Source organism: Rhineura floridana, chromosome 10 (genome assembly GCF_030035675.1).
Source record: "Rhineura floridana isolate rRhiFlo1 chromosome 10, rRhiFlo1.hap2, whole genome shotgun sequence".
NCBI lineage: Eukaryota > Metazoa > Chordata > Lepidosauria > Squamata > Rhineuridae > Rhineura > Rhineura floridana.
The window spans coordinates 41,184,541-41,472,898 of NC_084489.1; the positions used below are offsets into that span (position 1 = coordinate 41,184,541).

At 40.7% G+C, this 288,358-nt stretch overlaps 1 protein-coding gene across 2 annotated transcripts; it reads left to right on the forward strand.

Moving 5' to 3' along the window:
• The first annotated feature begins 17,873 nt into the window (after positions 1–17,873).
• Positions 17,874–219,710, forward strand: RAPGEF5 (Rap guanine nucleotide exchange factor 5). 2 transcript variants are annotated; one of them, XM_061586583.1, is made up of 26 exons: positions 17,874–18,313; positions 41,850–41,897; positions 42,985–43,091; positions 45,686–45,807; positions 47,177–47,345; positions 51,533–51,599; positions 71,074–71,122; positions 81,511–81,590; positions 89,458–89,583; positions 127,262–127,380; positions 127,739–127,827; positions 167,487–167,565; positions 167,700–167,844; positions 169,945–170,042; positions 178,968–178,998; positions 180,178–180,256; positions 182,539–182,688; positions 185,592–185,689; positions 187,717–187,839; positions 188,414–188,592; positions 191,866–191,956; positions 198,247–198,297; positions 198,753–198,840; positions 209,480–209,544; positions 217,642–217,696; positions 218,453–219,710. In XM_061586583.1, exons 1-26 carry the CDS (start codon positions 18,011–18,013, stop codon positions 218,569–218,571), a joined length of 2,730 nt encoding a protein of 909 aa, XP_061442567.1. In that variant the 5' UTR covers positions 17,874–18,010; the 3' UTR covers positions 218,572–219,710. The 2 variants fall into 2 exon arrangements, with proteins under 2 accessions (XP_061442567.1, XP_061442568.1); XM_061586584.1 differs by lacking the exon at positions 89,458–89,583.
• The last annotated feature ends 68,648 nt before the right edge of the window (positions 219,711–288,358 follow it).

Genomic DNA, 288,358 nt, shown 5'->3' on the forward strand with positions numbered 1-288,358 from the left:
CCATTATGCCTTTAGAATTTCTTCTTTTAGAAACTTCCACCCATCTTGGACTCTTTTTCTCATTAGGGTCGCACACCACAGAACCTTACTTACCATTGTTCTAAGTTTATTAAAATCAGCTTTCCTGAAGTCCAGGGTACACATATGGCTGCTCTCAGCTTTTGCTTCCTTTAAAATCAAGAATTCTAGTATAGTGTGGTCACTTTCCCCCAGAGTTCCCATAACTGCCACTTCACCAAGACATCTCTGTTGGTTAGAATCAAGTCAAGGATAGCTGTTCCTCTAGTTGCTTCCTCCACTTTCTGTAGGAGAAAGTTATCTCCAACACAAGCCAGGAATTTCATGGAGGGACTGTGTTTGGCAGAATTTGTCTCCCAACAGATATTGGAGTAATTGAAGTCCCCCATTACTGCCACATCATGCCTCCTCAAAACATTGGCAATTTGCTTTGCAAAAGTTTCATCCTTGTCTTGTCCTTGATTGGGTGGTCTGCAGTAGATTCCAACTGCCATATTCCTTTTTATTCCTTGTCCCATTTATTTTAATCCAGATACTCTTGGTGGAGCTACCAAGCTCATCCTCCTGTATTTCTGTGCAGGGATATATATATTTAATATATAGTGTGACTCCACCTCCCTTTCTATTCCTTCTTTTAACAAGTTACATCCCAGTCATGGAAGTTATCCCACCAGCTTTCAGTTATACTTATCAAGTCGTTTTTACTCTCCTGTATTAAGAGTTCAAGTTTGTCCTGTTTATTTCCCATAGTCTGGGCATTAGTATACAGACATCAAAAACCATGTGATTTATGGCCTGGCTTTTTCCCTACATTTTTCTGATGACTATTACTGGGCCCCATTAGAGCCATTCCCTCAGTTCCTCTTACTGTGCACAAGCCTTTGTTAGTCATTACTGCCAAGTTTACGTCTCCCTCCCCCTTAGTTTCAAGCTCTCCTGATGAATTTCTCCATGCTGTGGCCAAACACATTCTTCCCAGTCCTTGTGAGGTGCAACCCATCACTTGCCAGCAGTCCATGTTCCAGGAAGAGTACCCTATGGTCCCAGAATCCAAATCTCTCGCGTCAGCACCATCTTCGTAGCCAGTCATTCATCCTGAGTATTTTTCTTTCCCTTTGCGCTCCTCTTGTAAGTACCAGAAGGATGGATGGGAAATCTATCTGGGCCCGAGTCCTTGAATTTCCTTCTCGCGGCTTCAGAGTCTGATGTGATTTCTTCATAGCTCCACTTGGCAGTATCATTCGTTCCCAGATGGATGACAAGGGATATCTGTCAGTGGACTTTATGAGCAATGACAACCCTTCCATCACATCTCTAATCCATCCTTTAGGGAGGTAGCATAACTGGTGAGTCCATGGATCTTTCTGGCATACTTGGGTTTCAGTCCCACGCTGTAGGGAGTCTCTCACCACTACTAAACTTTTCTTCTTGTCGTGGGGTGTGGTTTCATTGCCTTTGCTTGACTGAGCTTCAGCCTCTCATTCGCTGTTGCATGGGGTCTCATATAATTCTTCCCCTGTAGACTGTCCTCTAGTCTCATCCTCATGTGCCTGGATGCGGTTCTGTAGTTCCATCGGTGATGGGTGTCTTCTCACTCTTCTGCTCCTAATTGTCACCTTTTCCATGGAATTTCCTCCACTTCGTTGTTGCCTTCCACAACAGTATCCTCTTCTGCTTCAACATGCTGTTGTTCTTCCACATCCTGTACTACTCTTTGCTGTTCTTGTTCCAGTATTCTATCTAAGAACTCTTATATATTATATACTGAAGAGGTCAACTCGTTCAGAATAAAACTCTTTGAATCTACATTGTGATTACTTGTTGTGAATCAGACCACTTGCACAAAGTGAGACATAACCCAGAGATGTGCACAAATAACTAGCTCTGTGCAACCAGTGAAGCTTTTAATGTATTTTTATTTCAAACAGCAGACCCCCCCACCCCATGCTGCATGGCAACTGTGCAGCATGAACCTTAGGGGAGCATTACAGACTGTTCACAATCTAGCAGGTAGGGACTTCTTTTAAAAGAAAATAAGTCAAAAGGCATTTGAGGCAATGGAAATATTTTGCGGTATTTAAAGAAGCTCCATTAATTGTGGAGCTGGGCAATTCTATAGGTTAAAACTGTAGCAGTGGGATCTTTCAAATATGTTTTTTGTGGATTAGCAGCAGCAGCAGCAGCAAATAAATGACCTATGCATTGAGAAATTTTAATTCTACTGGGAGGAAGGGCAAGATCTAATAAATAAATAAAGTATCTCATGCTCCTAAATGAATTTTTATGACAATGAAGATAGCATGTCACACAAGCAACACAGGTGGGACAAATATTAAGCTATATTGTCTGCTTCATTATAGGAACACTTGTAGCAATTCTGCCTCACTGACAACACATTGTCAACAATTCTTACTATTAAAACCTATTTTGGGGAGTTTATATGACTACATCTATAATTTGCTTCAGGCTTTGCTGACACTTGTGAAGTGTGTGGAAATAAATGACTGCTTTTTTAATGTCTTGGCTGTTTTGACTCTGAAAACCAAGGAACAAGATTAAGAGAGCTTGTTTTGGACTGTAGGGTAAGATCTGTGACTGCTATATGAAATACAGCAAAAGATGAGATTATGATACTTGGATTTTTTTAAAAAATGTCACCTTTGAAAAACACTATTGTGAGTCAGTCACATCCCAAATGTTTAAAGAAAGATAGTTGTTTGAAATGTAATTATTTACTATTAAAAAGGGGTTTTGCATATGCTTTATAGCCAACTCAAAGAAGTCTTACAACATTTGCTTGGGGTTGTGCAGTGTATGCATACAGTGTAATACTCCTGAGAAATACATATGTACTATGCAAGATAATGTGTCTTGAACTTTATTTAAATTCATGACGGCATGATAAACACAGATTGCTGAAGAGCTGTTTCTGGTTTTACCTCCTGTAGTGCCTGGAGACATCACATTTTAACCAGTAGATAATTGCTGTTACAGGCAGTTGTGTCCACATGTTTCAGGACTAGTAAGAGCAGTAAAAAACAAACTAGGAACAGTTATTTTATATGTCAAAACAGAACAGATATCATAGCCTAATGAACTCCCTAAGTTATTGTTCATTATGCACATTGATAAATAAATCAGTTACTATTGAGTAGTACTAACTGCCAAATGGTGGTATCAAGGTTACTGCATCACACTCACATATGCAGACTTAAACCAAGCCCCATCCAGAGGGGAATTGTCAACAGTGTTTTCCAGTGTCTTGAAGAAAATGCAGTTCCTTGGTTACTTAACTATGTCCATTCATATTCATGGAAGCAACCTCCTTTGTGCAAATGCTTCTAGATTCACTGAGCTGAGAAGAAACTGAAGGTCATCTTGAAGATCCAACCTCCTCTCCTAAAGGAAGATGCTTTTCACATTATCCCACATCCACAGCATATCTTATCCCAGGTTAACGCACATTATCAGGAGAATAATATGTCATGTCACCAGCCCAAAATCGGAATGAGCAATGTACAATCTGATTTTCCAGGTTTTTTTTAAGCTGTTGGCAATAAAAAGCTGAATACAAATAAATAAAAGCATAATAATGTTTGCTTTAAACAGGTCCACCTGTTAAAAATTAATTATATCTATTCTAGATAGCAAATACCAGCCGGTTTCCAATACGCACAGCAGCCGAGGATTGGTAGGTGGGGAGGGGGAGTGGCAGTTACCTATCGGGGATGCTTGGTTTTCACCAGACCCCCTCTCCATGAGACCAAGTTTGTTGATTGCATGTACTGGAGGTTGGGCCCAAAGGGCAGTCTAGGGATCCTGCTTGTGTACTGCCCACCCCGCTGCACAGCAGACTCCCTGACTGAGGTGCTCGAGGTGGTCTTGGACATGCGGTTGCTCTCCCCCAACCTTTTGGTTGTTGAGGATTTCAATGTACACGCCGAGACTACCCTCATGGGAGCCCCTCGGGATTTCATTGAAACCATGACTTCATGGGATCTGCACCTTAGTAATATAGGACCCACCCATGTAGCCGGTCATGCTACTGACCTTGTGTTTGTCTCAGAAGGGGATGGGAGTGATCTGGAAATGGGGGCTGTTTCTTCTAACCCTGTGTCGTGGTCAGATCACTATCTGGTGAATATGGATCTCTTGATGCCACACACCCTCTGCAGGGGACAAGGACCTATTAGGATGGTCCACCCCAGACGCCTGTTGGAACCGCAGGGATTCCTGAAGGCGCTGGGTGATTTGGAGCCTGCTGAAGGACGCCCGGTTGAAGCTCTGGTGACGGAGTGGAACAGGGAGATCACTGGAGCTTTGGATCGGGTGGCTCCGAAACGTCCTCTCCCCCTGAATAGAACTCAGACAGCACCCTGGTATACACCACGGTTGCGGGGTCTGAGGCAGGAGGTGAGACGACTTGAGCGCCGGTGGCGGAAATCTCGCACTGAAGACGACCGGACACTGGTTAGAGCAGCAATAACTGCCTACCAAGTGGCAATAAAGACAACAAAGAGGGAGTTCTTTGCTGCCTCTATTGCGTCAGCAGAGTGTTGTCCCAGGAGATTGTTCCAAGTGGTCCGAAGCCTGGTCGGTCCAGTTGCTCAGGAACCCATGGAGCAATCTAAAATCTCCTGTGATAATTTTGCTAAACACTTTGCTGATAAAATCGAGCACCTGAAGAGCACGATTCCGCTCGCCGTGGATACAGGAAGTGGGCCAGGGTCAGCCAGTTGCATTCCGGTCCGGTGGGATCAGTTCCGGCCTCTTCCCTCTGACGAAGTGGACAAGGTGCTCAGTACTGTGAAGCCAACCACCTGTCTGCTTGATCCTTGCCCTTCGTGGCTTATTATAAGTTGCAAAGAGAGACTGAGCGAAGGGATCAAGGCAGTGGTAAATGCATCCTTGAAAGAGGGTGCTATGCCATCAGCCCTCAAGGAGGCGGTGATAAAGCCCGTCTTGAAAAAACCCTCCTTGGATCCCCAAGCATTGAATAACTTCCGACCAGTCTCTAACTTACCATTCTTGGGCAAGGTGATTGAGCGAGCGGTAGCCAAACAGTTACAGACACATTTGGAGGAAACGGATTATTTAGATCCATTCCAATCGGGCTTTAGGACTGGGCATGGAACTGAAACAGCCTTGGTCGCTCTGGTGGATGATATGAGGAGGGCGTTGGATAGGGGAGAATATACATTCCTCGTCCTCCTGGATCTCTCAGCGGCTTTTGACACCGTTGACCACGGTATCCTGTTGGATCGCCTGGGGGAATTGGGAATGGGGAGCACTGTTTTACAGTGGTTCCGTTCCTATCTCTCAGGTACACATCAGCGGGTGGCTTTGGGAGATGAGGTTTCAGACCCTTGGCCTCTTAATTGTGGGGTGCCACAGGGTTCTATCCTCTCTCCCATGCTGTTTAACATCTATGTGAAACCGCTGGGGGCTATCATCAGGAGTTTTGGGCTGAAGTGTCACCAATATGTGGATGACACTCAGCTCTATCTCTCATTTAAGTCCACACCAGAGTTGGCTGTGAATACCATGTCCAAGTGCCTGGAGGCTGTAAATGGTTGGATGGGAGAGAACAGGCTGAAGCTGAATCCCAATAAGACCGAGGTGTTGCTTGTGGGAGACGGGGAAGTTGGGCATTACGGACCTGATGCTTAATGGGGTGAGATTCCCCTGCAGGACCAGGTCCGCAGCCTTGGGGTCATTTTGGACTCCAGGCTGTCCATGGAGGCTCAGGTTTCGGCAGTGAGTCGGGCAGCTTGGTATCAATTACATCTGATACGGAGGCTGCAACCCTACCTCCCTGTTCATCTTCTCCCACAGGTGATACATGCCCTGGTCTCCTCTCGACTAGACTACTGTAATGCGCTCTACGTGGGGCTACCCTTGAAAACGGTCCGGAAATTACAGCTGGTACAAAATGCGGCAGCGCGCTTGATTAAGCGCGGTCGTCGTCGTGACCATGTCACGCCAGTATTAATAGATCTTCACTGGTTTCCAGTTGTTTACCGGGCCCAATTCAAGGTGTTGGTGTTGACCTTTAAAGCCCTATACGCTTTCGGCCCAGTCTATCTGAAGGAGCGCCTCCAGAATCACCAATTATGCCGCCTGACAAGATCAGCCTCGCAAGACCTTCTCTCGGTCCCACCAGTTAAAACAGCGAGACTGGTGCGGACCAGAGAGAGGGCATTTTCGATCGTGGCCCCCACCCTCTGGAATTCCCTTCCTCTCGATCTCCGACATGCTCCCTCCCTGACAGATTTTGGCAAAGCCTTAAAGACCTGGCTGTTCAGGTGGGCCTATGGAATGGGGGAGGATTGGTTTTTATGTGGTTTTAACTGGAATTGTTTTAAACTGATTATGATATGTTATTGGTTTATTATGTTGTATACTATGTATTGTTTTTGCCGTTGTAAGTCGCCTAGAGTGTCCACTAACCTGGACAGATAGGCGACCAATAAATAAAATTTATTATTATTATTATTATTCCACAAAGGTCCATTTTGCACATTACAGTAAACTGTAATTAATGTTTTCCATGAATGCACTGATCTCCTAACTGCTTTGCTCCTCTCTGCTAGGGGAGGGAGAAATAAAACATGATTCCTGGCTTAGTGTTATGTCAGCACTATGGATAATAGTTTGTTTCACTCAAGCTGACCACAGTGTGCCAAGAACTTTGTCTACAAATCGTGATCGTTGGGAGCAAAACAAATTGCAATTGTCTGTTCAGACATAACCAGGGCCAGCACCAATCTGCTGCAGGCTTTCAGACACTAGCTTGCTGCAGGGTCCCACCTTGTGCCTGCACACACTCGATTAAGTACACCCAGTTGCTGCACCTTGTGAGTCAGTACACATGCCTGCTATCATTCCAGATGGCAGTGGGAGGGTGTTGATGCCCCCCCCATCTTAGGTGATGGCAGGTATGCATTCTAACATGTGAGATGAAGCAACTGGGCATATTTAAGTATCTGCAGGCAATACTGACTGGGAGAGTGGAGCTCCTGCTCTGCAACCGTGCCACTATTTGGTCACAGCAACCCAATGCTGGCAGGGATCTCAGAGCAGGAGCTCTACCCTCCCAGCCACAGGGTCCCTCGGTTACCTGTGCCCAACCTGGCCATCTGCTGGCACTGGGCCTGGTCATAACTCTAAGGCATAGATCATGGTTTGTTTCTTCCATGTGTTAGCATGGAGGAGCAAAGTGGTGTAATTAAACATGTTCATGCTAAACCATGATTTACCATGATGGGTGAATGAGGCCAATGTCTCTCTGTTTCACTAAATCCTTTTGTTTATCCTTACAATTGCAACAAGATATTTGCTTCCTTTTCAGAGAAGATCCACACTCAAACAGTATAATCAAACTCAACTTTCATACATCCTTTTCTTTTGCTAGCAATTGCATGGAGTATAGTCAGGACTGGAAGGGAAGATCATAATAATCAAGAAGAATGTTCAAGATTGCTTAGGCTTGCTTCAAATCAAACTAAAAAGCAAAATAAAAGATAAGGCTTTCCAATTATCTACTGCAATATGTTTGGAGTTGGATCAAAAGAGTTTTGTGGTCCCCTCCAAGCCTGTGATTTTATAGCTATAAGAAGGGGATTGCAAAAGAGGTCAAACAAGTTTGTTAAGTAAATTGCCTTCTGTATCTGCTGTATTATGTAAACTTGGGCCAAAGTAGTGTTATAGAAACTAAATAGCTGGAGTCATTTCTGGAAGGTAAGCTAAAGGGGCATGTCTCCCCTCCTACCTTGGTTAGAGATGGTGTCTGAGCGCTTGAAGGAGAACAACAGCCCATCAGTCTTGAGGCTGGAGCTGGAAAGACACAGAGGCCTGGCTTTGATGGCCCCCTAGAAGCCTAATGGGGCACAGGATCTGTTGGAATGTTAATGCTGTGAACTTTCCATCCTATGCTTACACTGTTCATCTGATGATATCAAAGAAGATCGAACACCTAACATTTTTCAGGATTGTTCCTTACATTATGCACATAACTACATTACATACTTTAAATACATTACGTATTACATTACGTATGTAATTACATTATGTATTCATCATAATGTAAGGAACAATCCTGAAAAATGTAATGATGATGGGAATGCAAAGATACAAAGAGGAAGCAAAATAAATATTCAAGGAGAAGGCAGGAGTGTATTGAATAGCACCATATTAGGATATGAAGAGATAAAACAAATATTTGAATGGAGCTTCTACCATTTAGAAAGGCTTCTCTTTCCTGAGGGCAGACTGTCAAATTGCTATTCTGCTAACAGAACAGGTGGTGTTAAAGTGTGACTGTGGGAGGCAAGTATACACCTTGAAGAATTTTATTTTGTTTCTTGCTTGAGGGACTGTTTCAAGCTTGGTATGAAATTTTTGAGTATATTCTTCTTTTCTAAGCTACATTGCAACACACCTATTTTAGGCTATTTTAACTTGAGCTAAGAATAAAGGTACAATCCTCATTACAAAAAAATCTATATTAATAGAACTTCTTAAAGAATCTATGCAAACAACAAAAGTCCTTTTTAATGACCATGAAACACAGAAGTCTCTAGATATCATGGTTTAATATAATGCATTTCTATACTGCCCTTCAAGTCAAAATTTACAAAATTGGGAAGAAAAGCTTTAAGAAACATCATGAGTTTGTCCTTGAGGTTCTGGAAATAGAAAGTATTCATAGCTCTATTTTTGTTGTTTTTAAATCTCATGGTTCTAAGCCTGTTTCATATTTTTAATTGCTAGCCTAGGAACCAAGTGAGAATGAATGCAAAAAGAAACTGAACTTTACACGTCTCCTACTCCTTCAATTTCATCAACAGTCATCTACCCAAATATTTCCTATGTGATTTTCTAGATTCCCAGAATATATGACATGAGATGGACAATACCCCTCCCCATCACATTTCTTCTAGGAAGTTGCCTTATATCAAATCATACCATTGGTCCATCTAGCTCAGTACTGTCTGCAGTGACTGGTAGTGGCTCTCTAGGGTTTCAGGCAAGAGTTTCCCTCAGCCCTACCTACCCAGAGATGCTAGGGATTTAACCTGGCACCTTCTGCAAGCAAAGCGGATGCACACTATGCAGGAGGTTAGCCAAAGAGACTAAAAGTATTTGATTCTGACTTATGCTTGGCTTTTAAATTGAAATTAATGGGATTGAAAGTGATTTGTCGGAATTGTACCCAAAGATGTTAAGTCATCTATAATTCATCCTACCATTTCTACATTAAGAAGACTGCGTCTTTTAACCCAAGATTACAAAACCTGTAGTAACCACTCCTTTGTTCTATAATCACAATCACTCATGTAAATTAAAGTGCACACACTTTATCAATAAGAACACAGGGAAGAAAAAATTCTTTTTTTACTATTCCTTAAGCACAGTGGCTGTGCGCAAAGCAGAAACTATGAATTGTGTAGATGGAGGTGCTTTTTTGTTTGCAAAAAATGAGGTGCCAGTACTCATATTATGATAAAAGTGGTGTGGGTGCTAGCATAAAATGGCTGTGATGGGCTGCAAAAACAGAGGTAATGATACTCCATACCAGTGAGTACCAATAAAAAAAAGCACTGGGAGAACTGAGTTTTGCTACGTAACCAGAATGATGTTGTTGTTATGTGCCTTCGATTATGACTTATGGCGATACTATGAATCAGTGACCTACAACAGCATCTGTTATAAACCACCCTGTTCAGATCTTGAAAGTTCAGGTCTGTGGCTTCTTTTATGGAATCAATCCATCGCTTGTTTGGCCTTCCTCTTTCTCTACTCCCTGCTGTTTTTCCCAGCATTATTGTCTTTTCTAGTGAATCATGTCTTCTCATTATGGTCCGAATTATGATAACCTCAGTTTCATCATTTTAGCTTCCAGTGATAGTTCTGGTTTAATTTGTTCTAACACCCAATTATTTGTCTTTTTCACAGTCCATAGTATCCACAAAGCTCTCCTCCAGCACCACATTTCAAACGAGTTGATTTTTCTCTTATCCACGTTTTTCACTGTCCAACTTTCACATCCATGCATAGAGATCAGGAATACCATGGTCTGAATGATCCTGATACATCTTTGTATTTGAGGACCTTTTCTAGTTCTCTCATAGCTGCGCTCCCCAGTCCTAGTCTTTTTCTAATTTCTTGACTGTTGTCTCCATTTTGGTTAATGACTGTGCCAAGGTATTGATATAATCCTTGACAAGTTCAATGTCCTCATTGTCATCTTTAAAGTTACAAATCTTCTGTTGTCACTATTTTAGTCTTCTTGATGTTCAGCTGTAGTCCTGCTTTTGTGCTTTCCTTTTTAACGTTCAACTGCATTCATTTCAAATCATTACTGGTTTCTGCTGGTAGTATGGTATTGACTGCATATCTTAAATTATTGATATTTCTCCCTCTAACTTTCACACCTTCATTATGGTCTAATCCACCTTTCCGTATATGTTCTGCGTATAAATTAAACAAATAGGGTGGTAAAATACACCCCTGTCTTACACCCTTTCCGATTGGGAACCAATCGGTTTCTCCATATTCTGTCCTTACAGTAGCTTCTTGTCCAGAGTATAGGTTGTGCATCAGGACAATCAGATGCTGTGGCACCCCCATTTCTTTTGAAGCATTCCAAATTTTTCATGATCTACACAATCAAAGGCTTTGCTGTAATCTATAAAGCACAGGGTGTCATGCCCCCCTCAGAGGACTCACCTGAGGAGGAAGAAGAATGGGAGACTGCAGACCCAGGAGAGGGGACAAGCAGGGAGACAGCCCAGGACCCTTTGCAAGACCAGAGACAAGCCCCTGAGGGAGCCTGTCTGTCAGAGTCAGGAAGCGACCAGGAGGCAGCCCCTTCCTCAGCAGAGAGGAGACACCAAGAGGTGTTGCAGCAATGAAGGCAATCAGAGCGATTAAGGAGCAGGAGAGCTCGCAAGAACACAGGCTGATTGTAAGCACCTGGGGCCAGAACACAGAGTATAAATGGCTGGAAGGAAAGGGAGACTCCTTGCTAGAGTCAACATCAAGCCTTGCTGCAGACATTACTCCAGCTCTCCCGTTGACCTGTACCCTTGGACCCTGCCCTTCCTGATCGGAATCTCTTGGTTTATGAACATTGGACTACCTTAAGGACTTGACTCTCTGCACTCCCCTTCGGAACTTCCCAAACGGTAATACGCTGCCTGGCAGATTTATCGTCTGATCTGCGGCTGCTATCTGTTAATTAGCGGCTCCCCTCTGTGCACCCCCGCGTTTGACACAGGGTGCTTTTCTTCTGAAATTCCTTGGTCTGTTCCATTATCCAACGTATGTTTGCAATATGATCTCTGGTGTCTCTTCCTTTTCTAAATCCAGCTTGGATGTCTGGCATTTCTCACCATATATGGTAAGTGCCTTTGTTGGAGAATCTTGAGCATTACTTTACTTGCATGGGATATTAAGGCAATAGTTCAATAATTACAGCCTTCCCTGGGATCCCCTTTCTTTGGAATTGGGATGTATATTGAACGCTTCCAGTCTGTGGGCCATTGCTTTATTTTCCATATTTGTTGACAAATTTTTGTCACAATTTGGACGGATTCAATCTCAGTAACTTGTAGCAACTCTATTCCTGTTGATTTGTTTCTTCCAAGTATTTTAAGAGCAGCTTTCATCTCACATTCTAAAATTTCTGGTTCTTCATCATATGGTTTGTCCATGAATGAATCTGTCACCCTTGTATCTCTTTTATAGAGTTCTTAAATGTATTGCTTCTATATTCCTTTTATTTTATCTTCGTCAGTCAGTGTGTTCCCCTGTTGATTATTCAACATCCCTACTCTTGGTTTAAATTCCCCTTTAATTTCTCTAATCTTTTGCAATAGGGCTTTTGTTCTACCTTTTCTGTTGTCCTCTTCTATTTCTATACAATAACTATTGTAATAGTTCTCTTTGTCCCTGCATACTAGGCACTGTATTATTGCATTTAGGGTTCTAACTGTGTTTCTATCTCCTTTTGCTTTTGCTTTCCTTCTGTCTTTAACCATTTTAAGAGTTTCTTCAATCACCTATTGAGGTCTTTCTCTCTTTTTAACTAGAGGTATTGTCTTTTTGCATTCTTTCCTGATAACGTTTCTGACTTTAATCCATAGTTTTTCTGGTTCTCTGTCAACTAAGTTTAAAGCTTCAAATCTGTTCCTTATTTGCTCTTTATATTCTACTGGGATGTTATTTAAATTGTATTTTGGCATTATGATTGCTTTGTTCTTCTTCTTTAGCTTTACTCTGATTTTCGATACGACCAGTTTATTATCTGTACCGCAGTCTGCTCCTGGTCTTGTTTTTGCAGAAAGTATGAAACTCTCCATCTTCTGCTACCAATTATATAATCAATTTGATTCCCGTATCGACCATTTGGTGATATCCACGTGTACAGTCATCATTTCGGTTGCTCAAAAAATGTGTTTGCAAGAAACAAATTATTGGTTTCACAGGATTCAATAAGTCTTTCTCCTGCTTCATTTCTATCTTCTAAGCCCCATTTCCCCACAATTTCTAGTTCTTCTCTGTTCCCTACTTTTGCATTCCAGTCCCTCATAATTATCAAAACATCTTCTTTTAGTGTGTGATCAATTTCTTCTTGTACTTCTGTGTAAAATCTCTCCAATTTCTCTTCTTCTGTGTTTACCGTTGGAGCGCAGACTTGAATGATGGTTATGTTAATAGGTTTCCCGTTTAATCTCATTGATATCCTGCATAAAATATTTTGTAGTTGCCTGATTGAAAGTGTCCCATTCCCATTCATTTTAATTCACTCACGCCGAGTATTGTAATGTTGATGCATTCCATTTCCTTAAAATTTCTAACTTTCCCTGGTTCATGCTTCTCACACTCCATGTTCCTATTGTGTACGTCGTACAACTCCAGACTCTCCTTTTGCATCTGTGTGCATCAGCCTCTGGGCTTCCATTTGGCCTTGACCCAGTAGCATCATTAGTCACAGTGCTACTTGTACTTGTCCGGTATTCTTCTCCAGTAGCTCGTTGAGTGCCATCTGACCTGGAGGTCTCATCTTCCAGCACTATCTCGTGTTGCATTTTGGACACTCTGTTCATACGGTTTTCATGGAAAGAGGTATTCAGAGATGGTTTATCATTGCCTTCCTCTGAGTCTGGATGCATCTTAGTCTGGTATCTCAGCTTTGACCATTCTGCCTTGGGTGACCCTGCTAGGAGTCTAGCCTCTTGGTCTAGACTGCTGACAGCATTGCTCTCAGCTTCTTCAACACTCTCACACCCCCTCACCATGTTAAGGTATGCATTCCTGAGGAGGTCATAACCAGAATATTTTATAAATCTTCTGGGCAGGAGACATACCACTTCTGTATTCTGCATAAGACCAAACATGTTGGGAGCTAAGCAATAATAGCTAAGCAAAGGTCAAAATAACACAGTTTTGCAAATGAAACATAACTCTCTTTCATTTCATAACTGGCAGAAGATTAAAAAGGAATTGTATTGACTTCTGCAATTATTATTTTAAATAGTCCAACAGCAGGTGCACCCTACAGAAACAAGGTGATTTGGTACAAGAAACAAATGGAATTAGAATGTACTACAAACAATACAATTGCAAAATAAGGTGCTTAGTGCTGTCCCTACTTGTCAAATGTGTTGAAAGATGGATCAGTTGCTTTTTGTACTCCTACTGCTTTGCTTAGGAAAAATTTATTGTTCTATCCCCACACAGCCATGAAGCTCACTGGGTGACCTCGGGCCAGTCACTGCCTCTCAGCCTCAGAGGAAGGCTATGGTAAACCCCCTCTGAATACCCCTTACCATGAAAACCCTATTCACAGGGTCCTGCGAGTCAGGATCGACTTGAAGGCAGTCCATTTCCATTTCCATTTTATCCCCATAAGAATCAGCCCATGAAAAATTGCCTGGGGCAACTTAGATTAGTTGCAGTTAACCAGAGTCCTCAAACCACTTTAGTGTTTACATTGCAGTTGTGTATCCATCCTCAGTCCTGACTTCTTTTTGAAATACATTCTTAGTAAAATTGTGCTGATGTTCAGTTATATTGTATACTACGCTGATGTTCTCAAATCGGGTACCTAGTTTTCCTTGGTGGTAAAGTGGTGATGCTTACTCTTTGAATTATTTTCCACATAAAAAGATGTGCCTAATCTAATTTTAAGCTATTTAAAGAAAAACTAGGAGCTGGAGTACACTCATAGACTGTCACAGAATTTCTGCAGCAGTCCCTACTGCTCTAGTGATTTAAAGTTGGGCATCTGTATATATTAAACTTTAAACTGAACTGTGGCTTCTCTGTTTGGCAGTGGGAACTGCTGCAATGTAAACAGCAAAAGAAGATCTGCCTTCACAGGTGGTTTGCCCCTGTCCATGCACACAATTGAAATGCATGTGTGCACACATACTTCCACCACCCATATACCAAAGGTATTCCTCTCACAGAGCTACAATTCCTAGAATTCTTTGGGAAGAATTGATTGTTAAACCACTCTGGGAACTATAGCTTTTTGTGAAAAAAATTATAATTGTAAGCATGCACTTTTAAAGTGAGTGCGCAGCATTATTTTACCCTAAACTTCATGACCGATCATGAAGAAATACACCCGCACACATAGGGCAAAACTACACAACTGAAAAATCAACCTTAACATTGTTATCCACGTTGCCTATATATTTTACATCTGGACTTGGATCGTGCATATCACATATCCCTTATTGATTTCTGGAGTTTTGTTTACATGTGTACTACACAGTTTTTTCTTTTTAGAAAACAAATGGGTTTTCACAAACACAAAGCATTTCTGCAGTTTAACCTTGATCTGCAGGGGGGAAAGCAATATATTAGCAATGGCATTTTTATGATACAAAAGCAGAGACGCCCAATAAAAGTGTTAACAGCTTTAATTTCCCTGAGGAGACATAACAACCCCAGCCCTTTCCTCTAATATGTTAAAATGACAATATTATTGGTGATGTGAGCCAATATTTGTCACTGAGGTATAGAAATCCTGTGGTCAACGCAGTTTTCTTGTTTAGACCAATGTTCCTTTCAGCTATATTAAAACAACAACAACAACACTGCAGTATGGTGGCTAGAGCTCAAATGCTTAGTAACGCATTTCAAAAATATGTAGAAAAACTGCCTTGGGCTTTATTCTTAGCTAAGTCCTCAATTTAAAATAAACACAGGAGATGAATAAACCCAAAGGCAGTACTTAAAAGAGCCATTCTGCACCACTGCTATGCTTGTAGAATGGCTACTTTATCCAATGTGCACTTAGCATGGAAGAGGAAAGACACACAATCAGAAAATGTAAAAATTGCAGAAGAATGATGGACATATTTCCTGCATCCCTGGAAATGATGCCAGTCCCCACCAATCAGGAACTGTGCTAGCAGTCACATCCACATGTCACACATACATGCCAGAAGGCAATCAACTAATAAAAATGAGGACATGCCCGCAACACATACCCCATTATAACACACAAGTTAATGCCAGCTTCCCCACTTCACCATCCCCTGTGGCACAATGAACAATGATCCTGCTGCTGACAGTCTCCAGGCATCCTTACAGGCAGGTGTTCAAATCTCATCATGCTTCTTACAAGCACTGTTTCAGAGCACAGCACCCAAAAGGTTGAAGGCCACATAATACAACAATAGCTCCCTGGGTAGTGGGTTTGCAGAGAGCACACACAGCCCCTCTCAGACATAGGAAGCTGCCTTATACTGAGCCAGACCATTGGTCCATCTAGTGCAGTACTGCCTATGCTGGCTGGCAGCAGCTCCCCAGGATTTCAAACAGGTGTCTCTCCCAGTTCTACCTGGAGATGGCAGGGACTAAACTTGGGAACTTCTTCATTCATGGCAGATGCCGTACCACTGAGCTGTGGCCCTTCCCCAAGGTTTCAAGACCCACCCAGGAGGATTCTTTTGTCAAGCAGGCAAGGGGCCATAACATGCAACAAGGCTCGCCACAGAAAAATGGTGACAGCAGCCATCTCCAGTGTGTAGCGCTGGAAAATAGAGATGGGAGTTGAGTCACCCCAGAGGAAAGGTGGGGAGGAATATGATCCTATGCACTCTTTGCTTGCTTGGAAAAAAACTCAGTCATGTCAGAGGCAAAAGAGGGAGAATTTCTAGGACTCAAGCCCACACTGCAAACACCACTGAGTAGATTCCTAAATGCTCAGCCAGAATAACAGACAGTAATCAGAGGAATCATGAGGCATGCCATAGTGACAACAGCAGGTTTAAAAAAATAACTTCTAGCTCTGTCCAGGGCAATGATATCAGTGATATATAGGAAGTTTGGAAGCAGAAACAGGTTGCCAATTAGGAGAAAAGAATTGAACTCACCCCTCCTTTCTCCTTCCCACCTGTTGAACTTGGTGGACTGGTAAAACATAATGGATGCACCTTAATTTTTAAGGGCTGGTTCTCACATGTTCCTCTATACCAGTGTTTCTCAAGCAGTGGGCTGGCACCCACCAGTGGACTTCACTGCCACAGCCTGTCCACTGCCTCTCACTTGCCTGCCCTGACCCCCTAGTCCTTTGGTGGGCTAATGCCAGCATCATCAACTCTTTGCATATTGAGTGAAGGTGGCTGGGAGACAATACAGTTCAGGGAGAGGGGAACAACAAAAGTCTTCCTCCTCTCAGGGTTGCCCATTACTCTTATCATAAAAGTGTAGCTTGCAACAGTTTGTGTAGCATATGTGTATGCAATATATATATAATAGAAGTTGTTAGACAATGGAACCTGTACCGTATTTTCTAACAATTTGTTGATGTAGACTGAGTATGTACCTAACTGCTACTAGAGCTTACCTGTCAACTATCCCGCTAACACAAGAACATGTGTTTCACTTGGGACCCAGCTAGCACAAGTTTGTTCATGAATGTACTGAATTTTGAAAAAAATTAAAACATAAGGAGAGTGTTGTTTTCCCTAACAATAAACATTTATTATTCAAAAAATATATGACAACATAAAACATGAAAATGGGCTTGCCAGATTGGTGGGAGATGGGGATTTTTAAGACCCCATGGAAATGGCCTTCGCTGTTCATGTGGCTTGTTTACCAAGCACTAGCTAGAGGTATGGAGAACCTTTGGCCCTCCAGATGTTGCTGAACTACAACTCCCACCAGTCCCAGAAAGCATGGTCACCAACTGGAGGACCAAAAGTTCCTCACACCTGAGCTAGAGCCAAGTTACACAGACCTGCAGTGAAAAATCCAGGTGGGTATTGATTACAGGTGAAATGAAAAGGCAATCTGCACATTCCTAATTCCATTAACAGAACAACAACAAACATACTAATTTTAAAAAAAGTTAGAAAGGATGCGGTAAGAATATAATGCGGACATTTCTAATTTCAGAATGCTTCACAATTTAGGTGAGATACCTAACTAGAGCGTCCCATGTGTGAGGGTTCTTTTGTTTTTGTGAAGGAGCGAAACAGGGAAAAGCAAGCATCATGAACTACAGCCTACGGAATATGAAGGAGTGTCTGGGGCAGGAATAAAAAAAGGAGAGGAGGAAGTTAAAAGGCAATGGATTAAAACAGGAGGGTGTGACTATTCAGTGCGCGTCCACCCCCGCTCCCTTTTTTTGTTACCTGGACTTTTGTTTGTCCCCGTCATTGCAATTGACGGGGGAAGGGGCTAAAACATCGTACCTAGGGGAGGGGCAAGGAGAGCAGGAAAAGGTAGCCAGGCTCCTGTCGCATTTTCTGCACCTGTGCGACGAATACCTTCCACCTAGGCCTACCTTGGCCGGAGAAGCTTCCCTCCCGCGCAATTTGAGTTTCGTGCCTAGTAAGGAGCACGCAAGTCCCCCCCCTTCCAAACCAAGCGTGGAGGCGGGAAACGCCGCTACTGCTCTTACGGCTGCTAACGCCTTTGCCTGGAAGGCACGCTTTGCATCACAAGCGAAAGGTGTGCGTGTATGCATGTACGCGCCAGCGAGCGAGCGAGTGTGCGTGAGGCGGCTGAAGCAGGAAGAGGGACGCTGCGGGAGCGAGCGGGCGAGGGAGGAGGGTTCCTCCAGAATCTAGCATGCATGGCTGGGGACTCCGTCAAGATGCAGCCCCTGTGCGACAGGGCCGACTCCCTCCTCATCAGTAACAGCTCTGCTGGCGCCAGAGACCGGGAGCAGCAAGTGCAGCTGCGACAGAAGCTGAGAGAGTTGCCGGCGCTGCTCCGAAGCGGACTCACGCTGCGGAGGAAGAGCTCAGTTGCTGGGGCCCGGGTAAGTGTGAATGCATCTGAGAGACCAGTTGTGTGCTCCCAAGCGCCCCAGTTTATGGTACAGAATCTTCCTTGCCCTTGGCAGTTAAGCCCTCCGGCCTCCACAGAGGGAGGGAGCGAACCCTTGCAAAGCCCCTGCACAGAAGACTCTACATTTTGCATGGTGTGTGTGTGTGAGATAGATAGATAGACAGATAGATAGACAGATAGATTCCCATCCTAATGCAAATCTGGTTAAAGTCGGTGGAGCTGGTACAGTATTGTGGCGATTCAGGATTCTGGGGCCTTTAATTCCCAGTTTAAACATACTGAAGTGAAGGACAGCCAACCCCATATAGTTGTGGTCGCCTTTAGGATAGAGGCCTTGTAATGTGTGGTACCAAGGCTGCATATAGAAAGGAAGAATGTGAAGAAGCCACTGACTTCGTCTGAGAAATGATTTACGCGAGAGTTATTGGGGTTGCAGGTCAATCTCAGCCACGTTAACTCAGAAGTAAGCCCTACTGAGTTCACGGAGATTTATCCCCCAGGTATATTACTTTTCCTGTTACAAACTATTGTGGTACTTTGGGGACTAACCTGTTTATTGAGGCATGACCTTTGGTAGACTATATATTTTATGCTGTAATTTCATGCTTCTGATGAAGTAATCTATTCCCTACACTTATGCCACCATAAATGAGTTAATCCTTAAAATGCTGTGCTGTTATATATATATATATGCACACACACACCTCTTTCACTGGTTTTGCAGCTTAATCTTCTACAGTTGCCCAATTATTTAGGCCATGTTTTTCAGCTGCAATCCAAAACATGTATAGTCAGGAGTAAGCTCCATTGGGTTCAATGGGACTTAACTCCTACATAAGTGTGTATTGGACTGCAGCCTCAGTCAATTTATTTTAAATAAACGAAACATCACAGCCCTAATAATGATGACCCTATCTCCTTTTGTCATCTATAGATCCATTGTTTTGTAGTGTGTTTCAGTGACTTGATGGGGAAAAAAGCCTATTGCAGTTTTGTATTTGTGATGGAGTACTAGGTTGTCTTTATGGTCTCGTTCATTTGTAGACATAAAATGGAGCTTTTCACATCTTACTTTAATGATAAAGACCATCATGATGAATTTCATGTAGATTGGATGGCTGCTTTATATCATAATTATGTTACATTTGCTGCAATATTCATTGTTTAAAAAGCCTTATAGGGATTGTTCATAGCTATAACTGTTGGGTCTCCGTTATTTGGAAACATGTGAACAATGCAGGTTGGGGATTAGATACATTGTGGAGATAGGTTAGAGCATTTCATCACTGTGATAAGTGTTGTGAGTTGTTTATGTGTCAGAATAATTTTCTTTAATATTATGTGTGTGCCCTATACAAACAGTAATTACATATGAAATTATGCTGTTATGGCATCTAAAAGCTCGGAAATGAGGTTGCTCACAAATAACACATTTGCTGCATCCTAGTTAAGGCAGACTTTCATTAGTCTGAGTTACAAAAGTGTAATTATTGTCATCTATTTTGCAAATAGGGGCATCCAGATATTGCAAAGATATATGACAATTGCAAGGCATCTGAGTGACACAGGTGGAAATGTGGCTAAAACTCCATGCCTTCCAGTCATGCATTTCAGAAACTAGTTATTAGTCACAAATTATGTGTAGACTAACAAAAACTGATGAAAATAAATGATAGTTGACAGCCAAATATGTGCAGTAGATGTTACTTAGTTTGTGTCTGCAACATCAGGTTTACATTGTTTATTCATTAGGCAATTAAAACATTCTGAAAACTTGATCACATTTAGATAATTGGGGAGCAATGTAAGATACATGTGCAATCAATGGGAGTTACAATGGATGATGCTGAAATATCTTAATTTTTAGGATAACCAAAACTCTTGGAGTTCTAGCTTCCAAGATCAGGACCTTCTCGTACACACATTCTTAAGGATCAGACTTTCATGACCATTTCCTTATCTGAATTAATGTGCTATCAGCAGAAGTTGTGGCTTTGTATGTGCAAGTGTTCAGATCACAATGGAAATGCAAATAGGATACAGATCTTTAAAATGGGAAGAGGTGGTTCTTTGACTTGAAAAAAACATAAAGGCTCTACGTTGTCTCCCTCTCCACCTCTGGATGTTGCCTCTGGTTGCCCTACTGGCAACACAGCAGCAGGGGAAAGTTCAGACTTGACTAACAAGTTGGGAGGCCAAACAACATACTCTACAGACTTGACACAAAAAAGAATTTATGTAGTTAGCGTAAAAGACCGCTTGATATAACAGACAACAAATCCTTTTAGTTTAAGCTAAGGTTTTAAGGTACTGGGTAATTTTTGAATAGAATTATTAAGACAGAAAGGTTCTACATGGTAGGTTTTTTGTAACTTTTTGCAAATGAAATGTTATGAAGAAAATTTATCTGAGCATTTTCAAGGCCAGGGGTTTACACAATAAAGTTTGATGATAACTTGAAAAGAGCAAAATTGGAGAACTATAGAGAAGATGAAGGTGAAAATTAGTGTTTTGCTGCAGTCATATTGCTGTAATGGGATGCTGCTAGCACTTTGTGAATGTAACTGCCTGGTTATTGTTATTGCTACAGCCATAGTATTAATTGTGCAGCTGAATTCTGCATGGTAGCAAATGGTGTGTTGAAGACATCCCCAAGAGAACCACTTCCTAACTTCCCATGCCATAAGAGGGCAAGGGATTATTATCTCCGTGTTGTGGACAGTGCAGAAGCACCTCTGTGTCAATAAAGTGTAACACTGGTATTCTTTTTTGCAGCCTAGTTTGCATATATGAGGCTTATATCGGCTGCTACACCTACACTTCATGTTTTGTGTAGAAGTATTAAATAAAGGGGATAAGAGCATTCTGTAGCTTGGTCTGATGTGAGTAGGGTTGCCAGGTTCATGGCCTGAGACTGATCCTGTATCTTTAGGAGAAGAGAAGGTCAGCCAAGTGCAGGTGTTCTTGCAACACTGTAATGGGAAAAACCACAAAGTGGAATTCTCCCTTCCCCCTGCACAACTTTTAAAGATACAGATGACCTCTTGGAGGCTGGGCCTGGCAACCAAGAGGTCTTCTGTATCTTTAAAAGTTGTGCAGGGGGAAGGGAGAATTCTACCTTGTGGTTTTTCCCATCACAGAGTTGCAAGAACACCTGCACTTGGCTGACTTTCTGTTCTCCTAAAGAGACAGGATCAGTCTCAGGCCCTGAGCCTGGCAACCCTAGATGTGAGGCATTTTGCTCTTTGTTATCACAATATAGTTTGAATAGTGTGGTTTTATATTTGAGATGCTCGTCATATGGTTAGAATCAGTGCATGGAAAACCTTGGGACTGGCCTAATCTACTGACCTAATGATTCCATTAATATTTGAAATGGGTGACTTTGTATAGCAGTAGCATTTGCTTTGAAGCTGCAATTTATATCCGTGGCCTGAACATCTATTGCCATGGAGATACAATTTGGATAATTTGTAGCAGGTGTAATTATGTGACTAAAAACAGGCCCCATATGTTTAATACTAAGCTTTTCCTATTGTAGTCCTCTGTTTATATATTCCCAAAGTAAAACAAATCAAGGTAAGAATCTCTTACACTTTTCCTTTACCCTTTTAATTGGTCTGTGTAGTAATTGGTGGACAAAGGATAAAATATTTCTTTTTCTTTTCAGATATAATGAATAGCTAAGTTTCTTTCAGTTGTTAAATGTTGCTAATATTAGGGGGTTTTTTTGCTTTCTGTTGATCTAACAGAATCAACACTACTGACATTTTTAGCTAATTCTCTCTCTCTTGCATTGTTTGGATTATTGTAAAGTTCAGGGGTGGGGAACTGTTTTAGCCTGGTGAGCCAGATCTTTAGTTCCCCTTCCCCTGATGGACCATTTTGACAGGGGGCAAGGCTGCCCACCTGTCAGTCACCTGACATCACCATAGTGTCAGGTGACACATTTCTTCTTCTGCAGTGTGGCTTGAATTCAAGCCCCAAAGAACGTTCCTGCTGATCCCAGCCATGCTTGAAGTGACCAATGACCAGCTCATCCCCACTGTCTTCATGCTTTTCTTTCAGTGGGCATTTCTACATTCCAGAGTTCCCAGTCAGAAGTGTAGTCAATCCCAGTGCGGCTTTAAGATAGCACTGATTATTTTCGGCAGGGATTGGCCACACACCTGTGTTCTCAACTAAAATGTTGTTGGTTAGTCTTACTTCCATCTTAAGACTGAAATCCTATAAGTATACACAATTAACCTGGAAGTAAGTCCCATAATTTCCTCTTTGGTGCCAATAGTGCTTTGGGTTTGGGTTAAATTTTGCTAGTACAGTTGAAGCATGATCTTTTGTACAACTGGACTTAAGTTAGTTCATAGAGGTTCTGAGTAGACATGTATAAGATTTGCGCTTCCAGCTTTTTTCTATCTTCCATTTTACTACCTGCCTCCTTGCCCCCCCATATTGGAATATTTTATTTTTAAAAGGTCCTAGGGCAGGTTACAAAATAAAAAGTACCATTCATAATAATTGAAAACTGCATTGTAACTATTAAAATACCTAAAACCATAGATAGAGAATATAACAACTCCACTCTTGACTGCTTGTACTAATCACCTTTTCTATTACACATTAAACTTACATTTACATGTAAATAATTTTATCTATTTATAGAATCATTAAAAAAATTCTTGTATTTATAGAACCATTAAAAAAATTCTTGTATATTCACTTATTGTCTTTGGAATTTGGTGGTTCTTGAGAAAAGAACCAACAGAATGCAAAGGCAAAAAGTGAATATACTTTAAAAGATTTCCCCCCATTTTGCTTGTTTAAAAAAAACCTTATTGCTCATTATAGAATGTATTCTATCTATAGCAAAAAAAATCACTGGCTGTAGGGCCTACTCCTTAGTAAGTACTTTAGGGATGGTAGCCTTTGACAAAATTCTGTACAACTTGCTTAAAGAAGCTACCAAAATAAATTCATTAGCAGTATTTAGTTTTGTAGGGAAAGAGATGATGGGGCCAAAGTTTATTGAGAGATACTATCTGATAAGGAAATTCTTCCCCCAATCCCTGATGTGCTAGGTTTCCTGCTATTTACTCAATAGTGAAGGAAATGTACTCTGAACATGTTCAGAGTGAATACTCCCATCTATTCACATTCCAAAGTTAAACCTTGACATTTGAAACAGACTCCAGGACTGGGCTCCAGTGAACTGTGGCGCAAATTAAGCCCAGTGAAGCTAATTTCCTCCTAGCTTTAGTGCCGTGAGTGCTTTGGGTTTGGATTGAATTGTCTACTACAGTTAAAGCATGATTTTATATATAACTGGATTGTAAACTCATTCATGGATTTAGAAAATTTGAGATTTGATTATACACATGGGTGTCCAGAAATCTTTCTCTTTCAATTGTTAATTCTGAGCAGCAATACATGGATAAAATTTGGGAAGCCATGATTATATGTACAAATATATTCTACAATCCTAGCCAGCAAAGAATACCACTAAAAATGTTATGGCACCATGGTTTGTGTTATCAACTGAAAGCCCTTTACGTTTCTGACCATGTTCCCATCAAATGCACGTTTTCCTGACTACGATTCAGCTGAAAGACAATCTCCCCCTGTATAGACCTGTAAGATCACTTAGATTATCTGGAGAAGTTCTACTGTGCAGTAATCAAGCAATATTAACCATCCAGTTTAGCATTTTCTCAGACTTTCTTGTGACTGATCTGATCTGGGATTGATTATGCATCTTTTCATTGCTTACATGTTGAAACATTTTAATTAAAGGGTTCACTTAATCACAGCATTGATTATGCATTTCTGACTGCTATTAATATTTTTGTCCTGTCATTATAGGTATGAAGATTTATGATGATGTCCTTTGGTTTCGAAATGACATTATGTGGTCACCATATTTGAACATAAGTATAGCATACAAAATATTAGCTATAGGTGAGTTTAAGAGCCAAGCTGTAGGATGGGCAGGTTTGCCATCAGTAGGAACCATTTCTTTCTTTTCATTATTGTATTTAAAAAAAAAAAAACCCACCACACATAGCCAAGCACCAATGATAACAATTAGCATTGCCATGAAATGCTCTTTAAGTTGGTTTCTTTTTCTGCACAGAATTTGGATTTGTGTGATAGCTTAGACCAGCCTTCCCTGCAGGGCTGTGGAGTCGGAGTCGGAAGCAATTTTGGGTGGAGTCGGAGTCGGTAGAAATGTACCGACTCCGACTTCAAAATAAGTTTGATTGACAAATTTTTTAAAATATAAATTCAAAATGTCAAAGAAGCTTCCCATGAAGTCAGCTGTAGTTGAGCATTTCACCATAACTCAAGATGGAAAACATTTTGTGTGTCAGTGTATGACACAGGACCCAGATGAAGACAAATGCTGTGATGCCAAGATCAGCGCATATTCAGGCAGCGATAAAAATGCTTCTATGAGAGCTTCCAATTTAAAAAGGCATTTACAGCGCTTTCCAGGGCTGTGGAGTTGGAAGCAATTTTGGGTGGAGTCGGAGTCGGACAGTAGAAAAATAGAGGAGTCGGAGTCGAAGGTTTGGCGTAACGACTCCACAGCCCTGCTTCCCTGACCTTGGATCTCCAGATATTGGGCAGAAGAGGTGATATTGCAGTAGCAGCTGCTGTTTGCAAGGGAGTGTGTGTTCCATAAAGGGCTGAGTGAGACTAGCCTCTCCCCTCTTGTGGCTAAAAGTATTGTTATGAGCATGGGGGTTGGAATGGATGATCCCTGTGGGTCCCCTTTCCACTCTCTGATTTGGAATCCTGTGCCTTGGAATGAGGAACTCTGCTGGTCTGATGAGTCTTTTGTTAAGCTAATAGAGTGGCCAAGTAGGATAATGGATCTATCAGTTGCCCAGGAACTGGTGAATGAGCCAGGAAGATCCTTATGTCATTGAAACACTTCAGGAGAACCTCCCCCCCTTCCTGTCAGCTAAAAGAAGTTTGTGCTTTGAGTGTTTTTAGAGTTGTCTAGAGAATGGCTGGGGCTGGAGGCAGGCAGAGAGGCTATCCCTCTGCACCATGGCTTTAGGATGCCTCCTGCAACCCAGATGGAAAAGCTGGATATTGGACTGCTGATGCCTTGAACCCCTCCATCCTAAGCTCAGGTTGGAATGTGTGTAAATATATAAACCATATTTCATAAAGACACCGCAGTCTCCGCTGACCTTCTTTCCAAGGAAGCCAAACCCTGGATGAGCACAGGGACCCCGGAGATTGAGGAGGCTCGCAACTGTGTAAAAGAACCTGTTCTCCAGCTGTATTACTGCATTTGGTGAAAAAGTCCTTTCCCAGAGCGATTACACCAACTGGCACTGGGCTGCTGCTCATCAGCCATTTCTGATAATGTTTTTATTTGGTCTTATTTATTATGTAAACAAAAAAGAAAACAAACAAAAATCTGGAAAACATAAAAATAAGCAGAAGCATCAACAAAAACCCAGGGACCCTATGAGGATACAGAATAGCACAATTTCTTGGGCTTTTATTTATTATGTAAACAAAAAAGAAAACTGATAAATTATTTTTTAATTATGAGGTTCTGCTGAACTGTGTTAATTATTTATTGAATTTGTTTTGCTTTCTTATTGAAACATATTTTCAAGGTAGCTTCAAATGTTGTATGGCAGTAAACATTTGCTTTTCATCCGCTGTGTGTTGATGGTTGGGGAACTGTGGTCAGTCTCTGATAACGCATTCTCATCCAACCTGCTATTGTAAAAACGTTGGTATCTCTCATGTACACACTTCATTTTTAGATGTACACATATAGGTTTTATTCAAGAATGAGAGGAAGACGTAAAATTTAAAGATGTGAAGCAGAGCGTGATTCCTCTAAGTTAAAGAGCAAGTATTTGATCTAATGTTGAGTGTGGTGCATATTTATAGAAAAAATAACTTTCTAATTTTGAGTCAGCTGCTATAAAATGCTGAGCCAGTTTTTGTTGGCTTCTCCCTTTACACCAAAGCTAGACAGTGAGAGAAAGAAAAGCTCCTTATATGTCATGACTCCTGTGGGACAGCCTTGGAGTAATGAGAATGAAGAGGAAGAGCTGAGATGGGATTTGGGGGAGGGCCTGTGTGACTTGTGTTCCGAGGGGGGTAGACCTGTTCTGGATGGGGTTGCACTCCTTCTGAAGAACCAGGTCCGTAGCTTAGCAGAACTCCTAGATTCAACTTTGTCACTAGAGGCCCAAGTATTTTCTGTGGCTAGGAGTGACCTTTACCAGCTCTGTCTGGTTCATCAGCGACAGCCATTCCTGGACAGGAATAGCCTGACCTCGGTAGCCCATGCATTGGTAGCTTTGAGGCGAGATTACTGCAATGTGCTCTATGTGGGGCTAGGGATGGAAAGTTCTGTCAATGTTGGTTCTCTTAGTTTCTCATTTTTCCAATCTTAAATTCAATTACCCATATTTCTGCAGGAATTTGCGATTTTGTAAAAGAAAAACTCATGAAAGTTTTCCAGCATTTTAGCTTGAATTTCTTCCAATAAAAATTTATTATGGGCACTTTTGACTAACATACACATTTTTGCAAGCAATGTATCGTCATATAATGCATTTTTGTGTGCTGTTTTCACTCATATATTCATTTTAAGCACACTTTCCTCTAACATGCATTTTTATAAACATTGTTTGGTTGGTGAACTACATCGCAAAATTCAAATAAGTGCTAATTTCAAAGGATGGCTGTGTTTTGGTTCTCATATTGATTCAGAAAATGTGAATTCGATTGATTCAACTTAAAATGTGAAATGAATCAAATTTCTCACCCATCCCCATTGCCCTGGTTCAGAAGCTGCAGCTGGTGAAAAATGCTATGGCCAGACTGCTGATGGGACAACATGGCTGACAACATGTGATAACTTTCTTAAAACATCTGCGCTGGCTACCTATCCACTACCTAGCCAGGTTCAAGGTCCTTGTATTAATTTACAAAGTCCTGAACAACATAGATCCAGGGTATATTAGGGATCACCTGAACCCCTATATGCCAGCTTGATCACTGAGATCATCTGTAGGGGCAGCTTTGGTCATCCCCCGAGTTGGCAAGGCTCATTTAACATTGACACAAAATTTAGCCTTCCTTGTTATTGGTCCAGTTCTCTGAAATTCTCTGCCAACAGAGATTCAGCTGGTGTCTTCTGTTTTAACTTTTTAAACACCTTCTGAAAACCTTTCTGTTTTGCCAAGCTATGCAGGCAATTAAGATGTCTCTTTGCAATAGTTGACCTTTGTTTTTATTATATTTTTAATGTTTTTATTGTATGGTTGTTTTTTTAACTTGTTGCAAACTGCTTTGATGTTTTTAACCAAATAGTGGCATACAATTATATTTATAAATAATAAACTAACTATAGCAGAATTGGGGCTCTTATTCTTATAATAGCTTAAATTCAGAAGGGGTATGTATGTGAGGATATACTTCCTTCCCAGGGAAACATGATTAATGGTTTTTAAATGCTGTAAGTAAATATAGTAGTTTAACTACTAAAGGCTGCACAATCCTATGCACAGTTACCTGTGAACTAATGGTCTTGCTTCTGAGTAAATATGCTTAGGGAGTGAATTCTCCATTAAAGTCCAGACACTGATCATCCTTGCTTCCTAGGCTTCTGTATGAATTCATTGAAAGATAAAATAAATTTTAATCTGCCACCTGAAAGCCAGAACAGCTGTCTGAAATGCAGTTTAGAGGAACATGACATGCATATTATTTTTCAAGTTTTAAAAAACTGTTTACTGAAGATTTTATAGTGCACTGCCAAAATTTATTCTTTGATCTGTTCTTCTCCCTTCTAGAGTATGAATAGTATATTATTCAGGCACTTCTAAGGGATAGCTGTTAATGGGAATAAAAATAGCAAATACTTTGCTTGGTTTCCTCTGCAGCACCGACACATATTCATATTAATGTACAACTGTGTCCCATTGGGAAATCTATGGTTGGACTAAAAGGGGTGGTTCTACCCTGGCTTCATCATTCCTTAATTGCCATCTAAACTGCGGGGTACTGAAGGGATGTTGCCCATTTGGGACTAGATCATTTCTCAATCGTGAGCTGCACCATATGATGCCCATCTCTCTGCCCAGTTCACCGACCCTTGCCTTGTGCTGGGATCCTTTAGATTTCTTCCAGTCAATCCAACTTCCTGCTATTTCGTCAGCCTTTTGGTGCTTGTTTCTAGCACGATGATGTCCATTCACCCTGCATCTCTTTGAATCCCACTTCCATTTAATTTGCCCTTTCCCTTCTCCTGCTCCTTCTAGAACAAACTCTCCAGTCCAGGCACTAACTCCATGTTATGTTAACTGTGTGTGTGGCAACCACACCAAAGGATTTAAAAAACTTAATCCTAGGCAGGGTGTGTGATCTGATTTCCTTCGGTACTGCAGCATGTGGGGAATCTCAACCAAAATAATAATAATTATTATTATTTGATTTATATTCCACCTTTCCTCCCAGCAGGAGCCCAGGGCGGCAAACAAAAGCACTAAAAACATTTAAACATCATAAAAACAAACTTTAAAACACATTAAAACAATACATCTTCAAAAATGTTACTTTAAAAAAGCTATCAAAACATCTTCTAAGATTAAAAACATTTTAAAAAAGAAAGTTTAAGAACATATTAAAAAGCAATTCCAACACAGATGCACAATGGGATAGGTCTCAACTTACAAGGCTTGTTGAAAGAGGAAAGTCTTCAATAGGCGCTGAAAAGTTAAGAGGTGCCTGCCTAATATTTAAGGGGAGGGAATTCCACAGGGTAGGTGCTGCCACACTAAAGGTCTGTTTCCTATGTTGTGCAGAACAGACCTGATAAGATGGTATCTGCAGGAGGCCCTCATCTCCAGAGCGCAGTGATCAACTGGGTATATAAGGGATAAGATGGTCTTTCAGGTGTCCTGGTCCTAAGCTGTATAGGGCTTTGTACACCAAAACTAGAACCTTGAACTGGCAGCAAATGGGCAGCCAGTGCAATTATTTCAGCAGCAGAGTGACATGTTGGTGATACTCTGCCCCAGTGAGCAGTCTCACCGCCACATTTTGCACCAGCTGCAACTTCCGGACCAACCTCAAGGGCAGCCCCACATAGAGCGCATTACAGTAATTGAGCCTGGAGGTTACCAGTGCGTGGACAACAGTAGTTAGGCTATCCCTGTCCAGAAACAGTGCAGCTGTCTTACTAGCCGAAGCTGGTAAAAGGCACTCCTAGCCACTGAGATCACCTAGTCCTCTAGCGAGAAAGATGGATCCAAGAGCACTCCAGACTATGGACCAGCTCTTTCAGAGAGAGTATGACCCCATCCAAAGCAGGCAACTGACCATTAATCTGAACTCAGGAACCACCAACCCGCAGTCCCTCCATCTTGCTAGGATTCAGACTCAGTTTATTGGCCCTCATCCAGCCCACCACTGAGTCCAGGCAGTGGTCCAGGGCTTGCACGGCCTCTCCCGATTCAGATGTTACGGAGAAATAGAGCTGGATATCGTCAGCATACTGATGACACCTCACCTCAAATCTCCTGATGACTGCTCCCATATAGATGTTAAACAGCATGGGGGACAAGATGGTACCCTGCGGCACCCCACAGCACAACTGCCAGGGGGCCAAAAGGCAGTCACCCAATGCTGTTCTCTGAGAACAACCTTGGAGATAGGATTGGAACCACTGCAAAACAGTGCCTCCAATACTCATCTCATCAAGTCGGCCCTGAAGGATGCCATGGTCAATGGTATCAAAATCCACTGAGAGATCAAGTAAGAGTAACAGGGTCGCACTCTCCCTGTCCTTCTCCCAATAAAGACATCCATCAGGGCGACCAAGGCCGATTCAGTCCCATAACCAGGCCTGAACCCAGACTGGGATGGGTCAAGATAATATGTTTCATCCAGGAGTACTTGCAATTGCTGCAGCACAACCTTCTCAATCACCTTCCCTAAGAAGAGGGTATTTGTGACCAGTCGGTTGTTATCACAAACCAATTGGTCCAGGGTGGGCTTTTTCAGGAGCGGTCGGATCACTGTCTCTTTCAAGGTGCCTGGAACCACTCCCTCCTGCAATGATGAGTTGACCACAGCCTGGATCCACTCGATCAAACCCCCTCGGCAAGCTTTAATAAGCCAAGAAGGGCAAGGGTCAAGAGGACACGTTGCTGGATGCATCAACGCAAGCACATTGTCTACATCATCAGGCTGCATCAACTGAAACTGTTCCCAAGAAGTTGCAGCAGACATTGCACTGGACACCTCTTTGGGGATTACAGTAGATGTGGATGGGGCATCAAGACTGCTACGGAGGCGAGCAACTTTACTCTCAAAGTGCCTTGCAAACAATTCATAGTGGGCCTCTGAAGGGTCTAAAACTCCGTTTCCTGGAGCTGATGTCAACAGACCCCTGACAATACAGAAAAGCTGGATGGCTACTTGAGGATGGAGGCAGAGAAGTGGGCCTTCTTCTATGCCCTCACCGCCACACAGTAGACATGGTTATGATGTTTCACTCGTGCCCGATCAGCCTCACCGCATGTCTTTTGCCACTTGTGCTCTAAAATTGCCTCAGTGCTGCAATTAGTGATAGAGAAAAAGCTCCCTTTGGCATTCTGACAACATTACCACAGACTCAGCTGCCTTCTGTGCTCTTTTGGCATCACACTTCCCCACTCACTGACACAACCATTCTCTTGGTCTTGTTTTTCTAAGAACTCCCTAGCGTAGGATCTCTTTGTGGTGGAATTCTCCTTCTCTGACCAACTTGTTGCTTTCTGTGTTATACTCTCTGCCTTTCTCCTCCTTCTTGCTGCTTCTGTGAACTGTTGTTGATCAGCATTATAGTGTGTTTGGAAGTATCCCTCCCCCCCCAATGTCCTTTGTCACTTCTGCTTACTCTCTAGGCTATACCATTTCCACCTCCAGCTGTCTCACTGAGCTGTTCATTTTCATCATCCCAGCCCCAGTGTACACCTTTCATTTATCAACTCTGTCATGGGCTGCTGAGCACATTTTGGAGGAAATAAAAAACCTGGATGACTTCTGCTCACTTTAAATTAATTCCCCTTTCCTTCTCTACTATTCTTCTGGCCAAGCAATATACCTACACAAACTTTGACCCACACCCAGTCTAACAGTATGTCAGAGCCTCTTCTTTACCTTCACTGTGCTACTAAAATGTATCCATCCGCTCACTTTCTTCCACTTTCAATGATGAAATTGAAGCTATCCACTGCAAGCTGTCTCTCTCCCCCTTGATTTTATTCCCTCCCCTTTCCTGGAAACCCTCTCCCCCAACTATTTTCACCCTTCCTGCTACCATATCAACCTATTCCTCTCCTCTTACTCCTTCCCTATTGAGTTCAAATATGCCCCCATCGCCCACATACTAAAAAAAAATCTTCCATGACCCACCCTATATTTTACCATCTGGTATTTCAACTTGAATGGCTCATTACTGTCAAGATGGAACTACTTCGCCTTCCCTCCAAGCCATTCTATTTTCAGTTACACTCCATATCCACTGATATCTCCCCTATTAATCAGCTATATGCACCTTTTGGCTTTCTTCATTTTTTCCTTCTCCTTTCTCCTATATAATCACTTTCAGTTTGTTATGTGGTGCTCTACTGGAGTTGCCCATTGCTCTAGGGAAGAAGGAACTCTCTCCGATACTAATTTACATTATGTTTTCACATTTTAATGTAAATGTTTGCCTAATTATTTGCAATGAGGCTGGGCTTAAAAATCAACACATACTTGACAACTCTGGTATGATGGACATGGGAGTAAGTCTGTGCAATGTGCATTGACCTTGTTAGCTGACATTTATAATCTGCCTTGTGCAGGAGGTCTCAGGTAGATTTTGGTTTTGCTTCCATCATTTGTCTGTTGGACTTTTTCAGGGATGACCTCTAGTTGAGAAAGCAGCACAGATAGTTATAGCATCACAATATAGTAGAGGGGGGAATATTTTCATTGTGGATATTGTTAAGGTCAACAGATCCAGAGTAACACAGTTTTGATTGGGTTTGTTTAAGGCTGATTTTGTGTCAGTTTTGGCAGATCTGAGTGCATTCTCACAAGAAATATGTGGTCTGAAGTTCTCTGATGCATGTTAGAGCTAGCATACATTTTATTTATATCCTTCCTTCAGACAAGGTTACAGTACGGAAGGAATATGAATGTGATTCCAGAGCTTATATTGTTTGAAAGAGAGATTTCTATTTTATAATGATACCCTCACTGACATTCGTGGAATGGAACTCGAAGAATTTTCTTCCCTAATACCACACTCAAACCTTTTCCTCTTTATTGTATAGAATAACTGCAGTCCTAGATATATCTACTTGGATTTAATTTCCATTGAACCTGATGGGGCTTACTTCCAGGCTAGTGAGCACAGGATTAAGGCCTAAATTGCTTAATGGCAGCATTTAAAATTTAATTTTCTTTTTGCAGAAGTTTAGAAGCATTTACTGGCATGCCTTTAACATTAGATTGGAAAATGAGAAAATATTGCTGCTCTGTTCTGATTTCTTCTTATAAAATGCTTGGGTGTACTTTATGGGTGATGTTGCAATGGATTACTCTCTCTAGTTACCCATCTTTCATTACAAAGTGTTTATGAACATAATTCCCTGTGCATTTTGCTGCAACTAATTTCTCTGTGTCAAAAGAACTGGATGAACTCACCCATGGCAAGATGTACAGAACATGATGTTAAAAACTGAGGTATTTCTGTATGAACGTTTAGAGGTCAATTCTTGGGAAAATGCAGTCTGACATTCGTCTTGGTGTGTCTCCCTCATATAGGCATTTCCTTCCAAAGTTCCCTGTCTTCTATGAAACAATTTCACTACAGTCTTATAGGAAATGAGATAAGATACTTATTCCCTTTTTTGGTGATATTTTGCAGTTAATACCAAGAACTAAGGAACTTGCTATTATACTATGAAATAGCAAAGGTGTCTGCCTAGTTTTTCAGTAATGTTGTTTCAGAAACTGTCGCGTTCATTTATTTGGTAATATTTGATTATCTGACTAATATATGTCATGCCCTCTCAAATCATCATGCATGCTTGTACTTATGCATTTTTGTTTTATTTCAATAGTATACAAGAAAAAGGGTGAGATGGGAGTATTATTCAGTGTCTGAAAAATGCAGAGTCCGGAATAGCTTATCTTCAGTTTAGAACCCAGCAAATGCCTTTTCAACTGTTATTTGCATGTAGGGTGATCATGGATACTATCGGGAATGGGATTGTTACTGGTGGCCCTACCCTGACATAGTGTCTCTCACCGCTCCTGCCCCTTTAGCATCCACATGTTCACAGTGGACATTTGCAAAATGGTACCTACAAATGAGTAGTTCCTCACATGTAGAGGTTTCATGTGACTGTGGCTCAAGATTGCATGGAGTCAGTATGCATGTAGGCACATCTTTCTCCATGTGGATGGCAAGGGAGCAGGTTCAGTGGAAGATGCAACACGGGATTGAGGCCAGTAGTGTGGTTTCACTCTGTTATATCCATGATTTCCCTATGTATCAGTAGCACAGTAAAAGGGCTCAGGTGTCCTTCTATTTAGTGGGGAATGACAGAAAATAGGCTGGTGAACTAGATGAGCTTTCAATCTGATCCAATATGGATGCTTCAAAACAGACTTCAAATCTGATTGGCCATCAATCCCGTAGCCACTCAGAGGTGTGAATAATGGAAATACTTTGCTATAGGCTTAGGCAGAGACAGTCATGGAGCCCAGCGCTTTGCTGTAGGTGGTCCTAAAAGGTCTCACATCAGCAGTGGGAAAGGGAGATGTGTCCAGCAAATACATTTCAAACTGCATCCAGACAAAATGGTGTTGCTGCTTTTGAAACAATTAGTGTGCATGTAGCCTATATTTGACACATTCCTACTTTCTGTGTTAATAGCTGCAGTTGTGTTGTTCTGTAGTAAAATAAATCAGTGTTGCAGAGGCAGTGTGGATCCTCAGTTTCTTAGCCATGCTGAATGCGTGCCATGCCCCCTCTCCCAGGCTCTATGCCCTTGAGTGCTTTTGCTTGCCTGTTGATAATGCCTGTTGCTTGCTTGGATGGAGATGTGTATGTGTGTTTACAAACCTCTGATTTTTGTGTGGCTAGATGTAACCTACATTGAACTTGTCAAGGATTATCAATATCTTGGCACAGTCTTTAACCAAAATGGAGACGATAGTCAAGAAATCAGAAGAAGACTAGGACTGGGGAGGGCAGCTATGAGAGAAGTAGAAAAGGTCCTCAAATGCAAAGATGTATCACTGAACACTAAAGTCAGGATCATTCAGACCATGGTATTCCTGATCTCCTATGTATGGATGTGAAAGTTGGACAGTGTAAAGAGTGGAAAAGAGAAAAATCAACTCATTTGAAATGGAGGAGAGCTTTGCAGATACCATGGACTGTGAAAAAGACAAATAATTAGGTGTTAGAACAAATTGAACCAGAACTATCATTAGACGCTAAAATGATGAAACTGAAGTTATCATACTTTAGACACATAATGAGAAGACCTGATTCACTAGAAAAGACCATAATGCTGGGAAAAACAGAAGGGAGTAGAAAAAGAGGAAGGCTGAACAAGAGATGGATTGATTCCATCAGGAAGCCACAGACCTGAACTCACAAGATCTGAACGGGGTGGTTTATAACAAATACTATTGGAGGTCGCTGATTCATAGGGTCGCCATAGTCATCGACTTGAAAGCACATAACAACAACAAGAATGTAACCTACTGCACACAAGTAAGGTTTGGATCCCTTAATCTGTCCACTTTTGCATGTGGCCCCAGAAAGTTGTCTACAAGGGAATGAGGCCCACCATGGCCTATAACAAGGATAGGGAATCTTTTTGGCCCAGCAGGCCACCTGTGGGCTAGCTTTGACAGGTGGTTTTACCTGTGGTAGGGGTCTGCTTTGCTATCATGTTCCCTAGCAGCACTCAGCAGTGTTGAACTCTTCACTCAGCAGCTGATGAGCGGAGACTTCATTCTTGCTGTGTGCTGGGGGCTGCTCCGCTAGCATGTTCCCTGCAGGGGAGGAAGTGGCAAAGCAGCATCCAGCAGGATTGAACTCCACTCCCCACCCATCAGCTGATATCACCCAGTGACATTAGCTGATTGATAGGTGGGCATGGTTTTTGTGGAAATGGCCTCATAGGTAAAATTGGATCCCCTGGTGGGCCAAGATTGTGTTGCAGGCCAGAGGCTCCCCACTCTTCATCTAAAGAGCATTGTTAATGTGGACTTTTTTGTGATGAGTTCTTCAGTTCTCCATCCCATCCTCACACTTTACCCATTACTGAAAGAATTTCCATTCTGTAGTTTACTACTGTGCGGTAAAATAAAAAAAAATCTTGAATCTCTTATGGTCATGTGAATTGGATAAAAGCAGTGAATGTGGGTGATCCCAGACTATCATAATAATCTTGTTCTAAATTACTGGGTGATGGATATCATATGGATAAGAGAAAAAATATTACATGAAAGCCAAATGCACAGTTGGGCTTATCAGCGCATTATTAATAACATCAGATATAAATGTACCTTATTAAAAATGTGTAAAGCAATTAAAAAAACTGTTTGGCTTTTTTACACATTTAATTTACACATACCTTTCTCCACACTGCTAATTTACACAGAAATTGTATTTTTAACTGTTGTATTACATTTTTTATTTTTATTAATGTTTTATAATTTCCAAGAGTAATAACAAGCAAAAACAGTAAGAAAGGTTAAACTTTAAGGAGAAAATGCATGGCAGCCTACAATATGCTTGCAATAAAAAAAATTCTTTCTTTCTTTTGGTCTCTTTTGCTTCATTGCATTTATGTTTAGCTCCCCTCTCTTTGAAGCCCAGTACTGAAATTAAATTAGAAATAATGGCAGTTTGTTCAAAGTGAAATTCAACCTACAAGAAAGCTTTGTTGAAAAAGAATGAAGGGAAATGACTTGCTATTCCCATTTTCCTCCAAACCCCATGCCCTTTCAAATTATTGAATACATTTCCCTTGTATTTCGTCCAAATTGGAGGGACTGGTTTTTTGTTAGCATAATCCTATGAACAGCTATGTCTATTTGTGTAACTCTGTTTTTAGCCCCTGAATGTATTAGATTTCCCCCTGCATGTTTGCACAGTTCACAAATGCTAGTTGTGCGAATTTTATAACACTTAGTAAAAGCGGTAAGAGGTTTAGTTAGGTCAATAACTGAAATGGCGGGCATTGTTAATGGAACATTTTTCTCATTACCATGACTGGAACATTGGGATCTATGGCATTTGTTGCTGCTTGTTGGCCCTTCTTAAGCTTCTGTGTGCTACAGTTAGCCTGAATATAGAACACCCTTCCCCAGCCTTGGGTCTTCCAGCAATTGTTGCAGTACAGTTCCCATCAGCCCCAGCCAACATGGTGGGAGTTGTATTGCAGCAACATCCGGAGAGCACCAGGTTGGGGAATGCTGGCTTAAGTTTACTAGGCCACTTTCCGGAAAGCTATTTCTCAGAACTGAACTTCAGGGGTTGAATATATTTCTGTTCACATATAATAAATGAACTCCTATAACTAAGTTTAGTTAAATCCTGGGACAGAAAACAGTGAAATCTGAGTTATCTGAAGGTGGCTGGATTTCCATGCTTGCCTCCCTTATGTTTTCTTTTGCTGATTTTGTTGGGTATTCCTTGTGTTGACTGCAGCACAGCTGTTACATGGTGGTGATGTAGAGTGTACCCACAGGATCTCAAGTCATATAATTGGAGCTCCCGGTTGTAATCCTGGTCTAGATTTATTTATTTATTTTTATTTTATTTAATTTCATTTATAAACCGCCCATAGCCAATGGCTCCCTGGGTGGTGTACAACATACAATAATACAATAAATCAACAAAAATCACTAGATATAAAATACAGATACATAATAACACTAAACAGTATTGAGATAACTAAAACATTAAAACATTAAAATATATAAAATGCATTAAAATGCCTGGGAGAATAGGAAGGTTTTAGCCTGGTGCCGAAAGGATAACAACGTAGGCGCCAGGCGTACCTCCTCGGGGAGACTGTTCCACAACTCAGGGGCCACCACCGAAAAGGCCCTGGATCTTGTCATTACCCTCCGAGCTTCTCGATGAGTCAGTACTCGGAGGAGGGCCTTAGATGTCGAACGAAGTGCACGGGTAGGTTCATAGCGGGAGAGGCATTCCATGAGGTATTGCGGGCCCACACCATGTAAGGCTTTATAGGTCAATACCAGCACCTTGAATCTGGCCCGGAAACAAATCGGCAACCAGTGCAAGCGGGCCAGAACAGGTGTAATATGTGAGGACCGATTGGTCCTCGTCAACAGTCTGGCTGCTGCGTTTTGCACTAGCTGCAGCTTCCGAACCGTCTTCAAGGGCAGCTCCACGTAGAGTGCATTACAATAATCCAGTCTAGAGGTCACTAGAGCATGAACAACTGAGGTGAGGTCGTCACCGCACAGATAGGGGCGTAGTTGGGCTACCAATCGAAGATGGTAGAACGCATTCCGAGCCACCGAGGCTACCTGAGCCTCAAGTGACAAGGAAGGATCGAAAAGAACCCCCAAACTACGAACCTGTTCCTTCAGGGGGAGTGTAACCCCATCCAGAACCAGATGAACATCCTCCATCTGTGTGGAAAAGGCACTCACCAACAGCGTCTCAGTCTTGTCTGGATTGAGTTTCAGTTTATTAGCTCCCATCCAGTCCATTATCGCGGCCAGGCAACAGTTCAGCACATCAACAGCCTCACCTGAAGAAGATGAAAAGGAGTAATAGAGCTGCGTGTCATCAGCATACTGATGGCAACGCACTCCAAAACTCTGGATGACCGCACCCAGAGGCTTCATGTAGATGTTGAAAAGCATGGGGGACAGAACCGATCCCTGAGGAGGATCAATGGAGAGTCCGGGGTATCGAGCAATGCTCCCCAAGCACTACCTTCTGGAGATGATCTGCCAAGTAGAAGCGGAGCCACTGCCAAGCAGTACCCCCGACTCCCAACTCCGCGAGTCTCTCCAGAAGGGTACCATGGTTGATTTAGAAAACAGGAAGCTGTCTTACACCAGGCCAGACCAGTGGTCCATGTAGTTTTAGTATTTTCTACACGGGTGGGAAACCTAGGTGCCAGTTTTTGCCCAGCAGGGGTCCCACTTTGGCCTATGAGATTATTTTTCATAAACCACTCCCACCCCCTCACCTGTTATCATATGTGATGTTAGGTGTGGGGCAGGTACTCACATGTCTTCAAAAGACAATTGAAGTGAGCTCCCAAGTACTCCTGTGCTGGAGCAAAGTGTGGCCCCACAGCCATCAGCTGATGGGTGGTGGGAGCATTACTCCTTCCAGGAGCAAAGAGTGGTTTGCATTGAACTGCTGCTAAATGGGAAGGAAAAAGCTCTTTTTTAGCAGTGGTTTCAATGAAAATTTTGACAGTTGCTTGGAACAACCCATCTGGAAATAATCTGATGGCATAATGATATCAGGTGATTTGCAGGTGGACTGTCCCACCCACCTGTCAAAATTGACCTGTGGGGAAGGGGAACAGATAAAGATATCTTCCCCCACCTCACCCCGACTAAAAAGGTTCCTTACCCCGGTTGATGCTGACTGGCAGCGGCTTCCCAGAATTTCAGCCAGCCCTTCCTGGAGATGTGAGGAATGGAACCAGGGACTTTCTGCATGCTCTATGCTCTATGGCTAAGTGGCAGCCCTATCTTTAGAGATGAACGTACATGATACACTTTGAGACCACTTGCTGTTGACCATAGTCTTGGATTAATTATAACTATTGTTAGATGACTAAATGACTTTGGCACTATAAAAGCTTGCAAAATCTGATTTCCCCCCCTTACACAGATATGTATGTCCATGACTTTCTTTTTATTATTTATTTATTACTACATTTATATCCCACATCCTCCAAGGAGCTCAAGGTGGTGTACAACCATGGTTCTCCTCCTCCCCTTTTTATCCTCATAATAATCCTGTGAGGTAGGTTAGGGAGAGAGACTGCGACTGGCCCAAAATCGCTGAGTGAGCTTCATGGCCAAGCGGGAATTTGAACCCTAGTCACCCGGGTTCTAGTCCAACACTCTGCACTACACTGGTTCTGTTTTACCTTATAATTTTTTATCTTATAATTAGGCATATATGTTTCTTAGTAAACCCTTGATTTGTGTGTTTCTTCAGCAATGTTTTTAAAAAACGTATGTCTGGAATTATGCAGAGTTTTGAAAACACTGATTTTTAGGTTCAGAGTGTCTTGATTTTAACTGAGTGGGAAGTTAATAACACTAGATGTTGGAAAGTGGGCTAGCTGGAGCAGTGGGTAATGAGGCTCTAAAATCAGATGTGCTTCTTGTTCTTGGAGTAGTTGAAAGGTATGTTCCTCCATCGCATGCTGGGACTTGGGTATTGATTTTATTTTTTTGCTGTTGTTCTGGCAGAGTTGAAAAAACTCCTGGACATGGGGAATATAAAGAGTGATACACTGTAATCCAAGAAAGTGGATCAAAGCAAGTGCTTGCCAGATGGATTTATAAATCCAATATCTTGTACAAGTGCTTTCACTCAATTTCAGTTTGCCCAATTTATGTGAGCTGCTGCTGGATGAGAACACAATGCTAAGGAAGAGGAAACAGAGGGATGTGAAGTTCTTATATCGAACACCATGATTCTTAAAGTGAGACCCTTTCCAAAGATAAAGGCAGGTTAGGTTGTGTTAGCAGAAGCAGGGAATAAAGGTTAGAAAATTGGAGTAGAGCAAAATGAAACAAAAGGAAGAAACGCAGGCTGGCTTCATTCATTGATTTAGTGGAACGGTTGCCACTTGAAAATGCAACCACTTGTGTCCAGTTCCATATGGGAAGTTTTGTGAAGTGGTTCCATGTGTGGTTGTGGCAGTTTAAACCATTGCATTGGTATGAGTTGAATCATGACAACTGCAAGAGGAATCTCTTCGCATAAGCATTTTCGGAACATAGGAAGCTGCCTTATACTGAGTCAGACCATTGATCCATCTGGTTCAACATTGTCTACACCGACTGGCAGTAGTTCTCCAGGGTTTCAGACAGGAGTCTTTCCCAGCTCTACCTGGAGACACTGGCGATTGAATCCTGGAGCCTTCTGCATGCAAGACAAATGTTCTACCACTGAGCTATGACCCTTCCCCATAGAGCTGCAACTGTACTTCTCTTCTTTGGCTTTATGGGCTCAGTCAAGGCCAGTCTTTTGAAATGGTCGGAGATACACAGTTTAGGTCTAATTTTCTGTCTGTACTATTGGTTTTCAGTCTGGGATTTCAGGAGAATATCAGTTTAAACAGCACACACAGGCGAGCAATGAGGAACTCATCCATAGGAGGAGTGGGAGCGAGGAACAAGGCGTAGATAGTCTTGCTCTCATCTTATCTGGTAGCCCATTACCTCTCCATGGCTATGCCTCTGTCTACCTATGATCACTGAAATTGGGGTTGCATCACCCATGTCCCTCCTTACTAAGACTCCTCCTAAACGCCTGATATGGACACAACAAGAGTCCACCAACAAAACCTACCAGAACCTGTTATCCCAATACACCTCTGAGTGAATTGGGAACAACCAGACCCACTCAATGTCTTCACACAGGGCATATCTACTCCCCACCTGTTTCACACCCAGGGAGGGCCAGCCTTCTGCCAGTTGCAGACTCTCACTCTGAAGGCATCTGGAGGCTTATTTATTATTATTTATTTATTAGATTTATATCCCACCCTTCCTCCCAGTAGGCGATCAGGGCGGCAGACTTGCTCCTACCATTCAGTTCACTGCACAGGCTCTCACCCTGCACAGGAACTACACATGCACCTTACACCCTCCCCCACTACCAATCTCCTCTAGATTGGTTAAAATAATAGAAGAGGGTAGTGGTCTTGCCATTTGGATTCCCTAAGGGGATCCCCCAGGCAAGGCATCCCAGTCCTCATAGCACTTATCAGGGACCTCAGCTGTTTCAGCATGGGAGTATCCTAATATTGTGCTTTTTAAAAATGTATTTTGTTTTATACAGTTTAAATAGTTGTAATCTTTGCAGATCCTTCAATCTGAATCTGCTGAGGTATCAAATGATTTAATACAAAAATAAACTTTATTAAAAGTCTGTAATATAAACTTGGCATTCTATGAGCTAAGCTGAGGGCTGGCAGGAAAACTCTCTCAGACTCCTGCGTGCACTGAAACAGATTCTTTTGCTGCTATTTTTAACACAACAAATTCAGTATTTCATAAACAAGATAACTTTACCAGGATTTTGGATGTTCATAGGAATTTGCTACTCTTATGCTTTGGAAACATTTGTCCTAGTGCATCAGTTGCCCAGCAGCATCTCCATTATGCTATGTATGTTTGGTAGATGATGATGGTGATTGTAATATTTTGTTTTGCAGATAACGAGAAGAATTTCCAATCCGTATCTGGACAATTCTCCAGGCAAGGTATGGGGTTTGTTTTTTTAAAAGAAAACCCTCTTTTAACAAATCTGTAACTCTTCTTTCATGCCTTCATTCTTCTGAGATATTTTTTTGATGATCCCTGAAACTAGATACATTTGTTCATCTTTGAGTTTATAACAACTGTGTGGGTTAAAGTTTTCTAATGTAAATAGGTTTTAATTTTGCTGATAAGGCATTTCATATTGTCATTGTCATTGTTGTTATTGTTATTGTTGTTGTTTGTTTGTTTGTTTGTTGTTGTTGTTGTTGTTATTATTTATACCCCGCCCTTTTTCCAAACTGGAACTCAAGGCGGCTTCCAGATAAAAAGTACACATAATTAAGAACATACAAAAATCTGCATTAAAATATAATTAAACTATTGAAATATTAAAACCATTTAACAACATTTAAAATACTGCAAACTCAGTTTAAATAGCCATGCAGATAAAACAATGACAGTACAGCATTGAATTTTGTCCGGAAACAGACTGGCAGCCAGTGGAGCTGTTGTAACAAGGGAGTTATATGATCCCTGTAACCAGCCCCAGTTAGCATTCTGGCTGCAGCTCGTTGTACCAACTGAAGTTTCCGAACAGTCTTCAGAGGCAGCCCCACGTAGAGCACATTACAGTAATCTAAACGGGATGTAACTAAGGCATGTGTCACCATGGCCAGATCAGGCGACTCCAGGAACGGGCGCAGTTGGCGCACTAGTCTTAACTGTGCAAAAGCACGCCTGGCCACCGCAGAAACCTGGGCCTCCAAGTTTAAGGCTGAGTCCACGAGCATACCCAAACTGCGAACCTGCGTCTTTAGGGGAAGTGTAACCCCATCCAGCATCGGCTGAATCCCTATTCCCTGATCCGCCTTATGACTGACCAGGAGCACCTCTGTCTTGTCTGGATTGAGCTTCAATTTGTTCACCCTCATCCAATCCACTACTGGATTCAAATATTCATATCCAATATGCTTGGTGAAATCTTGCTTGTACTTGTTGGATGTGTTCTGTAACTTTTATGTAGTGCTAATGCTATAATGTTGTATGCCTGCATAATTTATTGTTTGTCCAATTTGTCTTTTTGTTTAGATTTATGGAGAGGGTGCTTCGTGCGCTGGGAGAGCTCTCAGAAATGTTTTAATTCTACAAGCTTCTGATCTGATGAAAGACAGAATGTCTCTAATGGGACTTTGCAGGTAACCATGTTTGCTTGTTTTAACAAAGCATTGTTTTCTCCTTTGCTGTCCCTCCCTCCCATGCCTTTGCAGGGCTGGATCAGCCACCATATTTTTTTCTTCTACTGGCAGATGTATTTTCGGGCAAGGAGCAGCAAACTATTCCTCCTTATTCTAACTGTTTCTGGGTTGCTCTTTGTATACTAGTATCCTTTTTTCCATGGCAGTGAACCTGGGAGAAGTATCCACGTGATCACAGGCACCCAGTTGATGTTTTTATTATTAATTTTGTTCACGTTCTGTGCTTGAGTTTCTCAACTCTGTTAAAGGGGGAAAAACACTCTACACAGAGGTTGAAGAAGTTGTCAGTAACTAATGTATGATGGAACTTAAAGTATTCAAGTTATTGCACGATAGTAGTCATCGTCAAATGAAAAGCTATAGCCACAAGAATTTGCCCTCAGGGAAGCAGCATAGCAATGCTTGTGACTTGAGCAGTGGTTCTAACCTTTCAGTATAAATGGTATCAATAAACATTTATCTTTGTTTATAGCATTTGGTATGTATTTCTTGTAGAGTGAACAATATAATTAGCTAATCAAGCATACAACAAAATTGGCCTTCCGATTGATTGATTCATTGATTCATTGATTGGGTTTGCCATAAGTCATAATCAACCTGAAGGCATATAACAACAAATTTTTATAGCAAATAATTAAAAGACCACTTTTATATGGATTATTCGACTTAAAACAGCATGCGGATTTATTATTCTGTCAAACTGAGAAATGGTGATACTACCTCTATTTTCCACATAGGTCCTACTAAAAAGCAAAGTCTGAAATATACTAATTTTCTATCTGCAGAATACATTCAAATCCCAAATTAGAATACTTGCTGATGGAATGAAGTTCAGTATTCTTGTAAAAACTATTTTGTGTGGCTTGCATCCAAACCCTATTTATTTCAAATCTCCTAAACCTTGATTTAAATAACATTTCCTCATGAATCCTGAACGAATGAAGTTTGTTAACCTTTTAAATATACAGCATTATAGGAACGGGGTTGTTTGCCATGGAAAGATCCCATACATTTGCTTGCTGATGAGATGCATTTTGTCTGTATTGTTCAGATATTGGCTTTCCAATAAGAGGGATGGTGTTAATGCTACGGCCAAATATGAAATTTGGGAGAAAATAAATAGAGGGGGGAAAGAGTAAAGAATTCTCAAGTGATATCTAAAGAATGATTTCTGTATGGACTACCCTATAGGAAGGCCATTAGAATTCCAGCCTGAGAAAAATGACAAATTAGTGTCTTGAGATAATAAGGAAGAATCAAATAGAGGCACAGGAGATGGTTGAACTATGCAAGTTGTTGAACTAAGTGGTTAATCTCGTACTTCAGGACTGGGGAACTTGTGGCACTCCATAAGTTGTTGGGCCCAGACAGCATGGCCAACAGTCAGGAATTATGGGTGTTGTAGTCCAAAATCATCTGGAGGACACCAGGTCCCCCATCCCTATTATACTTGGAATACTAGCATCAGATTTAATGGGGTGTGCTGGAAAAGTGAACTTGCTCAACTTATGAACTTGCTTATGAACTCATAAGTGACCACTACAGTACAGAGTACCTTTACCAGCTATGACTGGTGTTTTGTCTGTCTTGGACAGACTGGGTGCTATTTTCAGTTGGAATTCAATCACATATTGGCAAAATCAGTTTGCACAATTATAGTGAATTTGGTGGTCTTGAGCAGCAAATGTGCTTCCCCAAAAGATTAGACTTTTTGCCACAAGAAAAGTGACAGAAAGTTGCATTGGAAAGTGTGGGTAACATTTGCCTTGACACCAATGTCATCTAACCTCTCTGCAAACAGATCATAATAAATGCTCATTAAATAGCGGATGTCTAATCACCCTCTAAACAAATCAGGATGAATGCTAAAAAAAAAGATAATTTGGAAATGTGCAGTGAGTTCATTTACTGAGGCCCAAGTCCAAATTCCTCTTCCATCTGAGCTTAAAATTGTATCATCTAGATAAGTGTTTGTTTTTTAAAAACTATATATAGCCTCTACGTAGGCTTGTCTGATTCCATCATTGCTGCATTCAAGCTATCAAGCTAAAACCTTTATGCTCAGTCAGACATTTTAAATATTTTTTTGTTTTTTCTTTTATCTGCTGCTTGTCCATGTTTTTAATTGGAACTTTTATTTTTAAGTTGTGTAAATTGTCTTGGAATCTCTGAAGGGTAGCAATATAAATATTTTAAATAAGTAAAACAAATAAATCTGACAACCCTTTTGTTCCTGACCACGCCAATATAATGCCGAAACATCCTGGTTTGTGGCCAGCATGTCTTAAATGTCAACAGCAACTTCACTGCATGGACTACTAAGCCTATATGCTTCATTAGTTTCTTCTTCTTATGAAGTTGTGACACAAAGATTACATTGTGCTCTGTGTTTATATGGAATTGTTTCATGTAGTATGCATCAAAATGCTATTCAAGTTTATTCAGAGCAGGTTCCAGTAGTGCAACAGAGCTCCACCCCATGCAAATATGCTTAGCCTGAAATATCTTTTTTGCTTTGTCTCTTTTTTTGTTAGGAGAAGCTGCATTGGATCAGAACTTGTAGACTGGCTTTTAAAGCACTGTCCTTTCATAAAGAGCAGATCTATAGCAGCTGGTATCTGGCAGCTTCTGTTGAATATGAGAATTGTATTATCAGGTCAGTTTATGAAAGCAAGTACAACCTGTTCTATGAAGGTACTGAATTTCCCTTACTGTCCTCATCTTTCTCTGGGCATTAGATTTATGATGTTTACAAAGCGAAACAGAAAAAGACAGATATCTGTTGTTCTATTGGGCTCCTTCTATGCTGCTTTTGCATATATCTCTCACATGTGATCTCTCATATCCTGAATAATTATAATGAGATATTTACTAGGTATTTTTTGCCAGAGATATACTTGTCAGCTTTCAGAATGTACATGCTGCTCTGTCTGTCTGTCTGTCTGTCTCATATATCTTGATACTTATCCAGTTGATAACTATTGCAGAGCTGAGTAAATATGAGTTAACCATATGATCATGGTGAGTTTTTGTAATATATGAAAAGGAATTTTTGACTTAAGAATTGCATATTCTCTGTTTACCTTTGCCTCTACTTCCATCATCTTCCTATTTCTCCTATGTAAAATTTTAGAGTATTCCATAAAGCGCTATGCACATTGATGACACTTTTTACAAATAATTAAATGAATTCTTGGTAAATGCATTGAAGGATGGCTTTGATAAGGAGCGTTCTTTACTTTCACACCTTTTCTTCTGACACTATATCCATGCTCACAGTCATTTGTCTGTCTACATACAGGCCACTGCCAAATCTTCTGGCTTCTTCCTGCTAGACACAATAAGGCCCTCTTCTCCATTTATTGCAGAATCTCCTAGCTATCTCTCATCTAGACAGTTGTAATTCTTTTCATGCTGGTCTTCACTTACGCCATGTCTCTTGCCTTGAGGAATTTCAGAATTCCCTGTGTAATGTAATTTTTTTCTCTTTCATTGCTGTGATTGTGTCTACTCCATTCTTTCAGTTCCATTCCTTCAAGCTTCATGTTGCTTCTGCATCAGTTTAATTTTTCTTGGATTTACTTCTAAGGCATGACATAACCTGTGTAGCTTGGTAACTCCTTGAAAAAGCAATTCATGAAGGTTGCTCCAACATCAAGCTGTTTGTGTGAAGTGGGTCCTTGTGCAGTTCCAACCATGTTAAAGCAATCTCTGTTTTTGGTAATTGCTTCACTTGGCATGGATGAAGTTGCGGGAGAAGCCACTTCACACAACTTGATGATCTGGTTTTTAGCTGCTTAACGTGCTGAAATGGGTACTGCATGCTGTGTTCATGTACAGCCCAGTTCACAGTGTGGTTTTTCTGCATGATCTTTATGTACAGTGGATCTTGTATGATTGGTCTGTATGTGTGAACTGGCCCTGAAGCTAAATTACTGGATTACTCAGCAATTAGCCTGTTATTTTGGTTTTGTGGCAAGCTGTTAGAAAAGGCTTTCTAATTGATTTTCCTCCCTTTTACACAGTGGATAAACAGATTTATTTTCAAGACAAATATGCTTTCTACCAATTCTCAGCTGATGAGTGTACATATCTCTTCTGTGAATATGAAGGAGATGATGGATGGAAAAATGGCGTGAAACTTTTACTGCAGCTAGTGCCTGTTATTCCTCCAAGGATTAATACATGTAATCTGTAAGTACACTCTCCATAATTATTCTTACTGAAAGTTATGCAGATGACTGGCTTTCAAATACATATTATATAATATATAACTGAGACTTGGGCAGGTAAGTTTGGTGGTCCAGTACTAACCCAGCTGTGTCTGCCTGAATATTCAGTGCAGCATCATTCCAGGTCAAAGGGATAAGGAAGGGGGAGTTACAATCATCCATAAAAATTCCATCTCTCTCACCAGGAGACCAATCTGCAGTGTGTCTGGGTTTGAGGGTTTGTTTGTGGTGCTAGGTCAGAGAGACAAAGGGAAGGTTGTTAGTGTACTGCCCACCCTGCTGCACTACAACATCCCTAACTGAGCTGGTGGAAGTAATCTCGGATGTGGTGTTGTAGAAGCCTTTCACAGTGGTGTTAGGTGATTTCAATATCCACATTGAGGCTGCCTCAAATGGGCCAGCTCAGGAGTTCATGGTCTCCATGACAACCATGGAGCTCTCTCAATACATCAGTGGCCCAACACATGTGGCTAGGCATAACCTCGACCTGGTCTTTGCCACGGAGCGGATTGGTAATACTCCGTTGATGTGAGGACACACTGTCAGTCTGTTGTCATGAATGGACTATTCCCTGGCAAGGTTGGGGCTGAAGGCTGAATGTAGGTATTCCACCCTGCAAGGTTGGAGGGCCCATTGAGATGGTCTGTCCTCAGAGACTTATGGGATCTGAAGGTTTACTGAATGCTCTGGGGGATTTTGCAGCCGACATGGCTGATGGTCCTGTTGAGGCTGTTGTCTCACTGTAGAATGGTGAAACATATAGAGCCGTCGACACAAGCGCTCTTGAGTGCCCTCGCCATCACTGTGGAGCACATAGGTCACCTTGGCACTCCAGTGATCGGCATGTGATGAAACAGGAGAGTTGGTGGCTGGAGCGCAGGTGATGTAAATCTTGGTCTGAACCCGACTGAACATGAGTGAGGTTGCACCATCATGTCTACTACGTGACAGTGGTGGTGGCAGCAAAGAAAGCATACTTCTCTGCCATCATTGTGTCCGCAAGCAGCCGTCCAGCAGAGCTTTGCTGAGTGGTGGATGGGCTTTTGTTATCTGTCCAAGAAAGCATTGACACCCTTGGAGGCCTTCTGTAACAATTTTGCAAGGCACTTTAGGGACACAGTTATTCAGAGTTAGACAAAGTTGGATGCCAGAGTTAGAGCAAGTCCAATGGAGGCATCCAGAGCACTGTCTGTTCCATTTGTACTGGATCAGTTTGGTTATTGTGGGCTGAGGATGTGGACAAGCTGCTTGAAGAAGTGTGGCTGACCCCCTGACTCCTTGGCCCTTGTCCACCTTGGTTTCTTAGAGCTATCCATAGGGGGTTGACTGGGTGGGTTCAGGGAGTGATTAATGCTTCACTGGAGGAGGGGGAGGTACCATCTGCCTTGAAGGAGGCAGTGGTACATCCCCTTCCTAAGAAGTGCTCCCTAGATCTAGAAGTGTTAACTATTGCCCAGTGGCAAATATCCCCTTTTGGGGAAAGTGATCTAGAATGTGGTTGGAGGTTCAGCTTCAAGCATGCTTGGAGGAAACTGGTTACTTGGATCCATTTTAGTCTGGTTTCACGGCACTGAAACTGCTTTGGTTGCCCTGGTTGATGACATCGGTTGGGAGAGAGACAGGGGGAGTGCAACCCTGCTTATTTTCCTCAGTCTCTCAGAGGCTTTTGATGCTGTTGACCATAGTATCCTTTTAGAGCATCTCAGGGAGGTGGGGGTTGGGGACACTGTGCTTCAGCTCATACCTCCAAGGCATCTTCCAAAAAGTAGCTATGGGAGGCTACTATTTGCCACCATGGGAGCTGTCCTGTGATGTTCTGTAGTGTTTCATCTTCTCCCCCATCCTATTTAACATCTATGTGAAGCTACTGGGAGCTATCATCAAGAGATTTGGAAGGAAGAGATGATGTCCAGCTCTATCTCTCCATTCCATCTGAATCAGTAGAGGTAGTTGAGGTGCTGGACTGATGCTTGGAGACGGTGATGGGCTGGATGTGTACCAATAACCTGAGGCTGAATCCTGAAAAGTCAGAGGTGTTATGTGTCCAGAGTTCTCATGTCCGGGTGGTGGAGAGATGGCCTGTTCTGGATGGAGTTACACTTCCCTGGAAGGAGCAGGTCCATAGCTTGGGGATACTCCTGGATCCAACATTATCACCGGAGGCTCAGGTGGCCTCAGTGCCTGGGAGTGCCTTTTTCCAGCTCCGGCTGGTTTGCCAGTTTCAGCCGCTTTTGGACAGAGATGACTTGGCTAAGGTACTCCATGCTGTTGTAACTTCCAGACTGGATTATTGCAATGTGCATTACAGGCTGCCCTTGAAGACAACTTGGAAACTTCAAGTGGTCCAAAATGCAGCAGCCAGATTACTGCCTGGGGTTGCTTTGAGATCCCATACAATTCTTGTTTTAAAACAACTGCATTGGTTGCCAGTTTGTTTCTGGGCCTAATTTTAGATGCTCACACTAGTGTTTAAAGCCCTAAAACATGTAGGTTCCAAATATCTGAAAGACCGCCTCCTTCCCAACAAACCCTCTTGGGTGTTGAGATCAGCAGAAGGGGCTCTTTTGGTAGTTCTACCATCCTCAGAAGCTCTGTGGGTGGTGGCCCAGGAGAGGTCATTCTCTGTGGTAACCCCTAAGTTAAGGAACTCTCTCCCCATCGAGGTGCATCTGGCAGTCTCACTGTAGATGATGTCTCCTTTGCCCTAGCCTTTGATACATGAGAAGTATATTTTTGGGACCCACCCTATTTTGTGATTTTGGTTGTTTTAATTGTTTTTAGCATTGTATTTTAAGGTTGTTGTAATCTGCCCTGGGACCTTTGAGTAAAGGGTGGGCAATAAATGTTAATGCTGCTGCTGCTGAATAATAATTATTATATAATATAACTAACTAGCCTCTTTTTCTACTTAATGCATTTTATCACAGAGGCTGTTGTCTATGAAAGCTCCTATCATAATTGTTCAGCTATATTGTATAAACCAAGCTGCTACTTTGTTTAATTGAAATCAGTCCAGAAGGATACACACAGTATCCGTAGGGAGCAACCTTGTCTTGTAGGATATAAGTCTTCCAGTGGGCTAGTCCTACATTATTTAATGATTTCATATAAGCTGATTATTTATGTTTGAGTTGTCTTGGGTTCACCAATATCACACCAATATCTTGGTGTGTTTACAAAAAAGAAAGGAGTAAACAATAAGTGGCAAAGGCATGAAGGTGAAGAAAGGAGAGTGCAACAAACAGTGGGACTAAAGAGGAAATCTCATAGAGGGCCTAGAGTCAAGTGGACAGGCAAGGACACTTTCAAAGTCTATGCATTAAGGAGGGATAGGGCTGATGAGTTCCCCTGCTAAAAGTATTCCTTTACACTTTTTGAGATACATAGATGGAAAAAGCCAGAGGCCTTCTTGAATTTAGATGCTGAAGTCAAGAGGGATTGAGGAACAGATGTGACTTCACAAACTAATTTGAATGAGCTGGTCAAATCCACAGTGAAAGAGAATGTCAGTGTGGAAAGCTGGGGATAGGCTGGGCCCCAGTTGTTCCAGTTAAGATCCACCTGTAGTTCATGAAAAGCTGGCACAATGAGGACAAATCCTGGTTCAGCTCAGACATTACTTTTTATTGATGTCAGATAACACAGTAGTGCCTTACACCCTTTCATTGCCCTTAAAAAGGAACAGTTTAATTCCTTTAGGTGCAATTCTTGAAATGTGGGCCTGCAATTTAGTCTCGGTAAATGTCACTTTTTTAAAAAAAATGTAACAGAAGCTGTAAGATTGTACCCTGTAAGATTGTACCCTGCAGCAGGTTTTCTTAATTTGGGCATGTCTGAATAAAATGAAACATTTGGATGAACAAAGATTGATGAAACACTTCAGCTGTATTTTGCCATGTCTTGGTCACAATATTCTAGTCCATGCACTTCCTTATTTGTTTATAAGCACATTTGTGAAGCTTCAGTCTAATCCAGCCTTCCCAAGGTGGTGTCCTCAAGATGTTGGACTCCTATCAGCTCCAGCCAACATTTCCAGTGGTTAGGGATGATGGGTGTTGTAGTCTACAACATCTGGAGGCTGCCAGGCAAATCAGAGCAATTCCTTTTGAACATTTTGTATGTCTTTTTAATTTCTCTTTATTTTAACAGGAGCAACAGAAAAATAGAAGACACAACTGAGACCAATGCTGAAATTCTTGCTCGCCTCACCTCTGTGGTAAGTCTTTCACCAGAGCTTTCTTGATCATATTGAAAAGTGATTTGTGATCAACTACAGACTTGAGGAACTGTAAAGCTCACATCACAATTGTAATAACCTTGCATATACCTAATGACAGTAAATTAACACTGTAATAAATGTATTACCCAAAGGGTTCTCAAAGTGGCTAACACAATTTTCAAAAAAGTCATCAATATAAAAATATAAACATTAAAGCAGAACATTAAAGCAGAAGCTGTTAAATATATAATCCCAGAGAATGAAGTGGGGGGGAACAATGTCATCCTGGAATTTGGGACTCTTTTATTGTTGAGTGGTTCACCACAAGGCTCCCAGATCAGGGTCTCCCATCTGATCCTGACAATGAATATGGCAATGCTACTTTTTACCTCAAGGCAAAATTGTCATGATGTTGATTTAATATTTAGGTTTTTTTAATTACTAGCCAAGGAACTAGGAGTCTAAGCCTCATACAAAATAAACAAAGGCCTGCCTTTATCAGTGTTGAAATGCATGCAAAAGATTATTTGCTAAGAAAAAGTGTAACAATAATTGGCACATAAAATATTGATGTGAATTTTAGCCACACAATGTATGCTTGTGTGATGTTTCTGCTGCCACGGCAAAGCCCTTCTTAGCACCAGTCGGGCACTTTTTATTGTATTGTTATCTGCTTGTTTCCTACAGGGATTCAGTACCTACAACTTTGCTTTTGGAAGGTACATTTTCTCAGAATCATAGTACAAGTTCCTTTTTCTTGATTCTGGCTAGAACTTGTTGGTAAAGGAAATGCATACTTGTTTGGAACAATGGGTGGGTGAGGCACTTCTTGAGCGATAATAGCTGTGTTGAATGGTGTCAAGTTGGTTGGATTGCAGGAAACAACTGCAAAGCACTTGCTTTTGGTCAGAAACATGTTTTAATTATTGTAAATTACATTTAGTCTTTTCACAAGGGAATTCCGTCCTAATGTGGCAAAAGCTTTATTTTAAACATATATATGTAATATGTATAAACATATATATGTAATATTGTATATGTGGGCTGCCTTTGAAAATGGTACAGAAAGTTAAGCTGGTGCAGAATACAGTTGCAAGTTGGCTAAAAGGGACTGAGTGTTACAAACATATTACTCTGATGTTTTGTTAACTGCAGTGGCTTCTGGTAAATTTGTGGGCTCCGTTAAAAGTATTAGTTTTGAGAAGTTGCCTTAAGGCAGAGATGGAGAACCTGAGGCCCTTCTGATGCTACAGTTAGGTACAACTTGCTAACTACAATTCTCATAATCCCTGATAATTGTTCACGCTGGCTGGGGCTGATGGAAGTTGTAGTCTGACAACATCTGGAGAACCACAGGTTTCCCACCTCTGCCTTACAGAGTACCTTCCTGGACTCTAAGATCTTCTTCAGAGGTTGTTTTCCATGTGCACCTCCAGAGTGAGGTGCAATGTGTGGTTATAGGGCCTGTTAAATGACAGCACTCTGACTCTGTAATGCTGTCCTAAGAACATTGGATACTTTGCAAAGACCATATTTTCTCAGACCTTTTAAACTTTACTGTTCAATTTTAGTTTTGGGGATGGAGTTGAGTATTTGTCTTTGGAGTTCCAAGGTGAGTTCCCTTTTAGAATTCTAAGCAGAGGAATGTTAGCAATGTGCTCAACTTCCACTCTGTGTAAGGAGGCTAGGCTGTTTGTAGAAAGTTGTGGAAGGTACTCTCTTTGGATGCAAAGTGCCTTTCCCCTTAGTTTGGGAACATAGGAAACTGCCTTATACTGAGTCAGGCCATTGGTCCTATCTAGCAGAGGTTCTCCAGGGTTTCAGGAAGGGGTGTCTCACAGACCTACATCGAGTGGTTGCTGGGAATTGAACCTGGGACTTCCTGTATGTAAGGCAGATGTTCTACCACTGAGCTACAAGACTTCCCCTTAACATTCCCATCATAAAAGTTCTCACTTGTGAGTTCTAAGTATGTGTGGCATGAGGAAATGTGCTCTGTCATCTGAATATGGTCTCCTTCTGTAGGATGATAGTATCCTGAGGCTGGGTGTCAAATTGGACCATATGCTATATTCTGTCATGGCTATGTGGGAGGTGACAGACGTGGGGTGTTTTCTTTAAAACATCCCACTGAATTGGGGTTAGTGTAAACTTGTGTTGTCAATAGGGCGTCACTGTGAATTGAGGGGGTAGAGGCATACATGTGCTCTTTCCCTATGCTGCCTGTAATTCTGTCCCATTTTAGTCATTCAACTGGAGTATCTGGGGAATTCTGCTGTGATGGCAGTTTGTCTCAAGTTCCAATGGCATTGCGAGACTTCCACCAAACCCGTAAGCCTCTCAGCTAGTGGATCTCACGTACAGGATTGTGTCCTAAATTAAGGTTAAAAAAATTAATACACTAGCAAAAATTAATCCATCAACAATTTAATATTAGACAATATAAGAAATATTTAAAAGGAGACACATAATAGATAAAAAAGATAAAGGTTTAATCATCATCATCATCATCACTGTTTATTTGTATGCTGCCTTTCCATAACAATTTATGCACAAGGCAGCTCACAACATGAACAGAAAAAAAGTTACACAACTCACCGTAAGAAATAAATTCAAATGGTCAATAAGTTAACAAAAGCATCATAAAAACATACAATAAATTGATACATCCTTATAATTCCTAATAAAATCCAGCAATAAAATACAGAGTTCTCGGTGGTGGCTCCCGAATTATGGAACACCCTTCCTGATGAGGTTCGCCTGGCGCCTACATTACTATCCTTTCGGCGCCAGGTGAAAACCTTCCTCTTTGTCCAGGCATTTTAATATTTTAAATATTATAATATTTAATATTTTTATATCTGTTAATAGTTTGTATTTGTATCTAATGTTTTAACAGACAGTCATACGACACACCTTCTATAATTGGATGATTAGTTGGTTTTTTAGCTGCTTTTAAATTGTTTGTGTTTTATTTTTATGTACACTGCCCAGAGAGCTTGCTATGGGCGGTATAAAAGTTCAATCAAATAAATAAATAAATAAATAAAATAAATAAGCATAATCCTAATAACAGCAAAACAAAAAACCGACCATCAGAAATTAAACTTTTACCCAAACAGAAGCCCCTAAACAACACCCCACAGTCAAGGTGGTCTCTGACATCTTCAGGTAGTGATACCTTTTACAGCTGCAGTCAGTCAAGGCCCCACCCTTCCAGGCCAGGTGGAAAGAGGCCAGCGACCAGGGAGAGGGTCTTACACCCAAGATGCACATCTCCCAGAGGATGTTGGGTGTAGGGTGGCATAGGAATTCAGGAAAAAATTAAAAATTCCTGAAAGCAGTCACAATGAAGCTGCTTACTTTGCACATTGCTTTCAGAAATTATTTGAAGATACCCCATTCTTTCATTGGCCTCTTCAAGGGAATTTCCCCTTATTTAGAACAAAGATAGCATATAATCCTGTTAATGGTCGCTAGACATCATAGCAAGCTGTCTTTAAATATGGCATCACTCTTGATAAGCATGTTTAATGCTCATATGGTTAACATTTGCTCATGGTAGCCTTCTGTTGCTATAAATAATATGATACACAATTTTAACCTGTTCTACTAGATGTTAGGTTTTTGCTGGTATGCACAAGTAAAGGCACATCACTGATGATGTGTATTTGAGGTATTGAGACATTGAAAGATGGGCTACTTATCAACCTTAGTTTAAAAAGTGACTTTTTGAAAAGGTACATTTGTTGCAAGCCCATGTCATGATAACTGACAACCTAATGGAAGTTATTATTGAAATAAGCACTAGTATCTGAAATAGGGCATTGTTTAAACAGTATATTTTTTTTTTCTTACCAAACATACATGTCATGGCATTTGTTGAGGAAAGATAATCCTGTGAGAACATTTACTTTATATGTAGATTCACATCTGCAATGAGACATCAATATTCCAATTCTGTTAATAAGATAATTGCCTGAAGCTTGTAAGGAAAAAAGAAGTTGCAAATTTGTGCACTGGGTGAATAAATGGAAACCACAATTTTTTACTTATTGAAAATGAGCAAATAGAACTGAAAACACAATAGGGTTTGCAAGTTTGTTTAAATAAACAGAGCAGGCAAAAATAGACATTTGAAGTACACATCTTATGTTCCAAAACTAGATAAGTCTTTATATATTTAGATGACAAGCTCAAAGCAACAGAGCTGGTGCATTTTTATTGAACTTAATCATGCAAACTACTTGAAATAGACTTTTGAATTTTCATTAGGCCCTAGTTCTGAGAGCAGGTATGAGATTTTATTTAGTTTAATTTATTCTTAAATTTATATCCTGCCCTTTCTCCCAGAAGGAGCCCAGAGCGGCAAACGAGCAATAAAATGCTAAAAACATGAATAAAACATCTTAAAAGCAAAGCATTTTAAATTAAAAATATATATAAAAAAATCTTTAAAAACAGTTCCAACAAAGATGCAGACTGGAATAAGGTCTCTACTTAAAAGGCTTGTTGAAAGTCTTCAACAGGTGCTGAAAAGACAGAGACAGCATCTTTCTTATGTTTAAGGAGAGTGAATTCTAAAGTGTAGGTACCACAACACTAAAGCCCTATTTCCTGTGTTATGCAGAATGGACCTCCTGATGAGATGGTGTGTGCAGGAGGCCCTCACCTGCAGAGTGTAGTGATTGACTGGGTATATAAGGGGTAAGATGATATTTCAGGTAACCTGATCCCAAGCTGCATAGGGCGTTGTACACCAAAAACTAGAACCTTGTGATAAACTGCAACCATGTAGCATTGAATGCATCATGTTTTGTAAGACTTTGTTTCTGCGTTCTGCGGTTCCATTCTGATGAGGAGACCAACTGGCCGTAAGAGAGTGTTTAATTCCTCTTTCCTTAAGGAACCGCTGTAAAGAGCTGGAGAGAAATTCCCCACCCCTATCTGAATGTAGCTGTGCCACCTTAACTCTATGCTTAGCTTCCACCCATTTAATGAAATGACGTAGGTTGTTCTCTGCTTCGGCTTTTGTTTTCAAAAGATAGACAAAACTATATCTCGTATAATGATCCACTATAACAAAATAAAATCTTGCCCCTCCTTTAGATTGTGGAAATGGGCCTGCCAGATCCATACTGAGTAGTTCAAATGCTCTGCTTGCCTTACAGTCACTGCTTTTAATTTTAGGAGCAGCCTCGGCTTTCATTTCTTTACACACTGAGCATTCTTGAAACAGTTTGCATGTTTTGTAACATATGTCTGCACTGTGTTTGGGCATCATTTGCAGTGTAGAATAGCTTGCATGGCCTAATTTTCTATGGTAATCATGTATACACCCTTCATGAATGGGTTTATTCAATACTGCCTTGACTTTGGCTTTAGGGTTCATGTCTATTACATATAGTGCATTCCTTAAACTTCCTGTAGCTTGCACTACCCCTTTTCTACTTATTGTACATATACCTTTAGCAAACATAACATCATAATTCATTTTGTTCAATGCGGACACGCACATAATGTTTGTTTCCATTTGAGGAACAAATAGTACATTGGTCAAAGTAGTTTGTAAACATTCTACAAATACAATTCCCCTCCCCTGTACCTGTCTTTTCGTTCCATCAGCCAAATATACATTCTCACAAGCAGAAGTTAACACTTTAAACTGTTCTTTAGTGTTACATATAAACGTTGTTGCTCCCGAGTCGACCACCCAAACGGAGTTGTTTTTCTTTATCTCTTCACACTTGTTGTTTGTTACGACCCGTATACGTACAGTCTTTTTCTTTCTCTGCTTTTCTTTGTACTTTGCAGTCTTTACGAAGATGAGTTGTAGATCCACATCTGTAACATTTTCTTACTGCGTAGGCTTTAGCGTTGTCTTTAGTCTTTGACGGACAGGCGACGGCTTGCTGCTGCGTACTGCTTTCACTTCGTCTTTCTGCCTCTTGAAGCAATTTACAGGAAACATACTGCATGGTTAATTCTTCGTCTCTCATAGTTTCCAACGCTGAAATCATGGCGTCATATGAATTGTCCAGTGAAGAAAGTAAAAAATAAACTTGTAAGTGTTCAGAATATATAACGTCTCTATCCTGTAGCTGCGCAAAGAGACTACGTATTGTCTGTATGTGAGCATGCTGTTGGCTATTAAACCGAGAAAGCAGAGGTTAAATTTCCACAAGTGAGCTACGTGACTTAGCAGCGAAAGTTGGCAGAGCTCGAGCCATCTTCAAGGACACGTTGCTAAGAAACCTAGGCTCAGGCAGCTGGCCTTATCTATATAGAGGGCCAGCAGACACACTTATGAGTGTGGGGGTCGAGGAGTTTGTACAGAGAGAGCTTGTGATATATTGTCAGTAAAGTGACTCTTAAAACTTATTGCTTGTCCGGCTCATTGCTTCAACTGGCATCTAGCCTGTCACTATACTGTTCTGCATCCTGGGCATCTGCTTGCGCCAGATACAACATCCAACAAGTGGTAGCAGAGGATGGTTACCTGGTGCTGAGGATTGCAGAAAAGCGGCAGAGAAAAGCCAGAACTGCAGACCAGCGAGTAAAACAGCAGAGAGACGGAGAAACCGAATGCTGAGCTGAAAGCTGTGAGAGAGCCGTGGGAATAACTGACTGAAGGACAGAGGTGAGAAGCTCTAATTACAAAGGCGGTGAACTGTGAAAAGTGAAAATATGTCTGTTACGTTATCGGCCGGGATTCCCTTGGAAAGGCTGACAGGGAAAAATTATGGCACTTGGAAACAGAGAATGCAGGCTTTTCTAGTGAAAGAAGACCTGTGGAAAGCTATCGCAGAAGACCCACCCGCCGTAGTGCCAATTCCAGCAGATTGGAGAAGGCTGGATGAGAGGGCAAAGGCGTTAATTGTTCTTGCTATTGATGATTCTTAATTATTGCACGTGCGTGATGCAACAACGGCAAAAGAAACCTGGGAAACTTTAAGAAATATTCATGTGAGAAAGACTGCCAGTTCTAAAATATATCTTGCCAGAAGATTGTATCAGATGCGCTTATCTGGAGATACAACCATGTCAGAGCATTTGTTGGAAATAAACAGACTGTTTACTGAGTTGTCAGAACGTGAAATTGAACATTCTCAAACGCAAAAAGTGTATATCACATTAGCTTCACTAGATTCAAGTTATGATAGTCTGGTGAGCTCTTTGGAAGCAATGGACGATGCAAATCTCAATATGGATTATATAGAAGGCAAACTTTTACAAGAATTCCAAAGGAGGCAGGAGATGGCAAAGCAGGGAAAGACTGAGTCTAAACACTACGTGGAAAAACAGAACAACAAAGCTGCACAAGAGAGACTGTATGGACAAAAGGCATGTTATTTTTGTGGTTCCAGGCAACATCTACAAAGGAATTGTGAAGCAAGAAGAAGAGAAAGAGGAAGAAAACCATGTGTACAGGTGATCTATGCTAGTAAGAATAAGCAATGTATTAACAATGAGCAGGGAAATAACTGTAAAGATTTATGGGCAATTGACAGTGGGGCAACAAATAGTATAATCAAAGATAAATCTATGTTTCATACATTTTGTGACGTAGAGGATAATGTAATAATGGCTGATGGATCTAAGAAACAGATCAAAAGTAGGGGTACAGTGAAATTAGCAGGTTTCAATACCATTATGACAGATGTGCTGTTTGTTCCTGATATCAAATGTAACATTATGGCTGTGTCGAAACTCAATGAAATGGGGTTCACAGTAATGTTCAAAAGGGGTTCAGTGCATGTAATGAGAGGAGAAAAAATATTCATGAAAGGGATAGTAAAGAAGTCACTGTTCTATATGCAGCTGAGAGTCCTCAGTAAAGACATAGACAGGACACATAGAGGTTCAATAGGGATTAACCTGACGCAGTCAGTGAAAGCACAGACGCCAGTGATTGACGCTGATGTTGTGGCTTATAAAACAGAGCAGGAAAAAGAACCCTCAAGCCTCGGGGATATAAAACAATTACCCATAGCCAAACAGAATGAATGGCATGCAGCGATGAAAGAAGAGCTGGAAGCAATGCGAAATAATGGCACATGGACGCTAGTACCTCTGCCCCCAGGGAAGAAAGCTATAGGGTGTAAGTGGATATTTAAACGTAAGCGGTCGAGTACTGGACAGATACAAAGGTATAGGGCACGCCTAGTAGCTAAGGGCTTTACACAGCAATTCGGGACGGACTATGATGCAGTTTTCGCTCCCGTGGTGAAACATGAGTCAATCAGGGTTTTGCTAAAAATAGCTGCCATAGAAAACATGCATGTAAGCCACTATGACATTGGCACGGCGTTTTTACATGGGGAGTTGAAAGAAGAAATCTATATGGAACAGCCTCCCGGATGTGAAACACAGCCAGGTCTAGTTTGCAAGTTACAGAAATCCCTGTATGGTCTGCGCCAGAGTGCGCGCTGTTGGAACGAAAAACTAGATGATGTTCTGCAGTCAATGAATTTCAAGCGTTGTGTGGCAGACCCCTGTGTGTATGTGAAAGAAAGAAAGGGGGGGCTCACATACTGCCTAGTTTATGTGGATGACATCCTGTACTTGTCCCATGAGGAGGAAGACGAAAGAGAGTTCCATAATAGTCTGAAACAACATGTGGTAACGAAAAGTTTGGGACCTGTAAGTCATTATTTAGGTACAGAGGTCATACGGGGTTCAGACGGGAGTTTCGTGTTAAAACAGGAAGGAAAGATAACACAAAGCAGATTGTGGGATGTCTGAATGTAAGGCAGTAGGGACTCCCATGACGACATCATTTCAACAAGAAAACACAGAGACAGCTTGTGAAAACACTGCTAGGTACAGACACATCATAGGACAGTTGCAATATCTTGTTAAGGTAACAAGACCTGACATTTGTAATGCTGTTAGCATCTTAAGTCGAAAAGTAAAACAGCCTACTGAGACAGATTGGCAAGGAATAAAACGAGTCCTGAGGTATTTGCAAGGTACTAGCAGTAAAGGTCTAGTGTTGTCCAACAGTAAACACGGGAGTATGTGCTGCTATGTAGATGCGGATCATGCTGGCGATCCCAGTAGCCGCAAGTCTACTACTGGTGTTGTCATTCTATTATATGATTCAGTGATTGATTGGTGCAGCAAGCGGCAAACTATAGTGGCAACATCAAGTTCAGAAGCTGAATATATAGCGTTGTCTCTGGTTTGTAACGAACTTACCTGGTTCGACCATCTACTGTTTGAAATTGGAAAAGGCATAGACAAACCAATCAAAATATATGAGGACAATCAGACCTGCATTAAGCTAGCTCAGTCAGAAGCACACACCAAGAGAACCAAGCATATCAGCATCAAATATCACCATGTCAGAGAAATGATTAAACAAGGGTTTGTGGAATTAACTTATTGTAACACTGCTGATATGCTGGCTGACGTTATGACAAAACCACTAAGTGAAGACAAGTTCTCAAAACTGATAACTCAAGTAGGTATGACTGGAAAAAGTGGGATGATGGAAATCATGAAGAGTAATGAAATGTAATGAAAATGATGCTGAGATTGCAATGGAGTAACTGTATTACAAATGAAAGTGATGTAAACTGGAATAAAAGGAAATGTATCAGAAGAATAAAACCAAATGATGTAAATGTACTGACATGTAAAATGTAACACATGTAAATGGAAGAGAAAATGTAACTGGCTGAATGTGGAAATTTAAGGTGGGGGATTGTTGGCTATTAAACCGAGAAAGCAGAGGTTAAATTTCCACAAGTGAGCTACGTGACTTAGCAGCGAAAGTTGGCAGAGCTCGAGCCATCTTCAAGGACACGTTGCTAAGCAACCTAGGCTCGGGCAGCTGGCCTTATCTATATAGAGGGCCAGCAGACACTTGTGAGTGTGGGGGTCGAGGAGTTTGTACAGAGATAGCTTGTGATATATTGTCAGTAAAGTGACTCTTAAAACTTATTGCTTGTCCGGCTCATTGCTTCAACTGGCATCTAGCCTGTCACTATACTGTTCTGCATCCTGGGCATCTGCTTGCGCCAGATACAACATCCAACACATGCATACTCACACCTTCTTTTAGACGTGTCTGGAACAGCTTCCTTGAGAGTAGCACTTTACTTCCAGCAGTGGTTTGAATATGTACATGTTGCAGTGCTTCCCAAACTTCCTTGGCTGTTTCCATATTCCTTACGTTTATCAGCTGCGAATCTTGCACACCAAGTATTATCGTGGCTCTTGCCCTCTGGTCTTGGCGATGCCATTCCTCTGTGGGGTTATCTGGCGTTTCATCCTCAATGACATGCCATAAATCCGCACGGATCAGCAGCATCTGCATCTTAACTTTCCAACAAATGTAGTTAGGGTCACTGAGATGCTCTAGGGGCATTCCAGATGCAAATGACATTGCCATCCTAGCCTCCCTTTCTTCAGGAGTTGTGGTGCTTGCCTTTTCTTGCAGCTTACCGGTACTGGCTGCACTTTCGGCTTCAAATAGTTCTGTTCCCTGTGCTTTCAAGCTTGGAATCTGGGTTTTCACGCTTAGAATCTGGGTTTTCACGCTTAGAATCTGGGCCCATAACCCTATGTTAGCAGCATTTGAAACCCAGTAACCCAGTTTAATGAAGTAAGACGCCAGATAGACTGCCACAGCTTTGCTAGGAAGAAGCTTTACTTGCAGCATACAAATAAAGTTCTCAGGAAACATAGGAATACAAATATACACAATAGCACCTCTCTCAGATAACTCCTTTGCTCCCCCACACCACGCTGCAGCCTCCCTCCTTCTTTTATGGGCCTCTCGTAAACGAGCTGAATTCCTGCAGCTGTGTAGCATTTGCAATCAGAGCCTGGATAGTTTGCTCTGTTAACCATTTCATCCCCTGCAATACCTGCCATCCTTGGGGATCACAATAAATGCAAGTCATCCTGACTGTAACACAGTTCTGGCAGGGTCTGGACTGGGGTGGCAATGTTTGACAGATGAGGGAGAGGAAGTAGAGAGGATGAGTGAGCCGGAGCCAACTGGGAGGGAGGATGAGGACCCAGCCTCCTTGACTCAGGATGTTAGGGTTGGGACATTTGTCCCTGCCTTGTCCCCAGAACAGGACGTGTCTCTGGGTACTGGGGAAGCCATTAACTCAATGGGAGGGGTGGCGGAGGGTGGGGCAGGCCACTGTTCTGCCACCAAGGGCTCCACACCACCTCTATCAGCACTAGCAGTTACAGTCCTCTCACAGAAGCGCCCACCTCCAAGCACAGTCTTCCTGTGCAGGATGAGAGTCTTGCATATGAGTACGCTCTTTTAAAGCTAGGGAGGAAGGATGTGGAGACTTGCCAGGACATCTTCATTGCTACCATCCAATCTTGTACTCCAGACTCTGCTCTTAGACTCTTGTATTTATTGCAACCCAGTAATCTGAACCTACTGCTGAACCTGTGTCAAGCTTTCCTGAACACTTCTCAAAGGAAAGCCTTGTTGTGATGTTTTGGGACAGGAGCCAGGGCAGTATGTCCCAACAAGTCTGCATGCTTTTCCCACCTAGCTTTAAAATGTTTTAATGTAAGTTGCTTTGTGTTCCTGCCCGAAGTTGAAAGACTCAGACTCAAACTCAACAATGCCGTTTTCTCTTTTTATTAAAGTAATAGACAGTTGCAATGCAGAACACCTCATGAAACTAACTATTGTTCCTGGGAACTCAGCATCTCTTTAGCACTAGCTAAGCATGGCTTTGCGACTCCAAGACATTGACTCAGCAATTGTCCCCACCCCCAGTCTGCTTAAGTCAGTTGGGAACGCGCACACAAATGAAGGCTCCTCCCTAGCTGATCTGTTGAACTTCCCACCTCAAGCATCTTCGAGTGCAGGGCAAAGGTGGAGCCTTGGCCAGTCTGTCTTCTTCCTCCTCCAACAGAGGGGGGACTGCTAACAGTCAGTTCAGGCATGGGAAGTGTAGGTTTGCCCGTCTGGGAAGCATCTGATGAGTTAGGTTGAGCTCCCATAGGGGGGCCTGGAGTTGCTGTGGCTGTGGTGTCAAAGACAGGGGTCGGGGCACCCTCTAAGTCCATTCTGCTGCTTGACCCCTCCCCAGGTGATTCGTCCCAGTCCATATTCTCTTCCTCTGACTTGTCCCCGGTCATTTACCTCTGCCTGGCAGGGCTCATGACACTTTGGGTCACTTCTGTGAGGATGATTATAATAATAATAATAGAGCTAGGTGTGGCAAGCTCATTTGTATGATTCTCACCCCACACATGAAGATTGTGCTTTGGATGTGGGCGCTTCTGTGAGAAAGCTGCAACTGCTGGTGCTGATGGAGGCAGCAGCAAGCCGTTAGCAACAGAACAGTGGCTGCTCCCCTGGGCTCCTCCTAAACATAAGAACATAAGAACATAAGAAGAGCCTGCTGGATCAGGCCAGTGGCCCATCTAGTCCAGCATCCTGTTCTCACAGTGGCCAACCAGGTGCCTGGGGGAAGCCCGCAAGCAGGACCCGAGTGCAAGAACACTCTCCCCTCCTGAGGCTTCCGGCAACTGGTTTTCAGAAGCATGCTGCCTCTGACTAGGGTGGCACAGCACAGCCATCACGGCTAGTAGCCATTGATAGCCCTGTCCTCCATGAATTTGTCTAATCTTCTTTTAAAGCCGTCCAAGCTGGTGGCCATTACTGCATCTTGTGGGAGCAAATTCCATAGTTTAACTATGCGCTGAGTAACGAAGTACTTCCTTTTGTCTGTCCTGAATCTTCCAACATTCAGCTTCTTTGAATGTCCACGAGTTCTAGTATTATGAGAGAGGGAGAAGAACTTTTCTCTATCCACTTTCTCAATGCCATGCATAATTTTATACACTTCTATCATGTCTCCTCTGACCCGCCTTTTCTCCAAACTAAAAAGCCCCAAATGCTGCAACCTTTCCTCGTAAGGGAGTCGCTCCATCCCCTTGATCATTCTGGTTGCCCTCTTCTGAACCTTTTCCAACTCTAGAATATCCTTTTTGAGATGAGGCGACCAGAACTGTACACAGTATTCCAAATGCGGCCGCACCATAGATTTATACAACGGCATTATGATATCAGCTGTTTTATTTTCAATACCTTTACTAATTATCGCTAGCATGGAATTTGCCTTTTTCACAGCTGCCGCACACTGGGTCGACATTTTCATCGTGCTGTCCACTACAACCCCGAGGTCTCTCTCCTGGTCGGTCACCGCCAGTTCAGACCCCATGAGCGTATATGTGAAATTAAGATTTTTTGCTCCAATATGCATAATTTTACACTTGTTTATATTGAATTGCATTTGCCATTTTTCCGCCCATTCACTCAGTTTGGAGAGGTCTTTTTGGAGCTCTTCTCAATCCCTTTTTGTTTTAACAACCCTGAACAATTTAGTGTCGTCAGCAAACTTGGCCACTTCACTGCTCACTCCTAATTCTAGGTCATTAATGAACAAGTTGAAAAGTACAGGTCCCAATACCGATCCTTGAGGGACTCCACTTTCTACAGCCCTCCATTGGGAGAACTGTCCGTTTATTCCTACTCTCTGCTTTCTGCTTCTTAACCAATTCCTTATCCACAAGAGGACCTCTCCTCTTATTCCATGACTGCTAAGCTTCCTCAGAAGTCTTTGGTGAGGTACCTTGTCAAACGCTTTTTGAAAGTCTAAATACACTATGTCCACTGGATCACCTCTATCTATATGCTTGTTGACACTCTCAAAGAATTCTAATAGGTTACTGAGACAGGACTTTCCCTTGCAGAAGCCATGCTGGCTCTGCTTCAGCAAGGCTTGTTCTTCTATGTGCTTGGTTAATCTAGCTTTAATAATACTTTCTACCAGTTTCCCAGGGACAGAAGTTAAGCTAACTGGCCTGTAATTTCCGGGATCCCCTCTGGATCCCTTTTTGAAGATTGGTGTTACATTTGCCACTTTCCAGTCCTCAGGCACGGAAGAGGACCCGAGGGACAAGTTACATATTTTAGTTAGCAGATCAGCAATTTCACCTTTGAGTTCTTTGAGAACTCTCAGGTGGATGCCATCCGGGCCCGGTGATTTGTCAGTTTTTATATTGTCCATTAAGCTTAGAACTTCCTCTCTCGTTACCACTATTTGTCTTAGTTCCTCAGAATCCCTTCCTGCAAATGTTAGTTCAGGTTCAGGGATCTGCCCTATATCTTCCACTGTGAAGACAGATGCAAAGAATTCATTTAGCTTCTCTGCAATCTCCTTATCGTTCTTTAGTACACCTTTGACTCCCTTATCATCCAAGGGTCCAATCGTCTCCCTAGATGGTCTCCTGCTTTGAATGTATTTATAGAATTTTTTGTTGTTGGTTTTTATGTTCTTAGCAATGTGCTCCTCAAATTCTTTTTTAGCATTCCTTATTGTCTTCTTGCATTTCTTTTGCCAGAGTTTATGTTCTTTTTTATTTTCTTCATTTGGACAAGACTTCCATTTTCTGAAGGAAGACTTTTTGCCTCTAAGAGCTTCCTTGACTTTGCTTGTTAACCATGCTGGCATCTTCTTGGCCCTGGCGGTACCTTTTCTGATCTGCGGTATGCACTCCAGTTGAGTTTCTAATATAGTGTTTTTAAACAACTTCCAAGCATTTTCGAGTGATGTGACCCTCTGGACTTTGTTTTTCAGCTTTCTTTTTACCAATCCCCTCATTTTTGTGAAGTTTCCTCTTTTGAAGTCAAATGTGACCGTGTTGGATTTTCTTGGCAATTGGCCAGTTACATGTATGTTTAATTTAATAGCACGGTGGTCACTGCTCCCAATCGGTTCAACAACACTTACATCTCGCACCAGGTCCCGGTCCCCACTGAGGATTAAGTCCAGGGTTGCCGTCCCTCTGGTCGGTTCCATGACCAACTGATCTAGGGAATAGTCATTTAGAATATCTAGAAACTTTGCTTCTTTGTCATGACTGGAACACATATGCAGCCAGTCTATGTCCGGGTAGTTGAAGTCACCCATTACTACCACCTTTCCTAGTTTGGATGCTTCCTCAATTTCATATCTCATCTCAAGGTCTCCCTGAGCATTTTGATCAGGGGGACGATAGATCGTTCCCAGTATTAAGTCCCTCCTGGGGCACGGTATCACCACCCACAACGATTCTGTGGAGGAGTCTGCCTTTTTTGGGGTTTCGAGCTTGCTGGATTCAATGCCTTCTTTCACGTATAGAGCGACTCCACCACCAATACGTCCTTCCCTGTCCTTCCAATATAGTTTATATCCAGGGATAACCGTATCCCACTGGTTTTCTCCATTCCACCAGGTCTCGGTTATGCTCACTATATCAATGCTCTTCTCTAAGACCAAGCACTCCAGTTCTCCCATCTTGGTTCGGAGGCTCCTAGCATTAGCGTACAGGCACTTGTAAGCAGTGTCTCTCTTCAAGTGTCTTTGGCACTTGTGGTTAGGCCTGTGGTAATTTTGCTCTTCTGAATTTATATCCTGTGCCCCTGCTCTCACAATGCCTACTTCTAGGCCTACCCCTTTTAAAATTTCATCATTTCTTTGGTTTTTATCCCAGGGGGGAGGTTTATTCCGAACCGGACCTTTCTCAGCTCCTGTCGGGTTTCCCCCCTCAGTCAGTTTAAAAGCTGCTCTGCTACCTTTTTAATTTTAAGTGCCAGCAGTCTGGTTCCATTCTGGTTCAAGTGGAGCTTCTTCCTGCTTTACTGCCCCTCCAGTTGAGTCAATGGTTTCCCTGATACCCAGTGATACATCCTCTTTTGGACAAGATGGGGACAAAAGCCTGAGGCTCCATTGCCCCATCCCTAGCATCCTGAGTCAAGGGGGCTGGGTCCACATCATAACTGAGCACAATAACTGTGAACAGATTAACTAATTGTATGCTGCTATTACTAGTATTACTATTACTATTACTATTACTACTACTATTACTAATAACAATAATTTCAACACATTCCGTGTTTGGTGTGGGTAGTAATTGATCATGTACCTAATGCTTGTGTTATGGTAGATAAGTAACATCTATGTTATAAATATTGGACGGTATTCAATGAAGTACTTCCGCTAGCATCAGGATTTTTGCTTGTACTACAGAACGCCTTCTTCTTTTCTCCCCGTGCCCCCTGAGCGCTCCCCAAATCTGCTTCAGACAGTTGAGAGAACTCCTGTCAAGCCCCAGCTCTCTCAGGAGGATCAAGGAGGGGGGCTGGATGAGCGTCAGTGCTGGCTGCTAGTGCAAGGGAAAGGATCAGAGGGTGTGTTTGACACTGTGCCAGTTGAGACTTTCAAGGACGAGGTGAGAGAGGGTGTGTTTGACACTGTGCCAGTTCCCACGGACAGTTCTCCCGCTGAAGAAGACCACACTCAGCTTCCAGATGTCCCCATAGAGCCGTTGGGGGATGTCTTGACGCGTGTGCCAACTCCACCCCCGTCGAGCTCCCCCCTTGGCACGTCAAGTGCTTCCCAACTTCCTGAAGCCGAGTCGGCACCTATCAAGGCTGTGTTGTCGGGTGAGCCAGTGGAGGCATGCCCCCTTTCACCCCGCTCCAGGCGCCGGGAGAAGCGCTTCGGTCAGAGGGAGGTGCTTCAGAGGAGTCAGAGATTACGGGCGAAGACCTTTCCTTTTTTTTTTTTTTAACAATAATTTTTATTCAAATTTTCATAAAACATAGAAAACAAAATCATAAAACATTCAAAGACAAAAAAACAAAACAAAACAAAAATGATTAAACAAAAATAAAAATAAAATGTTGACTTCCCATTTGTCACATATCAAATCAGTTATAGGTCTACAATATATAACAATCCTGTCTCTTAAATCATATTATAAAATCACTTTCCTCCAGTAGTTATCTTAATTAATCATCAAATCTCATAAACATTACTTTATTCTTTCCGCAAAAAGTCAAAGAGAGGTTTCAATTCTTTAAGAAATATATCTATCAATTTTTCTCCAAATAAACATGTCAATTAATCCATCTCATTAATAATTATAATAATCTTATTGTCATAACCATAGTCCAAATAAACATTTCGATTAATCCATCTCATCAGAATCTGTTAGGTCCAATAATTTCAATAGCCATTATTCCATTATCCCTATTAGTTCCATCTTCCATCTTCAATAGTCCTGTTAAGTCCAGTAATTTCAGTGTCCAATCTTCCATTATCAGTATTCCATAATAATCTTGCTGTTGTAGCCATAGTCATATAATAAGAGTCTGATGGGAATTTCCTCTATCCCAAATATTTTCTTGCCATCCATTCTGAATAAGTTGCTGAAATACTGTTGTAAAGTCATATCTGTGTTCTTCTTTTTTACAAAATGCACTGGCTCATCTCTTAAGAGTTTTTCCATTGTCACATGGCTGCAGTTAATTCCATAGATTTTCTCTATATCAAGCTCCATCACATCATTCCAGTCCAGAAGATTATCCAAGCCATTGATAACTTTATCTCTAATATCTTCATTAATTTCTTCAGAGATAACGTTAAATTCCAAACAGTAGATTTTATTTCTAAAATCCATAAACTCCAGATCTTTTTCCAATTCCACATTTGTTCCAATCTCCAGGGCTTGTATCTTCCCTTTATTTTTTCTTTTCTCATCTCTGATCTCATTCTCCTCTCTCACAGGATCCCCTATTTCTTTAAACTCCTGCGTCATTTTGCTCAGTTCAATTTTCAGCTCCTTACTACCCTGTCGCAGGGTTTGTTTCGTTATCTCAATCTCATCCATTATTTTCTGAAACATAGTTACTTCCAGATTCTCAGCCACTTTCTTGATTGCCATTTTTAAAACCACGAAAACAAAGCAAAACAAAAATAAAGAAAAACCACTTCTTATTTCAGCAACAATTGGGTTAATATTCCAGGCTTGATGACATCACAGTATAAACAGAGCAACCTGCCTTATCTCTCTATGTTCAAGAATGCAAAACAAATTTAGTTCCCAGCATCAAAACAGTTAGTGGCGTCGTGAAGAAGCAGATTCGTCAAAATAAAATAGACCAAAAAGAGAATAGTCCCAGACAATATAATATTCCTCGGAATAGAAATCAGGAATAGAAATCCCTCTTCTGTGTATATCTTTAGAATGCACTTCCAGGACAGCTTTTTGCGACAGAAACAGAGATAAGCTGTTAATTTCGTGGATAACAGAGAAGAGTTATAGCTCACCCAGAAGCTGTCCAAAGCCGATCAATCTGACAAATCTCCTTTTGCTGCAACACTTTAAACCAAGTAAAAAAAAATAGAAAGAAGGGTGCTTGCCTGTTAGTCCGTTATCTCTTTAAAGAAAAGATAAACGTATCGCTTAAGCAGATAGAGCTTGTTCGAAAGTCCGTCCAGTATTGTTGGCTGGACCTTATCTCATAAATTAATGAAATCCAGTCCTCCCAACAAAAACAGGCTTTTGAGGTTGATCTCTACGTTTCTCCCTGCCCGGGAAAAATTTCATCAGTCAAAAAAAAAATGTTCTGACTGATTTATATCTGAATAAGCTTCTTTTGAGGCGGGAGCCCATCCCAAAAGCAGGCACAAGCGAAGTCACCCTTCCCGGAAGTCGGGCGAAGACCTTTCCTACTTAAGCCTGCTCCTCCCTGACAGGGGTGCTGACTCAACTTCCTTCACACACTGCAGAGTTTACTTATGTAGCCTAGTTAGGGATTGCAGTGAGCTAGCATAGTGTGCCTATGAAACATATTGCCTTCGATGTTACTTTAATAAAACAGGAATTGATTCCATCCTCCTCTCTGTCTCGTGAGTCTCGCTCTGGGCAGGACAACTCCCAGAAGAAATTTGGGGGATGCACAGGCAGAGGGAGGGGAAGTTCTGTTGTGCAGCCTTGTGCTAGGAGAAGCACTTTGTTGTATACTGCCCATTGTGTTAAATAAATATCCAGTCCTGATCTATTAAACTATTTGAGAGAGAGGATGATGGCACTGATGAAACTAACAATTGCAAATTGTTTTCCATTGGTATCGTTACCTTTGCTTATGGGAATATCCCAGTTGTATTTATGTGTTTAATAGTTATTGTATTGAAGCAAAGATCTTTTTGTTATGAGGATACTGTCACTTAGGTAATAGTACTATCCTATGCGTGTTCATTCAGAAGTATGTCCCACGTATGTTTAGTGGAGGTTGCTTCTGGATAAGTTTGCAGACGATTAGAGCTTAACTCTGGGAGTTCCGGATGGCTGGTTGTGCACTCTAGAAAGCACAGATGGGGGAAGGACTATAGCTCCTTGGTAAAGCATCTGCTTTGCATGCAAAAAGCCCCAGGTTCAATCCCCAGCATCTCCAGGTAGGGCTGGGAGAGACCCCACTCTGAAACCCTGGAGAGCTTCTGCCACTCAGTATAAACAATACTGAGCTAGATGGACCAATGATCTGTCCCTTATAAGGCAGCTTACTATATCTCAGATGGTTTGCTCTATACGTGTAGCAATTTCCTGATTATCGGCTCAGCTGTAACACTTTATCTTCTTGTTGTGGTAGGTGCAGAGAGAATTGGCTGCTGTTCTTGCTATGAAGGCAAGAAAATCAGGTAAGTGTATCCAGCTTTGTATTCTCTGTTTTCAGACTACATTGAAAGAAAGAAATATAAAACTGATTAAATGGAACAAGCAATGCTTACTTTATTCCTGTTTTTCTCTTCCCTGTTGTCCAGTTAATGTTCACTTGATATAGTAATATATATTACTAATATAGAGAGCAGCGATGATGATAAGAGTTACTGGTTTAAGATGTTCTAGCTTTCCTTGCAGACAGTGTTCTGTTTGCTAATTTTTAAAAAATATTTTGTAAATTAATGCTTATGTATCCATGCTCGTCAGCTGAAATGTATACATCCAGATTTTCAAGGTTGTTTGACATAATTATAATAAAGTTTTATACGAACTCTGACAATGGGAGCTGGTATCATAGGCTGTACATCTTGCTTTGACAGCTTTTTTCATTGCTGCAAAATTTTGAAGCTCTGTTGATGTGATGTTCATATCTGGATAACTAGTAGCTTTGAGCAAAGATTTGCAGCTAGGTTATACTTTGGCAACACTTTTGCTGTTTTTTGAAACCTGTAAGCAAACTTTCTCAGAGGTCTATTGCTGCTATGGGATGTATACATTTGCAAGTGCCTGCTGTGAAATCATCTCACTATGAAGGAAAAGGTGATTAGATATTTACAACATATTCCAATTAGATATTCCAAAATATAGATGTTGACAGCCATGTATGTTAATTAAATGATCTGTCCTGTTTGTAGTGAACAATTCATGTTTTTTCCTTTTTCAAGATGTAAATAAGGTTGGAACATTTGATTCTGAGAACAGAAAAGTATAACCTGGAAAGGTTTCGGTTTGTGTCTAATCATGTAAGAGTTTAAATGAGATTTGTGTGTGGTCCAAGAAATCCAAAACACACAACCCCCAGCACCCTATGAAAAGGAACAGTTATTAAGCTCTTTTTAATGCAAGAGCTGTATCATCAGATTAAAAAATACTTTTGTGTAGAATATTAAGGAGAAAGAAAAATCTCCTAAGCCAAGAAAAATAGTGTCAAGTTCTTTTCAAAGCAGGAACAGACTCAATTAAGACAGCAGAAAAGATAAGAGCTGCCTTTTAAATAGGGGCGTAATGGGGAAACTCCTTTTAGGATATGATGTAGAAGAAACAATATAGGGATTATAAAGATACCATGGCAAAGACCCAAAAAAACTCACAAGTAGTTTTATGTGCCCAGAGGGGCTTTGGCATTGTGTTGCTTGAGCTGTAGTCCTTCATGCCCATGTTACGAAAGTCAGGTGAGTTTTCAAACAGTTTGTGATATGGGCTGGTGAGGCCTATTTTGAAAGAAAACAAGCTTTAAAAAAAATCCCACTGGATTCTTGTAATGTCTTTGTGTCTACTGTAGCTCTCTGCATCTAGACGAATGTACTTTGAATGAGAGACTTTTTATGATATACACATCAAACCTAGAAACCTCAAAGAGTTAAACTTAAGGTCCTTATTTATTTGAAATTTATAAATGAAACAGAAGTGCACTGTTTTACAGGTTGAACAATGTATACCTTTCACAGAATATAAACATGACACTGTAGACACGACACAACGTTGGAGAAAAACTCAACTATTAAAGGAAAAAGCAAAGGAATTAGAAACAGTGGCTGCAAAATCGGCTAGACTTTGTGGCCATCCAAACATTTTTTCTTGCCGCAACCTGTCTCCCAAAAGAGCAGGGACTTGTTCCTGATCTTCTGCTAAAATGCAGCACAAGGTCAGGGGAAAATATTCTGCTTCACTCCAGCTCAGTCCAATTTAGTGTTCTTCCAGCTGTATTCTGCACCAGTTGAAGTTTCCAGACTCTCTTCAAAGGTATTCATTTCAGTAATCCAAGCTGATGCAAGCTGAAGGTTACCAGAGCATTGACTACTGAAGCTAGGTTATCCACATCTATATATTTCATCTGAAACTGATGGAAACAAACCTTGCCCCCAAAGCTCCAGCTATATAGTCTTTCCCTGGGCTACCTCATTTCCCAAGGTTATGATATGGCTTGGTCAACATTTAGGCAACGCATTGCTGATATCGAGCACCAACAAGACTTGGGTTTGTCCTCTAAGTATGCCTCAGTGGATAGAGCGCTACATTTCAACAAGCCCGCAAATTATCTTTCTGCACTCTCGGTGCAAAAACATCGCAGAGCTTTCACATTGGCACATTTCAGTGCCCTCCCTTCTGCTGTCCTGGAGGGCAGATATATATAAAAAACCCTACTATGATCGTAAGTGCCGTTGTGATGCTGGAGAGGTGGAAACAGTGACCCACGTCCTCCTACACTGCCCATTTTATTCTGATCTACGAAGATCTTCAGTTGTACCTCTCCTATCGAATACCCCAGGACGATCAGACGCATTTTATGTCCTCCTACTTCTTTCTGATCAAAATTATTGCTTCCAGTGTTGCCAAATTTTGCGCTGCAGCGATCAAATTCACCATAAATTGACTCTAGCCATCTTGTAATTCTTGGTTGTTCTGTTCTGTTTTGTTTTTATATTGGATTTTATAACTATGCCTTTTATAACTATGCCTTTGATAATTCTATTTTATAGTACTGTGCTTTAACAATTTTATCTGACTATCTCATGCTGGTCACTGACCATAACAATAAAGAATTGAAAAGGTCCTCAAATGCAAAGATGTATCACTGAACATTGGAGTCAAGATCATTCAGACCATGGTATTCCCAATCTCTATGCATGGATGTGAAAGTTGGACAGTGAAAAGAGTGGATAAGAGAAAAATCAACTCATTTAAAATATGGTGTTGGAGGAGAGCTTTGTGGATACCATGGACTGCGAAAAAGACAAATAATTGGGTGTTAGATCAAATTAAAGCAGAACTATCACTAGAAGCTGAAATGATGAAACTGAGGCTATCATACTTTGAACACATCATGAGAAGTCATGATTCATTAGAAAAGACAATAATGCTGGGAAAAACAGAAGGGAGTAGAAAAAGTGAAAGGACAAACAAGAGATGGAACGATTCTATAAAGGAAGCCACAGACCTGAACTTACAAGATCTGAACAGGGTGGTTCATGACAGATGCTACTGGAGATCTCTGATCCATAGTGTTGCCATAAGTCAAAATTGACTTGAAGGCACATAACAGACACAATAAATCTATGATTCCATGCGGGGGGGGATTTGCTAATACCAGAGCAGCATTTAGACATGCAGAAGGCTAGGCACAATGTTGTAACAGTTTTACGCCAACTTTCTTGGTTTCCCTTGTAATGCCGTCTCAGGACATTTCTGACCATAAGATCCATGATGTAATTTCTACTGAAGATGCCAAAACTGACTTTGAATATATGAAGAATTCAAAATCGTCAGTCCAATATATTAAAATTAAATCCAACCACAAAGGGGCTGTTTATCTGCTGCAAATAATCCCCCCCATTAGACATGCATTTTACTCAACTCAGATTTCAAACTATCCCCACAGAATCTCTGACCAGTAAATTCTTTAATAGTCCAACAAATAACTGTCACTGTGTATGTCAGAGGTTGCCAACCTTTTTGGACCAGAAGGCACATTTCAAATTTTGAGAAAGTGCTGGGGCTCTGGTTGCAGATAGCTGCCATGTGGGCATGGCATAGCAGAGAATTAGAGAGTAATCATGGTGAAGCTTTTCCCATTATTGTATTTCTCTACTAGAAAAGGCTTGACCTGTGGAATTTCTGCCTGCTGTACAGCTGTTAAAGTTACAAGAACCCTGTTTTTCCCCAAAGGCGATCCTAAACTAAACATCCTGTACACTTACCTGGAGGTCAGCCCTATTAAACACAGAGATTTACTTCTGAGTAGACATGTATACCATTGTACTGTAAGCTAACTATGTAGTGAATTCTTAATAAGTCCCTGGTCTTTAGATCCTGTAAAGCAAGAAACATGCCTAAGCCTCTTTGCAAAGCTTTCACATTTGCCTTTGTGAGGAGGGGGATTCTTTAACATTACCCATACTTACTGTGTAGTAATATTTCCAGAAAACAATTTCTAGGGACTATCTGATCTCAGACGAACCCATTACAGGAAAGATGCATCCTGGTTGCTAGGAAAAAGGGCAACTTATGGAAATTCCAAGGACTAGAAAAAAAGACAGAAGCAGAAAAAGTGTCCTAAAAGGGAGGGGAAATCAGCGGCTCTTTAGGATCTCAGAGATTCCTACTGCTTGGTGTCCAAACAACTCACTTATCAGTCACAGCTCTGATTTCACTCATTGACTAATACTGACAGGAGGGAGCAGCCAGACTGGCTCATTTGACAGAAATTGCTTAGAAGGATAACTGCATATTTTGTTCCATAATTTTCTTTCCAGGAGGTCTAGAGACTTACTTTTTAAAAAAATGAAAGCTCAGATTCTGGGCCACCTACTGGGGGCACCACTGAAAGTATTCGCAGACACCATGGCACTCACAGGCGATTGTTTGGAGACACCCCTGTACATGTGGATCAGGCCAGATTGAAGATACTGTCCATTATATTCCTTATTGCCCTTTATACTATTTACCCAGGAATAGATTCTTATATTCATTTCAGACTCCTTTAGATGGTCAATCAGATAATTTCAAAGTTAGATGTAACTTTATATTTGCTAGTAGTAAGAAAAGAGTGACAGACTTCTTTTTTCTTTACCCAAAACAGTGTCAACTGCCAAAGAGATTGTTTTAATCTAAATTATTTGGAAAACCTTATAATTTTAAGTGTTGATAATTTGCACTTCTGGAAATTGATATGATTCAACCTTTCTCTTGGATTTTCTTTTGTGTGTGTGTGTGTGATTTTATATTATAATAGCCACATAAACAATAAAATCCTGACAGGCAAATGTTAATAATGTAGTCTTTCACATTTACATGTGGAAGAAATTAAGCTAACTGGTAACATGGAACTTATAAACTAATTTCAGACAATGAATGTAAAAAATCCATAATAACTGGCACCTCACTGTAGATCATAATTCAATGTACGTAGCACTATAATACTAGTTCTTTAATTCAGGCATACTTAGTTTCTGATGCTTAATTTTGTGCCTTATCTCTCTTGAGGTCAATTTAGCTAGAGTGGAGAAAATGAACACTAATTAATTCTGTTTGTTATGCAGTGTTAGACAGGCCACATTCTAAATTTTTAATTTTAATAGCAGAGCTTTTTTTTAATGGCATGACTTCTCCTTGCTTAACATCTTGCTATAGCTATCATCTGCTGCTTATTCTTAAGCACTGCACAATGATGGAAAATACTCCAGTAAATTTTGCAGAGATGTGGGGATAGGGTTGGTGGAATCCTGTTTCCTATTTTATAATGGATCCTTCAGGACTGATTCTCTGTCTGGAAGCTAAACTAGCATAATGAGTAGTCATCTCTGCAAATTCAATATTAGCTTTACACCTCGGGTCAAAAGAAAGTAAATGACCATTTGCACACCAGAGACAGGAAATTTCCTTGCATTTCATATTCTTGCCAGTTTAAAAAATAAAACAACACTGAAGTAGTTTATATGTAAAATGATTTAAATTACATGCCATAATCATGAGGACACCAAAGAACACTTTGGTGAGAAAAACATAGCACCGATGACGTACTTAAATTTGGTATAGGCAGTTGTTACCACACTGATCCCAATGGATAGGAGAGATACAGAAATGACAACCATAAAAAAAATCGATATGCTTGCTTGGGGGAGGAGGAGGAGGGCCTGCATATGTAGTCAAAGCTTTTGTTTTTGTGTGAATATTTGCATTTGCTGCAGCAGATCCCACTATTGAAGACAAGTTTATTTTAAAGCTAACAAAAATACTTCACTTTTGCAGCAGAAACTGTTGCAGCAAAAGCAATATATGAAGGTGCATTTTACGCAGTTGGTTGTTATATATGTATTACTACTTTGGATTCAGACCAATATACCTTATTAGATTAATGCCATATGTAGATGATTGTATGTAGCATTATTCTTAAGTTTTAGCCTTCACCCTTAACTGTTCTTGCCATCTATGCATTTTAGCACATGGGAAACTAATGATCTCCCCACTGTTTTTAGCAACAAGATTGCTATGGGCCACATTCCACCTTCACCTCAGACTAACTCTAACACACACAGACCACCTCCTGGCCGCAGTATGGGGTAGGGAATCACTCTCTTGCCAGAGTTCCCTTAGCAACAAGAATGCTATGAACCACATTCCTTGACATGTAGATCATCCCTTCAAGTGAATAAAGAAACTGGCTTGGCCAGAACTATTAACTTATGAAAGGAACTTGTTTTACCAGTGGAACAGGTTTCTTCCACTGCAGATCCCAACTTCCAGATGTAGCATTGCAGACTTGGAGGGGACCCACAGACACCATCCATCCCAACCTTCCAATCCTCCATTTAAACACCATTTTGGGTGAAAATAGGTACCCATAATCTCAAGAAACAATATGCAGCGGTTTTCATTTTAACTTCGACTTATGTTCCTTTTGGAATGACCATCCTTCATGTATTATAGCCGAGCATTGTATTATGTATAGCTATCTACATTTAGGTACAGGTTGCTATGTCTGGCTATTATTTTCTCCCCCACTACAATTTTATTGGCTGAGTAGCTCCAGTATCCATGATATTTCTATTCTCGCTATTCAACCTCAGTCCATTTTGTTAAAAATCCAAATTCTGGAACTGGAAATTTCAGAAAGTCTATACATATTACAGCTGCTTAATTGGAAGTGATTAAGTTTTGGGGAGGTATAAGTTATGCACAGTTTTGATTATAGGTCTTTGCCCATATGTTTGCTTCTCAAAGTCCCTTGAAAACTATCTCTTGTGTGGGGGCTCTGTTTGCCAGATTACAATTTAGAACAGAATTATCTCCAGATGAGTGGTCACCTATTAGAAAGCAAGGATTTATAATTGAAGTGCTGAACCTCTCTTAATTTAGGCTAAGCAACAAACCACATATGATTATTGCCCATTTTAAGTGAATCTTCCTTTAAGGCCAAAGTAGGTTGTTTCTCTCTCTGAAAGAGGTCTGAAGAAATTGAACAAGCCTTCCTTAGCAGGAATAGTAATCCCTTTTGCGTAAACCCAGTCTCTCTCCTGAAGCAAGCCTTTACATTATTATTGGTTTTACAGAATACCTTGAAGGGAAAATCCTTCCTGTTGCCCATAAGGGAGTAAGGAAATTAAATCAAGGCATAGCCTCCTGATCTTTAAGTAACCATTAAAAAAATCAACATCCTGAACTCCATTGACTCATTTGCAGATGGATGCATTTGAAATTGCATTTCAGCAAGCTGATGCTCATTTAACATCATCTCATTATTTTATTCATGGCGACCTTTTCAATGGCTAGAACAGGATATAGCATTGGGAGAAATGGGGAGAGGCTGTAGTAAAACCTGATTGCACTCTTTGCACTCTAGTCACACTGTGTGCCATATTGAACAGATGTGTGGCTCTAATAAACACTGCTTTTGTTTTTAAATAATAAAAGTGGTTTCCTTTGCTCTCAGCTGGAGAGCGAATAGAGGAGCACAGTTTATGTTGGCTAGAGCTCATTTTCAAGCTTATTTTAATTGTATTTTATGTATTTTAATTTATTTCAATGTTTTTGTGATTTTACTGCTTACAATATTATTATGTACATATTTTATTTTTGTAAGCTGCTCTGAGTGCCCTGTTATAGGGTAGAAGGGCAGGATAGAAATATTTTAAATAAATAAATAAATAAATAAAATATTAGGAAATTTTATTGCATGTTCTGGCTATAACCCAGAGATTCAAAGTAATGCCAGATTTTAAGGGAACTCTTAAAGAATCAACATTTTCTTGCATTTTCCCATCCCACCCTTTTGCACTATGGTAGTGATCAAGTATGGAGGTTTGGCTCATTTTTAAGGGGAAAAAGGCAGAAAATTAAGTACCAGAAAGTGGGAAATTATTGCCCAATTTTAATACTTTTAAAGAAATTCAGCAGCATCTTTGCACAGTACATTTTGTATCACCTAATATTCACAGCTGTATGTTTTAGTATTCATGGGTTCATGGGCATGTTCATGAATTAACTGCAGCAAAAATACAGCATCTCTTTCCCTTCTTAGTTAAGCTTAATATGTTTTTTAATAATGTTTTTAACCTTTTTAAAAGGTTTTTTAAAATGTTTTTAACGCTGTTTTGTTTTAATGTATTTTAAGATCTGTTTTTATGATGTTTTAAAGTGTTTTTAGCACTTTGTTTGCCGCCCTGGGCTCCTGCTGGGAGGAAGGGCGGGATACAAATTAAATAATAAATAAATAAACAAAGAAATAAATAAATAAGCTGATGAATAAATTTGGGCCAGATGTGCTGCTCTTTAAAATATAATATTTTGATACTATTTGATAGCATTATGGACCTCAGTGTGATTTCTGCTCCTTTACTAATCTTTAGCCCCCATAAGAAGATCCTGCTGGATTGGGCCAGTGGCCCATCTAGTCCAGCATCCTGTTCTCACAGTGGCCAACCAGATACCCCATGTAACTCCATTGTTGCTTCCTCTGCCTGGAATTTCCTCTTAGAGTCCACCTTTTTCATGAAGATTTGACAACACTAAATACAATGACTGTACATTCATGCATTCTTGCTCTGTCAGCCTTGCCTCTGTCTTTGCTCCCCTCCCCATTGTGAAAACTTTAATTGTGAAAACGCTCCTTGGAACAGAGATCTATATTTTTGTTTGTTACCCTATTAAATGCCATATTTATCAGTGGCATTATGGCCAAATAATTATTCAGGGCAGTTGCTTGGAGATTTGTAGAGCTTGAAAATTTGACTTATAGATGTTGTCTCTTTTTAGATGTACTTGGTGCATGAAAAGGAGAGAGGCATTTTCTGCCCAGTTACTTAATCATAAGAGAAAATGCTGCTAGATTAGAAATAAAGAACACTTAATGGTGGAATATCATCTTGCAGTCTAAACGAAGTCTGTATATAACATCCATGTCAGCTTTTATAGACTTTCTGGCACAAATTGTATGTGATATGGGAGATCCAATGCTCTGAGCCTTAAAAGCTTAAAAATGGTCATGGTGTAGGGCCTGAACAGGCCTGGGCCAATGACACTGGAGGATAGGGGCTTAACCCTTTTTTCCTTGAGCCAATTTACAACTCGAAATAGAAAGCTCTAAACTGCTGTTTTTCTTATTTTCCCTAACATTTTTTGTATAACATATTCTAGGGTTGGGGGCCACAACAGAGAAGGCTCTCTTGTGTGTTAGTGTTATAGCATGTAAAGCCTGCCAGTAGGATGATAAGCAACCCCATCAACTGCAAGGCCCAAGATGGATAATATAGGAAAAGGTACTATGACAAATAACTGTGTCCTAGATCATGAAGGGATTTAAATACTAATATAAATATATGTGGGGCTGCCCTTCAGGTTGGTCTGGTTGTAGCTGGTGCAAAATGTGGCAGTGCAACTGCTCACTGGGGCAGGGTATTGCCAACGTGTTACCCCACTGCTGAAAGAATTGCACTGGCTGACCATTAGCTGTTAGGCCAAGTTCAAGGTTCTGGTTTTGGTTTTATAAAGCCCTATGCAGCTTGGGACCAGGATAGCGGAAACATCATCTTACCTGTTATATACCCAGTCGATCATTGCGTTCTGCAGGTGAAGGCCTCTTGCAGATACTTAATCATAAGTAAGTATTATCAGGAGGCCTGTTCCACACAACATAGGCAGTGGACCTTTAGTATAGTGGCACTATTCCCTCCCCTTAAATATGAGACAGGCTCCATCTCTGTTAACTTTTTGGCACCTACTGAAGACTTTCCTCTTTCAACAAGCCTTTAAACTAATGACCTTATCCCAGTTTGCATCTCATTTGGAACTGCTTTTTAAGTCGTTTTTAAAGCTTTTTTTAAAAAAGATGTTTTTAAAGATGTTTTGTTTTAATATGTTTTAGAGTGCTTTTAGTGTTATTGGTTGCTGCCCTGGGCTCCTTCTGGGAGGAAGGGTGGGATATAAATAAATACCATAACCTTGAATTGAGCCCTGATAACTTTGGACAAGAGGTAGAATATAAATACAATAAGTAAATTGATTATGAAGGGCTTCTCCACTTTGAATTGTGTGAAAGCAAGACTTTTCAGCAGCTGTAACTTTTTGTATCACTTTCTTATTACTGTGAGATGCCTACATCTGCTAAAATGTTTATTAAAAGCTGTCATAAAGGTGCATGAACCCTGTCCATAGTTGAATGTTGCAATGCCAATACAAGTCCCATTTAAAATTAGGCATGTGTATCTGAATGTAGAATTGTAACCAATGGTTGATCTTAGGAATTGAACTAGTTAGCTTTATTGTATTTGAAGGCCAACTTATATATGTTTTTCATTTCCTTTAACCTTAGCAATGAGTCAGAATGGTGAAAACAGCACTGATGAAGAAGCAGCAGCTCAAGAAGATCTGAAGGATATCTATGATGCACAGGTATACACAGTTTCTTAATGTTCAGGTTCTTGGACCTTCTTCTGAAATAATACCACTTATTATGATCCTGTTCTGAAGGCAGAGATGATTTCTTTGCAGCTAAGCATGATATTGAAATGCTTGATTAAAGATCTAACATCATGGCAATAATGTTTTTGATTGTATATCTCTTTTTAAAAAAAATTTTACATATACATTGTGTCATTGGTTGCATTTTAACAAGGTCTGCACACAACTTTCTGATTTCATTTTTATTTCTGAAATTAAATGGTGGTGTATGGGTTGTATATTCAGCTGGTCCTCCTGTTCTGTGTTCAATATTGACATAACTTCCTTTCTCAGATGTTCCTTATCTTTGGTGATAGTTGATATTTTTGAATATACAGTATGTCCTAAACTTTCTGTGCAACCACATTCTGTAGGGAAATTGTCCTGTCTGCTCTAGATTTCCTTTTCTTAATTAAATTTGACTTACTGTCTTGACATTTTTTTAATTGTCTCTTACAGACATGGCTGTGCATAAGCTATCACACAGCTCAAGCAGTCCCCACTATTCCTTCCTTTCCCCTATTGAAACCTAATCACCTAAAATCAAATTCAGCTTCTACATAATTTGATGTATAGAATCTGCTTCAATAAATTTTATAAGGTCAAACTAGACATGACACAGGAAATTTGTGATGACAATCGCCCTTTTTTAAAAAAAACTTAAAAGTAGCTGCAGAGCCATCCAAGGCCAGGTTTTTGACATTGGTGAAGGGGAGGTTAACCCTCCACCATGTTATTTTTACCCATTCAAATCTCTTTGCTATTTGCCCTATACGGGACAACATATATATGGTGAATATGTCCTGTAATGGGTCTAGTTGCTAAAATGTACTAGAAAAATTCTGAGGGAAAAGACAGAAGTAGTATTTCATTCAGAAGTAAACTGAGCCCTTTATAATAAAATAATTTAGTCCAATGCAGCTGAAATGATCCATCATTTGACTGCTTCTTATGTCTGTAAATTTCCTCATCAGTCTGGGTCTGCTTGGTATCATAATTAGTTTATGTGAATGCTCATTTCAAGGTTTTCTTTTTCAAGATTTAAAAGCAAAATCATTCATTAAGTATTCATCTGCTCTAATAAGGAGCATGCTAATAAGATTATACAAGTGGATTATAGAGAACAGTAATTTAATTTAAGTGCATTCAGTCATTCAGTTTTTCTGGAAGCTACTTTATAAAATGTGAAAATTTCAAAGGGTGTATTAATTACTGCCCATTTTAACTTCAGGGCAATTGTTTGGAGTATTGAAATGGGGCAAAAGAGATAGGATATTGGCAAGATTATATACTATGGGTGGAATTGAGCATTGTGTGGGTGATCTTCCACTTATAAAATGAGACTTCCCCTTCCTCCTCACCCAACTGCCCTTGTGCCCCTTAAATCTGCTTTAGTGTGTGCTCCAACCCCCAGATGAGATTTTGAGGGTCTAAGGGGGCAGCCAAGTGAAGAAGAGAAAGTGAAGTCCCAGAGTGCAAGCAGAAGTGCATTCCACTTGGACATGGATAGCACTGTATACAGTCCTATATAGTTTCGAGTTCTGATCAATTGGGTAGCATTGATATCCCACCTACCCACCCTCAACAAAACTGAACACAAACTCTGGCAAAAGAAATGCAAGAAGACAATAAGGGATGCTAAAAAAGAATTTGAGGAGCACATTGCTAAGAACATAAAAACCAACAACAAAAAATTCTATAAATACATTCAAAGCAGGAGACCATCTAGGGAGACGATTGGACCCTTGGATGATAAGGGAGTCAAAGTTGTACTAAAGAACGATAAGGAGATTGCAGAGAAGCTAAATGAATTCTTTGCATCTGTCTTCACAGTGGAAGATATAGGGCAGATCCCTGAACCTGAACTAACATTTGCAGGAAGGGATTCTGAGGAACTAAGACAAATAGTGGTAACGAGAGAGGAAGTTCTAAGCTTAATGGATAATATAAAAACTGACAAATCACCGGGCCCGGATGGCATCCACCCGAGAGTTCTCAAAGAACTCAAAGGTGAAATTGCTGATCTGCTAACTAAAATATGTAACTTGTCCCTCGGGTCCTCCTCCGTGCCTGAGGACTGGAAAGTGGCAAATGTAACGCCAATCTTCAAAAAGGGATCCAGAGGGGATCCCGGAAATTACAGGCCAGTTAACTTAACTTCTGTCCCTGGAAAACTGGTAGAAAGTATTATTAAAGCTAGATTAACTAAGCACATAGAAGAACAAGCCTTGCTGAAGCAGAGCCAGCATGGCTTCTGCAAGGGAAAGTCCTGTCTCAGTAACCTATTAGAATTCTTTGAGAGTGTCAACAATCATATAGATAGAGGTGATCCAGTGGACATAGTGTACTTAGACTTTCAAAAAGCGTTTGACAAGGTACCTCACCAAAGGCTTCTGAGGAAGCTTAGCAGTCATGGAATAAGAGGAGAGGTCCTCTTGTGGATAAGGAATTGGTTAAGAAGCAGAAAGCAGAGAGTAGGAATAAACGGACAGTTCTCCCAATGGAGGGCTGTAGAAAGTGGAGTCCCTCAAGGATCGGTATTGGGACCTGTACTTTTCAACTTGTTCATTAATGACCTAGAATTAGGAGTGAGCAGTGAAGTGGCCAAGTTTGCTGACGACACTAAATTGTTCAGGGTTGTTAAAACAAAAAGGGATTGCAAAGAGCTCCAAAAAGACATCTCCAAACTGAGTGAATGGGCGGAAAAATGGCAAATGCAATTCAATATAAACAAGTGTAAAATTATGCATATTGGAGCAAAAAATCTTAATTTCACATATATGCTCATGGGGTCTGAACTGGCGGTGACCGACCAGGAGAGAGACCTCGGGGTTGTGGTGGACAGCACGATGAAAATGTTGACCCAGTGTGCGGCAGCTGTGAAAAAGGCAAATTCCATGCTAGCAATAATTAGGAAAGGTATTGAAAATAAAACAGCCGATATCATAATGCCGTTGTATAAATCTATGGTTCGACCGCATTTGGAATACTGTGTACAGTTCTGGTCGCCTCATCTCAGAAAGGATATTATAGAGTTGGAAAAGGTTCAGAAGAGGGCAACCAGAATGATCAAGGGGATGGAGCGACTCCCTTACGAGGAAAGGTTGCAGCATTTGGGGCTTTTTAGTTTAGAGAAAAGGCGGGTCAGAGGAGACATGATAGAAGTGTATAAAATTATGCATGGCATTGAGAAAGTGGATAGAGAAAAGTTCTTCTCCCTCTCTCATAATACTAGAACTCGTGGACGTTCAAAGAAGCTGAATGTTGGAAGATTCAGGACAGACAAAAGGAAGTACTTCTTTACTCAGCGCATAGTTAAACTATGGAATTTGCTCCCACAAGATGCAGTAATGGCCACCAGCTTGGATGGCTTTAAAAGAAGATTAGACAAATTCATGGAGGACAGGGCTATCAATGGCTACTAGCCGTGATGGCTGTGCTCTGCCACCCTAGTCAGAGGCAGCATGCTTCTGAAAACCAGTTGCCGGAAGCCTCAGGAGGGGAGAGTGTTCTTGCACTCGGGTCCTGCTTGCGGGCTTTCCCCAGGCACCTGGTTGGCCACTGTGAGAACAGGATGCTGGACTAGATGGGCCACTGGCCTGATCCAGCAGGCTCTTCTTATGTTCTTATGTTCTTATGTTCTTATGTTCTTATGAATACAGATAACAATTTACCCTGTGGTAACTTACCAGGTGTGCTTATAATCACTTAGTGATTTTTTAAAAAAGGTTCTGAAGTTGATCCAGAAAATTATTGATAATTAAGCTTGCTATTTGCAAAGCACATTCATGATAAACTAACTGACTGGTTGGAAAAGGAAGCCATTTTGGCAGACGAACAAGCAGTACTTAGGCAGAAAAAAATCCACTATAGATCATTGTTTGATTCCAAATAATTTCATTGACAGATATATAAAAAAATCTGGAGATGTTCTGTACGCAGCACTCATCAATCTGAAGACAGCATTTGATTCGATTCATTGCATGACTTTCTGGGAAAAATAACTATGGATAAAAGATTCTTTTTTTCCTAGTCAACAGTAGATACAATAATATGTGGTTGAAGATGGTGTGTACCATAGATGGATATAAAACAGATTCTGTGCCATTCAGAAACGTAGTTGCATTTTAGTTCCTGTCCTGCCTGTATATAAATGTTGGTGTTGAGTTTTTGTCATCTCCAGTTTGTCAAGCCCCTAAGTTGGATACAAAAACCTCTTTCTATTTTGGTGCATGCAGATCCCAGCCAAAAATGTGTCTAAGAAAGTTTGTGTGGCATTTTCTGAATACTGTCAAAAATAACGTCTTGTAGTGAATTCTGGTGAAAACAAGGTAATGGTGTTCTCTAACAACACAGCCCCCCCCGATGGTATTTGGCCAAACAGCTAATTGAACAAATTACAGCCTTCAAGTAATTGGGCATAGCTTTCCAATCATCCAAAGTATAATCAGTTCAGTAGGAATATGCGTCGAATGAATTGTGCAGAGCATCAACATTTTAATGCATTTTTTCCAGCAAAAAAGGTTATAATTTTATACCTGTAGTGCTAATTTATGGGATTCAGATTTGGAGTGATACCAATTTGTGACCATTGTCTAATTCCTTAGACAAATTACCTCTGTATCTGGATATGACTCAAATGCCTCTTTGTGATTGGAAACCGGTCTTCCATCTATTTTCACACAGGCCTGGCTCAGGTCATTTAACTATTCCCTTCAGTTGAATTTAGCCTTCTCTGGCTTGCTTCTCTTAGTTCTGCTTGACTCACATGAAAACAGTAGGGTGAAAGCCATTCATTTATGGTTAGGTTTTTGTGGCTTTTCACCACAAAAGTTACTAAATCTAGGTCTCAGCAAAGGAAGAGATCTATTGAGGCAGTGCCTATTTGATACTGAACAACAGAACAATCTGTCTGCTTTGAGAAAGTTATATTCCTAGTATGACTGTTTTCCATCTAGTTTTCTTAGTGCAATAGAATCTTAGCTACAGGATCTAATCGCTTTAAAATATAGAAGAGCATTCTTGAATGCACAGTTGAATGTACTTTCTTCAGCAGGACTTGAGGGTTTGTTTAAGAGAAATGAATTCCGGAATCATACACATCCCTGTGGAGATGGCAGTCATGAAAGACTGGCTCATGTATTGCTGTTTTTCTCTTTATATGAAGATTTGCATAAATAGCTATTTACTCCAATATTAGTATCTTATCCAGGATGTTCAGTTGATTTTTATGTGACTTTCCTGCTTGCAGACTGAGACAAGCTTGTGACAGTGAAATCTGCAAAATTTCTAGTGGTTGTCATTAAAGTAAGGGCTTCTATGGTGCTCTCTGAATTTTTATTTGTATAAGTTTTAAAAAATTTAATCTGGCAATTTTATTTGCCCACTTGTATTTTTATATGTTTGTATATTGTGCATAAATTGCAGTGGCTACTGGTTGATTATCTGTCTACTGCTATCATTTAGTGAGCCAGTTAACAGGATTGTCTTGCCAAATATGGAGCAGAATTTTATCACTCTCCTATGTCCCTAGATTTCTGATCATGCGGAAAAGTGTCAAAACATCTACCTCCTCCACTTGGTGGGACAATACAAGTGATTATATGCCCATTTGATAAACAATTATTTCTATCAGGGATGGGGAACTTGTAGCATTCCTGCGATTAGGGCCATAGCTCAATGGTAGAGCATCTGTCTTGCATGCAGAAGGACCCAAGTTCAATCACTGCATCTCCAGAGAGACTCCTGCCTGCTGGAGAGCTGCTGTCAGTCAGTGTATATGTACCAGTGGTCTGACTCAGTCTTCCTATGGTCCTATGCCATGATCCAATACTAACCTTGGTTCATTGGAGCATATCACCAGAGCTAGTGTGGTGTAGCGACTAGAGTGTCGGACTGGGACCTGGGAGACCAGAGTTCAAATCCCCACTCAGACATGAATCTCACTGGGTGACCTTGTGCTAGTCACTGTCTCTCAGCCTAACCTGCCTCACAGGGCTGCTGTGAGAATAAAATCAGAAGGGGGGAACCATGTTTGCACACCACCTTGAGCTCCTTGAAGGATAGGTGGGGATATAAATGTAACAATAAATAAAATAAAATAAATCAAACCTGACCATTGGCCTTGCTGGCTGGGGTTGATGAGAATTTGAATCTAACATCTGGAGGGTCATCAGCTTCTTACCCCTGATTTACATGAAATCATTGGAATACAAAACTCAGTAAGTTTAGTGGTAGTGGAGAGAACTGCTTTTATATTTTTGTCTACAGCTAGCAGGAGTTTCTGTGGTCCTGATGTAAAGCTAAAATACCTCTGAGGGTAAGTCGTGCCTAATCCTATTTTGAGTTGAGTGTGATGAAAGTGATTTGCCCTCTTATTTCTCTGGAGATCCAGTATTTCACCTTCATGTCACTTCCAGCTTATTCATTTATCAGTGTTAGGACTTTCCTCTAGGGACATCTTTTCCAGGACCCGCCATATAGCTAAAAGTGCAGTGTCAACACTGTGGTCAATTACTATTACAGAAGCCAAAGTAGCTAGTAATTTTTCTTTTGTGTAAAGACCCAAACCCTTTTTGTGTTTTGAGTATTTCTGTGCAAGTTGCATTTTAGGAGGCGGGGTGCTGATTCAGAATATTTGATTCATGCAACCCACAAAGGAGCCCACGTATAGATTGTGACAATATATATTAAAACACCATAATTAGGGTGGGAATAATTTTTCCACCTGGTTAATTTGGTGAGTATCTTGCTCACATGTATGTGTATGGCAATACATGGAAGTGGAACAGTATTGCTCCAACACCAGCCTTTGTGCATTAGGGTAGAAGGGTGAGGAGACGCTTTACATGTAGACAGTTGTATGTGTGAGTAGGAACTCTCTGCAATCAGGTTTTCCCAGGCATGAGTACAGACCCTACATGTATATTTATTGTATGTGCTATTATTACCTTTGAGCGAATATGCAGAAAGTGAGGCCAGTAAGCATGGTCCACTACTATCTGGTGCTATCTGTTCTCCAAGTACTCTGGTCTTGTTTGTGATAGCCTGGGTAATGTAGATAGATCTGCTGATAGTTGAGTATGTACCCCTGATTTGTGGGGTGAAGATGAGAACTAACTTGTGCATTCCAGACCTGTTTCCATTTGCAGTAACATGAGTGGGCATAGAATAGATACTCGCTTGTGCACATGCACACATTCTACTAAATAGAAAAAAATCAAAATGCTGTCTTAGTTCCCTTGCTTTATTTCTTCATAATGCTATATCCACAAAGCAGAGCATTTGCTTTTATACCCTTTTCCAGCTCTAAGTGTCTGAAGCACACAAGGATTAGAAGAATGTACTTTCCCTGCTATCATTTGTGCTTAACTTGTTTCAATTGCTACATTTCATACATACAGAGAAGGGTGGAGCGTGTGAGAGAAAATTATGCTGTTATTTTTAGGGATGACTATCTTGCTCTCCATCCTTTTCCAGGGCTGTTCTTGGCTAACTTTCCCATGGATTTCTAACCTCTTGCTTCGGTTCTCTTATGTAACAGGAAATAGGTTGACGGGAACAAACGCACTGCTAGCATATTAGCTGCACACATAATAGCAGCTGATTTAGTTCATGCTGTCTTAATTCTGCTAAGCAGATACCATAGTATAAGTGTGATCCATGAGAACATTGGACGCCTTTCCCCCAAAAAAGAACAATATCATTCTAATCAGAAGAAACTTGATGGGAATGTATTTTTTTTAAGTTAAAAGTTTGGAGTGTCATGTCCTGGGATTGTGGATTTAAGTATATCTTCACATTCCCTCCAACTGTCAAGGCAGGAGTTATGTGCAAACTTCAAGAACGAGATGATATTGGGCGTCTTGAACTTGTCCAGAAACTAGCAAGAGAAAACTGTCATCTTCTACATGCAGATAAAAAAGAGCAAGAGAAGACAGATCAGGTAGGACGTGTTTCAGTTTTTGGCTTTCAGAAGAGTAACATCACTGTGTACAATTCAGCAAATTGAGTTATGACAGATTCCCAGTGAACTCAGTGGAACTTAATTTGCAGTGCAATTCTATTTGTGTCTGTTCAGAAGTAAGCTCTTTTTAGATAGGTATGGACTTTCCTGAGAAACCTTTCAACAATGTGGGAAGAATGGCCTTCATCTTTCTAGGAGGAGATAATTTCAAGGTTTCAGGTGCAACTGTGGTAAAGGCCTTGCTCCTAGTATTTGATTTTTTTAAATTTTATGTTCTGTAGTGCAGGTATATAGAGCAGGGCCTGACTGCATTATTTCAATTGGCACAGGGTTTCATAAAGGGAGAGACAGTCTCTAAGTTATGTTGGTCCCTGGACATGAAAGGCTTTACAAGTCAGCACCAATACCTTGAATTGGCCCACAAGCTTGATAAGATATCCAGTGCAATTGCTGCAAAACCAGTTGAATATATTCTCACCTCCAAGTATCTATTAGGGCGACAAGTTATAGCTTTCTGCAACAGCTGCAGCGTCTGAGTTCTGAACACAGTCCTAAAAGTAAAAAGTAACATAGTTTAGAGATTATTTGAGGATAATTTTTGTCTTATTTATTTTGAAACATGTATATATACTACCTTTCATATCAATCTCAAGGCAGTTTACAGCCTTAAAAGACAATAAAATAAGCAACATTTAAAACCAACAAGAGCACATTACAATATATACAAATTAAAATACAACCCAAATTTATCAATCCAAACAGTCCTCAAGGCCAGTTATCAATAACCCCCAAAGGCCTCGTTAAATAAATGTGCATAATTTGAAGGCACATAACAACAACAACAACAACAAAAGTTATAATGTTAAGGAAACTACATTTTGTCCTAAATCTAGATATTCAGATGGTAGTATTAAATAAAAACACCCACTTGCTTTATTAAATAACTTGTTTTGTTCTCTCTGCAATATTTTGTTTTCTATGTTTGTAGATTGGAAAACATTTTTCTTAGCTGCATGCTAATTTAGAACCTCCCAGAAACAAAAATAAAAAGGTTGCTTGAATCTTGCTGTGCTTAAGTCCTCCTATGTGAAGTTCAGCAATATTATTTTTAACCACAGTTTGGTAAAAGGGAAATAACTTCGTTCAGTGAGCTTTTTTCCCAGCTTGCCAGAATCATTCCATAAGACCAATCAAAGGAAATTCAACCTTATTTGAGAGTACCATTGAAATTTGTTCAGCAGTACTGTAAATTAGTGCTGTGCTGAAAATTTCTCCCACTTTTTTTAAAAAAAAAACATTATCCTGTAATTAATGAGAAAATAAATGGCATATGAAAACTATCAAAGGGGAAATAAAATTTCAGAGAAATTTTAAAATGAAATGTATTTACTTTTAAAGAAATTACTGCAGAAAGATTTTTAAAAAAAGAAAAGATAAAAGGAAGGACTTCCCTTAACAGCAAAATTAGCGAGTGCACCGATCTCAGGTGCTCAGTCTTCCCAGCTTCCTGTGCTTCAGTTAAAACTTGGGGGAAGATGTCTTGAGGTAACTCCTGTTATGGCCCTTTTTCAGATTAGGAAGAACAGGCTGGGGAGGCTGCGGAGTGTGGAGAAATGTTTAATGAAACTAAACACATATACTCCCACAGCCATCTTGCAATGATAACATAAGCTCAGCCGTGTCCCCACCAAAATTATAAAGACATTCTAAAGAAATGTTCAAGTATCTTGAGAAAGAGGCCAAAAAATGGAAGCCTCTTTTGCAGGGGAAGAAAAGTTCCAAGAAATTGGGCAGTTTCAGCACAATTAAAGCTTTGCCTCATATGTTTGTGTAGATATATGATGAAATAAAAGTAATTGGGTCACATCCCTCTAACATAACTGTTCTTGATTGAGGTACTCAAACTTGTATAATTTATAACACTTGCAGTGTTATAAGCAAGAAGAACATGTCAAAGAATATCCATACTCTTAAGTTGCTGTAAAGTTGCAGAGGTGTTGAAAAGGACTACATACTGTATAGTATAACTTCATAGCCTCCTCATGTGTCATATTCAGGGATGGAAGTCTTCTAGCTCTCTTCGTGCTAAGTGGCGATGAATGAAATTTAATATCCAGCTAGAAGGCTGGTTTCTAGCAAGTTGTAAGGGGTCGGGGAGATTCTGAAACTGCATAAGAGAGTGTGGTGAAGGTTCAGAAAAGAGGAGTTATGCCATTGTTTCTTGTGATAGGCTCATGCAGTTGTAACTTTTTATATATCTATTTTATATAGCAAAAATAGATTTTGATCCTATTCAATCTGTGGTATCTAACTCCAGTCGCTGTGACTCCTACCACTGATCTCAGTCACCTTGTGCACATCCCGAATATTTTAAAAACTTGATTCACATGTTTTTGGATGCATTCAAGTCACCATATTATAATTTTATCATTTCAGTTCATGTGGTATGTTATCTATATGTACCCCCAGGTGATCATGACTGGTATTCTAGAGGGGGTGATTGCAGGATAGAGCTTGTTCTGGCATGATAAATATTAGCTATTAATTCATACTGCCACCTATTAATTCATACTGCCACCTTCAAACAACACGGTAAGTACACAAGACCAGGGGAAATGCATCAAAAAGCTTTGCAAGCAGAAAACTCTGTGCCACCTGGGCTCCTACTGGGATATAAATCTAATAAATTAATAAATAAAATCTAAGCTTATGGATGGATGCAGTTCAACTTGATTTACACGATTAAGACTGATGGTGGAATTTGGTCTTGCAGTATAAAATAAAGTTTGGCACAACATAGGGCTTTAACTGCAACTATTATTAATAATAAGAACAATAAAGAATTTTGTTGCAGCTTAAAGACTAACAAATTTATTATGGCATAAGCTTCTGTGTACTACCAGTCTGCTTCATCCAGTGTATTAAATAATATCCTGATTTTCATGGGTCAAAGATTTGTCCTTTGACCTCAGGAACCCCAAGGGGGTGTCTTTGCTTCTGAGAACAGTCCTAATTCCCTGGGCCATGGCTTCCCAGGCAAACACTCACTTTCCTAGGGTTAGTTTATACCTAATGTCAACCCTAGAAGGTAGACTGCCACCACCCCTTTAAATAGTCCTTCACTCTGAGTAAGGGAAAACTCAGAGCACTATCTGAAATCCTAGAGCAGATCTATTGTTAAAACTCCTTGCTCTGGAGTATTAACCTAAATTAATCAACAGTTGTCAGTAGAGTGTGGTCAAGGAGTGGGTTTAGAGCCTAAAGGTAAAGGTGTACCCGCACTTGTAGTGCAAGTCGTTTCCGACTCTTAGGGTGACGTCTTGCGATGTTTACTAGGCAGACCGTATATATGGGGTGGGATTGCCAGTTCCCGGCCTTTCTTTACCCCCCAGCATATGCCGGGTACTCATTTTACCGACCACGGATGGATGGAAGGCTGAGTGGACCTCGATCCCTTTTACCGGAGATTCGACTTCCTCCTTCCATTGGAATTGAACTCCGGCCGTGAGCAGAGCTTTCGGCTGCGTTACCGCCACTTACCACTCTGCGCCACGGAGGATCTTAGAGCCAAAGCCCCAAGCAATACACACCATTAAGAAAAGGCAGTTTACTTAAAAGAAAAGAAAGGTACATATAAAAAAGAGAGCAGCATTACTTTCCTTTAAAGCCAATTACCCTCAACAGGGCTGAGTAAGAGATATATTTACATAGCACTGTGAGAGATTCAGGACAGACAAAGAAAATAAGAAAGGTCACCTATCCTAGCTAATACTCACTTCATAGTCTGGTAGCCTGGTTGTCCAAGGCTGTTAATTGAAATCCATAGACAAAATGAGATAGATGAAATGGGGAAACAAGTAACTGAAGGATCACCTTCATTTTATGGGGTTTAGCTGGCAACAGGGAGGGGGCCAATGAGCCATCCTAGACACTCCTTCTGTGATCCCCTTCTTTGAAGATAAGGAGGGCTAGACAGTCATACCAAGCAGTCCCTGATCTGCAATACCCAAACTCCTGACTTTGATCTCAGGAAGCAGATAAGAGATAACAGATAGGACTCAGCTGCATCTTCTTGACATTAGGTTGTGAGGGAGTAGGAGGCAGCTCTGCTTGGCGGCTGAGGAGGAGCTGAAGGGAGGCGGCTGCGGGTAGCAGGGCAGAGATTGAAGCAGTTGTGGAGAGGCAAATGCAAGTCAACCTGGCTTCTGCATGAGAGGCAGAATTCTGGGGAACTGCATTTTTGGTGAAAGCACAAATGCAGTTCACGAGTATATAAAGTGCAATTGATGAACCTGGATGGATATGAAGCTAAATATGAAGAGCAAACAGCGGCAGCAGCGGCAGTAACAGCAGCAGCCCGAGTAGCATCCGCCCCACCTCAACAGGCTCTTCTCCTTGCTCCTCTGCCAGTTGGGGGCTCCCGGGTCGGCAAGGAGCGGCGGCTGCACCAACTGGGAGGCCTGATGGAGGTGGCGGGAGCAGCAGCAGCCCCAGTTCAGCCGCGGCCAGTCTGGGAGGGAGCACTGGCAGCACTGGAGGGGGGCTGGCGGCAGGCAGGAAGACGGAGACAGTGCTTGAGGGCTCTCTGCGCAAACACACCAACCTCATCCAAGGCTGGCAAAGCAGGTACTTCATACTGCGTGAAGAGGAAAACGAAAGGTCTCTCATCTCTAAGTTACAAAATGGAGGACGGCATTTTTGGGAGTCACAAAGATCAGGTCTTGAAAAAGCTGAAGAAGAGCCAATTTGTGTCCTTTCAAATTGAGACTCTTACCTCCAGAGCAGAGCATATCTAGTATAAAAAACCTAGCTGAATGCGGTTCTCTTATCGTGACACATTTAAATGTTTTTTTTCTTTTAATAATGTTATTTGTTATTTAATTTTGAGAATTGCATTATTGTATCGATGTATTATGATGTGTTGTTATATTCGTGTTTTTGTAAGCCGCCTTGAGGGCCTTTTGGCCATAAGGTTAAGTATAAATTTAATAAATAAATAAATAAGCAATTTTCAGCTGTCCGGCACTAAAACACTTGGGTTCCCCAGCACAGAGTATCCCAGAGGTCTTTGCAACAAAGCCCCCCAGAATTCCCTCTGGTTGAGCCATTTTAGCTTGACCAAATTTAGCCATTCTTAACATCATGTATATGTGACAGGTACTCTCTCTCTCTCTCTCTCTCTCTCTCACTCATAGCTTGGGGATGGAGGAAATTGTAAATAGTGAGGTCAGAAGGAAATGAAATATAGAAAAGTGTAGACAGTGAGAAATACCTGATTAATATTTTGGATCAGTGCACAAGTGATAGAACTGAATCTCTCGATGTATTGTCATTCAGCAGTTTCATGTTTCACGCTGAAGTTCTTTGGCTCCAGGATAGCCACGCTAAAATCATTTACAGAGTTTCCTTAGAGGCAGCAGTGTTTCACTGACGAATTTATTAAGATATATTAACATCCTTACGTAGAAGAATTCAGTTCTGAAAATGTAAAAGGACAAAAATATTTTCTTTTTCATACCTTGCACATTTTGACATTTAATAACTTTTTCTTAATTTAATCCAAGATGAAAGATGAATGACTTAATATTTTGTTTCATTTGTGTGGCATTCCATGCCATAAACTATATAGCATCCTTAATTATAGAGCTTCTTGCAAGCCAAGCTAGTTGTGCATATTACTTGCCTAATATCTGGCTGCTTGTGCTAGTGTCGAGAGGAAATGGATGCATTGTGACCCAGTGATTATGTAGATTCTGCTCTTGCTCCTGTCTAGTCAGCCAGCCTGTGCCAAAAGAGAGAACAGTAGTTAGAGTCGCTCTGCCACATGACCCTGATGTTCTTCTCCTTCCATCACTCTCCTTCCTCCCTGTGCTCTAGTTCCCAAGGTCTTGTTAAATGTTTGCATTGTTTTTTAAATGCCTAAATATGTGAAGAAAATTTCTTAATTTTCATAGCATATTCCAGGTGTGGAATTAGAAGATATTTTGTATTCCACTTACTATTTATTATGTATGTTCAATTTTATTGTAAGCCGCTCTGAGTGCCCTATTATTAGGCAGAATGGTGGGATAGAAATATGTTAAATAAATAAATAAATAAAATGTATATATGTGTCTTGAGAAACTGTTTAGCCCTTACAAGGGGGTTACTCCTCACATTGATGTGGTAGAAGCACATCTTCAAGAAATCAACTAAATAGTTTTTAAAAAATGAAGGTGTAAAATATGTACCCATCAAAGTTTCCAATATCCAATAACACAAAGCAAAAAAAACCACACCTCTCTACTAGCAGCTGTTTCTTGCACATCTCTTATCATATATATTGATAGCAAATTCGTATACATTTTCAGTAATTTCCTTTAATTATCTGTGTAAATCTAGCATGTTTTGAAATGTGACTCTGTTTTATCAAAACATCTAATTATCCAGAAGTGTTGGTCTCTGCTGATTTTTGAATGGCTCTTCCTAAGGAGGAAGTATGTGTTTTCCTCCCTGTACTTTCCCTTGAATTCTGCTGAGTATATGGTTGACTAGAGGCTGGGCTCAGTCAAACACCTCAAGATAGCTACCTACTTCCTAACATGACAGACATGCTGGATAAAGTGTCTGGGGCAAAGGTTTCCTGAAATAGCTTTGATTTGATATACAGAAACCATCAAATTCTGGTTGTACCAGATGACAGGGGAAAACAGCCTTTTTTTCCCTTGTAGACTATTTCAGTTCTGTAGAATGTCTTTTTGGGCTTAGAAATGCCCTTTCAAGAGGGTTGTTAATGATCTCACTAGAGTGATGAAAATTGAAGACATCCTCACCTATTTATATTTTTCATTTGTTTTTGCGTAAAACTATTAAGAGTCTGGATTTAAACTTGCAAGGAACCAATGCTAATCTGGAAGAAGTCACATCATATTCTTTGAACATATTGTCATTTGGAAAGGGTTGGAACCCCATCTCCCAAAATAAGATGTGATTAAAACATGGAAGGTGATTTCAAACTTGGAAGAGGTCCAAATATTCCTTGGTCTTGGTGGATTCTGCAGGAGATTAGTAAAAAAAATTCTCAGAGTAGGCAGCTCCATGATATTGGCTAACAAAGAACAATTTTGTATGGCAGGGAGATTACCAAGGATTGTTTGAGTCACTGAAGAAGGGTCTGTTTAATTATGCATATGCAGTTCTTAAATGTCCAGATCCTGTCCATTTATTGTAACCTGTAATGCCTCAAAGGTTGACTTGGTACTTACACGAAAACAAATAGATGAGTAGGAAAGATGCAGATGGATAGCTTTTGGTGGCTGGATATTGAATGAGAGACAAAGTATTCAGCAACAGAATTAGAATGTTTGGCTGTTGTGGAGGCTCTCAAAATGTATAGACCCTACATACTGGATATAGAATTCATGATTGTACACTGACAGCTGTGCTTTGCAGTGACAATTTATGAAGCACAAGCCAGAAGGTTGCCTGTGGAGATAGAGCCGCAAATTGTCTGAATATACATCATTATAAGTCTGGAAAGCAGAATATAGTTGCAGATGCTCTTAGCTTATGAGAGCAGTGAAAACAGTCCTAAGAAGAATTTGCTAAGAACAGTATAAGGCCCTGAGCTGTGTATAGAGCATCAACTGATGTATCAGAAGTTACCTAGACTGGGGAGACTTGCGGAAATTATCCATTGATTTTATTACAAACTTACTTGTTTTGAGAGCTCTTTGAGCATCCTTACATAAAATAGTACTTGAATGTCTAAATGATAAGTGGCCACTTGAGTATGAAGAGACACTTGACTGGATAGTCAGATTTTGTAGGCTTGGCATGGCAAAAAATGTTGAACAAATGAGTTCATTTGTGCCTCATCTGCCAGGAAATGAAACCCATCAGCAAGATTCGGAAAAAAAGCACATTGGGGAAATGCCTCAGCCTACAAAACCATGAGAATTTATTCAAACAGACATGAAAGACCCATTTCCAAAAACACCAGCTGGGAATCTGAGTTTCCTGATAGTATATTATACTTTGAAAAGGTATGTTGTTGCACAACCAGTTAAAAATAAAAGACTGAGACTGTGACGGATGCACTTATAGAGCATATAAAGTTGTATATCAGTTTGGCCCACCAAATTATATTTGCAGTGATCAGGGAAAGTATTTGAATAATGGTTGTATCAGAAAGTGTGCTGACACTTCCAGATAACCACAGTGAAGATGAGTGTTCCTCACCCTGCAAGTAATGGGGGGGGGAGTATGAGGAAGAGAATAAAGTGAATAATTGGTTCCTTGCTTATATATAGTGCTTAAGAAACTTAGCTAGCTATTGTTGCTGTTACACAAAGGCCACTCTTGCTCCTTCATAGTAGATAGAGAATTAGTACAAATGTATTAAATGAGAAGGTAAATTAGCTACAGAGGCTTGGCAATGTTCTCATGAGAGTGGGCTGACAGCAATGGAGTGTGCTTTGCACTTGGAAAAGAATGGCATGCCCACAACAATGCTGATCTAGTATGCCCTGATAACCCAGCCTCTTTCACTAATGACACATGCTCATCCTCTCAAACACAAAACCATTTCTAGTTAGATCACATACCATCCTAAAAATGTGGTTATTTGCTTAATTTTGAGGGAGAAAGTTGTAATGATTGTGTTAGCACCACCTAGTGGTTGGTAGTGTGGCTTTCCCATGTCCTTGGTTTTGTGTCTTGTCTGTTGTGCTGTCAGTTTTACTGGCAGATCTCTAATAAAGGTTGTTATTCTAAGCAAGTATTGCATAATGCCTGAACAGGCTCTAGATGTCTGCTTTTCGAGTAAAGGTAACAGCAAAACTGTGTCTTGGAAAAGTGGTACCTGTTACTGGCCAGATGTGAGTGTGGAAAAGAGTTTCTGTTTTTAGTATAATGATCGTGTGACTTGCGGATATGTTGTATACGTCTAGAATGCCAGTGCACTAAATATCCATAAAAGCATAAAGATTGTTGGAGAAAAATAAGTTCTATAAGCTAGTAGGGCATTTTTCATTACTCCTATTTTTTCTTGTATTATCAAGAGGAAAAATACTACAAGGTACAGAGGAAAGCTGCCTGGTCTTAAGTTAAACTTTTTATTTATTTAAGGATAGAAAACGAACAAAAAGAATGCCATTGATGAGGCTTAAGAGAAATTTGCTAAAAGACTAGGCACAAATTTCAGTTACATGCTTAGAAACTTGTTTTTAAAATCTTGCTAATGATTTTGTTAAAATAGGTTGCTAAAATATCCTAAGATATACTACAGCATTCAGTTTTAGTCAATAAACATTCGTGTTCAAATAATTTTATTCAAATGCTCTCAACATTAAGTATTTTTCTTGTTTATAACATTGAGATTTAAGGTTGTATACAATGCTCATCTTAGAGTAGAATACCCAGTGAAGTCAGTGGACTTAAGTTACTCATGTCCATTGATTTCATTGGGTCTCCTCTGAGCAGGGCTAGCACTGGCAGGGCCGGTTCTAAAGGACGGCCAGGTGGGGCACTAGCCTGAGGGCCCCGCAGCCCGTGAGGGCCCCCTGAGGGGCCCTCTGCTCCCCTTCCGCGATACATGGCAGGAGCCGCGGATTGCAGAACAGGAGGAGCCTCCGAGCTGCTTGCCATCCCCCCTGCTTCACCTACCTTTCTCTACTGTTCTTTACAGCTGCGCACACTGCACGCACAGGGTTGCCATCAATAAAGATGGCGGCCGAGGTTTCTGTAAGGGACTGAAGCTTCTGCCGCCATCTTGGTTGATGGCAGCAATGCGCATGCTGCGTGCCATCAACCAAGATGGCAGCAGAGGCTTCAATCGCTTACAGAAACCTTGGCCACCATCTTTATTGATGACAACCCTGCGCGGACAGCAGAGAAAGGTAGGTGAAGTGGAGGGGATGGCGGGTTGCTCGGAAGCTCCTGCCTTGTGATCAGCGGCACGCCTTGTGCCGCGGATCGCAGAAGGGGAGCGGAGGGGCCCGGGGTAGGGCCCCGGCATTCCTGGAGCCGGCCCTCAGCACTGGATACAACCCTTAATTCTTCATTTAGATTGCTAGGCATAGTACCATGGAAATTAAGTTTGTGCAGGATCCTTGAAGTTGTGGAATCAGAATTCTATCAGAATATCACAGAAAGGTCCATTCAGAGAATGATCAATGGCCTTTCCATGAAGAGAAACTTGTTTGTGTTGTCGATGCTGGAAATTCTTTAAATTCTTTGACAGACAGAGAGAGAGAGAGAGAGACACGCACACTGACCAAGCACTGCATCCCATTTCCCCCACATTATGTATTTCCTCTTGTGCCATTACTTCTAGCAAAGGACAAAGGAATAAACAACAATTTATTTTATATTTGATTTGGCGGGGGGGGGAGCTTTCAAAGTCCCTGAAATGTGTGAGTGAGTAAGGAAGATAATACAATCTTTACAATCTGCAAAATGTATTTATGTGTGATCTGGGTACCTGAGCTGTAGAACAAAGTAGTGGGAGCTCTTGTGTGTTGTCTGTTTTGGTCATTTGCAAGCAGTGCTTGCAATGGTCTTGTAGCTTGATTTTCCCCCATTTCAGAAGGGGGATTGAGTTTGATCATTGACTAATCAAACAAATGGATTGAAGAAGTCTAGGAGGTTCTAACCATTGTTCAGAAGGGAAAGGAAAAGTACCATTACTGTTGATGGTTGAGATTTGCCCTTCATCTGTATGTATAGAACTGGGCTGTTGCTAGCCTCAGGTGCTTGAATGTAACCACTTCCTCATTAACTGTATTTGCATTGGTTAGAATGCAAATTGTCTATTAAATCTGCTAGCCTTCTCTGATTCTTTTTTGAAACTGAATTCTGGTGGTGTGGTGCATAGATTGGCCTTCCCAGCTGTAGGCTGTCTTGATCACAGCAGTTATCAGGGAGAGATTTCTGATAAAACTTTTCTTTGCTGGACCAGTTTCTGGTTTATGGGAAGATATCCAAAACCACCTTAAACCAAAGTGCTTTCCTCTAGCCACGTAAGCCAAGCTAAACAAACTCTGTAGAAAAAGGACTGTTTGCACTGTTCTATAGGGGCTCTTCTGATACTGGAAGCTGGTCTCTTGTTGATATTGTCCCAATTATTGTGAGGGACGGCTTGGCTCATGGACAGAACTCTGAGCTGAAATTGTTGTATTATTTTGATTGCTTGGTTGTTCCTGAAGAAAGAAGATATAACAGTGTATTTCCTGGTTTCCACTTGCCCTTGGGTTGGTGAGTCTCGTCTGTCTAGCTCATCTATTCCGAAACCATATGTGCATTTGGGGCTCTGGGATTCCAGTCTGGTATGCCAGTCACACTTTTTCGTCATCGCCTGGGCAATGATCCTTAAAGGCTTTTGCCACTCTTTCAATTTGGGCTTTGGTATAACTGAGCCATTTCCTTCCTCTTCCTCCTCCTGCTTTGAGACAACTAATTGTCATGCCAAAGAGGAGAACTAGATTGTGGCTTTTAATTGTTTATAAATTGATTATATGATAAGCTGTCAAAGTGTATCAGCATTCTACTTAATATTCAATATATGCTCCATTTTTATGTCTGTTGGAATTTGCACCTGTGTTAAAAAATAGCTTCGAAAAGATCTGCAGTAGTTTGTATTTTTTTGTTTGACAGTTTCTGAGAATTCTTCAACAAGCTTGTTAATTGCTGAAGAGTCCATTTCCTCAATACAAGCTGAGGTGGATTCTGTTCAAAGTATTCTTGATATTCTTTGGCTGCTCTCTTCCTTCACCTGACCTTTGCCCTTGCTTCACTGTCTGGTCCAATCTACCTCTGTTGGAACATCAAAAGGGGGGAAAGGATATTAAAGATTCCTTGGGATCTTTTGCAAACAGATTGCCTTCCTAATTTATTCACCTGACCTACAACATCTATATACTTCGTCTTAAAGGTTTTACAAGTAAAAGTCATTTTGATCTTTTGGGTTCTTTGCTTTTTCTTAGTGGGTTTCTGCTGTAGTATATATTTCAATCTTATTAAAGTTCTCATCATTTTTTGTTTTCAGAGCATCCAATAATGCCTCATTTATTCATATCATTTGTGATGTTCCTATTTTTATTTGAATTTTAAAATAGTTTACAATTATGCTCCTGATAAAATCTCAATAACAAACCTTATTATTTGTTAATTTTTCAATTTATTTTCAGCTTCTTATTGTTTTGGTTCCTTTTAACTTATCATCATTAAAGTTGAGGGTGGTTTATTTTGTTGCTTACTTACCTGCGGTTTTCCTTTATTCAGATTTTTAAAAAGCTTATCATCTTAAGCGTATATCCTATAAGCTTGGAATCTTGCACAACACACTATATAAAAAGTAGGGTTTATGTTGATTTAAAAAAACCTTTACATACTAATGATGTTCTTCCTTTCGTGTTAGCATGATATCAGCATAACTGAACACCTTAAAATGTGAGGAATGTAAATATATAATAAAATGCAATACTGCCTTTACATGAAAGTCTTCTCCCACATTTGTTCCAGATGATTGCTAAGCTTTGCACAAAACAACAGCAAAAAAGCCACCTTTAGCTAATTGCTTCTATTAGTAACTTATTCCGTATGGAGCAGGAGCGTAGTATACAAGGAAATTTCATAAGAATTATACTCAAAGCTATCTTTAATGAATCTAGATTAATAATTTTTCTTCCAATTGAAAATTGCTCAAGTAGATTTTTAAAAAAATTGAAGTAGGATGGAACATTGTGGCTGCAATCATACACTCTCTGACCTTAAACTTTTTTAGGTTGTTCTGAAGAAGATGTCTTGGCTTGTTAAGGCTGAAATGCTGTGTACCTTATGTGGATATAAGCCCATTTTACTCAATCAGGCTTGTTTCTGATAGAAATGCATAGGATTGTCTATCTTTCATTTAAAATATTCTTGGTTTGAAAAGTGCACTTGCAACACCTAGCAGTTCTAATCAGCTTTGAATTTTAGTTGCATGGCTATAAACTTTATGACATCAGGTGCAAGACTGTGAAAGAATAGGCCTTTAGGTGTCAGCAGGAATTTGAAACATCATCATCATCATCATCACTTTATTGCAGGCCTTAGGCCATCGCAACGTGCATACAAAGTTAAAACATCAACGGAGCAATAACACAATTAAAATTTGCAATGGAAAATAAAACCCAAATAGGACATTAAAACCAATAAGCCTTAAGCAGCCTGTAAATCCATTGTAGTTACGTATTTAGCCCTCAGGTTTTGAGCAGCGAAGGCAAATCTAGCCACATAATAAGAAATCCTATAATCATTATCTCCTAAAAGAAATGGAATAAAATGATCATCCAAGCCAGGCCCTTGGCGATTTATTAAGATATTAAGGAACACAGCTCTAGGATGGGAGTAGATCGGGCAATCAAATAAATAATGAGATAGATCTTCCACATTCCCAGTTTGACATATACATAAGCGTTGTTCATATGAGGTATGTTGATAACGCCCTGCTAACCATGCAGTTGTCATAGTTTGAAATCTCAACGCAGTAAATGAATATCTTAATTTTACCGGGAATTGATATGTTAAATAATTTGCCAGTTTATGATCAAATTTAAATGAACTGTACCATCTAGAAAACTTCAAGTTTAAAATTGACAAGCCATCCAGCCACACGCAGTGATTCACTATATGGTCATGTATATTATACCTATAAAGCTCAGAAATTGTATGTATGGGAATATGATATTGTGAAAGGATCAACCGAAATTTGGAGGACCAGTAGTTACTTACTACTGCCACATCAAAACAAGATCTCACCAATATCCTTAAAGATGAGTTTGCTAAGATAGCCCAGTAGCGTAATAAAGATTTATGTATATAAGTGCTAACTGGGAGTAAACCAGTTTCGGCTCTCAAAAACGCAGATGGGGTACCCGGCGGAAGATTTAAAAGACGTCTAATGAAATTATTTTGGATAGCATCTAACACAGAAAAGAAAGGTACTGACCAACCCCAAATTGGCGCCCCATATGTAATCTGGGGCAAAATCTTATTTTGAAAAATTTTTAGAGCTGGGGCCACCATATGCCCCCCTTCCGTCCTATAAAATTTTAGTAAGGAACCTATCGCTTTAGCGGCCGACAATTTAATGGCCGACAAATGAGTTTTCCAAGCTAAGGTGTCTTGAAAGTTAATTCCAAGATACTTAAATGCTCTGCATTGGTCTATTGGATGGTTCCCAATAGACCATTTATGCTTTTGATATCTCTTGCCGAAAACCATTATTTTTGTTTTCCTATAATTGATTTGCAGGCCTTCGTTGTTACAATAGCAGTCTAACTTTGACAATAGCCTTCTCAAACCTATAGGAGTAAGAGAAAGGAGGATCATATCATCTGCATATAAAAGAGTGGTGATCTTTCTATTACCTGCAGAGGGTGGAAAAAATTTTAAACCCTCCATTTCATGTACTATATCATTCAGATATAGATTAAATAGAGTAGGCGCCAGCAGGCAGCCTTGTCTAACACCTTTCCCCACTGCTATTGGGTCAGTCAGGTTGTTACCCACTCTAATTTTAAGGGTATTATTAGAATATAATTTTCTAATTAGGTATAGAAGACGTTTGTTGATATTAGTACCCAAATTTGAAACATTGAACCAATATGGACAGTTTGTCTTTCCTAATTACTATTTCTAGACTCATCTGCAAGGTTTTTGTATTAAAACCCACATGGCAAGGCAATGAAAGTCCTTAGTTTGGTGGATTTCACTTTTAATTATACAGCCACAAGAGTGGCTGTATACTATAGTCAGCATGGATTTTTCACATTGCGCAATGTTAAATTGAAAATACTCCCCCATGTCATTCTGATACTTCCCATAAGCTCATTTCAAAACAAAAATATATAGTCCTGAACTCAGAAATGCTTGCTTAACAACCCTCTAAATCTTCATGGCAATACACAAAACAGTCATTGAGAACTGAGAGTTCAAAGTGTAAAAAGAGAGAGAGAAAAAACAGACCCCTTTTGGACTTTTTTCTATCAGAGTTCCCATAATCTGTTGAAATTCATTAAAAATCAGCCATGTTTACAGAGTACCTGTGATCCTATTACTGACCTTGTCCCATACTCTGACCTTCATCTTCTGCAGTTCAAAAGTTAAAAAAAAATGCCTGGCTGATTTTTAATTAATTTAAGAAATTTAGCATTGAACTCCATGATAAGGCCGGGCATGCTCAGTAAGAATCAACTGTCAGTGTCAGACTCACAGCTGCTGGGATTGTCTAATAAGGAGGCCACACCTACACCAGACCTGTGTTTCACTTTAGACAGTCATGGCTTCCCTCAGAGAATCCTAGGAAGTGTGGTTTGTGAAGGGTGCTGAGAGGAGACTCCTATTACCCTGACAAAGCTCCAGTAGCCAGAGTGGTTTAATAGTCAGCCGCTCTGATTGAAGCTATGTGAGGGAAACAGGGCATCTCCTAGCAGCTGTCAGTACCCTTCACTATCTACACTTCCCAGGATTATTTGGAAGAAGCCATGACTGTCTGAAATAAAGGTCTGGTGTGGATGTGGCCAGGGACAGCTTTCCTTTAAATTTGTGTGGGATGTGCCTGCTGTAGAATAAAAAGGTGGGGGAAACCCTGAAAAAGAATGATACTGTTCACAGTGTTTTCCTTTTGGAAAGAAAAGGGGCTTCCCCTCTGCCCAGTGCCCACCCATCCAATCTCCTCCCCTCCCCCTTCCTCCCTATGCCCCTCCCCCAGGTAAGTTTCACCTATCCTAAGCATGATTGCACAGGAGTCAATCCCACTGAACTTAAAAAGCATGCAAATGATCAAATCTGCCTTCCCCTCCTCCTCCCTCTTGCCCCTTCCCTCTCCTTCGTTCACCCCTTCCTTCCCCTCCCCTCCTGATCCCCTCCTTCCCTCCTGATCCCCTCCTTCCCTCTTCTCTTCCTTCCCCTCCCCTCCTCCTCCCCCCATGGTCAGTTTTACCTATCCTAAGCATGATTGCATGGGAGTAAATCCCACTGAACTGAATACGCATGCAAATGATCAAACCTGCCCTCTGCTTCTCCTTCCCATCACCTCCCTTTTGGTCCCTCCCCTTCCTCCTGCTCCCCTCTCCCCCCTTCCTCCTTCCCTCTACTCTTCCCTCCCCCTCCTCCTCCCCCATGGTCAGTTTTACCTATCCTAGCCATGGTTGCACAGGAGTGAACTCAATAAGCATGCAGACCTGCATTTCCCCTCTCCTCTCCCTTCCTCCTCCCTTCTTCCTCCCCTCCCCTTCCTCCTTCCTCCCCTCCCCTTCCTCCTTCCTCCTTCCTTGCCCACTCCAGGCCTCCCTCCACATGGTCAGTTTTACCTATCCTAAGCATGATTGGATGGGAGTAAACCCCACTGAACTCAGTAAGCATGCAAATGATCAATCCATTCTCAGCAAACTGTACAGATTCAATTTCTTTACCTCCAGGATTAAAAAGCAGAGAAATAGGCAAAGAACCTTGCAGTTTAAGAATGTACCTATAGCCAACAGATATTTCTATCAAACATTAAAAAGCAGGGGAATTGAGCAGCTATAGTGAATGCACCAGGGGAGCAGGAGACCTGACCTCTTCTCTGAGATATTGGACTGCCCTACAAATTTGTCAAAATGCAAACACAATTTGGGTTGTTCTTTCACAGTCCAATCCACTTGCTGTGTAGCTTGGAAGAATTTGGTAACGTATGCCTCTGAGTATATGGTGAGTGGTGGCAACACTTGCAGTCAGCCCAAATAACAGAAGCAAGACATGAGCTGATCTTGTTTTAGCAGGGAGGAAGCAACAATATTAAGACAGTTGATATAGTTCAGATAGTCACTTTAGATATGTTGGATTCACTTTGCAATTTTAGTGAAGTTTCCTATAGGAAATCATTTTCTTTTGCTTCCTTTCCTGTGAATATGTGAAGTACAGCAACACTTTGCAGCACTAAAAAAAGCTCCAAAAACAATTGTGGAATAATGACACTGACTATTCTGCAAAATAGTTTCCAATGGACATGAGGAGTGTCCTATAGTTAATTATTTTCTTTTGCTTCTGTTTCTGTGAATATGTGAAGTACAGTAACACTTTGCATAATTTACACTAAAAAAACCTCCTCCAAAAACAATTGTTGAACAATAGCAAGGACTATTCTGCAGAATTGTCTCCAGTGGACATGAGGAGTGTCTCAGGTTGCACAAGACAAAACAGTGGAAGGTGAAATATATTCTAGCAAAATTCTTGGTGTGCTCTGTTTTTAATTGACCATGTCCACCTTTCCTTGAGTGGAGTAGTTTAAGCATAGCAGGCTGAAAATGTGTCTTGGGCAGGCCAAGTTTGTTTTTTTCTAACAGCAAGAGTCATTGCTTAAGTAGCAACATATTGTAAACCGTCTGATTTTACATCAAGCTGAAGTTTCAGATTCAACTGTTCATGCGTCCGAAATAGAAATAGAACATAACCTCCAGTTTGAAACATAAAAGGCTGTCTTCACCATATTATGATGTTGACCAATAAAAAGGCTTTGAAATAAATAAAAATAAATTTGACAGATTTCTGGAGGCACCAAATTCTTTCAAGCTACACAGGACGTGGATTGGACTGTGGGCTATGGGTACATTCTTAAACTACAAAGTTTTTTGCCTATTAGTGAATTTACTCTGAAAGGCTTATTATTAATTCACTAATAGGCAAAAAACCTTGCGGTTTAAGAATGTACCTATAGCCCACAGATATTTCTATCAAACTTTAAAAAGCAGGGAAATTGGGCAGCTATAGTGAATGCACCAGGGGAGCAGGAGACCTGTCCTCCTCTCTGAGATATTGGACTGCCCTATAAATGTGTCAAAATGCAAACACAATTTGGGTTGGTCTTTCACAGTCCAATCCACTTGCTGTGTAGCTTGGAAGAATTTGGTAACATGTGCCTCTGAGCATATGGGGGAGGGGGAGTGAAACGAAAGAACTCCTGGTTTCTACTGCGCCTGCATGACATTATAACCCACGGTAATGCATTTTTAATCTATTAATTAAAAACAAACCATGCCGTTTTTTTACATTAAACCTCCTGAAGATGAAGGTCTGTGTTTGCGGCAAGCTCAGAGATTTGATTAGAGAGAGAGAGAGAGAGAGAGAGAGGGTCTGTGTGTGTGTGAGAGAGAGAGGGTCTGTGTGTGTGTGTGTGTGTGAGAGAGAGAGGGTCTGTGTGTGTGTGAGAGAGAGAGGTGTGCGTGTGTGTGAGGTGTGTGTGTGTGAGAGGTGTGTTTGTGTGTGCGTGAGAGAGGTGTTTGTGTGTGTGTGAGAGGTGTTTGTGTGTGTGTGTGTGTGTGTGTGAGGTGTGTGTGTGTGAGAGAGGGGAGGGGGAGAGGGGTAGTGGTGGTGGTGCGATTTATCACTGCAGACATTCGAATAAAAACAACCCTATCAGATCAAGGGTCCACCTAGTCCGCTAAACAGTCAGTTTGAGACCAGGTAAACAAAACACACTTTAGGCCAGATGTGGGAAACCTTTGGGCCTCTAGATGTTGTCAGACTACATTCTGACAATGGTAAGGATGATGGGAGTTGTAGTTCAGTGACATGCTGAGGGCCAAAAGTTCCCTACACCTGCCCTAGGCCATATATCTCTGCCTTCTAACTGTGCATAGTTCATGGACTTGTGTCCTAATAGAATGTTAAATGCTAAATTAACTCTTTTTAAAATACTGCTTTAAAACTGCTCCATTAGAAAAAAAAGTAATCTAATACTGCCATTCATATGGCGTTCGTCTTAAAAAAAACCTTGTGTATTGCTCTTTACTTTGTCCCAGCAAAGGGGAAGCCCCACCTCCATGTAACTGGTTACCTGGTGCCAGGGGAGGTTTTGTTTTGTTTTTTGGCAGCCATTGCTACTGGCATGTGGGTCCTGGAAGGTTGCTTTCTAGGGAATGTGACCCCCAGGATTAAAACGTTTCCCCACAACTGGATTTCAACCTCATAGACTTGTACTTTTAAAACTCGCATATAGTCCTAGAATCCTATTGAAAGTAGTTCACTTTCACTGGGGAAAAATTATAGCCTTTTTTAAATCAGTCAACACCATAAATAAAACAACATTTTATTTTCTGGTGTAATTTCTACATAATTACATATACAAGTATAATTTTGCTTTGTTGTAGTTGTACAGGTTTTTTCAGTTATCAGCACTATATTGTTAATAATGCAAAAATTGCTCTAACTTTCACTCAATTTTTTTAAAAAACTCATTCCTGAATAATTTATTAGAAGAGACTGTTCTTGAATTTTATATACTGGCATGTGGAACAGGTGGCGTGTTCCCCACACCTGGGAATAAACCTTAATTAAGATATAAAACATGGTTCATTATGGGAATTTATCTCCTTTTGGCAATTTAACTTGTGACACAATATAAAACACAGGCATGTCAGTCTTGGAAACTACTCTGAAATCATAAGCCCTGTTGAAGTAAATGGGGCTGGTGGTAGTCCAGCACTGAATCAAGTCAGAGCCAGGAGAATGCATGTGTCAGTTCTGCTTTTATGACATTTTAATGGTTCCAGTCCTTTTACAGCCACTCACTTCCAATTTACCATGTACATGTTAAGTGCTTGCCACTGCAAGCTCCCGTCTTCTTTCCATAGACGATATGCCTAATGTACATCAGCTGAACTACATTGTTGAGGAGAGGAACCGAATGCTAAATCAGCAAGGGCTTTTATAAATATGAATAGGGGGTGCTGCTTCATTGTAGGAAAATGGTCCCAGTGTCACACAATCTCATAGTTACTTGGCATGTAATATATAAAACATGACATGCTGTTTGTTCTAGGTGTATTTAAAGTCTTAGGGTTTAATCCATTTGCCCCTGCTTCAATAAGCTTCCATCAGCTGCATGCCACTGTGTTTTAGTCAACAGATTACAGCGAGATGGGGTAAGTTTTTAAGATAAAGGGTTGTATTCAACTAAGTCCTACTCAGAGTAGACCTATGTCATGTCTTTTAACTTCAACAGATTTACTTTGAGTAGGACTACAACTGAATACCACCCCAAATGTTTGGAATTCTTTTTCTTATAAATTCAAGCAATTAATGTACACATTATCTTTTTAAAGATTGAGGTTCATGCTTTGGGCTGAGGATTGGGAGCTGGATATAAATGCCACATGAGCAAGAGCAAATAATTTAAAAGACTCGTTCCCTAGAGAACCTTCCTTCCTTCTTTGTTCCTCTTTCTTATCCTCTTCCTGCTATTTCTGGAGGATGTGAAGCAGGGGCTTGTGAGTTTTGCAACAGATGAAATACATGAACTCCAGTGGTCCACTGAAGTTTTTTTTGTGAGTTCCAGTAATATCACTTCATATGTCATAAAGGAGAAGTTCAGGCATGTGTATGTTACCATGCTTTATCATAAGATTTGAAACCAACTCCAAGGGTAGGACGGTGCATGGGAGCCAGTACTTGCATTTGTGTTCAAGTATTTGAGGCTGGAGGAGTTGTACTGCTGTCTGATGCTTATAGCTGCTGTTGTTGCTCATTCAAATTTCCTCATTCACTGTTGCTCATTCCAGCCACATTTGGCATTTTAACACAAGCATGTGTTAGATGTAAAAGTGTCTGCAGAATGGGAAAAAATTACAACTGTTTTTTATGCTTTCACACTGTATATTTTTAAAAAAACTCAGCAGCAGATAATAGCAAAAGTGAACAAAGTAAATAACAGACGCAGAGAAGGGTCTGAAGAACCATGGACACAGTTCTGTTGAAACTAAACCACTCTGGTTCTGGAAACAGAATAGGAGACCATGTGGGAACCATATTTTATTTATTTTTATTACATTTCTATCTCTCCTTTACACCAAGGAGCTCAAGGTGGTGTACCTGGTTCTCCTCTCTCTCCATTTTATCCTCAACAACCCTGGGAGGTAGGTTAGGCTGAGAGATTGTGATTGGCCCAAGGTCACCCAGCAGTGCTCTTGAGTTCTTCAGGAATAAGAGGGCAGTGGCAAAACAAAAGGCATAGTAAATGTAGCATACATAGTTGACTCATACACCCATGAATGATATATAATACTGTTGTATATATATATATAGCAACTTAAGTTATTTTAGTCAGAACAGTTCTTCCAGGTTTAAGCTCCCCTCCCGTTTTTTCATGGAATAAAACTAAGAAATTATTATTAGAAGTAACAGTAGTAGGGGTAAAATGACATTACATTGCTTTATTAGTGGTTCTTCCCCCTACCCCTCCAAAATTATGCCCATTTTTTATTATTAATTGCAGAACAGGCACAGCATGTACAATTTTAAAACTGAATTGTAGATTATAACTGAAGTCTCCAGAATGTTTTATGTACAACCCCCACTGATATGGATGGGATTTTTAATTCACATTTGTTGCAGTGGAGTGTGTGCATGAAACATTCCGAGTAAATTGTACATTTCATGTAGGGCATGGCAATTGAAAGCAGTTTTTCCATGCTGCTTGCTATGCCAAAAAACGGCAACAATTGCCGTTTCTAATCTTCCCTATCTCCAAACTGCTGGATAAACTAATAAGAAAATTCATGTAAATGGCTCCAGTGAATAAGGCAGAGCAAATGCACAACAAAAGCCTCATCTAGAAGAGCCCTCAAACGTCTGCTCGCTCAAGACTTTCCCTGACTTGAGGATGGATTTTTCATGACCACAGTCACTTTACAATTTGCAATTACTTAAGTGATCCTGGGGAAAAAAAACAGACTGTACAATCAGTGTAGTGGCAAACTTAGAAGTGTAGGGTCCCTTCATAATAGTCACACCATGCCCCCTCACAGCCACATCCCCTTCTAATATAATGCAAGCTTCTAAGATTATTTTATTCATTGAATTTATATCCTGCCTTTCCTCCCAAAGAAGCCCAGGGTGGCAATACAAAAAAATTGTATTTTATAAATAAAACACATAAAAATATAAATAAATAAAAATGTATTTTATAAATAAAATTGTATCTCTGCATGGACAAGCGGCAAGGGGGAAGGTCACTGTGTTCCCCTTCGTCTGGCTTGACTCTTGCATCCTCTCCACCAGTGAGGGGGTGCTGATCACTTAGAAATGTCGCTCTACCACCTAACAAGGAAGGCTGCCAAGAACTGATATATAAAATATTTTACACCATAATTTCTTGCATAGATGAAAGGCAGAAATACCAGATAGTAAAGTGTGGTGTGGTTTTTTTAAAGGAATAACTCAAGGTACTGTATATTTACTGCAATATATATCAGTATGTTATATAGGGGCTGTGGTATTCTACGATAATCCATGTTCCTCAAAATGGCAGGAGTTTGATAAAACCTGGATAAAATTTTATTTTCAGCGTTTGAATGTTTGTGCGCGTTGTATAATATTGTTAATTTCCAAGCAATGGAGATTCTTCACTTAGCCTCAAAAGGAGAAAACACCTTTTTCTCTCCCTTTGTGCCTGCTTATACAAAAGAGATAGAGCCCTCATTGCTATGCCAAATCACACAGTGACATGAGTTAGCATTTTTAAAAAACTGATTAAGAATTGATGGAGCAGGCCCTGATGATGAGAGTGGTGTGTGTTAATATCTTTCTATATTCCTTGCTTCCTGTTCAGGATATAACATAAGGTAGTAAAAGTAGTACTTAAGTTGCAACAGCTAAAGAGTAGCCCTTGTGAGGCAGGTAGAATTTTCCAGCGGTACCCATTGGCTTAGCTAACCCACTCTCTTGCTAAAAACCTACATGTGTAAATAAGTGTACCAGATCAAAGTCAATAAGGGGAAATAGTCCTTATCAGGCACAATGGCTTTCAGGTGGTCCTTATGCTCCTACACCTCCCACTAGGTCGTAGGAGCATAGGAGGCTGGCTTCTAATGAGTCCCTCTAGTTCAATATTGTCTGTACTATCTGGCAGCAGCTCTCTGGGTTTCAGACAGGAGACCTTCCCAGTTCTACCTGGAGTTGCTGGGACTGAACCCAGGACTTTCTATATGAGAAGCAGATGCTCTGTCACTGACCTATGGCCCTCCCCTGTCCTCCTGCTTCAGCATCTGTCCTTCTGCACTAGTGCATTTTCACTGTATTGGAACACTGGCTGTATTGTAGATAGAAAAGCAGCAGCATTGATTGCTGCTGCTGCACTGAGAACTTCCTGTCTGTGGCTAATAGCAGCTTTGGGGTTATGTGTTGTGCGTGAGAGAGATTTTCATCAGGACTGCAGCAGGGAAGGACTCAGTTAAACCCTCCTGCCTATGCACTGTGTTCCTAATCCTGATTCTGCCTCGCCCTGTGCATGCTATTTACTATGTTTAAAAAGAAAAAGACCCACAGTACTTCTCAGTGATATTATAAAAGTAGTTTGGCACTTAAGAATAGTGCTGCCCTGGGCTCCTACTGGAAGGCCGGGATATAAATCTATTAATTAATTAATTAATTAATTAGAAAGAATAACAGAGGAAAAGAACACAATTTTCCCGAGGGCAGCATTGAAAACCTAGTTACTGAGTTTCTAGACTTTTTTTTGTATCAGTCAGAGTACCAGGTATGAGAGACCTTAGCCTAGTATGAGAGCTTATCCTCTCATACTGGGTACCCTCTGACTGAAGAGAAAATAAATCAAGAAACCAGAATAAAAAAAGTATTGAGGTATATCCTTTAAAAATCATAATGGTTGCATCAAATATTAAAAATGTCACGTCGAGAGCCAGTATGGTGTAGTGGTTAGAGCAGCCTTTCCCAACCAGTGTGCCTCCAGATGTTGTTGGACCACAATTCCCATCTTTCCTGACCATTGGCAGTGCTGGCTGAGGCTGATGGGAGTTGTGGTCCAACAACATCTGGAGACACACTGGTTAGGAAAGGCTGGGTTAGAGTGCTGGACTGGGATGCCAGGGTTCGAATCCCCACACAGCCATGAAGTTCACTGGCTGACCTTGGGCCAGTCACTGCCTCTCAGCCTCAGAGGAAGGCAATGGTAAACCCCCTCTGAATACCGCTTACCAAGAAAACCCTATTGATAGGGTCGCCATAAGTCGGGATCGACTTGAAGGCAGTCCATTTCCATTTTTCCAAATACGTTGTAGTACCTCTGAAGTTGTTTCCAAACCCCAAAGATTCTGGTAGTTGCGGATTTTTTAAATTTTATTTATCCAATAAATAAACTGGAGGTTCAAAGAGCAATGTGGGGTTGTTTGAAGGCCTTCTGGAAGGGGAAAAGAGGTTTCCATGAATGCTGTTAAAATGGGTGGGGGAACTCTGTTTTAGCAGCAGTTTCAATGGAAATAGCTTCCCCCTTCCAGAGCAACACACACCTTGTTCCAGCAAAGGAAGAATTGGGAGCTCACTTTAGGCTCCCGACTGTTCCTTTGAAGCCATGACTTTACCCGCCCCACACCTGATGAACCTCAGAAGATGTTGGGTGTGGGACGGGTGAGCGAGATTTAGGGAAAATGGCCTCACAGGCCAAATTGGAATCCCTGGTGGTCCAAGTATGGCTTGCAAGCCAACTGGTTGCCACCCTTGATATATTGCATAGTTACCTATGTAACTAATTCCTCTTAACAGTTTGCAACCTGTTAAAAAATGCAGGATCATTTTGTTTCCTCTCCCTTTCCCTTTGTTAAATAAATTGTATTTGTGTAATCTGTGTGAAAGGAGGTAAACTAGAGCTGTCTTAAACAGCTTTGCCTTCCTGTTCGCTGGTTAGGGGAAATGGAAGCTGTGGAGTAAAATGCCATCCCATTGGATTCTCCTTGCCCACCTTACCTTGATTGCAGACCCAGAGTGTATAGGTATTTTATAACAATAGGTAGGGGGGTGATCACCAGGCGTCTTTTCTTCTTAAATAAATGCTCAGAACTGTATAGCCTTAGTATATTTGCAGATTAGTATGAAAGGTATGGTCCCCGTCCCTTGTTCCATTCAAAAGGATTTTATTAAATATGCCTTTATAATGCAGTTACCATCAAGATGAAAATATCAGCATTTTTGGAAAAAAGTGCTTTGTGCATGCATTATTTTACTCAGTCTTGACCTCGTGTTTAAATAAATATTGGCAACATAGCAGTTTTGATTTATTTTAGATTAACAGGATTTTATTGTGTTGACATAAATGTTGATATTTCATGATGACTACATTTTGTAAATGTAGGATGAGGGCTTTTTCTGTACACGTGTCTTGTCTGTCATGGAGCACTGGTTTTACTTATCCTGCAGTTACTAAGCATTAACTGACTTGAGAATGAGTTTGCTTTACAACCAAGAAACTTACTAAGGAGTGATTCCCATAGGCAAATAGTTGTGATGAAGTGGATTTTGTGGATCCATGCAGTTTGTCATATGGCGAAGGAGACTGTCTATCTACATCATACTGCACCCACAGCATTGTACCATGGCAAAAGAGCATTGAACCCATATTTTCATATGCCAGTTTCAGGGTTCTATAAATTAATCCTAATTTGGGGTTCTATAAATTCCATAGGCTCAATTCATAGTCTTGTGGCACGTAGGTTAGATCTTATTTTATCAAATAACATCTGAAAGTAATGTTACATATAGCTGGCTTAATTTTGGAAATATGCATGCATGAGCATGATTCTTCATGTGAGAACCCACTTCTGAGAGATCAGCAGTCCACTTCAGTTTGCTGTGTCCAAGAACATGTTTAGATGGTTCGTCATAGGTTTATTTGGGAGTATTTAGTATTGTTCTTGAAATAGTATGTTGATTGTCATGTGCCTGTCTTTTCATCCTGAGTCATTTAGGTGATGCTATGTACTCCTTACTTCTGAACACTGAGATGATCCAAATGTAGGAATGTAAGAGTGCCCCTCTGCTCATCCTGGAAGTGGGTGAACCTCTGCAAGCATTCCATCTTGATGGTCATTGATATGCAATGCTTCTTCTAGCCTTGAATGCAAACACTTCCATAAAACATGGAGGGTATTTGCAAAGCACCCACTGTCATTTCTTCTATTCCCTGTCCAAGCCAAGTTTACTTTGGGGCAGAACAGGGGGAAGGCAGCAAATAAGACAGGTGTGCTTGTCAATTCCCCATGGAGATGTGCAGAGTGTAAGTTTCCCACCAGGAATTGTGGGTAGTTCCTGGCAAGAAAAGATACTGTACTCTTCCAGGACCTGGGAAGTGCTCATTGCCCCCTCCTTCCTGTAAGTTGCAGGGGTCTTGGGGAAGTGGCAGTGGGAGAAGGAGGTGACTCACAGGATCAAGCAAGCATGGCTCTGCCCACGTGATGCTCACATCAGTTTTGCTCACACAAGCAGGGTGAGTATCCCTGCTTGAATGCTTGTTACATAACTTCAGAAGCAGCACTAGAGAATTTAAATTCCTTGGATGGGAGAACATTGGAGTCTTAGTTCAGATGTAATGTTCCCATCCAGCAACAAATCATAGTTTGCAGCAGGAATAAGCAACAAGCCTAAGCAGTCCTTTTTATCTTTTGTGCACCATAGCAGACTTTTTGGTTTGCTGAAGTGCTAAGAAGCTCTATCAATGATCAAGCCGGGCAAATTCACAACATAGAAATCTTTACTGTGAGAATGTCATCTTAAAAAATTAGATATTTATGTGGACAAGTTTCCTTATGAAACAGATTTCTACATCAGATTAAATCCAGGGCCTTTGAAAATGGCAAATTCTAAATAGTCGCATTTGTATGTTGCAGCAAAAAATGGGGGAGTTTTGTGCCGTCTTGAAGACTTATATAATTTATTGTGACTTTTTAAGGTTAGAGCCTACTTTGTCTGATGTTAATTTATACTATGCTAATACTGGGAATATTGTTTGAAGAGATGCTCTATATAAATAGTCTACATTTCACCTCCATGTGCCCCTTCCATAATTGTGAATTATTTGCACCCACACATTTGTGGGGTCGTCTTAAAATTTTGGAGGATTAAAATTAGCAATAAAGAAATACTGAAGAACTATAATTCTGAGAGACATTCTTATGCAATTGCTGTTGAAATAAAATGATCCTAATGCCACAGAGAATAATATATAAACATAATATAATGTATTTACTACCCCTTTTACAAAAACCAAATATCTTCGTAGGCTGGGAGGACCAAACCACTGTGATCTGTATTATTTGCAGATGAAAAGAAAATCATACCATATTGTGAAAAAAAATGTGTGCTTTATCCCTTGGCTACTTTCAGATTTTTATTATATCTTTCCTAGTAAGGCCACGTGCCAAACCTTAGTATACCAATAATTCAAATTAGTCAAATGTTTTCCAAACTTTTGCTATTGTGGCCCTAGCAGCTGACAAGAGCTGGGTAACAAGTTCCTTGTTCTTGATATCTTGATCGCTACCAATAGAGGTTCAACAGATTGAGATAAAAAGGTGGAATTGACAACTTAGTGAGTAACGAGATTTCAGTGATTACCTTAACCCCAAAATCATGTACTTTAGGGCAATCCCACATGTAGTTCTATGTCCCCAATGTATGACAGTTTTTCCAACACACTGAAGGTGTGCCGGGTGTATAAATAAAAATTACGTGGGGGTTAAGTACTAACCATGCACTCTTTTTAAAGAAAGTTCTATAGCTTGAGCTGATAGAGATTTATATGAGGCCTTAGACCATAATTGTTTCCAGTATTCATCCTCTGTCGTGGTTCCTCAGTTCTGTCCCACCGGGTCTTCTCACTCATGTTTAAACCGAATGGAGCATCTAAGGTTATCTTATAAAGTGTTGAAAGTAAGCCCTTGACAGAACCTGAACATTCTATTGCTAATGTTCAAAAGAGAACAACTGTTTCATGACAGCTTTTGTTGTTGTTGGGTAGAGCAGGAAAGAATGTCTTTGGCTTTCCAAAAGCCAGGGAATGGGAATATTTCCTAAATGTTGCTTTAAATCATTCAACAACAGTGAGTCACCGTCTTTGTAAAAGTCATGCAGATGTTAAAGACCTTGGGATTTCCACTGAATACCAAATGTTCTCCCTTTATTTCTCAAAGCTGGACAATAAAGCAAAGACAGTAGCTGGGATGCCCCAGGAGCTAGGGTAGCCACCCACTTAATCCAAGTTCTATAAAGAGTCAATGTAAACCAATTACCTAATTTAGTGAATACAGAATACACCACATTAGGGAAAGTTGCTTGTAAAAATGTGTGTATTAGGAGAAATGCACACCAAAATACTAACACTTTCATGCAGACTTTTTAAAAAATTGCATACTGAATTGAACTGAATGTAAGAATAGAAAAATGAGGACAGTACATATTGTTTATTTAGGCCATTGATGGAAAAGTTCTATTTAACGAGGTGCACACTTCCACATGAAAAATCTTGAAGAGGAACACTAAATAGGAACTGGATGTGTTATGGATTGTGCTGCCTTCTCACACAGACATCAGTTGCAGATTGCTTGAAAGTCTACTGCTCTGGATGCAACCTCAGTAATGTTTATTCTTGTCACTGGTATTATTCTCATACTGTGCCTTATCACTCCTCTTAAGCTATTGCTCGTGGGTGCCTTCAGTGGCACCCCCAGCAGGTAGCCCACAATCTGAGCTTTCTTTTTAAAAAAGTAACTTTCTAGCCCTCCTAGAAAGAAAGTTATGGAGAACTATGTGCAGGTACCCTTTTAAATCATTTCTGTGAAATGAATGAGCCTGGCTGCTCCTCCCTGTCAGTGAAATTAGCCATAGCTAATGTGTAAAGTTAGAGCTAGGTCAGGAACCCCTGGGGTCCTGAAGAGCTGCTGTTCCCCCTCCCTTTTAGTGCACGTTTGCTGCTTTTGTTTTTCCCTCCCTGGTCTTTGGACTCTCCATAGTCTGCCCTTTATTTTCCCCTAGCAACCAGGATGGATTTTTCCTGTGCTGGATTCACGTGAGATCAGGTAGTGCCTAGAAATTATTTTCTACAAATGCTACTATACAATAAATGTGGGTAAATGTTAAACAACACCTCTCCCTCCAAAAGGCAAATGTGAAAACTTTGCAAAGAGGCTTAAGCATGTTTTCTCCTTTACAGGACCTAAAGATCAGTGATTCGTTAAGAATTCACTGTATAGTTAACTTGCACTACAATGGTATTATACAGACACGAGAGTGGCTGTATGCTATAGCCAGCATGGATTTTTCACATTCTGCAATGTTAAATTGATAATACTCCCCATGCCATTCTGATGCATCCCATAAGCTCATTTCAAAACAAAACCTTACAAAACTAATAGTCCTGAACTTAGAAACACTTGCTTAACAACCCTCTCAATTTTCATGGCGATACACAAAACAGTCAGAAAGAATAGAGAGTTCAGTCTAAAGAGAAAGAGAAAAAACCCAGACGCCTTTTGGACTTTTTTCTCTGAGTTCCCATAATCTGTTGAAATTAATTAAAAATCAGCCATGTTCACAGAGTACCTGTAATCCTGTTATTGATGTTGCCCCATACTCTGACTTTCATCTTCTGCAGTTTAAAAGTTTAAAAAATGCCTGGCTGATTTTTAATTAATTTAAGACGTTTTGGCTGGAACCCTATGATAGTGTCGTGCATGCCCAGTAAGAACCAACTGTCAGTGTTCTGAAAGCCAGACTCAGCTGCTGGGCTTGCCTAATCAGGGGGCCACACCCACAAGTGACCTTTATTTCACTTTAGACAGTCATGGCTTCCCCCAAAGAATCCTAGGAAGTGCAGTTTGTGAAGGGTGCTGAGAGGAGATTCCTATTCCACTGACAGAACTCCAGTGGCCAGACTGGTGTAATAGTCAGCCACTCTGATTGAAGGTCTGTGAGGGGAACAGGGCGTCCTAGCAACTCTCAGAACCCTTCACTAACTACACCTCCCAGGATTCTTTAAGAGAAGCCATGACTGTCCAAAGTGAAATAAAGGCCTGGTGTGGACATGGCCAGGGACAGCTTTGGTTTAAATTTGGGTGTGAGGCTACATGTGCCTGCTGTAGAATAAAAAGGTGAGGGAAATGCTGAAAAGCAATGATACTGTTCACAGTGTTTTCCTTTTGGAAAGGAAAGGGGCTTCCCCTCTGCCCAGTGCCCACCCACCCAATCTCCTCCCCTCCCCCTCCCCTCCCTGTCCCTTCCCCAGGTCAGTGTTGGACTATGACCTGGGAGACGAGGATTCAAATCCCCACACAGCCATGAAGCTCACTGGGTGAGCTTGGGCCAGTCACTGCCTCTCAGGCTCAGAGGAAGGCAATGGTAAAACCACATCTGGATACTGTTTACCATGAAAACCCTATTCAAAGGGTCGCCATAAGTCCAGTTGACTTGAAGGCAGTCCATTTCCATTTTCAAACATGATTGCACAGAAATAAATCCCACTGAACTCAAAAAATATGCAACTGGTCAAACCCACCCTCCCTTCTCCTCCCTCCTATCCCCTCCCCCTTGCCCCTCCCCTCCTCCTCCAATCCTCTCCTTCCCCCTCCTCCTCCTCACTCCATGGTCAGTTTTACCTATCTTAAGCATGATTGCATGGGAATAAATACCATTGAACTGAATAAGAACATAAGAACATAAGAAGAGCCTGCTGGATCAGGCCAGTGGCCCATCTAGTCCAGCATCCTGTTCTCACAGTGGCCAACCAGGTGCCTGGGGAAAGCCCGCAAGCAGGACCCGAGTGCAAGAACACTCTCCCCTCCTGAGGCTTCCGGCAACTGGTTTTCAGAAGCATGCTGCCTCTGACTAGGGTGGCAGAGCACAGCCATCACGGCTAGTAGCCATTGATAGCCCTGTCCTCCATGAATTTGTCTAATCTTCTTTTAAAGCCATCCAAGCTGGTGGCCGTTACTGCATCTTGTGGGAGCAAATTCCATAGTTTAACTATGCGCTGAGTAAAGAAGTACTTCCTTTTGTCTGTCCTGAATCTTCCAACATTCAGCTTCTTTGAATGTCCACGAGTTCTAGTATTATGAGAGAGGGAGAAGAACTTTTCTCTATCCACTTTCTCAATGCCATGCATAATTTTATACACTTCTATCATGTGCATGATAGAACATTTGCATGTTTGATCATGCAAATGATCAAACCTGCCCTCCCCAGCCCCTTCCTTTGCCCCTCCCTCCAATCCCCTCCTCCCTGCCCCCTCCCCTCTCCCTTCCCTTTCTCCTTTCCTCTCCCCTCCCCCTGCTCCTCCTCCATGGTCAGTTTTACCTATCCTAATCATGATTACAGAGGAGTAAATCCCATTGAACTCACTAAGCATGAAAATGATCAGACCTGGCGTTCCCCTCCTTCCCCTCTCCTCTGTCTTCCTCCTCTCCTCTGTCTTCCTCCTCCCCTCTGTCTTCCTCCTCCCCTCCCCTCTTCCTTCTTCCTCCTCCCCTCCCCTCCCCTCTTCCTTCTTCCTCCTCCCCTCCCCTCTTCCTTCTTCCTCCTTCCCTGCCCACTCCAGCCATCCCTCCCTCCCCCCTTGTCAGTTTTACCTATCCTAAGCATGATTGCATGGGAGTAAATCCCACTGAAATCAATAAACATGCAGATGATCAAACCTGACCTTCTCCCCTCCTCCTTCCCATACCCCTCCCTCTTCCTCCTCCCCTCCTCCTCCCCTCTGGTCAGTTTCACCTATCCTAAACATGATTGCAGGGGAGTAAATCCCACTGAACTCAATAAGCATGCAAATGATCAATCCATTCTCAGCAAGCTTGCACAGGATCCCATTTCTTACCTCCTGGATTAAAAAGCAGAGATTCACTAATAGGCAAAAAACCTTGTGGTTTAAGAATGTACCTATAGCCCACATATATTTCTATCAAACTTTAAAAAGCAGGGAAATTGGGCAGCTATAGTGAATGCACCAGGGAGCAGGAGACCTGATCTCCTCTCTGAGATACTGTACTGCCCTACAAATTTGTCAAAATGCAAACACAATTTGGGTTGTTCTTTCACAGTCCAATCCACTTGCTGTGTAGCTTGGAAGAATTTGGTAACAAATGAAGAGTTGACACTGAACAATATTTAAATTCTGTCTCTGGTGGTTAATTTACAAATGCATGTCATCGCTTGATGCTATTATCAAAGAGTAATGGATATGCCTAAACCAGCCCTTGGTGTAAGAAGCTGGACAATATGTCCTTTAACACCACAATTTTCTGATTCAACAGGTTAACCTGCTAACATTTGAATAAAAGAAATTTTAAACACATTTGCTGGTTTTATGACTCTATATCACTCTGCAGGAGTGCTTGTGTTCAATTGCACTGCACCACTGCACAAAGTATTTCCAACCCGTTCTTTCTGGGATTAGTCGCTAACAGTGCCCAAAGTTAGTTTAAATATTTCCAAGCTATTTCCAATATTAAATGGCAAACCTCTGAGAGAAAAGCTCAATTCCACATGGATTACAGAGAACTGTAAGATCTCTAGCATCTGACTTATTTCTTGAACATGTTGATTTCCGATAGGGGCCCTCAGCAGCTACTGGTACCTTCAAAAGCTGCTGGTATACTTCCCTGAATGTACCTTTGCCTTATCACTCAAGGTCATGCCCTGGTACCATCATCAAATTGTGGGAAGGTGGAAAAGCAGACCAGCATTAGATGCATCAGCACTATCTAAAAATGCTGTGTCAGTTTTAGCAAATACAGCTGTTAAAACAAAAGTTTCCTACTCTGCACAGTCTGATAATAAAGGCATTGTTTTTGTTAAATAGATCCAATTTACAGCCTATATGTTTTTGAACATATTACTTTGTTGCCTCTTATTACAAAGAAAAACTCTCTTGTATTTTGAAGTCACTGCTTATGATTCAGAAAGTCAATGTAGAATGTACTTGCGTAGTTTGAATACCTTATTTAGTTAATACTGTCATTTGAATTAAGCTTTTATCTCTCTTCTGTTCTTGCTGGTATTTAAATTGGCAGGGTCTGATTGTCTCTGCAACTGTCCCTCATACTTTGATATAATAGGAAAGGAAAATACTCTAATTGGCAAGTCTGAGTAGAATAAGCAGCATGCATATGTTATCTTCACAGGCCCTGCCACATAGACAGAAGTTTCACCCTTCAATAGCTGGCTAGTTTTTATCTGCTGTGGTTTCTTCTTGAATTGGCTTTATGCTCGAGATAATTAAGTCTCCAGTTTGTCAAAGGAGACACACACAAGTTAAAACCTGCTCTGTAAAGGAGCATAGTTAGTTCGGTTCATTTAGGGGCATGCACATATATATTGATCCAGCCAAAGTTAAGCATTTTTAAGTCCCACTTGGTGCTTGAATTTGGCTGGATTGTGTGCTTAATATTCCCATTAACATGAATAGGAAATTTGGCTGGATTGTCCCCATTGTGTTTTGGCAATGTTAATACAGAAAACTGGGATTTTCTAATAAGTACACTTTTTTCATAGGCTAACAAGTACAAATCACTTCTCCGTGCACACAGGGTTAGGGAGATGGAGAGTGGCCAATGTTCTCTTTCTGACAATATCATGTCATGCCTCCTGAGCAGAGCTTGGAAAAGTTACTTTTTTAAACTACAACTCCCATCAGCCCCAGCCAGCACGGCCACTGGAGTGGGCTGATGCGAGTTGTAGTCCAAAAAAGTAACTTTTCCAAGCTCTGCTCCTGAGGACCCAAAATATTAGTGGGCTTTTGGGGAGGCCTAAGGGGAAGGGGCAGCTGAACAGCCTTTGTATGCATGTGGAGTTTTAGACCCCAACCAGTATTATTTATTTATTCCAGTTATTTATTAGTTACTTCTCAGGGCCAAGTCATCACAAAGTGATGTATAGAGAGAAATAAAACAATAGAACCTCAGGATTCCTTACTATCTACTTGATTTTTATAAAGAAATGGCACATAATAAAGTTCCAATGGTGAAAAATAGTTAATCAGGTTAAGTAAAATTCATCATTTACATGATTTTGTAAAAATTGGAGGTTCAGAAGCTTGCATTTAATATCAAAAGCATATTTTGGCACATTATAAACTGAGAGATCTGTGTGCAAAAACTTGTTTTAACTCAATAATTCTAGGTTATAGCCTACTCTTATCTCATTATTTTTATGGCTGTGTTGTAAATTGTAGGCAACAGAAGCACATACCGTGAAATTGAAGATTACAGTTATGCTTCAGTATTCCTGCAACATGATGTCTCGCTAATGTCCCAAGGGAATTTTTCAACAAATATCCTGCATTAATTGACTCAGTACCTGCATGTCTAACATGGCAAAAATCTAATAATTACTCTGTGTGTGTGTGTGTGTCTGTGTGTGTGAGAGAGAGAGAGAGAGAGAAGTTATTCTTGGATTGAAAGCTCTTTCAGGTAAGACCAGATCTTTGTACAAGTTCTAGTGCCTAACAGAGCGTGCTTCTACTGCTGATTAGTTTCTGAATTCCTTCATGTCATTAAGATATAATGGAGAAGAAAAGATTAACCATCAAATGACATTAAATTATGTTTCTCATCTAAAATAGGTCTTATGCTTCATAAGGCCAGTTTAGAATACCAGTTTGTTACTATCCAATGTTTGTATTGTTTCAGGGCATAAAAAGAATCTTCCTGCATATTAAACAGTACAATTGTAATCCACATTACTGTTAAGCATTGGACTTAATTAAAATATAATTAGACTGTGTGTTTTGTCAAGCCTCTTGCTGCACTGAGATTTTTCTAGGAGGTTCTCAGAAGGAACTTGGTTGTTATGTGCCTTCAAGTCAATTATGACTTGTGGTGACCCTATGAATCAGTGACCTCCAATAGCATCTGTTATAAACCACCCTGTTCAGATCTTGTAAGTTCAGCTCTGTTGCTTCCTTTATGGAATCAATCCATCTCTTGTTTGGTCTTCATCTTTTTCTACTCCCTTCTGGTTTTCCCAGCATTATTGTCTTTTCTAGTGAATCATGTCTTCTCATGATGTGTCCAAAGTATGATAACCTCAGTTTCATCATTTTAGCTTCTAGTGATAGTTCTGGTTTAATTTAATTTAACACCCAATTATTTGTCTTTTTCGCAGTCCATGGTATCTGCAAAGCTCTCCTCCAACACCACATTTCAAATGAGTTGATTTTTCTCTTATCCGCTTTTTTCACTGTCCAATTTTCACATCCATCGAGAGATCGGGAATACCATGGTCTGAATGACCCTGACTTTAGTGTTCAGCAATACATGTTTGCATTTGAGGACCTTTTCTAGTTCTCTCTTAGCTGCCCTCCCCAGTCCTTGCCTTCTTCTGATTTCTTGACTATTGTCTCCATTTTGGTTAATGACTGTGCCAAGATATTGATAATCCTTGACAAGTTCAATGTTCTCATTGTCAACTTTAAAGTTAAATAAATCTTCTGTTGTCACTACTTTAGTCTTCTTGACATTCAGCTGTAGTCCTGCTTTTGTGCTTTTCATTTCAAACCATTACTGGTTTCTGCTAGTAGTATGGTATCATCTGCATATCTTAAATTATTGATATTTCTCCCTCCAATGTTCACACTTCCTTCATCTTGGTCCAGTCCTGCTTTCTGTATAATATGTTCTGCATACAGATTAAACAAATAAGGTGATAAAATACACCCCTGACTCACACCTTTTCCGATGGCTAACTAAAATGTTTCTCAAATCTGTTCCTTATTTGGTCTTTATATTCTTCTGGGGTGTTATTTAAATTGTATTTTGGCATTATGATTGCTTTGTTGATCTTCTTTAGCTTTACTCTGATTTTTTATATTCCCAGTTCATGATCTGTACCACAGTCTGCTCCTGGTCTTGTTTTCACAGAAAGTATGGAACTTGTCCATGTTCTGCTACCAATTATATAATCAATTTGATTCCTATATTGACCATTTGGTGATGTCCATGTGTACAGTCGTCTTTTCGGTTGTTCAAAAAATGTGTTTGCAAGAAACAAATTATTGGCTTCACAGAATTAAGTAAGTCTTTCTCCTGCTTCATTTCTGTCTCCTGAGCCCCATTTCCCCACAATTTCTAGTTCTTCTGCATTCCAGTCCCCCATGATTATCAGAACATCTTGTTTTCATGTGTGATCAATTTCTTCCTTTACTTGTGTGTAAAATCTCTCCAGTTCCTCTTCTTCTGCATTTGCCATTGGAGCATAGACTTGGATGATGGTTATGTTAATAGGTTTCCCGTTTAATCTCATTGATATCACTCGCTCAGACTTTGTGTTATAGCTCCTAATTGCTTTTGCTACATCACTTCTCACTATTAGAGCAACCCCATTTCTTCTTAATTTCTCATTTCCTGCATAAAATTTTGTAGTTGCCTGGTTGAAAATGTCCCATTCCCATTTTAATTCACTCACGCCAAGTATTGTAATGTTGATGTGTTCCATTTTTTCTTGACAATGTCTAGCTTTCCCTGGTTCATGCTTCTCACATTCCATGTTCCTCTGGACAACTCGGGACTCTCCTTTTGCATCTGTGTGCATCAGCCTCTGGGCTTCTTTTCGGCTTTGACCCAGCTGCATCATTAGTTGCAGCGCTATTCGTACTTGTCCTTTGTTCTTCCCCATTAGCTTGGTGAGTGCATTCTGACTTGGGAGTCTCATCTTCCAGCACTGTCTCGTGTTGCTTTTTAGATACTTGATGCATAGAGTTTTCATGGTAAGAGGTATTCAGAGGTGGTTTACCATTGCCTTCTCTGAGTCTGGATGCATCTTAGTCTCGTGTCTCAGCTTTGACCAATTCTGTCTTGGGTGACCGTGCTAGGAGTCTAGCCTCTTGGTCTAGACTCCTGATGGCATTGCTCTCAGCTTCTTCAATGCTCTCAAACCCCCTCACCACATTAAGGTGTGCATTCTAGAGGAGGGAAAAAGAACTAATGGGAGGTTTTCATCAATCAATATGTTTCATTATAGACTTTTCAATTAATACCAAACCTTTTCTAGGCACTGTATGGTCACCAGTTTTGTGACAGTTGGTGTAAGATATGCATGCAGCAATAGTCTTGTACAGTCCTCCATGTTTAGAATATTTGGGGTGGAAAAAGTAAGCATGTTCAGCTGTGAAGTCCAGGTGTCAGCTTTGCAAGGATTCTTTTTTTGTTTTGTTCCAAACCTTAAGAAGCTTTTGTTTTCAAATGTTAATTGTCCAAATTGTGAGCTTTTACTGAAGGAAATGATGTCATATTTCTTTCTAACTGGTTATTGCCTGTCCTGAAGAACATGGTTAGGTTAGCTTAGCTTAATAGGATTCTAAGTCTTGTTTCTGTAGCAGGTGAACCCTTGTTGAAATGCTGTGAAGTGTCTTTTGATGGCTGTAACTGCTTTAGCAGTTTTAACTTTGTTTAGTCATCTAAATCAGTAAAACATAGCATGCATTAAGCAGAAAAGCTCAGTAACAGTGAATATTATTTATATTTATTTATTAATTATTTATTTATTAATAACAGCCCAATGCAATGTCCTGGAAACTGGTAACAATATTAAAATTCCTTTTGCTAATATTAAATATCTCCTTCACTTATGTGGGTAAATATCACATTTTGCAGTTAAAGCATGCTCATGTACTCTCTGTGCCGCTTGGAAAGGAGAGAGCTGCTAAAATTCTGGTGCATTGTGAATTTTCAGAATATAAATCAAGGGCAGTAAGTACTGCATACAGCAACACTGACAGAGAGAAAATGTAGCTCTAATCTAGGCTTCCCCTCTCCTTTCCTTAATCCCTGGAGATTTTACTCATTTTTCTCTTTCTTTGTTGTTTGTGTCCCCCTCCAAATTAAAGCTGGATGATGAAGTGACTACTATTCAAGTGAAGGAAGTGGACCAAGATGTGCTGGTGCTTAGGAAAGTGTCGTCACATAGCCCAGCCCCCACATCAGGGAGTGCCGAGAGTGATTGGAGGTAAGAGTTTTTTCCTTGGGTGCTCAGACACAGCCACGCACGCAAGCTGACTGCAGAGCTCTCAGCAGCCAGATGAACTCCGTTACTGGCAACAGAATGGAGGGGGGAAGATACAGCAGCATGTAGGGAATATCTTTGTTGTTTTGCCCTACAGTATGGGAAGTTCCAGGCTGAGGATCTTTGACTCCCATGTAGAGAGGAAGGATTCTGCCCTGTTTCTAGGCAGGGAGCTGCCTTTGCCCACATTTGATGTGCCTTATTTTAAATACATTGATGAAGAAGATGAGGAGGATGAATGGAGCAGCCGCTCTCAGTCTTCAACAGAAGATGACTCTGTGGACTCTTTGCTTTCTGACAGATATGTGGTGGTATCCGGGACACCAGAAAAGATTTTGGAGCATCTCCTGAATGACTTGCAACTGGAAGAAGTACAAGACAAAGAGACAGGTAAATTGCAACTGTGCCCTCTACTTGAAAAGCAGTCATCTACACCCACTGGTGCTCTTAGTAAACATAGTTAATCAGCCATATGCAAATACTATTCAGTAAGATGATTTCCTACCAGCATTTTCACTTAAAATGATTATAATTTACCTATTTAAGATATTACTGTTACATTGTGTTTAAATTGATATTTGATCATTTTAAGGTAATGTATCAGCAGTATTTGATAAAAGGAGATGAAACCTGGGAAAGAAAAGTTAGTTTAGGAAAAAAAGGCTGTTCCTATTATCATTTTCAGCAGCTCATTTGCATCTTGACATGCAGGAGGTGACATGCAGGAGGTAGTAAACTGAGGTATATTGCTGCTGGGCAGATATGGCCACAGTTATTTAAATTACTCAGCAGCTACTTGTTTAGTACCAACTTCTTCTAATTTTAATTAATAGCTTACTTATTACATCTATAGCAATGCTCTAGTGTATGGAATACTATACAAATTACCCTTCTGTACTAAGATTCTCTGTAGCCTGAAGCTGTAAGTATTTTGATCAGGTGCCTCACTGTGCATTTTATGAAGCAGTATATTTTCCTATAGATTCAAATGTTTGCCATTAGCAGAGTGCCTGTGCATTGATACTACATTTGAAGGTGTTTTATAGACTTCTCCTCATGGTACAATATGCAACAATGTAATCTGCTATAGTACTTATCTTTTTTTTTTTTAACCAGGGATTGTAATTTTGTTCCAGACTGAAGCAATTATTATATTGATCAGGCTGCTTGACATGCAGGTTATTTTTCAGCTTGATCTCCTGGCTTTAATGTACACTTTGCTGTCACTAAAGCTCCTTTGGTAGTTTATCAGCATCACCTGCAATTTATTTACAGTTCTAATTAAAGCAGTCTTGTGGTTATCCTTCAGAGTTTTCAGTATAAATTGCAGAAGGGCTGTGAAATGTAGCATGCTGGAAATGGAGTTGGTATGGGTTTTTTTATTGTTCTCAGTGGAGCTGCAATGCACATTCTAGTGCTCTTTTCCAGATGAGATTACTAAAAATAAATGCATTTACAAGGATTAAAAGGATTAAATCATAAATAACATCTGTGAATTCCCATAGCACTCTTGAGCCACGTTCTCTGGCCACAAATCAGTGGAATATTATCAGGCATAAAGCATTTGCGCTTAACTGCACAGTGTAGTTTTCTTATAGAATAAGCCAAAAGAAATACAAAGTGTCTGATTTATTGTGATGCCCATTGAGCTGCTTCTCTGTGACTAGAGATCAATATTTTGTGTAGAGAAAGCTGCCTGACTGCTGTCTGATTGCTGTGCTGTTTCAGGTATAATCATAATAATGTGGCATGTAATTTTACTGGTGCCAAATCATAGGCCGTATAAGAGTGTTGGTTCATGCCAGGATGCTCTTAGGTAAGCTGCAAAGATCCCATGGAGTAGGGGGAATCCCTTCTGGATACTTGTGTGTTTTGGTTTGGAGCAATTGGTTAACCTTTTCTGTAGACCGCTGTCAGCTTTATTCATATATCTTTGGAATCCTACTGAACAAGGGGAGACAACCCTAGGAATGTAGTGCATTATTCTTAGATGCTTAAATTTCTGAAAAGAGTACCTCAAGACAATGCTTTAACTGTCTAGTAGCTCATTGTTGTGTTCCCTTTTCTCCTCCCAGTTCTCAAACTTAAAGCCAGCTGTTCATTACCATTTTGTTGTTCCATGGGTGAAAAATGGCTATCTTAGAATGACTAGCTGAGGTGATAATATATTTAGTGGTTGGCTGATTCTCCTCTTTTCTCCTCTTTCAATCATTATCACACCTCCTTGAAAGCCAACACTGTCAGTCCTGTCTATGTGCAGGGCATGTTTCTAAGTACAAAAAAGAACTATACATAGATTTTTTTTTAAAAAAAATCTATTAAACTGAATGAAGTGGCCCAAGAAGTTGACTTGGGACATGCTTTCAGATACTACATTTTGGATATAGACAAAACAACTCAATGCATGAAAAAAAATCACAGGGCATATTTAGTAGCACAACAGCATCTCTTATTAGCTAGTCACCACAGCCTTTTTGTTGGTTGGTGCTAGGGACTGATTCCATAAAACTTCTCAGTAAACATAAGTCTCCTCCAAAGTCCTATGGTGGATGTGAATAGGCTTCAGCTGGCTTACAGCCTGCTGGATCTAAATAGTTACCTGATGGACTGGATGCAGCCCCTGGGTGGGTGCTTTGGACCTTCTAAGCACTTACCCTCAGCCCGCCAGCATTGGCTGTTGCTAGTCCCAACTTCTTTTGGACTGTCAACTTTATGCCTACCTGTCTGCTCACTTCCTGCTTATGTTGCAAAATTGTGCTGCACAGGGGACCTTATTACTGATTATGTTGAATCTCATAAGAGTTCCTGTGAGCCACTGCAATGCATGGTCTTTTCTGGCTGTCATCTGTCTCTGGCTGGAAGCCAGGCAATATTCTGGCATAATTCCAATTCATTCTTTCATTTCCTTGCTCACCTTGAAATTTGCTATCATTGGCTTCAAGAGAGCATGCTCAGGACTAGCACACAGTATTTAAAATAACTGAAACCAGAGCTCTACCATTTATTTGCCTTTCTGAGACATTTGGCCATTTGTGCACAAGGTTTCATTCAACATTTGATTTTATGCACATGTACAAAGAGTGTAGTTTCATTCAAACTCAACCAAATCTGTGCAACCTTTTTACATGCCTTAACATAATGTCTACATATCATCTGGCATGTTTATAATAAGATACATATGAAACTGCCATATACTGAACCAAACTATTGGTCTGTTTGAACCAATATGAGCTACTCTGACTGGCAGTGGCTCTCCAAGGTCTCAGGCAAAAGGTTTTCCCAGCCTGCCACTTGCCATCTGTAGTTAAATCTCAGAGATTGAGTCTGATGCCTTCTGCATGCAAAGCATGTCCTCTGCTGTTGAACCATGACCTCCTCCAGAATATGGATGTATGGGTATAAAACAAAATGTATGCAGAAGTTGCTGTAGCAAACAAAGAAGTTAAGGAACAAACTGTAAAAAACCAAAAATAAAAGTGAGCAGAGTGCCACAGGGTTCTGTCGTGTTCCCTGTGCTGTTTAGCATTTTTATAAATGACATGGATGAAGTTTTAGAGAGGATGGTTGTCATATGTATATGAGTTTTTTGTATTTATAGTTTATCATGTGCCTCGGGAAGAGATTTTATCATCAAGAGGGGAGACCTGAGGGGGCCCCAGTTGCCGTAGTGATGGGTAGAGGGAGATATGGTGATATGAGAGGGACGTGCCAGGTAAGGAGAACGCGGCCCAGACATGTAGTGGCTGTGCCGCGTTCTGGTCCTTCTCATACCCGCAGGGTTGTTGGTTGTCCTATCAGCCAACTCTCAGATCTCCAGTTGCTGCTTTTTAATGCCAGATCGGTACATAATAAAACCTCCCTCGTCCATGATTTGATTGTGGACGAGGTGGCCGATCTGGCATGTATAACCGAGACCTGGGTGGGCGAACAGGGAGGAGTTAGTCTCTCCCAGCTCTGCCCACCGGGGTATCTGGTTCAGCATCATGGTAGATCTGAGGGTCGGGGAGGTGGGGTTGCTGTGGTCTATAAGAGTTCCATCTCACTCACCAAGCACCATGTCCATGCAATCACTGGTCTGGAGTGTTTGCACCTTGTGCTGGGCCAGAGGGACAGACTGGGAATCCTTTTGGTGTACCGCCCACCTTGCTGCCCAATGGCTTCCCTAACTGAGCTGACGGAAGTGGTTTCGGAGATACTGTTGAGATCCCCCAGACTATTAGTACTGGGAGATCTCAACATTCATGCTGAGGCTACTTTGTCTGGGGCAGCTCAGGACTTCATGGCCGCCATGACAACCATGGGGCTGTCTCAATATGTTAGTGGCCCAACACATACATCGGGGCATACTCTTGACCTGGTCTTTGCTACTGGACATGGGGATAGTGATCTGGATGTGTGGAGTTTTACATCTCTCCCGTTGTCATGGACAGATCATTGCTTGCTGAAGTTTAGACTTTCAGTAGCCTTTTCCCTCTGCAAGGGTGGCGGACCTATTAAATTGGTCCGCCCCTGGAGACTAATGAATTCTGAAGGTTTTCAAAAGGCTCTGGGGGTTTTTCCGGCTGATAAGACTGGCACTCCTGTCGAAGCCCTGGTCGATCTGTGGAATACAGAGATGACCCGGGCTGTTGACACGATCGCTCCTGCGCGCCCTCTCCTATGTAGAGCTCATACAGCTCCTTGGTATACTCCGGAGCTGAGAGCGATGAAACAAGACAGGAGGCGGCTTGAGCGAAGATGGAGATGAACTCCCGACGAATGCAATTATGAGCTGGTTCGTGCTTCTACTAAGCTCTATGTAGGAGCGGTGAGGGCAGCAAAAAAACAACATTTCACCGCCACTATTCAGTCATCTCTCTCACGCCCATGGGAGCTTTTTAAAGTGGTTCGTGGCCTACTTCATCCAGGCCTACAAGATACGGCAGATACATCGGTAGCTCAATGTAATAAATTTGCTGAACACTTCCAGCATAAGATCTCATGCATTCGCCGGGACTTAGACTCCTATTTAATAGCAGTTAATCCTACTGAGGTGTCCGGAGCACAGTCTTGTCATGTTTTGTTGGATGAGTTTCAGTTGGTTCAGTTCGAGGACGTGGACAAGGTGCTTGGACAGGTTCGTGCGACCACTTCGGTACTGGATCCTTGCCCCTCTTGGCTAATTAAAACTAGCAAGGAAGGAACAGTTGGCTGGGCCAAGGAAGTGATTAATGCCTCTTTACGAGAGGGAGTGGTCCCTGGCTGTCTGAAAGAGGCGGCAGTGAGACCACTCCTGAAAAAACCTTCCTTGGACCCAGAGGATGTCAGCAGCTACAGACCAGTAGCCAATGTTCCGTTCCTGGGCAAGATCCTGGAACGTGTGGTTGCTGACCAGCTCCAGGCGCTATTGGATGAAACCGATTATCTAGATCCATTTCAATCGGGGTTCAGGCCTGGTTTTGGCACTGAGACTGCCTTGGTCGCCCTGTTTGATGACCTATGTCGGGAGAGAGACAGAGGGAGTGTAACTCTGTTGATTCTCCTTGACCTCTCAGCGGCTTTTGATACCATCGACCATGGTATCCTTCTGGAGAGGCTTGCGGAATTGGGAATTGGAGGCACTGCTTGGCAGTGGTTCCGCTCCTACTTAGCGGGTCATCTCCAGAAGATAGTGCTTGGGGAACATTGCTCGACACCGTGGGTTCTCCAATGTGGGGTTCCGCAGGGTTCGGTTCTGTCTCCCATGCTTTTTAACATTTATATGAAGCCGCTGGGGGCGGTCATCAGGAGTTTTGGAGTGCGTTGTCATCAGTATGCTGATGACACGCAGCTCTACTTCTCCTTTACATCTTCTTCAGGTGAGGCAGTCGACGTGCTGAACCGTTGCCTGGCTGCGACAATGGACTGGATAAGAACTAACAAACTGAGACTCAATCCTGACAAGACTGAGATGCTGTTGGTGGATGGTTTCTCTGATCGGATGGTGGATATATACCCTGTCCTGGATGGGGTTACACTCCCCCTAAAGGAACAGGTGCGTAGTCTGGGAGTCATCTTAGACTCTTCCCTCACACTTGAGGCTCATGTAGCCTCGGTGGCCCGGAATGCGTTCTACCAACTTCGGTTGGTAGCCCAGCTATGTCTCTATCTGAGTAAGGAGGACCTCTCATCAGTGGTACATGCTATGGTAACCTCGCGTCTGGACTACTGCAATGCGCTTTACGTAGGGCTACCTTTGAAGACGATTCGGAAGCTACAGCTTGTGTAAAATGCGGCGGCCAGACTGCTAACAAGAACTAAGTGGTCTGAGCATATAACACCTGTGCTAGCCCGTTTGCACTGGCTTCCAATATGCTTCCGGGCCAGATTCAAAGTGTTGGTACTTACCTATAAAGCCTTATACGGCGCGGGACCACGATATCTGTCGGAACGCCTCTCCCGATATGAACCGGCCCGTACACTACGGTCTACTACGAAGGCCCTCCTCCGGGTTCCGACTCATAGAGAAGCCCGGAGAGTGGTGACAAGATCTAGGGCCTTCTCAGTGGTGGCCCCCGAACTATGGAATGGTCTCTCCGAGGAGGTTCGCCTGGCGCCGACACTATCATCTTTTCGGCACCAGGTTAAAACCTTTCTCTTCTCTGAGGCATTTTAATTCCTGTTAATTCTAAATTATTATATTTTGATTTTAGACTGTACAGTTTTGTGTACAGTTTTGTGTTATTTTTATTGTATTTTTAATGTTCACTGCCCAGAGAGCTGTTGCTAGTTGGGTGGTATATAAGCTTAATTAAATAAAATAAATAAATAAATAAATCTGCAGCTGATACAAAGCTGGGAGGGACAGAAGACAGAATTAAGATTCAAAATGATATTGACAGGCTGCAACACTGGACAGAAACCAGTGATGAGATTCAACAAGGATAAAATGAAGTCCTGTGATTTTAAGTGTACACACACACACAGAGGTCCAAGTATAGGATGAGGGAGATCTGGCTTTGTAGCAGTACATCTGTTCTAGTGGATTACAAGCACAACATGAGCCAGCATTGTGATGTTGCTGCTTACAAAAAGCTAATACAATCTAAGGCTGCATTAACAGAAGCGTAGTGCCCAGACAACAAATAATATTTTTATTCTCCACTGGTCAGGTGCAGCTGGAATATTATGTCCAGTTCTGAGTGCCACATTTTTAGGAGGACGCTGACAAACTGGAGTATATCCAGAGAAGGGTGGCCAGGATGGTGAGGTCTGGAAACCAATTCCTGTGAATAATAGTTGAAAGAGCTGTATATGTCTACCCTGGACAAAGCTTAAGGGGTGTGGGTGGGTGTGCATAATAGTGTTCTTCAAATATCTGAAAGTCTGACACACAAAAGGTGGAGCAGACTTGTTCTCTGTTGCTCCAGAGAGCATGATTTGCACCAATAGCTGGAAATTGCATAGAAGCCGATTTCAGCCTCATGGTGAGGTCTCATTTTCTGAAGATATCTAAGCAAAGGCTGGACAGCCATCTTCAGGAATGCTGTATTTACATCCTACATTGAGCAAGGAGTTGGACTAGATGAGTTCCAAGAGTCCTTCCAACAATATCAATATACAATTCCTTCATAGGAGGATCACTTTCAATCTCTCCTCCATACTGATGTCCTGTGGATGGCAAAGCACTTGTAGTCCATTTCTCTAGTTTGCTTTGGTACATAGATGTGTTTGTGGTTCAACAAAGAAGATACTGGATGCAGCTTTTTGTAAGTTGAGAATTCTTCTGCAGTTCCTTACATCTGACTGTCATAAGCATATATAAGCACACCCATTTCTATTTTATAATTTGTGCAACTCCTAAAATCAAAGTTTGTGTCTGTCATCTAAAATTGTCCTTTTGCTTCCTTGCAACTTCCACTCCTTTTTTGTCACATTTCCCAACGTTTCTCATTATACTAAGTGTTAGGTTTTCTATTCTTGCCACAAAGGGATAGCAAAATCTTTTCTCTTCAGATATGTTTTCTCTAGCATTATTAATGTTATCAAATGCAAATGCTAGGTTGATGTCAGTTCATGTGCTGTATGGTTTACGGATGTTCTTAGTATCAACAATATGTAAATAAGAATTTCCTTATTTAGAGGCAGTCTTGTGGACCATTTTAACCCAGTACTATCTACTCTGCCAACAGTTCTCCAGATTCTCTGGAAAAAGGTCTGTCATTCCAGCTGTGCTAATGGGAATGCCATGGATCAAAATCTGCAATGTATAAATGGGGGTGGGTGGCTTCATTTTATGCTTTTATTTTATAACATGAAAATATGCCCATAACCAAAAAGGATTAATTACACTAATTGCCAAGCCATTTTCTGTTCCAGGATAATAGAGGAAACACCTTAAAACAACTTAAAATCTAATCTGAAAAGCTTTGTTTGTCTCCAAAATCCTTTAGGCAGAGCGTCCATGGGCTTTATGTAGCGATTTCATAATTGTATCCAAGTGGGACCTGTGCTGCCACCTCTACCCACTTTTCATTGTCTGATAATTTACGAAAGCAAATTCTGTATTTGTTCACCATTTTTGTCGTGTACTGGATAAGAAGAGTGTGCAGAGGGTGAAAAATTGTTCATAATATTCAGAGACACACAAAAAATGAAGAAATTAGTAGTTAGGAGCATGAATTATTACCAGTATGCCCAGCTTATTCTGAGAGGTTTTATCATAGTAGTAACAACATTAAAACTAAGAGTTCCATGTGTTTTTTTTCTTCAAAAAATCCTTCCATCAAGCAAGCCTGCAGAATTTAAGGCCTACAGGCTGATTTTGGACCCTGGAAATTCCAAATACAATTGTTTGTGGCCTTTTAAAAAATTGTTGTGGAAAGATCTAAGTCCTATCTAAGTCCATCAGAAGTAGGAATACGCTCATTACTTACGTCTCATTACTTATGTATTGCTCCTCCTCTTCCCTGATTCACTTTTTCCAAGCCTCTTGCATAACCCAGAACAGTAAGTCTTGTGCCTTTATACAAACATATGGTGTGACCAAAATACTGTATGCATCTCTGATATTCTCTATAGCATATTCTCTGGGACCAGGGGCATCATGCTTCTGAATACCAGTTGCTGGGGAGCAACCACGTAGAGAGGGCTATTGCTCCCATGTCCTGCTTATGAGCTGCATTTGTTTGGCCATTGTGGAAAGCAGGGCACTAGACTAGAGAGGCTTTTAGTCTGATCCAGTACAGCTCTTACATTTTGTGTTGTTGTCACCGAGCTCTGTAAGGAGAAAGAGAAAAGGTGAATGGAAGAACTCATCTTGGCCCATCTAGCTCAGTACTGCCTACACTGATTGGCAGCAGCTCTTTTGCATTTCAGACTAGGGTCTCTCTCAGCCCTAGTTGGAGTTTCTAGGGATTGAACCTGGGACCTTCTGCCCTAGAAACAAATCAATGGTGAGCTTAAATCCATATTTTTAACTGTCAATACAAGATGGAAGAATGCTATATTGCATCTTCAATACCATGAACAGCTGTCTTGAAGATTCTCATTCCTATTATGGAAACGCTTCCTTAAGCATTTAATTTGCATACATTCAAAAGTGAAGTTGCCATAATGTAGATGTTGCCATCAGATTAGCTATCCAAGCCACTTTTATTCTGGGATGTTCCATCTTGCTAGCCAATAGTTGTTGAATATTTAGAGATGGCCTTCCCAGTGAGAAATTCTAACCATGTGTACTAGCAAAAATTCATATTCACCCTGTGAAAATTCCCTAGTTTAACTTGTGGGTAGTCATTTTTATATTTTAGCATTCCTCCTGTCCTATCCCTTAGGCACAATATGAATGACAACTGTTTTAAAACACACATTAACCTAACAGGTGAAAATGAAGTAGCTAATAAGCTTTATTCAAAACTCACATGAAATCTGCTTCTAAGTATTAACCAGCACTCCAAATAGGAGCAAGCTTAGCCCCACATGCCACAGATTGTAGGTGTGTAAGAATTCACCCCTTTCTATGCTTCAACCATCCTTGAATGCCAGGGGAGTTTTTCAATAGCAGCCAGGAATGTTTCTGTGCTTGGAGAATGCACGTTTATTTGGTTTATCATAGTGGTTCTCAACTCCCCCCTCCCCCCACAGATACTTGAAAATTGCTGGTAGTCTTAGCAGACCACTTAATAACTTTTCTGTCTGTTGTAGCAATTCTGAAGCTGCATGATTTTTAATTGTATATTTATTGCTTCTTTTATTGTATTTTATGGTATTACAATTTGTATTTCGTAGAATTTAAATTGCAAACCAAAAAAATACAAATAAGAAATAAAAGAAGCAGTAAAAATACAATTAAAATCAATATAAATATTTAATATGGTCATGCCACGGACCACCTGAATGTAGCTCGCAAACCACTGGTTGTCCATGGATCATAGTTTGGGAACCTCTGGCTTATCATATGTAAGAGTGCTACAATATACAAGAGTACTGACCACACCAAATTACAGAACAAAATCCTTACTTTTAACGAGAGAACACAGTCCTATTACTTTGTTCATTGCGCACATTCATTTCAGTGTTTTCAGTGTAGCCTAGGGTCAAAGGTTTTTAGTACAAAGATTTTCTTGTTTGTAATGTTTTCTGTGAAGTATAAAAGCATGCATTCATTGCCCTCCCACAGCATGCGAAGCATGACAAAGTTAAAAAGCAGCACTCCTTTGCAATATATTTATTAACAAGTTGAATCAAAGCTTCCAGCTATCTCTCTAGCTCCCCCCTGCTTTCCCATCAACTCACACTAATAAACCATCAGCATATAAAATGTGAGAAGTGGGGTCCCCCAAGGATCTGTATCGGGACTGGTGCTTTTTAATTTACTCTTCAATGATCTGCAGTTAAGGTGAGCAGTTTGTGGCCAAGTTTGTGAATAAGTTTGTGGATGTCACCACATTTTTCAGAGTGGTGAAAGCAAAAATGGATTTTAGAGAACTTCAAAAGGATCTCTCCAAACTGGGAACTGGGCAATAGAACTGCCTCCAGGCACCTAATTCTGATGACAATGAGAAATAATTTTGGGTATCATCAGCATACTGCTGGCATGATGCTTCAGATCTCCTGATGACCTCCCCTAGCAGCTTCACATAGATATTAGAGCTTTCAGGATCCCACAGCATAAATGCCATGGGCTGAGCCGGAGTCTGCCAATACTACTTTCTGGAATTGGTCCTGTAGGTAGAAGAACCACCACCTTATTGCCATGCCTCCAACTCCCAATCCGCAGGGCCAGTCCAGTAGGATACTGTTATCAATGGTATCAAAAGCCACAGAGAGATCCAGAAGAATCAACAGGGATGCATTCTCCCAGTCCATTTTGCACAGAGGTCACCCATCAAAGCAAACAAAGCCATTTCAGTGCCAAAACTGGGCCTGAATCCAGATTGGAATGGATCTAGATTAGGGGTGCAGAACCTCCATACCACTACATGACTCTAGTACATGTGTGTGAATGGTAGACTCAAAGCAAAACATATACAACTGCCTTTCCTGGATGGTATCGAATCAAAGAGTCTCTGCAAAAGGCTCTCTGAGTGTCATATTGTCTAGACCAGTGGTTCCCAACCTGGGGGCCATGACCCCCAGGTGGCATGTGAAGTAATCTGGGGGGAGGGCGTGAACAGTAAAGACTTTTAAAAAGTCTTCCCTCCCTGGATGCTGTCTGCTCCCCACTACCACTGCAGACGACATCTCCGCTGTGCTCCAAACAAGAGAAAATGACTTTTGTTGAAGTGGCGGAGCATCCTTCAGGCATGCCAAGGGCAGGCGTCTGCCTATAAAACATGTGGTAGACGCCGAAGTAGACTGAGGATGGAGCTACCTGGAAGAAGAAGGGATTACTATCTTGACTCCTGTCTCCTCGCACTGCTGCTGCTGCTGACGCCCTTGCTCAGAACGAGAGGAGAGGGCTTTTTGTGAAGCAAAAAGAAGCACGGCTGCAAGGAAAGGCTGCTTTCCCCCTTCCTTCCTGGCAGCCAGCCTGCCTGCCTTTCTTGGCTCCTGCTTCATGGTCACCTCCTTTTAAAAATTATTCTTATTTAGGCTGTCCGGATCTCGCCTTCAGCCCAGACAGTAGTGAGGAAGCACAGGACTTGCTCACCCTCCATTTCTGAGGCTGTGTGTGCCAGTGTCCCTCTTCCTTCCACCTACACTCCGACCCCCCAATCTCTCTCTCCAAGATGCTGTGGCAGTTGAGGGCTTCCCCCCTCCCACATGCCCGAATGCATGCATGACTGCAGATGCTTGCAGGAGGGTCAGGTGTGTTTGTGTGTGTGCCTGTATGCTGATCTGTCTTCTGCTCCACTTTCATTCCTCAAGTGCACGCTAACCAAGTCATCAGTTCTGATGATCATCCCAAGGCTTAAAAGCATTAAAGGCATGCAGTCAGCAACAAAGGTGTCTTGCAGGATTTCACCCCTAGCAACCCTTCAGTGCTCGGTGAGCTTATCTGCCAAAGCTAGTTACCATACCCTGTCACACCATTTCCTCACCAGGTATCTCACAAATTTGTCACTATGGGTTGACAAAGGCTCCAGTTCCTCCTTCATAGGCTTAGAGTAACTCTTTCACCACCTGGAAAAGCTCTACTGGATAGCTAGCTGAAGATACAATCATGGTGGCAAAGTGAACTTTCATTGTCCCTATCCCTGCCATGTTGTGGGCACAATAATGTGCTCTTACCTGTGTTTGATTACAGTCAGTATCAGACTTGCACCAGTTGCACTCAAGTCATGGTCCCACCTGTCCACAGCATAGCAGGGTGCCAAATGAGTTCTACTTAGGAGAAGCACTTGGGTGCAACAGCCTTTCTATAAAATGAGACAAGCGCCTTGAGAGGAGTGTCATCCATATTGGCCAGACCACCTTGCTGAGCATTCAGAAATCTATTGTGATTCCATCAGTCTTCCTCCAGAAAATGGAAGTCTTGTCCGAATGAAGAAAATAAAAAGGACACAAACTCTGGCAAAAGAAATGCAAGAAGACAATAAGGGATGCTAAAAAAGAATTTGAGGAGCACATTGCTAAGAACATAAAAACCAACAACAAAAAATTCTATAAATACATTCAAAGCAGGAGACCATCTAGGGAGGCGATTGGACCCTTGGATGATAAGGGAGTCAAAGGCGTACTAAAGAACGATAAGGAGATTGCAGAGAAGCTAAATGAATTCTTTGCATCTGTCTTCACAGTGGAAGATATAGGGCAGATCCCTGAACCTGAACTAACATTTGCAGGAAGGGATTCTGAGGAACTGAGACACATAGTGGTAACGAGAGAGGAAGTTCTAGGCTTAATGGACAATATAAAAACTGACAAATCACCAGGCCCGGATGGCATCCACCCGAGAGTTCTCAAAGAACTCAAAGGTGAAATTGCTGATCTGCTAACTAAAATATGTAACTTGTCCCTCGGGTCCTCCTCTGTGCCTGAGGACTGGAAAGTGGCAAATGTAACGCCAATCTTCAAAAAGGGATCCAGAGGGGATCCCGGAAATTACAGGCCAGTTAGCTTAACTTCTATCCCTGGGAAACTGGTAGAAAGTATTATTAAAGCTAGATTAACTAAGCACATAGAAGAACAAGCCTTGCTGAAGCAGAGCCAGCATGGCTTCTGCAAGGGAAAGTCCTGTCTCAGTAACCTATTAGAATTCTTTGAGAGTGTCAACAAGCATATAGATAGAGGTGATCCAGTGGACATAGTGTACTTAGACTTTCAAAAAGCGTTTGACAAGGTACCTTACCAAAGCCTTCTGAGGAAGCTTAGCAGTCATGGAATAAGAGGAGAGGTCCTCTTGTGGATAAGAAATTGGTTAAGAAGCAGAAAGCAGAGAGTAGGAATAAATGGACAGTTCTCCCAGTGGAGGCTGTAGAAAGTGGAGTCCCTCAAGGATTGGTATTGGGACCTGTACTTTTCAACTTGTTCATTAATGACCTAGAATTAGGAGTGAGCAGTGAAGTGGCCAAGTTTGCTGACGACACTAAATTGTTCAGGGTTGTTAAAACAAAAAGGGATTGCGAAGAGCTCCAAAAAGACCTCTCCAAACTGAGTGAATGGGCGGAAAAATGGCAAATGCAATTCAATATAAACAAGTGTAAAATTATGCATATTGGAGCAAAAAATCTTAATTTCACATATATGCTCATGGGGTCTGAATTGGCGGTGACCGACCAGGAGAGAGACCTCAGGGTTGTAGTGGACAGCATGATGAGAATGTCGACCCAGTGTGCGGCAGCTGTGAAAAAGGCAAATTACATGCTAGGGATAATTAGGAAAGGTATTGAAAATAAAACAGCCGATATCATAATGCCATTGTATAAATCTATGGTGCGGCCGCATTTGGAATACTGTGTACAGTTCTGGTCGCCTCATCTCAAAAAGGATATTCTAGAGTTGGAAAAGGTTCAGAAGAGGGCAACCAGAATGATCAAGGGGATGGAGCGACTCCCTTACGAGGAAAGGTTGCAGCATTTGGGGCTTTTTAGTTTAGAGAAAAGGCGGGTCAGAGGAGACATGATAGAAGTGTATAAAATTATGTATGGCATTGAGAAAGTGGATAGAGAAAAGTTCTTCTCCCTCTCTCATAATACAAGAACTCGTGGACATTCAAAGAAGCTGAATGTTGGAAGATTCAGGACAGACAAAAGGAAGTACTTCTTTACTCAGCGCATAGTTAAACTATGGAATTTGCTCCCACAAGACGCAGTAATGGCCACCAGCTTGGATGGCTTTAAAAGAAGATTAGACAAATTCATGGAGGATGGGGCTATCAATGGCTACTAGCTGTGATGGCTGTGCTCTGCCACCCTAGTCAGAGGCAGCATGCTTCTGAAAACCAGTTGCCGGAAGCCTCAGGAGGGGAGAGTGTTTTTGCACCCAGGTTCTGCTTGCGGGCTTCCCCCAGGCACCTGGTAGGCCACTGTGACAACAGGATGCTGGACTAGATGGGCCACTGGCCTGATCCAGCAGGCTCTTCTTATGTTCAGTCTGAACAGGTGGACCATCTTAATCAGCACCCAATCCTGGCAGAGGGGAACTGCCATTGTCAATCCAAACCTCACCAGGGAGTGATCCAGCCATGGCAATGGGGTTATTTCATCCCCACTGCTCACATCAATTCTGCACCACAAACCTTCTGCCCAATCAAAGACCAGATCCAAAACATAACCTGCTGAATGCTTAGCTGAGGCTGATTCACCAGCTATGGCAGTTCCTGGACCAGGGCAGCCTGGCCACAGTTGTCTGTACTCTGATGACTTCCCATCTTCTCTATTGTAATGTGCTTCATGTGGGGCTGCCCTTGAAGATGGTCTGGAGACTGCAGCTAGTGCAGAATGCGGTTGCTAGGATGGTAAGTAGGCCAGCCTGATGGGACCATACGTCACCAGTCCTGAAAGCACTGCACTGGTTTTCAGTGACCTACCAGGCCCAATTCAAGGCATTACTACTAGCATGTAGAGCCCCAAATGGTTTGGGAACCCCAGAACACCTTCCCCATTATAAACCATCTTGAACCTTATGATCAGCAGGTGAGGCCTTGTAGGTGATGCCACCACGGAATGTTGCCTGGTTGGTGTTCACCTGTGACAGGGCCTTTTCCAGGGTGGCTTCCCATTTGTGGAATGCCCTCCCCAGTGAAATGCATCTATCTCCATTACTATTGACTTTCAGGAGGAATTTGAAAACATTCCTGTTTGCCCAGGCATTTGATGGCTGAAGGGGAGTGTTCCTGGGAACCCGAAGATCATGGTTTTTAAACCTGTTTTGGAATTTCTCTGCTGTAGTATGTTTTAAACTGTGTTTTAGAATGCTTTTGTTTTTCTTGTCAAATTGTTTTGTTTATGTTTGCTGCCCTGGGCTCTTTCAGAGGGGGAAGGACAGGATATAAATTCTAATTCTAATCATCCTATATCTCCAGAATCAGAGGCAGCGTACCTCTGAATCCCAGTCACTGTGGAACAACACCTCGAGATGGCTGTTGCCCTTATATCCTGCATGTAGGTTTCTCAGAGGCATCTGGCTTGCCGCTGAAGAGGTAGCTAGCTGGTCTTTTGTCTGATCCAGCTGGGCTCTTACTTACATTTGTGGAGCACTTCATGGATTGGACTTTTTATCACCACTCTTCAAAGCACAAACCGTTCAGTTGTGCCCATGTTAATGAAAGTGACTGCTTTTCTTCAGTTATGTACTATATTGTGATGTTTTGTTTCTACTTGTTTTTTATTCTGCTCTTTTGTCCAAAAGCCCTCTAACAAGAAGGTTAAAATATATAATGAAACAATGCAAAGAAAATTACGAAAGAAACAGATCAAAAGACTGTAGTGATATCAGCAATCTTATGATTAGAAGCAATAGTGATTCTACTATTATAGACTGGTGGGAACTTCTTCTTTTTAACAACTCCTTTATGAAACCTGTTTTGCTATCAAATAAACGCTTAGAATGGAGCACAGGAACTCCAGAATCAGCAGAGCATTAGCCTGATATAATTCCCTATGGCAGCTTTTGTCAACTTGGTGCCGTCCAGATATTGTTGGACACCCATCAGCCCCAGTGAGCATGGCCATGGGAGTTGTAGGCCAACAGCATCTGAAGGGCACCAGGTTGGCAAAGGCCGCCTTATGAGATCATTACAAAGATACACATATTGATTATTGGATATGAGATAGTAAGATGACATATTCTCAGTTCAGAAATGTCATAGAATCATAGAGTTGAAAGGGGCCTATAAGGTCATTGAATCCAATTTCCTGCTCAATTAAAGCATACCCAACAGGTGGCTGTCCAGCTGCCTCTTGAAGGCCTCCAGTGTTGGAAAGCCCACCACCTCCTTAGGTAATTGGTCCCATTGTCATACCACTCTAACAGTTAGAAAGTCTTTCCTGAGGTTCATTTGGCTTCCTGTAACTTGAGCTCATTATTCCGTGTCCTGCCCTCTGAGATTATCGAGAAGAGATCCTGGCCCTCCACTGTGTGACAACCTTTCAAGTATCTGAACAGTGTCTTCTCAGACTTTTCTTCTCAGTCTTCTTTTCTCAAGGCCAAATATGCCCAGTTCTTTCAGTCCCTCATATGGTTTTGTTTCCAGTCCCCTGATCATCCTCGTTGCCTTCCTCTGAACCCTTTCCAGTTTGTCTGCAACCGTAAAGTGCAGTGTCCAGAACTGGACACAGTATTCAAGATGAGGCGTAACCACTGCCAAATAGCGGGGAATCATTACTTCACACAGTTTGGAAACTATACTTCTGTTAATGCAGCCTAAAATAGCATTTGCCTATTTTGCAGCCACATCACACTGTTGGCTCATATACAGCTTGTGATTAACAACATTCCCAAGATCCTTCTCACATGTAGTATTGCTGAGCTAAGTATTCCCCATCTTATAACTGCATTTGGTTTCTTTTTCGTAGGTGTAGAACATTGCACTTATCCCTGCTAAATTTCATTGTATTGTTTTCAGCTCAGTGCTCCAGCCTATCAAGATCCTTTTGAATTTTGTTTCTGTCTTCCAAGGTATTAGCTGTCCTTCCCAATTTTGTATCACCTGCAATTTGATAAGCATTCCTTGCACCTCCTTATCCAAGTCATTAATAAAAATGTTGAAGAGCAACTGGGCCCAGGACCGAGCCCTGTGGTACCCTGCTTGTTACCTCCCCCCAGTTTGAGAAGTAACCATTGATAAGCACTCTTTGAGTATGATTCTGTAGCCAACTGTGGATCCATCTGATAGTTGTTCCATCCAGCCCACATTTAACTAGCTTGCTAATCAGAATATCATGGGGCACTTGTCAAAAGCTTTGCAAAGTCGAGATATGTTATATCCACAGCATTCCCACAGTCTACAAGGGAGGCTACCCAATCAAAACATGAGATAAGATTAGTCTAGCAGGATTTGTTCTTGATAAATCCATGCTGGTGTCTAGTAATGTCTAGTGCTCATCTTAGGGAAACAACCAAAACGAGAGCAAAATAGGGCAGGTGCCTGTAGGTCACCTTTTTCAGTTTAAGGGCTGCATTCCCTTTTGGGCAACCTTCTGAGGCCTATATGCCAGTGGTGGGTGGGCCCAGAGGCAAGTGGGTGGAGCAAAGAATGTAAATTTTATCTTTCTACAGTTGTCTAGTTTCTACACAGTCACACACTCCTATCTTTCTGCAAGACAAACAAGACACAGTATTAGAGTTCAAGGACACATTTCACCCAGTCAGAAATTCAGGATGCAAAACAGGGCCAGTGAGGGCTGTGGTCTGGGAAGAAAATGTGTGGTCTGGAGAGAGTTCCAAGGGCCAGATAGAAAGGCCTGAAGGGCCACATTCAGTCCCTGGGCCTGAGGTTCCCTACCCCTGCTATAGATCTTTAATGAAAACTGAATGGTACAGAAAAGTGTGTGTGTTATGTGCCTTCAAGTTGTTTATGACCTATGGTGACCCTATGAACCAATGACCTCCAGTAGCATCTGTTGTAAACTATCTGTTGTAAGTTCAGATCTGTGGCTTCCTTTATGGAATCAATCCATCTCTTGTTTGGTTTCCCCCTTTTTCTACTCTCTTCTGTTTTTCCCAGCATTGTCTTTTCTAGTGAATCATGTCTTCTCATTATGTGTTCAAAGTATAACCTTAGTTTCATCATTTTAGCTTCTAGTGATAGCTCTGGTTTAATTTGTTCTAACACCCAATTATTACCGCATTACTGTAATTATTACTACATTCCCTGGGGTCCCTTTTCTTTGGAATTGGGAGGTATATTGAATGCTTCCAGTCTGTGGGCCATTGTTTTCTTTTCCATATTTGTTAACAGATTTTTGTCAACATTTGGACAGATTCCATCTCAGTAACTTGAAGCAACTCTATTGTATGCCATCTATTCCTGGTGATTTGTTTTTTCCAAGTATTTTAAGAGCAGCTTTCACTTCCCATTCTAAAATTTCTGGTTCTTCTTCATACGGTTCCTCCATGAATGAATCTGTCATCCTTGCATCTCTTTTATCTAATTCTTCAGTGTGCTTCCATCTTCCTTTTATTTATCTTGGTCAGTCACTGTGTCCCCTTGTTGATTATTCAACATCCCTAGTCTTGGCTTGAATTTCCTTTTGATTTCTCTAATCTTTTGGAATAGGGCTCTTGTTCTACCTTTTTATTATCCTCTTCTATTTCTGTACAATAATTATTGTAGTACTTCTCTTTGTCCCTACGTACTAGTTGCTATATTATTGCAATTAAGGTAACCGTGTTTTTCTCTCATTTTGCTCTTGCTTTCCTTCTCTCTTTAACCATTTTAAGAGTTTCGTCAGTCATCCATTGAGATCTTTCTCTCTTTTTAATTAGAGGTAATTTTTTTTTGCATTCTTCCCTAATGATGTCTCTGACTTCACTCCATAGTTCTTCTGGTTCTCTTTCAGCTAGGTTGAAAGCCTCAAATCTGCTCCTTAGTTGATCTTTAAATTCCAGTTATATAATCAGTTTGATTCCTGTACTGACCATTTGGTAATGTCCACGTGCACAGTCGTCTTTTCGGTTGCTCAAAAAACGTGTTTGCAAGAAACAAACTATTGGCTTCACAGAATTCAGCAAGTCTTTCTGCTGCTTCATTTCTATCTCCTAAGCTCCAATTTCCCACAGTTTCTAGTTCTTCTCTGTTCCTACTTTTGCATTCCAGTCCCCCTGATTATAGAGCATTCTGTTTTGGTGTGTGATCAATTTCTTCCTGTACTTCTGCGTAAAATCTCTCCATTTCCTCTTCTTCTGTGTTTGCCGTTGGAGCATAGACTTGGATGATGGTTATGTTGATAGTTTTTCCATTAAATCTCATTGATATCACTCGCTCAGACCTTGCATTATAGCTCCTAATTGCTTTTGCTACATCACTTCTCACTAATAGAGCAACCCCATTTCTTCTTAATTTCTCATTTCCTGCATAAAATATTTTGTAATTGCCTGATTGAAAGTGTCCCATTCCCGTTCATTTTAATTCACTCACACCAAGTATTGTAATATTGATACGTTCCATTTCTTTCTTGACAATTTCTAACTTTCTCACATTCCATGTTCCTATTGTGTACATCGTACAACTCCGGACTCTCCTTTCACATCTGTGCACTTCAGCCTCTGGGCTTCCTTTCGGCTTTGACCCAGCTGCATCTTTAGTCACACCACTATTTGTACTTGTCCGTTGTTCTTCCCTAGTAACTCGATGAGTTCCATCTGACCTGGGGGTTTCATCTTCCAGCACTCTCTCTTGTTGCATTTTGGATAGTCTTTTCATATGGTTTTCATGGTAAAAGTTATTCAGAGATGGTTTACCCTTGCCTCCTTCTGAGTTTGGATGCATCTTAGTCTGGTGTCTCAGCTTTGACCATTCTGCCTTGGGTTAAGCTGCTAGGATTCTAGTCTCTTGGTCTAGACTCCTGATGGTATTCCCTTCAGCTTCTTCAATACTCTCAAACCCCCTTACCACGTTAAGGTGTGCATTCTAGAGGAGGGGTACAGAAAAAAAGAATGGGTCTACATTTCCTTCTTTCCTGTACAACATTTTGTGGTGCCACCATGCAAGTTTTATTTGCCTTGTAAGATCTGGTCAATAGGACTTCCTTGTTCCTCGCTCTCCATTATCTCTGAATCCCATCAGTGCTCTTTTTTCATTCTCTTAGGAGTTTTCTTTCACCAGTGAAATATACTGCTTGCTTTGTTATCTCTCCAAAATGATTTTGTCTGTGATACTTGGTCACCTACTTTGAGAGAGAAGATACATATATACACAGTGTAGAACTCCCTTCTTGAACTATGCAGAGCCTTAAAGTTGTCTTACAGTGCAACTTTATACATATACATCCAGAATGAGTTCAGTGGGACTTACTGTTAAGTAAGTGGGTATAGAATTCCAATCTGGTGCTTTTTTCTCTTAATAATGATTATAGGCTGAGCAATAATGAACTTCCCAGTTCTGTCCATTCCTTTCTATGAATTGTGTTTAAATTTTCAGAGCAGCCACAACAGTAAGCAACTTGCTGCATAGATGTTTCTAGCTCTGAGCAAAGGAAGGAGCAGGTCCATAATCAGGGGGTACTTCTGGAACCAGCAGTGTAACTTGAGGCCCAGGCAGCTTTGCTGGTGAGAAGTGCCTATCACTGGCTGTAGCTGGTGCACCAGCTACAGCCAGTCCTAGTTCAGAATAGCTTTGCCACTGCAGCGCTCTTCTAACTTCATTTCTAGAGTACTGTAATGCACTCTACTTAAGGTTTCTCTTAAATATGGTCCCCAAACCCCAACTAATGTAGAACGTTGCTGCTAGAAAGTTGGCAGGAGCATCTGCACAATGGCATATAATATTTATTCTACAGGATCTGTATTGATGGCCTATATGTTACCAGGCTCAATTTAAGATGATTGTAGTGACCTTTTAAAACCCCAAATTACCTGGGTTCATCTATTAGGGTGCTTCCTCCCAGACTCTGCTGTCGGGGGGAAGGGGAAGGGAGACTCTTTGTCCCATCAGTGTATGCAGCCCATTATTTGGTGTCATGGGACCCCCTCCTTTGGAATTTCCTCTGCCACCTGTACCTGCAGCTGGCTATGGTTTGGAGATTCTGTAACCATTAAAACTTATTTATTTTCTTGTGTCTTTGGAAGAAATTAATTTGGTGGTTCAGTGCCCTTGTTTTTTATTCTACTTTGTTGCTGTTTTTACTCTTTGATGAATAATCATTTTCATTAACCATATGTGTATGCTAATGTGGTTTTTATAATATGTTAGAAACCGCCCTGTCATCTCTGTGTGTGTCGAAGGGCAGTCTAGAAATTAAATAAATAATAAATGTGGGCAAAATTGTCTGATTTTCACGCATTGTTTGTTTTTGTGTTTTGTTTTTGAATTAACAATTACCTTTTCTAAGATGGGTCTGGGAGATAACTGAATACACAATACTATGACAATGGGTTACACAGATTCAAGGTTCTTTAACAGCCTAGATGGAAGTGTGTGGAGTTGGCAGATGTTTGAATATGGGAACACCTGGCAATGAATGAGGCTCTAAAAGAATTGGCAGCTTCTTTGGGGAGTAGCTACTCTGGTCCCAAGCAGTTTAGGTTTTACAGATTAAAACCAGCATGATGAATTCCTGGAGACAAATTTGAAGCAGTGCAGATTTTGCAATCCTAGTGGGATACAATCCAGTCAGCTAGTTCCAGTCAAAAACCTCTGCTACTAATTGACGTTTCTGAGCAGTTTTCAAAGCTCCACACAAATCTACAAGTAGTTTTATAGATGAATAATCTCCCCTTCAGGAGAGATTTCATTTAGTATTTTATAATACAAATTAGACACAACAGAAATTCTGCCATAGAATATTATTTATGTTTGTATTCTAAAGGCTGCGAAATGAGTGTGCATATTGTGTTATAAATGAAAGATTAGGGAACATTAAAATATAAGATCATAATGAAGTGAAATGATTGTACAACACCCACTATAAAACAATTCATTTAAACTAATCACACAAGCAACAAATCTAAGTAAGCATGGATCAGTTTGGTCATGCAGCTGAGGTCACACCTCTTTAAGGATGGAAATGTAACTTGATCAGCATCAGATAAAAGGGCTCTTTCATGTAGGTGTAGCATTAATATATTGCATGGAGCAGATGGCTGGAAGGAACAATGAAAGCTGCACAATAGGTCTTTGCACAGTAATACTGTGTTTTTGCTGTCTGAAATTGTAGCTTTGGCAGTTGCTCTGAATAGCCCTAAGCTACTAAAATACAAATAATGTTTATCCTGCTTACATTGCATCTATGTATCATCTTTAAACAGAACAAGCAGCCTTTTATTATTCCTTTCATTGCATTGTCACTATAAGGCACTAACATCAGCCTGCAGTTTGAAGTTGTGATGGTTTTCTTGTGTGAAAGGAAATCTCTCATTGCATCTCCTTGGCTTTGCCATTGATAATGGTGGAACATGTATTTTTAATTATATATTAGCATACACTATGATGCATTTGTGTGCCATATTGTTTCAAGTGTTCAATACTGTAGTAATTATGCATAATGCATTCATTAATGTTTACAAGGCTTAAAAGAAACAAGAATAACCAGGACATACATAGAACAGAAGCAAATCCTGGATATAGTTTAGTGTTTGCTTAAACCATATCAGGACCACTGTTTTTAAAATTAAAAAACTAATCAGCAACTGATCATTAAAAAGCAAGAAGAGAAGGCTCCAGATGTCATTTAAGAGTGAGATCTGCTTTTTAAAACATAACAGGCATACTCTTCATGTATTGCACACATGAAGAGGGCTACATGTGATGTCTAAGAAGTGGGCCATGCTGTTGGGTTCAGCTTTATGGGAAGCCCCCATCTTGCCTCTTGATGTCCACACTTTGGGTGGCTACAGAGCCAGTAATACAGTGCCACTTCCAGATCATACCACATAGTTCCTCCATGTGTGTGACATGTAAAGGGGGCTATGGTGTGATGTTGATTGCTCCTGGATTGTTGTAGGATATTGAAGCAGATTATACATGTATGCAATAAAAATACTCAACAGTGTGGCAGTAGGAATTGTCACATCCCCAAGCCCCTGGAAATCCTAAATCTGAATAGCCAACCATGGAGGTCATGTTTATAAGTTGCATTAACAATAGTAGTTTTTCTATCATGGTTCCCCTTTTGAACATGGTATGCACATGGGACTGCATTGCCCTTGGTTGCCCTGATGGATTACTTTACAGAGAGTGGGATGGGGGGAGTGCAACCTTACTGCTTCCTCTTGATTTTGCTGTGGCTTTTGATACCATTGGCCATAGTATCCTTCTGGGCTGACTTCACAGAGTGGGAATTGGGGGCTCTGTATTAGAGTGGTTCTGGTCCTACCTATAGGACCAAGCCTGGAGAATAGCATTGGTAACTTTACTGCAGTGCACTCTATGTGAAACTTCCCTTGCCCTTGACCTGGAAGCTGTAGTTAGTGAAGAATGCTGCAGCATGGTTGCTGTCAGGAATGAGATCCTGTCAGCATATAACCTGCACAGGTTGCCGATTTGTTACCAGGTCAAGTTCAGGGTGTTGCTATTGCTTTTGTCCTTAACAGCTTGGGATCAGATTACTTACAGAATCGCCCTACCCGATATGTGCCCACTCAACTGCTTCAATCTGCAGAACTAGCACTGTTGTAGGTGCCACATAATACTCATTCTATAGTTGTAAGAACTCCCATCTTTTAGTGAGGCAGCACCTACACTTTAGAACACTCTGCCTATTAACATCAGGCAGGTGCCTTTGCTGTACTCTTTTTGGCACCTGCTTAACATTTTTTTAAGGAAGTCTATCCAGACACATAGACATTGACGTGTTCTAATCTCTTTTCAGTTTACTGTTAATTTTAATTCTCTTTTAAATGTTTAAATACTTGGTTTTTTAAACTATTTTTATTGATAATTTTAATACTTGTAAACTGCTTAGAGGTTTTATTACAATAAAGCATTACATAAATTCTGTCAAATAAAATCAATGAATAAATAAATAAAACTTGCAATGCAATGCAATCTTATACATATCTACTCAGATGTAAGCTCCACTGACTAAATGTGTATAGGATCAAAGCCTTAAAATATTATGATTTGAACTCTCCTGTTTTCTGATAATTGCAGATTAAAAGAGTTATGCAGTGTATAACTTTGTCAACAAATTTTACAATGTGAATACAAAAACTGCTATGTTCATGCCTAGCTTTGGGTGGGGCAGGGAATACATATTTATATGTATTTGTTTTTAACTTTTTTATTGCCTATATGTTTTATTGGTGTATCTAATTTCATTGGTCTGTGACTGTAATAGACAACAGCAAGAATAGCTATGTTCATGTAAATCAGGAGGAGGGAGTCGGTGGCCCTGGACTGAGCACTTGGGCTTTTGGGAGTTGAAGTTCTGCAGCATCTGGAGGACCACAAGTTAGCCACCACTGATCTAGATAAAGACTAGGGGCCAATATGCACAAAATCAGTTGTCTCAATAAATGTGGGATAACTGTGGAAATGTGGATGCAGATCCAAACTTCTCTGGAAGAAACAATTTTTCTACATATGATTGGGAGTACTGGAAAGAATCTAACCTCTGATTTTGAACATATGCAGAAACAGAATGGTGAGCAGGAACATGGTGACTAATCAGCAAGTATGTGCAAGCTACCTGTTCTAAATGGTTATAAGCTGTTGAATTACAGTAAAGAAATGTATAATGCACACTGTTTTTCCATGACTCTAGGCAAGTAGGGCTTGGCTAGCTTACAGTGGTTAATTCTAGTTAATAAAAAGACATAAATGATGCTGAGAATATATTTGAAGAGGAGTATATCTGTCTTGTCTAGTATGGATGCATTCCAATCAAAATAATCAGATGTTTAATCAGCCTTATTTCTGTAAACTCTTTTTTTGTGCATCCTCCAATGGTAAATGTTCAGGTAACTTCAAGTTGACAACTTATCAACCATATTTAGTACCAGTAGCAATTGGAACATAACTCTAGCAAAGATCTTAACCCTCTTTTCAGGTTTCAAAGTAATGTCAAAAATAGCGGATGCTGACTACTTAAATATTCCCAGAAATGGTTTCTGCGCTTAGATTTAAATATTCCCAGAAATTGTTTTTAGCAGTGTAGGCTAAAAAAACTAATTTGGATACCCTAATGCCTAAAATAAATGACTTGCTCTTTTGGTGCATAGAGACCTCTGTGCAGCCATTGTTGTAGGGTATAACACTGCAGCAATTACTTTAATGCATTATGAGCACATTACATATTGGTATTCCTTTGTCATTGGCCTTCTCTCAATGTGATTTTCATTTCCCCTCGATCCTGTTGTGTCTTTATGTTGGCATAGCATTTTTCATATTATAACCTAGTGTTTCACTTTATGGCTTTCTTTGAATAGAAAAGTTATACCCGCACAAATTGCAGAGATGCACTTGTCCACAGTTAGACATATAAACTATTGTTAATGAAAATGAAAGTGAGAATCTTTTTGACTCCGAGGGTTATATGATTGACAGATGGGTTGCCCCACCCACCTGTCAAAATCCCTTGCACTTGCAAAGCCTTCCCTGCACTGATGCTTTCAACTTCCAATTTGGAGGCTGAAAGGATCAGTGCAGGGCGCGGGCTTTCAAAATCAGAGCTTGAAAAGAGAGGGCACAGGGAGGCTTGGAAAGACCACCCCGCAGAGATCCCTTCAGCCTCCAAAAAGGATCAGCGTGGGGCAGGCTTTCCAAAAAACGGAGTCTGCTTGCTTTTGCTGTGTGTGCAGCAAGCAGATCCAGTTTTTTCTTCATCGCTGTGTGACGGAGCAGTCCCTGCCAGCTCTGACAAGGATTGCTCCATCACAGAGCGATGAAGCAACAGGAGCTTGTTTTGCAGCACTCTTTGAAGCAGTCTCTCCTCTTTTAAAGATGCTGGGTGTGTGGTTGTAGTCTGGGGAAAATTGGCCTTGGGAGCCAAATGGGACCCCCTGAAGGACCAGGATTAGCCCATATGCTGGAGGTTCCCCACCCTTGAACTATATGATACCACAAGATGCAGAGGGTTAGTGCAGATGTTCTTTTAATCAGCACTCTTAAAAGGGAATTTCACCATTCCACTTTCACTGTGGTGTTAAGCATTAATGCTAAGCATAATTCCCATTTAACTAAGATTTGAAACCAGTGTAGAGAAGTAAACTTTGTTTCAAATTTTGATTAAATAAAAGCCTCTTAACCATGGTTAATATTGATGTTTACATAAAACGTAATCCCAGATTAGAAATGGGGAATTCACTTTTAATCCTGTAGCCTATTTATAATCTGAACTGTGGTCAATAGCATGTCTGCAATGCTCTATTGAAAGTGTGGTCCTACAAATATAACTGGTATCAAAAGCATGTTTTCTGCAAGAGGGATTCAGCTGCTGACTGAGTTAGGCTTTATTTGAGACCTGTCTCAATTAATAATATAACAACATGACTGCTGAATTACAGATATTCCAGTGCTTCATTCCCCCTCCCTTAAAAAAAAATAACTTCTTATTAAAACATACTGGGTGTGCATTTGCACTACTGAAAGATTTGGAACATCACACCAATTTTTTAGAATCCATATCTAAAGAACCTCGGCTTGGTATTTTTCTGCCTTGAGGCATGATTTTTAATTTATCCCATTCTATGAATTTTAGTTTAGAGAAGTGACAAACCACATAACCCTCCAGAGAGCACTGGGAATCTAAAGATTTTTTGTTAATGTTTTGCTGAAGCCCTGGTTAAATTTTTCAGTTCAGTGAGGGAATAGTTAAAATAGCAAATATACATCTTTCCAACTGAAATACTGTAGGAGGATTGTCTTTTCAGTCTGTTCGGATGTATATGCACATCACAAAGCTTATATTCTATTACTAAAAAAGAAAGAATTTTGAAAATAAAGAGAGATGTTATCAAAAACTGATATCAGTGAGAATCTGAAAGGGAAGGGCTTATTTGGAAACCCACACAAACTTACGGAGGATTGTTCACAAAGATTTTGATATCAGTGCGGTTACAGAATCTTCCAGGGGTTTTCCCCTGCTGACCCTGTGAGAAGGAAGTTGACCAGCCTGGAAATGTTCATTTATTTTATTAAAATTTATGATGCCCAAGGCATCATATGGGCAAACATGCACATAAATATGATTGTAAAGACTAACACTTACGGTTATGATCTAGGACCATTTCTTGGACCTTCCCCCAATGATGGCCACTAACAAATTGCATTTGAAAGAAGTTTTATAACTTGTCTCATAGTATGGGTAGGTTCCAGTTAAGATGTTACAAAACGTTGTATGATTATGACAGAACCACCTCTGCATGTTATGTTTTTTGAATCTTGGTGCTGGAGCAATATTCTCATGTCATGGAGATCTTACTTGTTTATTATTTTACAAACTTAGAACCTGTCTACTTGATAGAATCCAAGGCAGCTAACAAGTCAATATATAAAAGCAATATTTGGAATATAAAACTATCTTTGACTAATACCAATAATAAAACCCACAAAAACAAAGCACAGTAATAATTCCCACACAACTAAGTCCCAGACAAAAAATAATCATCATCCAAAGGCCTTTTTGAAGAGCTACCCAACACCATATAGTGATGGAGCGTGACACATCTTCCTTGGCAGGACATTCCACAGGGTGGCTGCAACCACAGAGAATGCCCAAGCCTTGGTTGGCATCAGCTATGCGGCTGAGAGTTCTGGGGCCTGTGGGTCACCTCAGATGATAATTGGAGCCTGCAGTAAAGAATTTATGGACAGAGACAGTCCTTAAGGTATCCAGATCCTAAGCCATTCATGGCTTTAAGGGTTAACACCAGCATCTTGAATTGAGCCTGGAAACAGCCACCTCATGCAGGTCACACAAAATTGGTGTGATGGAATCAAATCGCCTGGAATCTGTCAGCAATCTGGCTGTAGCATTTTGTACTAATTTCAGTTTTCAAACACTTTTCAAGGGCAGCTTCTCATATAGTAGTTCAGCCTAGAGGCCACTAGGCATGAATGACCATGTCTGATTTGGTCAGGAGGGTTGGTGAACCAGATGAAGCTGGAAAAAGGGACCGTCTTTTGCTAACTGGGCTATCCAACCAGGAGTGCAGGGTTGAGGAGTAACCCCAAACTACTTACCTGATCTTTTGAGGGAATATAACCCCATCAAGGATCTTGTGCACTGTCTCCCTGTTCCTAGACTGCTAGGTTCAGCTTAAGTGAGCAAAATAGGCATGGCGTTCTATCTCTCCTAAAAAAATAGTTACGCTTTGTATCATAATAGGATTTTTCACATATGTTCTGATTTTGTAAAATGTATTAAAGTATAATGTTTTATTTGGGGACGAAAGCAGTGAGGGTCCCATGAGAGCAGGCAGGATTTGACAACTTGGAGATGCACTTTGGAATACAAAAGGGAGTGAGCAACAATTTTTACCTAGGCATCTAACAGCAAGTGCTTTTAGGCTTTCTGGTTAAAGTGTTCCACTAGCACAATTTTAACTATTGTGTGATACTCTGATAATGCAAAATGCACAGCATTCAAAGATTAGCAACTTGAATTAGTCAACAAATATGTACAATGAGTAAATACCTTATTAAAGATAATAATTTTAAAATCATGAAATTAATATAGTGTGTGTATATAGTTCTGTTTCCTATTTCAAAAAGATGGATGCTTATTGTTGTGTTCAGTTTTTGTTTTAAAATTATGCCAGGGAAGATTAGTCTTCATATAAATTAACACATGAAAGTTTTTTTTTCATAGATCTCAAGCAATTTATCATAACAAATTTTCTAGATACTGGTATATTTGGCTGCAATATATAATTAAATACTAATGCAGAAGTAATTCTAGCTTTGTACATGTCGAGGCAAAAATGCCTTTGTTCTGGCAGTAGTTCCAGGATTAATGTTCTTCCCCACTCTATGACTAAAAGAGTGGTGAAATTCTTATAATTGCTGGTGAATTATTATTATTATTAGTTTCTCTATTTTGACAGACTTCAAAACAGAGCTTTGTAAGTTGTATAATACTCAAATTCTAGATAGGCTTTGTGATTCTAGCTCCTCCATCCTAAACAGACTTTTAAGGACTTCCAACATTTTCTCAAATTCCATTATCTGAGACCAACTCTGAATTTTTGTCTCATTTATAACTCATGATTTTTGAATACTTGTGATTCAACATGTTAGTATTACAAGTTAGTATCCTCCACCCTGCCCCAGTTATGACTTTGTGTGGATTTAATGACAATTATAAGTTGGTGTTCCATACATATTGAAACTGTAAACCCGGTATTGAATTGATTTGGTTTCAGAGTGTTAAAGAGTTTTCAAAGAAAGCTGATTAGCATGAACTATTGTCCTTCAGATTGTGATGACAATACTGTTACGGGTTTGTGGTTGAGATGGATGATTTCTACGAGTCCCCTTCCAGCCTCTGATTTGGAATTCTGCATCTAGGGTCAGATGAGTTCCCTTTGTTAGTCTAATAAAGTGGCCAGGTGAATTAATGGGCCTATCAAGTGCCCATCAACTGGGCCAGGGAGATCCTATTGTTATTGAAATGCTTCAGGAAAGTCTCCCCCCTCCTTCCTGAGGCCAAGGAGAGGCTTGAGTTTTGAGTTGAGTCAGAGGAAAGGCTGGGAACTGGAGGCAGGCAGAGAGGATGGCTCTCTGCACCATGGCTTTAGGGTGCTTGATGGAAAAAGAAAGATCTGTTGGACTGCTGATGCTTTGAACATCTTAAGCTGAGGTTGGAATGTGTGTAAATAAACAAACCATATTTCATAAAGACACCACAGTCTTTACTGACGTTCTTTCCAAGGAAACCAAACCTGGGTAAGCACAGGGACCCCTGGAGATCTCTCACTGCTCAGAGATTGGGGTGGCGCACAACAATACTATAAAACTCTTTATCTGTCACCAACCCAAGTGGTCTTATAATATGGATGCACAGAAATGCCTGTGGAAGTTACTTTTTGTAATTAAAATTGTTTTAGCTGAAACAAAAGAACAAGGACCTGAACCTGTGAAAGATCTAGGAATAGGAATGGAATTATTCAAGGTAAAAGCATAAAAAAACCACCTGGGAGAATGATGCTTCATTTATGGAACACTAAGAACTCTTCCAAGATCCTTCATTTTAGTTTTTTAGCACAAGGCCATTGACTGAAAGTACAGTTGGCACAGTGGAAATGGTGTTCAGATGCCAGACTACTGCCCTTATTTTTGCCAATTCCTACTATTTCCTTATTTGTGCCTCCAGTGGTAATAATGTATCATGGCCCGCTATTCCTTTTCTCCATTGTAGTTTTTTACCATCTAAAAACTCCTTATCTGTTCCCATACTCTCCACAAGATGTTTGAGTTCATTCCTGGCCCAGACTCTCTTAATTTAAGAGCTCTAGTGGATTAGACCAAGGATCCATCTAGTCCAGAGTTTTATTCCCACAGTGACTAGCAGCCAGATGCTTCTGGAAAGATCACAGCAGGGCACGAAGCCTGTTGCTGTTTGCCTACCCCACTCCAGCAACTGCTATTCAGTGATATATTGTCTCTGAACCTGGAAGTTCCATTTAGTTATCATAGCCACAGGCTTAAATGGTTCTAAAATGTGGTTAGATGAATTTAGGGAAGAACACTGAATGAATATTTCTTTTTGTCTATTATAAATCTAATGGTCCCAGGTTATGGTCTGAAGGCACATGAGGTCAGCACCCTGCTGAAGCTAAGCAGGGTCAGGTCTGGTCAGTACCTGGATGAGAGACTGCTTGGAACCGTATGTAAGCCGCCTTGGGTTTCTATCAAGAAAAGAAAGGTGGGGTATAAATGTAATAAATAAATAAATAAATAATAATTAATGCTAGTCAGTTTCATTGAGTGGTTGGGAGTTCTTTTATTAAAAAGAGGAGTGTGTGCATGGGAGGGGGGGAAACCTCTCTCCATTATGCAATGCATGGTATTATCAGCCTCTATAATATTTCTTCTTCTGATGTCTTCTTCTGAATTAAATTACCTTAAACACATTAGCCTTTCCTGGCAGGGAAGATGTTCCACCCGTTGATTATTCTGGTTGACCTTTTTTGCACCTTTTCTAGCTTTACAATCTTTTTCTTTCTTTCTTTCTTTCTTTCTTTCTTTCTTTCTTTCTTTCTTTCTTTCTTTCTTTCTTTCTTTCTTTCTTTCTTTCTTTCTTTCTTTCTTTCTTTCTTTCTTTCTTTCTTTCTTTCTTTCTTTCTTTCTTTCACAGGTAGGGTTGCCAAATCTCCAGGTTTTGCCCGGAGACACTGGTTTTTGGGGGGGGGGCCTTTCTGGGTGAGTCACCTTAATCTCTGGACTCTTAGCTTTTATTTTTTTTTAAAAAAAATTAAGTTTCTTGGTGGTCTGGTTCAAAAGATATAAACCAAAATGTCAGCCGCCACCCTCACAAGTTCTGTTAGTACCAGCTGCTCTAATCCCTGCCCTTTCATGTTTTTAGCCAATAACTGAAGTCAGGGTTGTGATTGACAAGATTTGTGGATCCCCAGGCAATAGTTAAACCCACAGTTTCCTTTTCCTTTCCCAATGAGGAATTATTATATAATTTTACTATGCATTTTTCCTGTCATAGTTTTCTTTTCCTCTAGTTTTATGAGGAAGCGTGGCATAGAAATTGTTTAAATAAATCCTGTAATGAGATGGCTAAAATGTCCTTGACCCCACCTTTTTGTTTATGTATGCAAATAGTTATATGTGATTGTAACTTAGCCCAAGCTTCACCTAGTGGAGGCTGGTCTGTTAGGGCAAATGGGCTATTGCCCCACCAGCCTCAGTCTGCCCTCAGCCATCCCTCATCTGTCTGCTTCCTTACTTAGAACCAGCCCATGGGGTGGCCCTAACTATCATGTTTTCTCCACCTCAGCCCCTGTTTTGCCCTTGTAGAACACAGCAGGGAGGAGGATGGGGTCATGTTATATAAACCATCTGCTATGCCATGTTGTTGCTTTTAGTCAGCCAACAGTTACCAGGCTATATTTCTATTTCCTCAAATGCACCTGGAGTTGTAGGGCCCCGGGGGGTGGTAATTAGATGTTATTTATTCTGAGTTATTTAATTTTATTTACTGTCTAGAGGAGGGGTGGTGAACAATTTGACCCTTGAGGCCTTTCCCCCCTCCAAACCACATGCACCAGCCCACCAGCTGACATCACTGGTGAGGGTGGACATTTGAAGGTACGCTCCCATCTGCCCACCAGCTGATGGACTGATCAGAGCATGCCCTCAATCCCCTTTACCCTTCTCTGCATGGAGTGTGTGTGTGTTGAAGGTGCTGTCCCATCCTGGGTACATCGGAGCATGCCTTCAGGTTTGCTTTGAAGTTCCCAAAACAGGGCTTCAAAGAGAAGCATAATCTGATGTCACTATGATATCAGGTGATTTACTTGTGGGCAGCCCCACCCACCTGTCAACTTTGGCCTGCCAAGTGTTGGGGAAATGAAGATATGACCCTGTGGCCAGAAAAGATTCCCCACCCTTGGTCTAAACTAGAGCAGGAATTCCCAAACTGTAGCCTGTGGACCACAGTGGTCCGTGAGCATTATTCAGGTGGTCCTCAGCATGTCTTTAAAAATACAATTAAAAATCATACAACATCTAGCACAGTGTATTGCAGTTGCTACAACAGAGAAAAACCATTAAATGATCCATCAAGGCCCTCAATAATCTTCAAGTGGTCCATGGGGAAACAAGTCTGGGAACCACTGGTCTAGAGTTTATAAGTGTGTTTGTGTATCAAGAGATCATTTGAATGTTTAAGTTGACAAAGTATTGTTCTGAGGAAGTATTCTGAGATACAGTGTTATATGAGTGAGTGGACTCCAAGATATTCCTTTTGAGGGGATATGTCTGGCAACCTGTCTATTCTCATACAAATCATAAATGTCTAAATATGTGTAAAGCTTCCAAACCATCCAAAACATTTTGAGAGAGAGAAGAGTACAGTAACACTAAGCAAGAGAGCTTGGGCCAAACCAGCAGAAGTGCCCCAGTAAAAGCTGTTGCAGACATAATTCTGATTCCTGATAACCATGGTTAACAAATCAGAGGTCAGCCAGACTCTAGAATGGTATTCTGTCTCTTATAACTCCGTTAAAACAATATGTTGGCACAAATGTTTAACTGCAGTTAAGTTGGAGCATAGACTTAGATGATGGTTATGTTAATAGGTTTCCCATTTAATCTCATTGATATCACTCACTCAGACTTTGCGTTATAGCTCCTAATTGCTTTTGCTACATCACTTAAGCAACCCCATTTCTTCTTAATTTCTCATTTCCTGCATAAAATATTTTCTATTTGCCTGATTGAAAATGTCGCATTCACATCCATTTTAATTCACTCATCCCAAGTATTGTAATGTTGATATGTTCCGTTTCTTGCTTGGCAATTTCTAACTTTCCCTGGTTCATGCTTCTCACATTCCATGTTCCTATTGTATGCGTCATACAACTCCTTTCGCATCTGTGCGCATCAGCCTCTAGGCTTCCTTTTGGCTTTGATCCAGCTGCATCATTAGTCACAGCGCTACTCGTACTTGTCCTTTGTTCTTCCCCAGTAGTTAGGTGAGTGCCTTCTGACCTGGGGGTCTCATCTTCCAGCACTATCCCATGTTGCATTTTGGATACTCTGTTCATAGGGGTTTCGTGATAAGAGGTATTCAGAGGTGGTTTATCATTGCCTTCCTCTGAGTCTGGATGCATCTTAGTCTGGTGTCTCAGCTTTGACCATTCCGCTTTGGGTGCCCCTGCTAGGAGTCTAGCCTCTTGGTCTAGACTGCTGGCGGCATTGCTCTCAGCTTCTTCAACACTCTCAAACCCCCTCACCACGTTAAGGTGTGCATCCTAAAGGGGGAGTTAGTCTGGAGAGAACTAAATCACCAGTCTGAGTTCAAAAAACACACAAAGCCAAGCCATAGCTTAGCGCAGTGCAACTCAGAACAACCAAGGAGGATCAAAGCAGCCACAGATTTCCCTCTCGGAGCCCGCACACTGACACACTCACACTAAACAATTACTTGATTTAGTACAGCATGCAAACCAGGCCATTAATGCCAACAAACTGCTTCATTGTGACTAAGGTGGAAATTTGTTGCAATGAAGCTAGAGGTTGCAAGGAAGAAGTATGCATTTCTCAGGCTGGCTTAAATGCTGTTAGCAGAGAGTCTGCCCCAGCCCTGTGAATAAAATATAGAGCTGTTTAATTGTCTGCAAGTATTTTTAGATGTGCCAACATTTTATTTTCATCCATAGTCGTCATTTTTATGGCTTTTACAAGAATACACATGTACAATTTCTCTGTACAATTGTATTAGCAAATAAATAGCTATGTAATTCTAAATTTTGATTGTAGATTATGTATTATGCACATTTTTTACTAATGCTTGCATCATCTACAGCTGTGAATGGGATATTTGGAAATTATCTGTAAATCTTTTTTCCTAATTCACTGGATCTCTGAACAGTTGTATGTTTAGAATGAACTATGGGAGTTGTATTGGAGGGAATGAGATAGTTCATTCCTTAAACAGCAGTTTACAAAGAAACAAATTATGAACATTTCTATTCATGTTCCCTTCAAAGAGCAGAGAGCAGAATAAAGAATGCCCTTTAGCTTACAAGTTGTGTGCAGTTTTACATTGAAAGAGTATATTTGTTACATTTGCAAAGACAATAACCTCCTTAAACAAAAATATGTACAACTGACTCAAAAATATTGGATAAAATTTGTTTATAGTAGAAAAGATCTTAGGGATACTCCATCCAATCTATTTTTTTTCTTTTTGAATTACATGGGAAGAGATTAGTCAAAAAAATAGTGGTTTATATGCTTACTGCTGACAGAATACTCCAGAGCTTGGAAGTAATTTGCCACAAGTAACAAATTACTTGTAATTCATTACTTTTTTGAGTAACGAGTAATTCCTTTACATTTTGATTGTAATAGAACTAGGAGTAATTTTACTACTTTTGTGGAGTAGTTGCAACATTTCCAGAATTACTCTTGGGCATTACTTGGGGGGGGAGCAGGGGAAGTCTTTTGCTACTCTGATTTGTGGATGAAAATCATGTGCCTCAAACTGGGCTTCTGTGCAGTGTCGCGCTTTCCTCGTGCTCTGTGGATGGGGAGGAGGCAGAGAGTGAGACGGGGTGAAGTGGAGAAAACAATTATTTTAAAAAATGGATAGTGGTGGTGAAGAATGGAGTGGAGGGGAAAAGGATCCGGAGGTCAAGAACATGGATAAAGGAGGAGAAGGAGGCAGCAGCAGAACAGAGATAAAGAAATGTGGAGGTGAAAGATTACAACGTGTGTGTGTGTGAGAGTGAGTGAGGGGGGGAGAGAGAGAGAGAGAATACTGTGTTTGCACTTGGCACACAAAGTGGCCTCCACCACCCTCTCTGGCTACTGTGCTGCATTTGTAGTATTTTAACTTTTTTGCATCTCAGGGGAAAATGTTTGCTTGAGTGAGTGTCCCTTAGTTGGTGGCAGGGCAGGGTCTGGGAGGTGGTTAAGTGAGAGAGATTAGGCTGGCTGGCTGAGTGGGGGGGGGTTGCACTTGGTTGGACATGCAAAGATCTGAGTAGTGGCGTCAGCCTTCCTCCCTACCACCCTTACCAGCGGAGAGACCATCATTGCTATCTTATGAATAAAAATAATTATTCTACTACCTCTGTATGTGTTTGTTTATTTTTAATGTTGTTTTAGGCTACTTAGGTGTGCAGCAGCCAAGACTAGCACCTTGTAGGCTTTTTAAAATAGTAACAAATGTAATTATAGTGATTACTTTGGAGGAAAAGTAAAGTAATCAGTTACTTTCAGAGCAACTGTAATTGTAATGGTAATTACTACTTTTTTGGGCCATGTAACTGTAATTTATTGCTTTTTAAAAGTAATCTTCCAAGCTCTGGAATACTCTACATTAAACAAAGAACTGGAAGTCTCAGCACCAAATCTCCTTGAAAGATTGCTTTGACAAAATGTGATATTTTGCCGTAATGGCAAAACTAATAGATTATATAAGAACAATAGAGAATAGAACAGACAGTAGTGGAATAACTTCATGTAATATATTGGAATCCTTTCACTGAATAGTATAAAATATTTTACTACATCCAAATATTTAAAAAATCATTATTTTAATCAATTGAGTAATTTCTGCTTAACAACAATTACATTTATTTTTCTAAATTTCTTACGAAATACTATAAATTATTGTCAAATCTATATGGAAATAATAAAAACAGGTGTGTGGATTGCAAATAGGTAAACATAAAAATCAGAGCTCAGAGATAGTTTTCAAAAACCATAATATTGCTTTTAATTTTTAGATTAGGAATAATTGTTTGCAGTTGGCCTTATCCAAATATCCATGTTTTCAGAGATGAAGATTTGTTTCAACACAGCATAACCAAATAGTTAGAAACACTATAGGGGACAGGTTTTCCTTAAGAATTTCACCTCTTGACACTTTACAGGGAAATCTGTTGTGAAGTACCATTTTTGGTAATTGCTTTATTTTGTTTTATGAAATTGTGATGTTTTCTGTTGTATACCACCCTAAGTTGTAAACACACTAGAAGGGCAGGATATATATGTAATAATTCACGTGTCTCTGCTGGCATATATTAGGAAGCCAATAGCAAAATAAACACCTACGGTATACTTAGCACATGGGGACATAGATAAGATTCCTGTATTGAGCAGGGGGTTGGACCTTATAGGCTCCTTCCAGTTCTACTATTCTATGATTCTAGAGCCCTCCTTGATCAGAACAATGGTCTACCTAGACTAGGTTTGCCAGGTCTCCGGTTTTTGCCCAGAGACTCCGGATTTTGGGGGTCCTCTCCAGGTCTCTGGGTGTGTCACCTTAATCTCCAGCAGGGAGTTCCAAGGCATAGGTGCTGCCACACTAAAGGACTGAATTCTTACAAGAGCAATACTATGTGGAACCCGTAACATGGAAAGCACACCTTGAACTTGGCCTGGTAGCAAATCAGCAACCAGTGCAGATTCCAGAGCAGAGATATGTGCTGGTAGGGTCTCACTCCTGTCAGCACTTGTGCCACAGCATTCTACACTATCTGCAGCCCCCGGGTCAGGTTGTGATGCAGGGGGATTTCTGTGACCTTGGCTAACTGGCTGCCAGGATTTTTTTAGTTTTGGTTGTGGGATGCTGAGTATTCTGCCTTACTCATAGGAATCTTGTTGTGGTTGGTATAGTATTGCATTCAGGAAATCATCACTGTCTTTTGTTTTTGTTTTTCTATTTTTATTACATTTAACTTTAATCTCGCTCCCTTAAATCCATAGAAGCAACAATAGTGGTTCCATGTGCTCAGCTGAACCCCGTTAAATCCACTGATGATGCACCTTGTTGGTTGCATGATGGTTTGTTTCTTGTCCAATAGTGGTAAAAGAGAATTCACATATTTGGAAGTATGGCTACAATTGTTGTTCCCAAGCTGCTGCCTATGAAGGTAGACCAAACCATGTATGTTTTGTCTCTGTCAATTATTACTCACTGGAATTGGCTTAACTGTCAAAGTGAGTTTATAGCAGCCCACAGAGTAAACAGAAAAGGGTAGATAATCTTCTTTTACTAATTTCTCAAACCTCTTTCTGAAGTGAAGGGTCAAATCTGTAAAGACGTTTGGAGCAGCCATATTAAAAGATAGGGGCAGGGCATTCCATGCAGGGGGTTACCAACCCCACTTGGATATGGATATCTTTGCAGAGGATCCCTAGTAAAGCTTTACCAACAGCACAATCCAAACTATATCTACTCAGAAGTAAGTCCTATTGAGTTCTATGGGGCTTAATCCCTTAGTAAGCGTGCTTAGAATTGCAGCCTTCAGGGGCATCCATCTTTACTCCCAAGTGCTCCCATCTAACATCCACAACATTAAGCTCCTTTCTTCCTATAATGGCCTTCTGGTGACTGGCATGACCTGAGGGCACTTAAACCCTTTTTGCCAGAGCAAGTAGGCTACATTAAATGTTCCTTACCCAGGCTCCATCTTTTAGCTAAGATTTCTATCTTAATTTCCAATCAGAGAAATGTTTTTGTTTTAATTGTATGCGCCAAGCAACTGTGGTTGATGCGTAATGTATCATATTTCATGACATCACCCAGGCCCACCCCGTAACATCTGTCGGTCATGCCCTGATGACATCACTCAGGCCTGCCCCTATGATATCGCTAGGGCCCACCCCTGTAATCTCAGGGTTTGGGATGCTTCTGACCTGGCAACCCCAATCTAGACTAGTATCTTTCTGCCCACAGTTGCCAACCAGACACTTCCGTGAAGACCTGAAGCAGGGTCACAAAGGCAATAGCACTCCCCAACAAATACCTCTGAATGTGGAGGTCCATATAACATGCAGGGTTTTTCCTACACCAATATTTACGTTTATGAAGAATAGATTTTGCATCAAAGCAGGTTGAGGTGACCGTAAGAGGAGCTATATCTGCATCAAAACTGACAACTGGGAATGTATTTTTCTGCCCCCTTTCTTTTTACTCCACCCCTGTGGCAGTATTTGCAATCAGTGCTCTTGTTACATTCTGAGGGTCACTCCCACTCATTGGACAGGAACATTCCCTTCTCTTTTAGAATGGTGATTAGGAATTCCTGAAAGTTAACCCTCCTGAGGTCTTATTATCCAGTCAATGCCACATGTGCAAGTAGAGTTCACAGAAAAAGGAGAGTGCAAATGATGCAAAAATTGGACGCATAGAGTTTCATGCTTCTAACATGGAGCTTTTTCTATCTAAAGCATGATTGGCTTTTGATTCTTTAAACTAGAAAACTCTACTTTGAAGACAGTGGGATTCAAGAGGCTGCCAGAATAATATAAGCTGAATTAATATAGTATGGATATTTTGCTTATTATCTTTTTTAAAATTTCAGCTGGTTAAGAGACAATGCTAGTTTATTTTAATGTTTGATATAATAATAATAGCAGCAGGTAATAATATCATCAGCATTTGGAAAGGCATTTGATTTCATTTTGATTATGCACCCAAGAATCTCCTTCACAGCATTAAATCTTGTATCAGTTGCAAGCCTATTTGATACTTTGTCTTAGGGTTGCCAACCATTGGAGATTTTCTTTTAATTGATGAATTTCCTGACTTTTAACTAATTAAAGTTACATATGTGTAGACTGTGAAATCACAATAGCAAAATGCTGAAAATGCTAAAGGAAAACAGCAGATATTTCTCCAATTTATAATCAAATAAACAAAAGCTTCTGCTTATCATCAGAAGGCAATCTTTTGATATTTTTGTGTCCTTTGTGACTTATTCCTTATGGGTAGAGCAGTCCTACCAAAGTGGCTATAACCCACATCAAATATCCAAAAAGTCATGGTTTGGGTATTAGTAATGATATCATGCCTACCCAACATTTTAGTTGTACTGTAGATTTTTAATTTTGCTTTTTGTAACTTTCTTTGCAGAAACTCTCCTGGATGACTTCCTTCTCACATACACAGTTTTCATGACAACAGATGATTTGTGTCAAGCTCTGCTCAGGCAATATCCTTCACTGGTGCATGAAGTCAATATTCACTGCCCTGCCTTCTTTTTACATTAGTCAAATGAGTCTTTTTTAGTTCTTAATTTTTGAGATTTGATGTTTCCTTCGTTGTATGTTCCTTAACTTAGTATACTTATTGTGCTAAAAACCATCAAGGCAAGGAAGAAATTCTAGATGTTTCCTGCAGAAAACGAAAAGTATTACATTTGGTGTCCCAGTGGACTTCACTTTACAAAAACTGGTTACATGAGGATGAGCATTTAAAGCAATTTCTAAAGGTATATCTGCACAGCTGCTTCTCAGTGCTACATAATAATTTCATTTACATATGTTTGTAAGTTGAAAAACAGATGGGAAGTGGCAAATGAAATTAGATGAAAATACAACTTATCCATTAGAGGCACCCAGAAGCTAATTCAGACGTGACAAAAAAACATTTGTTTGACCCACATTGTTAAACTTGTGATAAACTTGAAATATGTTGGAATGAATGTCTACTTTTCATTGTTTTTTAAAAATATTTCTAGCTCTCTGGGTTACAGAGAAAATTTTGAACGCATAACTGCATTTTCAGTCTGAACCATTTTCCAGATTAAGACATTGTACTCTGTGGTACCACAGAAAGGGATAACGAGAAAAAAATACGGATATGGGCAAGAGAGAAAATAGGTTGTTGCAAGGCACATTTCTCATCAATTTTCTATCACTCTCTCTGTTCTCTATGGTCAGAGCATATGTGTTGTGGCTGAGAGCTGAAAGAAACACGTGGACATATTTAGCTGGGTTGAGATATGGGCCACTTTTATTAAGATTAACCCAAAACCTGCAGATGAAAGACTGAGTGCAGGAACTAACTATACGTATCAGGCAGCTCCTGCAGCTGTTTAGGTGACCAAACCCTGCTAAGGGGAAGGGCAAATAATTTAGCCTACCCCACCCCCAAGCTGCACCATAAAAGTGAGTAGGGAGGCCCACCTGCATCATCAGCCCCTGGTGCCCCATAGTTCCAGGCAGATTAGACGTTAGCCCCAAATGTGGTCTGTATCCTGCCCTCAAGTCCTATGGCCCTGAACTGCAGGCCTCAGGGGCCACCCATCACCCTCAAAAGTTCCTAAGAGGTTCACCTAGCTTACTTTACCTGTTTCCCTTCCCACACTTTCCTGTCAACGTAACCAAATTACTATATTTAAGGGGGCACCCCCTCTAACACAACCATTCCAGCAGCCACAGTGTAGATTAGGTGAAAAAATATGCACACAGTAATAGCATGCAGGCCAAAAAAATCCTACTCAGTCCACTAGCAACCAAATTACACTGTGACAGAGGGTGGGTAGGTTGGGTGAAGGGGTTGGGTGCTGCCAATCAAAGGAGGAGGATGGGTGGGCAGAGCATGCATAAGTAGGCATGTCACCCTACTCCGCTTGTCATCACACACAGTATGCCCAATATGCGCTTGCTGTGTGTGCAAGCACATGCTTTGGGATGGCATGCGGCTGAGGGCTTCAGCCCCAAGCTGCAAACATGCCCCAGGACCCATTACTGGAATTGGGGTGCAGACTGGGAAATCTTTCTGCCATTTGGCTTCATTTGGATAAAGAAACTAGAAAAGCCTACCACATACTAACTCTTTAAGGGCATTGCTGTCTATAGAATATGGCAGTGATTGAGCTGTGGGATTTATGGCATAGTCAGCCCTCCACTTCTGTCTGCCTATCCCGCATCTTGTTGCCTGGAAAGATATATCCACCAAGGCACTGAGGTGAAGCTGCACATATACAGAAGTGTGCACATGACTGCTTCCATCTCAAACTTTGGACTTGATTTGTGGCAATAAAGGGCATCTGTTGTGACTAGGATATGCAGCTTGGGTTTTAGAAGTGGGTCAGCATTAGTGAAGCATTAATAGTTTATGGTTAGAAATATGAATAGATAAGATACTGATATTTGAAATTAGTTACTACATTCAGAACAGTGTAATTACAGTCTGTATTGTTAGAGTTACTGTTATACTTTTGATTGTTGGGTAGTGGAGTTGTGATTAATTTAAGTGTATTATGCTGAAGAGAGAGAAACTTGAAAGCTTGTGGAAGGCTTTAATATCTTGAAATGTGACTTTAAAATGTTCACAGATCAATGAGAATTGACACTTTTAACACCATTATTTAGAAATGGTACAAAGACTGCCTCTTAAGACATCAGCTATTGTTGACTGGTGAGAGACGGAGAGATTTTAGCTTGCAAGCATTTGTGAAGTTTTGCTTTAACAAGCTAACAACCTGTGTCCTGAAAGGTAGTGATATGTTCTGTACTTAGCCATCATATCAGTTTGGTTGATTCATTTTCTCTGTGTTTCTCTCTCTACTCCCCACTTAATAAAGACAATATATAGGAATGTATTGGATGATGTGTATGAATATCCTCTACTTGAGAAAGACCTGAAAGAATTTCAAAAATTACTTGGAATGCATCGTCGTCAGTAAGTTGTTTTGTTTTTTACGTTATTTTGTGGAGTTCTAATTAAGTTGAGTGAATGGATGCCAAAAACATCATAAGGGTAATTCCATGCATTAATATTTGTTTAGGCAACCTTTGCTTTGCTACAACTACAAAGGAATAATTTGATACGACATGTTTGACACATACAGTTTGGGCAGAAATAGAGGATTCTGATACCATCAAACTCTGATTTAGCTTTCTAGTGATACTCTTTTTGTAAACAGAAGATTTTAACTGGTTGTTGCATTAACAAGTCTTAATATTTGCAGTAGGGAGGAAATTGTCGTTAAATAAGAATTTAGACAATAGGACTCAACATTGATTTTTCTCTATGGCAAGAATTTTTGAGATTGTGGCTGATCCATTTGAGTTTTGAAGTCTGTTGTGTTCACACCTCATTTCCTGCATTTTTCAAAATATAACTGAGTGCATGAAATGATTTAACTCAGTTTAAAGCAAGCAATTGCTTAATAACTGTTGACTTTATTCTTGATTACTTCTATATTTTCCTGTTAGCTGTGCTAGTGGTTCTGAAACTTTAGCATACTGCATCCTTTCTTCCTCTTGTCTGCATTCCTTTCATTTTCTTAGCCCCAGTTACACCAGTATCCTAAATCCGCTATAAAGAATTAAAGCAGTTAACCATATTATGTGGCTTGAATTCAACCTAAGATAGATTGATATAAATTTATTTTATTTTATTTATTATTTTATTTATACCCCACCCTTCCTTCCAGCAGGAGCGCAGGGCGGCAAACAGAAACACTAAAAACACTTTAAAACATCATAAAAAGACCTTAAAATACATTAAAACAAAACGTTAAAAAGAAAAACTTTAAAAACATCTTTTTAAAAAAGGTTAAAGATATTAAAAGACATATTAAAAGCAATTCTAACACAGACGCAGACTAGGATAGGTCTCAATTTAAAAGGCTTGTTGGAAGAGGAAAATGAGACTTAAGCACTGACTTAGGTTGGGTTCAACCCTGTGTTTTTTCTTACAGGAAAATAAGCTAAATACATTTTACTCCTTCATTAAGACAAACACTCATTAGATTCCCATGATGCATTAGCATTATATTTATATAATTATCAAAAGGTTTAATATTAAAAATTGTCAAATAATGAATTTGCTAGCTGCAAATAATGATATACCACATACAGATCTTTAATAAACTTTATATTCCTAAACTGCTATGTAGCACAGAATGCTGAATGAGAAATTATTTACCCTTAAGTATGCATGATGAAGATGATGATGTTGTTGTTATAATTATATTCAGAGCTTAGAAAAGTTACTTTTTTGAACTACAACTCCCATCAGCTCAGTCCAGTGGCCATGCTGGCTGGGACTGATGGGAGTTGTAGTTTAAAAAAGTAACTTTTCCAAGCTCTGATTATATTTATTACCCACCCTTCGCCTAGGTCCTAGGGAGAGTCACAACAATATAAAATATTTTACTAAAAACAGTTTAAAACAAATTACATTGACAGAGAGGCCATAAACTATATATAACAAGTGCCAAAAGCCAGAGTGAAGAGGTGTGTCTTCAGGAAACAAAAACGTACAATGAAAGTCTGTGGAGAGGGAGTTCCACAACTTAGGGGCTGCCACTGAGAATGTCCTCACCTGGGCCACCAGCCCCAAAATTCTGAGGGTGGTGGAGCTACCAAGAGCACCCCTTATTCAGATCTCAAAACCCAAGAGCATCTGTAGGGAAAGAGGTGATTGTTCAGACATTTGGAACCTAAGTCATCTAGGGCTATAAACAGAAACATGCACTTTAGATTGGTTCCGGAAACAAACTGACCAGCAATGCAGCTGTTTTAAAACAGGGGTTATATGAGATCTAAATGGAACCCCAGCCTGTAATCTGGCTGCTACACTTTGGACCTGATGGACTTTCCAAGTCATCTTCAAGGACAGCCCTGTGTAGAGCACATTGCAATAATTCAGTTTAGAAGTTCCCAGAGCATGAAGTACTGTGGCCAAGTCATCTCTGTCCAAAAGGGGCTGAAGTTGGAGAAACCAGGCTTAGCTGGAAAAAAGGCCACCTGAACCTTTATCTTCTCCTGTGCATATAAAGATGACCTCAGGTGGGTAGCTAGCTCCACCTAGTGGTTGAAAGCAGAAAGAGTGCTGTTCAATTTTTCAGGGACTTCCTGCTTCCTTTGGCTCCTTATCTCAGTTCTTTCTGCCTTCACCAAAGATGGTTGAGTTTGCTCTCTGCTCTTTTGGTTCAGGCCTGTATATTTCTATGTTTGTTTGTCCATATATATATGGAGCCACAGCGTTTAGACTGCGAGGGAGGGAGACCCCCTCCCCAAACCAAATTCTTTATGCGGCAGCAGGTGCACAGAAGAGGCTTGCTCACCTAAAACACCAGGCATCAGCTTTCCTTTTCTCTCCCCCCACTTCAACTGAGGCCACAGCAAGCACAGGGGAGCATCTCTCAAGCACCAGCAGCTATCTGGCCACCTACTCCATGTCACCTTCTTACCACCGGAGCCATTTGCAGCTGCCAAGTCGCTACATTGCTGCATCCCCCCATTGTCCATCCTAATAGTAGGCCGCAGTAGGCCCACAAGTAGGCCACAGTAGGCCCAACAAAGGCCGCCAAGCCGCTACATTGCCGCATCCACTTCCCCCCCCATCGTCCATCCTCACAATAGGTTGGAGTAGGCCCACGAGTAGGCCGTAATCGGCCCAACGAAGGCAGCTACTAGGCCCAACAGAGCTGTTTGCAGCTACCAACCACTGCCTCGCTGCCTCCACCCCCCCATTGCCCATCCCCGGCATAGGCCGCAGCAGGCCCAACAGAGACTTTCACGGCCACAAACAGCTCGCTTGTCATCAACGCAGGCTGCGGCAGGCCCAACTCAGCCCACCATTCGGCCTCCTGCCTCCATACAGGCCTGCAGCTTTGGCCACAGGCCTCTATTTTAAGACTGCCCCAGTAAGCACCACACCGTACGTTGCTCCCATGGGGAAGGCAACAACGGAATCAGCGGTTCGACCAAGAAGGCCAAACCACTCCTTCCAGTCACAGACTGCCAGACACCAGAGACAGCTGCCGAGTCAGCAATAGCCCACCCCTCCACCTGCAGGCAGGAGGTTGCTGAGGCATGTATTCAACTGGGCAGTGTGGCTTCAGAGGAATCTTCTCTGGAAGCAAATAGGCAGGAAGGTGATGTATGCCAGGATGATGGCAATAGATGTACAGCAGCCATACAAGATATCCACAGCTCTGCTTGCAGACTGCAAGAGACAAGGAACCTGTCTCTGAGGAGGAGGGAGGGCTACCTACATTTTAAACTGCATTTTCTCCACCATATTGTCTCAGGATTTGAAGAGGCTCCCAGTTGACTCATCACTGCAGGAGTTTCAGTGTGGGGGTGTGTGCATCCATCATGTGGCCATGCTTACCAACTGCAACTGCAGTTTTCATCCCTGTTGCTACATCAATTGAAAGAACAACTGAGGGGATCCTGGCTAATAGATTTGGCCAGAGACCTGTTGGCTTCAGCAGTCTCTTCAGTATGTCCTGGAGAAGACAGTGGGGCTGCTAGACCCTCTTCCCAGAACTGGGGAGGGCTCAGCGCATTCAGGCTTCTGACCTACTGCATGTATCTGCAGCTTCAAGACCACCACCAACCCAACCTCATATCACTGGATCCACATGCAGCTGCTCAAAGCAGACACCATGGCTATGTGGAAGACCAGAGCACAGACCTGGACAATAACTTGATTGTTCTGGACTAGGAAGAGTGGAGCGGGGATTCGGAACTCGAAGAGGTTTCTACCAACAGGTTCTTCCAACGAGCCTACTTTCTTCCCCTCTTGTGCAAGGCAACAGGAGCACCAAGTTTGAATTCCCCAGAAGATTCTCCAGCCCAAGATACCTTTAGGGTTTCCATCATGTGTCCAGACCAATCCAAATCTAGGGTGCTGAAACTCCCATCCTTAATCGAATCGGGATTCAGCATCCCTTTGCAGTTTAAGAAGTCAGTTCCAACAACCAATAAATATACACTGCAGCTACAGCTTATGGATCAGCTGAAAGCCCCGCTGGGGGATGTTCCCATAGCAAATTGTTAAGCCCGTCATTGAACAGAAAGGACTTGGTTGCCCATCTCAAGGACCATACAGAACACAAGATGGATCAGGGCCTTAGAAGAATCCACGAGGCTAGCGCGTTATCAGTTGGGGCAGTATCGTCCTCCTTTGCATTTGTTAGGGCTTCCCATCTGTGGTGGGAAGATTTACAAGATGGTCCATAGCAGGACCCAGCTCGAGTCCACACGTCCCTGCTGAAAATCTCCTGGATGATGACCTTCATGACTGATGCATCAATGGACGCCACATAATTAGCAACACAGTCACTGGCGGCGGGTGTCTTTACTTAGAAGGACACTGTGGTTGCGCCGTTGGGACACAGACCTCATGGCTCGCTCTATTCTGGCCTCATAACCCTACATAGGAGGTAAGCTGTTGGCTGATGCCACCCTCACAGACATCCTGGAATCTAAAGAAAAGAAGAAATCCCTCAACCAGGAAAAGTGATGATGGAAGGTTTTTCAGAGAACCCTCATCCTTATCAGACGTCCCAGCCCTTTTGACGCTCCAGGGCATCAGGAAGGGCTAAGGAGGGCTGCCTCACCTGTCCCTTCTGGAATAGACAGAGCAACCAGGTCAGGGGCCAACAGCAGCTCCGCAACAGGACCGGATTCGGGTCCCTATCACGTGGAAACAAACACCAATTCTGGCACCAGCACCACTCCAGTGGGAGGTCACCTCCACCGGCTTGCCCTTCGGTAGAGGGACATATCATCAAACCAATGGGTGCAGCAGACCCTCTGGCATGGGCTACGTCTTGAATTCACATCCTCGCCTCACCCAAGGTTCATACCGTCTCCCAGCTCAACATCTCCACAGAAATGGGAGAGGTTCCACCAGGCAATCTCTCACCTGCTACAGATAGCAGTAATAGAACCTGTTTCCACAGGAGAGAGATTTTTTGGGAAACTACTCACTATTTGTTACAGTTGGGAGAAAAGATGGTTTGTTCAGAGCAGTACTCGACCTGCAGAACCTGAATGAGTATGTCACATGCCACAAGTTTTGCATGGACACCTTTACCTCACTTCCATGGACTTGAAGGAGGCATACCTACTTACCCCTATTTTTCCACATCACCAACGCTACGTCAGGTTCACGGTAGAGGGAGACCATTTCCAATACAGGCCCAGGCCCTTCAGTCTGTCATCCACCCCCAGAGTCTTCACCAAGTCATGGTAACCCTAATGTCATGCCTCAGGACGCAGGGAGTACACATTTTTCCCTACCTGGATTTCCTAATTTGATCTTCATTGATTCACAAATCATGGGAGGATCTACACATCACTTTAGCCTGTCTGAAGGACCACGTCCTTAATCAATCATATCAAGAGCCAGTTGTTTCCATCTCTTTGCCTAGTGCATGGAATTATTAGACTGGCACGGGACAGAATAAACAAGGCATGTGCAGCAATGTCACATCCTCTGGCCTCTACATCGGTGGACCCCATACACTGGGCAGCAGACCTAGGGTTGATGGTTTCTGCATTCCAAGCCACTCCCGGGGCACATCACCATTTGTGTCCCCTACAGTAGTCGCTACTGTCCTTCCAAGCGACATAGCGGCCAGGCATCACTGAAGGCTATCACTATTACCAAAGTTTGTCACTCCCTACTATGATGGACTCATGAACCCAGTCTGTAGGGGAATTCCATTTTGTGACCCTAGGCAAACACTCATCAAATCTGATGCCAGCCCCATAGGATGGGGGGCTATACATGATGACCAGATGATCCAAGAATCTTGGTTGACACAGGAGTCCTTACTCCCCATCAGTCTTCTGTAGCTGCATGTAATCCGCCTAGCACTAAAGCACCTAGCGAGATCGAGGCAGTTGGGGGCGGTGCTTGTAAGAACCAACAATGTGGCTATCTACCTTATTTGAATCATCAGGGGGGCACATGGTTGGCTCAGCTCCAGAGGGAAGCCTCACTGCTGTTCCTATGGGTGGTGGTTTACCTGGACTCAATCTAGGCAGAATACCTCAGAGGGGAGGACAACAGTCAAACTGACTGGTTGAGTTGGGAGCAAATCCGATGGCCTTTCAGCAGATAGTGGACTACTTGGGAGAGTCAAAGTAGTTCTCTTTGCCACCCACCTCAACTGTCAGGTGAAAATGTTCTTCGCCAGATACACAACACCAAAGGCAGAAGGAATAGATGTCCTGACATCCCGGTGGCCCACAGCTTATTTGTATGTCTTCCTTCCACTTCCAGTTATTCTGAGGGTACTCCAAAAGAGCTACTGGCCACTCTATATTGGCCAAGGAGAACCTGGTTTCTGGAACTCTCAAACTGGTGGTCCCCCAGGGACGTCTGCTATCACTAGGACACCTTCTCCTCCCAGACTTGGGATGGCTGGCGCTTCATGTCTGCAATTGGAGAGGTGATGCCTGCTAAGAAAGGGCCCTCAGCCATTGATAGTGAAGACAATGATGGCTTCTCAACATCTACCCACTATTCGGATTTACGAGGGCACTTTGAAGGCTTTCTCAGCTTGGCCTCAGAGGAAGAAGATACCACCTAGGAAGCTGGTATCAGTGAGGTTCTCTCCTTCAAGATGGGTTAGCATTGGGACTCTGACCCAACACCTTGAAGTGTCAGGCTTCAGCTCTGTCAGCAATTCTGTCCTGATCCCCAGTGAATCCACTGGAATCTTATCTTTTCCTGAAGCATTTTACTTGCAGAGCAACACCGCTACCCAACATGGGACCTGCACAAGTGTTGACTGCCCTTTGGAACCTCCTTTCGGATTACTAAGTAAAGTTCCTCTCCACCTACTGTCCTTCAAGGTATTATTTTTTGTGGCCATTACCTTGCCTCAGAGAGTGTCACAGCTGAATACACTGTCTGTTGAAAAGCATTACTGGGTGTTTTCATAAAGATAGGATTGTTCCCTGCACTGTCCCACTGTTCTTTCTTTTGTCCTAAAGGGTTGTTTAACTTCCTCTGTCAATAAGAGCTTGTCTGTGTCTTTCATCCAGCTTCATTAGGGAACAAGATTTCCACCTCAACACAAGCCAGGTGGATTAAGTATACATTACGTTGGCATATGCTTCCCTGAGGTGAATTCACCCCACCAAGGTAGTGGCCCACTCCACTAGGGTAGCAGCCATATCCCCAGCGTTTCCCACTTGGAGATCTGCAGAGCAGCTACACTGGCTGATCCTAACACATTTATCAAACTCTACAAAATAAATGATTACACCTCTACTGAGGCAACCTTTGGGAGGAGAGCGCTACAGCACATTCTCCCAGACCAATAACGTTGTTACAGTCCAGCTACATTCCTGCCCTACATGGGTGAGCTTTGGTATGTCCCACCTGAGGCCATTTTTACATGCACAGGAGAAAAAACATTTGGTTTTACCATGAAATGGTTTTCTCTGTGCATGTCAAAGATGAGCTCAGGGCCACTCCCTATGAGGGCTGGGTTGCCATAGTTGTTTAAGTTAGCTTGTGTTTAGCAGAGAGTGTGTGAATGTTGCGCTGCAGCCAACTCAGAAGGGACAGGAAGGGGGGAGACATGAGTTTCAGGCGCCTCCGCAGCCAGAAGAAGCAGAGTTGGGGATTGTTGTGTCTGAGCAGGATCGTGCGGGAGGGGGGCAGCCTGCTCTCCAGCCAGTTCCCACGAGTAACGTCCTTTCTGAGGAGCCGAGCGCACCGCCCCCAGTTGATGCAGAGGACTTGTGGGGGGAAGCTTCAGAGACAGTGCCAGCTCCTCCCTTGCCAAGCAGTTCCCAGGAGGATTCCAGTGTGGCACCGCCCCCTGACCTCGAGCCTGTTGCTCGGGAGCAGGTGTCTTCAGATGAGCTGTTGGATGCGCGTCCCCTGTCTCCTCGTTCCCGTCGCCGCGAGAAACGGACAGGGCAAAGACAGGAATTACGAAGGAGTCAGAGATTACGTTCGAAAACATTTCCTATATAAGCCTGCTGCTCCCAGTGGGGAGTCGTTGAGTCAACTTCCTTCACACGCTGCAGAGCATGTCTAGAGTATAGTTAGGGACTAGTGAGTTAGCGTAGGGTTTCCTATGAAGCGCAATGCCTTTGATGTATCCATTACTCTAATAAAACGAGATTTACTTGCACACACACTCCAGCCTCATTCTTTCGGCTCTGGACGGGACAGTGAGTGCTGTTTGTTTTTCTTCAGTTGTGTTTTCTCCAGGTTAAGTCTATACTCATCTAATTTGCTTGTCATAAAGAACTGAGATAAGGAGCCACAGGAAGCAGGAAGTCCCTGCAAAATTGAACAGCGCTCTTTTTGCCTTCAACTGCTAGGTAGAGCTAGCTACCCACCTGAGGTCATCTTTGACATGCACAGAGAAAACTGTTTCACAGTAAGACCAAATGTCTTTTTTATGTATGTTAAGAAAATGTGTTTTAGGTATGTTAGGCAATGTTAAGGTCTGCATATTTGTGGGAGTACCTGTTTCACAGGAAAATTAGACACTAAAATCTTATAAAAGCTATTTGTGCCATATGGAACAATTGCTGATACAATGTGCTAGTTAATGATAAGCACTTCTGGATTACATGTGGTTGAGATCAGTTGTAGTATATTTGACTTGACTTTTAAGTCTGCAAAGCTATGCTCGTGTCTAAGCAGGCCCTATTGAATTCAGTGGGACTTATTTCCAAGTAAACATGTATAGAATCAGGCTGCACTTATTCTTTGGTCATAGCTTTTAATGCTCTCCTTTGCACCTGTTGATGGTAAAGATCTGGATAATGTTAATAGTTAACAGTTTTCGAGTGGAGAGAATAATTTATTTTCTTTTTATTTCAGCACTGTAGATGAATATTCACCTCACAGAAAGGTAATGTAGGTATTTATAGTATTTGAATTTTATCTTGGTTACTGGTGTGTAGCTTTTTTAAAAAATGCATTGTTTCTTTCAACCAATAAAGGCAAGTGACCAGTAAAATAAGCCAGGCTAGACTGGTAGCATTGCTAAAAGCATTTTTTTATTGCCAGTGTACCTCTGCTTGTAGCCATGCAAGCTAATTTAAAGTGGCTGTGGCTCTGAGATGCCAGAATACACCAGAAGCCAATCGGTATGTCCTTACTTGCCTCTAGTTAGATTGCTCTGAATCTGAGCAGATTTGAGCAAGCAAATCTGGAAAAGATACTGATTGCAAATGTCATTGGAATGAAGTATGTAGTGTAGTGAGAGAGCATATTTTCCAGTAATAGAGAGAAAATGTTACACTGAAATTTAGACTGGACTGTACTACTGTGGAAATCTGATGTCATGCTTATGGAATTCAGTATATTGAGGCTTGGGGTAAAATGCACTTTAAAATATGACTGTTCTGAAATTAGGGATGGCATCCGTTGGCCGGTGCCATTTTGAAAGTATTCCTTTGACCTAACAGGCAGTATCAATTCAAGTTCATGCTTTGTCTGCTATCCATAGCTTTTACTGGTCTGTTTCTTTCCTCTCAAAAATATTAATATAAATATTTTGAAAGGAACTATCAATTGGCACCGTCTTCCTCCATTATTATAGGCTTCACTTGCTTCCTCCCTGTTTTGAGCTTGGATTATTTGGGTGGAGGGAGGTGGCAGAGAGAGAGAGAGCTGTACTGCTGTGCTGTGAATAAAATAAATAAAATAACAATATTTTCAAGGGAGAAAAATCCAGTGTTGGGGGAAAGCTACTGAAGTTTGGAACAAATAGATTGTTCCACAAAGATGAATATGGAGACTGTTGAAAAATCCAGTGCTGTATCCAAATTCAGCGGAATTCTCACCCATCCTTAACTGAAATTTATTACAAAACAAAGTTGCAATTATTCTCATTATTCATTTTGTACTACTTCCATTTGTCCAAAATGACTACTTCCAGTTTATTTAGCTAAGACAGGATTGGTGGATTTCCTTTTTCTTTCTTTTTAAACCATCCATTAATTTGGGGCCAGATTTATTTTGAATGTTGCAGTGATTGCATTGCATTCATTGTTCTTGTTTCTTTTCTTTTTTCACTCCCACACAGCATAAAGCCATTTTACATCAGTTCAGTCTTAAGGAGAACTGGCTCCAGAATAGAGGAACTGTGAATGAAATGGAGGAAGGTAAGTGTCATGGAAATGGAGGCAAGGAAATAGGGATGATGACATTGCACAATATTTCTACATATATGTTGGAATTAAAGAAGCTTTTAAGCCAGTCTGAAAGACAGAAGACTATGAGTTGAGAAGCATCCAATACAGTAAAAACATACTTTTAGTGTTTTGCCAAATACACTTAACAAAATGTAACATCAAATAGTGTTTTAAACGTGTGTTCAGTGTCTATCATAAGAATAAAATTCATATGATGGAGGGGAGAATATAATAATTTTTAGTTTGAAAAATAATTGGGATATTGGGATGATTTCAGCTGGGTAGATGTTGACATTTTAGGTGAAATGTCTTAAGCTTAATGTTAGAGTACTAAGAATTTGTTTTCCATTAAGAAAGATGAAATCATAATTACCAAAAGGTGGCTTTGATCTATAACAGGGTTGGGGAACCTTTTGATCCTCTAGATGTTGCTGGACTATAACTCACATATGCTGGCTGGGGCTGAGTTGGAGACATAGGAGTCTGCAGGAATTTTTCAGGGGTGGGGTGGACAAAGTAAATATTCCAAACCAATAATTAACCTGGTCTCTGAGAAACCTGTGTTGCTCAATTGGTTCTCAGTTGTAGATCGGCTGTTCATCTACTGGTGGACCTGACACCCAGACAACTGCTGAAAAGCTTGCCTCACTCATTTCATCTCCCCCAGCCTTTAATTAATTGCACTGCTGCAATTGTTGATTGCTGCTATAATCGCCATATACTTCTTCCACATCATATACTTCTTCACGTCAGCAAAATGAGTATAACATCACTTTATAGAACTGGGGTAACCCACACTTGCTTAGCCACAGTTCTGCCCCCTGCAATATAATTATGATGGACATCATCTGCATTGGCATTAACTGGGCTCCTTTGGGAGGAAAAATGGGATATAAATGCAATAATTTGAAATGTTTGTAAATTCAGAAGAAAATCATTTTTTTGTATGAAATATGACCTGGGTTTTAAAAATTTACATTTCTGCTACCTTTTGCTTTTTGAGTTGATGCACTTACCCCCAAACACAGCTACACTAAAATTCTGGATAAATTGAACTGTTTTCTGTGGTATAGCATCACTTCACTACCAGGGAAGACCAGCATAAAAGGCTTAAAAATAAACCAAAAGTCTAAATAATTGGTGTTCCACTCTAAACTTCTCTCTATCTAATGGACTATATCTGCTTTCTTAAATGTCAGTCATTGCTGTGATGTCATTTATTGGCTAGAAACAATGAAGAGTGGGAGCAGGTTAGTTTATCACAAAACAAATGAAGAGAATAGTGCCTGACCATTTTGCCACGCATCTTGTGTTCTGCAGCACTCCTTGTTTTAAAGTGAAAGCTGGGAATCTGGGGATTATGATTCATCTGGGTGGTGGGAAGGAGGCAACCGCCCTGCCCACTTATGGACACCTATATCTGGGGGACCATAGGTTCCTCACTGCAATCTAGCATCTGTGCTCCTCTTGCTGCCATCGCTGTTCTTATTTATTACTGCTTTTAAGTTTTTAGTGCTCTGTCTTATTCTGGCTTTTGTATTCTTTTAATGCTGCTTTTATAGATTTTCTGTTTTAAAGCTATTTTTATGTACTTATTGATTGAATAATTTAATTGAATGGCCAGAGTATAAATATTGGTAGATGGGTGCTACTGAAAAAAATGTCTTTAGCAGCAAGTTCCCAGGTTTGCAGCCTTAAGTCAGAGGTCAGGCTGGATCACAAATGGAACTCTTTACAAGGAGAGGGTTAACAAGTTTTCTCCCACCTGCTATGGTATTCCTTTTTAAGGCGAGAGGGGAAGACGCTTGTCAAGCAGCCTCCATGATGTGTGGCCACATAAAATGGTCTAGTTAATTAGTTCTAGTTAAAGAGAGACTGGTGTTGTAGTAGGTAAAGGGGCATGCTTCCCCAGCATAGCTATCCTCTCTAAAGAAGAGTGTCCATTGCATGAGAACTAGATATTTCACAATTAGACTTCATGACGGTTATTGCTAGTATAGCATTAATACACAAGTAAATTGTGATTTTCTTTTGGTCTGGAAGCAGTGTTGGCTTTTTACCTTGTATTTTTCTAGGAATATGAAAATGTGCCTGTGGATCAACATATAGCAGCTGTGGCTTCAGCTGTCGAACAATGACTGTCCAACCAGATGTTAACTAAAGCCTTCCAATATTTCAGTCTGAAGACTTTGGCGTCTTCAGTAAAATCTACTTGTCCATTGATGGAATTATTTTCTCTCTTTTCTTCACAGTTTTTTGTCGTGTGTATATAACAGAACATTCTTATGTCAGTGTAAAAACTAAAGTATCCACTTCAGCCCAGGAGATCTTGAAAATTGTAGCAGAAAAGCTCCAACATTCACAAGAAGACTTGGCTCTGGTGGCTCTTTCATTCTCTGGGGGTAATTTATTTTCTGCTATCAGTATTCCCAGTTTTTTCTTTCTGTATCTTATCTATAACGAGAGGGCTGGCATTTTCTAGTGCAAGGATAGGGCTATTCCCCTGTGAGTCCCCAGCTGGATGACCATAGTTACAATAAGGAGCTGCTTAGCAGAGAGGTGTTTCCATGACAACTACTAATTCTCTGGTACTGTTGGATAATGTATTTCCACATATAGATTGCAAAGGACTTCTCATGTTCAGAAACATAAGGTTTGTCACTTTACGGTTTAATCTCCCAGTTCATAATTTAAATTAACCTGAGAGGTATCTATAAAAAGGAGAGTGACTCTGAAAGAGGAATTCCCTTGTTGGACTAGCTGAAGTGCATTTGGATAATGCAGAAAGAAGCAGATGAAAACTGGAGAATATGACTTTTGAAAAATGTACATTTTCTAAGACAACACAAATAATGTTTTTTAGTTTTTAAAAACCCTTGGCCTAGAGCCCACACACCATTTAGGAAATAAGTTTTCATTTTTAATTCTTGAAGAACCAAGGTTTAATTACCTGCCACTTTAAAATAGAATTAAGTTGTTGCTGTTGATCTATTTGACCAGCCTGGTCTCAGGATTTTTACTATAAGATTTTAGAGTCTCTGGAAATACGCATTGTTGTTTAAACATAAATGCGATGGGGTTTATCAAAAGGCTCCTGAGTGGATTATTATATAGTATAGATTCAAAGCTGCTCCTCCAAAGTGGGGATATTTGCCTGGAACACATAAACATCTCTATTTTAAAATGAAATCAAAGCCTATTTGCTATATTCTATCTTTATTAATTAGCTTCTACATAACTGTACAGGAAGAACTTTTCCAAAGAAGCCTTGCTGAATGAATAGCAGTAGGTCAAGAGCTGCTATACCCATTCATTTCAGGAGATAGGACTGATAAATTTGTACCCTGGATCTGCAGTAAAACCTTCTCATTTAACAATTCCTGTCTATTTTGTCAGAGTGATAATATTTGAGTAGTTTAGAGATAAGGACACTTCTTTGTGAAAGCAACATGCACAGTGGAAGATTTTTTTCCCACCAGTACTGTAAACATTTTGGCTGTTCTGGATCGAAATTGCTTTTCTTAGGCTTAGATTTTTGTTTGCAGTTTCTAAAAAGTTAGTAATCATGATGTTGAAACCACTTTTGTGTATTTGTATTACTGCACACACCTGACCTAGTTTCACAGATGCACTGCTTTGACTGTATTTAGGACTTGTAAATAAAATATACGTGGAACCTGATCCTCAAGACACTGCTGTAGCAACCTTGATTCCTTCTGCAATGCTAATATCAGGCTCCACTTCCTGTGCCAGCACAGCAACAGTCCAATAGTGTTGCACCATCTGTGGGAACAAGCCCCTAGACATTGCAGAGCACTATGCTAGAGGCATTTGAGAGGGATAGCTACCTATTACTACTTACAATGGCAAAAAAGATGTTATAAGGGTGGTTAGAAGTAGAATATAATTAGATCGCAAATCCTGTGATTATAAAGAAGGCATCTTTTTTGACCCAGGTATCTAGCTCCTAATTTTCTTTAAATTTGCAGAGAGTCAGTGGGGCAATGGACTCTGTTCCGGGTTTTAGCCTGAACTTTTAAGGACAGTGAAGCACCTTAGCCAGCTCCTTGAAAGTTCAGACTAAAACCTGGAGTGGATTTCACTGCCCCAATGACATGGAGCCACCAGCATCTTTGCATCTTTGTTTCTTGCAGAGTATAATGATGGAGAGGGAGACCTCTTTGGGCATGTAAACAGGCCTTCTCAACCTATACTAGACAAAAACTCAGTTCTGCATCCCTTCTCTCTCACCCCTCTCCCCATTTAACTTTTGTAAAATAGGACAGAATGGCTAAGCTTGTGAAAGGTTTGGACAAGGGGAGGGAGCTTCTCACAGCTCAACTATCTGCTCAACAGCTGAAACAAATAGTGTTCACCTCCACTTGTACAGCAAACAATACCCGGCAAGGCCAGCATTGTGTTAACATTTTTTTTATGGATTAATGTGCACAATCAGTGGCCATTCAAAAAATTGCAGGCATGAGTGTTTGTTGTCTGATCCATGCATGAAAATTTAAGCTGCAGTCTTATGCACACTTACTTGAGGTAGGCCCATTTAAATAAATGGGACTTTTCTTGTATGGCAGGCATAGAGACTGTATATGCAATAAAAATGAAGTATTCAAAAGTTGAACAAATTGAAGCAAGCACCAAAGATGCTCCTCTCCTGGAGCATAATTTGGTCTAAGGCCTAACCAATGCAAGAGCATTTTTCCACAGCTGTATGGTTCTGAGCATATTTGTATAAATAGGACAAGCACCTCTGATACCTTGACAGGAGCAACTAACATATCCAAAGGATCAAAGGTCATGAATGTGGGAATCTTCTCTATTGATAGGTAGGAAGTTCCAGCTCCAAGGTCAGACAGAGCAGTATCCTCTTGGTGTGTATCAGCTATGCATATATTGCACCTTTCCTCTGCTTGAAAGCAGACTAATTCCTTTTGGAGCTTGATAGGCAATTTTCTCTTAAGGCAGCTAAGGAGTCTGAACTGGGTTATTTAAAGAACAGATTTTTATAAATAAAACCAGGAGGGTTGTCACAGTGCCCTTCTTGCTTCACAAAGGATGCCTTAGTAGCAGTTCCCATTACCAACATGTGCTTGCCCAGCACTACCTACCAGCAGGACAGGAGGTGTAGGTGAATAAGTTTGGGTTGGTGAATAAATCCCCAGAGAAACTCCTGGGTGTTTTCAGAAATTATAAGAAGCATATATAGTTACTATAGATACTGTGAACTTTGACTTCAAGAATGTGTTTTATTTGGTAAAATGTGTTTATATTTTCTTTTTTATCTATATTAAAGAAAAGCATGAATTGCAACCAAATGACCCGGCAGTCCCCAAATCCCTTGAGACCTCTACTCGTATGTTTGTATTTCGAAAGGATTTGACTGATACTCTGGTAAGTCTGTGTGTTCAGAGTTCTGAAGACTTCTGGTTTCTTTCAAAACTCTAGGTGGCTGTGAGTTTCTTAAATTACAGTATACTAAAATCCACATTAGGGTAGTATCTTTGTTAGGCCAACAAAGTAGTGTGCAGGCTTTTAAGTTCATAACTCTTCATCAGACTAGATGAAAAACAAAACAGGATGGAGGGAGAAAAAATCAGCTGTTGGTGAAGCCATAAGTCTGCATCAGATAAGAATCTTACGAAGGTAGCAGACATTCAAATGAGACTCTGTCTTCTATGCTGGCTTCACCTAACAAGTTTTATTTTTATGGCTGTAAAAAGCTTTTCAATTACTTGCACAATTAAATCCTTTGGATTTTGTGTCACAGTAATATATTCATACAAGCTTTACAACCAGGAAAATATTTTCAGAGAAAAAATTAATGCACAATTTTACCAAACCCTTTATATACTGTAGAAATGTTTTATCTATTCTGGGAATTTTGTTTTAATGGACTCCTGCACAATATTGTTATATGGATGAAATGTTATGTAAGAGCATGCATCGTAAGACATATTAATTCACATCAAATGGAAACTGGCACTTTTTATGTTAAAAAAAAGGGTATTGATACTAACGTGTGGTGATGTTTATGAGCTATTTAGAATTTGCCTTTGTGTTAAAGGAAATGCCATTCATATGCTCCATATAGTTGCAAGCAGTCTGGTGCTATGTCAGCTTCAGAACTAGCAGATAACAGCTCTAGTTTCATTATCCCCTTTGGAAAAATGGCTGCAGTCTAAATGTGCACACGAGTAGCAGCATATCTGACCTTTAAGTAATGATATATCCAATCAAAGCTGCTATCCTATGCACAGTTACCTGGGAATAAGTTCAACTGAATTCAGTAGAATTTATTTCTAATGCATAGGATCGAGTGTGAGGGTTCCATTTGAAAGGTTCACTTATATACAAATTTTCACTCTGCTTTCAACAGAAGTTCAAAATCTTTGACAAAATCAAGCAAATCAGAAATTGTTAAATAATCAAGGTGGTGTTATCCAGCCATCGCAAACCTGGTGCTCTCAATATGTTTGGGTTGCAACCCCAGCCAGCATAGTTCAAAACATCTGGGGGCATCAGGTTGGTAATGGCTGCTATATTGTAGCATGTTGAGGTATTGTATGTGTTTTGTGTCACAAGTTTTCATGTTTTAATTTCTCCTTGCCAAATGTGCCTAGAATCAGCCATATTTCATCATAGAATTGATAGTTTTGTGAAGTCTATAAACATGGTTTCTAAGTGGAGGCATGCTTAGCACTTGTACTGTAAATTGAATGTATTTTGTTTAGAGCTTAGCAAAACATTTTCCTTTTATTTGCAATACAGACCTTGCCAGTGCATGAATTCAGACTTTAGGCTGAACTCATTTGACATGTTGGTTTCAGTATACCCTTGTTCAGGCATTATGCCTGAACCAGAAATATTAGCACAAGTAAGAGGCACACAGACATGTGCACTGGCTTTCCCCCCATTCTCTGCACATGCACTGGTCCCGCTCTCTTGGTTTCCGATCTTCCCACTTTGTAGAGTGGGAACATCTGAAGAGGATTATCTATCTACATTCACTTGAACGCAAGTAGAACCCCTGCGTGATAGGAAAAGTTTCTGATTGCATGGAGGTTTCTATTTGCATTGAAGTGGATGCGGGAAGAAGTCCCCTTCACAGATTTCTCATTCAACATGTGGAGATCGAGAGGGCAGGGACAACATGCATGGCTTCATATCATTTACTTGTGTTAGTATTTTCTGCTCAGGCAAGTTACCTGAACTGGGCTTATGGTCTTAAGTGGTGTGTTTGCATCATTTGTGTGTGTGCTTTTTTAATTGATTCTTAGTGCTGAAAGCTAATTCAGTATTACAGCCTATAATACTTTCAAGGCAAACAGTCTAGACATAATAAGGTACAGAAAAATGCTGCTTTATGGCTGGGATTTCAGTTATGTTCAGGAACTCTTTCCATCTATCTATTGATTTAGAACCCTTTTGCTGAAAATGAGGAAACCCAGCAACGGTCAGTGAGAATTCTGGGAATTAACACTTGGGACCTTGCTTTGGAATTAACAAATTTTGACTGGAGTCTTTTCAACTTGGTTCATGAGGTAAGATGCAATAGATGAATATGCCTACTGTAATCAGTGCTCAGTTCTCTTGTTTAGTTTGGGCTGATTTCAACCAAATGTTTGCTTATCTAATGACTTTTTCAGGAGATCTCAATAGGAATCTAGATTTCTGCTTTTAAAAACTAAACACATGTTAAACTTTGAACCAAAATTGATTTGTATAAGTAAAATGGAAAATGTTTCCCATTGCTTGTGGAGCTAATTTTTGCAGCCACCCAAAGAAATTTAAAAAAATATAAATTACGTGCAACTTCAAGGAAGAAAAAAGAACAGATTTCATTATTAGTTTTCAGACTGAAACCTCATAGCGGTTAATGCATGCCAATTCAGAAGCAAACTATTCTTGCATTTTTCATAACTATGACCAGGAGGATAATTGCTGAAAATCTCACGATATTACTTGCAGTTCTGACTGTTTCTGAACTCCTTGAGATTTGTTCATAAATTATTAAAAAGAGTTGTCTCACCAAATATCTATGACTACACTTTTCAGTATGGTTAAATTCTGATTTACTTTTTTCAAAAGCCTAATTACTCTTTAACTGTCTTCCAGCAAGAGCTGATATACTTCACCTTCAGCAGAAAGAGCAGCGGGGAAAACACTGTGAATCTTAGTCTTCTACTTCAAAGATGCAATGAAGTTCAACTCTGGGTTGCCACAGAAATACTTCTCTGCAACCAGCTCTGTAAACGTGTACAGTTAGTGAAAAAGTTCATTAAGATTGCTGCTCAGTAAGTTACAAGCAGTGTGAATGTTGGATTATATTAAAACTTTGAAAATTGCATAGAAGGATAATGATAGAAAATGTGTTGCTGTGCCATGCAACTTGGCTAGTACATTGTGATGCATACATAAAATACTACATGAGACAAGAGCAGCTTATTTTGTCTTGAAATAGGTGTGCACTGATTCTTCTTTTTATTCCTCCACTATTGTCTGAAAAATCTGTTCTATTGTTGTACTATCTGCATCTCAGCTGTTAAATACATGAATGTTATAAAACAAAGGAATATATATTCACCAAGATCTATGGCCCATATATACAACTTTATGGCCTCTGTTTCAAAGTATGGGTAGTAATGTTAAGCCACATTTCATTAAACTATTAAACAGTAAAATGCATTTATTTATTTTTTATTCCCTGTTATTGCCAACAGGGAACCGATCCACTTCAGTTGTGTACTTAAAAATTACTCAATATTCTGTCATCTAAACTAAAACCTTTCATGAAGTATATTCTGGTAAATCACTCAGAAATGCAATTTGCTCATGAGCTTACTGCTGAGCAGCATATTAATTTCCATGACTATCAGATATTAAATTTGAGTGTTGCACAAAGAAAGAATTGATACTCCATTATTTTGATAATCTTATAAAAGACTTAAGCTATTGTATATAGAGGGAAGTTTGCCTAGAATATAAAAACTTAAAATATCTGTTTCTTCAGTCTGTTTGGAAAAGACATACGAAGTTAAAGAAGTAAAGGCTGAGTGCCAGAATTCTTCCATATGTTCCATATAGAGTTCTTCCATATATTCTTTTTCTGATTGTAAGCAGTAATATCTTAATACAGATTTTGATATGAATTCCACTGTTCATTAAAGATCTGAAAACAGATGCAGTAAATATTCTCAGTGGGAGGCAACATTATATCACAGGTTTACTTAGGTCCTTCCATATTACCCTAAAAAATACAGATACTTTCATCAGCACCAGGCCCAAATATGCAAAATTATAAAAATTAAAATATTGTCTGTGTTACCTCATTTAGTCAGCAGTTCTAATATCAGTTGACATAGTACACTGGTATACAGACAGATAAAAGATGTTTTCAAAACTGTTCCCTCCGACCAATTAAGTACATAGTGCAATTATACCCTGTCCTGGAAACTTATTGAAGAGCGTGACATAAAACCCTAGAATAAATAAAATACATGGAATAGGAATTCACTGTTGAGTGGCTTAGAATTCAGAATACAATTTTATTAACGTGTAGGTAAGCAGAAGTAAAGGTCTTTCTAGATGATCAATTTATAGTGCAGTATACTCTTGCAATTGTCACTCGTTTGATGTATGGCATCAATATCCATTTCTTCAAAGCAGTGCTCCTTATGCTGCACTTTCCAAGCATGTAAAGTGTAATTTTGTGTTGCTAAGAAAATGAGATTCTCCCACCAGACAGCACTACCATCGTTATTGCAATTGTTGTGTGGAACACTGTGTGAATATTGCAAATCACCAGTTTGATAATGCTTGTAATGTAAGTCTGACCAACAATACCTGACAACTGCTTAGTAGAATGTATAGGTTGCACATTAATTAAATTTGCAGCAATAAACTATAGAATATACTGGAGGATGCAGAAAAAAGAAAATGAAAATGATTTTAGGATTGTAGGGCATATGTGTAAACAACATTGTGAGAGATTTAATTTAGATAATCTCCAAACTGCAACTAAGAAATACTAACTCCGTGGTAAAGAAACAGGAACATGATTGCTTATTAATGATTGGCAGTTTTGAGAAGATATTGAATGCTAATAATAAAGAGTGAAAGCATTAGGAAGAAGTATGCCACAGTTTCTAATAATTACCGTTAACACTTCTATGATTATATAGGCCAGGAAGTCTTCTGTTAACTATAGTTTCCTATTGCATCTGAACTGGAAACTATGGTGAATGTCTTTGGAACAATCCAGGATGTTCATTCTTGAAATTAGCTTAATACCCTGTTTTGTTCCCTAGCAATTAACCATAGTTTCCCAGTTCGGAGGCAATGGGAAACGATAGAGACTTCCTTGTTTGATTGCCAGCTCATTTGAAAAGAGAAGCTATGAAGGTGTTACATGTGTGACCAAAAGTCTTGTTCATGCAAACAGTTCTGCAGCAATTTGCTTTTTTTAAAAAAAAAAATCCTCATGAAAATTCTTCAATGTTTTAGTGCTTATTTCTACTACTAAACACATTTTGTATGCACTTTTGACTAATATAGTCATTTTTTGCAAGCGATTTCTCCAGATATAATGCATTTTTAATGTTATCTTCACTAATATATTCATTTGTATGCACATTTCTTCTAATACATGAATTTTTGTAAACATTGGTTGGTTGGAGAACTGCATTGCAAAATTTGGATAAGTGCGAATTTTGAAGGATGGTTCTCATATTGTTTTGGAAAGTGTGAATTTGATAAATTTGGCTTTAGATGCAAACGAAATCAAATGTCTCCTCCATCCCTAATGCTGGGTTGAATTAGAGAGGAGTTTCTGAACTTTTTTGTATCCTTTGAAAGGCCGCCCACCATTTTGACATTTTTTGCAGGAGAAATTCAAGAGGCATGAAAATATTTGTGAGTGGACTGACATAACTGTCTTTTAATCCAGTCATTTATGCACATCAGTGCACAGCAACAAGCTTTTAAAAATCTCTTTGTGCAAATTCACATTAGTGCATAGCAACATACTTAAGCCTACAATCTTAAACAAGCTTACTACAGAGTAAGCCCTATTGAACACAGTGTGACTTTTTTCCAGGTAAACATGCATAGTATTGCTCTATTAGTCTTCTTAATTCTTCAGATTTTATAGTTGGGTATTGTAGCACACAGCAAGGTGTCTCTTAATAAGGCTAAAAAGAATGAATGTCCCTTGAATTGTTTTTAAAAATGGCACCAGCAGATGAGAGAAACAGACTAGGTACAGGTACAAAAAGAACTCTGGAAGGTGAGGATTTTTCTAAACGCTTTCAAAGGAGTTAATGGGGTATGTTGAAGTTATGAGTTTTAGCAAGAGAGGTAAGTTATTCTCCTGACATTAAAGTTGAAAAAGGGAAAGAACACTAATGTAGGGATGGGGCATCTTATTGGACTTGTGCCTAATTGAGTCGTTGCATAACTTTAACTCCTCTAACTATATTAACACTAAGATAATCTACCTTAGCTCGCCCTCTAGTAGTATAAGGTTTTATATATATAGAAAATGACACCATGTGTTTTTTATTTCATAGCTGTAAAGCCCAAAGAAATCTGAATTCATTCTTTGCCATTGTTATGGGTCTCAACACTGCTTCTGTCAGCCGACTTTCTCAGACCTGGGAGGTAATACAAGTTGTTGTTTAATGCATCTGAATGCTTGTTTTGTCCTATTGTCTTTACAGCATATATGGAAAGAAAAAGGCCAGATACAGTTAACTTCAGGCATAGGAACACAGGGAGCTGCCTTATACTGAATTAGACCATTGGTCCCTCCAGCTCAGTATTGTCTACACTGGCTGGCACTGGCCCTCTTGGGTTTCAGGCAGCCCTACCTAGAAATACTAGGAACTGAATCTGGGACCTTCTGAACATGCATAGCTCATAAAAATGCTTGTTAAGGATAAAACAAATACAGTAGGGCCCCGCTTTACGGCGTTCCCTTTACGGCGCTTCATTCATGCGGCGGTTTTCAGTTAGGGAAAGGCCCCGCTCTTACAGCACTTGTTCCGCTAATACAGTGGGTTTTTTCCATCGCACGCCATTTTGACGTCATTTTCACGCAACGCAGCCCATTACAGTCTATGGGGCCCCGCTTTACGGCGATTTCCGCTTTACGGCGGGGGCCTGGTCCCTAACCCGCCATATTAGTGGGGACCTACTGTAAAGGCATCAACAATTATGCTACTAATTCGATGTACGGAATGTTAGTTTTGAAATTCTTGAAATAGGTTGCTACATGAAGGCTGGTTAAACTTGCCAGCTGTTTCAGCTGGTAAACCATTCATGGGTACTTACTTGCCCTGTAAAATTGCCTGTAGAATGTGGATGGTCTCAATGGCATTGCAAAACTATCTTGATGTCAACCACCTAGTACAGTTCCAAACCCTATGGCTAGCTAGAATATACACAATAACTTGCCATGTGGAGCAAGACCATCTCTGATGCGGAGGTGGTTTCAGACAGTCTTTGCATGGTATCCATATAATCAGGGGAAAAAATGGAAATGGTCTGTGCCTTCAAGTCGATTCTGACTTATGGCGACCCTATGAATAGGGTTTTCATGGTAAGCGGTATTCAGAGGGGGTTTACCATTGCCTTCTGCTGAGGCTGAGAGGCAGCGACTGGCCCAAGGTCACCCAGTGAGCTTCATGGCTGTGTGGGGATTCAAACCCTGGTCTCCCAGGTTGTAGTCCAACACCTTAATCACTACACCACACTGGTGAATCAGAAAGCACTCATAATCAAATTAACCTAACTTAAGGGAACATAGTTAAGGGTAAGATTATCAAACCATGAATATTCGTTATGGCAAGACAATGGCTCAGGTGTTAATATGTCCATGACATGTTCCTTTAGAGGTGTTTTTGTCCAGCTGTAACTTTTTGATATGAGCAACTGAATAAAAGGGAGAAAATGCACAGTGATTTAATCATCACCAGTTAGTAAATCATGGTTAACATTTAGGGAGTGTTATAACTGCATTGGCCCTGAGTGGAGGAACTACAGTAATGCCCCCTATTAAATAAGAGGTTTAGGAATGCATTTTTCATGGGCAGGCCCCACTAAGCCAATATCTAGAATGTGTGATATAAACAATAATTGTAAATGTTGTTGTTGTTATTAGGCAGAGGAGGGTGTATTTGTTCTGCAACATTTCCTTCACTTATATGCCATTGTGGGGGAAGGGAGGGGTTTGGGGGTAGTTATGCTCTTTTGTTTTGAATTGGAGATCCATATGTGACCTTTAATATGGGAATAATTCCATTTTTTTATTCTTTGATAAAATATGATCTTTCCCTATTTTTATTGAGTATATCTCAAAATGTATGTATGTTATATTACTGAATTTCTAAGTTAAAAATTAATAAAAATCAACATTAATTGCATTTTTCAAGACTGAATCTACCGTTCTGTTTTTAATCACATTCTTTTAATTTTCATGCATATAACTATCAAACATATACAAAAACATACAACAATTACAAATTTTAAGTCAAGTACCACTGTTAATGCACATTAAATGCAAGAAGACAGACCTTCTTGCCAAGCCTTTCTTCCAAGGAAGAACTCTGCTAACTTCAGAGCCAGTTTAATATTGAAAGTTTAACCTGAGTCTGACCTGTTTGAGAGAATATTTTCTCTTCAAAAAATATACATACTTCACCTTTTACTAAAGATTTTCATTGAAAAGATAATTTTTGTGATTCTTTTTTTGAGATACTACTTCAGTGATGCTGAAAAGAGAAAAACAGGATGAATTTTACCCCACAATTATAAATATTTGTCCCTTAGTGTGATGAGACTGAGAGATTATTTAAACAGCAGTAAAGTTGGCATTTTAAAAATTAGAGAACTCCATGTATACAGATTAGTGATGGAATCCACCCACTGGTGCCGATCTACCCCATGTCCACCCACCCCCACACCATGGAGAAGGAGGAGGCAGGAGAGGACACCCCTTCCAAGTGGAACGATAGAGCAGAGGCTGCTGCAACAGCCTCTCCAGTAGAGCCAGACTGTGGAAGAGGAAGAGGAAGCACCACCCCTGGGGCAAGCAACAGACTGTAGGCTGCTTAATTTCGACCCCCATGGTCAGAATTAAGTAATTTTCCACCCAACCCAGCCTGCAGCCTCTTGCTTGCCCCACGGTGTGGTGCCTCTTCTTCCTTTTCCTCCTGAATGGCCTGTCCCTGCTTGGGGAGGCTGTTGCTGCAGCCTCCACTCTATCATTACGCCTGGGGAGCCGTCCTGTTATGCCTTCTCCATGGTGCAGGGGTGGGCAGACACAGGGTGGATTGGTGGTGGGCAGACTCTATCCCTAATACTGATTGTAATTTTGTATAATAACTTTGTAGCTGTTACTCAGTTTTTTAAACATTATATATTTATTGTGATTTTACAGTGCAAATGCATACAATAATTTGTACAAAATACACTAAGGAAAAAATAAATATCGCAAAAAGAAAAATTAAATAAAAATAAATAAATTAGGGTGGAGCTTATACTCACAAAAGCATTCAATTATAAGTGCTTCAGGACATTTAAGAGGGTCTCCATTCATACGTGTTGTGTCACACAGTTATTAGCTCACATAAGATTCCATTTGCATGTGTGACATTATACAGTATTAAATAAAAGTGAGGTAAAGAGGTTGGGCTCATTAAAGGCTAAGAAGTCAAGAATGTAAAGGGTACATCCTAGGACAGCCTTTCCCAACTAGTGGGCCACCAGATGTTGTTGGACCACAACTCCCATCAGCCTCATCCAGCATTGCCAATGGTCAGGAAAGATGGGAATTGTGGTCCAACATCTGGTGGCCCACTAGTTGGGAAAGGCTGTCCTAGGACATCCTTCCACCAGGCAGCCGGTATTGAAGGAGGGTGCCAATTGTGTTTTTTGGTAGGCACAAATCTAATAAAATGAAATTATTTTTTATGAAATGTATCGTTTTTGGTAGGGTTTTTCCATCTTCTCAATTTTTAGTAAGTTTCTCCATTAACGCCACTGTCCAGGTCTGATTGTACCACCACAACATGAGTCATGACAAAGAGGGAAATTAATAGATCTTTATTGTACCATCTTCTTCAGTAAAGATTGAAAGTAAGGCCATAGGGGGGTCAGGAATCAGCTTCTGTCCAGTGATAAGCCCTGAAAAATGAAATGGTCTGCCTTCAAATCGATTCCGACTTATGGCGACCTTATGAATAGGGTTTTCATGGTAAGCTGTATTGAGAGGGGGTTTACCATTGCCTTCCTCTGAGGCTGAGAGGCAGTGAGTGGCACAAGGTCACCCAGTGAGCTTCATGGCTATGTGGGGATTTGCACCCTGGTCTCCCAGGTCGTAGTCCAACATCTTAACCACTACACCACACTGGCTGTCAGTGATAAGCCCTATCTTGTAGAAAACCTTTTTCCAGAGGTCCTAGATCATGGGGCATATGCATCATGTATGGCAAACATACCTGACTTTCTACATCCTCTCAAACAAACAGGGTCTTTGCGCTGGGTTATTTTGCTTAATATGTGGAGAGACAGGTACCACCTATGTATCAGTCCGAAAGAGTTTGATTGAGGATGAGTGGAACAAATTTCCCCCAAAATTTCCCCTATTTCATGGGATCTATTTCCATGTTAATACCATGCTCCCAGAGTTGCCTCAAACTATTCAAAGTTCCAGTCATTTTCGCCAAGAGCATCTTATACATGCCTGATATGAGGCTTCTGTCTATGAAAGAGGATCAGTCAATATAATTTTCAAATGAGGTTAATGTTCATTTAGCCTGATCTATAACTGAAGGGATGGAAAGGAAGTACTGAATTGGGTAAAGTTGCAAGAGATTGTATCTAATTTATTTTTAAATTGTACATTAGGGATTGGAGCAGTGTTGGGATAAAGATTCCGAAGAGGATAGATCCCTTTGGATTCCCATCCCTTGAACTGTGCGAATTTGTCTGTTTGGTAAAACAGTGGATGGTTCAAAATGGGCATTTGGAGAAGGAGAGAGTGGAGCTGTTTCTCAATTTGTTATGGGGGTTCCTACATCTTTACCCAAATATTCCTGTTGCAGGGGTGCTACATTTCTTTAGCACTCAAGCCCTCAATATTCTATCACTATGCAAAACCCAATTTTCCCTCAAGCTGTCATTTCTTGTGATTTGGAATGTTATGTTGACTGTTGTAACCTGTGTATTACAGTCATGCGTTGGCTAGTGCCTTTTACATCACAAGAGACTACATACTCGCCAGCCTCTTCTTTTTCTAATTTAATTTGTGCAGTCTCCACTTGAGTACTGGAAAGTACATCTTACCCTGTTCTGCTGTGGATTGGGGTTCATGGGGAAGCAAAGCAATTACCAGAACCTTTTCTATAAATCAAGTAAGATCAAGGAAAACCAGGTCCATGCAACAGGGCATTTTTTAAGGAATTGTTACTGGGTGTCTATTTTTTCATTCAAATAGCTTGCTTGTGGAAACCTCTCTACCATGTACAAGCCCTGACATTTGGACTGAGGTGAAAGTGGTTCAATTTTTTTTTAAAAAGGAATGAATACAGCCTTGCAGATGCATTACACCAGTTACTAGCCTAGCAAAATTCTTACTAGCCAGCACAACCACCAATAAATACATGAATTAAAAAGCAAAAGAATAACAACAATCTCTAAAACTCTAATTTCAGAACTTAGAAAAATTGGTAAACAGCACAGCTGTTCTGGTATTACAAAAATATATTTGGAGATTAGTTTTGTTTTGCAGTAACTTAAAGACGGTGTTTTTAAAAACTTCATAGCACACAATAAAAACTAATGCCAGAACTTTAAAATCATAGAAGAATTGTTCTGGGATTAGACAGAATTGAAAAGAAATATATATTTTTTTTTCATTTTTATATTTTGTAGTAAAATGCTTTACTTTTCTGCAAAGGAGGTTTTCTTTCTCCCTGCCCCCTCCCCCACTCCCAACATCTATTTAGAATCCAACCTAAATGTGTGTTCTTGGCTCATTGATTAAATTTTATGTGTTCATTTGGGTCCACTGGGTTTCCAAAAGCTTAAGACTGGATGTCCATTTGGACACACAACTATTACTTTAAAAATGCCTTGCCGTGCAAGGCATATCAGGATCTTGGACTGCTGCCAGGGCCCTTCTGGCTATGGAAGATGTTAACTCAGCAAAAGAGCAGAGTGATCTGAAGGCTGGCTCTGCTCTCCCTCAGACAGCTGTCTGTAATCCTTAAAGGGCCTGTAATTAATTCTTCTGTCACATGCTGCTTGTTGCTGTGAAGTAAGAGAAACTACAAGAGAGTCATTCCGTGAGTTTGAGGGGCTGCAAGTGCCATGGCCTCAGGCCAGCATGGCATACACGGGGGTACTGAAGGCTGCCTCCCAAGTGGAGTGACCCATGTTTTGTTTAAGCTTTGGGGTGACACTGGAACCTGGATGCAGAGGACATGATTCCTGTGCCCTATTTAAAATAATAAAGTAAAAAAAACAGGCCTTCCTCCTGAAGCACAACTATCCCCTCTGCTCCAAGGAGATTCTATTATCAATGCAAGCTAGCACTAATATAGTGTTGATGTGTGTTACTTTTTAAAATGTAATCATCAGATCTTAAGACAAATGAGACAGCAATGTTAGTGAAGAAAATGAATACAGATGTTAGAAAGCAATTATAAAATAATTATGAGGGGGCAATCTAAAAATGCAAAAGGCTTTGCATCACTCTTAAACATTCATACATCACTCTTAAACATTATTCATAATGGGGAATTCTAGTACTAAGGAAAAAAGTAACTTGATTTTTAATTAGTTTTTTTAATGATGGATAATCACTAAAAGAAATATTAAATACTTTTCAGCATACTTGATTTCCCCCCCTGAATCCCATTTCCTTGGTTATTTTTTCTATATTGCAGAGAATACCTGGAAAGTTTAAGAAGCTCTTCACTGAACTTGAAAGTTTGACAGTAAGTATACTTTCCAGAGAAAATACTTTGATTTCTCCAGCTGTATTATTTTATTGCTTAATGCAAGGATGAGGAACATGTGGCCCTCCAGTGTTGTTGGGACTCCCAGTTCCTATCAGCCATGGACAGGATGCCCAATTGTCAGAGATGATGGAACTTGCAGTCCACAACATCTAGAGGGTCCATCAGTCCTGGCTAACGGAAACATCAACATCTAAAGCTTCCTGAAAACATCAGATATTTCAGAAGCAGTGTGTGTTAGCCCCAAGAGTGAATGACGTTTCCTTGCCTCACTTAGTCCTCTTTCTTTAGGAAACCTTTATCTGTCTCACTTCCCAAGGAAACCTTTTAAATCATGTTCAGCTTTTGGGTGTGTAATAAATTTCAGATTGCCCTCTTTTAGAAAGCATATTGATTTTCTTCTTTCCTTTCATTGCAATCAAATTGTTTTGCAGGACCCTTCCCTGAACCACAAAGCCTACAGAGATGCATTCAAGAAAATGAAGTCACCGAAAATCCCCTTCATGCCTTTACTCCTTAAAGGTAATACCATTGGTCCATATTAAACTCCTTCATAATGCTAGATAGTACTAAAGGGTAAAGTATTTTTTAAAGCATATAATTTACTTAGGCTGTAATCCTGTACAGGGTTACCAGTGAGTATAAGGATTGTTGAACACTGTGAGGCTTACTTCCAGGTAAATGTGCATAGGACTGTAATGTTATAGTTCTACTTCATTTATTGTGCACCAGCAATGTATGCACATTGCAAATGGATATATGGTGCACATTATTATACAGCCACGAGAGTGGCTGTATACTATAGTCAGCGGGGATTTTTCACATTCCGCAATGTTAAATGGAAAATATCCCCCATGCCATTCTGAGGCTTCCCATAAGCTCATTTCAAAACAAAACCTTACAAAACTTATAGTTCTGAACTCAGAAACGCTTGCTTAACAACACTCTCAGTTTTCATGGCGATACACAAAACAGTCAGAGAGAGTTCAAGGCCTAAAAAGAGAGAAAAAAACTCAGAGCCCTTTTGGACTTTTTCTGCGAGTTCTCATAATCTGTTGAAATTCATTAAAAATCAGCCATGTTCACAGAGTACCTGTAATCCTAATACTGACCTTGCCCCATACTCTGACCTTCATCTACTGCAGTTTAAAAGTTAAAAAAAAATGCCTAGTTGATTTTTAATTAATTTAAGAAATTTTGGCTGGAAGCCTATTATAACGTGGGGCATGCTCAGTAAGGACCAACTGTCAGTGTTCTAAAAGCCTCACAGCTGTTTGGCTTGACTAATAAGAGGGCCACACCCACACCAGACTTGATTTCACTTGAGACAGTCATGGCTTCCCTCAAAGAATCCTGGGAAGTGTCGTTTGTGAAGGGTGCTGAGACTCCTATTCCCCTGAGAGAATGGTTAATCGTCAGCCACTCTTGATTGAAGGTCTGTGAGAGGAACAGGGCATCTCCTAGCAACTCTCAGCACCCTTCACTAACTACACTTCCCAGGATTCTTTGAGAGAAGCTATGATTGGCTTTGAGCCATGGCTTTGAGAGAAGCCATGATAAATTCTTTTAAAAATTTTTTAAAAGATGTGTTTTTAAATTTGTATATTTGTTTTTAATGTTTTTAGTTATTGTAAACCGCAAAGAGAGCTTCGGCTATGGGGCGATATATAAATACACTAAATAAATAGATAAATAAATAATGATTGTCCAAAGTGTAATAGAGGTCTGGTGTGGATGTGGCCAGGGACAGCTTTGTTTTAAATTTGGGTGGGAGGTAGGGTTGCCAGGTTCAGGCCCTGAGACTGATCTTGTATCTTTAGGAGAAGAGAAAGTCAGCCAAGTGCCGGTGTTCTTGCAACATTGTAATGGGAAAAACCACAAGGTAGAATTGTCCCTTCCCCCTGCCCAACTGTGAAAGATACAGAAGACGTCTTGGTTGGCAGGCCCAGCCTGGTCAGTTCTACCTATCCTAATCATGATTGCATAGGAGTATATCCAATTCAGCTCAATAATCATACAAATGATCAGACCTGCCTTTTCCCTCCTTCCCCTTTCCTCTCCCTTTCTCCTCCCCTCTTCCTTCTTCCACCTTCCCTGCCCACTCCAGCCCTCCGTCCCTCTCCCCCAGTCAGTTTTACCTATCCTAAGCATGATTGCACGGGAGTAAATCCCACTGAACTCAATAAATGCAAACAACCATATCTGTCCTTCTTCTCCCCCCCTCCTGCCTGCTCCCATCCCAGTCCTCCCCTCTGCCTTTCCACCCCTCCCCCTCCTCCCTTCCCCATCCCCTGTGGTCAGTTTCACCTATCCTAAGCATGATTGCCTGGTGTGTGTGTGTAAATCCCACTTAACTCAATAAGCATGCAAATGATCAATCTATTCTCAGCAAACTTGCACAGGATCCCATTTCTTACCTCCCGGATTAAAAAGCAGGGAAATTCACTAATAGGCAAAAAACCTTGTGGTTTAAGAATGTATCTATAGCCCACAGATATTTCTATCAAACTTTAAAAAGCAGGGAAATTAGGCAGCTATAGTGAATGCACCAGGGGAGCAGGAGACCTGAACTCCTCTCTGAGATATTCTACTGCCCTACAAAGTTGTCAAAATGCAAACACAATTTGGGTTGGTCTTTCACAGTCCAATCCACTTGCTGTGTAGCTTGGAAGAATTTGGTAACATGTGCCTCTGAGCATATGGTGAGTGGTGGCAACACCTGCAGTCAGCCCAAATAATAGAAAGAAGATATGTCCTGTGCTGATCTAGTTTTAGCTGGGAGGAAGCAACATTATTAAGACAGTTGATATAGTTCATTTTTTTTTTACAATAATTTTTATTCAAATTTTCATAAAACATAGAAAACAAAATCATAAAACATTCAAAGACAAAAAACAAAACAAAACAAAAATGATTAAACAAAAAAAAATAAAATGTTGACTTCCCATTTGTCACATATCAAATCAGTTATAGGTCTACAATATATAACAATCCTGTCTCTTAAATCATATTATAAAATCACTTTCCTCCAGTAGTTATCTTAATTAATCATCAAATCTCATAAACATTACTTTATTCTTTCCACAAAAAGTCAGAGGTTTCAATTCTTTAAAAAATATATCTATCAATTTTTCTCCAAATAAACATGTCAATTAATCCATCTCGTTAATAATTATAATAATCTTACTGTCATAACCATAGTCCAAATAAACATTTCGATTAATCCATCTCATCAGAATCTGTTAGGTCCAATAATTTCAATAACCATTATTCCATTATCCCTATTAGTTCCATCTTCCATCTTCAATAGTCCTGTTAAGTCCAGTAATTTCAGTGTCCAATCTTCCATTATCAGTATTCCATAATAATCTTGCTGTTGTAGCCATAGTCATATAATAAGAGTCTGATGGGAATTTCCTCTATCCCAAATATTTTCTTGCCATCCATTCTGAATAAGTTGCTGAAATACTGTTGTAAAGTCATATCTGTGTTCTTCTTTTTTACAAAATGCACTGGCTCATCTCTTAAGAGTTTTTCCGTTGTCACATGGCTGCAGTTAATTCCATAGATTTTCTCTATATCAAGCTCCATCACATCATTCCAGTCCAGAAGATTATCCAAGCCATTGATAACTTTATCTCTAATATCTTCATTAATTTCTTCAGAGATAACGTTAAATTCCAAACAGTAGATTTTATTTCTAAAATCCATAAACTCCAGATCTTTTTCCAATTCCACATTTGTTCCAATCTCCAGGGCTTGTATCTTCCCTTTATTTTTTCTTTTCTCATCTCTGATCTCATTCTCCTCTCTCACAGGATCCCCTATTTCTTTAAGCTCCTGCGTCATTTTGCTCAGTTCAATTTTCAGCTCCTTACTGCCCTGTCGCAGGGTTTGTTTCGTTATCTCAATCTCATCCATTATTTTCTGGAACATAATTACTTCCAGATTCTCAGCCACTTTCTTGATTACCATTTTTTTAAAACCACGAAAACAGAGCAAAACAAAAATAAAGAAGAACCACTTCTTATTTCAGCAACAATTGGGTTAATATTCCAGGCTTGATGACATCACAGTATAAACAGAGCAGCCTGCTTATCTCTCTATGTTCAAGAATGCAAAACAAATTTAGTTCCCAGCATCAAAACAGTTAGTGGTGTCGTGAAGAAGCAGATTCGTCAAAGTAAAATAGACCAAAAAGAGAATAGTCCCAGACAATATAATGTTCCTCAGAATAGAAATCAGGAATAGAAATCCCTCTTCTGTTTATATCTTTAGAATGCACTTCCAGGACAGCTTTTTGCGACAGAAACAGAGATAAGGTGTTAATTTCGTGAATAACAGAGAAGAGTTATAGCTCACCCAGAAGTTGTCCAAAGCCGATCAGTCTGACAAATCTCCTTTTGTTGCAACAATTTAAACCAAGTAAAAAAAAATAATAGAGAGAAGGGTGCTTGCCTGTTAGTCCGTTCTCTCTTTAAAGAAAAGATAAACGTATCGCATTAAACAGATAGAGCTTGTTCGGAAGTCCGTCCAGCATTGTTGGCTGGACCTTATCTCATAAATTAATGAAATCCAGTCCTCCCAACAAAAACAGGCTTTTGAGGTTGATCTCTACGTTTCTCCCTGCCCGGGAGAAATTTCATCAGTCAAAAAAAAAATGTTCTGACTGATTTATATCTGAATAAGCTTCTTTTGAGGCGGGAGCCCGTCTCAAAAGCAGGCACAAGCGAAGTCACCCTTCCCGGAAGACAGTTGATATAGTTCAGATGGTCACTTTAAATATGTCTGATTTCCTTTGCAATTTTAGTGAAGTTTTCTGTGGGAAATCATTTTCTTTTGCTTTTGTTTCTATGAATATGTGAAGTACAGCAACACTTTACAAAATTTATACTAAAAAAACTCCAAACATAATTGTGGAATAATGGCACTGACTTCTGCAAAATAGTCTCCAGTGGACCTCAGAAGTGTCTCAATTTGCACAAGATAAAACAGTGGGAGGTGAAATATATTCTAGCAAAATTCTAGGTGTGCTCTATGTTTTTAAGTGATCGTGAACACCTTGCCTTAAATGAAGTGGCTTAAACATAGCAGACTGAAAACATGCATCCTCTTTTTTCCAACAACTAGAGTCATTGCTAAAGTAGCAGCATATTGTAATCGGTCTGATTTTACATTAAACTGCAGTTTCAGGTCCAACTGTTAATGCACCCAAAATAGAAATAGACCATAACCTCCAGTTTGAAACAAAAAAGGCTATCTTCACCATCATATGACATTGACCAATAAAAAGGCTTCAAAAATAAAAATAAATTTGACACAGATGTCTAGGATGAATAATGAGGGAAATAAAATTTTCTAGTTTAGATTCTCTGTAGAAACATTAGTAACACAGGAAATAAGCAAAGTAAGAACACCACCAACAAAGATACAAAAATATAATTCTCCATCTTTGGAGATGGCAGGTGTTGCCACCACTCACCATATGCTCAGAGGCACATGTTACCAAATTCTTCCAAGCTACACAGCAAGTGGATTGGACTGTGAAAGACCAACCCAAATTGTGTTTGCATTTTGACAACTTTGTAGGGCAGAAGAATATCTCAGAGAGGAGTTCAGGTCTCCTGCTCCCCTGGTGCATTCACTATAGCTGCCCAATTTCCCTGCTTTTTAAAGTTTGATAGAAATATCTGTGGGCTATAGGTACATTCTTAAACTGCAAGGTTTTTTGCCTGTTAGTGAATAGACAGAGAAGCAAGGGATCAGGAAAACAGGTCATGTACTGATAAATGAGTATCGGGGAGGATGTACGGAACTGCAAAGTTGCAGATAAGATGAGACCTCAGATGGCATCTAGAAAGCTTACGTTGAAGACATGGTTCTTGAACTGGGAATTCAGAGTGGTTAGCTTGACCAAAACCTGTTTTTTTGTCTGAAATAAATAATTCCCTTGTGTCTTGATTAAGCAGAACACATGTTCTAAAGTAGAATATCACCCTATGACCTAAATGTCTTTAATTCTCTGCTGTTCTCCTCTCTCTTTGTAATAACCCTGGATTTTATTGTGCTTTCTTCATGTCCTCTGATGTCTTCAATCTTGTAGACCCTACAGTTGGGAGGGCCCATAGCTCAACAGTACAGCACATGCTTTTCATGCATCCTCAATCTTCAGCATCTCATTTTTTAAATTTATATATTTATTTATTTATTACGTTTATATAGCGCCCCATAGCCAAAGCTCTCTGGGCGGTTTACAAAAATTAAAAACATTGAACATTAAAAACAAATATACAATTTTAAAAGCTATACAAAGTTTTAAACCATAAAGCACCAATAAACAATGTAAAAGATCAGGGGTCAGAGCTCAGCACATGCTGTTAGAATGCCTGGGAGAAAAAGAAAGTCTTGGTCTGGCGCCAAAAAGATAACAATGTTGGCGCCAGGTGAACTTCATCGGGGAGATCATTCCGTAATTTGGGGGCCACCACTGAAAAGGCTCCCTTGTTGCCAGCCTCCCAGCTTCCTTTGGAGTAGGTACCCGGAGGAGGACCTTTGATGTTGAGAATAGTGTACAGGTGGGTTCGTGTGGGGAGAGGCGTTTCATCAGGTATTGTGGTCCCAAGCCGTGTAAGGCTTTATGGGTTAAAACCAGCACCTTGAATCGGGCTTGGAAACACATAGGCAGCCAATGCAAGTGGGCCAGAATCGGCTTTATATGTTCAAACCGTCTGGTCCCTGTTACCAATCTGGCCGCTGCATTTTGCACAAGCTGCATTTTCCAAACTGTCTTCAAAGGCAGCCCCATGTAGAGTGCATTGCAGTAATTAATTTGGAGGTTACCAAAGCGTGGACAACTGAAACAAGGTTATCCCTGTCCAGATAGAGGTGTAGCTGGGCCACCAACCGAAGTTAATAGAAGGCACTCTGTGCCACCAAGGCTACCTGAGACTCAAGTGACAGAGATGGTTCTAGGAGAACCTCCAAACTACGAACGTGCTCCATCAGGGGAGTGCAACCCCATCCAGAACAGGTTGGACATCCACCATCAATCAGAAAAAACACCTACTAACAGCATCTCAGTCTTGTCTGGATTGAGCCTCAGTTTATTAGCCCTCATCCAGTCCATTGTCGCAGCCAGGCACCGGTTCAGCACATTGACAGCCTCACCTGAAGAAGATAAAAAGGAGAAGTAGAACTGCATGTCATCAGCATACTGATGGCAATGCACTCCAAAACTCCGGATGACCGCACCCAATGGTTTCATGTAGATGTTGAACAGCAAGGGGGATAGAACTGATCCCTGTGGAACCCCATACAGGAGAATCCAAGAGTCTGAGCAGTGTTCCCCAAGCACCACTTTCTGGAATCAACCCGCTAAGTAGGAGCGGAACCACCGCTATGCAGTACCTCCCACTCCCAACTCAGCGAGTTGTTCCAGAAGGATATCATGGTCGATGGTACCGAAAGCTGCTGAGAGATCAAGGAGAATCAACAGAGTCACACTCCCCCTGTCCTTCTCCCGACAAAGGTTATCATACAGGGTGACCAAGGCTGTTTCCATGCCAAAACCAGGCCTGCAACCACTCGTTCCAGGACCTTGCCCAGGAATGGAACACTGTTCATCTCAGTTTCTCAGACTCCCTTTCTGACAAAGTTAGTTCAGGCACAGGGATTCATTCAGTTCTGCAATCTATTTTCCACCTTTAGCACACCTTTGTTTCCATTGTCGTCCAAAGTCCAACCACCTCCCTGGCAGGTTTCCTGTTTGTAATATATTTAAATTTATTTGTATGGTTGGTCTTAATGTTTTTAGCAATGTGACCCTCAAATTCCATTTTTATATTCCTTATTGTCAGCTTGCACTTTTTTTTGGCCAAAATTTGTGTTCCTTTTTAGCTTCTTCATTTGTATGAGACTTCTATTTTTTTAAAGGAAGCCTTCTCGCTCATTGCCTCTGCTCATTAACTATGCTGGCATCCTCTTGGCTTTGGTAGTACCTTTCCTGATCTGTGGTGTACATTCTACCCATGCATTTATCAACTTCCTTTTTACTAATCCCCTCATTTTTGGGAAGTTTCCTCTTTTGAAGTCAAATGTGACTGTTTTACTCTTTCAGCAGTTGTCTGCTTGCATATATCTTGTATTTGATAGCGCTATGGTCACTGCTCCCAGTTGGTTCAACAACATGCATTTTGCACCAGGTTCTAGGCACCACATAAGAATAAGGTGAGGTTTGCCAGCCCTCTGCTCTGCTCTGTGACAAACTCCTGTAGGGCACAATCATTTAGGGTATGTAGAAATTTTATGTCTTTGTCATGACTGGAACGTTCATGTATTCAGTTTCTGTAAGGGTTATTGAAGTGACCAATGGCTACAGCATTTCCTCTTTCATTTCCTGCTTCATTATTTCATTTTCCGTTTCAAGATCATCTTGGACATTTGGCTGTGTTTGTGATATTATGATCCTAGTACTAATTTACTCTTGTGGCCTGGTGTCACCACCCATAGCAGTTCTGTGGAGAAGTCCATTCTTTTTGGCATTTGATGTACAGAGAGGTACCACCTCCCATATGCCCTTCCCTATCCTCCTTTTAGAGATTGAATCTAGAGGTAGCCATGTCTCATTGGTTCTCTCCATTCCACCACGTTTTCATTATGAATGCTATATCTCTGCTCTTCTTTAAGACCGACCACTCCATCTTGGCTTAGAGGTTTCTAGCATTAGCATAGAAATATGTATACAAGGTGTCTTTCTCCAAATCTCTTTGGGACATATGTTTTAGCTTTTGGCACTTCAGTGTCTTTCAGTGCCTAGTTCTATGCCTTATATTTGGACGGTTATAAACATTTTCCTCCTTAACTCTGGAGAATTATTTATCTGGAACTTGGTGATCCTCTGCTTCTGTGAGTTTTCCCGCAGTAATCAGTTTAATGCTGCTCTTTCATTTTCCTTCCAACAGCCCTGGGTGGGTCATCCAAAGAAAAGGGTGGGTGGGAACTAACACCCTTTAAGTAAGAGTAAGTAAAACAGATGTTGAAAGAAAATTTGAAATAACCCCTTTCTTAAACAGGTAAAAAATACATTGACAAAACCCCTTTTAAGGCAATTGAATTTCTATAACAAACCCTGTTGTTTCACAGACACTGCTTTTGAAAATCTTGCTGATTTTTCAAATATTTAATAAAACACTGTTTTGCTCTTACAGTATAGCTCAGATGCAATTTTCTGCTCCACTGAATTTATCCACGCTCATAGTCGTTGGCAGCAACACAAATTTCTATCCTTTTTTCAGTCTTTCCCCTCCCTCCCTCCCTCCCTGTTCCTCATTAAGACTTTTTTCTGCAGTCTTTAAAGAGGAACTGGGGGAAAAAACTTGTTCCGGCATTTCAGTGGAATACCTTCTTTGTTAGCATTGATAGTAACAATTTCGTCTTTTCCGCTTTGCTTTAGTGATGGGGCAGGCAAGGCATTACAGTAGGGAGTGCAATATGCAATGTTGCACCTGGTTCTAGTAGTGGAGCCTGAAGAGAGAGCATGACAGTGTGGAAGGAGGGGAGAAGTGAGCAGCGACCTAGGCATCTGTTTGGCAGGGACCAGCTTTGAAAGAGTTTGATAAAGCAAGGACTTTTTAGGAGCATATCTGCAGTCTATATGGTATTGGCACTGTTGTGGTCCTTCATTTATGCTATTATGGGGAGAAAAAAAGTTAGCCTACTGACGTGTTATGCTACATTTGTACATGTGGTTGTGTTGCTTACAAAAAAAGGCACCAGCCTTTTTTAACAAATAGACACTCTGATTGTCCACTGTAATGCTTAGCCAGAAGCAAGAACTGCCACCGTATAAATGTGCTCTTAAGTTGCTGTTCAGTAACTGGGGGGCAATTTAGAGAAGGAAGTGGCATGTCTTGCAATATTTTATATTAAAGTGTGGTTTATAAATATATAACTAACTAAATAAGTCTTGCTGGTGAAGCTTACACTACCCCCACACCTTCTTTTGAGTGCAAAAGGGGGCGTAGGTGGATTCTTTCAGGATGTTCTTCTTTTGCCCAGAGGACTCAAGTTGCTGATCTTTCACTTGGAACAAATTTCTTGCTTGTTTTGGATTAAGGGAAATGTGTGCTTCAGCCATAGAGAGATGGTAAAATCCATACCTAAGAATGGGGGGTAGTGACTGAAAAAGTGCAAATTAATGAATTATTGATGTCTAGATGAAATCTTTGGCAAATAATAGAATAATGTACATGCTAGGTATTCTTTTAATATAAAACAGAAGAGTGCCTAATCTGTTTGATTGCATCACTTGCTAAAGATTTCATTAAGAAATATATAATACATGACCTTTTGCTTTTCCATTCCTGTTTTTTCCTGTTCTTTAAAAGATGGGGCTTTCCCTCTTCTCATAGTTTTTCATAGAAAACCTTACAATCTCGTGTGTGGCTGTGGGTGTAAAATGTGAGCCCTCACGATGTCACATTAGGGGTGGAACAAGCTGGAGAGCTGCATGGTTGCAGCCTGGGCCTCAGCTGGCTGCAGCCTGGGCCTACCAGGTGAGAGGCTGGACAGTGGGGAGCCTGAGGCCGGTGGCTGTTGCAGTTACAGCCTGGGCAGGAGGCCAAGAAAAGTGGACAAGAGAGGCCAGGTGGGAGGCTGGCAGCGGAGGCTGCAGCCTGGGCAAGAGATCAGTGGTGGCAGCAGCAGCAGTTTGGCTGTGCCAGCTTACTGAGCGAGGCTGGCCAGCTGTGAAGGCTGTGAAGAGCCCTGGCGGGAGAGGGTGGCAGCGGTAGCAGTGGCAGAAGCTCAGCCGTGCCAGCTTACTGGGCAGGTGAGGCTGCAGCCCAGGTGAGAGGCCAGTGGCAGCAGCAGCAGCTTGGTAGTTGGGCAGGAGGCTGGGTGATAGCTTATGTGACCCGTAAGGGAGGGAGAAGGGGGGAGCTCTGGTGACCTGTAAGGGGGGGAGAGAAGGCAGGGGAGCTTTGGAGATCCTTGTGGGGGGAAGGGAGGGGCTTTGGTGATGGTAGGTGGGGTTGGTGAGTGAAGCAAGCAAGGGGTGGCAGCCCCTAGTAGAACAATATGTTTTTTCCCCCTCACTCTGTTATGCCATGAAGCATAAAAATGGAAACATTGATGATGAAAAATATTTGTTTTATTTTTTCAGATGTAACATTTATACATGAAGGAAATAAAACCTTTCTGGATAACCTTGTTAACTTTGAAAAACTGGTATGTAACATTTTCCATTTTTTAATATAATTGCGGGGGAGACTATTGCTACATTGTCATCACCCTCCTTCCTTTCTTTCTCTGATAATACTAGCTCTCCTTCCCATGGAAAATACTGGTTCTTTAGAAAGTGTACTGTTTATTCCTCATTTTATTTATTGTTCCATTGAGAGTTTCCACAATATCAGTAGGATAATTAGTTTTAACCAAAAAGTCAGCTAGATGCCATTCTTCTATCTTTCCAATCACTGCACACAGTATTAATCCAGTTATAAGGAAATTGCCTAAGAAAAAATCATAATATAAATTCAAGGTTGTTGTTATCACTGAACACCAAAGTCAGGATCATACAGACCATGGTATTCCCGATCTCTATGTATGGATGTGAAAGTTGGACAGTGAAAAAAGTGGATAAGATAAAAATCAGCTCATTTGAAATGTGGTGCTGGAGGAGAGCTTTGCACATACCATGGACTGCGAAAAAGACAAATAATTGGGTGTTAGAACAAATGGAACCAGAACTGTCACTAGAAGCTAAAATGATGAAACTGAGGTTATCATACTTTGGACACATCATGAGAAGACATGATTCACTAGACAAGACAATAATGCTGGGAAAACAGAAGGGAGTAGAAAAAGAAGAAGACCAAACAAGAGATGGATTGATTCCATAAAGGAAGCCACAGCCTACAAGATCTGAACAGGGTGGTTCATGACAGATGCTCTTGGAGGTCACTGATTCATAGTATCGCCATAAGTCGTAATCGACTTGAAGGCACATAACAACATGTGATAATCTTTCTTGTAGATTGCCTATCTACAGGCAGAGCTACGTGTTGCACAATGTTTTTGGCAGACATATTTTTAATTTATTACGCTTATATCGCATTTCTTTTTACATACACTGCTGCCACTGAGCCTTCTTTTGAGACGTACAAAAAATAGTATCTCATTTAATTAAATACTCACGTGCCCAAATTTATGTGACTCTGACTGCAGCATTCTTGATCCCTCTTTAAAGTATGTCACCTTAACATGAAAACTGAAGTAACTCTCAATGCACATGTAATTGTGACTTTATCACATAGACACACTCAGCTGAGTTGAAATATTGGCAACTCTTATTAAGATTAAACAAAACCTGCAGATGATAGACTGAGTGCGGGAACTAGCTGCGACATTTGCAACTATTCAGGCGATCAAAGCCTGCCAGAGGTAAGGGCAAACAATTTAACCTATCCTTTCCCCAAGCTGCACCAAAAAGTTGAGTAGAAAGGCTCACCTGCATCATCACCCCCCGGGACCCCAGGTGGATGGGACAAGTTGGCTCCAAATGCACTCTGTATCCTTCCCCCAGGTCCTATAGCCCTGAGCTGCAGGCCCTGGGAGCTGCTTATCACCCTCAAAGGTGCCTAATGGGTTAGCTCTTACCTGTTTCCCTTCCTGCACTTTCCTGCCACCAAAGAGAGATAAATCTCAATTTAGTCCCTCTTTCTCCCACTACTGAGAACAATATCTCACAGGCACATCTGCAGGTCATGTAGAAAAATCTTGTTACTTGCATTAGTCAGATGAACACCAATACAGCTCAACCCTAGAATTTATAATGTCCAGATGGTGAATCACAAAAGCCTCCCTCTGAAATGGGGCCAGCTGAATTTCCTGGTTAACTTGTTTCCCGATGCCTTGGGATCACTCTCATAATACCAAACCCTGTGAGGTAAAATGTCTGACCAAACAATGTGAACAGAAGGCCAGCACTGCTGGATAACCAAAAATTCCTGCAGGCTTTACAAAATAAGGGCTTGGCCCTTCAACAGCCCTAAGTCATTCCCACCAAAGTGAATAACCAGAACATGTGGGATCTCCTGCACCAAACCCTACTGGAACAATGCGGGAAGGAGCCAATCCCAACACATCCCATGGTGACCAACTATTGCACTGTGGCGCACTGACTGAGGCCCAGTTGGGTGCCAAAGCATGTTTTTGCCTCTCTGTGGCCTGCCCAGAAGATCATGCTATGGCCGAAGAGTAGGATATGAACTTGCTGCGACCCTGTCCAGTAACCTGTCAAAACAAAGCAAACTGGTGAAATGGTTAAGGGCCCAAGCCCTCAGACATGCTGAAAGGTCCTTTAAAATATATATATATTTTAAAAATCTATGTTTTTAAAAGCACTCAAATGACATCTGCCCACAGCCCGAAGCTTTTCATCAGAAAAATCTAAATGGGCTGCCATGGAGGCCCTGATCTGGAACGAGTGAGTGCCAAAGGAACAAGGATCCAAACCCAGACCAACCAAGGCCACCTTGTTAATTAACCAGAACTGAACATTGATAAGGGAGAAACCTTTACTGTGAAGAAAAACATTATTAAAGAATATTAAAGCGAAGGCACTCCATGACAAATCATTGGACTAATTACATGACCTTGGGGTTTCTAGACGTGAGGGAATTAATGACATGAATGGTGACCAAGTTATTCACCAGAAGTGCATAGTAGAGTTGCACAACCAGTCTGGCCACAAGCTACTATGATAAGGAAAAAATCAAGGAAGGTCAAAACGCTGATGATACCTTTCTTAATCCAAAATTGGGGCAAACTCTCACAGCACCAGCTGTCACCAAAAATACCCCAAAGCCATAGGTTCCAGAAGCATCAGATCTAACCTGAAGCTCTGCCTCCAAAAGAAGAGACTGTTAAAAATTCTGCAGGAAGTTAGACCAGACCGCCAAATCATCACACAGAGAAACTCTGACCTGGTGAGGAGGCTGGGCAAGCCTGGCCATGGCATCGTAAATATGCCTTAGAAAAAGCCTGGCTGGGCACAACCATCTGGCATGTAAAGTTTAAATGACCAGCCAGTTTCTGCAGGGACCACAAGGGAGACTTTATTAGATTGGCAAACAGCATCTATTTTCTGCTGCAGTAATTCCAGCTTGGCCCTTGGCAATACCCAGGAAGGTAAATAATAGTGAGGGGGCCTTTTCTCTGCAGCCAGGGGAACACCCAGTGGGAAAGTGATACAATAAATATTGGCACTTGGTAGAACTGGATATTCCTGAAAACAAAAAATCATCTAAATAATGCTCAGGCCAGATCACCTCATAACTGTCCATTCCAGAAAGGAACTAAAATTCTCAGGAACAGAGCAAGAAATTGAGCAGCCCATAGGGAGAGTTTGAGCAACATAAAATTGGCCTGAGAAGGCAAACCCCAACAGATCAAAAGCAGTTTGAAGGATTGGAAGGAGGCAAAAAATGGATTTGATGTCACATTTGCCCGTAAAGGGTTCTTTGCCACATTGACACACCATTTAAATGGCATGGTCAAAGGTGTTCAGGTGTAAAATCATTTACTGAATCTCCACGAGGATATGAAAGATGTTGAATAAGGCAGAATTCATCAGGTGCCTTTTTTGGCACAATACCTAGAGGGGAAACATACTGAAGGAATGGGAAAGTGCTAAAGGGCCCTAAGACTCTACGCTCTCTACCCTCCTTATTAATCTTATCCTGAACAATTCACTCAAAATCACTGATGTAAGACTGCATGCCATAAAGGCCCACTGTGGGCCTAATTACATGATATGAAAAACAAAACTAAAACTATCATATAAAACCTGGATATCCTCAGCTAACGGGTAATTCAGCAACCAATAGCAAAGCTCGTCCAGCTTGACTTTACTTGGAGCTGAGCCTGGAGGTCCCTGCTTATGGCTACCCTGAGATTCCCTATGGCTATCCCTGAATGACCTGCCCCTGGGGCAGCTGACAAAAGGGTCCCCCTCCCCCACAGATGGAATATCCTTGCTGGAAGCAACAAGGGTTCTTGCCACAAAACCCCTTGGTGCTATATTCCCAGTAGAGCAGGCAGTGTAGAACACCCTGCTCCGCTGTCCTTGGGGAATGAACTGACTGAACCTGCTTAATCAGCTGCCCTGTATCTGTCCTGTCACCCATAGAGCAGGACAGTGTCATGGATTGGAGCCACAGATCTGACTCCTCCTTGTCCCGTGGGGGAGAGGTCATAAGCCACTCTCATATGAAAATATTCATCATAGGCCAACCAGGCTAAACCCAGGAACTCTGTGTACCCCCTGTAAATGACATCTAAGTATTTTAATAGGAAAGGATCCCTGTTTCTGTAAAATAACCCCCATGTAAGTTAAAAATGCAGGGGACCAATTGGCCCATGTCCTGTCTAACTTTTTATGCTTAGACCTATCAGCATCTTTTTCTTCTCCTTTATTCTTCTCTTTCTAAGGAGAAGGGAAAACAAATCTATGTACTCCCCTTTCCAAATTTGTTCCTTTGTGGATGGTAGTAGATGAAAACCCAAAGGGGCGAAAGTTTCTCTGCAAGGAATATAAAACCATCCAGCAGGTCATCTGCAGGCACAGCAAAAATAGCTTCAATGGATGCCAAAACAAGCTCAGATGGAGATGGCTGCTACACCTGATTACATGCTGCCCACAGTGGGGCCTGTTGTTGCTGATCCTCCTCCCCAGTGTAAAAGGGACCCTCAAGAAAGCCTGACTCAAACCCCAAAGAAGCAGGAAAAGACCAAATTCACCCTGTGCCTCCATAGGGAAAACCCCAAGGAGCAGCCATAATCCATTCCGGCCAGTTCCATTGTTGAGGTATCAGAACAGGCTCACCCATACCAGTGTCCCAAGGCACATCCCCACTGGTCTCTGATCCTGAACCACCTTTGCTTCCATGGCCAGAGTGGCTGGAGGGGCCGTGCTGGGCCCAGCCTCCAACATGTCCAGTCGGGCTAGAAAAGATCAGGGGGGCACTGTTTAGATTGCTTTGAAAGCCGTATGGTGGAATTCTTACCTTCACAACCTCAAAGGCACTCAGCCAGCCCCCTCAAGAGCATCCGAATAGGCCAAAATAGCATTATTAAATGCTGGCTTCTGCTCTTCATCAAAAGAAAGGGGGATGGGAGTGTGCTTGGGTGGAGCCTTGGATGCCTTACCCGTACCCTTGAGCTTGCCCTTACCCTTTTTGGGTGGCATAGAGAACAACAACGAGTGTTGTTGTTGCTGCTGCTGCTGCTAGTGCAGCTTGACCTGGAATTGTGTGTCTCTTTTTGTCCAGTTGAATTTCCACCAACAATGACAATAATAATAATGATTATGTATGAATTGAACAATAAGCATCAATGACTAAATTTAGTGTAACCAGCCAAACTTATTTTCAATAAGAATAACATTATTATTACTAATAATTAATTATCAATTAATCACCAATTATCAATTAATTATTTATTAAACAATTTATAAAACCAGGAGGGGGTGTTATTCAAAAAGAGAAGTGGGGTTATAACAATCAGTTATTTAATTTATGAAACCCAGAAGGGGGAATGCTGTTATCAATTAATTTATAAAACCAGGAAGGAAGGGAGAATGTTAAAGGAGAATTATTAATTAGTTAATTAGGTGCAGTGTCATATGTATATGCTTCTGCAAACAACACAGCGCTGTAAGCACTATGAAGCAGTGAGGCGCTGCTGCTTGTCAAAAACTGCCAGAATGGGTCTAGCTTCCACAAGTCGCAGTCACATGATAGACCAATAGCGGGGAGGAGGCTTTCAACCAGCCTCCACTATGAGCGAGTGATCCTCAGTTCTGACTCAGCAAAGAAGCAAGCCAAGAACAAATGGTGATGCAGACTATCCATCACAACAAAGCACCTGCCTAGCAGCAAACGGAGAGAGATTTCCTGCCAGAACAGGCTTTGGAAACATCCCCGGTGGTGCCCGATCTCTGATGCCACTAAATCAAAGGAGGAGGATGGGTAGGCGGTGTGCATTTAAATTGGCATGCCCCCCTACTCCCTTGTCATCATGCATGGCATGCACAACATGCACATGGTGTGTCTGCAAGCGCCATGCTTGAGATGGCTTCAACCCCAAAGCACAAACATGCCCTGCAACCCAATACTGGAATTGGGAGTGCAGAGCTGGAATTTTGTTCACAGGTTATATCTTCAACATGCTTTGTAAATTTTACTGTCATTGCTATTTTTAATGGCAAATCTGTTGCATGGAGGTAGGGTGTAATGGATAAAAAAAGATGGTGAACCAACAACTGTGATGTTAAGTGGAGACTCTGTTTTGCTGTTTGCAGGAGGGAGAGCCAGATGGCTGGAGAGGGGCACGGAGGGGCACAGCCAGCAAGGAAATATAATGCTAGGCACACCCCAAGTCTAGAAGACAGTATTATTTACTGAGGGCAAGGCATGGCAGAAGTGAAATTGAGTGAAAACTGCAGACTATAAAACGGCAAAAACAGAAGGTTTAGCATTGCTTGTTAATTATATTAATATTGTTACACGTTTTTTGCCTCAGGCAGAGACCTGAGAAGAGCTACACTCATGAACCTTAAGGAGCAGTCTCCTTAAGAGGACTCGGAGGCTTTTGGGCTTGTCCTGCAACTAGTATAACTTGAGAACCACAGTCTGGATGATACACCTAAAGGTTTCAGTCACTGATCTGCATCAGCCTTTTCCACATGCCATTTTTTAAGTCAGAAAAGACACACAAACCACTATGAATCACACATCAAATTTACTTTTTTGTTCAGCAAGGTATTTTTTTTAATGGCATGTAGAATCTAGAGAATGGCAAACAGTAATAAGATTCATTGGCTGCATTCGCATAATCAAATCTTAGCTTAGTAAGTCAGGACATGCACAGACTTTGTGTATCCACACGTAGCCCCTTTGCTCCCATTTCCACCCTCCTTTTGTGAGCTCCTCCTTTAATGCAAGGAGAGAAACAAACTGAAGCCACAGTTACAGCTTCCCATTCAATGTGAACAGGAAACTACCATTACTGGTTTCCAAACAAAACACATCCAAATTTTTAACACGTAATCCATTTTTTCTAATTTTTTGGAAGTTTGGCAGCTTGTGCTTTTTGTCTGTATGATGCCATATACAGCACCATAGCAATATACATAGCTAATTTCAGACAGGTTGCTTCAGATTAGTTACTAAGTCAAACTATTTTGGTCCAATTGAATGTGTCCATTGTGTAAATTGCAACTCTGATCAAACTGCAGTAAAGCATAATTGACCAAGCCCTCAGCTGAAGCAAATCAATGTAACTTCATGAATCTATGCCAGTTCAAATCAGCCTCAGATCTGGCCATACACGTGCAATGTGTTTTTCCTCTCTCCGATTGGTGCAACCGTCTGTGACCTATATTGCCTAAGAAAAGAACAGCATAGGAAGAAAATCTTTTATACTTCATACTAAACTATTGCAATTCCCACACTGGGTAGAATGTTTTCTGTGAAGTTAAGAACTCTTTGGCTTCTTATGTCATGCCATATATTCCACATTTAAACAGAAACTTCATTCATCTGAATGGCATTTCACTAATGGAAAAAATGTGGGGCCAGGATTGTTAGTCATTTTTGAAAATAATACTTAATGGTACACACTCTAACGTGCATATCTGCACAGTTCTTATACTGAAGACACATGCAAAATTCAAATTATTGTTTTGTAATGTATCAAAGCAGCCCTGAACTAATTATTTAAGTCATCTATGACAGTTTCCTTGTAAAAGTGCTATTGGTTGTAGAAGATGGGGTAGGTGGGGAGAAGCACAATGAGACATTGGAGAATATTTTTAGATATTTTTATAATTGTTACGTTCGGTTTGTTTTATTTATTCTTTTATGTTATGTTCATTGTTGAGATTTATTGTTTAGTTATGTTTATTTAAAATGTGATGTATTGTTTTTCCTTTTAATTATACCAAATATGAATTGTATATTATATATTGTATATTGATTTTTATGTTGTAAACCACCCAGAGAGCTTTGGCTGTGGGGCGGTATAGAAATTTAATAATAATAATAATAATGATAATAATGATAATAATAATAATAATAATCTTACACCTGCATTTGCAAAAAAAAACAACCCTGAAAATGTGTGGTGAATATGGCTTGCCTCCTGTGCTGAATGACAGGTTATGTCTACTCTTTTTGTACCACTTCCAGAGTGTTTTCTTAAATCTTCTATTAGATTAATATTCAGTAGCTCAGTATTATTTTTTGTATATTATCTTCACAGCACATGATTGCAGACACAGTCCGGTCATTGAGGCACTGCAGGCAGAACCAGTTTGGTGAGTAAAGATTTGTTTCTCTAGCCTAACCTTTAGGCAAGTACAGTATAAAAAACTTCCTGACGGGGTGGTCAAAGAGCCCTACTGTATGACAACATAAACCATATTGTTGCCCAAAGCAACAAAGACTTGTGGCAGGCATTTGTGAATCTGAGACAACTTTGACAGATTAATAAAGTGTTCTCATATATTGACACAGGCACTGAGAAAAATAAATTGTAAACAATGGGACCAAAAGGCCATGAGAAATACTAGTGATCCAGTACATCTGACATTCACATACAACATTGTTTATCAGTTTTTGATTGCTTAGAAATAATCCTATGAATGAACTAAAAAGATTTACATTGAAAAGGGCCAGAGATCATCTTGCTCTGATACAATAATTTTTTATTTTTTTCATATTATTCATGATGGAGGCTACTTGTTTGAGACTATAGACCTAGTCTACACATACAGAGGATGTATGTGTACACAGGTTCCGTGTTAGTATAGACATTGCCTAAGAAGGGGAGATGCGCATGCAGAGCCAATAGCTGCAGGTCCAAGTGAAATGAGGGGTCTTTGGAGAATCTTCATCTATAGCCACATCTCTATAATTGATTGTCATAGAAGTCAAATTAGCTGTAAATGAAGACTTTTTAATTTTGAAATGTCAAAACCTATGATTAATTACAATTTGGACATGACTTTGGGAGAGGGGAAGCTGCAAAGTAAGTGATCTCTTATTTATTTTTTCTGTTATCAAAACTTTAGGAAATGAAGTGCCCCCAAAAGAGCATCCAGAGCTGAAGTCCTATGTCCATCACCTGCACATCATTGATAACCAGCAGATGTTGTTTGAGCTTTCTCATAGGATAGAGCCTCGTGTGTGAGTTTGTGCAGATTCACATACCTACAGCACTTTCAATTAAGTGAATGTTTATGCCAAGCATGTTGCTTCCCTAGGAGAGAGGCAAATACTGAGTTTTATCAGTAGCTGATGCCATAACATACGCAGCCATCTCATGCAAAGCAAGAAGAGGAGGTGTTCACAGCAGCCTTCCAGGATGAGAGAAATGCCATATCCATTCAACTATGGAACAGGAAACAGAGGAAACAGCATTCTTCATATTCAAAAACTTGATTTCTTTGAAAATAAATTTTGGTCCAGAGAATTTTTCAATTCAGATTTTGTCAGTGTTGAAGTGAAAAAAAGAAAATATATTGTATCACTATGAAGGAATCTTTTAGCAAGCAGTAAGGTGTGAGAAAGGCACTCATAATTTGTCACACAGGGATGTGCCTCGCTAATCGTCAGCTGCCAAAAGCGTTGTTTCTTGCCAAAAAGAAAAAAGAGAAAGGGAGAAGTACTGAGCAAGCTTTCCTGGAATACATAGCAACCATTGCTGCATAAGCATAAAGAAAGACAACTTTACAGGACAGTATACAAACAGAATTCAAACAAATTGTAAAATTGAACAAGCAGCAGGCGAAGCTTCATTTTAGCCCCCTTACACTTCAGAATGTGTTCTATAGCATAAAGCAAAATTTCACATTATTAATAGTTTATGGTAACAACAAGTGCAGTACTTCCACACTGGAGTGAGCAGTAGAGTGCACAGTGCTTTGGATGTTTCTCTTGGTTAACATTTTTTAAATTTTAGAACCACCTCTGTTTTCTGTTCCTTTTCTAGTTCTTCTAATCTAGATCAAGTTCAAGAACTGACATGCTCACAGCTTATTACAAAAGAAGGCAGTGTGCTTTACTCCTTGATTTCTGTGTCATAAGATAGGTATAATGTTCCCTCTAAGCAGTGGTTAAATAGATATGGAAGAATCTGTGAGAGGATAACTGCAGTTTACAACCAGCAGCTTCCAATATGGAGAAAGACCACAATCACTCTGAGGTTTAATGTCACAAAAGCAAAAACATCATACCTTGGTACTGGAGGAATGTTCTGGAATGTTGGCCAAGGGTGTGTGTATACCGCCAGTGAAAATTTTGCTAATTAAAACTATTTGCCAGAAGAAACTAGATTTCTGTCTTCAATAAAAGTAGCATTCATACAAAACTACCTGGGGGAAAAGCCAAAAGAGCTACTATGTGGCATGCTTCTCACCATTATTTATTAAATCTGAAAATGTTAAGAAATACTTCACAGCTATGTTAATCCTAGCCTGCTGTGAGTGCACATTTTTCATTCTTCCTCTTTGAAAGACCAAATAGACTTAAGGGCTTATCCAGAGAATTAATTCAAACCTTCAAGCTGTGGGGTTTGAATCTGACAAGAGGTACCTTTTTATATTGTCTTGAGAGTAGTCAGTTTTGGTTCATGTGAACATATCTTTGAAAGATTAATGCTCTTTTTGGAATCACAATGCGATGCAGCATAGGAGAGAGACAGCTATGATGGGCACCATCCAACAGGTTCTTTGACACTTGCTAGCTATCCTCCAGGTGGAGATGTGATGCTCGCTGAAGAAAAACTGGTTCCTTGAAGATATCAGGATCCCATGCAACAAATGTGTGATGATGATCACAGATTTCTTGTGCTATATGCTGCCTGGAAACTCTTGTTTCAAACTCTTGCCCAAACCCTTCTATCAAAAGGTCACATCCTTTTTTTTTTTTTTTTTAAAGCCACATTCTCTAATGTCAAAACATGACTCAAAAGTGAACAATAAATTATAGTAAAGGGTCTCAAGGAATTGCCAAGTGTGTGTGATAGATATGATGCAAATGAATGCATTTCACTGTGAAAATCTATTTATATGCAGATTTATAAATATACTTGTTTATAGTGGAAATGGGAATGTATTTTTTGTGATACTTTGCCAGAAAGGAGAGGCTGTGGGTAAAATCCTAGTGCTCTTTGAAATGTGAGGCTACTAAAGCAGATGAACTCTCCTCTTTTATTGGGGTTGCTAGGCTATCATAATTCAGGAACTTTTTCTGCACCAGCTTCTCCCCAAGGGATTGTGTCCTGTTGGAAGAGAATAAAATCAGCTTTAAGTGGTAGGGTTTGCGTTTTTTCCAGTGGGGTGGGGATTCTTTCCAATACATTTTGGCCTCCCCAATATTAAAAATGTGAAAATACTGTACAGTGTAATATAAAAAGTTTCAGAAATGTAACTGATTGTACTTGCTATTATGAATATATTATGAAAGTTCTCCCAGCAGCTTCCCCCCCCCAATCAAGTAAAAAAGGGAGAAACTGACTGGCCTTGGAATAAATATGTCTTTTTCTTTAGGTGGTTGCACATATTGTTAACAATCCAGATAACCTGTTTAGACATATGAATGAAGCTTTATATGAAGTTTTTCCTACAGTAACTTAGCTGAAGAGGCAACGATTGTTTTTAACTGAATAGCAGCTTGTCTCTCTGACAATGGGGTTTGCTATAGCAAAAAACCTGAGAAATGTTGCTGCATGCACTATTTCTGACAGCACACACCTAAGTAACTTTTTTGTTTTATTACAGCTATTGTAAATAAACCTTTTTTTACTTGCATAGGGTTTATTTTGGGGGAGATACCTGATGGGCCTAATTAAGCCTGCTGGCCAGAGGCTCCCCACCCCTGGTGTAAGCAAGCCAGATTGTCACATAGTGGAACGAAACTGATGAAACGAGGGATTCTCACTCCCATGTTTCCCTCCTCAAAACACTAATGCAGGGGGCACTTTGCAGGAGAGAAGCAGGAGCTGGTTGCTAGGTTTATACATTATTATTAGCCACTTTATAGGACAGTTTTCCTAAAGGCAGGACATAAATTCATAAAATAAAAACAAACCTGCCCTAAAACTATGAGTCTCACCAGCAAAATGACCCTGGTTGTTTTTTAAACTATTACTTATCCACGTGAAGCTCAACTGTGATTGATACCAGGCTGGTTATCAATACGCCCCCACCCTCACTAATTTTCACCTATAAATGCCACCGTGCTCTCACATATACATAAACTGGCATATACTTGCTGGTATAAAGTGTAGTTCTCCCCACAGTTAAAAGTAGTTTTTGTGCATTAAAAAAAATTTTTTTTGCAAGATAATAATGTATATTCAGTTCTGGTTTCCTTGTTTAGTTGCTGTTCTGAAATTCATTTACGACTTTCATGATCAAGCCCACTTTGCTTATTCTTGAGTGTGGTACAATGTAATAATTTTAAAATTCTTAACATCTGCATTAGATTTGGCCAAGCGGTGCTGTACTCCATAGGCGTTTCTACTGATGTTCCACAGGTAGTGAAGTAACAGATAACATTTGAAAGACATTCAGTGGCCAGTTGGCTAGTAAGGGAGAAATTAAAGTGAAATTGTAAGCAATATCTCAGGATGTCAGAAATGAACTAGTGTTATTATTTGATTTGGCCTAGGATATCTGAGCGATAATGATGGCTGACTAGCATACAAATAATATACTGTCTATGAAAAATTCAACTTCACTGATTCTTTCAACAGCATGTAGAAATATTTTGCCATTTCTTACCTTTTAATAATGCTGGCAGGCAGTGGCAGTGTTACGCTGTTAAAAAAAAGACCATTCTGTTTTCATACTGCTAAACAACCAAATGGTGGGGCTTCAGAAGTGTCCTCAGACTGTGTTTTGTTAAAATGAACTATTTTCTCTCCAGGGTTGAGCTCAGGAAAAACAGGTGTGCAAGTCCATAGCAGAAACCATCTGTAGATAGTGCTGGTTGGTTGGTGCCTGTGACTTCACAAGCCTACCTTTCCCCCATCCCTGGAGCAGTTCTGCAACTTTTTAAAATTGATTGTGCTTTTAAAACACACCCAAATAAGATGTCAAATTAACATACACGTATATGTGACACTTTAAAAAATAAAAGATGGACTGCCCTCCTGAAGCATGAGGGGAGAATTAAGATGACAAAACCAACATTCAAGTAGCTAGTATGTACACTTTTCATTTACACTGTGAAGTCAGAAGGAAGCTGGGGTAACCCCATGGGAGGAAAATCAGATATTTCTGTATACACCTTAAGTCTTGCTCGCTTCAGTTGAAAAATTTGAATATATGCTTTAGTCTTCCATTAAAATCAAGGGACTTGAGAGGCTGTAATCCTATACACAATCACCTGGGAGAAAGCTTTATTGAGTACAGTGGGACTTACTTTAGAGTAAACCTGCATTAGATTTGAATGTTAATTGGCTGGGTCAGCAATTAAAATGGGACTGAAGAATCAACAGTATTTTGTAGCAGTACTTCAATGTACAGTCTTTTCATCAGTTTAACGTGTTAGATCCTAGTGAGCAAAGGGAAAAGCTGCAACAATTCAATGAAAAAATGTTGGGCTGTAAAAAAAAAAAGAAAGAAAGCAAAGTGAGTTGTAAATAGTAACCTTTGTATCAGAGTTAAATTACTATTTATTTGCATAGCCTATTTATTGTATTCTTAACACTGTTAGATACTGAGGCACTGTCAACAAATAGGCCATTTGTATTGTCCATTCTGGCTTATCTAGAATGCTATCTTGCTGTAAGTTTGCATTAACTGTAATAGAATAGATTGCCCAAGCCAAGGTTATTTGCCTAACTTCTCAGGGACCACACCTTGTACTTATCCAACATTATTAGAACTTGTATGTATGAAAGGCTCTGATTTACCAAGAACATGGTTGCCAATGTATTCCTTTACATATTTCATGCTTGTTGGCCTCTGTATATATTGTGTTGTGTATTTATGAGAGCTAATAAGCAATAATTTATATGTCAAAATGGCCAAGCAATACAAAGATAAAACTTGTAAAAGCAAATGTTGATGTTTAAACTTTTTAATATTGCATTTCAAAATACAAAACCATGTTAATGAAATTGTCTGTGTGAGTCCTTTCTTTTGAAAGCACACACTTCATGAGCTGCTGCTGTCGTGTACTGTTTTACAGCATGGCCTTGAGCTGTGAATCTTATATTAAATTTAAATGAAGTTATGAACTCCCTGGGTGCCGTTTAGCCCAACCAATATTTCTCAGGTTTATTTGTACACACACACATACAAACAATCTGTAATGTGGAGTTGATAGTAATAGCCTAGCAGATGATTGCTGTAAAGATTTCTGAGAAAATTCACGGAGCGCTTATGGAAAGCAATGTGATGGTCACTGGCCCATAATATTACTCACTTGCAGCCTCATTGGGGAGATGTGCAGGCCATAGGTTAAAGTCTTGACATCCAGTCACAGCAGCAACATAACCAGAACATACAGCATCTTCAATCAGATGTTTTAACTAATATATAAACACAAGCATCTCTAATGTCAGGAGCAGCCATGTTCCAACTGGGAAATGTCTAATCTATGTGGGTATGCTCCTTACTGTAATCTGCTGAAAGAGGGTTCATTTATAGAGAAAGACAGAAGTGTATTGTTCTCTGAAGCCTCAACCTGCCCTTCCTAGAGCTTCCTCCTGATTTGGCTTAGCTATAAATCTTTCCAATAATTTTACATCCTGACAGTGATCTAACTTACAATGATCACCTTACTGAATGGTGCAGATGCTTTTTACCTCCCAAGTTACCTGGCCAATATTGTTGTCTAATTATGACAGAATGGACTCGTCTGTTTTGAGGATGAGAGGAGAGAAACTGGGAAGGAACCCAAGAAAGAGGTTGTGTGTGTGTGACTGATTTTAGTGCTCCTAAATCACCTTGCATTGTTCAATATCCCCAGTCATCTCAATATGTTTCAGTGGCCATTTGGATGGGCAATATTTTCCTGTTTAGCCATTTGAAGGCAATCCCTAAAGGCTCATGTGTAAGTAGGCAATCATTCATACATTCCAATGACTATTTGGAAACCAAACGTGTTGCCCTTCATTTGGAAGCAACCAATTCCAAAGGTCACCTTGCCTCCTTCTTCTTAGAACTCTGAGGTTCTACACACTGAGTGAAACATCAAAAGGAAATACTGCCACCAATATAAGATAATGTAAAGCAGGGAGAATGTGTTAAATTCTCACCCATCCTGCCCCTAGAGTAGGGATCTCAATTTTAGTTTCTCATTTTTCCCCATCTTAAGTTCAGCACATTTCTGCAGCAGTCCTCACAAAACTTTGTCAGCATGTTAACAAATTCATCCTAATATAAATATTTTTGTATGCAGCTTTGCCTAATATATAGTTTTGCAAGCAATATTCCCTAATTTAATGCATTTTTGTGTGTTATTTTCACAAATGTGTGCATTTTTATTCACATTTACCCCAATGCACACATTCTTGTATCCTTTTTTATTGGAGAACTTCATTGCAAAATTCACAGAAGTGCAGATTTTGGAGCTGCATTTTGGTTCTGGTGATCTTATTTGTGCAGGAGAACTCAACTTGTATATCCGTAGGAGATTCATGGTATATTTTTTGCTTAGTACTCACACAAATCACTGACTCATTTATGTGAGGTATGGTTTGATTGATATTACACAAGGTGGAATACATGTTAAAAACAAGCCTTTCCTTACAACTAAATATGGTAGTGCCATGCTAAATACAATTTATGATTGTGAATAAACTATGAATAATCTCTGCTTAGAACTATTTTTGCATTTACACATTCCCCCCCCTTCCCAAGGAGTGAACTCTTGCTTGTTAGGCTCCTCCTCGCCTGGACACTGAGGGAGATTTAGCTGACTCAATATACTTCTCACACTCAGGCCAATCTTGATGTTGTTGTTTAATTTGTTAGTGCCTCATACCCAATGGTCTCCAGGTGACTTACAACATTTTAAAAACATACAATATTCAAAAATGTAAAACCCAACAAAAAGGATTAAGACAGCATACCAAAGGCCTGAGTGAAAAGGAAGGACTTTGCCTGGTGCCTAAAGGTTGATAGAGAAGGTGCCAGGCATGCCTTCATGGGGAGAATATTCCAAAGCCAGGGGGTCACCACTGAAAAGGTTCGTTCTCGTGTTGCCACCCTCCAAGCCTATTGTTGGGGGGAGGCAAATGAAGAAGAGCATCAGATGATGAACACAGGGTCTGGGTAGGTTCATACAGGGAAAGGCAGTCCTTGAGATATTGAGGTCCTGAGAGCATAAGGCTTTATAGGTCAAAACCAGCACTTTGAATTGCTCCCAGAAGCCAATTGGTAGCCAGTGCAGCCATACCAGAATTGGCATTATATGTATGGACTAACCTGTCCTGGTCAGCAATCTGGCCACTGAGTTTTGCACTGGCTGGAGTTTCTGAACTGGCTTCAAAGGCAGCCCCACATATAACGCATTGCAGTAGTCGAACTTAGAGGTTTCCAGGGTGTAGACAATGGAAGTTAAGCTTTCCCTGTTCAGATATGGGCACAGCTGGGCCACCAGTTGAAGCTGGTGGAAGGCACTCTGCCACAAAGGCCACCTAAGCCTCAAGCAACACTAGTGTATCCAGGAGTACCCCCAGGATACATACCTGATCCTTCAAAGGGAAGGTAACCTCATCCAGAGCAGGCCATAAGCCATCCATCCAGTCTAGAGAACTACCCATTAACAGTGCCTCATTCTTGTCTGGAACGTGCAACATCTCTGTGAACTGGGGGGAGGCATGGCTTACTCTCAGGCAAGATGGCATTGAGCTCTTTCCATCTTAATGGTCAAATTTATAATTAATCAGCAACATCAGTGAAAATTAAGCTCATTATTTTTTAAAATATTGCTGTGAATGAAGCCTAGTGCTAGTAAGAGGTCAAAAAATTCAACAAAGCATTGCCTATCTCCTGACCGACAATCAGAGACCTTTAGTGGAGAGGAAAGTGACATGGTGTGCAGTGGGACTCAGAGCAGTAAGTCCACAAAGCTGATAAGTGATCTGTCCGGAGAGGGGGATCTGACAATGCAGTTCAATCTTATGAAGAAAGTGTTAGCAGAAGACGTGTTAGCGGCACTCTCCTCAATTAATTGAACCTTAAATAAAGTTCATACACAAAAAAATAGCTCAAACAGCAAATGAGGCCTTTGAGCTCAGTATGAAAAAAACAAACCTTGATTGAGCGGCTAAGGATAGTAACAGTAGCTCCCTATAAAGATGGAGGAACAGCAGAATAATGAGTGAAGAGTTAATATTCAAGTGAAAGGGATTCCAGAGTCTGAGGAGGGGAAGACCCCATTGCACTTATTATATAATGGTTTAAAACTGGGGACTTGGAAAAGCTTTGCCACCAACTGATTTTTAGAGTTTACAGGGCCCCAGGGCTGAGATCACAAAATGGCAAGTATCATGTGCTCCATTTTGAAAAATAGACAATGAAGGAGGCTATCTACAAGCCTTTGTGAAATCTGAGAGTACTTAAGTTCCAGGGCAACTTGATCCAAATTGATCAGGACATTTGTCCATAAACTCTTAAATGAAGAAAAAGGTTTAAACCTGCTAAAGAAACTGTCCATGCAGCAGGAGTGCAACATCGGGTGGGGGATTCCCCTTTAAACTTGTCAGCCTCGCTAAAGAGAAGATGCTGACACCTAACAACTCTGAAGGAGGTGAGGTCCCTTCTGACTACGCTATACCTCACTGTACAAGAGGAATGCTGTGAGGAAGAAGCTGCGGATGACCATGGAAGCAGGTGCTGTGGACTTTGAAGAAGCATGAATACAGGGCGAACAGGACAAATGAGCTAAGCAGAAGGCACGTCAAGCAAATTCTCATTGTGACCATCTTCCATCTGGAAATCTATGTCCTCACTGTGGGAGGCTGTGTGGATCCAGAATTGGCCTCCACAAGTCACTTACAGACCCGCTGTTAAATACCTTATCTTGGAAGACAATCTTATTTGGCCACGAGTGATCGCCAATGAACCAATGGCAGAAGCAGAAGAATAAAAATGAGAGGGAGGAAGCTGAGCAGCAAAATCGCACCAAAATGGGAACGGGCATTAGCACCATTGTAAAAGACAACTTGAATGATAATGACTTAAGATTCTAGTGTTGCATCTTATAATTGCGCTATTTATCATTACTCCATATGTCACTTGGGAGTTGTGCTTTTCGATTAGAATACTGTTCCACTATTACAAGCTTCTTTCTAAAGTCTGAATTGTTCTGCACTTCTTAGAATTTGCCACGGTTCTATTTCATTGCTCTTCAGTGAAGTTGCTTTCTTTACCTCAGTATATATCTTTATGACTGTGGGGGGGAGGTACTCTAAAACCAGTACTTATGATACCTGCTCCAGAATTTACTTTCTGGGACTCCACAACCGCTAAAGGTGGTGGTAGTGGGGGGTGGGGGGAAAGGTTTGCGAGTGTTGGAAGTTTTTCTTTAAAGTTTTTTTACTACATGTCAGTTGCACTCCATCTACAAGCTTTCCTTGTGGCACTGAAAAGAGAATTGTTGCTGAATTGCAGATATGTAATGTCTCTGGGGTAAATTAAAATTTCTGTTGCTCAGTTTTAAGGGTTTAGGCCCTCTGCAGGTAAACAAGCTGGAATTGCCAAACTGTTGAAAGCTAAATACCCCGATGAGATGTTTCTTCAGGAAACACATCAGAAAAATGCTTGTGTTAATGTTATTAAATGATCCTAGCTGGGGGATCAATACAGGGCATTTGGCTCCTCGAAGGCAAGAGGGGTTGCAATACTTCTGGCAAAGAAATGTCCTGTGACTGTTTCTGCTGTTCATAGTGATCCATGCAGGTGACTTGTGTTTATTAAAGGGTTAATGGAGGGAATCCAGTTAACTCTGGGCTCCATATATTGTTCAAATGTGGGTCAATACTCCTTTCTTAAGCAGCCATTGAAGGTTCTCAGTCATTTTAAAACTGGTGAGATTATCCTAGGTGGAAATCTGAATTCTGTGAAGAATGAAACCTTTTGATAGAAATGGTAAAGCTGCTAGCTACTTGGTCAGTTTCACTGCAGCCTTTGATTGAGGAATTTGATATTGCTGATGTCTGGTGTCAAAGAAACCCATCTGTCAGCAACTATACCTTTTACTCTCCAAGCACAAAACATATTTGAGAGTCAATCACATTTTAATCTCTGGATTGCTGCTCAGTAAAGTATCTGACGTTCATATAGAGGTCATTTCAGTCTCTGATCACACCCCTTTATTGTTTGAACGGTGTTGTGCTGATACGGAACAAACTGCCCCCACATGGAGGCTTCCCATGGTGCTTTTGCCCAGACATGTTCTTTTGCTCAGGAGGTTAAAGAAAAATTATTGGCAGGTATTACTGAACTTTTTAGCTTTGGTGACACCCAGGAGCTGTTCTTTGGGATACTTTGAGCTGTTTTGCAAGGTCTCTGCATAAAGGAAACAGCAATTTTAAAATGTCAAAAGATACAGGCATGCACCTAACCCAGGACATCGGGCTCTTTGAAAGTAGACATAAACTCACGGGGGGGGGGGTCCAGAAAAAGTTGACACATAAAAGTGCTCAAGTACAGGTTTAGATATAGATTATATTGGGCTGCCATGGCCCATATTAATAGCTGATATAAGTTTGGCAACAAATGTTTACAGCTTTTGGCTAATGCTCTTAAGAAGAGGAGGAGTTATAGTAGAGTAGATAGAATTGTAGATTCTCAGGGTCAGCCTCGATATCTATCAGTGGATATAAATAAGTCCTTTCTAGCATTCTATGAAAAACTATATGAATCTGGTTCGCCTCCTTTAAATAAAAATCAGTAATGATTGCACAGTAATGCTTAAGCCTCTGAGTGTATGACATACAGAACTTATAGAGGCTCCTATTTCAGCTCTGGAGTTGTCACCCGTTCTTAAGAAACTAAAACATGGAAAAACTCCAGGATTGGATGGGTTTGGGTGTGAAATATATAAAAAATTTGATGAGGTTTTAGTACCGAGACTAGCAACATTGTTCAGTGATATAATGAATGGGAGCGACATACTTCAATCCTGGAAGGAAGCCAGATTGGTGGTGATGAAATGTGATAAAGATCCCAGGCTGGTACAATCTTATTGTTCTATTTCTTTGCTCAATCTGGACATTAAAATCCTATCAGCTGTACTCACATCCCATCTGAATTTGCTTATTGCACGACATGTTCACCCTGATAAAAAAAAACTATTTGTACTGAAGCGACAAATTGCTGACTTAATGTGCAGGGTCCTAAATTTGATTTAAGATAGCACCACAGAATGACGTCCTCTCACTTTGCTTTCTCTGGACATTTTTAAGGCCTTCAACAGAGTGGAATGGTCTGCATTCCTAGAATTGTTGAAGTCTTTAAACTTTGGAGCCAAATGCCTTAATGTTATTGGTGAGATGTATTCAGATGCCAGTGTGAAAGTAAGGGTGAGTGGTGTAGACTCTAGACCAGTGGTTCTCAAACTATTTTGGTTCGCAGCGCACTGTAAAACATATAAAAAATTTCTGACGCACTTCATGTACATACAAATGGGTTTCTTCTCATTTTTAAAATATATTTTCATAATATTTGAGGCACACCTGGTCACCTCTTAGGGCGCACCAGTGTGCCTGGGCGCACCATTTGAGGATCACTGCTCTAGACAGAGATGTCCCGTCACCAGTGCTTTTCATTCTGGTTATGGAACCTTGGCAAATGTCATTCATGGTGAGGAGACAATATAAGGAATTAAAGTCGAAGACAAAATGCATGTTATAAATATGTTCACTGATGATATGCTGCTCATTTTGGATAAACCGAACACTGCACTCTGTAGTCTGAGCGGTATTCTATTGGAGTTCAAAGATACATCGGGACTTGAAGTAAATTTTTCAAAATCACCTATGTTATGTATTGGCATTTCACTGGCAAAACAGATGTCAATATGAAGTTAATTTGGTGCTACATTGTTTCAAATACTTGGGAGTGCTGGTGACAAAGGAATACCAGCAACTTTAGAAGCACAACTTTGACCTGCTTATAACGGAGCTTAGACAGGAGGCCCTACATAGATGGTGAAAGCTTAATATCTCCTGGTTTAGGAGAGTTGCAGCAGTACAAATGACCCTCCTGCCTAAGTTCCTTTTCTTGTTACAAGTACTCCTTGTGTGGATAGATAAAGTGACAATGTGCAAATGGCAAAACCTTTTGAACTGCTTTGTACACAGAGGTGAACACTCAAGGGTAGGCAAATCCATAGCCTATGCCAGGGTGAGATTACGGTGGGCTAGGGATTCCAATCATTCAATTATGCTATGATGCTTGCCAATTTAAACAATTAATCTGAATAATTCAGGATGATCCTGAGGTGGTCTGTTGAACTGAAGTTGGACTACTACTTCAGGGCATTTCCTTTTTTGAAAGTGACTCCAAAATGCCTCTCTCAACTTTTGAATCCATTCTATAAAACAACTTTGCTAGTTTGGAAAAAATGATGAGATTATTAGTGCCACAAGCTTCTCTTTACTCCCATTCTTGTGTTACTTTCTTTTTCGGGAGGAATCTAAGTTTTACTAGTATAAGTACTGGTTGCACAAAGGAGTATACAGAGTGAGAGATATTTTCAAGGATGGGCTATCTCTATCTAATGATTAATGTTGTTTTTTTTATTGTATTTGAAGGGAGCAGTTGTTGTTGTTGTTACTATTATTATTATTTCCTTTTTCTTGTGTTCTTTCCTTGTTGTGAAATACTGTGTTAAATATTTGAAAATCTCAATAAAAATGTTGATTTTTAAAAGAGTTATCTCTGAATTCACCTCCTGACATTTCCTGCAGTCCTTCAAAAGACGGTAGCCTCAAGCCATGAAGGGCTTTAAAGCTAATACCAGCATTTTGAATTGGTCCCAGTGGGGTAAATAACTTCACAAGAGTGATTTAGATCAGGAAGATGGCATACGGAGAAAAGTTTAACCCTCCCCCCCCAGGAGCCACAGCTGCAGTATAACTCCCCTCCCATTACTTTTAGGAGCAAAGGAAAAGTGGGACGATCAGATCATGGGCCATCATGTGTTTTGTCTAGTTTGGCCCTTACGTTCAACCCTGACTAACTTTTAAAACAAAAAATAATAGGAGTAAAGAACTAACCTATACAATTAGTCAATTAGTTATATAATTACAATTACAAAAATAACCCTGGCACCTCCTCTATATAGGTCGTTAAAAATAATAAAGACAAGTAAGAGCCATGCTGATAGAGAGTGGGTAATTTTTCTTTCCCCAGCAGCTGCTCTTCCTTCCATGAGCTCTGAACATTTGACCATCTAAGGCAGTAACCTTAAATATTCTGATCCCAAGATAGCTGATGTAAGGGCAAAAAAGGAAATGTAATTTCCTATCACCTGCTGTAGAGATATATGGTTATAGAAGCACACACAGATTGTGGGTCTCTCTCTCTCTCTCTCTCTCTCTCTCTCTCTCTCTCACACACACACACACACACACACACACACACACACACACACACACAGCCTCTGCTGGTCAAGCTTATAGAAGTGACTAAATGGGGCTTCTCATAACTAATGCATCCTTTCATATATTTAGACAGCCCAGTGATGTCTACAAAACTGCAGACATCACTGACATCTAGTGTCTGAAAGCAGAAGCCTTGTTAGTTGCTTAAGCTGTGATAATGTGAATTTCCAGGAGGGGCTGATTCTATGGTACAGTGACTTTACTTAGTGCATTAGACTTGGTTCTATGTTCCTAGAACAAAGAGTTTGTTCGTATGGCTTATCTTTTGAGCCATTTCCCAATAGATTTTGGTTTCTTTTTTTTATGACAAAAGTCCACACTGATGCAGTCTAAAGCTAAGGGAAACAGAGCATTATGGCCTTCTCATGTGTCTTATTCATAGTAGCAAGTCACTATCTCAGCTGGGTTTGCTGCATTGTTGTTAGTTTGCTCTAGGTCAATCTTTCCTACTGAATAACAGCATGTGTTCTATCCACATTAGCCAAAGATAAACTTTGCCTGCTGAGCAACCTAATTCTGAGCTGATAATCAAAATGTGTCAAAGTAAAGTGAGAACTTGAAGAATACAAAATGGTCAATTAAATATCCTTTGATAACTTCACTATCTTATTAGAGATGTTACTACTAATGCTGGGTGAGCTCCCAATTGACAGATCAAGCATCAATCACTTCAGTATTTGAAGAGTGGGGATGAGGAAGAGGCTTCACAGCAAACACTGGTTATAAAGATGGGTGAGAGAGGTGGTACAATATACAGTATGTGTGTTCATTCAATAAGTAGATCCAGGCATATGGGGCAGCAAGGAAGAAGTGGTGATCAAAAATGAGCATCTGCACACACTGCCATTATTGAATTTGACCTCTTTGAGACAGATTCATCAACTGCTTGTCCATTTTGGGTTGAAGACTTGCAGTAGCTTGGCCAGCAAGCTTGCTCCCCCTCCCCGCCACAATTACCCAGTTCTGTGTCCCCTTTAAGAGGCGCTCCAAAATAAGCCAGAAAAAAAGGCAAGCTGGAGATAATGTGATAGATGCAGCATGTTCAGGCATTAGTTGATATTTCTCCTTGTATGCATGGCATGGCATGGCTTTGTCTCTGCATTTTCAGACAATGGCTCTGTTTTCCATACAGAACTAAGACCTGGTTGCCTGGCATTGCCTGCACTCTTTCAAAAGAGCTGGCTTTGGTTTGCTTTCTTTAATCTTTCTCCTCAGGATTACAATTGCCCTATTTTAATGGCTAATGTTGCTTTCCCTACCCTGTGTCATAGCTCTTGATTATGGGAACTGTGCTTTCAGTAAGTACCCAGTCTAATATGATCTAGTTATTTTCTGTTTTATACTTTTGCCCATTATAGTACTTATTACAAAATATGAAATTTATTTATTTATTAATACAGCAACAGACTGGGACTTATTAGGAAATTATTATCTCTAAGACTGAAGGATTTATGGAACAGCAATGCCTATTCCCATATATACACATTTGAATGCAATTTGAAAATATATAATATTTTTACTCACATCCCAGGCTCCACGCATAGATAAATTTCAGGGAAGCAATACATACTTTAGGTTTGGTTTTTTTGGAATGAAGGTGACCAGAAACTGATGGTGTTTCTGCAATATAACATTTTACTTACACGTATATACAGGCTGAGTATAAACTGAAAGGTTCACAGCATTAACACTCCAACAGATCCTGCTTCCACATTTAGGTTTTTAGGGTGCTACCAATGACACACCTTTGGCTTCTCACAGAGAGCAAATCAGGCCTCTGTCTCTTTCAGACCTGGTTGCAAGACTTTTCTTTTATACACAGGCCCCTTGATGGTATCACTTCCAGCCAAGGGGCAGGGGAGGGGAAGAAAGACATGCCCCTTTCCAGAAGTATTTCTAGCTATTTACTTTCACTTATACGTGGCCATAGAGTGGCCAGTTATGCATTGCAAAAAAGATGTGCATCACTAAAAAATTGCTCACCAAATTGCATATGGTAATTTATGTATACAGCTGCAAATTTAAAACAAATTGCTATAATTTAAATAGAAATACAATGTATCTAACCATAATGGGAAAGACACCATGTGACTTCTGTAATTAGTCTGCTGACCTCAGTCTGTTGGGCAACTTCAGGGCTCCTACTGTCCCTTTTTATGGTTCCTTGTCTTTAAATAAAACGAGGCCTGAACAGAGGACACCTACAAATAGAGGGCTGTTGCCTGACAACCCTTCAGAACAGAAGGCTGTCATCTAAAGCAGGATGCACCGTATCTGGCCATTTTTGTAGTTATGCCAAGGTCCGTTCTCCCAGCAAAAGGTAATCTGCTAAGCTAAAATTGTCCACACATTTTAGTGTCTTCAGCGACCTCTTTTTATAGCCAGAGTCTGAAGGGGAGCAGCATTTCTGTGGTATTACATCGCCTGTACTTTGGCCAACACTTTAATTATGCAAAGGCCCATTCTCCCAACAAAAGGGAAACTGCTAGGTGGCACCAATGTGGAAGAAGGAAGTCTTGGCAGAGTTGGTAATTTCAAGGTTTGCAGAAGTACAAAAATCTTTAGAAAAAACACTTAGGGTGAGATGCCCCAAAATGCTTCATGAAGGACTGAGCATGCTCAGGAGTCACAGAAAGTTGGCTGACGACTGAGGGAAAAATCAGAAAACCACAAGGCAGCAGTGTGGACTGAACCAAGTGCAAAAGGAGGACAGAGAAAGAGAGACATAGAAATAAGAAGGATAGAGAGAACCATCATAATGTCTGGATAGATCATTTCTTGGATAGATCAGGAATGAAAGTGAGAGCTGGCCATAGAAATCAATGAAGTAATCTAGGAATTTTATGTAGCTGTAATTGAGCACCAGTATGTCCATCCTACTCCCATGAAAAAATCTTAAAAGGGTGTAGCAAACAGAAGAGTTCAGTTTTTATTTAGTGTAATTAAAAAATATCCCTGCTAATGCAAATGCAAGCTAGATTAAATGCAGTTAACCATATTGCATATCGGAAGGGTGTGTGGCTGGAAACTCACGACAGCTCTACACTGTAGTTTTATTGTGCAAGTTGCTTTCAGGCACTTGTGTGCAAAAATGCAACTAATACATATATTAAATGACAACAACAACAATAATAGTTCAGACTTAATACTACAAGTCAGGCTCTTGAGTGGTTTACAACAATCCTGCCGAGTTGCCCAGACCCCTGTTGCACATTGGGAGTTGGACTGAAGCTGAGAGAGTATAGCAACTCTGCAATGTTCTCGATTTCTTGTAACTGCACCTTTCAGGTTGGGCTGAGAGCGTACTACATAAATACTCCTATGTTACAGTTCACTGTAATATACTTATTGCACGTTGAAGGGCTGTGCTGAGTGAGCTTACAACAGCCCTGCAATGTGGCCCACTGGGCTCCTTTGGGAGAAAAGGTGATCTACAAATTGAATAAATAATAATAACACTGCAGGTCAGAGGTGAGGCTGAGGCTGGTTTGGATTCCTAGTCAAAAATTCCCCATAACTCTCAGCAAAAGTTGATCTACTGAAATTGCCCCTTCATACCTCCTCCAAAGCCAGATCAAGCCAATCAAAATCATTTTGTTAACTTTGTTACTGATTTTGTGGTTTTATTTTATGATTTAATATAATTTCTATTAAATTTGTTAGGATATTTTTTAAACCCACCGTGGAACCCATTCAGTGAAGGGCAGGCTACAAGTAAAATGTATTAATAAATGTGTAAATGAATAAATGTAGAGTTGTAGGTTGGCTCCACTTCTTTACCTCTTGTTTTATTCCTTTTCCTGGGGTATCTCATTAATTTATACCAGCATACTTCTGTTTCGAGCACCAGTAAAAAACAGCCGTGCAGTCATGGAGTTTTTTGCTGGTGTGTCAAACAAGCTGAAGTGCATAAGGACTTTGTCAATATATTTGCTAAACCACAATATGAAGACTGATGGTTGTGCTTGCATGTGCTCATGACAGGCAGACGTAAGGAACTGCAGATTTCCCCCCTCAAAGTACAAAGAGCTATGTCTAATATTGTCTTTCTTAAATGACAAAACACATCTATGTATTATCGCAAAAAAGGGAAAGGGACTACAGAGAGTCGTCTGTCATCTAAGGCACACTAGTATGGAAGGGGGACTGAGAATGATCCTCAAACAAAGGATAGCAGATGCACTAATCATGTATTTTATTTGTTTCCATTTTGTCTTGCAAAGCACAACAAAATAGAACCATCCAGCTGATACATGAACATTTTCATATCTGCAGCAGGAATCCTCGAGCACCATCTAGTGGCTTTTTAAGTTATCACTGTTCTATAACAGCATAGATTAGATATTTCAGTGGATGCAAATAGATTTTAACTACTTGAGCGGTTAATGTGTTTTTGGCTGTCCCCAGACTGAAGAAATCATAGTCAATTATATGAGCTTTAGTTTTAATCAGTTAAATCAGGGGAAAATGCATATGCAAAAAGTTCTGAAGAAAAAATGCTTATTTCTAGGGTTTTTTTAGATGAACTGCACAGAAGAGGCATCAACCTCTCACACACAGGATGGAATTCTGCATCTAAGATAGCACTGGTCACCTGCATTTTTATAAATACTTTCAATAAAAAGAATTTTAAAATGTTAAATCGGCCGCTCAAGGGGAAAAAAAGGACATGTTCTCAGCCAAATGGTGGAGTTTTATTTCTTTTACATACAAATCTGAAAACAACAGACAGGTTCCCAAGGTGTTTAGAAATTTATGGATAATGTAATGAATATTATTTTGTCTCCTATTGTCCATATTGGATTGAGCGTTATGTACAAAGTCACTTACTGTATGCCACTCCCTTTCTTTTGTTATATCTGAACAACAATATTTTTTTTAAAAAATCTGCTGCTTAATTAATTGGCATGGGAGAGTGGGAACAAGAGATGAAAAACCCAACCACAAAAGAAGGGAAAGATGCTTATCTTAGTGAACCATAACATCAGAGGCATAGTGGTGTGGCTTGTTCTAGCTAACCACATCAGCCATATGATAGTGACATCCTGTGTTTAATACAAATGTACATTCATTATTGAGTTGGGCTATAAATTATAACAGAAAATCTAACCACATCCGAAATAATGTTTAGTCTGATGGCAGAGGATTTCTAGTTATGCTTTGTATTATTGATGCAGATGAAACAGTATATACATGTAGTCAGTCAGACTTTTATTGTTTGAAGCCAATGGCAATTATAATATACATCACGAACAAGACAATACAAGAGTAAGTATATATATAGTTCCCCAAATCATTTAAATTAAAAAAAAAACCTTGGCTGTTTTGGATTTTAAAAAGTAGCCTGTAACTTTTTCACTGCTAACACATATTTTTTATTTATTAGATTTATATCCTTCCCTGTCTCCCAGTAGGAGCCCAGGGCGGCACATATAAAACTACCCTATAGTATAGGTAACAAATATGTCTACATACCCCAGCATCCATCTAATTCTGAAACCATCTGATTGACCATCTAAAGAATTCTGGAATGGATAAAAGAATCTATTCTTGGTGAAATGTATCAAGGGGTAGATGTACTTTGTCTTCAATCCGGCCTGATCTGCATATACAATGGCAGTCATTTCCTGGCCTATTCAAGAATTTACCAGTCAGATATTCTATGGGCATCATTTGAAATCAGAGCTAAGTAAATGAATGTCTAACATGAGAAAAAAGTTAATTGTCACAGACAGCCCTTTTATGGTTGGATTTAATTTTAATCAGTACTTTTTTAGTTAAAAAAATGAGATGCTAGTACTCATGCCTTGATAAAAGTGCTGTGGGTACCAGCACAAAATAGTTGTCATTGGCAGCAAAAGAGAGTTGCCAGTACTCCTTACCATTCTGTGAGTAATGTCACAAAAAAGCACTGATGTCAATATACCAAACTGAGGATTTGATGTTGACTTAGTCAGTTTCCCCCTGTAATGTGATCTCAGGATACATGCATTCAGAAAAGCCCTAGCAGCTAACTAGTGAAATATATGCCAGAGATATAAAAAGGCACCTGCCCATTCATACATATACAACTGAAGTTGTATATACAAACAGAGTAATATTAAAAGCAGCCCTCAGTAAAATGCTACTTCTGAAGATCTTTTATTCGTTCCCTCAAAAAAGCCTGTGCATGCATCTACTATTCCCGGAAATACCAGCTGTTTAGAAACTTAGTTATATCTTTGTCCCTCATCAGCTTCCTTTACATTCCACTCAGTAGTTCTTTGTCTTCTGGATGTCTTAATCTGGTGCCGAAGGGTGAGTTTATAATGACAATGTGTAGGATTTTAGTTATTGTGAACACGCCAGCTGTGCTGGTGTAATACATTGGTAGCAAGCACCAAACATTCTGCAGCCTTGTAGAGAGAGGGAGGGAGACCTGTTGTTGTAATGCAACTCATGTACCAGACAATCTCAGCAGGTGTCACTATGGTAGGGGAAGTATGGCTTCGTTAAACTGCGGTCAATAGCTACAGCTGCAAGATAATGGAGAAGCAATGCTAAAAAGAGCAAAAATAATATGGAACTGAAATTTTAATTTTTTTCAAATGATAAATGTTTAATGTTACACAGAGGCCTTCCTCACTGTCCTGCAAGAATGCAGTTAGTGATCTTTTTGCATCCATAGATATGTCAAAAAAGTGTACAGAAGACATACTTCAATATATGAATAATTCCCTGAGCAAAAAAATTCTGAAGGACTCTGAGCCGAGTTGTTCTAAGGATTCTAGCTTTATTCCTATTCCATGCACTCTGTATTTGCACATAGATTGAATGGTAAACTCATGAAGATGGCTTTGATTGTAATGGGCCACAGGAACTGCAATGGGACCAGGGTATTATTAGGGAGTGGCCTAAGGGAACTGAACTCTGGGTCTTTTGCTCTGGGCTCCAGACCTCTTGCCCCTTCTCCCCCCCTTTTTAACATCTTAATTTGCCCAGAAACAAATGTATGGCATGGGCCTGTGCCCCAAGTCATTGAATAACTAACACCACCCCTGAAGAAAATAATTTGCTTGGGTGGACCTGGTCCAGAAAGGTGGCTTATACTTTTTTTTTTAAAGAGTGAATAGTAGCTTTATAGTTTTTCCAGACAGCAGTGGTCAATGAAGCATTTTTGCTGACAGGAACGCTACGGTGATTCTTCTCTTACCAGAATGCTTAGGGAGCCTGGGTAGGGAAAATTTAAACTAGCCTGCTTGCTTCTGGCAAGAAGGGTTAAAGTGCCCTCAAGCCAGGCCAGTTACCAGAAGGCCACTGTAGGAAGAAGGGAGCCTAGTGTTGTGGAGATGTTAGATGGGAGCACTCAGGAGTAAAGAGGGAGGCCCCTGAGGGCTGCAATTCTAAGCACACTTACGAAAGGACTAAGCTCCATAGAACTCAACAGGACTTACTTCTGAGTAGATATGGTTAGGATTGTGCTGTTGGTAAGGCTTGACTAGGGATCCCCTAAAAAGGTATCCATATCAAACCATGTTTGGCAATCCTCTGCCTGGAAAGCCCTGTCCCTGCCTTTTAACGTGGCTGCTCCAAACTTTTTTACATACTTGACCCTTCACTGCAGAGAGAGTTTTGAGAAATGAGTAAGAGTTGAGAATATTCTCTACCCTTTCCTGCCTACCCTGTGGGCTAACTCTCTTTGACAGCCAACCCAATTCCACTGAGTAATAACTGACAAACAGAAAACACACATGGTTTGGTCTACCTTCATAGGCAGTATCCTGGAAACAATAGCAATTGAAGCCACACTTCCCAGTATGTGAATTCTCTTTTACCACTGTTGGGCAGAGCTGGGAAGAATACTTTTAAAATGTAATAAATTACAATTACTGTTACATGGCCCCCAAAAGAAATAAATTATCATTACAATTGCAATTGTTCTGAAAGGAATTGATTACTTTACAGTTACTCAAAAGTCATCACTACAATTATAGTTAAATTACTTTTTTAAAAAAACTCGAATGTCTACAAAGTGCTGGCCTTGGATTCTGCACACCTAAGTAGCCTAAAACAACATTAGAAATAAACACACAGAGGTAGTAGAATAATTATTTTTATCCATAAGATAGCAGTGGTGGTCTCTCTGCTGGTAAGGGAGGCAGGGAGGGAGGCAGAGGTCACTGCTCAGATCTTTGCAGGTCAAACCAAGTGCAACCCCACATATACACACACTCAGCCAGCAAGTATCATCTCTCTCACTCAGCCACCTGGACACCAACTAGCAGCTTCTGGCGGGCCATATGACAACTTTTACAGAGTGAACTGAGGCTTTCCTCAGCTCATCATCCGCAGACTGATGGGCAAACTGAGTGGACTAATGCCACCCTGGAGCAGTACTTACGTTGTTATGTCAACTACCAGCAGGACAACTGGGTATCCCTCCTACCCTTGGCAGAGTTTGCCTATAATAATGTTGTGCATGCCAACATGCAGCAAACCCCCTTTTTCGCCAACCTGGGCTATCATCCTCAAACTTTTGCTGCTCCACATGCTTCTCCTTCCATTCCAGCAGCTGAGGAATTTGTGCAGGGTTGCAAGCCATGCAACAGCTTTTGAAAGAGCAGTTGGACCAGGCCAAGCAGGATTATAAGAGAACTGCGGACGAGCATCGACAGGAGGGCCCTCCCCTTCGAGTAGGGGACAGGGTATGGCTATCCACGCATTATCTGCCCTCCCAGGGTCGCTGCCATAAGCTGGAAGATCAAAGGGTGGGCCCTTTCAAAATAGAGACGCAAATCAACCCGGTGGCTTTTTGCCTAAAATTGCCTCTCACCTTCAAGATACACCCTGTATTCCATCGCTCCCTATTAACTCTAGAACATCCCCCGACCCTCATTGAGCCTCTGTGGAGCCACTGCCTCCTATCATGGTGCACGGGCAGGAGAAATAAGAAATGGAGCAGGTCTTGGACTTGAGGAGGTGCAGGGGGCGCCTCCAGTATCTCATCCATTGGAAAGGCTATGACGCTTCCGAGCGGTTGTGGGAAGTGGAGGAGGACGTCCATGCTCCAGAGTTGGTGAGAGAGTTCCATGAAGCCTATTCAAATAAACCCAAACCTCAGGGGTGGAGGGGAATGATGCATGGAGAGGATAATGATGTCGAGACCCAGGGGACCCAGGGGGGCCTGGAGCAAGAGGTAGGGGAGTCTCAGGACCCCTTCCCAATTCAGAGTGACTCCGAGGGGGAGGGCACACCCCCAGCTCTGCAGATGGGAGAGATGTCAGATGAGGAGAATGCTCCTGAAGATCTGGGGGAGAGAGACATCCAACCACTCTCTGATTTCCACAGGAATGTTGCCCGCTCACGCGGAGACCCCTCCTTTATCAAGCGCCCCAGGAGAGCCGTTGGAGCAAGATCTCATGCGTGCGGCAACTCCACCCCCCCAGGAGTCCTTGTCTGGCCCTTCAAACGCCTCCTGCCAGAAACCCCTCCTCCCCCTTCAATGGAGCTGGCACCTGAGGAATCTAGACTGTCCAATGAACAGACGTGTGTGCACCCTCTGTCACCCTGTGCACGATGCCGAGAAAAGAGGCTCGGTCAGAAGGAGGCACTGTGCAGCAGTCAGAGGTTGAGAGCGAAAACCTTCTCTATTTAAGCCCGCACACCCGGTTGCAGGTTGCTGAGTCAACTCCCCTTACACGCTGCAGAGTAAGCCTGAGTAGTTAGTTAGGGACTACAGTGAGCTAGCTAGAGACCTCTATGAGATGCCTTGCCTTTGATATTACTTTAATAAAACAAGAATTGATTCCAGTCTCGCCTCCGTTTCATGATTCAAACTCTGGGCAGGACACCCCCCCGATACAACATTGCCAGTCCGCCCGCCTGCCTGCAGTCGCCATGTTGTGGAGCCTAGTGCAGATGAGTGGGGATGCTGGGAGGTGTTGCCACTGCGGCATCATGTATTCCAGGGAGCGTTTGTGAGAGCTCTGGGTGCTCTGTTTCATTGTGGACCCTACCGAGGTGCTGCCTTGTCCAGTGTATTGCCTTTCTGCTGTGTCCATCTGGCTGCTTTTGGGGGGAAGCCTACAAGCAGTAGCCTTCTTCCACTGTGGGTTTTCTCCAGCCACCAGTGCCCAGAGTTAGTCTGCCTCTGAACATCGAGTCTTCAGATAACAACAGCAGCCATCAGCAGAGATTCTTAACATCAATGCTAGAGTGACAAAAACTGTTTTCTTATGCCTTTGTATTGGAATGTTGTGTTATTAATCTTGAAATGTTATGTTATTAATTTGATATGTTTTAATTGATTGATAGCTTGTTTTATGATGTTTTAAATACTTTAAATGTGATAATGTTTAGGTAATCAATTGGAGTTATTGTTGGATTGTTATGTTTTGAAATGATTTGAAATGATTGTTATGTTTTTGAATTGATTGCTATTGATGTCATCAATTGCATTTTTGTAAGCCACTTTGGGCATGTTTGTATGAAAAAGTGTCATGTAAATTCAAGTAATAAATAAATAATAAATACATATTAATAGTGCAATCCTATGTATGTTTAATCAGAAGCAAGACCCAATATATTTAGTGGGACTTACTCTAATAGGCAACCCAAAATTCAGAATGATGCCACTTTAAGCTGTTTTGCAACTGTTTTATATTTGTTTTGTGGTTATTGGATTTTAAATGGATTTATTTCATGTTGTGAGCTGCCTTGGTTTCTAACCCTCCCTCACAGAGTTGTTGGAAATATTCCATACACACACACACACTGGAGATGTATAAATACATTCACCCCATATAATAGTTTATTCTCAAAACCAGTTGGTTATTGCAGATTTTTTAAAAAACAAAACAGTATTAGCTTCATACCAAATAAAAGCAGTGACACCTAAGTAAACCCTGCCTAATTGCTTTTTTAAAATGGATTGGAAGTGGGAAAGATTTACAACCCAATCCTTTGCTATGTTCATTCAAAAGTCCTATGGAATTGATTTACAGTGTAATCCTAACCATGTCTACTTAAATTCTACTGAATTCAATGGAGTTCACTCTCGGGTATGTGGGATTGGCATTGCAGCTTTACTCCCAGAAAAGTAAATATAGGATTAAAGCTTCATATTGGGAAGGTTTTCAAAACAGGCTATGAATTAGACAAACTGCCCTCTTCAACAGCCTAGGAAAATTTAAACTTGTTTGACTCCTTATAATTAGAGAAGTATAACACATTGTAATGGCATCATAACCTGCAGCATGTAAACTTTTAAAAAATTCTGTTCAAAAATTATTTGAAAGATACAATGTATAATATACTATGTTTGCTAGTAACTAAAGAACCCCTGCATGCATACTTTTATTATAATCATAACTGAAATTGTTTACTATGCATGCCTACCAAGAGCCTGCCGTGATTTTCTGTTCCAGATCTCCTGCACAGAGAAAATACTCTTGATGCTACGGAAAGCTATAAATTTACTAAATTCCTGATGTGCAGATAAGCAGGAAAAGGAAGCTATTTTCAGAATTTGCAATGGGTTTTAGGTCAACAAATCCCTTGTCAATCACAATCCTGACTTCACTTATTGGCTAAAAACCTAAAAGGGTGGGGAGTAGAGCAGCCGGCACTAACAGATGTTGTTGGGGTGCTGACATTTTGGTGTATATTTCTTGAACCAGACCATCTAGGAACTTCGGGTTTGTTTTTTTTAAAAAATGAAAGCTAAGAGTCCAGAGATCAGGGTGACGCACCTGGGAACCCAGAGAGGATCCCCAAAACCAGAGTCTCTGGGCAAAAACCCAAGACCTGGCAACCCTAAGTAGCCATCAGCTCCTACTAGCAAACCTCTTCACTGGCTACCACTGCTTCCAGACAAACAAAAAAGGAGGCTGCTGGGGGCAAGGTTTTTTAAGAAACCTCATGTGCATCCCTCTCAGGAAAAAAAGCATAAATGCAAGCTGGTTCTTCCTAGCATTACCCTGTCACTCCCACAACTTCTTTCTATGTATGCTTCCTGTTTGAAAACATTCTCCCCTCTTTTAAAAGCAAACCACACACAGGTCTCTGATACAGCAAAGCAACCTCTCAAGAAGCACAATACTGTTCCTTTCATATTGCATTTTGTAAGGACAGGATAATGTAGATCCCAGTTAGTGCTACTTTGTTGCTAACAGTATGTTATGCTTTTTATAGTCTCCTGGAAAAGCCCTTATAGATCAAAACCAGCTAGCAGGACCTGGCTCATCAAACTAAGATATCATTTATTGGAAAGGAAACATTCATGAATGATTGGAACACTGGTCAGTTGACCAGTTAAATATTGTCAGCTGACTAGCCAGCTGACTGCCTAGTATTATACCGCAAAAAAAAGAAGTCCAATATTCTATGTAGTCAATAATACTCTGAATGAGTAGGAGTGTGAAGGAAGATAATGTCTTGTGTTGTGTTCAGTTGTAAAACTTGGATTGTAAAAGGGTTGCTTTTTTGCTTTAAAGGCTCTCATGCAAAGGAGGCTCAAAAGCTCAAAGGAAGGTTAGATGCTTAAGGGAATGTTTTGTTTAGAAAATTTTGCACAGGACGGACAAAGATTCAGCTCATAAACCTGGCAATTAATGGAAAATAGAAACTGAACTAGGAGCATACTGTCCTTCTGACTGGCTAAAAGGTTGGGATGGAGTGTGAACATATTGTATATTCGTTGAGTTGGAAAATACGGTAATAAGTTGCAGTTGCAGAACTGAAGACGAAAAGACCTATGGAGTCAGAAACTTGAAGAGCTGCAAAAGAGCTGAAACATTTTAAGAGAGCTAAAGCACTGGAAGTGTTAGACAGCAGTTGGGCATTGCAGCAGAAGCCAGGAAAGGATCATAAAGGAATCCAAAAGCTGAACTGAGGGATGCAACCTGGTAAGTATTGACTTGGTTGGGAAACAGTCTACAAAAGATAGACAAGATGCATTTATAACTGTTTATTATTTATTTGCATGTATAGGTAACTACTTAGTTTATCTCTAAAATCATTTTCTGAAAAAACTCTTTAATTTATTGCTTTACTGAAATCTTAAGCAAACCATATTTTGTTTTGGAAAAATTTGGTCTGAGACATTGTTATTCACCCCACTGATCAGTATTGCGAGTTGGGCTAGTTAAAGTACAGAAGATTAAAGGGCTGTTTAGTAGAGGCAGCTGGAGAAAAATAAAGATATCCACTTGGTGGCAGTGGTGAGGTTAACAACAAGGAGTGGTTGGCTGATGTGCTTGCTCCCCCCATGCCTCATAAGGCGCAGTCTACAACATACAGTATATCATCATGGGCAGATTTCCTTATTGCATCATTGTATCATTGTAGGGAAATGGTAGGAATGAGGACCGGCCTCATTGAAATCGGAGTTGCTCTGCGCATGCAGCTCTGTCCAGGGAACTTCAGTCCTCTTGTCCAATTAAACAGCATGGGCCAGCATCTCCTACTGGCCACATGCTGTAACTGAAGGCATTTCCGAACAGGGATGCAACCACATACCCCCAAGCAGTCATACTAGCCAGAGGTTTACTAGCCTAGGGTAGCTTCTAAAATTACACCAAGGACTGTGAACCTCTGGCCTGCAGGCTGGGTCCAGCTCCTCTGCCAACCTACCACATTTGTTTGCAGCATGACAGTGGGAATCTCTGTGATGGCAGCAAAAATAATAAACAAAACAGAGCCACATATAAGCTGCATGTAGCAATAGGATCAAAGAAACTGGGTGGTGGGTGGCTACAGCAACATCTTGCTTGCAGGGACCCTATGAAATAATATTTTTTGAGGGGATAACTCTGCAGCCTTTAATAGTCTGATTTCCATTTTCTGCCCTGATAAGCGCCATAATCTGTGCTTCCAGAGTACGTGGCCACTTCCAACAGTGCTTGGCTCTCCTTCATCTGCTCCCTGCCTATTTTGCTGAAAGTGGTCAGATCAGGGGTTTCCTAACTGTCTGTGGACCACCAGCAGTCCAGGGGTTTTATTCAGGTGGTCCGTGGCACATCTATGGATTTGTGGTTAAAGAAGGCCGATGGCACATCCATCACATCAGATATTCATATTGAACTTTAATTGTATTTTTATTGCTTCATTTATTTTTTATATTTCATTTTATTGTATTACAGTTTGAATTCTATGGAATTACACTTGCTATCACAGGTAGAAAAATCATTGCTGTATTTGAAAGTTATTGTAACTCACCCTGGGCCCTTTACATGAAGGGCGGGTAATAAATGTTCTTCTTCTTCTTCATCATCATCATCATCATCATGTGGTCCTTCAAGACTCCCAGCAATTTTCAAATACTGAAAATATTTTGGGAACCACTGGCTGATATTTCCAACAGAGCTTGTGTTTCTCCCTCATGCTTGTTTCTCCTTCACCAACAAGTCACTCAGTTTGCTTATTTCCAGCAGTCTGCTTCCTGTCTGCTCCAGTGAGAATACTGGGGTATTTTCAACAGCACTTATGTCTTGGTGTGCCTGCATCTCACCCCTCACTAACAAGTCACTCAGCTCTCTCAGCTGAACTGAACTGAATTTGCATCCAACTTTGAGATGTGTTGGTGAGCATGCACGCACACACACATGGGTGTGTGTGCTAATCATATCCAAATAATTAACAGTGCTTGTTAAAATAATTGCAGGTTAATTAATTCATTTTACTTAATCTTGAAATATTTATGGGAATGAATGATTTAAAATGATCACTAATATCTATAGGAAGTAATAAGAATGAATTTTAGGTTTATAAACATCATTTATAAATGTTTCAGCCCTGCCACTTTTTCACTTTGGCACATGGCCCCTGGAGAGGTTTGCAACACAACAGTGTGGCCCTTGAATCTAAAAAAGTTAGCCAGCTCTAAATTAGAAGTGCAAACTCAGAAGATATTCCTGTTCCAACCAGCAAATAACCAACCAGGTTTTCCAGTTATGTTAATATGTATGTGTGTGCTGGCACACAGGACACATTTGGCACAGCAGGCAAAACTCAGTTTTAGAGCATATGCCTTGCATGCCAAAGGTCCAGGTTCCACCCCAGTATCTCCAATTAAAAGGATCAGGTAGCAGGAAATGGGAGAGACCTCTGCCTGAGACCCTGCATTTGTAGTTTAGTACTCTGAAAGCCATGTGAAGCAAGTGCGCATGAATGCACACTCTGCTGGCTCCCTACAGCTCCATCCCTTAAAAAGAACACAAGGGAAGATGTCACTATTTTTCAGGGCACATTTGGCAAGATTGTATGTATGCATTGGTCTCTCAGATGAGAGTAAGCAAGCCAATAAGTAAAGTCTTGTCCACTTTCTTTCAGGCTATGTGCACACTAGTTCCTTAAAAAGCAGCAAGATCTTTTTATCTGGGTGCGGTTTGACAGGAATCTGCACCCATCTGTACTCGTCTTTATTGTTTGATTGGAATACACCCAGCCCCAATACTGATGTCAAACCTTTTAGGACTACCCATAGCAAAGCATTTCCATTGGACACACCTCAGAGTCACAATGGGTTGCTTGTCCAGTTTTGAAGTCAGTGTGAAGCTGGCTTAAAGGGAAAAATACATCCCATCTCAAAAATCCCAGATTTTGAGTAAAAAGGCTCAGACTTTAATTGATGCCATGTGCCACACAGAGGTGGAGACGCAGTGAAACCAGTATAATTACAAAGTGACTGTCTGCCATCTCTCTCTCTCTCTCTCAGCTCATCCATACTTCAGTTTAATCGGTAATGTAAACCCCTTGTGTCTCCATTAATTCACTCTTGTCTATAAGATGTTCCCCATCAACTGCTATTCTCCCTGGTTTTCTCCTAACTAAATCTGGAGTTTCCCTACCCCTTCCCTATATTCAGATGATTGCTAGGTAGGGAAAACCGGATTTAGTTAGGAGAACATTGGGGAAGGCAGTGGTTGGTGGGTGAATTAATGTAGACACAAGCTTACATTACAGAATAAACTGAAGTATGGATGACCTCTCTCTCTTCCAAGGGGGGGGGAGGAGGAACACATGTTTGGATGCATCCAGCCCTTGGTATCAAAATGTTGTAAAGAAAATGAAACATAGGTCACAAGTGCCCGGGAGTTGGGTCTACCACTGAGGCAATGATATTGGCTGTGGGGAGGGGAGGCCTTCATGTGACCTGTGATCTGCAGAGCTTCTAGGAGGAATGGACTCTGGAGTCCTCTAGATGACAGTAATTTATACAGTTAACATAATTCTTTCTGTTCTGTGTAAATATCTAAGGGCTCATCCACATGGGAGTGAAATGTGTATGTGAAAATGGATGTTATCTCAATTTTGTGGGTGTCATCCACATGACATCCTCCCCATCCAACTGGCAACCCACAATTTTCTCACAGTAAATTTGTATTTTCCCAGTCTATAAAATCGCTTGTTACCTGATTGTGGACATCCTGGAATGCATTGTATGGGCAGGTTCTGGTGACATTTCTACATTGTCATTTATTCCCGAACTCCCTATTTTAATTTTGTTTTAGTCAGACTAAAGGAAAGATCACTCCTGCCTACAACTGTACATTTTTCCTTCTGTTTTCTCTGAGGAATCCCTCCCATTTCAAAATGGGACAGTTTTCCAGCCACATACACTCCTTCTGTATTAAGGAGGAACCACACTGTGGTTGCCCTCATACCTTTTTCAACTTTGTGTGCGCACACACACATATACACAGAGCATTTTGCGAATGACATCCCCTTCATCTCCCCATCCTTCCTCTTGGTAAACAGCAGCTTTAGCCTGGTGAGGTACCTTGGTGGGCTCTGGAGGCTGTATAAACAAATGCATACACATAAACATGAGGTTGCAGGAGTGCTCCCTTGTGGAGACAGATCCTGATTAAGATGGTGTTGTGGTGCTCAAAGCCAGTTTTCTTCCCCGCCCAGATCTGAGAACAGCTGTGCCCCCCCCGCCCATGCTGGACTTTCTACCCAAATATGGGGGAGGAGGAGGAAGGAATGTCATAAAACATAGACCATGCCTCCACCTAGCATTACATATGAACAGGGCTGTTGTCTTAGAAATAGTGCATGAAAATCCATAGTCCCAGAACAGTTGCTCACAGGAAAATGCAAAGACATAAACTGAATTGAAAGTTACATTTTTAGGGTCTATAAGTTACTTGTTAAAAGGTGTCTGGTCTTGAGTTACAATCTGCATTCATCATATTCACAAGTGTTGGTTTAAAAAAAAATCCACAGGTATTATAGACAGTATAGCAATCTTGGCACCTGAAAGCATCCCTGACAATGGTGTGACATATTTGGGATCCACTCCTTCAGAGATCTCCTCTCTCCAGATCTCAGACCACTTTAGCATAGTGTGTTTCCTTGGGTGGGTTGACCATTACAACTAATATCACAGTGAGGAGTAGGAAGAAATGCTTACTGATCCTCCTTGCAGCAACTCTTTCTTCTGTCAGTCGCATCCCACCCCCAGCAACTCCTGCTGATCTGCTAGCTTGGCCAAATGCTCTTGCCAAACACCCACCTGGCCCAGCTGTGTCTTTCAGCAGCACTTGCTGGCTGCCAAAGCAGCTTTTAATCTTTCACTTTCCAATGAGGGCTAAAGTAGTAGTTTTTAATTATTCTTTCTTATTCTAGCTACTTAAACAGCAGTAAAAGGAAGTAAAGTTATTTGTACGTCTCAGCTGCCGACAGATCATGGGCTCGATTCTCAAGTACACTGTTTCTTTCTGTGCTATCAACTGAGTGAACCAATTCAAGTCATACCCAAAGGAACTTGATACCAGAGAGCCAAGGTGGTTTTCTTTTTTCCATTTCTCTGAGTTGTCATTCCTCTAGGGTTTCAGTGTATGTTGAAGATAAAGCTCAGAATCCTCACATCTTTCAAATTAGTAATGATCAGAGAACAAGGCACAGAAACAGTCTCTTATCGGGATACAGCCTTTCATTTTATCTGTCATTTTGCCCTATAAACACTTCATTCCTTTTGTACTGGAGGCCTGCCAGTTGACGTTATTTTAAAATTAAAAAACCTTCCTACAGGAAACATAAATAGGAAGTAACTTGACTGCAAAATGTACTTCTAGTTGGTGCAGAAAGCATGAGAGAACCTATGGAGTGGGAAATAAAGCTTCAGCTCAACTATTTTCATTCTCCCACCCCAGAAAGGTAAGAGTAGCCACTTTTGACACTGCAACTCTGAAAGCTAGAAGACCTACCACAATAATGGTATATGCTGTCCATATTTTCTGGTCCCTGTCACTTGTAATTCTCTGTCCCTGTTTTGTCCCAATTTTGTCTTTTGTAGATGCTGTTACTGTGGGTTGCTGGCATGGTCATTCATCAAGGTGTATTAGCTCCTTTCACAGGGCCTCTGAAAGTTAAAGCTATCCTATCCATGGTGACTTGGGAGTAGGAGCTTGTCCACATTTCAGCTATTTAGCTATTAATCCAGGTTTTCCCCATTTGAATTACATCTGCACGTATTTGAATTTGTATATGAGGACCTACTTTAGTATTTCTGTTCATGCCAGTAGGTGTTCCCTTTTGTGTTTAGACTCCTTCTGATTTGTTTATTATTATTATTATTATTATTATTATTAAATTGCATTTATATCCCACCTTTTCTCCAAGGAACTCAAGGTGGCATACAAACATGGCTCTCCCTCTCCTCATTTAATCTCCACAACAACCCTGTGAGGTAGGTTAGGCTGAGAGACAGTGACTAGCCAAAGGTCACTAAGTGAGCTTCATGGCTGTATGGAGATTCGAACTGTGGCCTCCCAGGTCCTAGTCCAACACTCTAATCGCTACATCACACTGGCTCTCTATTATGCCGATGAAGTACCAACAGGACATGCCCCCAGATAGCTGTGCATGCACCTTGGGTTTTTTAAAAAAAAGAAATCCCTGTGTGCTAAAGCACACAGGCAATTATAGATTGTGCAGTTTTCCAGTTTTGTGCAAATCTAACGGATCAAAATAAAAATACACATATTTAAAAGGCTAATCTCCGGACGTGCCCTTAGTAGCACACTGGAAAAGAAATGAAAGCTGTTGTAAATTTACAGTACAGTTTTCAGATTGCGACCCAATATACATGATGTAAATTTTTTTAATGTGGTTTGCTTGTGCAGTTTTCTAGATTTGTACAAATCTGAGGGATCAAAAGAAAAAAACCCTCCATTTGGGAGTGCACTAGAAATAGTTACCAGCACAACTGGAAAAGAAATGAAAGCATACAGGAAGTAGAGGCCATGGAGGAGTAGCAGAAAGTGACAATTGATCCACCCACTCCAAAACAGCAAAACAAATTGTCTGTGACTCTGAGTGGAGCAGTTTGGAGCCCAATTTCCCCCCATCCTATTGGATTGGTGTTCTTTGAGAGTAATGTCATGTGGACTCCAAAAATTAAATAGGAACACAAACAGCTGCAAATGCACAGTAAACTCTGGTGTGGACAAGCCCTTAGTCTCCATGAAATCAGTGGGACTTACCTCTGAGTAAAGCTGTCTAGGATTGTGCTGCATATCTCTGAGTGAGTGAATGGATGCATCCTGTCTTTGTGCACATGTAGGTAGACACCTCACCCACCACGCAGAATGTTCTCCAGATATACTTCACCATTTTAATGGCAACTGTCCCCCCCATGTCCCCAAAAAACACTACTTTTGCAACATTATAGAGCAGTGGTTCCCAAACTCCCCCCTGCGACCACTTGAAAATTGCCGAAGGTTTTGCTGGACCACTCAATAATTTCTCTGCCTCTTGTAGCAATTGTAATGCACTGTGGTAGATGCTGTATGATTTGATTTGTATTTTTATTGATTCTTTTATTTCTTATATATTTTATTTTACAGCAAGATAATTTGAATTTGGTTTGAAGTTGCTGTAGTTGTCAAATCTTCTTTTTTAGTGTTTTGAACTTTCAAGCAAATAAGGAACTGGGAACTAGGAACCAACTTCAGGGTCATATCAGTTAAATAGATTAAACAGTTGTGGGGGGGCTGATGTTTTGGTGCATATCTCGGGAACCAGACCACCTAGAAACTTATTTTTTTTTTAAATTGAAGCTGAGAGTCTGGAGATTAAGGGGTGCTAGCCAGAGAGCCGGAGGGCCCCCCAAAAAACTGGAGACTCTGGCCGAAAACCGGAGATCTGGTAACTCTAGTTCTGCCAGAGTCTTGCTGAATCTACTTAGCCAGCCAGAGGTCTGACTCCCCAGCTTTTCTGTCAGTGTCTCTGGACCCGTGCCTGCTGAAACAGAGGTCCCTCTTTGCTGACGTTGCTTCAAAAGCACTTTTAAGAGCTCCACTACCGTTCCTGCTTTCCCCCCGGATCTTTGCTTAGCTAAAGCAGAGATCCAAGAAGCCATTTTCAGGGCCTGCCTGCTGCATCTGCTGTCTCCCTGCCTGACTCAGGGGTTTCAGTGCATCCCAGTTCTACTTCTTCAATTTGCTCAACAGGACTTGCTGTCTATCCTGTCTTCTGGAGGTCCTTTCCCTACAAATTGTAGGGTCCTCTCTTCCCAGCTGTGCATGATTAAGGCATGTGCTACAAGTGAGCCCAGAGAAAGAAAGGGCAGGCTAGCGTGCCTTCCTTAGTTGTGCTGAACTCAACCCATCTCCTCTCATGCCTTGTGTACTTGCTCCTTCATGTGTGTTCATGTTGAGTGTGTGTGTTAATTTACTTATGATTAGGATTATTTATTTAATTCCCTTGCACCAAAGAAATGTACATTGTCATTGAGTTAACCTCGTATTGTTACTGCGTTATTCCCCATTGAAGTGTTAAAGGTGTATATTTTGATTCTCTCTGTGTGTGCTCAATAAATATCCTCATTTGTAAGACCTGTGTGAGAGTAAGTTACTGGGTAAATCTGCCAAGATGCACTATTGACAATGTCTAAAGATCCTAATTCACAAATCTCCTAGAACGTGTGTATGTGAAACACGTGTCTACAGAGGTATCTTGCTAACACCCTCTTTCCATCCATAAAATGTTGGAAGGCATGCAAGAGATTTTTAAAACAAGGTTTGGGGTTTGCCAATGTCCTGCAAAATTGTTATAGGATTGCCACAGGTTACAAGTGCAGTTTTGCACTGTTATGCCAATCTGAAGACTGAGTGGAATGTTACACTTGCCAGTGCTTTTTTGAATTATAAGGAGGAAGTTTCCCCCCCTTTTCTCTGTATTTTGTCTTTAGTTTTTGGGCTTAAGTTGTGTTCATGTTCTTGTTACTTATTGATACATTTAATAAAAATGGCATTAAAAAAAGATTATGGGGAACTTCTGTCCTTTGTTGTGTGTGATGGTGGAATGTGCAGTTGCAGCCTGAGCTTGGCTTGCCTCTCATGATGCCCACACATGCGTGTTGTATCTGCCCTCCGCTTGTCAGCACACTCTACCTACACAGGCCGTAGAATGTATTCTCAACTGTCCAGCAGCAACTGGCTGGGCAGCTCTGCATGTCTACTTTCCACACTCCAGCCTCTCTTGACTTGAAGCACACCAGGTGGACTGCCTCCACTTCAATCAAATGTTCATAAAGTCTCAAGGGCACTGTTAGTATTTGATACAAATACCTTCAAAAGGCATGAGGGCCCTCTCAAACTGCCAGCCCCCTCCCATTGTTCCAGTGCACAGAAAGTTACCTTAGGGACAGGAGAAGGGGAAGATGGCACTGTCAGGTGCTAATCTGGGCCTTGCTAGACTTGCACAACCCACAGCTACAGCAAGTTTGGAGCACACAGTAGAGCAGCATGATGGATTAAAATGAGTGCTTCTGCGTCATTTCTTAGCAAGCTCCTTGGAACTTAGTGCCAGATTTTGCTGCTTGCTTTGTGAGACTTTGACTTCCTGAAGAAAGAGTAGAAAGAGGAAAACAATAATGAAGCCAAAACAAAAGTGAAACCATAACATGTTTTGGCAAGTCAGTGTTGGAGTGCTTTATCAACATGGAGAACTGCTGATAAAGCAATGGTCCCTGTTACACTATTTTCCCTCCCAGATGAAAATGAAATGGACTGCTTTCAAGTCGATTCCGACTTATGGGTGACCCTATGAATAGGATTTTCATGGTAAGCGATATTCAGAGGTGGTTTACCATTGCCTCCCTCTGAGGCTAAGAGACAGTGACTGGCCCAAGGGTCACCCAGTGAGCTTCATGGCTGTGTGGGGATTTGAACCCTGGTCTCCCAGGTCGTAGTCCAACACCTTAACTGCTACACCACACTGGCTCCCTCCCTCCCAGATAGATTATGGTAATTCATAGTGTATTGTTATGTGGGTCTGCTCACATGAGGAATGAAATTAATGCAAATTATGAAAAAGTCCACCCCCCAGTCCAGTTCATGATCAATATAAAATGTGTGTAGAGACCATTTTGTGATATTGATTGGTTCATTTTGAATTTTTTTGCGAGAGGAATCTTTTCTTTCTCTTCTTTCCTGCTACCTGCTCTACTTCACATGCTTTAACCTAGCTGAAGGCCACAAGATCCTGGCTTACTGCCTTGGATTGGTAACTATAAACTTTATTCTTACTTAAGATGCTAAGGAACTTAGAACCTGTGTTTTACAACTAGACGGGCTCGAGGGAGTTAGGAGAAGACTATTGTAACAAAATTATTATTCTGGCTGATTGCTTTGTTAATGCAGTTATTAATTTGTACCATTATTAAACCATGAATTAGTTTATCCGCTTTATACCACATTGCTTTATGTTGCTTTATTTTCTTTAAATATCATAATAGGTAATTTCCTTCATTTACTTAAGTTTTTTTCTTCACATTTCATAATATCATCAAGCTTTGTAAACCCATAAAAAAGGTAAATGTACTGCCTTCAAGTCAATTCCGACTTATGGCGACCCTATGAATAGGGTTTTCTTGAGGCTGAGAGGCAGTCACTGGCCCAAGGTCACCCAGTGAGCTTCATGGCTATGTGGGGATTCAAACCCTGGTGTCCCAGGTCATAGTCTAACACCTTAACCACTACACCACACTGGCTCTCTTTGTAAACTTATCAACGGGTTGATTTGTTCCAGTTACAACCTGCATCTGTGGTTATTACTGGTTATACTTGTTCCACTGGGTTGCTGCTGAGCAAATTAAAACCATGACTGAAGGTCCCAATTAATGATGGTGCATTGGCTAGGACTTGGCATGGTATGCATTAGCCTTCCTTGGATTAATTCCCAAGTTAACATCAGGCTCCAGCAGAGTAACTTTTCTCCCAAGGGACTTGGAATACAAGCCCCAGAATCCCTGATGGAAAACTACATTTTGCAGGGCTTTCTCTTCAGTGGAAACTATGTGCTTAGATGGATTGCATTATATGCTCTGGTTCTTTCAGCGTTGTAACTTTGGTTACAGCTTGTGATTTGTTTGCAAGGATACAAATCATGAACCCAGGTTTCAAGCTAACACTGAGCCAAATCATGGCTCAGCTTGCAGCAGCTCAATAGGAGCAGGAGTGGGGAAGAGCTAAGCGCCTGCAATTTTAGCCCTGTGCTTGAAGGTGATATGAACAAACCATTACACTTTTCTCACAAATGCCACCCCCGCTGCTGCCCCTTGGTAAGCTCTTCATTGCCTCCTCAAATCTGATACCAGATCTGTCTGGCATGATCTACTCATACCGGGGGGGGGGGGTTGGAGGTAGAAGCTATTACTTTATACTACAGGCAAAATATTATATTTGTGAAAGTTCCGTTATGTAAAAGGAAACAAACAAAAAATAGCACAACACAACTCCCCAAAAGTTGGGGAGCACAGCAGGGAATAGGTCTGAGTTACAGACTTCCTCCTTGATGTGCTTGTACTACTTTTTCAGCTTGCGAGCAGTGGCAGCTGGTGTCCACTGGCCCTGGTGGGGCTGCTAGGTCACAATGGCGTGGCCAATGAGAGGTCACAGGGGCAAAGCCAACTTGTTCTGGTTTTCTCCCCATCTTCCTCCTTTGCAAAGATACTGTGGACACTTAAGCACTGGATTTTTACAAATGGTTGTGTGCGTGTGTTATATGCCTTCAAGTCGATTACAACTTGTGGCGACCCTATGAATCAGTGACCTCCAAGAGCATCTGTCATGAACCACCCTGTTCAGATCTTGTAAGTTCAGGTCTGTGGCTTCCTTTATGGAATCAATCCATCTCTTGTTTGGCCTTCCTCTTTTTCTACTGTTTTCCCAGCATTATTGTCTTTTCTAGTGAATCATGTCTTCTCATTATGTATCCAAAGTATGATAACCTCAGTTTCATCATTTTAGCTTCTAGTGATAGTTCTGGTTTAATTTGTTCTAACACCCAATTATTTGTCTTTTTTGCAGTCCATGGTATCCACAAAGCTCTCCTCCAGCACCACATTTCAAATGAGTTGATTTTTCTCTTATCCACTTTTTTCACTGTCCAACTTTCACATCCATACACAGAGATCGGGAATACCATGGTCTGAATGATCCTGAGTTTAGTGTTCAGTGATACATCTTTGCATTTGAGGACCTATTCTAATTCTCCCATAGCTGCCCTCCCCAGTCCTAGTCTTTTTCTAATTTCTTGACTATTGTCTCCATTTTGCTTAATGACTGTGTTAGTGAAGGTAAACTGCTGGAGGAGTAGAAAACACATTTTAAAAAAGTAATAACACTACCCTCCAAATCCAATAAACAAAAATAGTATATATATTTTTAAAATGTACAAAGAAGAGACTCACCAAGGACCAGTGGTGCTCACTTGTACAAATAGGCAATTCAGTGAAATAAAAATTAAGCAAATATAAAAATAAACATAAGCAAACAGCCCATGAGGGAAGACAAACACAGACCTGGGGCGTAGTTAAGGCTATCTGGGTCTGACCTTCAAGGAAACAGTTCTGAGCATGCTCAGAAACAGCTCCTGAGTCAAATAAACAAGTAGACCAGTTAACCTCAGATACCTTAGTTCGATTCAGATAATGACAATGGAAGGATGTGTGGGACAAAAAAAGTGTTGCTTTTGGGGAGGGCAAACTTAAAAATAAATTGCTGGGCATTTCACTTGGTAGGGCAAAGCTCTAGGTTCTAATGGACCAGTCTCCACTGCTTGCAGAGAATTGTTTATATGGAGGAGCATTCAAACATGTCATTCTCTACCTGCAGTCTAAAGTAGTGCCATCCACTCTGCCACCTGTACATGTGAGTCATGCATACACACCACACATTTAGAACACATTCCTCCCCCCATGGCAACACTGGGAACTGTACTGTAATCTTCACAGAGCTACAACTCCCAGCACCCTTAACAAACTACAGTTCCTAGGATTCTTGGTGGGGAGGGGGATGAATGTGCTTTAAATGTATGGTGTGTATGCACAGCCCCTTGCACATACAAATGTAGATTTGTCTGCATGACTGGGACCCTGGTACATTCTTATTTTATTTATTCTAAATAGTTGCTGACTATACTACTGTACTTCCTTGATGTTTACCAATTATTCTTGAAAGAGCAAATGTTTTTAGAGGAAGGGAGGTCACTGCGGTCAGTGTTATTCATAACAGTAGTTGTGAATTTTACATTTGTATGCATTCTGTGCAGAGTCCTAAAGGCAAACAGACCCGAAACGTTGCTGTCATTACGTTTAGACACACACACACAAACACACTTATGTTAGTGTATTAGCAAATATTGCCTCAAACAGGTGCACACTAATTATTTCTCTATGTACAGCAGTCCTCCATTTCCCCTCCCGCAAATATGGAGCCCAGGCAAACTCACATCTCTTTTTTATCCTGATAAAGAAAGGGTGTTCTATTCATAGGAAAATAGTTGGGTCGGGCTCTCTGGGGCTTTTTGTTTGTGCTCCACAGGGTGCCTAATAGCGCTGCAAGGGTAGGAATCTAGTCACGCAAGCAACCTACAGTATACACTGCCAACTAAAAAAAAGTGTTAATTAAAGGGTGTCATATTCAAGAAGAGCCAGAAGTGGTTTGGTGAAGGGGTAAGGGGACACATTTTCCATAGAGAAGAGCCTATAGAAGAGATGCCCTCAGCCAACTTTTTTATTTTTTTAAAAAAATTTTATTTTTTTTAGGAGAGCGAGCAAGAGAGAATTTGCAATGCATTCCGTTTCTGTGAATTGTTCTGTAACTGGTACAATGCAGCTTTGCAGTTATGGCAGACATTCAGCTAGTCCTCTTTATTATTGTTTAATATCAATAAATATAATTAAAGTTGCACAGTAAACTCCCCACTGTTGTTGATAAAAGTAGTTTTATCTGAATAAATAATGCCTTCCAGGTTTTTGTTGGAAGTGCTGCTTATTTATGTAAAATTTGTCTTTTAAATCTCTTGCATAATATTTGATACACAAAAGCTTTAGTTTTCAGTTTGTATTTCAAATCACTGTGCAATTTTCTACAGAAGGTATAAAACAAGCAAATAAAAGTGTCTGAATATCTGTTCATGCCACATAAATCAGAGTTGTACAGAGTTGTTGTGAGTGAAGGCTCCCCTTGAAAAGAAGTTAAATTCTACATGTGTATTATTTCTTATTAAATCAATGGACTGAAATTGCTAGGGTTAATTTTCCTCTTGAATAAAGACTTAGTAGAAAAGGTAAAAGAATAATATCATTCAGGAGTCAGTATTATATTGCCTACGTATAAAATGTATAATACATATTGTCATAGAAACTGGGCACTGTGTTCACAATAATATAATTAATTGTTAATTGAACTGCTAGGACAGCATTAATGTCAATTTTTTTTTATCCACACCTCAATTTTTCTCTCTCAAACTATCCATACTTTCCCCTCTGTTCCAGACACAGGTTCTGAAATGGAGTCATGTCTTTTGCGGGTAGATAGGTAAGAAATATTTGGGGATGAAAGTTGAAAACAATACTGACTAATGTTTTAAAATTTAAGGTGAATGCTGTGATATTTGAAGTCTGTGGTTTCATCTGTTTATCCTTTTTTGTCTCATGTAACAAATAATCAAGTCTGTCCATGAAGAAATCAGATTGCTGATTTTGCCCACAAGAAAAAGAGTGCCTCTGTTTCATCATATATTGAACAGGAATGAAGATAACTGGGCTTCAAGGTGGGAAAATGGCTGCCAATATTGTTGGTTATATGAGGATGACATTATTGTAAGTCACTCTTCAAGTTAGTAGTACAGTACACATACTGGTGGTTGCAACCCCTTGAAGGTTAGTGGAAACCATTACATAAGTGGCACATAGGGTTGCCAGCCAACCAGAATAAATTGATACAGCTGGGCTTTTTACCTCTAGGCCAGCTGTCAGACTTTTTTGTGTATGGAAGCCAAAACTTTTGTCTGGTTGCCAGAATTCTTTGAATAAAGTTGGAATTTTTAGAATAATTGGTATGTCTAGTGGTGCAGCAGCGGCAGAAACTACATCAGCAAGGGGGTACTGACACTGCAGCAGGGGAGATACATCAAGGAATTTAGACTTTCCCCTTATTCTCAAAGTGTGGTGATTTTGTATAGTCACTTAGGGTTATATCCAGTGCTTTTTTGGAGGTAAAAAATGAGGTGCCACGACTCATACCTTGATAAAAATGCTGTGGGCACCAGTCAAAAAAGAGATGCCAATATTCTGTACCAGTGAGTACCATCACAAAAAAGCCCTGGTTATATCCAATGTTAGTCCTACTTAGAGTATACCCATTGAAATTAATGAACATAGCTAACATGGTCTATTAATTTCAGTCCTCAGTCATGAGGAAAATGTATTCTCTACACCTGTTAAGGGGAAGGAATCCTCTACTCTTTGCATGCTTCAGAGCTGAAATCCTTTGGGACATACTGAACTATGAGTGCATTTTAAATTGTATATGAGGGGCTGAATTGTCATATAGCTGTTGATATATATATATGCATATAGATTATTATTATTATTATTATTATTATCTAAAATTTATTCGACACCTATCTGGCAGGATATATATGCTGTGGGGTTGTGTCATATTGTATATTTGTTATGCAAGTGATTATTCACTAATAGGCAAAAAAAAACCTTGTGGTTTAAGAACGGATATATTGCCAACAGATATTTCTATCAAGCTTTAAAAAGCAAGGAAATTGGGCAGCTATAGTGAATGCAGCAGGGGATCAGGAGACCTGACCTCCTCTATGAGACACTGAATTGCCCTACAGTTTTATAAAAATGCAAACACAATTTGTGTTGGTCTTTCACAGTGCAATCTACTTCCTTTGTTGCTTGGAAGAATTTGGTAACATGTGCCTCTGAGCACATGGGAAGAGGGGCTGACTGTTAAACCACTCTGGCTGCTGGAACTCTGTCAGGGGAATAGGGATCTCCTAACAGCTGTCAGCATCCTTCACAAACTACACTTCTCAGAATTCTTTAAGGGAAGCCAGGACTGTTTAAAGTAGAATAAACGTCTGGTGTGGGTGTGGCTCCCTGATTAGCCAAGTCAAACAGCTGTTAGTCTGGCTTTTACAACACTGACAGTTGGTTCGTACTGAGTATGCCTGCTCTATCATAGACTCCAGTGTTAATTTTATTAAATTCATTAAAAATCAGCCATGTATTTTTTTAACTTTTAAACTGCAGAAGATGGTCAGAGTATGGGGCAAGGTCAGTAATAGGATTACAGGTACTCTGTGAACATGGCTGATTTTTAATGAATTTCAACAAATTAATTTTGACAGAAAAAAGTCCAACAGGGGTCTGGATTATCTTACTCTTGTTTTAGACTTTGAACTCTAGATTCTCTCTTGAGTGTTTTGTGTATTGCCATGAAAAGAGTGTTGTTAAGCAAGCATTTCTGAGTTCAGGACTATCAGTTTTGTACGTTTTTGTTCTGAAATGAGCTTATGGGAAGCAGCAGAATGGCATGGGGACTATTTTCAATTTAACATGGCTGAATGTGAAAAATCCATGCTGGCCACTCTTGTGGCTGTATAACAAACTGATTAATTGGTGTTTGAGCTAATTTTGATTTCATTTGATTGACAGAAAACTAGCTATTCCCTAAATGAGAGAACTCCCTTTTGGAATCATGGGGAGAAACACGTGTTGACAGTTACAGTATAGTGGGCAGCTAGAAGTGACAGGAGCACATTGACAGGTGTAATGAAGGAGGGCAGGGTGGGCGTAGGGATTGACGGCTGGGAATTTAGATGGAAAGGGTTATAAAGGATGCCATAACTAAATGCTTATAGTTAGGACTATCATAACAGTGTAACTGATACAGTAAAACAGTTTGAGGCAAAGAAAAAAGTCATTCTTTTTAATCAGCTGCTGGAATCCCAAAGTGCATGTTGCTAATATAGATTTTACATTTGGATGTTTTCTATTTTTATTTGTTTTTCTTATCAGAAATTATTTCTTTTTCAAGTTTGAGTAGTGTAGCCTCTCATGCCTAACAAAAACCTATAAAAGAGAAATCAGAAAGTAAGGAATTAAGACTTTGTGACTGGATTACTCTAAGTGCAGGGTAAAGAAATTTCAGAAACCCAAGGAATTTCATACAACTTCTGCAAAAAGTAGAGTTTGCAAATACTAAAAAATAGAGTTTTCAAAGTGCTGCCACCTGTGGAAGTACGTGAATGGCTACCATGGAGAGACCTTTTTCCATAGGGAGATCTGCCTCACACCTTTATTATTCTTTATGTGCCTGCCAGGTAAAGTCTGTACTGTTTCAATGGGCTTTTGGCATTTGATTTTGCTGAGTTTATCAGTGGGTATAATTAACTTTTGCTTGTGTTTTGTCTCTGGCAGTGCAATATCTTATCTATTACACATATCGTTCTACTTTGTATTCAGCATGTTTTTGTTTGGCTGCTATGCATATTACAATTTGTTCTTTTATATTATATTTTATGGTGTTTTATTCTTTGCTATGCCATTTTAATGCAACTTTCAGAAAGGCCCCACAAAAGTTTCAAAAATTAGATAGATAGATAGATAGATAGATAGATAGATAGATAGATAGATAGATAGATAGATAGATAGATAGATAGATAGATAGATAGATAGATAGATAGATAGATAGATAGATAGATAGATAGATAGATAGATAGATAGATAGATAGATAGATAGATAGATAGATAGATAGATAGATGAAATCTGTGCTTCAGTGGAATTAGGTGTAAATTATGGACTTTTCATAATAATAGATTCTTGCAAAAATATGTAAAAAAAGCTGAACACCACATAAAAGAATAACTGGGAATTGGTAAAAGAAGGGCTGAAGAAGTTGGTATTAGGCTAGGTTAAAAGATCTGGTGTACAATCAGGTACCATATGTGAAACATCAGAAATACATCCCACTCAAGTAACAGTAGGATAATTCCTTTACTTAAATATTGCCAGTTTTGGTGTGTGTTTTTCTTAGTGGACCAACATCTTATTGTAGCTTTATGTAGAATTTCAAAAATAACCAGTTGCCATCCATCAAAATGAAGCGTAGAAATCTACAAAATATGTATAAAATGAGCAACAATATGATGCCAAAATCATGTTTGGTTTTAAATGATGATGCAGTTGTCTACAGGAGGCACAGAAGAAATCTGCAGAGTACTGAATGTCTTAACTGGATGATGTATGTAAGAACCCAGATATACATGCATCAGACACATACATGCTAAAGACAGAATTAATCTAAGGACAGAATTAATGAACTGGTTGCAGCCCAAAGTGCCCATGAGAAATCAGACATTGAGATTACAATCCCTTACATGTTTATCTGGGACTAGGAGCAAGTCCCATTGAACTCAGCTGGACTAACATCTGAGTAAAAAGGTATGTTCTGTAAGACCTCTATGGCTACATTAAAAAAAAGAGAGAGAAAACATCTGTTAGAGTAATATTTTATTTTATGGGAGATGTAATGACACTTGGAATTAGAGTATCTGATGGATGGGTGCATTGAGGAAAGCAGTTGTGTGAACACAAGCAGAAAATTGAACCTAGGTCAGGTTCAACAATTTTGAGCCCGATTGTATTAAGAATTTAAAAAAATTGTTTATTCCACACTTCAGTCTTCTGTGGCATCATTTTATAGTTTACAGCAGCAAATATTATGAGAAATCTCCAGCAAAGAAAGTCTCAGTACGTCACCAAACTACAACTGCCAGGAGGAGTCATGAAGTCAAACCCAATATATGTTGGTAGTATAGATACATCCTTTAAAATAGTACTTGCAGAAATGTACTGAATCTTGGATTTAAGCCAGTTTACTCTGACTTGAGTGGCTAGGCTTGACAGAATCATAGGACTAGAATTGACTGCAGGATCGTAGTCCAACCTGCCTACACAAAAGCAAGATCACTGCACACATCTTAATGTTCTCTTACACTGCCACAATTTTTTTTCAAAAGGGGTCTGTAGTAATTTCAAGAAAGCAAATTGCCCAGTCCACATAATGAACTACTGCACATAAACAATTCTTCCTAATAGCTACTGAGGGAGCAGTCTTCACATCATATACTTTTATTTGTTTCAAATTTATATTCCACCTTTCCTCCCCAAAGGGATCTCAGGATTGCTCACAGTAATACATTAATAATGAAATAATTACATTAAAACAATCAGCCAAAAGCCAGGATTTTTAAAAAGTCTTCACATGTTTCCTGAATGCAAGTATAGAGGGGGTCTGCCTTATTAATCTTGAGAGGGAGTTCTATAGCTGGGGTACTGCCATGGAGATTTTCCAGACTTGGATCCCCATTCTTTGTACTACTCTTACTGATAGGACCATGAGTAAGGCCCCTCTCTTGATTGCAGATTTTGGGCCAATTAAGGAGGTATGACAAGTACTTGGCTCCCAAGCCATTTACAGCTTTGTTATACTAGTACTAATAGCTTGAATTAGGCCTAGTAACTCGCTATCAGCCAGTGCACTGAGTTAAAGATAGTGGTGATATTATCTCATTTTGCCTGATCATTCTCAGGGCAAGACTAGGTAGGAATTCACCGCCAGGGATGGGATAGTGGTAATAAAACAGTCACCAGATCAAAGAGTGGGTTAACCGGAAGTGTGGAGAAGACTCTGGCCATTCCAGCTAACAATGTAGATTGATTCCTGATGTCACTGGATTGGGAAGCACTGAACCTGTGAATTTGGATGTTGCATGCAGGCTGCATAATGTGAAGACGTGATAGAAATGTTTAAAAAGTTAATGTACTAAGTGGCCCTAAGTGTCATTTCACAGGTGCAGGACACTGTGCCACTGGTAGCAATATTCTAATTTCAGTTATGATTGGTATATTCTGTGCAACATCAGTCTTATGTTGGCAAACAAATCTAACAACTTAAATAAAATATACTGTCACTTTAAAACTCTTCACCAGAAAAAAATAAATACATGAACCACATGAAAAAGAACTATGTCCAACCCTTAGATTTTGAATGTGCATGTTTCCCTTTTTTTTTTAATGGGGCCACATTTGCCATGTAGTAAATATTTTTTATTTTGATTTGTCAAATCTACTCTTTAGATGATATTAAATATGCATCTTTGAAAATTTGGTTGGAATGAGTGTTGTTTCCTTTTCTCCTGTTAAGTGCTTTATGTTTGGGGTTTGCTAATGTAACAGTCATTTCTGAGAGCCATCCAAACAGAAACTGCATCAATAAGATACTAAACCCTTAATTACAGTAATGTATGTACTGAGGATTCCTCCTCCTTCTCCCCTGCATTCCCATTTCCCCTCCACCCCAAACCTTTCTTCATTCCCTTGGGCACAGACTCCTAACTGCAGCATCTCAAACCCATCACAGCGCGTGCACTTAAAACGGCTGCAGGAAATTTGTTTTACAAGGCTGGTTTTAACTGAACTACCTGCTGTGCACCACATTGCTACTGTTTGGGAAATGAATGATGGGAAAAGCAAGTCTGTGATTTCATTTGTTCAGACCGATTAGTCACACGTTGCATACGGTATCATTTGCTTGTCACTTAATGACTGACCAGCCTGCCTGAATCATTAGTGCTGTAGAGCAATGAAAGGAAGACATAAGCATAATGAGGAACTGAAGGAAAGCGGAGTGCTGTTTTACCTAAAAGAAATGGTGCGCAGAAATCCAGCACAGCTGCAGGTGTTCCAATGACAATGTGGGAAGCAGTTAGCTTCCAATTTAGCAGAAAATTAAGAGCGAAAAAACTGTTATTTGTGAGAGAAGATACTCATGGCAAGCAATCATCCATGCTCTATATCCACAAGATGAGCATTCAGCTGTCTTTGTCATGACTTAAAACAATTGGTATCTTGGGCAGCATTCAACACCAGATTGGTGCTTATTATCTGCAGTTTATTCTTTCTTGGGATATTTTGTTTTTCTCTCCTCCCCCCCACCATTTTATGGTTAATTTGCTTGCATGAATGTAAAGCCATTTAAGCTGAAAAATCTGGATTGTGGTTTATCATTGTGCTCTGAGCTGTGTGATGCAACATAATTGGCAATTTTCAGATTCATAATTCATTTTGATTCATGCAGCCTCGTGCAAACCACACTTTTAAACTAGCAACAAGCTAGGTTAGAACCTGCAGATTCCTTTGGTCAAATAACACATCTCAGAGATGTAAAGTCAAATTATAAATGTTGGCAAGACAAACATACTTCACTTCCCAAATCAAAACATCTTCGTTCTGGGGATCCAGGGAAGAGATTTTGTATGTATAGTCTTAACAAAGGGATGCATGGTCAAGGTGCTACTCTGTGGGCTGGAAAAATGAACTCAGTTTCCTACGCTGTCACAGCTTTTCCTGTGTAATAATGAGCATGTCAATGAAGCTACTTCTCTTATTGTACTTCAAGGACATAGGTGATGTCTCAGGAACTGCGTCCATGACTGAAGCTTACTGTCTTAGGATGGCTTCACAAATAGCTGTTTTAGTAGTTAGATATTAGAAATTTAACTGATACCCATTTGTTCCACCTAGCTTGTACACATTCTCTAAAGTACACAAATGTGTTTTGAAAGGGACCACAAAGGCGATTCTCTGGCTGGGAGAGGATAACTGTGAGAAGATGTTAATGTTTTGTAACTGATTTCAGCCATTAAAAATAGTCTTCAAATAAAATTGCTTCCACAGAGCCAGCCTTTCAAAATACGATTATATCACCTACCTTAGAGGGACTGCAAAGGAGATTTGACAAATGGATCTTCCATGTTCAGAGGCAGTATGCCACTGAATATCTGTTGCTAGGGAGGCTGGGAAGGGACAGCAGCATCTGGCTGGCCAATGTGGCTCAATTAAGTTTCTGTCACTTAACTCCACTTTAAGAAATTGTTATATTGGTGGTGGTAATTTGGTAAGTAGAAGGTCTTTAAAGTGACATAAAAAGATTTTGTGTTTTATGAGGCAGGTTGTGATAAATCTAGCCATAGCTACTGATGATCTTGTGCTGAGGAAGTGCAGAATACAAGTTACAGCCATAGAACAGATCACCACATACAAAGAAAACTTTCCATGTGGACACATTTTCCAGATTTCATTACATGCTCTGAAATAGCCCATTAACAGTTCCCACTGACTCATTTTACTCTGGTCCTCCTTTCTGTGCAGTCCTGAATCCTAGAACCTACCCTCCTAGCATTTTCCAGAGGTCTCTTCTGTCCTTAATACTGTGCAGTTTCAGGTTCCAAAGCACACTTCTTGTCTGTGCTCTTCATGCAACCTTTCCCCCTAGTGGCTGTCTTGGAATCACCATTTTTAGTGTCTTCCTACCACAAACAATCATTGTTCTTCTTTAAAATTCTTCATATATTTTTTCTGGAACTCCTTGTACCTTTCCACATCTTTGAAAAACCTTCAGGTAGATTTGATAGATGTCTTCACTCCTCCAAATCCAGAGTACACATTCTGCCTCATTTATATTGTTATAGGATTAGGGGATGATCCCCTCCAAACCTGTGGATTTTATATCTGTAACAGAGAAGTCTGTAGTGGTAGGAACTGCTGAAGTGGTCAGTCTAGTCTCTATATTAAGTTAATGAGCCTGGCCAAGCCGCTTTAACTAAAGAGTTGGATATGTTGCCATAGAAACAAGTAACTAATGATGCCTTACCCCCTCACCTGGCTGGAGGCTGCCTCATCCCAGAGGTGGGAGAGCAATAGGTCAGAAGCTAGCCTTTGTCTAGTCTCATCTGGAGTTGGGAGATGGGAAGACTCAGAGGCTTGACTTTCTCTCTGTGCTGAAACCAAAGCTATGGTTTGGGGCCCTCCCTGAAAATTTAATGGGGGAGCAAGATCTGTTGGAGTGTTTAATGCTGTGAGAGCTCCCGTTTACCATATAAACACTACAGTCTGCAGTGACCTTCATTCCAAGGAAACCAAATCCAAGGTAAGTGCTGGGACCCCTGAAGTCTCTCATGGCTCACAGATAGGTATGCATGCAACAATATTAATGACCAGGGGTGTAGTTTTTTGGGGTCTCAGAGGGTCTTAGACCCCTTACGTTTTTGGGAGCAGGGTCCCAGCAGGGTTCCTATGTCTCCAGCATCCTATGAGTGTTACGACATGAGCATCAGTATGACAGGGGAGTGTCTTCTAACATGCTTCCTTATCCTTTCCGGCTGTTTGGAGCCAATCAGAGTGAAAGGAGGTTAGTCAGCCACTGAGAAGACTCTTGACTCGATAACACTCTCCCATTTGATGCTTATTGACTGCTAGAGGTGTCTGTTGTTATGGGAGAAGGCATTAACAAGGATCTCATTCTCAGCCCAGCAGCAAAAAAGGAGTGGTGATGGCTGTGACTATCATGAAGGGACACTGCACTTCTGAATTTGCCACTACACTACTGTTAATGACTGCATAAAAGCGCAACCCCAATCCCACAAGGTTGATGAAGTCTCCCACTTATGTCTGTGAACATGTGGACTTCTTTCTAAAGACTTCTGTGCCGTTCTCTAATTCAGTTTAGAGTGAGAGAAAAACATGCTGAAACAGCAATGTTCCATTTTTCCTGGGAGCACCCTCTTAGTGGTGATATGCAGCCATGGTGCCTTTTTCTTGAGAAACGTAAGGTTTTCCATTTGTTTCCACCACTGCTTTTAAAAAATATTTGAGATTAAGTTTTAGTTTCCCAGTTCCTCTCTTACGAATGAGTCCATTTACTGCTGGTCTGCCGCAATGCAGCGACTAAAAGACTACTGCAGTTCTAGATGGCATCAACAAAAATATAGACAATGATTCTGCTTTGGTCAGACCTCATTTGCAGTACCATGTCCAGTTCTGGGCACCATAGTTTAAGAAAGATACTGACAACAAACTGAACATGTTCAGAGGAGAGCAATATAGATGGTGAACGCCTGGGTTCCTAAGAGGAAGCCTGGAGGAGCTGGGTATGTTTAGTCTGGGGAACAGATGATGTGATTGTCATTTTCAAGTACTCGTAGGGCTGTCACATAAATGAGGGAGCAAATTGTTTTCTGTGAGGTACCCTCCGACTCTGTAATTCAATCGTTGCCGCCTGTTCCCATTCTGTCTCTGTGTCTTCTGCCATACACTGCTCCATATGCCTTGAACAGTAGCACCACACACAGAATGCAATACATCAAGCTTCTTTCCTTAGTCCTCAACAGGTAGGGTCAAATGTACCCAAAGAGGGCTGAAAAAAAATCATACAACTTTTGTATAAATCTTCTGCAATATCGTGTTCCAGGTATTCTTCAATTATGCCTAAGTGTGAATTGCCATATGGTGTTTCAGGAACTTCTCCCCTAAATCTAGTGAAAAACCAATATTTATATTGTCACAGCTTTGGAGTCAATTCTATCCCTGTTGACAACAACAACAAACTTTATTGCAGACTAAGCCATAGGCCATGTGCAAGGTTACAAATGTACATAGAATAACAAAAGATAGAAGTATTTTTAAAATCAGTGTCTTGCTAAAATAAATGGGTTAGCTTTTCAGGGCGCTGGCCCTTTTACAAAAATTTTTCTCAGCTTTTGGGCCACCAAGGCAAAGTTGGCGACTGCCAGGGTCACTGAATTGTTATTATCGCATAAAAGAAAATTGACCTTCTCTTTGTCTGTATGGCAGGTTAAAAGGGCTAAAATTATGGATAAAATAATAACCTATATATACCCTAATAGCGTTCTATCATCTAAAATCCCAGTATATAGGGGAGTAAAACAAGGGTGTTTGCTGGCCCCTTTTTTATTTAATTTTTTTATTAATGATATGGTGGAGTCCCTATCATCGCCTAATTTCCCCCCCCCTCAATTAACACACAAAAAATATCAATGCTTTTATATGCTGACGATATTGCTCTATGCTCATTAACAAAAATAGGACTTAAACGAATGCTCCTAAAATTGGAAGATTATTGCCACTCCCAGAAGCTAAGAATCAATCAAGCCAAATCTAAAATCATGGTATGTGGCAAATTTAGGAATTGAAAGAATAGCTGGTCAATAAATGGGGCCCCATTGGAACAAGTCTCAAATTTTAAATACCTAGGTATACATTTGTCAAATAGACTCTCCTGGACAACCCAGATCAAGGCTATGTCCTTAACCGGTTCCCGAGTCCTTGGTTTAATGAAAAAAATTTTCTATACAAAGGGAGGCCAACTTGTCCCCCCAATGTTAAAAATATTAAAAACTAAAATACTACCGAAGATCCTGTATGGATCAGAATTAGGGGGGGCTACAGCAAAAACTCAATTAGACACTATTCAAAATAGCTTTATGAAACAAGTGTTAGGCCTCCCCCCAGGAACACCGGCTACCCACCTCAGAGCAGAACTGGGGATTCCTTCAGTCGGGGCACGTATTGACTTGGCATTTCTAAGATACTGGATCCGAATCCTAAAAACGGAGGATTCAACCCTAGTGAAACACTGCTGGTATGAACAAATGCGAGTGGGAGGTTGGGCAATAGTCTATCTGACGATTCTAGCTAAATATAACCTCCCCCTGGAAAAGTTAATGGAATTAAACAATATTGCGCTCCGTAACTGGATTTTTGATAAGGATGCTGAGCAGGATCGTCTACATATAGAAGCGGCTGCTTACTCAATTTGGTTCCCATCTTTCAAACTTAACCATTATATGTCTAACTATTTAGACGCCCTCGACTCCGCCCCCATCAGAAGAGCTTTTACATCCCTCCGATTCCAAACTATGCCCATGGCCTATATAGAGGGTAGGTACAGCGGTATACCAGTGGCTCAACGTCAATGCATCTATGGATGTAAGGCAATAGAAGATTTAATCCACTACCTACTTTACTATCCCTGTTGGAATGACAGAAAACTGAAAAACCATGCAAATAAGGTGCTACGGGTCAAAGCGATCCCACAAAATGTTGTTTACATTTCGTATATCTATAAATACTTAGACCAGAATTACTACTATGAATTTTTTGTGAGCATTGAAGGTGAAAAAGAGTTGTCCATTATAATATACACATTATTTTTTCTTAATATCAATACAAATGGCATTATGGGTCAATATCCCATACATTTACAAAAAACCCTTTACAAACTTGATACTTAAAAATATTTTTTCCTCAGAATCCTCTTTGTAACTCAGCCAAACAGTATGTTTTTTATTATAGCGTTAATATTAAATAAAACCTGAGCTTGGAAAAGTTACTTTTTTGAACTACAACTCCCATCAGCCCCAGCCAGCATGGCCATTGGATTGGGCTGATGGGATTTGTAGTTCAAAAAAGTAACTTTTCCAAGCTCTGAATAAAACCTGCTAACTTGGCTTTGGGGTAATATTGACCTCAGTTGTGCGATTTCCCCACACTACTTTATCCCATGTAAGAATAACACAATTAATGAACAATTAGTGCCATTAGTGGAAAGTGCTCAATAAGGCTGTATATGCCATCCATAAATGACATTAATTTCTGACTGTTGCAATTCCAAAACATCACATGTTTATGATGCTGTCATATATAAGGGTGTCCAGCAGCTTGAAATCTAGGCCAGAAAGTGATTGATAAATTATCATAGGAGTGAGGAACACTTTTTTGACTGAAGGTCACATTTCCTTGTGGCCAACTTTCTGGGGGCCACATGGCAATGGGTGGATGGGGCCAGAGGCAAAAGTAGGTGGAGCAACAGAGGCTTCTACACTTGCACATTTCTCTATCCAGGCAAGCAAGAGACATTATCACAGTTCAAGCACACATTCCAACCAGAAAAAAGCACTTGTGGAGGGGGAAGAACAAGGCTAGTGAGGGGCATGGTTGGGACAAAGCATGACCTGGGAGAGAGTCCCAAGAGAGGTGTGAAGTAGGGTTGTCAGAAGCATTCTAAACCCTGAGATTTCAGGGGCAGACCCTAGTGATGTCATGGGGTGGGCCCTAGTGATGTCATTAAGCACAATACATTAGGTATCAACCATAGTTGTTTGGAGCATACCACTCAAACAAACAAAAAATCTCTGATTGGAAATTAAGATAGAAATCTTAGCTAAATGAGGTTGTTTCCAGGTCCAGCTGAAGTGACGAGATCATTCCTTCTCACCTGCTTAGGGAGCCTGGGTAGGGAACATTTAATCTAGCCTACTTGCTTTTGGCAAGAAGGATTTAAGTGTCCTCAGGCCAGGCCAGTCACTGGAAGGCCATTGTAGAAAAAAGGGAACCTAGCGTTGTGGAGTTGTTAGATGGGAGCACTCAGGAGTAAAGAAGGATGCTTGTTTTAATTCCTTCTATAAACTGCTTTGAGGTGTTTTTTCCTCCACAATAAAGCAGTATATAAATGTTGTAAATAAAATGCATAAATAAATTTTGGAGTCACTGTGGCCCTTGGTCCTCTTTCCTCTTTGGGGAACAAAGAAATCTGCCTTATACCGACTCAGGCTATTTGGAACCATCTAGCTCAGTATTGGTGACATGGACTAGCATTGGCTCTCCAGGATTCCCATCAATAGTCTTTTCCAGAGATTGAATTTTGGACCTTTGTATGCAAAGCATGTGCCCTCCCACTGAGCTATAGTCCTTCCCCTGTTTAAAAAAGTATCTTTTAAAATTGTTATTTTCAGTGCACTAATGAATAGAGTTGCCAGGTTCTTGGCCTGAGACTGATCCTGTATCTTAAGGAGATGAGAAAGTCAGCCAAGTGCAGGTGTTCTTGCAACCCTGTAATGGGAAAAACCACAAGGTGGAATTCTCCCTCCCCCCTGCGCATCTTTTAAAGATATAGAAGACCTCTTGGAGGCTGGGTCTGGCAACCAAGAGGTCTTCTGTGTCTTCAAAAGTTGTGCAGGGGGAAGGGAGAAATCCATCTTTTGGTTTTTCCCATTACAGGGTTGCAAGAACACCTGCACTTGGCTGACTTTCTCGTCTCCTAAAGATACAGGATCAGGATCAGGCCCTGAACCTGGCAACCCTACTAATGAAGGCACAGCACACCTAGGGCAGTTCCACACTATTCATTTAAAGCACATTCAACACACATTTGAAGCATATGAATCCCACCACAGAATCATGGGAACTGTGGTTTGTTAAGAGTGGTGGGAATGATAACTGTGAAGGGGAAACTACACTTCCCAGGATCCTTTGGGGGAAGTCATGTACTTTAAATGCAAGTTGAATGTGCTTTAAATGTATTGTGTGGATCTACTTAATAAACTTTGCCTGCATATAAATCATTTTAATTAGTTTTTTAAAATGAAAATCAGCTACAAGATTTACTGGGTGACGCTGGGCTACTCACCATTTCTCAGCCTAATCTGTCCCTCAGAGTGAGAACAACAAAGGGGGCCCATGACCACCCCAAGGAAGAAGGGCACACTTTAAAGGTAGATGAAATAATAATGTAGAACCATAGTGTGAAATCAGAAACATATAGGGACATAGTATGAAGAAATATTTATATAAGCATGACTGTCAAAGATGTTTACTCAACCTGTAAATATATTCTTTGTGCAATCCTATGCATGTTTAATCAGAAGCAAGTCCCAATGTATTCAATGGGGCTTACTCAAACAGGCATGCATGCACAGGACTGCAACCTCAAGTGATAAGGAACTTCACTCACCCAACCACAATTCAGAATCTTGCCACTTTAAGTTGTTTTGCAACTGTTTTATAATTATTTTATGGTTATTGGATTTTTAATGGATTTAGCTGCCTTGGTTTCCAACCCTACCTCACAGCGTTGTTGGAAAGATTCCATATACACACACTGGAGCTGTAATAATACACATGCCCCATATAATAGTTTATTGTCAAAACCAGTTGATCATAGGAGAATATTTTTTTAAAAAAATAAAATCATATTAGTTTCCTACAAAAAAAAGCAGTGACCCATAGTCAAGCCCTGTTGAATTGCTTTAAAAAATAGGACTGGAGGGGAAGAGAAAGATTTACAACACAAACACAATCCTTTGCTATGTTCACTCAAAAGTCCCATTGATTCACAGCACAATCCTAACCATGTCTACTCAAAAGTAAGTCCTATTGAATTCAATGGTGTTTACTCCTGGTATGTGGGATTAGCATTGCAGGTTTACTCCCAGGATAGCAAGTACAGGATTAAAGCTTCATATTGGGAAGTTTTCAAAACAGGCTATGAATTAGACAAATAAACTGCCCTCTTCAACAGCCCAGGAAAATTTAAACAAGATTCATGCGCACTTCTTTTAAATTTCTGTTCAAAAATTATTTTAAAGATAAAGTTATAATATCTATTTTTGCAAGTAATTAAAAAAACCCTGCCTATACACTTTTATTATAACTGAAATTGTTTACAGTAAACTATTGCCTATCAAGATCCTGCTGTGATTTTTTTGTTCTACATCTCCGGACCTGCACACAGAAGGAAACCTATTAACCAGAAAAATACAACAGTTTTCTGACCTTGCAGTGGGTTCTAGCTATTGCCTGGAGGTCAACAAATCCCTTGTCAATCACAACCCTGACTTCACTATTGGCTGCAAACCTGAAAGGGCAGGGTTAGAGCAGCCAGCTATGAGCTGATTTAACAGAAGTTGAAGGGGCGGTGGCTGATGTTTTGGTGTATATCTCTTGAACCAGACCACCTAGAAACTTAATTAAAAAAAATGAAAGTGGAGAGTCTGGAGATTGGGGTGACTCACCCAGAGAGGACCCCAAAAATCCAGAGTCTCCAGGTGAAAACCAGAGACCTGGCAACCCTAGCATGGACAGCCACATTTGTCTCCTGGACTGAGGCTCCCCACCCTTGAAGAACACTATATTTTTAGAGTTTTAGATGAACTACCTTTTCCCCCCCAGTGTGCCACTACCCAGGGAATTAGCTAACAAAATACAGACTCTGGCTGGCACATTGAAAAAAGCAATTAGTAAAAATAGCAAAAAATGTTTCTTTCCCACAAATTCAAGCATGTAAACAGCAGCATGTTTGGTTTTCAAAAAGGCTTGACATTTTTCTTTGGTACATAATTAACAAGTCAGAGATTCTACTTTCTTCAGTGCACAAAAGATGTAGCAAATAACAAATCAAAACCTGAGAATTCATTAATAAGCCTAAAGGTAATATATGCACTTTCTTTCTTTCTTTCTTTTTCTTTCTTTCTTTCTTTCTAACAGCATTTGTATGCTGCCCATAACAGTGAAAAATAAAACCAAATAAAAACAAACAAATGGAACCTCATATAAAGAAGGCATTCAAATGCTTCACAATATGAACTGTGTTATATGAGGAAGTGGCCAGATGCCTTCAGAGTGATTGTCTTCAACTGGCAGAAGGCTGGCCCTCCCTGGGTGTGAAATAGGGGGGTAGATGTACCCTGTGTAAAAGATATTGGGTGGTGTAGTTCTAGTGATACTGTTCCCAATTATCTCAGAGGCATACTGGGATAACTGTTTTATTGGTGGGCTGTTGTTGTTTATATAATGTACTTAGGCCGAGTCTTGGGAAGGAGGGACATGGGTAATACTACTCCAGTTTCAGTGATCATGGGTAGAGGAAGGTATAGCCATGGGGAGACAATTGTTACGGCATGTATTCTTGGGAACCTGAGTGTGTGAACTTGCCACCCACATGTCCCATGAAACACACCTCCTTGAGAGGAGGGGGATCTTTTGCTAGGGATAATAAAACAAGCGCGTTGCCCTGAAATGAGCCTAAATGGTGTGTGTATAACCCAAGAAATGCAGGTCCAAACCAGACTAAAGCAAAGCTTTCTTTTATTGAGAGAAAAGAGCAGACTAGTATTGCAAAATTACTGGGTGCGTGGCAGCATTAATCATTAATATCCTAACCCATTCATAACTTTAAACTAAAGAGATCAAAGGACCCTATTACTATAAGGTGTAACAGGTAGGAGAGATTACCTATCCTAGGCCCAGGAGTGGGCAGCTGAATACAGCTGAAGCCATGTGGAAGTGCTCTGTCCCCCAAACAGGAAAGATTCTGTTTGTCTCAAGGCGTGTGCTGAGACACAAAATCCATTCCTAGTTCTGTCCCTGCAGTCCTGCGTTGCGTTCTTTGAGAGCGTAGTTTCACATGTTGGAGCTCAGATCACCAGTTTCCCCTTTTTAACTCAAGCCTCTTTTTAAAAGACACTTTTTCTCTCTCACACCCCTGCAAAAGGAGGGGTCTGGGTATGAGGTGATTTTGTTCGTGTGTGTGTGCGCGCACATGCGCGCGCACGTTTCTTGCTGACCCTGAGAAACTCAGGCTACTTTCTAATACTTTGAACAATGGGATAACTCTGCTAGGCGTGAGGGAAGTCTGCCAAGGAGAAGATAACATTTATTCCAATTTCTCTTGGTTATTTTTGTTTCTCACAGGATGACCTTGTTACACTGTACTTCAGGAAAGCATAACCAGCCATACAAGGGGTGTGTGGGGTGAGCGTTATAGTTCAACAGGCTCCAGGGCCTTGCACTTGACAGTCCCCCCGTTGAAAAGCATCTGAATATACTTATGCAGGTGTCTTTTCACACCTCAGGCTTCATGGCAACCAAGGCTGTTCCCATGCCAAAATCAGACCTGAAACCCGATTGAAATGGATCCAGATAATTTGTCTCATCCAAGAGTGTCTGGAGCTGGCCTGCCACCACTCGTTCAAGGACCTTGCCCAGGAATGGAACATTTGCTACCGGCCTATCGTTATTAAGATTTTCTGGGTTCAGGGAGGGTCTCTTCAGGAGTAGTCTCACTACTGCCTCTTTCAGGCAGCCAGGGACCACCCCCTCTTGCAGAGAAGCATTAATCACTTCCCTGGCCCAGCCGGCTGTTCCATCCCTGCTAGCTTTTATTAGCCAAGAAGGGCAAGGATCCAGCACAGAAGTGGTTGCACGAACCAGTCCAAGCACCTTGTCAATGTCCTCGAGCTGCACCAACTGAAACTCATCCAAGAAATCGGGACAAGGCTGTGCTCTCGATACCCCGCTTGATTCACCTGCTATAACACTGGAGTCTAAGTCCTGGCGGATGCTAAAGATTTTATTCTGGAAGTGCCTAGCAAATTCATTACAGTGGAGTATGGAGGTTTTACATTCCTTTTTTTAGGTTTAAAAATGCTGCTTGTGTCTGTGCATGGCCTCTGGTGTGCTGTACCTCTCTGCTTGCAATCACTCAAGTGCTGCCGAGGGGTCAGTTGAGAGAGACCCAGTTTGCTTGTGGCCTGCAGGATGGTGGTAGCAGTGCACTATCTCCCTAGGCCAGACTTGATGTCTTCCAGTCTGTGTGGGGGCAGAGAAAACAAAAAACAGAGATGGGGTAGCATAGAAAAACAGCAAGACCCTGCAATGCTGAAAAACCTGCCTACTGTTTCCACTCTCAGTTCTGGCTCCACCCATGTTGGCTCTGGCCCACAATAGACTTTTCCTGTTAGTCAGTGGCCCTTCATAGAAAAATGTTTCCCACTGCTGTTTTTGGAAGTTAAGAAATACATATTCATTGGTTTTCTGCTGTAAGCTTCAAGTAGGGTTGCATCTGAATTCCACACTTTGGAGACATAGCACTTTTGCCATGTTCTGTCCAGACTAGTGGATAATGAGAAAGATATGTGGGAGAAGAAAGGACAAATCACTGGAGCGTGCCTTTTAAAAACCAGCTGAAAACATTTCAGATCAATATTATATATATATAAAGACTCACTAATAGGCAAAAAACCTATTTAAGAGCGTACCTATAGCCAACAGATATTTCTATCAAACTTTAAAAAGCAGGGAAATCGGGCAGCTATAGTGAATGCACCAGGGGAGCAGGAGACCCGACCTCCTCTCTGAGATATCGTACTGCCCTACAAATTTGTAAAAATGCAAACACAATTTGGGTTGGTCTTTCACAGTCCAATCCACTTGCTCTGTAGCTTGGAAGAATTTGGTAACATGTGCGTCTGAGCATATGGTGAGTGGTGGCAACACCTGCAATCAGCCCAAAGAAGACGTGCTGTGCTTTTCTTGTTTCAGCAGGGAGGAAGCAACAATATTAAGACAGTTGATATAATTCAGATATTCACTTTAAATATGTTTGATTTAGTATGCAATTTTAGTGAAGTTTCCTTTGGTAAATTATTTTCTTTTGCTTCTGTTTCTGTGAGTATGTGAAGTACAGCAACACTTTCTGTGTACCTGAATGAAATGCCTATCAGAGCTGGGACAAGACAACACTCATCCAGTTAAGGACAAGGGATAGAGGTGTGTATGTGAGAAACAGCAATTGCAAGTTTGGAAGAAACAGAAAAGGAAGGGAAAGAGAGAGTGAGAAATGTTTCTAGCTGGAGTTAGCCAGGCAGCTTTCTGAGAATCTACCTTGTAAGAGAGCCTGCTTGCTTCCGTTTATATCTGCTTGTACATCTCCATGTAGTTACCCATATAGTCTCTCTAAACTAAACCCAGTAACACTAGAACTTCCCATCAGTCAGGAAGTGAAGGGCAGTACACCCTGCCCTCTGCCATCATCCAGGTGTCTGAGGGCCACCAGGAGTCTGCACCCCCTGCCTCCCAGGAAGAATTTTAATTTATTACATTTATATTCCACCTTTCTCCCAAGGAGCTTAAGGTGGCATACAAACAAGGTTCACCCCTCCCTATTTTATCCTCACAACAACCCTGTGAAGATAGGTTAGGCTGAGAGACAGTGACTGGTCCAACACCCAGTGAGCTTCATGGCGGAGTGGGGATTTCAACATGTCTCCCAAGGTCCCAGTCAGATACTCTAACCCAGCCTTTCCCAACCAGTGTGCCTCCAGATGTTGTTGGACCACCACTCCCATCAGCCTCAGCCAGCATTGCCAATGGTCAGGAAAGATGGGAATTGTGGTCCAACAACATCTGGAGGCACACTGGTTGGGAAAGGCTGCTCTAACCATTACACTACACTGGTTCTGAGTAACGAGGAACCAAGCCCCATCCATTAATTAGTGAAGGAACTGCTACAGGAAGCTTGCTTCTCACCACCCAACAAGAAAGAACACATCAGAGAACTGTGTAGCTAAGAACTAGAGATGGATAGATGTCTCAATTTCAGTGCTTTCAATTTCTCATTTGTCCAGTCTGACATTCTGTTCTCCACATTTCTGCAACAATGTGCAATTTTTAAAAAATCCTCAGGAATATTCTCCAGGGTTTTAGTGTGAATTTATCCTAATATACACCTTTTTGTAGGCAGTTTTAATGCACACATTTTTGCAAGCTGTTTCTTGTCACATAATGCATTTTTGCATATTATTTTCACTCATATATTCCTTTTTACGTATACTTTCCTCTAACATATGCACTTTTGTAAACATTATTTGGTTGTTGAACTGCACCTCAAAATTCGGATAAGTGTGAATTTCAAAGGATGACTGTTTTAGTTCTTACATTGGTTCGGAAAGTGAGAATTTGGTTGATTCTGCTTGAAATGCAAACTGAATCGAAATGCTCACCCATCTCTACTAAGAACTAATGCCTGACTTTGCTTTTTTCCTCCTTCCTGCTATACCCTTTTCTTTTTGTATTGTGTAAGCCTGAGGGCAGGAACCATCTATTAATTATAAGTCATTCTGAAAGTCTTTTTTAGCTGAAGAATAGGGTAAAAATATTTAAAATAATAAACAAAAAAAATTAAAACCCTAAAAGTGGCCAGAAGTTGCAAGAGTTTGGTTTTATATTACAAAGTGCGAGTAGAGCTCACCACAACTAATTGAGTCCTTACTATTCTTCTTGTACAACATAATGCTGAAAAGAAAACAAAGGCAACATTAGGTATGCCAATGAAGCACATTAAAATGGATTTTAAAATGTAAATTTAACTTTAGGGATCCAGTGTGATTACTAACTAACTGCAATCTCATGTACACTGCTTGAAACAACACTGCTGGTTGGCTCTCGGATTGCAGAGCTGAAGAATGGCACTCTTTTGCCTCTTTCACCAGTCAGATGAACAAGAGCCACTGGGAAGCTGCCTGCCCTGCTGCCCAGGAAGAAAATCATGGCAAGAGGAAGGCCAGCCTGCCTGACCCCATCAGTGAAGAAGCAAGTGCTCCAGTGCTAGCTGTCCTCTCTCCTGTCCCATCAATTCCTGTTTCTCTGAGATTGTTTATCTGAGATTGAGAGCCTGCAGCCAAGGACAGCCAAGGAAATATAAATGGTAATATCTGCAGCACTTCAAAAGGTTAGGCACTTTATAAGATGATGGTAATGATGATGAATAAAAAACAACTGGATGGGTCAATGCCTCACTATGGGAGGGAGCTATGCCCACTATCTTAAAAAAGGCAGTGGTGTGACCCCTCTTGAAGAGGTCCTCTCTGGATCTAGAGGTTTTAGAAAATCTCTAGAAAAGTACCATCCAATCTCTAATATTCTCTTCCTCTGCAAGGTGATGAACAGAGTGGTGCCTGGCCAGCTGCAGGCATGCCTGGAGGAAGCAAATGGTCTAGATCCATTCCACTCTGGCTTCTGGCCTGCTTTCTGCACAGAAACAGCCTTGGTGACCCTGACTGGTTTCCTTTATTGGGAGAGAGACAAGGGCAGTGTGACCCTGTTGGTTCTCCTTGATCTCTCAACGGCTTTTAAAACAATTGACCATGGTGGCCTTCTAGAGCAACTGAAGGAGGTGGGAATTGGAGGTACTGTATTGCAGTGGTTCCACTCCCACCTACAGGGCAACTCCCAGAAAGTAGTACTAGCAGATTGTTGTGCAGGTCTATGGCTTTTGAGCTGCAGGGTCCCACAAGGGTCCATTCTGTCTCCTATGCTATTTAACATCTATATGAAACTGTTGGGAGCTGTCATCCAGGGATTTGGAGCACGGTATCATCAGTATGGTGATGACATGCAGCTCTATCTCTCTATTCCATCTAAATCAGGAAATGCTGTGAAGATGTTTGGCAGGTGTCTGCAGGCAGTGAAGGGCTGGCTGGGGGCCAACAATCCTGAATCCTGATAAGACAGAAGTGCTGTGGGTGGATGTTTCCCATGTCCAGGAATTAGGTGTGTGGCTTGTTAAGGGAGGGCTTGTACTGTCCCTGAAGGAACAGGTTCGTAGTCTGGAAGTGCTCCTGGATTCCAACTTGTTACTAGAGTCCCAAGTGACTTCTGTGGCTAGGAATGCTTATGCCCAGCTGAGGCTGATTCACCAGCTATGACTGTTCCTGGACCAGGATAGCCTGGCTTCAGTTGTCCATGCTCTGGTGACTTCTGTCTGAACTACTATAATGTGCTGTATGTGGGGCTGCCCCTGAAGATTGTCCAGAGCTTGCAGCTAGTGCAGAATGTGCCTGCTAGGCTGGTAAGTAGGGCAGCCCAATGGGCTTATGTGCCACCAGTCCTGAAAGCACTGCACTGGTTGCCACTGAGCTATTAGGCCCAATGCAAGGTGTTAGTACTAGCATAAAAAACCCTAAATAGCTTGGGACCCAAGTATCTAAAAGAGCACCTTCCCTAGTATCAACTGTCTCGGACCCTACGATCAGCATGTGAGGGCTTATTAGTGGTGCCACTACTGAACACTGCCTGGCTAACCTGACTGCAGTGGTGGCTCACCGTTTGTGGAATGCTTTCTCCAGTGAGGGGTGTCTGTCTGCATCACTTTTAACTTTCAAGAAGAATCTGAAAACATTCCTGTTTACCCAGACATTTAATGGCTGAAGAGGACTGTTCCTGGCAACCTGAAGATCACCAATGATTCAATGTGTTTAAGCTATTTTAAAATATTTTAAACTGTGTTTTACAGTATTTGTAATGGTAAGTTGCAATGTTTTTAATTGTGTTTTAGAATGTTTTAAATTGTAGTTGTGCTTTGTTTTTAGCTGTTTTTAGTTTGTTTTTGTTTTTCTTGTTAAATTGTTTCATTTATGTTTGCCACCCTGGGCTCCTTCAGGAGGAAGGGTGGGATATAAATTCAATAATAAATACATAAATAATTTCTTATCCACCTTTAATCATGAGGTCCCATTGTGGTTTGCAACAATTTAAAAATACAATTTAAAAACACTCTATGTTGTTGAGCTGTGTTTTATTGTAATATTTGTTTTTTAATATCTGTTTTGTATCTTCCTTTTATATCTGTTTAATTGTGGTAGCCTATGGCTTTGATCAATAAAGACTTCATTCATTCATTCAGTATTAAAATCAGTTACAGCAAATTAGTCAGGAGACAGGGTGGATCCTAAAATACAAATCTCAGGTGTAAGATCAGGATAAAGAGGTGTGTTGTCTTAATAATAAATAATGGTGATAATAATGTTATGTTCACCCCCATCTCCAAACAGTGAGAGATTTCAGGGGTCCCAATGCATACCTCAAGTTTGGTTTCCTTGAAATGAAGATCTTTTGAGAGTGTGGTGTCTTTGTGATATGTGGTTTTATTTAAATACATATGTATAGGCTGACCATAAGAGAGCATGGCTCACAGCAATAACAGATCTTGCTCCCTCATTGGGTTTCTATGCCCCATTCCAAAGCCATAGCTTTGGATTTCACACAGAGAGCAAGTAAAGCCTCCATGTCTCTTCCAGTCTGAGATCTATTGTTCTTATGGTCTCACCACTGACATCACCTCCATCCAGGAAAAGGGGGAAAGTCTGCTTCCTTTAGCCCAGGATCTTCCTTTAGCCCAGCATTTCTGTGGCTATCTGTTGGCTGTATTCTTGAGTCATGCAAAGAGATACTTCAGACTTGGCTAGAGCCATTAACTTAATAAAGACACTGTTCTGACCACAATCTCTTTTTTGTATCTTACAGATACAAAACCACAGGCATGGAAGGGACCCCACAAATGACATCTGAACTTGTCCTCAATCACATAACAACAATAAGTGGAAGAGTGTCACTTCTGTGTTATATTGTTAAATTTTGTAGTGTGGATGGTGGCAATTTATGCATATAAACACACACACACACACTAGTAGCAGTAGTAGGTTCACAATCACATGTTTCCATCAAAAGTCCTGGTTGCCCAGGCTGAGCAATTGTCTACAGTTCAAAATATCAAATAGGGTTAACACAGGACTTAATTTCAGGCAGGGCTCAGCTGCTATTAGCCCCTGAAGTCATAGTTCCCATATCAGACATCAGCTGAGGCTCTGTTTCCCTACACCTAGGGATATGTGCCCCTGAGTAGGTGCAGAGTACCTTTCACTCACCTGCTTCCACACCTCTTGGATTGGAATTGGAAGATGGGGTTTTCCAGGACAGGCTGAGCCACTGCATCTCCTAGCGTATCAAGTAAGCACTGTTTTTCCATGCCTGTCTGGAAAAGCTGACATGCTTCACAAGAGGGGGAAGGGGAGAGCAAGAAATTGTGGAAGGATAGAGAAAAAAGAAGAAATGCCAAAGGATGGAAAAACAATTGAGGAGACAATGAAAGAAAATAAATTCACAAGAACACGTCAGCAGAAAAGACATGGGTAAGGCACATGTACTTTTCAAGAAAAATGATAGGAGAAATGGAGGGAGCACTGTTTATAATATATGTACCTAGTTGTTTTTTCCTGCTTGGGGTTTCTCCTCTTTCCGTGTGCTACTTTGGCTTACCATTTTCCTCCTCTATTATAAATAATATAAGTTAATATTTCACTTCATCATTCATGTAATAACTGGTATAATACTTTTGCATTTCCATAAACATTCCATCTTGACTTACCTATGTGATGTCTAGTGGTATAAGGAGCCAAAGGGGGACCGACTCTTATACTTTTCCTGCTTGACTGGTGCCCAGGCAGAGGCGGTGGCAGCGACAGCAGGGCAGGATGAGTAGTCGACCTGGGTGGTTGCAGTTGGAGACTGGAAGGTGTCAGTGCACGACTGGAAAGGGTGGTGCATTGGGGCGACTGGAGTGTGGCCGTGCATACCATGCCCTGGATGGAGGAACCAAAACATCTCACCACAGAATCCCAGGGAGCAGACAGTTTTTGGACCCCATTTTCCCTGATCACATTAGCGCTGTCAGCGGGTGCTAAATCCCCATCACTTGCCCGGTTTATCAAAGTTCAGAGCATCAGCTGCAAATACATTCTTTCTGAGGCCCACTGGAAGGAATTCCAGTGTTTGAATCTTTTGCACTTGTGTCCCTTGAGACCTACTCTGGCTTTTATACTGTGTTTATGTATATGGGTATTGTTCATGTATTTTGCTTTTAAATTAATATATGATTTTTTTATTGTACCTTGTGTATTCTATTGTAAACCGCTTTGAGATCTTTCAGATAGTAAGCAGTCTATAAATGGAAATATAAATCAATAAAATAAATAAACATCTGATAAAATATTTTAATCAACTGTGTCTTTGTAAAATAAATATGATGACAATGTCCTGAACTTGTATAATCTCAGCATTTTAGTTTATTTAGTTCTCCGTAGGACAGCCATCATGTGTGTCTTTTTTTCATTTTACAGCTTCCTTTTGCTCTCTGTTCTCACCAGCTGCTCAGAGAGAATGTTCAGCTACACCCTATTTCCCTTTGCCTAATGGACACTGTCCTGTTCTGCCAATTTTGTGTATAATCATTCTTTCCTGTCTGTATTCATTTCCAATACACTGGTCAGCTCTCAGCAGTTACTTCATTAAACATAGACTATCAGCAGTTTATGAAGGATATTTTATGAGGTTGCGGTGAAAAGATTCCTGCTCACTCAAACAATTCTTGTATGGTATTCCTAGATGTGTGTGCATGGTTTTACTCTTGTAGTTTCACCATTTATGCTGCTTGGTTCTAGGCTTTTATTTTGCCTTTTTGATGCAGGCTTGCACTCCAGCCTGCCAATTTGAGAAGCATTCAGCCAATGAACATAATTGCTGTTAGAGCTGCTGCTTGCTTTGTTCAATTTTAAATGTTAACTATATTTAAATAGTATTCTACAGGGCCCAAATACACACTACAGTGGAGATGCATGGGCACCATCATCCTGCATGTCACCAGTATGTATAATGGGAGGATGACATCATGATGTTGGTGTCTGCCATGACTTCATGATGTTGGTGTTAGCAAGTAGTAGCTCATGAAGTGGAGGAACATGATGTCACACAGTTTTCTACTATACATTATTGAATATATGCAGACAGGGATCAAAGTGCGTCCCATGAAGTATAGCTTGGGCTTAGCCACACATCATAATGGGATTCTAAACTGGTAGCAGACTTAAGACTTTTCAACCCTACTGTTGAATTGCATAGGAGATATGCAGATCTAGTTCTTGCGCAACACTAGCCAAACCATGGGTTAGGACAAATGAGCAAACATATAGGTTCGCAGAGTGAAAATTATGGCTGCTGCGCTCCGCCCCCAGTCCTCCTCCTGCCGCTGTTGCTGCTGCTGTGATACCCAGGGCTAAATGGTTTGGCTTAGCATTATGTGTGAACCTGAGCTGGTAGTTTGTTTCCCCAGACAAACCACGAAGGTAACCCAAGAATAAATCTTGGTTGCAGCTCATGGTTTGTCTGGAGCAAGACAGACTATGACCTTGCGTTTAGATGTAATACTAAGACTATATTTCCACTCTGTGACCACACATGCTTGATTATTCACACTAAGTCATTGTTTAGCTTAGTGTTACATGTGAACTAGATCAATGTCTTTTCTTTTATGGTTGCAGAGGATTCAGTTTTCTATAGCAGGCAGGGCCTGCCTAATACTTTGTGGAGAAATTATTTTTGAACTGCAGTTTGCTCTTGGTGGGAAAATGCAGTTTCCTACCAAACAGTGTTTCCAGTTTTCTCCCAGACCAGTACAGGTGAGCATGGGTGCAGAAGAACTGGTACTTACTAAGGTAGCCATTTCCAAACTGGGCTCCTACTAGGAGGAAGGGCAGGATATAAATCTAATAATAAATAAAATAAACTTCCCTTGCTGAACAAAACCGAGCTGCATCTCAGTCATCAGATATAATTAGGGGGGCTTCTGTGCATTTGAAAGCCATTTTTGTTTGCATCAGAGGCTTTGCTTTTATTCTGTGGAAGCCTCCAGCTTTCCCTATCTCAGCCATTCTGAAAGTGTAGCACACAACTTCCTCAACTCTCATCTCCATAGTCTGCAGAAAGACTCTTACTTTGCAACTGACAATGGACACAATTCTGGGAAAATAATCCTTTCAGTTATCAACAAAATAAATCTACTCAGAGCTTGGAAGATTACTTTTAAAAAGTAATAAATTACAGTTTATTTACATGGCCCAAAAAAGTAGTAGTTACCGTTACAATTACAATTGCTCTGAAAGTAACTGATTACTTTTCCTCCAAAGTAATCACTACAATTACATTTCAGTTACTTTAAAAAAACGCCTACAAGGTGCTGGCCTTGGCTGCTGCACATCTAAGTAGCCTAAAACAACATTAAAAATAAACACACACATACAGAGGTAGTAGAATAATTATTTTTATTCATAAGATAGCAATGGTGGTCTCTCCGTTGGTAAGGGTGGTGGAGAGGGAGGCTGAGGCCACTACTCAGATCTTTGCACGTCAAACCAAGTGCAACCCCCCACTCAGCCAGCCAGCATAATCTCTCTCACTTAACCACCTCCCGGACCCTGCCCTGCCACCAACTAAGGGACACTCACTCAAGCAAACATTTTCCCCTGAGATGCAAAAAAGTTAGAAAACTGCAAATGCAGCACAGTAGCCAGAGAGGGTGGTGGAGGCCACTTTGTGTGCCAAGTGCGAACACACACACACACACACGTTGTCATCTTTCACCTCCACAGTTCTTTATCTCCATTCTGCTGCGACCTCCTTCTCCTCCTTTATCCATGTTCTTGACCTCTGGATCCTTTCCCCCTCCATTCTTCACCACCACTATCCGTTTTTTAAAATAATTGTTTTCTCCACTCCACCCCGTCTCACTCTCCGCCTTCTCCCTCGTCGCCTCCTGCCCATCCACAGAGCATGAGGAAAGAGCGACACTTCACAGAAGCCCAGTTTGAGGCACATGATTTTCATCCACAAATCAGAGGAGCAGAAGACTTCCCCTGCTCTCCCCCCCAAGTAATGCCCAAAAGTAATGCTGGAAATGTTACAATTACTCCACAAAAGTAGTAAAATTACTCCTAGTTCTATTACAATTAAAATGTAAAGGAATTACCCACTCGTTACTCAAAAAAGTAATGAATTACAAGTAATTCGTTACTTGTAACTAGTTACTTCCAAGCTCTGAATCTACTGAATGTTCATAAAAACTGGATAGAGAGGGAAATGTTAGGATTTAATAATCTGAGGTGGATTTATTATCAGAAAGTATACACTTTTTTTCAAAATCCCACAATGCTTTACAATCTACAGGACTTTAAAATATTATAAATATTGAGGCCATTTTGCACAAGATGAACTCCTAAATGAATATTACTTATTTGGATGACTTTGCACATGTGTGCACCACTTTGTGTGACAAGAGCACACAATCTTTTTGACCACAGGGGTACAGGGCAGGAAGATACCTATGTTGTACACTTGGCCCAAGTCCAACTGGGTGTGCACATAGCCCTGTCTTAAAGCAGCAGTCATACTGATCTGTTCTATGGTATGATGGGAATCAGAGGGTACAAAATCCAGCCTCTGCTCCTCCTCCCAAACAAAGCCAGAAATACATTTTGTCACAGTCTAGTGACGCAAGTGCTAATAAATAACTAAAATTTGGCAAATATAAAGGAAGCTGCTTATGCATCATGTTAATTTCTGGTTTTCAACTACACTTCAGAATGTATTGACTTGTAAAATTTTGATGTGACAGTGAAACAAATTGAACCCACCTGCTGGGGGCAACAACCCACTGGGCTAAATGGATGAAAGCAGCCTCTTTGTTCATAATCTCTGGATTGTTTACTTTCTCCCCCTTGCCCTCCCCCAATAGTTTGTACTCATTTGTGCTTTGTAGCATTCAAAATCAAAATAACATAAAAGAAAACATACATACACATGCTTTTAACCAGCAGCACATCTATTTAGGATCTCAAGAGTGATTGCATCCTTTTCCTCTCCTAGGGCCAAATTCTTCTCTCACTTGTACTGCCAAGGTTGTTTTGGCGTAAAGTGAGAGACATTTCTTGTCCCTGCTGTGGCAAAGAAAAATAAAATTGTCTCAGTGAAAGAATGCTAGTGGTGAGTTAGGGGTTTTCCCACAGAGTAAATTGTCAAAATCACATGATCCATTGTATTTGTCCCCAAGTTAGATCTCCCTACTGTGGGTTTTTATTGTAGTGAGTCATCCTGGTGGGAGAGTGAACCTCAAAGGAAATGGTTGACTAAGTGGTTATTATATATTTTTAACTGTTCTTCGTTAGGCAGAACTATGTTGATTTAAGCTCCTTATCAAAGGCCTCTTTTTATAGCTCACAACATCCTAAACAGTAAAGATTTGTCATGAAAGTCTCATCACATCTTCTCTATGTATGATTTTGTAGCAAGGGCAGCTCTGTCATTATCCTTTTCATAAGAACACACAGCCATGCATGCTCTGTACATGTCCTGTTGGATTAGGACCCCTTTTTAAGACTATGCAAACTTTCTATACCAAACAATTTGTGTTTGCCTACATGATCGTTTGCTCCTGTTGATATATATGTATATATATAACATAATATAAATATCCTTTAGTCTTTTTGAGAGCAATCAGTTTAATATTTCTCACAATCTTTGTTCAACTTGCACAGATTATGGACAATCTCATGCATATAAGACAATCACATTAGCACAATTGCTCTCTTTCCTCACACTCAAGTAAATAATACTCCCTTACACAGGGCACTGTATTACATGTTTTTTTCTGATCATTTAAATCAACTCCTTTTCTATGAGAAAAAGCACTGAGTGCGAATCAGCAAAATATATGCCAAGAATCCAAAATTATTAGCTGGATCCATGTTTTTTTTTCCTCACCTTAGATTTGACAAGAGCTATGACAAAAAAAATTAGGATACTAGCCTTCAGCAGGTAGGATATTTTTAATGAAGGACAGAGCATTCAGTCATGCAGCCCACCATCTTTATTTCCAAGAGGACTGTATAACACCCTTTTGAGGA

Excerpts from the sequence above, each read along its gene's own strand:
- RAPGEF5 (XM_061586583.1), top strand. The coding sequence starts at position 18,011 with ATGCATGTACGCGCCAGCGAGCGAGCGAGTGTGCGTGAGGCGGCTGAA. Across the intron at positions 191,957-198,246 it reads GACTTTCTCAGACCTGGGAG|AGAATACCTGGAAAGTTTAA; the intron begins GTAATACAAGTT and ends TCTATATTGCAG. Across the intron at positions 217,697-218,452 it reads CTGCAGGCAGAACCAGTTTG|GAAATGAAGTGCCCCCAAAA; the intron begins GTGAGTAAAGAT and ends TCAAAACTTTAG.